Genomic DNA, 288358 nt, shown 5'->3' on the forward strand with positions numbered 1-288358 from the left:
TACAATAAGAGCAAGAAATACAATAACTTTTGTTCAAGGGTGACAAACCACAATTCAATAATACAGCAGATAATAGTGATAGTTACATCAGGATATGATTAAATACAAAATACTACAGGTTAAACACTTGGCAGATTACAGTATTCTGAAGTACAGGATTAAATGCAGTAAAATAGGGGGCAGATAAGAGCTTAATAAAGCACATTTACATGAAGGGTGATAGTGTCCCAGGATACAAACAGAGGAGTTCTACAGGTGCTGTTTGAAGAGGTGAGTCTTAAGGAGGCGCCGGAATGTGGTCAGGGACTGGGCAGTCCTGACATCTGTAGGAAGGTCATTCCACCACTGCGGAGCAAGGGTGGAGAAGGAGCAGGCTCTGGAGGCAGGGGAGCGTAGCGGAGGTAGAGCCAGTCTTCTAGTGCAGGTGGAGCGGAGAGGTCGAGTGGGGGTGTAGGGAGAGATGAGGGTCTGGAGGTAGCTGGGTGCAGTCTGGTCAAGGCATCTGTAGGCTAGTACAAGAGTCTTGAACTGGATGCAAGCGGTGATCGGGAGCCAGTGGAGCGAGCGGAGTAGTGGAGTAGCGTGGGCGAAGCGAGGCAGAGAGAACACCAGGCGGGCAGCAGAGTTCTGGATGAGCTGGAGCGGACGGGTGGCGGACGCAGGGAGGCCAGCCAGGAGGGAGTTGCAGTAGTCTAGGCGGGAGAGTACCAGGGCCTGGACCAGGAGCTGGGTAGCATAGTTGGTGAGGAAGGGTCGGATTCTTCGGATGTTGCTCAGGAAGAATCGGCAAGTGCGTGCCAGAGTGGAGATGTGCTGGGAATAAGAGAGGCAGGGGTCCAGGGTGACTCCAATGTTCTTAGCGGAGGAAGAGGGAGAGAGTGTGGTAGATTCCAGAGGAACAGAGATAGAGAGATCAGAGGAGGGGGAGGAGGAGGAAAAGAAAAGGAGGTCAGATTTAGAGAGGTTGAGTTTGAGGTGATGCGAGTGCATCCAGGAGGAAATAGCAGACAGACAGGTAGAGATACGGGAGGAGATGGTGGAGTCAGAGGTGGGGAAGGAGAGGAAAATCTGAGCATCATCAGCATAGAAATGGTATGAGAAACCATAGGATGCGATGAGGGGGCCCAGGGAGCGGGTGTAGAGAGAGAACAGGAGAGGACCCAAGACTGACCCTTGGGGGACTCCAGTTAAGAGAGGATGAGGTGTGGAGGTTGCTCCACGCCAGGTTACCTGGTAAGTGCGGTTGGAGAGGTAGGAGGAGAACCAGGCCAGAGCAGTGCCAGAGATCCCCAGGTCAGCAAGAGATGATAGTAGAATAGAGTGATCAACAGTGTCAAGGCAGCAGAGAGGTCGAGGAGAATTAGGACAGAGGAGAGAGAGGCAGCTCGGGCACACTTAAGTGAGTTGGTGACAGACAGGAGGGCGGTTTCAGTGGAGTGAGCAGAGCGGAAGCCAGATTGGAGAGGGTCAAGCAGAGAGTGGTTGGACAGGAAAGCAGAGAGCTGGTGGTGTACAGTCCGCTCGAGGGTTCTGGAGAGGAAGGGTAGGAGGGAGACAGGACGGTAGCTCTGGAGGGAGGTGGGGTCGAGGGTAGGTTTTTTGAGGAGGGGAGTGATAGAGGCTTTTTTGAAGGCAGAGGGAAAGAGACCAGAAAGTAGAGAGGTGTTGAGAAGGGAGGAGATGTAGGGGAGTAGAGCAGGAGCAGCAGCAGCAGCTTGAAAGAGGTGAGTGTCTGTAGAAACTGTAATATCACTGCCATAGGGCAGGATATTAGGTCATGGCCCTCTGCCAGACACCAATTCTGAAACAACTGCCATTTGTACGTGTATTGCGACCTAGTAGAGGGTGCTCTGGCGCTCTGAATTGTCGAAATCACCGCCGTAGAAAGCCCTAGGGCTGACAGGCGCTCCTGCTCAGGGGCCAAGCCCATAGCTTCATGAGCTTGGGGTTCGGGTGCCATAGCCCTCCTTGGGCTTGGGACAACAGGTCAGCTCGCAGAGGGAGCTCCCTCGGGTGACCGTGCAACAACTGCACCAGACTCGGGAACCATATTCTCCGAGGCCACCAAGGAGCGATCAGAATCGCTGTCGCTTGCTCTACCCTGACCTTCTCCAAGAAGGCAGGAAGCATCGGAATCGGTGGAAATGCATATAGGAGCCCTGGCGGCCATTCGTGAGCCAGTGCATCAACTCCTAGGGGGCTGTCGAGGTCCTTCACCGAGAACCATAGGGGGCAGTGCGTGGTCTCTCGCGAAGCGAAGAGATCTACTTGCGCTGTGCCGAACCATTCCCAGATGCGCTCTACCACCTGAGGGTGAAGACGCCATTCGACTGCAATCGGGCCTCCTCTGGATAGGAGATCCGCTGCGTAATTGACTCTGCCCGGTAGGTGAACCGCACGCAGAGAGGTTAAACGCGGTTGTGCCCAAAGCAACAGCCATGTTACCATCCGGTGAAGACCGGGGGACCGCAAGCCGCCCTGGCGGTTGATATACGCCACTACCATGGTGTTGTCTGACCGCACTAACACGTGCTTGCCTAGAAGCACTGGCAAGAAGTGCCGAAGGGCGAGGTCCACCGCTCTGAGTTCCAGAGCATTGATGTGGGCTGACCTCCAGGGTCCTGACCACACTCCACGTGTTCCTGTCCCGTTCCAGACTGCTCCCCAACCCTGGTTGGAAGCGTCGGTTGTGATGACTTCCCTTCGGAAGATGGGACCAAAGCGTACGCCCTGGCGGATGTTCGACGGAACTTTCCACCAGTGCAGTGCTTCCCAGCAGGTTCGGGATACCCTCAACCTGCGGTGTTTGTCTCTCTGCGGATGCAACACGAAGGCATTGAACCAGGCCTGCAGAGGTCTCTGGTGTAGTAAGCCCAATGGAAGGGCTTTCGAGGCGGCAGCCATCAACCCCAGCATGCGCTGACACAGCTCCATGCTGACTGTTTCTCTCAACCTGAATAGGGAGAGACACCACTCCAGCGAGGCAACTCTTAGAGACGACAGGGTCACTTCCATGGACACTGAGTCCAAATGCAGACCCAAGAACTCGGTCTGTTGGCTCGGCACGAGGTGGCTCTTTTCTGAATTGACCTTCAGACCTAGCCGCTGAAGATGGTCTGTAACCATCACTGTGTGCTGTGCCAACTGCTCCTTTGACTGCGTGCAGACGAGCAAGTCGTCCAGATAGTTCAGCAGTCGGACGCATTGAGCCCGCAAGGGAGCTGGAATGGCATCCATACATTTCGAAAAGGTTCGAGGAACTAGTGACAGGCCGAATGGAAGGACACAAAACTCGTATACCCTGCTCTGAAATGCGAAACGCAGATACTACTTGTATTACTTGTATTGTAACGCTTGAAATGTTTTTGCTTACGATTGTAAGTCGCCCTGGATAAGGGCGTCTGCTAAGAAATAAATAATAATAATAATACTATCTGTGACCCGGGCAGATGGGAACGTGAAAGTACGCATCTGTCAGGTCCACGGTGGTGAACCAGTCGCCGTGTCGGACTGACTGGATGATGTGCCTGTGCGTAAGCATTCTGAACGATAACACCCGCAGGTATTTGTTCAGTACTCGCAGATCTAAAATAGGGCGGAGCCCGCCGTCCTTTTTGGGCACCAGGAAGTATTTGGAATAGAACCCCTGGTCGATCAGAGCAGGGTCTACTTGTTGAATGGCAAGCTTCCTGAGCAATGCCTGTATTTCCACATTCAGAGCTGAGGACTGAACCGAGTCCTTCACTGCAGTTACCACCACTCCCCGGAAGGGGGGAGGTTTTAACCGGAACTGAAGGGTGTACCCGGTGAGTATAGTTTTGTGCACCCAGATGTCGTCGGTGCAATGTTGCCAGAACTGGAGCTGTGGGACAGTGTAAGGGTGGTTCCTCAGGGCTGCTTTGGCTGTGCTCGTCCGCGAGGAGCCTGGCCAGAGCCACGAGGACGCTGTCTGCCACCTCCTCTAGGGCGCCACCCTGTGCGCTGCGGTCTCCCAATTGGGAATTGGCCGCGCGCTGCTGTACTCGCCGGGGAGGTCTTAGTACCCCCTGGGCGCGGCTGATGCTGCGGTGGTGTCCTACGCCACTGATGCTCTTGTGGGCGCTTGGGCTGGAAAGGCCTCTGCGGACACATTTCAACCAACTGCTGCGATGCTTCTCGAGCCTTAGCCGAGCATTGCAGCATCTCCTCCACCACTGGGCCAAACGTGTGCCCCGGTGTAATAGGAGCATCTAACAAGGGAGCTTTGTCAGGCTCCTGGACTCTCGCCTGCGAGAGCCAGAGCTGTCGCCTGGCCACTACCAGGGACGCAATGCTCCTGCCCTGAGCCCGTGCGTTGAGCTGGGCTAGCTTAACCAAGAGCTGAGCAATTAGCCCCAACTCTGTTCGCAGAGACACCAAAGGGTTCTCCGGGAGGTGTTTCACCAGCGCAGCTTGATAAACGGAGAGGAGGCTGGCCACATTGGACAGCCTAACCGCCTCTGTAGCCGCCGAATAGTCCTTCCTGAGGTGCACCTCAGTGATCCTGCACTGCTTGTTAGGGCACGCAGGATCCCTTGTCAGTCCGGAGAGCGTTGGTGTCTTCACCAAGGCTGCGAACGCAGCGCCAACTGGTGGAAAAGATGCCAGACCCGCCTCGCTCGCTCCCTGCATAGTAAAGGCGGAAGCCTTATGCGAAGTTGCCGGGGTGGATGCCGGAGTCCCCCAAGTGGACTGCACCTCCTTGATAAAATCGGGGAAGGCCGGGAGCACCCTGGACTGCTGGGATTGCGCCGAAGGCGACTCAAAGAGAGACCGTCGAGGTTGGTCTACGGCAGGCCATTCGATCCCCAGATGGCGAGCTGCCCGCTCCACCAGTGACCATAAGGAGTCATCAACGTACAGCACCTCCATCTCAGACTCTGAGTGGTGAGACGCCAACTCTGCCTCCACACTGTCCTCTCCAGGGAGAGGTTCCCCTTCTGATGCATCCCGAGAGATAGCATCCACGTCCCATGCGTCTTGTTGCGCAACTGGAACGGACAGGGGTTGTGGTCGGACCATCGGCTGGTTGGTAACCGGCCCGACCGGTTCATCCGCGGCCCGAGCTGTAGCGAGGGACATGAGCAGCGACTGCTGCCCCATCATCATGTCCATAAACTGGGACATCTTGGACGTGAGCTCTGTGATGCTTGACCTGTCACTGCCTCGCATGTCCCGACGAGGAGAACGGGAAAGTCCTCTCCGTTGAGGTGACCCAGAACGGGACTTTGAAGTCCGGCGGGAGTGTTCCTTGCGAAGGGAGGGACCTCGCGCTATAGGTGGACTGCGGGAGCGTTCCCTCATGCGCCTAGTGTCCGGAGATCTTTGGCCAGCGGTGAGCTGGGAAGACGGACTCCTGGACAACTGCAGCTTCACTGGCAGGGACGCCAAGGAAGACGGCGGGGCGGATAGGGTATGTGAAGACCCTGACGAAGGGGAATGGTCCCCAACTGCTTTTCTCGCCCTGCGACGCAGAGTGTGCGTTTGAAAACTCGCGCACAACAGGCAGAACGTTCTGTCTGCTAAGGCCGACGCCGCATGCTCCAGTCCCAGGCAGGCCACGCAGTCCTCATGCGGGTCGTTCGCCGGCTTTTGCACCTCGTTGACTACCAGCTTCCTCCTTTGAGCTGGGGCCGCCTTGTGCCATGTAGGAGGAGTTGAACTGAAACCAAGACCCCCTCTTCCATGCTGAACTTGCCCCATGATATCACCAATTCGAAGGGCAGCCTTTGCATCTTCCACAGCTTTCTTTGCCGCCCACTTTCTTCCAGTTTTCAACACAGGTGCTGCCTCCCTTACGCATTTATCGCGTGGCTCTACTAATGTCATTTCCAGTCTGACCTTGGCGCACTTAAACTCCTCGGTTAGAGCAGAGACTGGTAGCTGCAGTATTCCTTTACCATAAAGTCCCACTCTGCTGAGGCAGCGTGGAACTCCCAACCATTTCCTGATGTATGAACTGATTAAAGCTTCCAGCTTCTCTACTGTTGTCAAAGAAACCTCGTACACAGTCAGTGGCCACAGCAACCTCGGCAGTAGACCAAACTGAAAGCACCAGAGTTTTAGTTTACCTGATAGAGCGCAGCTGTCTATGCTCTTCAACCCTTCCACTGCTTGTTGTCTAACTTCTCCCACACGAACTGTGTCCTTTAGATCCCCGTCGTACCATCTCCCAAGACTCTTCACTGGCTTCTCAGACACTGTTGGTATTGCCTCACCATTAATGAAGAATGTTTTATCTACTACTTTGCCTTTAATTATAGAGATGCTCCTTGATTTAGTGGGCTTGAATTGCATTCGTGCCCATTCAATGTTATTGGTTAATTTGCCCAATAATCGATTAGTGCAGGCTACTGTTGTAGTCATGGTTGTCATGTCATCCATATATGCTCGAATTGGTGGTAGTCGCATTCCAGAAGCCAAGCGCTCTCCTCCTACTACCCATTTTGATGCCCTAATGATTACTTCCATTGCCATGGTAAAAGCCAGTGGAGAAATGGTGCATCCTGCCATTATTCCAACCTCTAGGCATTGCCATGTAGTGCTGAATTCTGAAGTTGAAAAACTGAATTGCAAATCTCCAAAATAGGCTTTCACTAAATTTGTTATTGTCATCGGTACACTGAAAAAATCAAATGCTGCCCAAAGTAGTTCATGTGGCACTGAACCATATGCATTAGCCAAATCCAGGAATGTCACATGGAGCTCCTTCCTCTCCTTTTTAGCTGATTGAATTTGTTGCCAGATCACATTGATGTGTTCTAAGCAACCTGGGAAACCTGGAATGCCCGCTTTTTGTATTGAAGTGTCAATGAAGCAGTTCTTTAATAGGTAAGCTGACAATCTCTGAGCAATAATGCTGAGGAAAATCTTGCCTTCTACGTTTAATAGGGAAATGGGACGAAACTGACTGATGCTTGTAGAATCTTTTTCTTTAGGTATAAAGACTCCACCTGCTCGGCGCCATGCTCTTGGTACAACCTGTTTTTCCCATGCCACTTTCATCAATTTCCACAGAATTCGTAGAACTCCTGAAGCACTCTTGTACACTCTGTACGGAACTCCATTAGGCCCTGGAGATGATGAAGCCCTTGCTTTTTTCACAGCTTGCTCTATTTCTTTCCACTTAGGTGCACAGTCCTCCATTTGGTATTCTGGTGGATTGATAGGTGGGATGTCTGAAGGAATTGACATAGGCTCCTGCCTTTTTTAATCTGTATGTGTTTCCTCCAAATATCTCTCCAGCTCAACCTTAGATGCTTTTAGTGTGCCATTCTTCTCACTGGTGAATAACTTCTTTACAAATTTGAATGGGTCTTTATAAAAGTTAGCTCTCGCACGCTCCTTCTTTTTGTAGCGTTTCCGTAGGCGCTCAGCTCTGCGCAATGTTGCAAGCTTATCTTTTATGACCTTTTGTAAGAGATTGAGTCCCTCCTTCTGACTTTGTTCTGCTCTTCTCCATTGGTTCCTCAGCTGTCTCCTTTCTCTAACTAAGCGTTCAATCTCCTGCTGCCGTCTAGACTTTCCAGGAATAGTTTGTACTTTTTCCTTCCTTTTTTCAACTCCAAACCTCTCACTTCCATATGCGTAGATGATGTCCCCAAATTTATCCATACATAAAATAGACCAATTGGTAAGGTTCTGGGAACCTGATAAACCCCGCTCTGGGAACGGGCTGCGCAGAAAGAGTTCTGGGAACTCTATTGTCTAGAGGACAAAAATAAGATAGACCACGTGGTTCAGGTTCTGGGAACCTGATAAAACCCGTTCTGGGAACGGGCTGCGCAGAAAAGTTCTGGGAACTTTGTTGTCTAATAGGCATAGAAATCCTGATCCGGAAACAGGTAAATTAAGTGATTCGACCTGATCTATGAATAATACTAATAAGTAATTACAAATGAAACTAGTTAAAAAGACATTGTATGAAATACCAAATATTGAACCAAAAATAACAATTGAAAAAATTAAATGCACAGTTTAAAAAAAAAAAAAAAGAAAAAAAGTCATACTAGAAGTCTGTCTCCCGGACCAGCTGGTTGGACCGGGACGAACAATGGTTGATAAATGGGGTCGCGGTGTTGTAGACCAGGTTGTTTTGTGGCACAAAATAGCTGATTTTCCACTAAAAGCAACCCTGAGTGAAAGGAAGTTATAACAATGTAGAGAAAAGTTAGAGTTTGAGAAGACAAAGGAAGAGAAAAAGACTGGGATAGTTATAGGAAATGGGAACGAGAAGCAGAAAGACAAACAGCATTGCAGGCTAAAAGCATAATGGTAAAAGCAAGTCAGAAAGATAGTACTGAGGAAGTGAAAAAAAAAGAAAAAAAGACAGAGAAATAGAGATTGCGATGAGGAAAGGGACTGCTCCACCCCCGTATTGTGTTCCTGTTTCCACAGCCCCTGCTCCTCAGCCTGACCGACCCGTCCAGGTCCACCAACAGCCCCCGCCCGTGGCAGAGGGTCCGCCGCCCGCGCCTCCGCCTCTGATATCCACCCCAAGCAACCTGACAGGTTTCCAAGGCGGTTCCCGGTGGACTTGGTCCCCTTGGTCGCCCCCTGGACTGAGCTTCTTATCATCGCCAGAATCCCCTGAGACATCAGGATCTTCCAGCACGCTCACTACACGGTCGGGACCAAAAGGCAATCCGAACAACGCCATTATCATGGCCCCCCTGACAGCGTACTGGCTGCCAGAGGTCCTGATTCAGCGCACCTGGAGACAAGCTGAGATTAAAGACATTGCTAGGAATATAGACAAAGATTGGAGACGTGTTTTCGCAAACACAGCAGACTCCGACCAGGCACCGATGAATACAACAGTCTGCTAAAGCAGCCATAATAAACGGACTCGTACCTGCCCTGAATAAACAGGTACGGATGACATGCATTGGATGGGAGACGGCTCCCCTCATTCAGGTTATCGAACATTGCAAGCACGCTGAAAGACAACAACAGAAGCAAGAGAGCAATCAAAAGACAAAAGCCGAAAAAGAAGGAGTCAAATTGCAAGCAGCTCAGCTGGCTTATTATCAGGGCAAAGGACCAACACGAGGTGGATATCAACGCGGACGGGGCGGACGTGGGACGAGGGGTCGAGGAGGGGGAAGCGGAGGCGATGGCAACAGAAACTTCCACAACCAGGATAAAGACACTAGTTGCTATAATTGTGGCCAGGAAGGACATTTTGCTAGAGATTGTCAGAGACAGCAGCAAAACAACAAACCAACGGGAGTAACTGGCAAAGCGCTCCCCCACCGCAAGTATCACTATACAAACCGAAACCAGAATGAAACAAGGCAGGGACAGCTGACACCAAAACAGCGAACAAGCAGTACGTGCTAACTTTTTCTAAACCACAAGAAGCCCCCACCGTTGATCTCTTCGTGAATGGTGAGTCATTTGAATTCTTAATTGATACTGGTGCTGCAATGTCTGTCATAAATGCTAGAACTATGCCCAACCCAATGATATCAAATGAAACAGTGGGAGCCTCAGGAGTAGCATTGAGGGAGAAAATTATGATGCCTTTACCCGTACAATATGAAGGGAAAACGTTTATGCATCGGTTTATTTTCTCTGAATGCTGCCCTTGCAACCTAGCGGGACGAGATCTACTATGTAAATTCAATTGTGGAATTAAATGTGAGCAAAGCGGAGTTACCGTCTCGTGTCCCTTGATGATGGCCCAAATGATTGAGACCCGTAGTTGGTTCTATTCATGGGATATACAAAACGGAGGTGAACAAATTGAGGAATTATTTAAATTGGCTCGACAACATTGGGGTCATGAAACTGGGTTTATATTACCTTATGCCTTACATTGCACTGCCCTGTAGTCACCTTTATCGAGAGATTATGAATTTGAGAGAAAGTGGTTAGCACAACCTCCATCTAACGAAACAATTACGTACACAGCCGGGGAGGCACATTTTCACCCTTGCTGATCGGCCTCCCCGAATCTCTATGGGCAAAAGATAAGTATGATGTTGGCCTTATGAAAGGGGCAGAGCCCCTAACAGTCACACCAAAAAGCACACAACGGCCTAGCCACGCCCAGTATCCTCTCAGCAAGGAAGCACAGGAAGGCATTGCTCCGATGCATGCCTCTTTGGTCTCTAGAGGAGCTATCGTGCCCTGCCCAGACTCGCCTTGCAACACCCCGATTCTCCCGGTCCGCAAAGCCTCAGGAGAATGGTGATTTGTCCAAGACCTCAGGTTAGTAAATGACGCGATACATGCAAGGGCCCCTATTGTGCCAAACCCAGTTACTGTTTTGTCAGCTGTTCCCCCAAGTGCGAAGTGGTTTACTGTTATTGATTTAGCAAATGCATTTTTTAGCATCCCCGTTGCAAGGGACTCATAGTTTTGGTTTGCTTTCACCTTTATGGGGAAACGGCCTCAAGGGTTCACCGAGAGTCCAGCTGTCTTTTCTGCCGCTTTGGCGCAGAATCTGGAAGGTTTTGTTTCCCCTGGTGGAAGCAAACTCATACATTATGTGGATGATTTGCTTTTATGTTCTGAAACTCAGCACGTGTGCGAAACTGATACAAGAGCTCTTTTAGAGTACCTAGCTCGTAATGGCCATAAGGTATAAAAAAAAAAGCTGCAACTCGTGTCACCATCTGTAAAATACTTGGGACACGATATTACACCGGAAGGCAGGAAATTGGGCCTGGAGCGTGTCACTGCAATTCTGACACTGCCCCAGCCTGCCACAAAAAAACACATGATGACGTTGCTAGGTATGGCTGGCTACTGTAGAGCTTGGATTCCAGATTACGCTGCAGTAACTCAGCCCCTAGCTGACTTGATACATGGCCATAAGATGACTATGAAAGACACAATTGACTGGACTCCTGACGGACTAACTGCCCTCAAAAAACTTAAACAACTCTTGTCCTCTCTGCCCTGTCTTGGGTTACCCGATCACTCTAAACCTTTTAACCTGTTTGTTTGTGAAAAGGGAGGATTCATGTCGGCAGTACTGACACAAAAGCATGGGGGAAAACAACGTCCTGTGGCTTTTTACTCTAAGCGCCTTGATAACATAGCCCGAGGACTAGTCTGTTGCTTGAGAGCGGTGGCCGCCGCCACTGAAGCTGTGCTCGCTAGTGCTGATCTAGTTGCAATGTGCCCTCTAACTGTACATGTTCCTCATGCAGTACATGCTCTCATTTCACAGGCCAAGACAGCACATCTGACTCCAGCTCGTCTACTACATTACCAGAATGTATTATTGACCATGTCACATGTTGTGCTAAAACGCTGTACTGTGCTTTACCCTGCTACACTTCTTCCTACAGAAGCCGATGGAGAGCCTCACGATTGCACCGCCTTAGTAGAACAGGTCTGCAGGCCACGACCCGATCTTACTGACGTGCCCCTATTGAATGCTGATTTAGAATTGTTTGTTGATGGCTTGGCACAGTGCTCTCCAGCGGGTGACCCTCTAGTTGCAAATGCAGTAACTACTGCGACTGCTGTACTAGAAAGCGCTAGACTATCTGGCAACCTTTCTGCTCAGGCTGCAGGACTGTTCGCCCTAACCCGTGGTTGTATTTTGGCTCAAAGTCAAACTGTTACCATCTATACTGATAGTCGCTACGCCTTCGGGGTCGTACACGACGTTGGCACCCTCTGGCAAAAGCGGGGTTTTCTCACTTCTACGGGGAAGCCCATATGTCATCAACTCAGGCCCCTGTGCTCCAAATGGTTTCATTACCTGCCTTAACTGAATCTGTATTTTCTTTACAGGACGTAGCTGACTTACAACACAGTGTGGGACCTGCCGAGATAGCTCTGTGGAAAAACAAATGCTCTTATGATTCTACTCATAAGATTTGGCGAGGACCCACTGGGTTGCCTGCCCTTCCCCGTTCATGTTTCCCTTATGTAGCTAAGTTGGAACACGGCCAAGACCATGTGTCAAAGGGAGGGGTGGTGAATGTTGTTAAAAATTTTTGGTTTGCTCCAGGTTTTTCTACATATGCTAACCAATTTTGTGCTAAATGTGTGATTTGTATGACCAACAATGTAGGCCGCAGCACGCCCATGTCCGTATCAGCTCATCCGAGGCCTGAGGGCCCCTTCGAACATGTCATGATGGATTTTATTGAATTAACACCTTGCCAAGGCTAAAAGTACTGCCTTGTGATAATTGATGCTTTTTCTAAATGGATTGAAGCATTCCCCTGCAGACATGTCACAGCTATGGCAGTAGCAAAAAGCCTGATGAGAGAGATTATACCCCGATGGGGTCTGCAATCTAAATTGACATCTGACAATGGTTCTCATTTTGTGAACAGTGTGATACAGAACATTTCTGAAAGCCTACAAATTGATTTACGCACACACTGTAGCTACCACCCCGCAAGCGGAAGCTTGGTGGAGAGAGCGAACCAAACAATAAAAACTAAACTAACTAAGCTCATGGCTGAAACAGGGCGCCGCCACATCTTTTTCTGTTTAAAACTGCAGTTTGGTGTCAGTGTGTTTACCTTCCTGCATCTGACCGGACGTCACCACCTAGCCACACTGTCACACCATTATTTTAACAAAGTTAGTACGCCGTCAGTGACTTGAAGAAAAAAAAAAAAAAAAAAAAAAACAGTTTTTCACTTTGTAAATCTGGGAACCCTTGTTACATGGACGGTGTGAGAAACTAAAAGCTCTCGTATAAATTTGGTCAGACACCAAAATCAAAGCCGAACAACTGGACAAAACTTACAAAAACAGTAAAATATACAGTATATATATTTTTTTCTATTCAGTGTTGTAACTGTTAGTATTAATCTATATATTTAAGGTTCAAAATTAAACAACCTTAATTTTGATTATAATGTTTGATTTCTGAAACCACTGTTTAAAACACAAATGCCATCCCCTCTCCATTTATCATAGCCACTGCATCAATGCATTCCATAAGTTTACCAACTAAATCATCACCATTTTCTGTCAAATACTTACGTTTAAGATTGTCGGCGTTAGGCAGTCACCAATAAACATACCTCATACCTCTCTGGAATAAACAGTAGCTGTCCAGCAAAGCACAGTGCTCTGCCAAACTCATTAACACACTCATTCTGCGCTTTCTTTTATTAAGGCGCGTGTGCAAGCTGCATAACGGATTGCTTGTCTCTCAGTTCACTCTCCTGTTTTAGTTGTGTTGCTTATTTTTCAGTACAGACGTGCTCAAATTTGTTGGTACCCTTACAGCTCATTGAAATAATGCTTCATTCCTCCTGAAAAGTGATGACATTAAAAGCTATTTTATCATGTATACTTGCATGCCTTTAGTATGTCATAGAATAAAGCAAAGAAGCTGTGAAAAGAGATGAATTATTGCTTATTCTACAAAGATATTCTAAAATGGCCTGGACACATTTGTTGGTACCCCTTAGAAAAGATAATAAATAATTGGATTATAGTGATATTTCAAACTAATTAGTTTTTTTAATTAGTATCAAACATGTCTCCAGTCTTGTAATCAGTCATTCAGCCTATTTAAATGGAGAAAAGTAGTCACTGTGCTGTTTGGTATCATTGTGTGCACCACACTGAACATGGACCAGAGAAAGCAAAGGAGAGAGCTGTCTGAGGAGATCAGAAAGAAAATAATAGACCAGCATGGTAAAGGTAAAGGCTACAAGACCATCTCCAAGCAGCTTGATGTTCCTGTGACAACAGTTGCAAATATTATTAAGAAGTTTAAGGTCCATGGAACTGTAGCCAACCTCCCTGGGCGCGGCCGCAAGAGGAAAATCGACCCCAGAGTGAACAGAAGGATAGTGCAAATGGTAGAAAAAGAACCAAGGATAACTGCCAAAGAGATACAAGTTGAACTCCAAGGTGAAGGTACGTCAGTTTCTGATCGCACCATCCGTCGCTTTTTGAGCGAAAGTGGGCTCCATGGAAGAAGACCCAGGAGGACTCCACTTTTGACAGAAAAACATAAAAAAGCCAGACTGGAATTTGCTAAAATGCATATTGACAAGCCACAATCCTTCTGGGAGAATGTCCTTTGGACAGATGAGTCAAAACTGGAGCTTTTTGGCAAGTCACATCAGCTCTATGTTCACAGACGAAAAAATGAAACTTTCAAAGAAAAGAACACCATACCTACAGTGAAACATGGAGGAGGCTCGGTTATGTTTTGGGGCTGCTTTGCTGCGCCTGGCACAGGGTGCCTTGAATCTGTGCAGGGCACAATGAAATCTCAAGACTATTAAGGCATTCTGGAGCAAACGTACTGCCCAGTGTCAGAAAGCTCTGTCTCAGTCGCAGGTCATGGGTCCTCCAACAGGATAATGACCCAAAACACACAGCTAAAAGCATCCAAGAATGGATAAGAACAAAACATTGGACTATTCTGAAGTGGCCTTCTATGAGTCCTGATCTGAATCCTATCGAACATCTATGGAAAGAGCTGAAACTTGCAGTCTGGAGAAGGCACCCATCAAACCTGAGACAGCTGGAGCAGTTTGCTCAGGAAGAGTGGGCCAAACTACCTGTTAACAGGTGCAGAAGTCTCATTGAGAGCTACAGAAAACATTTGATTGCAGTGATTGCCTCTAAAGGTTGTGCAACAAAATATTAGGTTAGCGGTCCCATCATTTTTGTCCATGCCATTTTCATTTGTTTTCTTATTTACAATATTATGTTGAATAAACAAAAGCAAAAGCAAAGTCTGTTTCTATTAAATATGGAATAAACAATGGTGGATGCCAATTACTTTTGTCAGTTTCAAGTTATTTCAGAGAAAATTGTGCATTCTTCGTTTTTTGTGGAGGGGTACCAACAAATTTGAGCACGTCTGTATGTTCCTTTATTGTCAGCGCAAACATGTACCTCAGTGCAGCAGTATTTGTATCCCATGCCTCATCTGACCCACTTCTGCTATTTGTATACTTAGAAACATTTGTTTTCTTGTGAATATTCATAAACTGATTTACGTTTTCTCCCCATTCCTCATTCACTAAAAACATTATATTTTCATGTAAGTATTTCAATTTAGTTTTTAATCAAGCTAATAGTTACTACCCCCAGTAATTGCCACAATATGCAGTTTGATTGGCCAACATAATCAGGTGATTATGTGTTTGTGAAGTGACAGAGAGCCACGGTTGAATGTTATTTGATCCTCCGAAATACGCGTACATGCTGTCTCCTAGGATACTGTGTAGGGCTGCTTATTACAATGGAGTCAAAATAAAACCGCATTTTAATCAAAATATTGTGTATTTCCTAGAACATAGAAAATACTGAAGAGACAAAAATCAGTATAAATCAATAAAAACCGACGTCCAGTTAAAATAAAATCCTGTCATTTTTAGGTAAAATTCGGAAAAAAACGGAAATGCGAAACACTATATATGTGGCGTGACAGTAATACTAAATCTGAGGTAGGAAATCCATTTTAAGAAGCAAGGGTGTATTTATAAATAAATTGGATAGTTTAATTAGATACAATGTGGAATGGCAGCAGTTTCCACAACCATATAAATACAGTGTGGTGATCAGCCATAGCCTTGAAATGAGGTTCTCAAACTGGGGGTCTGTCAACATCATGAAGGAGGCCAGCGGCTGACAGTACCGATCAGATTCTGAGCAGGCCACTGTGACAATCGGTTAGTTTTGATTCTTTTCATTACATATGAGTAATCTCATTAATTGTTTCTGTGTATTTTCCACTGAATTAAATACACAAATAACTATTACTGAACAGTTTCCAGTACCCTCATGGTAACCGAGCATGATAAAACCTGAGCCACTCGCTGCGCAGGTTTGGAGTTGGGGATATTTGTCCATAGTTTGGTTGGTGGAAATGTTTTATTTAATTTCACTATGCTTTTGTGTTACCTTCACGGTATATAAAGCAAAATGATTTATAAATTAAGGTAAAATGTCAGGTACATATTAATAGCAAAATGCATGTTTATTTTAGGGGAAGCAGCATTGTCTTCTCTTTGTGAATGGGTCATTGAGCAAAAGACTAATTAGAGCTCATTGAAGTCACCCATAACTTCAAACACTCAATAATGAATTCAGAGGTAAAACTAAAGAAACTAAAACAAGCAGTCAAACACTGTGGTTATTGCATTTCTTTTTGATTTATACCATATCTACACAACCAGAATCACGTGATTGGCACTCACTTAATTTGCAATCACATTTTCAATGGCTGTGCATTATTTCGGTAGCCATAAAGGAAAAGTTTGCTGTTGTCTCAGTAGCAGAAGCTATTGTGTTTAAGTCAGTGTGAGATGACCAGACCTGAAGCTTTTCTTTGTAAAGGACAGCTCTATGAACATATACAACATAGAGTCTGAAAAACCAATTAAAGAAATAGACGGGTGACCTTGGACATGATAATTGCAATGCCATAGGAAGGGAAGTCATTGCCCTTAGTCCATACTGTATAATAATATTGGTTGATGATTCTTACTTAAGCTTAGCTATTATTTTGGTAACTATTTTATATGTCACTTTTCTTCAACTGGGGACTAGTTTCCCGGGCTGCCAGGTTGGAACAAAAACCAGGAAGGACAGTGGCCCTCCAGGACCAGGATTGGAGATCCCTGTGTTAGATAGTAGGGTTGCTTTATAGCAGGGGTCTCCAACCCTGGTCCTGGAGAGCTACTGTGACTGCTGGTTTTCATTTCAACCAATCTCTGTTACTTAATTGAACCAATTATTGGCTTAATTAGTCAAGATTAACAGGTGTCACAAATGGAGATTAGATAAAGGGGCATTCAGAACAGAAAATAGGAGGCACTTTTTTTACACAGAGAATTATGAGGATCTGGAACCAACTCCCCAATAATGTTGTTGAAGCTGACACCCTGGGATCCTTCAGGAAGCTGCTTGATGAAATTCTGGGATCAATAAGCTACTAACAACCAAACGAGCAAGATGGCCTCCTCTCGTTTGTAAACTTTCTTATGTTCTTATGCTCTTATATGAACAGTAAATATCACTACACACAAAAAATAGTTCCAGTGTAATGTAAACAAAATGTGTTTAAACATGTTCATTTTTATATATTAACATACGTTTTATTGTAAATATAGCATGTTAAGTACATTTCTGTATATCAATTACATTAACTTATTATAATTTTTCATTAATGGCCAAAAATAACTTAACATTTACATAAATAAGTCTGATAACACAATTTGTTTAGCTTCTCCAGGTCTGCAGGTGTTATTGGGGATAGTGTGTTGCTTTGTCATTTCCACTTCGTCTCAGTTTTTTTAATTACTGCTATGAATACATTGTTAGCTGTGTTAAATGCAGCATCTTTCACTAAATTAACTTTTCTGCTGCACGGTGGATCATTCACAAAGCGATTGATACCGGCTAGATTGATAGCTGGAAATGTAACTGCTCTTCATTTCTTACAGAAGCATACAATTCCCTACGGAGACTGTTCAGTTCTTCCTGAGAAAGTAAATGATAGGTAACAACCTTTTTCTTGAAGCCAGTTTTGTATGATGTTCACAGCCCATTTGGAAGCTTTTATTGTGTTTTTTTTGTTTCGTTCAAGTTCGAGTTGATTTAGTTCTATTTCTTTTATTCCACTGTGCCGTTTTTCTTTTATTATTATTATTATTTGTTTATTTAGCAGACGCCTTTATCCAAGGCTATTTACAGAGACTAGGGTGTGTGAACTATGCATCAACTGCAGACTTTTACAATTACGTCTCACCCGAAAGACGGAGCACAAGGAGGTTAAGTGACTTGCTCAGGGTCACACAATGAGTCAGTGGCTGAGGTAGGATTTGAACCGGGGACCTCCTGGTTACAAGCCCTTTTCTTTACCCACTTTTCTTTAACCCTTTTCTTTAACCACAGGAAATTGATCCTCATACAAGTCGGTCACGCTTTATTTTAAGGGCTGTTTTTTTGTTTATTAACTGTTAACAAACATTGTTCATTTTTAGCTTAGGGTTAGGGTTAATAAAAACCTGATTAACAGAAAATAAATAATGTACATTAACATAGCTGTTTGTTAACAGTTAATAAACAAAAAAAAAAACTGCCCTTATAATAAAGTGTGACCAGTTTTTCCATTTAAAAATATCAAAATGTGATTGTGGGTTTGACGGTCATTTTTTTAAATTAATGATAATTTACAGCTATTAAATGTTATAGAATAATGCATGTGAGTTTAAATTCAAAGCTTTTGGTGATGCGTCTGTGTTGAAAGGTTGTGTGGGATGAAGGTACGGCTGACAGAATGCAGCTAACCAATCAGAAAGCAGGATTTTTCCAAGCAGGTTTATAATCGTATTTATCGTGGTAAAGTTGAGTTCTTACCTAGGCTGTAAACAGGAACACGCTTAAAGTTTGAAACTCGTTGTCTGGAGCTGGGTGTTGAGCAGGGGCCGGTTGTAAAGGCATCTGATCCTGGAGCCAGGCTCTGATCTGAGCGGCGCATCAGTGCTCTTCAAAGACTAAAGTCATGGCTTTGTAATTCCATAACTCAGAAGCGACTGAATAATATAACAATTTGCCACACTCATCACTCATGAAAACATGGTGCCAACAATATATTGTTTTGAATGATTTGCCACAGGAATGTCTTTGGATCTTTTAATTAGACATACAAGTGATGCAATGTTTTGTTATACTTGTTTGTAACATATTTTATTATTTCAGATAGAATAATCTTCATGCGTGCCCCAGCTACTGAAACTGTCCCCCCTACCTTTGAAACCAAAGTTACGCCACTGATATCCAGGCAGTAGTTCTATAAATCATGTGTTAAATACTGCTCTGCAATTTGTTTTAATGGCCAGAAATTACCTCCATCTTTTATGAATATGGCCCTGTCACAAAGACGGCCGGAGTGGGTGGCGTCAGACCAGAAACAGGAACACAAACGACAGAGAGATGGGGTTTTGGTAAAGCTGAGCGCGTGATTGCGCTCAGCATTTAATAACAGACAGAAAATAAAAGGTTTGAAACAACAAAAACACAGGACACGGCACTGGTAGCCAAAACAAACATATACACAAAACGGACTAAACACTTAACAAACGGTGCACGGAGACAAACAAACACGGTGAGTACAAACAACTATTATATTTACGATCTTTTCTCTTATTTTAACTCTCCTTCTCCACACCCGTTCTCCACTCCCGAACACCTAACCACGAGTGACTAAACGTGCATCTATTTATACTGTTGTGCTGGGATTCAATTACTAATTAATTACTCACTTGAATCCCAGCACGTGAATTCATTACGTGAAACCCCGTGTTCACATATTATATTTTAAATGCACGTGCGTGATGTGCAATCCCGTGCCTAAATACAAATATACACTTTTTAAATACACGTGAAACACAGACCCGTTTATATCCCGTGTACCAATGACTATACACCAACATTTACACACGCAACACGCAACACATAACACACAAATGCACACAGGGGCGGGGCGCATTGCCACAGGCCCATAGTGTCTAAATTGGAGAGTAAATTACTCAATGACCCAAACCCTTATCTGGAGCACTGTATGTATTATACAAAACTAAATTAATATTGTAAAAAGAATAGCCACCCAATATTAATTAGAAGGGAGCACAGAAGTAAAATATTTACCATTAGGCCAGGTTCATATTTATACACACAAGAAGAAACATTACACTCTCAGTTTTGTAAAATATTTTGATGTAAGTGGTTTTGTCCTTGACTTGAAGCAAAAAAATAACAACAACGTTAGGCTCCACTTTGAAGATAAAATCCCACAAAAAATAACTCCCCCCTTATCTGTATTTTTTAAAAAAAAAAAGGTTATTTCTGTGCTGTAAATAAGTTGTGAATTGCACAACCACTGTCAAAAGTTTTAGGGGTCTCCATTTTAATACGCTGGGCGAAACGCAGTGTTGGGCGGCCTGCTTTTAGAAACGCAGTGTCAGGTTCATAATTTGCTAATACCTGATTTGTTGCTGTGACAAATTTAAATGTTTTTTTTTTATTAGATATCCTGAACGTACTGCAGCTCAAAGTTAGTTTAACTATTTTCTAAAATAAAAAAGCATCAGTGTAATGGTCATTGTTTTTTCACAATTTGATTATTTCTACTTTTATAGTATTTATGTTAAAATGGATAAGTCTGAACCATCATGTCTTATAGAACAATAATCCTTGTCAGAGTATTTTGCTGTGCTGTACATGTGTGAACATGAAGAATTCAAGGATATATTTCTTGCAATACAGTGTTCTATTACCATGGTAACACAGCACGTCTATATGTATTTTTGTTACAGGCTCTTTCATTGACATAGTTAGTGATTCGTTATTATGCTTACCAGTGGGGGAAGGCATTGGGTACTTCTTTTACAAGAGATGGGTGGCTGTTTTGTAATTGTGTGATACAGAGACAGGAAATGAGAGTTGTTTGGTATCCTGTAGATTCACATAGGAATAGGATAATATCTTGGACAGGGGATTAACTCTCTTGTTGTACAAAGTGGCATGACACACCGGGTGGTAAAATGAATTACACCAGCAGTCTTTTTAGAATTCATTGAAGAATGGGCTGTTGTGCTGTGCCATATTTTCTATGTCTAGAACTGATTATCTTTTACCCAAAAATAAAATAAAAACACATACAGTATACGGGTGATTACCTGTGCATTTTTTCAATCAGAGGTTATTTCATTAAGCCTTTCACAATGGTCCTATTTAAAAGCTTATATTTATTGCCCTCCAGTGTCCTTATCACTTATGTTTTCTGGAGAAAAATGCCAACATTGCCATTTTAATTTAAAATGTAAAATTCCTTGGGCAATTCACATGTCAGTGCTGTTAAAAAAATTAATAAATGACAGGCAGCCACAGAAAGCATTTGCATATTTGCTTATGATAATAAATGTCACAGCCTGCACATTTTTAAACATTGATCTATAGGGCCGGTGACATTTTTGTATAAATTTGTTTGTGGTTCATATCATTAAAAATAAAGTTTAATGGCTGATTCCATGTGCTAGTTTTGCTGATGTTCTGCAGCAGGGAGTGTTTGTAAAATCCTAGCTAGTAAAGTTGTGATTTAAGCTCCTCAACAGATGGTTGGTATGTCTATTTATCTCCTCATAGTGGACAATAAGGTCGCTCTGCCCTGTGATGAAGTGAGTGGCTGTCCTTCAGAGCACGGGAATTTATACAAGTCTGTCAGATTAACATGTGCTCTTACATTCCCAAAGACTACACTGTAATTGTCTAATATCAATGTGGCTCTTATTGAAAATGTATTAGAAAAGGGTAGAACCCAAAAGAAAACTAAATAACATTCATCTTAATTGTGAACCAATAAGGGTTCACAGTTAAGGCTTCATAGGGCGTACTAAAGCCATTGTGTTTGGTGTTGCTAAGAATTGTTTCATTACATTATCAAATCCTCTATTGTCAATGCATATGGAGCCATAAACTTTTCCAAATAAGGGGTCTTTCACAAGAATTAAGGTTATTCATGTGATAAATAATGTACATCTGAAATGACTTTGGGCTAAAATGGGTGGAGACAGTTAGGTACAAGATATGATATAGAATCAGGTGCACTGATTGTCTGAGACCTTTTTTTCATAGCAGATTCACACATCTGATTACTCCAAATTGTTATTACCTCGCACACCAATTCCAATGTTATAATAAGTAAGGAACAGATTAAGACTACTTAGAAGCCAATAAATGAAATATCCTTTATGTCTGGCTTGGTAACTTTACAAGGCCGTGTGTATCCTTTCTGAAACAAATACTGCTAATGGTGAGTTGGAGAAAGGAGCATTGTGGATATAGCACAACATATACAACTGAAAATGACCTTAATCCATTCCAGATTATATCTGGAAATGTACTATTATTTAATGATTATACACATTTTTGCGAATCAATGTAAACAACTTATTCCCAAAGGACAGTGTTGTAACTGGTATAGTGTGTTGTGATAGGATCAGGTATAGGTTTCCTGTCAATTTCCACACAAGGAGTGGTGTCTGCTTTTGAGTGATTATTGTAATGTATTAGTATAGGACACTGTGAAGGAGGTTCAGTTCTGTGCATGTTACTGATTTTGTGCATACTGTCAGTGATTCTCATCCTGGGACTGGTATTTGTGGCTGTGGGAATGGGCTTGGGAAAAAGTTGGAATACCATGGCATTTACTGTAGGAGCAACATTAGACACATGAGATGCTAATCTGAACTCATCCACTAAAAATACATTTGGCCTCCATAGCACCCATCCCACTTATGCAGCAGCATGCCAGTCTCAATCCATTCCACAGCTGTGGTTTACTAGTTCTGAAAGTTATTAAATTGACCATCTGCTACTTATTTGAAGGAACTTATTTTTATTCATACTCTCACTTTTTAATTGTGTTTGCTTTGGTTAGCAGCACATAGAGTTGATTCTCCAAGGTGTGGTCAGCAATGGGAACTCTGCCTTTCCAATCAGCATGAGAACTCTGCCTGTCCAATCAGCTATGGGAACTCTGCCTGTCCAATCAGCTATGGGAACTCTGCCTGTCCAATCAGCAATGGGAACTCTGTATGTCCAATTTACATGCAACAAGACTGTGTGCTTTGGGTTCTAAAGCTTTAGTATTTGTTTTACTGATCTGGTTGAAAAGGGAATTACATGACAGCATTGTCAACTTGCCTTGCTGAAGGCCACTGAGTTAATGGACTTTTAGGCTGATATTTAGGTTCCTTGTTATTGTTGTACTTGAGTATTAAAGTGCAGATGAGCCACAAAATACTTTAATATGTGTTTAATTGTGTTTGTACCGTGATTCCTTGCTGTTTCGCTATTGGATGTCCACATAAAGAAAATATTCAAAATAGTGAATTAGTAAAGTGCCTTATATGGTGACGTATAGTACATGACAATTTACTATGAATTAGTGAACAGTGAAATAATGAGGAAGCGCTGTAATTTAAATTCAACAACCATCCTCAATGTTACCACATCACATCACATCACATGATTGCGCTATCAGTGGTTCTGCTAATTAAAATTAAAACTGAGTGCATTCTTTAACCCTGTTTCAAATGCATGCATCAAACATTCATTGCATATTCATTGCAGTGTCCAAGGAGGCTAAGATAATGAAAAGTAATATCTGAATAATGTTACATTAACATATTGAATTGCATACTGCTTTGTAGTTTCCGATATACTAAATGAAAAATTGACAAATGAATAATGTGACATTTCGAAAATCGAACATGAAATACTGTACTACTATTATGGTTTCCGGTAGACTTTTGTGATAGCATTTTGTAGGTTCTTTGATTACATGATGCTAAATAAAAGATCTAAATTATGTTCATATAGGTTTTTTTAATGTCTCAATCCTAAAATTCTATGTGATGCAGATCACTTGGCCACAGCTGTACAGGGAGCTCTGCATTGGACTTTGTGCTCCTGTGGGTTAGCGAGAAATTAGAAGAGTTACCCTCTTTGCTTCCCAAGGTGGATCCTGCATCTAGGGTTCAGTAGCTTGTTCTAATTGTTGCTTGAGTTCAGCAGGTGAAAAGAGACAATTGGCTTAACAGCGGGAATGGAGGTCACCTGATCTTCTGTCCTCCTCCTGTAAAAATGTATTTAGAAAATGTGTGTGTCTATCTCTCTCTCTCTCTCTCTCTCTCTCTCTCTCTCTCTCTTTTATTGTTAATATTTTTTCATAATTTTATAACAATTTTATTATCACTCCTCTTTTGAAAAGTTGTTTGTCAGTGTTTTGTTTTACATAAACAAAAAAATAAGGTGTACCAGATCCTTTGGGAAGATGCATTGATTGTTTGAGACATTTTAGTTTTTATATAGGAACACTGGGTCCTAATTCATATATTAGACCATAAAGTAGCAGATTGTATCGTCCAGTGCGTCCAATATAGAAAAAATATCTTTGCAAACAAGTTATTCCCAATTTACATTGTTGTAACTGGTATTTAAATAGAGCTTTATGATAGTACTGTGCTTTCAGGTTCCACCAAATGTTCTTTTGAATTGCTGCAGGTGTGCTACCCATTTTAATTGTTTGCACTCTGTGATTATGAGCTAATTTTACACTACTTTTTAACAGTCTTAAATGCAATTATGTGACATTATGGTTTATGGGTAATACGTATTAGCATGTTAATGAGCTTGATTAAGCCTGTTCTAATTAAGAAAATGCTTTAATTTAGAAATGTTAAGAAGGCTTCTTCTTCTTAAATTAGATAACTACTATTAAATCAATTTGACAAAGCAAGAAAAGGTGATTTATAAAATAATTATGATATTTAAGCAAATATGTTAATAGTTTAAATAATGCATGCATTACTAATATGACCGCAATGAACTGCCAGGTCAAAAGTTTTTTTCTTTTTTTTTTTTTTTTAATTAAATATGAATATCATCCTTATTGGGGTATGCATGAATAGCTGGTCATGGCGTGCGTGCGTGCGTGCGTGTGTGTGTGCTCATTCTGTATTTGAGATGGATGGGTGTGAGTCTGTGCCTGTGTTTGCCCTGGCAGTTACAAAGTGAAAAAATAAATAAATAAAATAAACTTCCATGGCAAACAGAATGCCTGGATCTCAATTCAAGTAGTGAGCATGTTTGGGATGAACTTGAATAATGCATTCACCATTACAATCATATGCCTGCCTTTCTTCACCAATTGCGTGAAATATAATTTCAATTGAATATTGATTAACTCAATTGACTTCCCCTGTGTCACCTTCCAGCACCTTGTACAGTATATATGTCATGTTTTCACAAGGCTGAAGCTGCATCTCCCTATTGCAGTTTTAGATGCAGATCTTACAGGCTTTTGCATAAGGATCAGTACCACTCAGTTGGCAGGTGCTTCTGCATCCAAGACTGCATAAGAGGTGGTAATCACTGACCATCCTGGCTGCCCCTGGTAGCCTTAAACACCATTGACAACATGCAGTGATACTCAATTTATCTAATAAATAAAACATGGTCTACACTGTATGCAAATTAACACATGAACTGATAATGAAGCCAACCTTTGGATGGTGTTGATGTTCCCCTTGATAATAGTAATTAGTTTGAAACATCCTACTCAGCCAATAGTGACAAAAAACATCCCTGGATGTCTGCCAAAAAGATTTATAATTATATATTGTTTTAGCCAATATAAATTCTGATGTCCACAGAGGATTCTATCCATCTATAATTAATGAACGGAATTCCCTTTCAGAGTTTTTAAGATAACATTTCCATTACTGCGCAACACACATAGTCAGCACTCGGATATCCATTACCCATACACACATCAGACGCTTTTTACCACCCTTGTATTAAGAATAAAATCAATTCCCATTATATATATAGGAGGCTGTGTGGTCCAGTGGTTAAAGAAAAGGGCTCATAACCAGGAGGTCCCTGGTTCAAATCCCACCTCAACCACTGACTCATTGTGTGACCCTGAGCAAGTCACTTGTGCTCGTCTTTCGGGTGAGATGGAATTGTAAGTGCAGCTGATGCATAGTTCACACACCCTAGTCTCTGTAAGTCACCTTGGATAAAGGCGTCTGCTAAAATAAAACAAGATATGTAACAAATTAATGCACTTACTCGTCACACGTGATTTCCGACTCAGTCACCTATTTTCTGATACAAAGCCCATCTCTTCAATGTTACAATGTACTTGTTTATCCGTCACAGCCCGGGGTTTTTTTGTTTTGTTTGTTTGAGTGTCCCGTCCCTTTGTTTATTATTTATTTATATTATGATTTATATGTTTATATGACGACGAAAGCCGATATTATTTGTTATTGTTTTGTGTTTTTGATTATTAAACCTTGTGAGGATGCGTGACTGATCAGCTACTGATTATTTAACTAGCTGACAGTCACGCATCCTTACTAAACTCGTGCAGACTATGGCCGAGGGGTAATAAAATAATTAACAGCTAGTTGACCCCTCGACCAGAATATAAAAACCTGCAGCGCTCTACTCTCGAGGAGTGTACAGAAGAGAGTATGGGAGAGCGAGCGAGCGAGCGAGCAAGGTGGGAGAGAGATTTAAGATCTAAAACAACTGCTAAGCATGCTGGTTTTACCCAGCACGATACTTATTTGTTTATTTCTATTTGTTTGGCCAATGTGCCTTTTGTTTGTAGTGTGTTGTTTGTTTAAATCTTTTGTTTGTTTTATTATTTACTAAAAACACTGAGCGCCGTAGCGCTGCAGTTTCACCACCGCCATTCATTGTTTTGGTTTCTGTTCCTGGTCCGTGACGTCACCACCCACACGCCACTCAACAACTCGGTCACACATGCCAAATCATTCTTTTGAATACTGACTTTGGATACTGTTAATTCTGGAAACTGTTTTTTTTTTTTAATCTTTTGCTAAATTGCTTTGCCTTTTAGGTTTCACATAGTTCTGTGCATGGGTAACGTTTTGATTTAATTTTGCTGTTGGGTCGTTAACAGGGAATTTTATGTACTGCTACAATACGTTCCAGATTTAAAAGTATTTACTGTATTATATAGTCCACGTGTCCACAGTCGTCCCTTTTGGAAAGTCATATTTTCAGAATCATATCGTTCTGAATTAAAATACTACTTCTGTTGAAAATATAGTACTGTACCAACAAAATGGAAGCCTACTTATTTTAAAACACAGTCCTTTCAGCTATGTATTTTTGACATTGTATCTTTTTTGTGTTCCCTGAAAAAATGGACAAGGGTTGAAACGGGCCAAAATGAAATAATCACACTCATTTAATCGTCATTGAAGTCAAAATTTTATGGGTCGGATATGTGGGTGCTGACTGTGCTTTGGTAAATCAGTAGCATAACCATGGTAAACTTCTAGAAGAGTAGTAAGCCAGTAATATTTAGCTTTGATTGAGTACTGAAAAATGTGTCAACATTCAATCAGGAATTTTATTTTATTGTAAAATTAAACATGATTGTAGATGTCTTTGGAATTAAAATGTGGTATTTTAAAAATTGATATTTCTGTTTTGTAAATTGCGTCAGTATATCGTTTAAATTACTGTCTTTCAATAATAATATGCAGCCATGGTTGCTGCTCACATCTTTATATATAGATGCATTATGATTATTATTACCTCATATTAGGTTAATATTTTGATGTTTTAGATTTTAATTTTAGACCAGGAGCTGGTTTACTGAGAAAACAATCTACTCATCCATAATTTGCATATTAACTTTACCAAACCTGCATTATAAAAACATTTTTTATAACGATTAAGAAGTTAGTTGTGTAATTAAAATGTTTATATTTCTTAATTTGCTTTTATATGTCTGCTGTGTCTTTTCATCTGCCATTTCTCTCTGTCTCCAAATCCTTATTTTTCTTTTTCTATTTTCTTTCCCCTCCTTAGAAGAAACATTACATTTTTTGATTTAATATTTTTACATTTTGTTTAATTTCTGTAAGTTGCTTTCGATAAAAGCGTCTGCTAAGTAATTAAATAATAATAAATAATAAGAAGCTCTGAGACGCCAAGAAAACCTTGCTGTTCAATCTGTGTCAAGTTACTGTTTTAATTATTGTACACTGTAGTAATGTGGTTTAGTTCTAGTCAGGCAAGCGGCAGCTGCCTAGGGTCCTATTGTATAACGGGAAGCCTGTTGTTGTTTTGGCGCGTTCAGTAGTAGACTACTAGTGAGTTGTACCCACAGTACCGTCATGCAAATAAAGACTGTGAACTTCCACCTGAGTCTTCTGCCTATTCCCTACAGAATATAACATTGGCGACGAGGTAGGCCTTTAAAACAATTAAAAACAGAAATTAGGGAGTATGGCAACTTATGGGAAAATAAGCGAATTTGAGCCTTACTCAAATTCGCTGCAATTCCGAAAACTGAGGACTTGCTAGCAGTGTTAGGGGGAGGTCAGAAATTTACAAAGCTGGACATGTCTCAAGCATATCAACAGATGATATTGGATGAAGGTTCTAGGAAATTCACCATAATTAATATGCACAAAGGGCTGTATCAACATACCAGACTGCCTTATGGAGTTTCTTCAGCGCCAGACATTTTCCAACGAACAATGGAAAGCCTGTTGCAGGGCATCCCACATGTGGTGGTTCGCATTGATGATATACTTATCACAGGGAAAGATGATGCAAGTCACATGAATCACCTAGACAAGGTTTTGAATAGACTTTCAACAACAGGTCTGCGATTGCGTTTGGACAAGTGCTGTTTCCTGGCATCTGAAGTAGTGTACCTGGGATACAGAATTGAGGAAAATGGGGTTCATCCTGTTGCAGAAAAAGTTACAGCCATTAAAGAGGCTCCCAGACCCATAAATCTTACACAATTGAGGGCATACCTAGGCATGCTGAATTATTATCACAAATTCTTACCAAATGTGTCTACCATTCTAGAACCACTGCACATTCTGCTACGGAAGGAGACTGTGTGGAAGTGGGGGAGGGAAGAGGACCAACCCTTTCAAAAATCCAAAGCATGCCTCCATTCAGACAAGTTATTGGTGCACTTTGATGCTGCTATATCTATCCTGTGATGCATCACCTTATGGACTGGGGTATGTCTTGTCACACAGATTATCTGATGGCTCAGAGCGACCTATTGGATATATTTCTCGCTCCCTGACAACAGCAGAAAGGGGATATTCCCAGCTGGAAAAAGAAGGCCTGGCGATTATTTTTGGCCTTAAGAAGTTCCACCAGTACCTTTATGGTAAGCATTTTACCATACTTACAGATCACAAGCAGTTATTAGGTCTATTCAGAGAAAGCAAAGGCATTCCACAGCTTGCAGCTGCCCGAATTCAGAGGTGGGCATTAACCCTAGCAGCCTATGAGTATACAATCTCCTACAAAGAGGGGACAAAACATGCCAATGCAGACGCCTTAAGTCGTCTCCCCTTGCCAGAAATGCCGGGAGAAACACCGGAAATTGGAGATGTGATTTTGCTGATGGAACATCTAGAGGGAACCCCTATTCAAGTGCAGCACATCAAGACTTGGACTCGCCAGGATCCTGTGCTTTCAAAAATTCACCAATTTGTACTCGGTGGATGGCCCCAAGTGTGTTCAGCTCCAGCACTGAAACCTTTTCTGGTCCGCAAAGATGAACTGAGTGTGGAGGACGGGTGTGTGCTATGGGGCAGCAGGGTGATTATTCCCCCACAAGGCCGACAGCGAATGGTGGAAGAGCTGCACGAAGCCCACCCTGGAATATCCTGCATGAAGGCCCTGGCCCGCAGTTATGTTTGGTGGCCAAACATGGAGGTTGACCTGGAGACAGCAGTAAAAAAATGCCAAGTGTGCCAAGTAAACCAAACAGCACCTGCTGAAGCACCTCTGCACCCATGGGAGTGGCCGAACCAGCCGTGGATGAGACTGCATTTGGATTTTCTGGGCCCTTTCATGGGTAAGATGTTTTTCATATTAATTGACGCACATTCAAAGTGGATTGACGTCCACACAATGACCTCAATCACGTCTACAATGACCATAGAGAAACTGCAGCACAATTTTGCAACACATGGATTGCCAGCCATGGTGGTCACGGACAATGGCCCCAGTTTTGTGAGCACTGAATTTGAAACATTCCTGTGGAAAAACGGGATCAAGCATATCAAGACATCTCCTTATCATCCCGCTTCAAACGGATTGGCGGAGAGAGCTGTCCGCACATTCAAAGAAGGAATGAAGAAAATGACGGGGGGGGAATGTGGAAACAAAAATTGCACGTTTCCTTCTAAAGTACAGAATAACCCCCCAGACTACTACAGGGGTAAGTCTGTCTCAATTATTAATGGGACGCCAACTGAGAACACACCTGGACCTAATGCACCCCTGCCTGTCGAACAAAGTCTCCCAGAAGCAAGCAAAGCAGAAGAACCTGCATGATATACATGCTAGAGATCGGGAACTAGCTGAGTCTGATGCAGTATATGTGCAAGGTTTTCAAGCACATGGAAACAAATGGATACCAGGTACAATACTTGAAAAAATAGGGTCAGTATCATGGAAAGTTGTGACAGAGGACAGTCAGATCATCAAAAGGCACCAAGATCACGTGCGCCTCCGTTTGGATCAGAGCCCCACCACCGCTCCACGGGGACCACAGCCACTGGAAGACTTCGGTCCCAGCACAGTCACAGGGGAGGAGAGCATGAGTACACCTGTAGTGCAGCACAGCAATGAAGAGATCCATCTATCCGGCCCTCAAGATAAAGAGCCAGAAGTTGAACCACGCTACCCCACTAGAGATAGGAAGGCACCTGCACATTTCAAGGACTATGTAGTAAAAGGGGCAGAATAATCCCCTTATGGTGCCTCGAGTATGGACCAGTCTACACCCATGCTCTTAGTTAGAGTTCCCACTAAATGTTAAAATGTTGTTCCCTTTCAGTTGTTATGTTTTATAACTACATTCAGACTTTGGTACTAAGAGGGGAGGAGATGTAGTAATGTGGTTTAGTTCTAGTCAGGCAAGCGGCAGCTGCCTAGGGTCCTACTGTATAACGGGGAGCCTGTTGTTGTTTTGGCGTGTTCAGTAGTAGACTACTAGTGAGTTGTACCCGCAGTACCATCACGTAAATAAAGACTGTGAACTTCCACCTGAGTCTTCTGCCTATTCCCTACAGAATATAACATACACCTACAAAATTGGACATGTGTTTCAGTATAAAGTGTTCAATACGTACTTACTGAGCATGCATTCGTTACAAATACATACAAGTACCACCAAATGGTACCAGTGCCAATGGCCTCTCTGCACAATGCTATACATAAAATGTCCACATGCAGCCTTTTAAAGGAAGGAGCCAGTTGTTTTTTTGTTTTATCCCATTAACATTGTTTTAATCAGATCAGTAATTGTGTATTTGTTTGTGCCTGTTTCTAAATAGGGCCCATTGCCAATAATAAAACAACTTCAAGTAATAATGTAACTGCTGATACTGCAACCAAGTAATTTTTTCCAAGTTTTAAAATATTTATATATTTTTACTTTAAAGTATGTGCCTTTATTCAGTCACTCCTTTCAAAGCTGCTAACGTTAGCTTTTGTAATACAGTGTGGACTGTGGGTCAAACCAAAGTTTGTGTAGGGTGCATTTTATTGTGGTTTTCTATTAATGTGGCCCTGCTAGCATCCTCTGAATGCCTTTGCATTTTTAAATTACATTTTAAACATTTTAAAAGGCAAAACTGAAAAAGTGGAGGTTAGGCACCTATGCTGAGGCCTAAAAAAAGGCATTGTTCTAGTTTAGCTACTAGATACATTTTTGCAACCCACTAAAAAACTACAGCACTTGACAAAGCATCAAGTGTGAATGCTACCATGTTATAAACATTTACTAATTTATTGTTCTGGTTCTACTAATAAACAGCTTAAAGGTCAAATGATTCAAGTATGTTTTGAATTGATGTTTTGTGTTACGCTGAAGAAGACTTATTCTTGTAAGAACGAACCAATTCCAACAACCTGTTTGTTAAAGATCTGTAGTATAAACATTCTCTATTATGTTGTAATTGCTTATTTGAAAAACAGCTTTCCAATATTTTGCAAACAGCATAGACTGCTTGCATTTTACTTGCCAGTTTGTGACTTGAATAGAAACCTTGGCTTTTATATTTTATCTGTGGACATACTGTAGTGTTCAATTGATACATTCCATTGTCTTATCCTTCATGTTGCAGATAAAGCTCTTCAGCAGCCAGTGTTTGTCTCGGAGATGTACACGTTTTAAACAATGCTATGACCTTGCTCTCAGAATTAGGGATACTAGATGAGAAAAGGTCTATTTGCTGAAACAGGTACTTGAAAAACATAAATCAAAACATGCACCTTAAAGTCATAGACTTTCTGCAAGCTAACAAAGTAGATGTAATTTAAATCTTTCTACAAGTGATTCACAGGCACTAACAACGGTTTAGTCTGTTTTTGTAGAATCTGAGCCAGGAAGGTGATTTCTGGTTTATAGTTCCTCAACCTTTAAACTTAAACCAGTTAAAACAGTTAAACTTTACAGGGCTCCTGTAAAATACATAATGATCAGGCTCTAGGAATTTAACCAGATAAAACAGAATTTTTTGTTTTACATATACATAAAATAATAAACATTTCCATACGCACACATGAGATTTCCATTCTTAACTGCAGGACCAAAAAAAAAAAACACTAAACAAAAAGCACTGTAGGAGGACGTTTTGAATAATACTGTAATTCTAATAATAATAATAATAATAATAATAATAATAATAATAATAATAATAATCATTTTGAAAACTTTTAATGTTAATCTTACAAATTCTCTATTATTAATAATAATAAACCCCGCTTAAAGCAGGGAATCAATCAGGGGTGAGTTTATGTTTATGAATCGGTGAGTTTCACGACATATTGCATACTGTACACAAAATGGATAGTTTTGTGGTACATAAAAAAAAAAAATAATAATAATAAAAGACTCCCTTTCCAACACTGACCATGCCTTGCACTGAGATCAGTGTTTTTTGCATTACCAAGCAAGCCCAAATTTCCCACGACTGCATCAGCAGCACTGGTATACTGTATATTGCAAAGTTCCATGAAAATAAACGGGTTCACACAGACAGTATTCGTCCAACCTGTTTATTGAACCCAGGTAAAATAAATAAAAAGAAAAGAAACACTATCAGCCGCAGATCACTACAAAGAAATAATAATAATAAAATAAATGTCTATTCTCAGTCTCTCACTTGCGGTCCGCTTCACAGCGCTCTTTCAAAATGATTATGCCAGAGAATACGTTCTTATGTGAGTATATATTTATATTACACATGTTCCTTTATATAAAGCTACAGATTCATTTTTTATTTTTTCAAAATAGGCAGTGTTAATCACGGGTATGTCAAACTGTATAACGGAGTAAGTGTAGTAATAAAATATGCATTTTAAAAAAAATAGTCTGCCGAGGCTGTCGTTAGTTTAGACTTGACTGTAGAAAGCATTCAATAACTCCTAGTTATCGACAGCATTTTTCTGTCGTTCCCTCTTATGAATAGCAGGTTGACGCTCAGGACCGATGAAAACTTTATGCTAATGAGGTAATCATTAACCTTTCTCTCAATTCGTTAAAAACATGCCTTCATAGACGAAAATCGTTGGGGCTTAACGACGTATTTGAATTAGCTCTTATGCATAGCAACTGCCGTTAAGTAGATGGCTGTGGACAAAATCCGATCATGTAGGCCTATCCTGTTTTCTCATTTCAACAGAAGATAACCCTTTATGAATAGACCCCTAAAAGTCTAAACAATACAGTATGCATTTAGTATACGAGAAGTACTGTAGTGGGAAATGAATGTATGTATGAATGTTAAGTATTTAGTAAATACGGTAAGTAATAGAGACAAAATAGGTGCCTGTGATAGGGAGAGAATTAATCTAAGCTGTAGTTCTACCTCTACAAAGAGGGTGCAGCTACGTAAGCATGGCCCGTTACTCTGGCAGTGACGTTATGCACCAGAGCGCTGTGTATTTTGTTTACTTTCATTTCAGAGCTGCAGCACCAGAGCCAGCATAGCCCCTGCACTTTCCTGACAGCACAACACAGCACATCCAGCACCAGACCCCTTGAACACCAGAGCACAGTTTTGTGCACAGAGAGAACGGGAAGCACAGTTTCATGCAGGATTACGTGTTATGTACTTTTATTTAATTTTCGTGACTGTACACCTTTTTCCATTGATGGTAGAGGGGTGAATTATTGTAATTATTTTTTCCAGTGTAAATATTAAAAAAAATATCAGTTTTGAAACCACAGTCACGGTTTGGACATTCACTCTTTCACCCATCACTCACAATCCTTGTCACAGTGCCCCACAGTCGAAAAGAAAATTAGCATTAATATTTGTCTCAAGAGATGTGTCTGTTTATTAGGGATGTGTATTTGTATTATATCTGCCGATGTTCTTGGATACAAGGTATAGTATATTATTTGTAGATATAATGGGTTGCCATGGTGATCTACATCCTTTGTTAACAAACAGGGGCCAATATATAGTCATAGCGAATAATGAATACTAACCAATCCCTATAATGAAGGACAACTTGACAGCCTCATATACATTCGTCTAATTCTATGATAATAATGTTATGCCTTCAGTTTTACAGCAGATGTAAAAAATGATTCAGCGTTTGATGTTATGAATGATGGGGTTATATTCATAAAGCATTCTCGAGCTGGTAAATGTGCTGAAATACAATGGGATTTAGTAAATAAGCAAAAAGTGAAGGATACAGACTGTATTGTTTTACTGGATAACATCAATAAATCAGGAAAATATGGAAAAACTGAAATCTGAACTCAGGAAATCTGCACTGCTAATGCATTAACCCCTCATTACAGACCTCATATTGACTAGAGCAAGGAATGAAGTGCCTGTTTCTGTGTCCCTTAAAAAACGATAGTGGCAGCACAAACAGATCAGCATTTCACATACATGTGTATTGTTATTGTTATTATGGCTACAACATTATAATTAAGGCTATGATTTTGGCACAGTAGTTTTGAGTACATTTCACTGGCGAGGTGCGGCTTTTAAATAGTACACCAAAACCAATAATATAAAGACTATTGATTTTGACTACTGACCAGTTTAAATGTTACTTTAGATTACAAAGCTTACAGTGCATAAGAACATAACAAAGTTTACAAACGAGAGGAGGCCATTCAGCCCATCTTGCTCGTTTGGTTGTTAGTAGCTTATTGATCCCAGAATCTCATCAAGCAGCTTCTTGAAGGATCCCAGGGTGTCAGCTTCAGCAACATTACTGGGGAGTTGGTTCCAGACCCTCACAATTTTCTGTGAGGGTCTGGTCTACATACTGTAGACTTTGACATAATTTCTGATCAGAGTCGAGGGTCTCTGTCGCTGTGGGAAAAGTCGGAAGTACACAATCTATAAAGCATGAATTGAAAACAATAATACTTTTCTTACATTCTACCTCAAACAAAACGTTAATTTTACTTTAAGGTCTGCTTATTCTCAAGTTCTGCAACAAAAATTAACCTTAATTATAATAACTGTCACTTTAACTAGCGCATGACATTAACTATACATTATTTTTTATATTCTACTTTGAAAACACACTTAATTTAAAATGTTGATAACAAACATGTTTTAAGAAATTACATTGTTACTTGTCATTTCAGAAAAAAGATAACCCGAATGTTGTTCTCCTTCACTTCCTTTACTTCTGTTGCACTAAACAGGTAAATCTTTATTTCCTGCAGTATTGTGAAAACAAGTCATGTTATTTCAAGTTGCATTTCGATAGTTGGAATTTTATTACCGGGATGTAAATAAAAAAAACTTGAAGAATATGTTCAGGTAACCCAAAAACACAGCACGAAAACTTTGCAATTTCTGGTAAAATTATTTATGATTTTTTTTTTTTTTTTTTAAATCCATGTACAATATTGTAATGACCCTGGGTCTGCTGTAATCGTGTTTGGGAAGGTTCTGTACCCAGAGTCAAAGGTTCAACAGCAGCAGTTGCTCAGGGACGACAGAGACAAGAGAATCGCCACCAATCAGAAGCTTGGCTTGCCATGTGAACAGGACCCATTGTTGTCACAAATCGGGATAAGATGTTGCAACAATGAAGGGATCGACAGCGGGAAACAGTGCATGCTTAGGATTGGTGGCTGGTGCACAAGGGGCGTGGCCTGGACGGGGGTATAAGTAGCGAACTTCTGAGACGAACGGTGTGGTGTGAGACTAAAGAGAGCTGAAGAACAGAGAGAGAATTGGAGAAGAAACAGCAAAAGACAGCCAGAGAGAAGCGGGACTAAAGAGAACCAAGAAAGAAACCAGACTGCACTTAGTAGTATACTAAGTATACTAAGTACTTATAAATTACCCAGCAACCACAGGGGGTGACATTTAGGTCTCTTCCAGGTATGTGAGTTGTTTTGGGGTAACTGGCAGGTGTCTTAAATATATATATATATATATATATATATATATATATATATATATATATATATATATATATATATATATATATAAAAAATATAATAAAATAACAGATAATTGACTAAGAACTTTGTGACACAAAAGTTGGTGCTTTGCAGCATTGAGAAACGCGTGTTCATGTGCAATTTTTTCTCCCTGAGTTCTAATTTGAATGACGCACAAGATTCACAAGATGCTCTGTGGAGAGGGCTCAAGAGCATTGGGAAGATTCTTTGCAACCTTGGCTGTTGTCATTGTGTGTTTTTTTTTAAAATTGTACTTTAAAGAGACCGCAGCATCAAAGGGCAATGCTGTCCAAAGTGCTTTTTTTGTAGATGGAGTGCGTAAGATGGTTATGTAAACAGTTAAAGCTACTTAATTGTTGCCTGAATTTGCATTAGCTAACAGTGCACAGTGGAGTACAATAAGGGCTCCACTATTGAGACACCTGCACCAATCACTCCACATGAGAAACGAGGGCTTCAAACAGAAAGAAAGGGGCTTCAGTGTCTACTCCTTGTTTAGAAATAAACACAAAGACTTATCATCTGAATGTTGTTTTATAACTGTTGATTAGTTAATATGTTTATTTAACATATTAGTAACTGGGGTAAATAGATTATGTATTTTGGGAATGGCCCTTTAAGAATAATGGGTTAAAGAGCCCATCCCCCATTATTTAGATAAGGAGTAACCCTACTTGGAGCACCTGTGCAAATAGCATTTTTCTCTTGGCTCAATTTTTAAACCAAGACTGACTGGTCTGCTTTATTTTGATGTGGTCTTGAAAGCCAGTGTATCTTATAGAAAGAAAAAAAATGCACATACCATATGTATACACACACAAACACACCAAATATTTTACTTTGTAATTTTGTACACATTTATTGTCCCAGATGTATTAAGCTCTTTCAACAAAGTGGTAATGTTACAAAACTAAAAAACACCAATATTAAAAAAACCTGTCAGAGTCACTTAACGGGGTTAGTAAAAAAAAAAACATAAACGCATCACACCAGAAGATCATCTCCCTGTTTGCATTTTTATACAGAATTTGATATTTTTGTGTCCAGTGCCTGACGGCAAAAAAAAAAGTAAACAATAAATGATGTTAAGTATACAGCAGTGTGTATTACTTAATTTGTAATCCCCGGGTTTGTCCCGAAATAATAGTCCCGTTTTTATTATACACCCACACAAAACACAAAACACATACACAAGTCCATTAGTCTGTGAATTAGTGCTAGTGGTGCAAATATAATTATTTGTGATACAAGTGCAGTGCTGTTCCGGGTTTGTGCTGGCCTCTGGCGACAGCTCCAGAACGTGTTAGCTGTCTAGTGATAGCAAACAACAAATAGACAAAACAAACAAATACTCACGATATGGATACACGAAACACAGGTCCTTCCGGATCACTTTTCATAAACCAAAAACAAAGGAACTGATTATGTCGCTTCGACCCCTATTTATACCGTCACTCATGACCTCTTGGTAAACAATTGCAGATGTTTTTTATGATCTGCAGCTGCCACATCATTTCCCCTCTGGGTCAATGAGTTAATGTACCGAAGCTCCGTCTCTTTTCTAAATGACCGACTTCCTTTTAACCCTCGGAACGAAGTGTCAGGCCAAGTAGTCCAGAGTACTCTGTTCCCGTTAGTTAGAACCCTCACAGGTCGAGAGGGAGATTTACCACCAAGAATCATTGTATTTGTCACAGTCATATACTTCATTGATCAGATCCACCCCAATTTCAGATCATGCAGTCCGTCTGACTTTCGTACTTCAGCCCAGGGCTATCTATCGCCGTGGCTGAAGAAAATGGCTATTTAAAGAAAATACATGCAATGAAATTGGTTATCATATTAATGGTATAATAATTTCAAAAAATGTAATATCAAGGTTCTTAACTCTGCCTTTACTTCTGTCATGCTTGTTTAATTAATGTATAGTTTATTGTAATATTAACAGATAATTACAGTAAAAACATATAAAAGCTGACGTTTTAAACACATATAAAAGCTGACAGCTAATACCAATGAATCCAAGTTTTATAATTGCACCTGTCTACTCTAGTAGGCCTAGTCTTCTCTGTTTTCTGTGCATGCGCCATCTCTGTGTTTAGAAAAGTGCATTTTTCATATAGATTATGGTATCTCATCATTACCACGGGCTATGTTTTTTGTCAAGACACACTGGGCAGTAGTAAAATAGATTTTTATGTTTTTAATATTTTCAAACATTGATAAAATTTTGACTGTCAATAGAAAATCTTCTCCTGAGCTCTCTATATCCCACAATCCTTTGCGCACAGTGTGACAGCGGTTGCCAATGGGCTTGAGTATCTTGATGTAATACAGAATATCTTTGATGTAAGTGTATCGATATAAACCAGCTTAATGTGGACAGGTATATCACAACAGTATCAGTCTTGTGCTGGAGTTGAAAAGTGAGTTAGGACAGAACGTGATGGATTCGGTATATTCTAAACCGAAACTAATTTTACCAGTGTGAACAATATTGGAGTATTAGATAAGAAGCTTACACATTCCCATTATGAGTCAAACAGATGGCAAACCACAGAAAGTAAAGGCGCTCCGCGTGGAGTGCAGGCTATTCCTTTGCCGACTGAAGACAGGAGCTTCCAGGGGGCGGCGCTCAATTGGCCATTACTAAATTGGAGAGAAAACAATAAAAATAATTGGCGACCACTTAAAAAAAAAAAGAAATGGGCATTGTAGAAGAAGTTACAGAGCCCACTGATTGGTGTGCCCCAATGGTACCAGTGATAAAAAAAGAATGGCAAGCTGAGGATCTATGTTGACCTTAAATGTCTCAATGAAGCAGTAAAAAGAGAAAGTTTTATGCTGCCCATGTTGGAAGACATTGCACCCAAGCTGTTGGAAGCTTGTGTATTTTCCACACTGTATACCTCCAGTGGGTTTTGGCAGATCCCCCTACACCCCAGCTGTGCTAAGATTACAACTTTTATCACTCCATTTGGCAGATTTTGCTTTCGCAGATTGGCATTTGGAATCATGTCTGCCCCAGAAATATTCCAAAGGGAGATGATTAAGCTATTGGAGGGACTAGAAGGCATGGCTGCTGTGATGGACGACGTGCTTGTGTATGGGAAGACTCCTGAAGAGCATGATGCACGTCTACGAGCGGTACTGCACACAGTGAAAGAATCTGGACTGAAACTAAACAGACAAATGTCATTTTGGGAAGAAAGAGCTACAGTACTTCGGTCACATCATCAGTGGAGATGGAATCAGACCAGACCCAGACAAAGTAAAGGTAGTCACAGAGCTGCTTCGTCTGACAAATGTCACAGAGATTCGACAGGGGTTAGGTATGGTCAATTACTTATCATCCATAACACACCCAATTACTGATCTTCTTAAAAGAGATGCAGCATGGATGTGGAGTCATGCCCAGCAACAGGCATTAGACAAAGTTAAGACCATGTTGGTAACTGCTCCTGCTCTAGCATATTATGATGCAAGTAAACCCACAGTAGTAAGTGCAGACGCAAGCAGCTTCAGTCTCGGAGGATCATTGTGGCATCACCATGGAGACAGACTTCTCCCAGTAGCTTTCTGCTTCAGAACACTAATGGAGGCGGTGAAAAGATATGCACAGATCAAGAAAGAGTGTTTGGCTGGAGTTTGGGCCTCTGAGAGATTTGTTCTCTACCTGCAAGGCTTAGAAGGGTTTTGTCTTCAAACCAATCACAAACCTCTGGTGCCATTGATCAACAGCCATTATTTGGATAGAGCACCACTGAGATGCCAGCATCTTCTAATGCGTCTCATAAGATTCGATGTCAAGGCAGAGCATGTTCCAGGAAAAATCCTTATCGTGGCTGACACATTATCAAGAGGAGGCTGTGTGGTCCAGTGGTTAAAGCAAAGGGCTTATAACCAGGAGGTCCCCGGTTCAAATCTCACCTCAGCCACTGACTCATTGTGTGACCCTGAGCAAGTCACTTAACCTCCTTGTGTTCCGTCTTTCGGGTGAGATGTAGTTGAAACCTAGTCTCTGTAAGTCGCCTTGGATAAAGGTGTCTGCTAAATAAACAAATAATAATAATCAAGGAACCCTCTTAAAGACACTGTGATTTCGGAAACTGAAGAGGTTAAAGCACATGTGCAAGCTGTGGTAACCTGCAAACCAATCTAATCTGCAACAGATTCCACCATCCTAATACTGAAGTTTTGCGAGACATAGAAACATTTACACTATACATGCCCACACAAAGTGGAGCGTAGCCCCCTCACATTTTTGCCTAGCCCACCGCAGCTCCCTCACCAGCGATGCATCTCTTGGATTTAATGATGAGAAACAGAGTTTGATGTATTATTGTTGTATGTGAATGAATTGTGCAGGTATTTGCAAACTGAGAGAATACAGCAACAGACAAAAACATGTATCATGCCATTTAACAATGAATTGTAGGCTACTTTAATGCAATTGTGTGGTGCAATCTTTCTGTGCCATTTGTTATTCAAATCCAATGTGACTTGATATATTGTACGTGATTCTAGGTCAGTGAATTCACTGACTGACTCTCCCCAGTGATGGTGGTGGAATATTCTAGGTGCAATCCCCAGTGGGGATATCTGTAAATTGAATGAAGGCCCTTCTGTGCTTCCAAACAGTATTTATTTTTATATGTACACCCACCCCTCGTTATATCGCCCCTCGTTGTACTGCGGAGTCAGATATATCGCGGTCCTGGAGTTGGATCCCAATTTTTACAGTCAAACTGTGCATGCCTTAGCTGCAATAAACATAGACAATTTCACTTAGAATTACTGTTCGTTTTATTTTGTATTGCACATCACAAACTAAAATATACAGAACAATTTAAAAAAGCATTAATATCGTACTGTTATCATATACACACGCATTGCACAATAACACAAAGCAAATTAAATATCTACTTGCTGAAGAGTTTTTTTAAGCAATACACTAGCAAAAGTCATAGGGCAGTGACGTCAGCTCCCTAGCAACAAACCTCCTATGTTGGGAGTGGATTCTTTCAATGCAGCAATTTGTGCATTTGAGAAAGGAGGAAGATTCATGAAATTAATTGGAGACTTAAGTTGATGAGAAGCAACTGCCCTCCACAGTACAAATTAAAGTGGTGTGCTGCTTTTCATATGAAAAATGAGAAAAAGCGGGTTGCGTAGAGAATTTATATTGGACCCTGATGCCCCCGATAAAACGAGGGAGTGGTTGTACAGTATTTGTTATTAGCCTATTTGTTTTTCTATGGGTCTCTCGCTATATCGCGGCCTTCGATATATAGCGGATTTGTATTGGACCCCGACACCCGCGATATGTCGAGGGGGTGCTGTATTGTCATGCTATTCAATGCACTGAATATGGCTAATATCCTGGCATATGGACTCCAATCTTGAAACCATTTTCTCTAATGGTTCATGTGGCTAATTGTTGGAAATGACTGCATTATATCATCGCAGTCCTTAGTGGCTCATCCTTTTGTTTTTTAAGAGCATATCTTCAACCTTAAATGTATAGTACCATAGCGATATCTAGGTACAGTATGCCTTTGATTCATTTGATCAACTTAATGTATATCTGCAATTTTCTGATTTACTTCAGTAGTGCATTTTTCATGCTTAACTTCTGTACCAAGAATGTCCAAAAGGAATAGTAAAACTAAAATTGATACAGCCCTAGTTCCGCACTTTCAGAAACTGTGATTGGAATTGAATCATTGAGCAACCACAAAAGAGCATACAGTACAGCTAGCGCAGCAAACACAACCACTCAACAAAAACAGCTGGTTGAATTGTAACACATTACCAGAAGATTCATCATGTGTGCTGCACCAACCCTTCTTTACTGGAAATCTCACTGCCATCCCAGAGGAAAGGTGGGGATTTATTTGGTGGTTAAGACAGCAGAGAAACAAAATATTCTTCTCTGCCCATCAATTTCTGCTCTGACTTCAAAAAACTTATCATCACACACATTCACTCTAGCAAACATAGAAATACTCCATAATATGACATTAGGTGATGACATGTATACACCAATGCATAAAATAAGTCCTACAAATGTCCATCATATTAGAACAATTTTCTTGTGAGCTGCTAACATTAAAATAATCCTGCTTGGCAAGCAGTAGATCGATGTGGATAACAATGGGAAACAAGTGGTACATTTTAACTATGTAAAGATGCAATTGTGGCATACTGTGAAGGGATTCAGCATTAAAATGCACAAAGAAGTCATGTAAGTGTCCAAAAGATTATACTCAAATATGATGTTGTGGAGGGGTGCCCCGCCTCTGTGCGGATTTTGTGTTTTATGTTGTATGTGGTGTGTTAATGTTGGTGTGTATATATTGGTACACAGGGTATAAATTGGGCTATGTAGCACCGGTGATTTAAAATGTATATTTGTATTTAGGCACAGGGATTTCACAATTACTTCAAGTGCAGATAAAATGTGTATTAACATGTGGGCACAGGGATTACACAAATTAGTTCACATGTCGGGATTCAAGTGAATGATTAATTCGCAATTGAGTTCAGTGGTGGAACAAGAGACGCGAGTCGTCTAAAAACAATACTTGTTTGGTTTTGTCTCTGTTTGTTTTGGCCATCGCGCCTTTTGTTTTGTTTATTTATTATGAAACCGCGCACCAGCGCATTCACTCACAAAACTATGTCCTGTCTTTTCTGGATCTCACGTCACCACACAAGCCATCGTGTCACAGATGTACATTATTATTATTTGGCCACAAGGCAAATACCTGTAGGATATATTCAATTCAATCGATCAATGCATTGTCAATAATATTTGTAGAATGTCCATCTCTTATGATCTCACTTTAACTTTTTTATTTGTTTAGAAAAAAATAAAGTCCAGAAATCAGTCCGTATTAAATAACATGACCATTTGATTATAATTAAGATACAAACTGCTGCAGTTCTGAACATTAAAAACATCTCTGTATGTAAACTGCTATATTTAATTATTGTAAAGTACAGCATCTGAATATTCTTCCTTATTTTGTCTTGACTGTTTAGAGGATATATTTTTGTATTAGAGTCATTACATGCTATTCTGTCTATTATCAGAGCATTACTTTACTATGGTTAGTTACATATTTACTCAAACAGTCATGAAACAGGTACCAACCAGATATCTTTAACTGACCACTCCACATGAACAAACTTCTGACAGATCACCCAGAAATTAAATAGAAAAGCAATTCATTTCTGCTCAATTAAACCTTCCATTCCTGTTTCTAATTTATAAATGAATTTAAGCATAATTTATTCACTTACAAATGTATCCTGTGTCTTGGTCTTTCTTTGCTCATGGAGGTGTCATAATCACTGGTCTTGGGAGTGGAGGGGGATCAAATAGTGAAAACAAAACAGTGTGGTAATTGCAATACCAGTAAATCTCAGACTAAATTGAAGACTTAAACTAACCTCTTCTGCATGGCATTTCACCTTTACTTTCCACGCTTTTTTGCTCCACAACCTGTGCTCCTTACCTACGGCATGTGCTTCAGTGCATGGATCCATGCACAGCATATACATCTGTAAATGGCATTTAGGTAACATTATAAGAAACTAAATCAAATAGACAAATGTAGTTCAGCCAGTGCTCCTTTTGGTGTAAATCACACTACTTTACCAAAACAATCTTTCCTACCAAATCTACTTCCCCATCTCTTTATTTATATTTCTTTCTTTTCCTTGTTCTTTCTTATTTGCCTTTTCTCTGTGAAATCCACCACCATTTCCACAGTTCACATCGTTTCACAAAAACATTTGTCTTACTGACTTGGTTTCTTATATTTTTACCTTATAGTTCTTTTTAAAGTATTTTGAAATTCCTAAGGATGACCGAATAGTATTTGTAAGAGGCTGGCAGACCTGATTTAAAAGCTGGTGTATCATTCTTGAAAAGCACAGGCATACTCTACAAATTGAGAAAATATTTTATCCAACATTATTGAAATAAAACTACACCTATTTTTCTGTGTTGGTTTATTGGGTTCAATAGCCTTAATATAACCTTGTAAACAAGAGTTATTAAAAAAAGGAATTGAAAAAAATAACACTGACATCAGCAGGAACATTCAGAGTTTATGAAAACCTATGCACTGTGACTGCATACTTTAGCACTTAAGGCAGAGCATTGGTATATAGGACATATAGTGATGTATATGTACTTAGGATGCAATATTGCAAAAATCAATACATTTTATATCACACCATAAGCCACAGCTTTAAGCAGATTATTATCATCCAAAACCCTTAGATTTTATAACTCTCATAATACATACTTAAGTCCCACTGTTTTCAGATGAGAATATATAAACTAACTGTGTATTTCTAAAGGTTTTAAAAAGTTTAAAGTTTAAAGATATGTTGTTCTTTACAGATGCGAAATCATACCACACAGATTTTGTATTTTATTTATTTTTTTACCATTAAAACATACATCCCCTTTACTATTGAATCAGATCCATCACTGGGACTGAAATGAATAGGATTTCTAATCTCAATTCAAACACTCCGTCTACTGCAACAAATACACACCAAGAGGTGCCTGTTTTATATACTTGCCTCTAGTGTTTTATTGCCTCTTAAATGAAGCTTTCTAGATGATTGCTTAGTCATTTTAGTTTTCCTTTCAAAATTCAGCTGTGTATTGGGCCACATACCTACAGAAGCTCCAGTCCCTAAGCAAGCGCCTTAACTATTGTAAATTCACTGGACATGATCGAGGAATGTGTAGAGGAAGAGGCCTCGGGAATTGATAATAGAAGACATGCTTATAACTTAGAGAAGAGTAAACAGGTTCCCCTTGCCTCACGGAGAGCCGCCATCGTGGAGGTGAGTCATGCTGCACAACCTTTATTAATAATCAAGCCATAATTCCGTGTCAACATTTTTTTTTTTAAAGAAAGAACCTATAGTATAGTAGCAACAAAAAGATTTTATAGCAAATATACTAATGGGATTGAAAAAATAGCCTTAATAAATAAATGTTAGCTAAATCTAAGCTTTTCTTTTGAATTTCGATTTTCTTTTTTACAATGCAGTATATTATAGTTTGACCTTGATTTAGTTTTACAAGTAAGAGAAGCAAGCCATTTCATTATTATATCTTGAAAGAACAGCAGTGTTGTAATAAGCCATAAGTAAATTGCCATAATCAAATAAAGGGAGTCCTTGGGGCAAATATTTGCAATTAATTTGGCAGAACATTGTGGCAAAGTTCATGCAGCATTGAAGCTTAAGATAAAACATTTTTAGTTAACATTATATTTCAAAGCTAATGACGGATGGCGCACAGATAAAATATTCTTTATTAAATGTGTAGATGAAAATTCAGATAAAGCCTAATACATATTTCATTACCGTTAACTTAGGAATTTGGTTCCTCTAGCACTGTTGGTCATATCTTTGGCCCACTGTGGAGACTTTCAAAAGAACAAAAAGACAATAACAAGTGCAAGAACAAATCTTTTCATGGGTTCATGGCTACTTAGTAACAGGACCCAAACTGTCCTCCCCTTAGCTTTGTTGGGGTCTTACAGTTATTCAAAAGAGAGATTCCTTGGCATTTCGACCCAACCCTCCAGAATTTCTGTAAACTACAATGCCTGTCCCTCCTCAGGGGGTAAACTCCCAGAGGCTTTTAAGACTGCTGAATGAGTCTGATCGAGAAAAGTCAGATTATTTACCCTGTTACATACATGTACTGTAGAAAACAAATCTGTACAGAGGCAAGCGGTTGGCGCACATAGATCTGAAGGACACATAGTTCCATGTTGTATCCACAAACAACATCAGATATTTTTGCATGCAGTAGAAGGAACTATCAGTACAACATTCTTCCCTTTGTCACTAAGAACCTTCTTGATGTGAATTTTCTCTTACATGGACAACTGGCTAGTCACCAGAGTCTTTTTGTCAGGCTTTTAACAACACTGTTCTGTCCCATCTACAGTCTCATGGACAAAACATCCCAGTGCAGTCCGTTGAGTTTCTTGGAGTGCTGTTTGACTCTCAGAACTACTGTATACAGTTAGACTAACACAGAGAAGAATTCATAATCTAAAAGAGCAGGTAAGACACTTCCATGTCATAAGCACCAGATCAGTGCAGAAATGTCAGACTTTTTTTCTCACTTGGAGGCTTAATTTAGTGTTGGAATTTTTGACTAAGGCTCCGTTTGAACCTGTGGATACAATTTATTTTAGTTTTTGGTTGCAATCACCTGATCCCTGCAGGGTTATAGAGCTTGACACTTTTTCTTCTAATGCCAAAGCCTGTCTTAGACCTATTGTATTTTTTCCCTTTCACTTCTCACACTCCATTCAAAATTCAGACTCTCCCTTTGGTTGGTTGAGTGCTGGAGAGTTACTCCAGAGCAAAGTCAAGAGGAGGCTACATGTAAGCAGTGGGTACGTCCTCAGCCTTCGTCAGCCGATCAGCACTGCACGTGTCTGAGCCACACCACACATTTCGACAAGGTTTTACCTCCTAAACATCTTCGATTTCAGGCAGTCGTTTGAAACGGTGTTAGGAGTTTTTTTAACACCTCTGTCCAACTCTGTTACAAAAAAAATAATATATTGATCCTTGAAATACAAAAGGGTATTATTTTCATTACAGTGAGGACCGCTTGTTGCCTAGCAGCAGCTTTTTAATTCAGTTATGAAAATTATTCATTCTCAATAAACACCAAGTAATGAACGCTGAAAACTGTGTAAAGACCAAGGATCCTTTTAAATCTGAAACTATCCATTATAATTACACAGCTGGGTAACTCCAAATAAGGATAACAATAATCTGTAGTGAATGTGTGAGTCTTTGCTGTCACAGGCTTCAGTAATTCGAAATAGTAAATGTACATGCATAGAAATGCCATAGTAATTTACACAAAGATTGTCACTGAAAATATATATTCACTTGTGGGTGGTGGTTTAAAAAAAATTGTAATTCAGCTGACTAAACACACATCAGGCTATGTAACACAAATACCTGGTTACTTGGCCACTTGCCAAAATAAATCTATTCAACGGATGGTTTGTTTGTCTTAGTCAATTTCTTAGAGTGTTTAATCACTACAGTCCAAGTCACTGAGGCCATTAGGATTAATTAGTAATTAAATCATATTAGGCTCTGTAACCATCACAGAAGAAGTCTTCTGGGTGTGCTTTTAATAGAAACGACAGTATAGTAACTCAAACAGGAGCTGTGGATCTGCCTACTGCATGTCAGGGTTGTGAACTAGATTCACAAGGACAAAGCCTGGTATTTTTGATTATTTTGTTTTCTTGAATGTACTGGACCATTCTTTATCAATAATAATGTAGTAACAGCCTTAAACTGTGATTATTCTAAATTGTGTCTAATTTGAACTTGATCTACTAGTGACCCATATTGTTCACAATGAAATGTTATGCTTTGATGTGGGGATTCCAGATAAACACAAGGAATCTGAAAGACAATGAACAAAGAAAGAAAATCAAGTTTTGAGGATAGCATGCATTCAAATCATTCCTTCTCCTTCCTCATAGCTATTGCTCTAAAATCACCATGACAAACTGGGCTGAGTTTGTCAAATGCAGGAACGTCATCTTGTCTTTTTGACCAAAAAAAACAAACAAACAAAAAAACAGCACTCCACAAGCACAGACAGGTTTTTAAACAGAGTAGGCCTGTATATTTATTTTAAACATAACACAAAATAAACAAAACAAAAACCTAACTCCTTATCCCAACTAAATGTTTCCATTCTAAACTATACTTGTCACCAAAGCCCTGGTAGTCTCTCTTTAAACTAAGCTTTGGTTCTCTTTTTATAGGCTGTGGCTGTTCCCAATTAGCACCAATTATTCTATCTGGGAGCAGCCTTATTCTCACATGTTTTTGGTAGGGACAGGAATTAACCCCATCCCTGCCAACCATCACCAAAACAGCACAATATTTACAGGCAGAGCTCTTGCTCTGCTACAGTCACATTTATGTTTCTTGCTTGATTTGAGTGTAACTCTTTCTTTATTATCCTTTTTTTAAAATTTTGGTCCAACTGAAAAGAACAAAGAACACAATTAAACATCAGCAGTATTATAAATAATTTCCCAACATATTCACTTCCTCTTTCCCCTATATATTTTTTTATAAAAGTAATTTATTCTTTAATGCTTTGCTCATTATATGTGTGACATTCTACAGCCTGACAGTGTTATAGACTTCTGCTTGCATTGAGCAATTAAACAAGTATCAAATCATTTTGAACACAACTCCCCTCATTGTTTAATATGTCAAACTATACATTTAGTCATGTGGCTATTCATATAAAAAAGGTGAAATTGAACTTACCACACCTCCATTAAAAGAAAAGTGATAACTTCAGGATATTGCTGAAGTTCATGATCTACCCTGGACTTGATTGCCTTTACTGTGCAGTGGGCAGCCTACCATAAAACTGTAATGTTGCACAACCAGCTTCTATTTAAAATAGAAATATTAGTCTAGTAATGTATTCAAAAGCTTCACCTTATTGACAAGGTTTTTACAGTTGTCTGCAACCATTCCCCCCAAAGAGCAATCTTAGCTATAGAGACAAAGGCTTCCCCCTGTCCTTTTGGGGTTTACATTGTTTTTTGACTGATGCATACAGTATCTAGATTTTTCTAGAATAATTCAGCATAGACACAGAGAATGTAACTAGATATTCTGTGGTGGAAGGAGCACAAATATTATTCCTGTTATTAATCTACAAGTCAATTTCAAATACAGCTCACCTTTAGCATTTGTATCCATGTTGGCCATTGTTTGCAGACACTAAATATAGGTTTTGCAGTTTTGTTGCTTAGATACACCACACAAAAACTCAAAAGGTTTAATTTGACCTCGTCACAGCAGGATAAATGCCTCCAAGTTTCTGATCGGTTAATCTTTTGTCTTGATAATTTGTGTAAACAGGTTTTAAAATAACAAATGCTTTGTTGTTGTTTCAAAACAAAATATTGTTTACCTTTAGCACCAAACAGAAACCCCAACATTTAGTTTTAGTTTGGTTGAGGGTAACGGTCCAGTGGTTAAAGAAAAGGGCTTGTAACCAGGAGGTCCCCGGTTCAAATCCTACCTCAGCCACTGACTCATTGTGTGACCCTGAGCAAGTCACTTAACCTCCTTGTGCTCCGTCTTTCGGGTGAGACGTAATTGTAAGTGACTCTGCAGCTGATGCCTAGTTCACACACCCGAGTCTCTGTAAGTCGCCTTGGATAAAGGCGTCTGCTAAATAAACAAATAATTATAATAATAACACATGCAGCTGGATGTTCGAATAAACATACACTTAAAAAATAGAAAATGCTGGACTGAATCTTTTTTGGATACATGCTGCTCATTAAGCAATCTTTTTTAAACAGAAAGTAACCTGACTTCCTCTCACACACTGTAAGTTCTAGTTTTACTTCATAGCTTATTTTACTTCATAGCTATTAATGTCCGTTTTGGTTTGTCAATCCACACTTCCTTTTTCAAAAGCTCTTGGAATCAAACCATTTATGGTATGTTCCTTGATATTATCAAGTTCAAATTTGTGTCAGTTATTTTAATGCAGCCTGTGTTAACGCCTTTCTTATTTGCCTGTTACAGAGTACTTTAAAAAAAGGATTTCAGAACATAACTGAGAGCTGAGTTTGTTTCTTTGAAACGTAACACTTATTTTGGAGATGTGGTCGTTGTTGGAAAACAAAGTTGAAATGCAGATTGTCTTCTCCATAACAAGTAGAATTGCAGGATGTAGCAGTGAGAAGTCTTCTTCAAGAAGAATATACGTACGATGCTTGAATGGGTCCCCATGCGAGAAGTCTTCTTCAAGAAGAAGATACGTACGACGCTTGAATGGGTCCCCATGCGAGAAGTTTTCTTCAAGAAGAAGATACATACAACGCTTGAATGGGTCCCCATGCGAGAAGTCTTCTTCAAGAAGAAGATACGTACGACGCTTGAATGGGTCCCCATGTGCGAAGTTTTCTTCAAGAAAAAGATACGTACAACTCTTGAATGGGTCCCCATGTGCGAAGTTTTCTTCAAGAAAAAGATATGTACGACGCTTGAATGGGTCCCCATGCGAGGAGTCTTCTTCAAGAAGAAGATACGTATGACACTTGAATGGGTCCCCATGTGAGAAGTTTTCTTCAAGAAGAAGATACGTACGACTCTTGAATGGGTCCCCATGTGCGAAGTTTTCTTCAAGAAGAAGATATGTACGACTCTTGAATGGGTTCCCATGTGAGAAGTCTTCTTCAAGAAGAAGATACGTACGACTCTTGAATGGGTCCCCATGCGAGAGATCTTCTTCAAGAAGAAGATACGTACGACTCTTGAATGGGTCCCCATGTGTGAAGTTTTCTTCAAGAAGAAGATACGTACGACGCTTGAATGGGTCCCCATGCGAGAGATCTTCTTCAAGACGAAGATATGTACGACTCTTGAATGGGTCCCCATGTGTGAAGTTTTCTTCAAGAAGAAGATACGTACGACGCTTGAATGGGTCCCCATGCGAGAGATCTTCTTCAAGACGAAGATATGTACGACGCTTGAATGGGTCCCCATGCGAGGAGTCTTCTTCAAGAAGAAGATACGTACGACTCTTGAATGGGTCCCCATGTGTGAAGTTTTCTTCAAGAAGAAGATACGTACGACGCTTGAATGGGTCCCCATGCGAGAGATCTTCTTCAAGAAGAAGATACGTACGACACTTGAATGGGTCCCCATGTGTGAAGTTTTCTTCAAGAAGAAGATACGTACGACGCTTGAATGGGTCCCCATGCGAGAGATCTTCTTCAAGACGAAGGTATGTACGACGCTTGAATGGGTCCCCATGCGAGAGGTCTTCTTCAAGACGAAGATACGTACGATGCTTGAATGGGTCCCCATGCGAGAGATCTTCTTCAAGAAGAAGATACATACGACACTTGAATGGGTCCCCATGCGAGAGGTCTTCTTCAAGACGAAGATACGTACGACGCTTGAAAGGGTCCCCATTACAAGCAAAGGCTCCATTGGTTACTTCATGGTGAGATAAATCCGAATCCAAGATAAAGAGAGCAAGTTAATATAGCGCCCAAAGAGGAGTTTACTTTGGTGATCCAATCACTTCCGGGTTAAACAGGAAATTAATCCCTGACCGAAATCAGTCCTTTCATTGGCTTACAGAGTTTGAATGACACTTATTTTTACACAAGCAGTGTGTGCCATCAAAAAGCACGTTTTACAATAATTAAAGAAAAATAATTTAAGAATTATTTTCACTTTAAACTTCATTAAAACACAATAAACATTCCAACTGTATTGGGAAAACATACTTAAACAACTCTTAAACTTGTGTCTGTAAGATTAGTTATTACAATTACTCTAAAACAATTCTTCTTAACCCTTTATTGGAAGAAAATTGTATATTTTTGTGGCAAAGTGGGTTGCAGTGCGCAGGTGTACAGGTGATGCAGTGCTCCAAACAACGACAAACACAACGGTTGAAACTGACCAACAGAAACTATAAATAAATACAGGCAGTATCCAATGCTTGGTACTGCTCTGTATAAATAATGCACGGGGTAGTCACAAATAATAACACACAAGTTCACAAAAATAGACACACACAGACAAAACATACACGGTCACCAGGCCTTTAGTGAGTGCAGTAGTGCTTTTGGTGAATATACAATAAAATGTGCTTTTTTAGTGCAGTGATGTTCCGGGTGGGTGCTGGCCTCTGGCGAGAGCTCCGGAACATGTTTAGCCGTCTAACAAACAACAAGCAACAGTTAGACAAACAAAACAAAACACTCACGATACAATAACACGGGTCCTTCCAGTCTCAATACAGTCACCAAAACGAAGGAACATATTACGTCTCTCCATCCCCTTTTATGCTGTCACACATGACCCCTTTAAACAAGTGCAACCACCTCTTCAATCTGCGGCTGCCACGTAGTTTCCCTTCCGGGTCAATGCGTTATTGCAACGGAGTCTCGCTCCCTTCCTGGCTGGCCGACTTCCCTTGAACCCTGGGAAAGAACTGTCAGACCAGCCCTTCCAGGGAACTCTGTTCTCACTGCTTAGCGCCCTCACAGGTCGTGAGGGAGATTTACAACCACAAATCATTGTATTTCTGTCACAATTGTCTACCAGACAGATGTTCTTAATTAAAAGATAAGTATCAGCTTTGTTTGTTCATAGAAGACTGGCAGATCAGCACAGCAGGTAATCTAAACCATTCCCCAATTTAAATCTTGACCCTGTTACCAACATCTAGTCCTTTGAAGTAAATCAACCAAGAATGTTTGGGGGGTGGGGGGTTAATGGAAGACAAACTTAATTAGCATCACAGCATCTCAAGTCTCCTAGATTAAGAATGGAAATGTACAGTAATTTTACCAAGTATATTCAATTAGAAATATGAATTTCTCACACAAAACCCCCTTGCATGATATTTTCATTACATGATGTTCTTCAACAATTTTATTTGCTTGCGATTGTAAGTCGCCCTGGATAAGGGCGTCTGCTAAGAAATAAATAATAATAATAAATAATAATAATTTAAAAAATGAACACCATGCTCAGCTGAAATTCACAATACAGTACTGATTGATATTATTAAAAAAACAAAACTATTTTTGTTTTATACAATGCTGTTTTTATGCGTGCAAAGCAACATACTGTACTGTAAATATTTTAAATTATATCATGATCTTTTGTAGCTGATTCCTACTAAACTGTGACGTGAACTTGTAATATTGTACATTATTATGCTATACTGTAACATGTATTTTACTGTCTTTTCAAATTGTGCTTTACAACACTGATTGTGTCATTTTAATTAATACAAGGACCACTTCTGCAGTTTATACATATCTTTAGTTTAGTCAAGTTTAAAAAAAAAAAAAAGTAGTAATACTAAATGAAACCAACATCTACGCTGTAATACTTCTGGCATTATTGTTCAATTTTTGACTGCTGCAGTAACATACATCATTTGTAATCTACCAATAAAATAAGAAACCTTCTAGTTCTGATCTCTGTCCCATCAGTAAACACCTGAGCAAGATGTTGGATAAGCAGTCAATGGTTACTGAGAAGGAGAGCCAAAACTTGAGGCTTCTGGGAATTTAAGTTCTTGTAAAACTGTCAGAAGCAATTCTGTTCCTCAGTAACCAATCAGTGCTTTTCCAACCAGACTCACATGTTTTCTTATGTTCCTTTATATGACCTCTTAAGGAAGGACTGATTGGTAAACTTAATTCATGAGTTGTTGAAAGCAAATTTAATTAATAAATAATGAGAATTAGAAAAATAGATGTTTTCTATTTTTCAGATTCTCATTAAGAGCCACCTTATTTGGTTATATAGACATCTGGGAGTGAAGGACTGAATTGTTGGTCAGTATGTGTAAAATAAGCTGTGAATTTAAAACAGAATATCGCTGATATACAGTATTGTAGAAGGTGAAGTTGCAATTACTATATAATTTAGATCAGCTTTTATCAGTTTCTGAAGCAGGAGCTGTAGGGGCCATCATATTGTTGGACATTTACTCGGTAGCATCCAGAAAAAGCATGTAATGTAATGCATTTATTGATTTATTCATGTTTACAGTATGCTATATTAAGCAATCGTTTTCTTTTTCATTATGTCCCCCTAAAGTAGGTTGTCAGTTGTGTGTTTAATTTAATTTAATTTAATTTAATTTAATTTAATTTAATTTAATAAAGATTATTTACATGCATCTTATATTTTATATTTCATACTGAGGTTTGTAAATTGATATTGCTATGGCAACAAGCAGACAATACTTTTTTCTAGCTGGTCACTATAAAATCTGTAAGATTGCAAGTTTCTGGCAGGTTACAGGTTTTGTCCTTTGTCCTTTGTCCTTATTACTGAAATCCAAAACGTTCTAAAATGTGAAAAATGTTCTAAAAATATCCAATGTTGTTGCCGCCCTGTATGTCTTGGAACAATTTTTTTTTTTTTTAATGGTTGTCAACCATTAAGATACCTTTCATTTCATTTAGGTAAAACACCAATACTTGTCAGAAATAAAAAAATAAAAAAAAATAAAATGTATTGTACTTTTTCATTAATTGACAAGTACAGCCTTTTAATATCGCTTCAAACAGACTAACCAATATAGTGACAATAAGCAAGAACAGTTGATACAACTGTCCAACAACTTACATGTAACCCTACTTATCCTCTGCTTTGATTTTTCCAAAGTGATATTATGTGGGGTGGAAATCAATTGTATGATGGATAAATATGATTGATATTAACCAGAGTGAGATAATAACCAAAAAGATCACAAGTTTTTCCTCCATTGATTCCCAGAATATATTCTAAGCAGAGGGTGTCGTTAACAGGAGCGAGATTAAGCAGGTTTAACTGTAATATAATTATAAAGGTTTTTTTTTTGTCTAAATCAAAAAATCTGTGAAATGTCAATTTCAACATTTAAGAAAATATCTTACAAAAATACAGTATTTTATGGAGTTGTTGGACCAAAGGATAATATTGTTATCTAGAGATTTTAGGTCTTGTTCTTCCAGTTGTAACAAATTGAACTTTTGTTCCAGCATTATCCCTTACAGCATTTTTTTTTTTAGCTCTGTGACAGTAATCTATTCATTACAAAACAGTGGCTACATTTTGCTGGACAATGGAAAAAACTTTTTTTTTTCAATTAAGTTGTGATCAATCAACTTTTTTGGATGGATTTTGTGTGTCACTTGACACGTGCACATTTCCAAATAAGAAACCTGTATGCTAAAACAGGGATAGATATAACATATAATATGTGTCAATTCCGAACAGTAATCTTTCATGTACAGTACATTGCAAAAAACATTTGATAGAAAATTAGCTAATTGCATTGTTTAGGATAATTCAATGGCTTCATAATGAGTATGCTCATTAAATATTTTGCCATGAAACTATTCTGTGTTTTTTTTGTTTTAATTATAGGGTTATCATATAAAGTATTCCTTGAGAAGCATAATTAGGTCTTTGAAAGAAATGCCCATTTAAAGCGCATCTGTCACTAACATTTGGTGCTCTATGCTTGTCAGTCATTTATTAGTTTCCTAAATAACACAGAATACGCTTAGTCAGATGGCATTTTCTAGAGTTTTAATTGCCTGCTGTGACATAATTATTCTGACATTTCAAGATCTTTTTTAACATCCGGAATTAAATATTCTGACATCCCACAGAGTGCTAAATGAGGGTAGTGAAACTGTCCTCAAGATATTGGCAGTTTCTAGCTATCCTTAAATGAAAAGTATTTATTCCTCAGTCGATTTTTTTTTTTATGCTTGGTTTTGTCTGGTCATTTTCTATCAGGATAAAAAAAGATATTTTTTTTCTCCAATAACCCTGAAGTACTGTTAATCATTTGTATGAATACAATTAAAACCAGGCAAACTAAAACCCTTTGTTTGAAGGTAACAGCTTGCAAGGTAATCTTACTTTCCTTGGTAATTATGACCCTATTGAATTCCATTAATGGAAGCTGCACTGGAAATGTCAAGTAGTCCTGAAAGCAGAAAAGGTAGAGATCGTGTTTCTCTTTTTAAATCTCCTCCTGCCTCTTACATGTTCAGATACTTTGTAATATATATTTAACATTTTTAATTATCAGTATTTAGTCAGCAATTGATTCTGTTTCAGAAACACATTTACAGTTTAAATTTAAAGTCTTATGATGCATGCACACATGGCAATGCACATTTGTTGATAGACTTATTAATATGGTTAACAATTTAAATTGTCCCTCAATCTTAATATATGTATTTAAATGTCTAATATTGTTTTTGTACTAAGAAAACCAACACTCATTTCACATCTTTTAAAAAGATGACTTTATCATTTCTTCATTTTAGATTCTTTTTTTTTAAAACAGCATAATAAATCTTTTTTTTTTTTTTTACCTTTATCTTACATTGTAGCTGTTACAAAATGCATGGTGAAGTAAACATTATTTTTAGGATGCTGTTGTCACTATACTGTACAGTGCAAACATAAACCTGTATGCTAAAACCATTGAGTTTACTTTAATCATTTACTTTTATCATAATGGTTATTTTATTGCCAGTTAATACCATTATTATTATTTGTTTATTTAGCAGACGCCTTTATTCAAGGCGACTTACAGAGACTCGGGTGTGTGAACTATGCATCAGCTGCAGAGTCACTTATAATTACATCTCACCCGAAAGACGGAGCACAAGGAGGTTAAGTGACTTGTTCAGGGTCACACAAGGAGTCAGTGGCTGAGTCGGGATTTGAACCGAGGACCTTCTGGTTACAAGCCCTTTTCTTTAACCACTGGACCACACAGCCTCCTTGTTATTACTATTTTTACTCAAATTAAAAGAGACACAATTATGCTAGAATACACAGAATACCCTCCCTCGAGTAAATACATGTGTAGACTGTGCTAGAATTTAACTAGTTACCCACACTCTTTTTGAGCGGGTCACTGGCTTGTTTAACACTTACAATAACACCTTCATCCTAGTTCATACATTCACAACTGTTCACATATTACATTACTTGTACAAGTATACATTTTAGCTTCACGGATTGTATTCCTAAAAATCAGTAATTGATTTAAAATCTTAAATAATGCAATGGGGTTACCCTTGCCACATATTGTACCTGTGAGTGTGCAGTATTTCTTAATAGCTAAAAACACTATTTATGCTGCATGCATGCACAGGCCTTTAAAAATCAGCATTGGGGACTTCCCATATGATCTAATTTGCAGTTCCCTTATACTGTAGATGCAATTGAAATGCATTAGCTGTTCTGTCAGTACTGTATATATATATATATATATATATATATATATATATATATATTTATATATATATATATATATATATATATATATATTGTGATGAGGTGTGGGGCACTGTGGTCGAGGGCCGGTATTTTGGGCCTCGGATTTTGCGCAGTCTGTACCCTTTTTAAGGAAATGTAGTCCTGTTGGTCTGGCGCAACAGGACTTCAATTCCCAGGAGGCCATGGGACTGATGGGCAGCCATTTTAGATGGCACAATTATAATAGGTGATTGGGTAATTGATTCAACAGCTGCCTTCAATTTAACAATTGGGAACCTTTTAAAAAGGGCAGGGTCAACCTGTTGGGGGGGAAAAAAAGAAGGAGAGTTGGAGAACGAGCTGTGAGCTGTTTGAAAAGGGGAACAAGAACCAGAGCTTTTGTGCAAGGTGGGACTTTAAAGTCCTGGTGTTTTGGGGCCAGTAAGCAGCTTAGCTGCCAGGACTGTTAGATAGGGATACTTGCTGTTTAGTTAGAAATCCATAAAGGAGTTAGGCTTTTGTTTGTTTATCTTGGATATTTTTTTTTTATTAAGCACTGTAAATAATAAACGCACAGGTGCTGACCTGTTTGAACCCTGGAAGTTTGACTTTCTTTAATGCTAGAGGACAGTGTAAAAGGTCCGGAGGAAGTGACAACCATAACACACATTTTCAGAGTTGTCACTATATATATATATATATATATATATATATATATATATATATATATATATATATATATATAGATATATATATATATATATAGATAGATATATATATATAGATATATATATATATATCTCAAATATGAGGTTGCATGCCTTGGTATATAAAATATTTTAGAGGCATTCAAAATTCAAAAGACCTACTTATTTGCAAGTGAGATGCATTTGTTTAAACCAGTAAGTTTGTGTGTGCTCAAATAATTCTCATTGCTTATGAATTGTTAAACAGGCCTATATAAGCTTTGAATCAGTTAATTCCAACTTCCAAGTAAGCAATTTTTATTTGTTTTACTAGGGTTTATAATTTTCCTAACACATCCGAGCCTTGTCCAAACTGAGGTTAAAATACACCAGCAGAATCATGTTTGGCATACCGTTATTTTCATGACAAAGACAAAATATTTAATTTATTCATTTTGTGTCTGTTTGCAATATATAATTATCGAAAATGCAATTAACGAGTAAAATAATTACCAGTACAATCTCTGATGTTATAATAACTGGCTAATCGGGTAAATCCAACCATCCATCGTTTTTTTTTTTTGTTTTTTTTTTAATTTATTTTATTTATTAATATACTGGCAGCACTCTGCCAGTATATTAATGATGTATGATTTAGAAAATCTATCCAAAAATGATTCCTCATCTACTCTGTTTGAAAAAGAAAGAAAAAAGGTAAACTACAGCATATAAAAAAAACAAAAAACTTATAAAATGTTTCATTCACTTAAAAATATTAACTGCGTGTTATTAAATAAATATTTAAACCTGAATCTTCTCCTGGAGTAATATAGTGCCTGGTATTCACTCTAAAACACATTTAAAAAAAAAAAAAAAAGCAGCTACTGTAAATAAATGCTTAGACCAACCCACAGATAAAATCCTAAAGCAGTATGTGCGGTTAATGACAAGATGTTTATATTGCTTTGCTCTGAAGCTCCACCTCTGTTCGTGGGTGATGACACGTGTCAATCACTTGCGCGTGAGTACCTCAGTATGTAAATGCATCAAGTGACGTCACGCGTACAGCGAGAGAAGGACAGGCAGAATGGCTGCACAGTGCCGTAGCTCCAAATGCACGGCAGAGAGGAAAGGATTCCGGCGGGAACTAGAGTCCTGGCGGCACAAACTGGTCCACTGTGTAGGTAAGCAAATGCACTTTTTCATTTGCTTTCGATCTGTGTGCTTTGTTTCTAGTGTTAAGTGCATTTAACGGTTTAAACCGGTTCACTACATAATCAAAATGTACCCGTACTCAAGTTCAATAGAAGAGGTACCTTTCCTGTCTCCATTTTCTTTGTCTTGACTCCTCGCTGTTCCGGTGAACGTCCTGTACCCCCTCGGGAATTTTCTGCTATAGAAATGATATGGTTTTGTTGTAAAGAGTTCTTCCCGAGATTTCAGATATTTTTTTCCTATGTTTAAAGTTGGTACTGGGTTGTATGCAGCTTTAAGATGGAGAGTCGTGCGGTGACGGTTGGGATTTGAAGTTTTTTTTTTTTTTTTTTTTTTTTTAATGTGTGAATACAGCTGCCATGGAGACGGTTGATTTTTTTGCCAGAGGAGGGAGGTTAGTGTGTGCACGAGCCAAAACTGGCATCCTAAATTGTGGCATCACGTGTTCGCTTGGCTTTATAAACAACACAGTACCCCTTTCTCTAGCAATAACAACAGTCCGAAGTTTGTATTGAATGGGTATGTTTTTGCACAATGTGATCCATTGTTGGCATGCCCTAAGTTTCTAACCAGTGTTGAAGTATGTCTTACATTTATTCTATCCGCAACGATTGTAAAAACTCGTTTTCAGAACGGTTTGTGGTTTGAGATTATCAGCAGCGCTGAACTTCGTTGCAGTGACAGCTATTTTTTTTTTTGTTCGGAAGAGGTTTCGGATTTCAATGACAAAAGTGAATGCGGAAATGTCTGTGCATTCACTTGCCAGCATCACCCGTGCGAGTCAGAAATGCAATTATGTAGTGCAACCGGTTGGTTTTATATTTATTTATTTTGACATCATTGTTAAATATAAACGTTAAGATTTGGAATTTAATTTTGTAAATTGAACCTTTTTTTTTAACTGCATGAGAAACTGTGGTCACACTATTTCCATAAATACAACTTTGATAGTGAAGTGATCCACAGCATTGTAAAATGTTTTTGGGGAATTGTACAGTATCTCTTGCCTGTGCCATCAGCCCTACCAAAGGCTAACATTTCCCACAGGTTAGACTTTAAGTAGCTTAGAACTGTCCATCTTGGTTTATGGATTGCATGTGTTCTACATGAAGAGAGTATACAGCTATGACCAAACGTTTTACATCTCCTAGAATTTTAGAATTGAGACAGTTATATTGCAAAAGTCTACCAGAAGCCTACAGTTAATGTTAGATTTTGAAATGTCACATTTCTCAATTTGTCAACTAGAAAGCGGTATGTAATGAAATATGTTGACATAACATTATTCTGGAGGTTTCATTTGACTATGAAGCAAAATGAGTTAATTATATAGGGTGATGCAAAACTTTTGGCTATAGCTGTTCAGTACAGTAGAAATGGATCACAACCGACATTTTCTATTTCAGTGGTTCACATGTAATGTGTATGTATGATTAAGATTTTCTGTATTGGATTGCAATCTAATTGCAGGCACTGACAAAGAAGAAAAAGCTTTTGTGACCATTAAGGTTTATGTAGAAATTTAAGGAGAAGCTGAATATACATACACTTACTACTAAAAAGAAAAAGCAAGAAACTTAGTTTAGTACATTTCTAGGGGCAAAAAAGATTGGTGATTACAGTAAATGAAAGGCAATTGTTTCTTTTTTTGAAAAAATAATTGTACTGTGCAATGTAACCATTTTTTCTGTGAGGCAGAGGATACAGACTTAAATTCAGGTGTATCCACCTTTAAATTGACATTGTGTAATTTGGACAAATATGTGATCAACTGTCTTAACACTGGCACAGTAGGGTAATCATCCCAGTGATCACTGAAGTGATATAAGTTTGAATCGGATCCAGACAAGCTTTTTACCTTTAGGAGCCAATGACTCCTAGGCCAAAAAAAATTGGTCACCAAATCCAATTGTTGGGAGCCACTTCAGGAGCAAGTTGGTTGCAATCATATTCAGCTGCTTAAAATACAACTAAGGGACTAAGGTTATACTAAACCAATAACTTAATGTTTGTCCTCCATTTTTGTTGCCTCATTTTGCTGAATAAATAAACAGTTTTCCCTGCAACAGCTGACCACGCTTTAGTACAAAACTCTACATGCTACAGTGCTAAAATGATACATTTACTGTTTTTCATTATGGTAACAACATAAATTTACTGTGCCTGCTTTGGCTGAAGAGCTATCAGCTCATGATATAGCTGGAGAAGCTGCTGCACAATTAAATCGTCCACAAACGCCTATCAATAAACAACAACTGAATCTGATATCTGGGATCGATGAGGCTGCTAAAGAAGATGCAACAAATGACTAACGCCTGTTTGTGTTGATTCAGCTTTATTTGAGCACAATTTGACTACAATTTGTCTGATGAAAAACAACATTGGTTTACTTCTATTGTTTTGGTTAATTTACCGTGTTTTGTTTCATCCCTTCATGTATAGTTATTTTCTGTATTTTGTTTTCAGGGCGTTTTGTGCAACACACAAACCTTAAGTGTGTTTTTATTTTTTGTTATTGTTCTAAGTTTGGTCACCATCAGTGTTGCATGATACTGGAATTACCATAGTTTGCTGTTACAGTACATCTGGATTTCCAGTCATTTTAATTTGATCAGATTGTTACCGTCCTTCTTGCCCTTTCAGTTTAATACAGGAGATGTGCTGGCTTTTTTTTTTCTTTACAGACTGATGTCATAGCGCATTCATAAATATTGACTCATGTTTTTAAAGGGAGAGACTCCAGTGGTGCCTATAAACACCCATAGTTTCCTCTAGCTTTTTAGATACTGAGAAACTTTTTGACTGGGAGGGTAAATTATCAGTGAGAAACCTTCGGCCACGCATTAACCCATTTAATATAATATTTTTCTTACATTATACAATTTTGAAACAATGTTCCAACACAAGTATCTCAGCAATTGTACAGTTTGCTTTAAATTAAAACAAGGCATTTATTGTGGCTCTGATTCTGAATCATCATCTGATATATATATATATATATATATATATACACATACATACATACATACATACATACAGTGCCTTGCTTAAGTATTCACCCCCCTTGGACTTTTCCACATTTTGTAGTGTTACAACCTGGAATTAAAATTGATTTAATTGGGATTTTTAACATTTGATTTACACAACATACTTAACACTTTGAAGGTGCAAAATATTTTTTATTGTGACACAAAAGTTATTTAAACAAAAAAAAAGACATTTGTTGGTTGCATAAGTATTCACCCCCCCTGAGTCAATACTTGGTAGAAGCACCTTTGGCAGCAATTACAGCTATGAGTCTTTTTGGGTAAGTCTCTACCAGCTTTGCACATCTGGATCCTGCAATTTTTGCCCATTCTTCTTGGCAAAATTGCTCAAGCTCTGTCAAGTTGGATGGGGACCGTTGGTGAACAGCAATTTTCAAGTCTTGCCACAGATTCTCAATTGGATTGAGGTCTGGGCTTTGACTGGGCCATTCTAAGACATTCAGGTTCTTGTTTTTAAACCATTCCAGTGTAGCTTTGGCTGTGTGTTTAGGGTCATTGTCCTGCTGGAAGGTGAACCTCCGCTCCAGTCCCAGGTCTCTTGCAGACTGAAACAGGTTTTCCACTAGAATTTCCCTGTATTTGGCTCCATCCATCTTGCCCTCAATCCTGACCAGTTTCCCAGTCCCTGCTGATGAAAAGCATCCCCATAACATGATGCTGCCACCACCATGCTTCACCGTGGGGATGGTGTTCTCAGGGTGATGAGCAGTGTTGGCTTTGCGCCACACATAGCGTTTTGCGCTAAGGCCAAAAAATTCAGTTTTGGTCTCATCAGACCAGAGAACCTTTTTCCACATGTTTGCTATGTCTCCCACATGCCTTTTGGCAAAATCCAAACAGGATTTGATATGGTTTTTTTTCAGCAATGGATTTCTTCTCACCACTCTTCCATAAAGCCCAGCTTTGTGGAGTGTCCGGGTTATAGTTGTCCCATGGACGGTTTCTCCCATCTCAGCTGTGGATCTCTCCAGCTCCTTCAGAGTTACCATTGGCCTCTTGGTTGCTTCTCTGACTAATGCCCTCCTTACCTGGTCACTGAGTTTTGGTGGACGGCCTTCTCTAGGCAGAGTTGCGGTTATGCCATATTCTTTCCATTTTTTAATAATGGATTTAACGGTGCTCTGGGGGATGTTCAAAGTTTGGGATATTTTTTTATAACCCAACCCTGCTTCTCCAGAACTTTATCCCAGGCTTGTTTTGATAGCTCCTTGGTCTTCATGATGCTGTTTGTTTAGATATGCTATCTAGCACCTGTTTCTGGGGCCTTCCAGAAACAGGTGTACTTAATCTGAGATCATGTGACACTTTAATTGCACACAGGTGGACTCCATTCAACTAATTATGTAACTTCTGAAGGCAATTGGTTGCACCAGAGCTTATTTAGGGGTGTCACAGCAAAGGGGGTGAATACTTATGCAATCAAGACTTTTCAGTTTTTTAAAAATATGTAGATTTTTTTTCCCCACTTCGACATTATGCTCTATTTTGTGTAGATCAGTGACAAAAAAATCCTAATTAAATCCATTTTAATTCCAGGTTGTAACACTACGAAATGTGGAAAAGTCCAAGGGGGGTGAATACTTATGCAAGGCACTGTATATATATATATATATATATATATATATATATATATATAATGGGATGGGACAAATACAGCGGTTCCAAATAATTTTCCTTTAAGGTCTCCCTGAACTGACACATTTCAGTAGAAAGCCGGTTAAACTTTTAAATCATGCAATTAGGTTGTGTTGTGTGTGTATAATCTCCAAAGTGCTTTCAATTTAAAACAAACTGTCGCCTTTTAATCTGTATACAGGTGAGTTTCGCGTGGCCGATGCAGATCCACATTATAAACACAAGCATAACAATAGTGGGTAGCGTCTTCAGGTAGGGTTTTAAAAAAATCCCTCTTGTTAGAATTCTTCGATCTATTGATGTTGAGGTTTAAAAGTTTTAAATTGAGATGAGGCCAAACATACATGATAATTGGCCAGTTAAAAGCTGGCAATTCCCTTTTGAATCAAAAGTACCCTGCAGAACCTATTGACACAATTTAAGAGCGTCACCATGTTCAAATTAAATGTCCTTTTTTTTTCTTTTTTTTTTTTTTTAATGAGAACACAGACGGAATCAAAAGAATAACGTGGAATTAAGTGCGATACGAAAAATAATGCATTTGGCAGTAGAGCATTAAGCTTGAGATTTACATATTTGAAGGGAAAATGTGAAACTTTTATTGCGAGTACAGCCAGTGGCGTAACTTTGGTTTCAAAAGTGTGTGTGGGGTGGGGGGACAGGGTATTCTGTAAGGGATAAACAACGAGAAGGGTTGAATCTGTGAAAATAATTCAGTTTGAGTGCATTAAATAAATGCAGTCATGGAAAATAAATAGAAACCTTTTTAAGGACTTGAACAATTAGACAACGTTGTAGACTATTTTTAACGTCTGTATTAAAACACAAAAAGTACTCCTCACACAGACTACTGTTTTTTTATTAAAGAACATATTGCCACCTAAACGTACACCGTTTGTATTTCGCGATGATGGCAATAATAAAATAACTTGATTTAAATTAGGGATTCGTAGATAGGCGGATATTTTACAGTACGGTCATTTTTATTTTTTAACAATAAGATCCCAATGTTCACACAGAGAAGATTTATGGTAGTGAAACCATGGGCGTAGTATTAAATATACAATTGATCAATTTCAAAACAAACTTATGACTCTTTTTTTTAAACCACTCGGCTCCCTGCCTATCTGTTGGCTTTGGAGCACCCCACACTGCAAAAAAAAAAAGAGAAAATACAACCCGTTTTTTTAAAGTTAACCGTACTATTTTTCAATACAATTAGATTAAAAAAAAAATACTCTTAATCCATTGAACACAAACTCAGAACGAATGCGGGGGGGGGGGGGGGGGGAATAGGACCCTGTAGGGTTACAGTTTTGTGTTGTTCATCTTGCCTCCAGTGTGCATAAGTTCTTTTAAATAAACCTAATTACATTTTTTAAAATGGTAAAAACGGAAATCAGAACAAAGTAACACAGATTCCATAGGGCCCTATATATTAGTGGTGGGACAACTATCCGAATATTCGATCAAATATTTTTTTACACGAATTTGGTTACAAAAATCAGATATTATTCGCTAGAAATGACAAAAATACCTTGTACTTATTTATCGTTTCGCCATAAGTTGCACAACACAATGGCAAATGAAAAAGAGCTCCGTGTGAGATGTGAGATTTAATATATATAAGAAATAAATAAATAATAAAAATAAAAAAGGATCAACACAGCAGCTCTTGAGCCTCTAAGTTTTAGACAGCAAAAAGTAAACAAACCAGATTATGTGCGCATACATGGTGATCTCTGGCATGCCATCTGGGTCAAAATCTCATGGGACAGAAAAAAGGCAAGCTCGTCCTTGTGAAATGCCTCGCTTAAACAGTGCCCAATTTGCAGGAAATGTGTAGTGATTTCTATATAGATTGTATATATTATATATTTGTTGTTGCGACTTGTGGAATGTAATAAACGAGAACCAATATTTTACCCCCTTCATTTTACAACGCCATTTCCACGTTTGTTTTATTTGAAGTGTTTAAAGTTACATTTCAGTTTTTGTTTGTTTGTTCAGCTATTAAAAGGCACAACTAAACTTCATGTTATGACTATGAAAATGTGTCTATGGCCACTGTTTACTGTGAAGAAATGGCAATGGCAATGAAAAAAAAAAAAAAGTAAAAAATAAATAAAATGCAGTGTCAACTTTATGTACTATTTATTTCTGGATTAAACAAAACAGCGTTTAACTTGAACTGCTGTTTGACATCCTCTGTTTTGTAGTTAATTCACTGGGGTAATGTAAGGCCTACAGAATGGTATTCTCTACTCCTGGGATATTTTTCTATTTTAACGTGTTATATATTGTAACGTCTTGCTGTAAAATAAAGGCACACACACACAGGCCAGGCCCCCTGCCCCTGCTGCTATGCTGTCTCTGCCTGTGTTGAGAGCAATATAATGGCTTTTATTACTTTTTAGAAAACAAACGAATATTTAAATTGAGCGAATAGCCAAACATGAAAATCCTGTGCTTGTCCCAGCTCTAATTGTGTGTGTGTGTGTGTGTGTGTGTGTGTGTGTGTATGTGTGTGTATATATATATATATATATATATATATATATATATATATATATATATATATATATATATATATATATATATATAATAAAATCTAGAATTTATGAAGCATATATTTACATTTATGAAGCCTGTCTGAGATCTTATTATAGATGCAGCCCTGTCAGTAGACTGCATGCTTAACTGGTGGCCTGCATATAATTGCTTTATACTACTGTATAACACTGCTGTCTGCACAGCCTTCAATTGTAACCATCTTTAGGGCTACTGAATTTCAGTTTTTGAGAATAGCGAATTCTGTTTTTCCCCACTTCTTTCATCAACATACATGGCATTTGAACATAAATATAAAGTTGATAGTTAAAATAAGTAAAATAGTAAATTACCACTTTTTTTTATTATTTTAAAGCCAAGAGGTTTTTTTTTTTTTTTTTTTTTTTAAATCAGACTCTTGTTCCTGTAATAGTAAGTAAAGCACCTGAAGACTCTTCAAACCTGTCATAATGTTTATAGGCATCACTTGGCTCATTGCCAGTATTAAGTAAGAAAACCTAAGAATTATATTCAGAAACAGATGAGAATTATATTTACAGTCTTCCACTAACGATGTAGTTCAGTCTGTGAATTAAGGTGTTTTGAAAAGACGTGTTTATCTTATTGCTGGCATTACAGTAACAGTCCAGCAATGTCATGTGAGAGTACACCTATGTACAGTACTCCACAAATTACAATTTCACGGGCTGCGTGGAAATCGTGAAATTAGCCTAATACCGCGATTTTTACAATATTCTTAAATAAAAATACATTTCATAATTATTTGTATTTCATACAAAAAAAATCACATTAATGAAACTGTACAGCTCTGTTGTATGCCTGCGTGTACCATTCGCCATTCACATAGTGCTGTGCCGTGATTGTCATGTGGAATTAAAATACTACACACTGTAAACAAGGGTGTCTGCAGCAGATCACGTAAAGCAGTATCCAGCAGGAGTTTTACACAGCGATGGAGGTAAGCTGTTCTGTATGTCTTGCAACGTTACAGTAGATCACTAAGTTACCAAGAATCAGCTTTTGACAGCCATTTAGAGTCAATTATTCACCTGAAGAGAAAGACGGAAATCCAGAGCAGTACTGTGACTGCTTTACTTGCAAAGAAACAAAAACGGTGACTTCCATGTTCCAAAAGTATTTTTTACAGAACTTCATCTTTAGTCCTAGTCGCACCCCCCCTTACTGACTCTGGGGGCTCGCCTCACACCACTGGTCTAGGTAACCAAACTAACGGTTAGTGTAAGGCAAGCGCAGGCAGAGACCTTAAGGATAGATAGAAGTTACCGGATAGGAGTAATTATTTATAAGTTAAATAATAGTAAACTATAAAATAGTATTCCCTGTTGGGTTATGGTATGAATGTGCATACAGTGTCAATATAAACTAAAATGTATTGATTTGAGGGTAGTTTGCATACAGAGTGAGCTGTAAACAAGACAGGAGAAAGATTATTGCTTTTTGGAGGGCAGTGATCACTTGTTCCTGTATTGTGGTTTGTTGCCAGAAACAAACAAACAAAAAAAAAACTTGTTAGGGACACAAATGCCCTGTAGATAGCGCAGACCTTTCAATCTTGTGTATGTGCAATGTCAGCTTTTGTAATGAAGGACAGCTGATGCTCGATCGGAAGGCTCTCGCGGGCGGGATTGGGCCCATGGGCCGCCAACTGAATAACACTGGCCTATACTGATTTAAAACGTATTTATTAGAAGCTGAATGAAACTTGCATTCCAGGTCTTTTTTTAGGATGTGGGTGGCTATATTACAAACTTTACCTGTAAGCTGTTTGATGTGGCTCTATGAAAAGTATAATTTTTATTATTGTAAAAATAAGATATGTATTTGTTTATTAGATCTTGAGGAATATTTCATCTGTGTTGATAGTTCCTAGGCCTATCCACCAGCAAGTATAGGTCATATTAAAAAAAATAAAAATCAATAACAAATTTAGTATAGATTTTGCTTCACCGGCATAAAATGGGTCTGCCATTCTTTTGAACAATAGTTGTACATAAACCACTCAACCTTGGCTGAGGAACATGCAGTGCTATTAAAGAAAAGATAACACTGCAAAACATCTGCGCTCTATTCAAGGACTTCCAAATTTTCTTTTTCAAATTAAAACATAGGAATTGTCTTAAACTCCCTTCCAAGTAGTTTAAATCCCTGACACTGGATAGTAGGGCTCGAGAATTGGGAGATTGCTATTGGTTTTGATACCATGACAATTTTTCCATACCATGGTTTACCCTGGCATGCAAAAGTAGTTTGTATGTGTCTGTCCCTGCTGACTCCTAATTGGTGATTTGCTGCTTTAGAACTTGATCAGAAGAAACAAATTAAATAAACCCTTTTTTGAAAGGATAAAAATGAAGCATTCTGGTGCAATTGTGGATGGTTTAAGCATGTGCTACACTCATAGTGGTCTTCTTGTAGTATCTGTAGCACTGCTCGCAGCAAGGCAAGATCAACGAAGAAAAATGGAATTTTAGAGTGTCAAGCCCCTGCAATACAAAACTGGCTGTAAATGTGCGTGGAATTGGTGACCGCACCTTTTAATTGTGCACAGTTGTAATGTGAGAAACAGCATGCTGCAGCTCTCATGCTCAGCATTATTCAAGTCCTGATCTGACCACATGTACTGTAACAGACAGCTCTTATGATTACAGTTATAGTACCAGTTTATTTTTCAGTAAAAACAAGTTTACTGAAATGTGTTTGTTCTGCTATTTTCGATATTATGTACACAACAGCAAGCACATTGTCATATATTTGAGATATTTTCATGAGCACAACCTGAGAGCTACATTTATTGAATGGCAGTTTATTTTACTGCAGTACACTTAATTTTTAATTCTCCAGATTAGGGGTGTTAGAGTCTGTTTAACTTAATAAATGTTTTAACTTTTAAAAATATATAGTTTTTAACATTAAAATAAAAACATTTTGAAAAGACTCTGTGTAAGGGGGTTAGTATGCGCCCCCCTCGATGTGCGGTCTCGACAGCAGGAGAAACCCGGAAGTCAGCCATCTTCTTTTACATCGGCTTTTCTACTCTCCTTAAATGCAATTGATACCTGTCAATCACAACTGAGAAACGCATTAATAGTAAAATTGGTTTAATTTACGTTTTTTTTTTTTTTTTTGTAAAACCACTAAATAGGCTTTTAAATCCTAAGCCTTACTTTTTCATTTAAATGCTGAAGCGACTCATCTTTATTAATTTAAATAGTTACTCGTCATAACGATTGTAATAACGTGTCCAGCAAAACGCTTTATTTTTCATTATCACTTTAATAAAGATTAGTCGCTTATTAACATGTGGCGATCTCGTTTGTACGTTCTGCTTGTAATGAAAAATGAAGGTTGGCCTATTAAAAGCCCAGTTTGACAGATAAAAAAAATAACTAAATTAAATCAATTAAATTACTAAGTTAAGCCCTATATAAAAATAAATGTATAAAAACAGTGAAGCATTAATGGTCTATTTTGATTAGAGGGTGAGCATTGATTGCATTATTACAGAAATGTTATGCATTTAATCAACCAGTGCCAAAATCCAAATCGCTAATTTATCTTACTTCCTGTATGAGACAAGAACAAGTTATGTTCACAACAAACTGACTATTCCAAGTGCAGTATCACATTCATTCAAAGAGTCAATATTCAGTTTATTAATAATAATAATAATAATAAAAATAATAATAATAAAAATAATAATAAGAATAAGAATAATAAGAATTTACTAATAGCAATAGTTTGTACTTATCTGACTGACAGCAGTAAAAAAAAAAAAGAAATAAACATGAAATGGAAGCAATCTTCTGTTTTTAACTCGAGTCTCAGAAGAGCAAAAAAAAAAGATCAACACAGTCTTCTGTAATCTGGCTCAACAAAAGACATTAGTTGAAACCGGTATCCTCCACAATTGAAATTGGTTGCATGCCATTTGCGATTGTGTCGATAATCAACCACGTTATGTTTTCAGGCTGAATTTGATCGCGTTACTTAACATTTTGCTTGCATGTCTGGGCCCCACCTCCTCCATGCTAGATCAAGCTTCAGTAGAAACAGACTAGTCACGTGACCAAAAGCATGCTGGCTATTGGGAGGTGACTATCCAATAACAATGATGCCAAGTGACAGAGGTAGGAAGTAATACCAAAGAAAAACGCAAGCAAAAAAACTGAGTAGCCATTATTTGCAGACACCCTCTTGTTCTTAATATTTGACGTGCACATTTGACAGTTGAAACGATAAGCAAAATTAAAAACGTTTGACACTTTACTACCGTTTAAACGATTTACACCCCTACTCCAAATAAATAAATAAATATATATATATACTGTATATATTTGTTATCAGCAGTACACTTCCTAATTACAGTAATTACAAAGTGTTTCTATGCATTCTGTTTTCCCTGCAACAAAACTCACGCTGCATTACTGTTATTATGGCAACGTCTTAAATGACTGCGTTTGCTTCTATGGCTAGTATTATCAGCTCATCATCTAACTAGGGAGTCTGCTGCGTGATTCAATCATCCTTAAACTCCAGGCAGTAAACAAGGTTGTGACTGCTATAGAAGATGCAACACACAAAAAAAATCTGTTTGTAGGACTCAACTTTGTTTAGGCTGGAGAAAGATAACGTAGGTTTATTGGAATTAACACAAACCTTTCAGCTTGGTACGGTGACCTTTTCACTTACTTTTTTGTTTAATTATTGAGCTTATTGCTGCATTACAGCCCTTCATTAAAATAATTTACTATGTTAAGTTTTCAGGGCATTTTGTAAATGCATGTGTGCAACACACAAAGCTTGTGATTTTTTTATTTTTGGTTTTTGCTGTTCTAAATTTCTTGATGCAACTGTTCAAGTTCTTTTTTTTTTTTTTTTTTTTAAATAACACAACAGTCCTCGCACACATTTGGTCACCATCACAACTGTTGTATGAAACTAGAGTTTCCGTATTCTGCTGGTTAATAATATACAACACCCCTCTGCACCTTAAGCATTTGTGTATCAGCTGACAAGGTTAGTACATTTCATGGGATAGCTGTGGGGGAAAAAAAAAACAAGAATTAATGGAAAGGCCACCAAATAATGTAGATTTAGCTACATCAACATACACAAGAGCTTTTAAATAGTACATTGCTTAATACAGTTAAATAAAAGCACAAATATCATTGGGTGGAATTTAAAGTGGTCGCTTAGACCAGGTGGTCGCTTGAGCAGGTTGTGTGTGTGTGTGTGTGTGTGTGTGTGTACATATATATTTTACATCCATTTCCAAGATTTCAGACTTTTGTTCAAATTCACGATTTTCACGATTTCCGTGGCCTCCGTGACAAAAACATATCCTTAGCTATTATGTACTAAATATCGCCTTACAGTACAATAAAACGACAATGATGATACCCCAAAATAATATTTTAATATTGTTTAATTAAGTAGCCGTCGCAAATATAGTATTAGGTGGTGGATCGCGCCGGTCACCCTGGTACCCCAGTCTATCGTTCATTTCGCATCATGAGTGCATTCCTTATGGCTCCCGCACAAAAACAAATAGCTTCATACGCAGGTGGATTCTCGCAGCTAAGCAACACTATTAGACAGACACATAAAGAAAAAAGCAGAAGAAAAGTTCATTAAACATATAGGGCTACTGATTTCTCCATGAGCGCGAAATTAGGCAGTGGGAACAGAATTTTGCTAAATTCTACAATGTGTAGATTTTTTTTTTTCCTCGCCGCTCGTTTTATTTTATTTTTTGCACTACACCCAGCCAAGTTGAGTTAATGTGACTTCTCTCACGTGTCTCTGCTGAAACACAACATGGCGGCTGGTGGGATACTATTCTGCAAGTTTTGCTGTCATTCGATTGATCATGTACGAGTCAATACCATTAAATCTCAACAGTCGTAAAACATATAGAACAAGAAAGCAAAAAAAGACAGCAACAATGGCAAAGCACTGCATTCTTCTATGCTGAAAAACTTAGACTTAAGGTACTATGCTCAAGGCAGTAAGCTAAATTAATTGCATATTTAATTACTGTTTTAGTTTATTTCTTTCCACTCTACCTGCATTTAATAAAGCTATAATTAGCAATTTTTAACCATGTCGGTTAAAAAGCTTAAAGCTATTTTTCTAGCTATACATTCCTTGAAGGAAATGGATCGCTTTACTGTGTAAATGATGTAGTTTCTGCACTACACACCGCTTGTTTCATAAAGACATTCTGTCTGGAGCCGCACCTTGTTAATGTTGGTGTAGCGTGCACGGGGGAAGGCAGCAGCAGGGCTGGTAGGTGACGTAATCACACACAAAGACATAAGCCCGATATACGCTTCTTGCAAGGGAGACAGCTCTTTTGTACCGTGGTATCGGCGCTATGCTTTAGTGCGAGAGGTCCCGGGTTCGCGCCCGCCCTCCGCCTGTGTGTGGATTGCCTCGCCCAGTGTGATGTGCCTGCCTGCAGGAACCAAGATCGCTACATTGGCAAATAACAAGAATGAAGAATTAGCAAATAAACCATTGGGAGGATTCATTATGCGTTTACATTAAAAGTGGCTCTATTTAAATTACAATCGGGTGATATAGAACAAAGAACTTGTGAAGCAATGAGTCAGTCAACACGCCTTTTTTTTTATTTAGTATTTTATCCTGGTTATTGTAATGCCAGCATATAAGATACCTAGGTCTTTCCAAAATACCTTCATTTGTAGAATGAACTATACTAAATGTAATAGTCAGTTTATTTTAATTTAGTATGATCTTTATTGATAGTTTTGGAGGAAACACACATAGCAAGTTTCAATGTCTATTTGCAGTGACAAGTGATGGCAGTTTACATTTATCAAAACGTTAGGTAAGCGATTTAAATCTTTATTAGGATTATTCCGATTAACAGATTAATCAACTATAGAGTTTCTCGGATTTATATATTTTTTGCAGTTTAATTGTGCATGAAACGTGCATTCTAGTTAGAGAGAAATGTGTGCTGCTATTAAGGGAAGTGCTGATTTTGAAGCGCACTCTCTCTCCCCTGGAAGTGTTAGGACACTGCGGTTTTAAGCTTGTATAAAAAGGGGTTAAAGTTGTGTAAAAACCATAAGTTGTCTTGTTTTGTACAGGAATTGCTGATAGTGTGCTACGGATGTGTAGGCCTATATGCATTTGGAACTGGAGTGCTTATCTATGTAGATTTAAATGATTGCCAAACATGTGTCTGCAAAGTTACTTGTGTGCATTGTAACCAGAGCTGTGGTAAAATCCAGCGTGGAGCATTTATCCTGACCAACACAATAAACTTGATTTAGTTATAAACCTCAGTGTTTTTTGTTTCTGTGTTAGTGCATTGTTAATAATTTGCTGTTCAGGTGTTACCTCAGAGTGGTTAAACAGTATGTGTAACTGTGCTGCTCTGGCCCCTGGGGCTTGTGGGACTGAGTTATCAGGGTAGTAGGATGGAAAGGTGACATTTGTTATATTTACTAAAATAAAACTAATAATAAAAGTGGTTTTTAAAAGACCAAATTCCCATTGGGCTTATTTTTATTTATTTAATTTTTTAAAGATTTATTGATTTTTTTTTTTTTTTTTTTAAGCATTATTTACTATGCAGGACAGCTGCTATAGATCGTTACCTTTATGAAAAAAATGTGCACAGATTAATCTACAGATTTATTATTTTTTAAATCAACTAATGCCCATAAATTAACCAATCAAAAATTGAGTTACAGTCTTACTTTTTATACAAACTCTAGATGTGTAATAATCATTTGGCAGCTTACTGGTGTGATGTCATGTAAACTGTAGACCTAAATTTAACAGTATAGGTCTTGGTGTTAAAATATATTTAATGGTTTTACTATACGTATTTGTTCGCTCATTGGCATCACAAAGAACTAAATATTTATTGCATTATTCCAGGATTATTTTGCAATAATTGCATTATTTCAAATAGATCGTTTTGGTAATTCACACCATTCATGACACTATTCCCATTGTCTCAGTTTTGCTTTAAAGTGGGTTGTATGGTTGTATTTAATGGTAAACCAGTACAAAGTATTTATTGTATAGGTAAGATACCCCCATCTCTAATATACATAAAGCCCAAACAGCAATTAACCACTTCAAAACCATGACGTACACCAAATGAAAACCCATTTACAGTACCATGCTGTACGTGCGTACGTCAAGTTTCCCATTCTATTCTATGATCGGTTTCTCTGTCTAGCGTTTCAGGTTTCATTCTCCAAGGCAGCGCTAGTACTGTGGAATGTGCAATGAAAGTCTGGGGAGGGTCAGGTGACATTTGTATCCAATTGCGTGTCATGTAGTGATTCTAATCTACCGGTGGGCGTTTAGAAGACCGATATTGCGGGAAGCCATTCAGCTTTTACAAGTTTATATATTTTATAATATATATATATATTACTTGTTTAGTTGTAGTTTTATATAGTTTTCAGCGAAAGCTAAACATGGCAACGTACGTGGAGAGTGACAACGGGTTTGATGAAGATTTCGAAGCTAGTTTGGAGGATTTCGATACCAGCGACAGTGATGCTGACTTATCACTCAGCGATGATGATGAAGAGGATGTGGAGCCAAGAACAGCAGGGGACTGGGTGTTTGTTACTGATCCCTTCGATGATGCCAGTCCTCCATCATTTGATTTTGCACCTGTTTACACAGATGTGCATCCCGCTGTGGAACTTGAGAGTTTGCGTTCTCCATTGGAGTGCTTTTTGGCTTTTGTTCCCGAAAAGCTAATACCTTTGTGACTGTACAAACAAAAGAGCATGCAGCTAATTTACAGGTAAGCCAGCTGCAAACGGGAAGCTGTTTGGTTTGAAATGGCAGCGCTGTGATGAAATACTATCAAAACACAGTAATGGGTACAGGCAATAAAGCAGGCATCTGACGGCAGCCAGATCCATCACAATTCCTGTGCAAAGTAGCCCTGTACACGCATTTGAGACTATTCCACCAACACAAGGGAAGCAGAGACTGCAAAAAAGGTGCAGGGTCTGCTACTAAAATTAAAACAAAAGAAAGGACACAAAATGTGCAGTGGTTGCGAAGGCAACCCTGGGTTCTGTTGTATTGAACATTTCAATAAATGGCACAGAGCAAGTTGATAATGGCACCCATTTTGATGTTGGATTTTTATTTGATAATTACCGATTTTTTTTTTGGATTTTAATTTGGTAATTACCGATTTTTTTTATTGTTATTAGCAGCGTTTTTGTTATTTGGCCAAATAAACGCCACTCAAACACATCAATTTTCAGTTTTTTCCATATTTAGCATTAGAACTCTGGATACATTTTGAATCAGAGAATTGTGAGAAGTAAGATTTTGTTTTGTGCCCCATTACTGCATCTGTCACACAACAATTAATGTGTTTTTTTTTTTGTCCACCTCAGCGTATGACTCTAGCATACTGCACTCATTAATCTCAGCATACACAAAGTTAACATTTTTTCCGAAGATTAAACATTCCTCATGGTACACTGATTTTAAGGTTTGATATTTATGTAGCTATAATGATAAATGCCATTTCTGTCATCATCACCGTGGTTTAGTGTGAACATATCTTAATGTTTTTGATTTGTTGTATATTTGGTTATACAAAGCATATCTCTCCAGTAGAGGTCATGCCAAATTATTGTCAGGCATTGAATTCACTGCTCAAAAATATTTAAACATTCTTGCGTAGGTTAAGTACTAATTTATTTGGGTAATTCCATATGAAATCAATAAAAAAACTGGCATTTTTCACTTGACATCCTCTGATTTTGATAAACTTTTGCACATTTATTGTCTTTGGAAGAAATGGTTACACTGTGAATTATAGGCCTGAGTGACCTCCCATTCATGAGATACAGGTCATCAAAGCTTGATCTAATTTGGACCCACCCAACCTTTATATGGTCATAACTTCCTCCAGAATTGACATATAAACTGGTGCTGGTGTCATTTTAAAGCTCTCAAATAGGACTATATACTCATTGTATCAAGATTGATGTGAAATACAAGATATAAATTGTGTGAATCTGTGACCTGTGACCTCACCCAGGTTAAATCGTGTAACCTTGGATTTTTGTCAGTTTTTGATAGATTGTAGCCTAGACCCTTATCTACATTTCCTGCAAGTTTCATTTTGTGCCTGCCATTGGCCGAGACACAGCACAGAGTTGAATGCAGTGTCAGGTGAATCTTTTAAGTGAAGCGATTACACACCTAATACAATTAAACAAAAATATTTATTTGCAATCGAGTATACTCTCCTCTCCTGTTAAGTTGAAGCTGCAGTGAACTGGTGCAGCTGTAACAGCTATTAATGCAGTGCTCACCTGTTATAATGCGCCCTGTTATAGTGCGGAATCGGTTATAACACGGTTGGGTCGTGGCTCCCGTTTGCTCCATACTGCCATTACAGTAGCCCTTTTATAAGGCGGAACACAAATAACACAGTCTTGTAACTATGGTCCCCACTATAGCGTTATAAAGGGTGAGCACTGTATATTAATGAATAAACCAAGGCCTATTTACACAATTGCCTAAAACAAATACAGGTGACTTAAATATAAATCAATACTGAATTGTGCACATTTTAATTTTGTCCCCAGCAGTGGTACTTCTGTCAGCGCATGTTTGGTATTTTAAGTGATGCTTCTCCAGGAGCTGTAATTATCACTGTTCAGATCCAATGAATCGCTGAGCCTGGAAAAGAAAACCATTGTTAGAAGTGGTGGAAATGTAGGTATTTCATTTTCAGGTCTCTGTCCTTATATTCCTGCATGCAACACAATTTACCACTCGCCTATGCTTAAGTTGCCCTTTTCCTTTGTAGCCTCTGTCAAGGCTTTTGATGCTTTGGCATCTCCTTGTGTCTCAGGGTGTATGTCCTTCCTGTTGCAGTTGTTGGCTCCACTGATGTCAGCACATCCCCCAGGTCAACAATAAATTGATCTGGACGGCGTGGGAAACAGAATGATCATGCTGGTCCATTCGGATGCAGAAAGTTAATTTAACCCTCCTGTTTCTTCTGATCAGCAGACACCACCAGTGACTGGTCATACTGAACAGTAACATATCCCTTCACTTGGTCAAATGGTAGGACATCCTCATTGACTGTGATTGATTCTTCTCTTTGTTTTGTTGACTGGGAGAAGTCTCGTACAAGGACATTTACTTTGGAGACTGGTTGAACGAAGTGTGCCAGGCACAGTTGTTACCTTGAGGAATCGTTGCTCCAGAAAATCTTGCTCAGCTTGCCATTTTTACTAGTGTGAAGTATTCTACTTCAAGAGCAGGAATTTTGTCTTTTGTAAACCTGTACAATTAGTGTGGAGTCTGGATCTGGTCATGGTATGGACGCTGCAAACTGGCTTTTGTTGCCATTCGTTTAATGGTTCCCCATCACGGGGTCCTTTGCCATGAGATGCAAAGAAGTTCCACTCTGCTACACTCCAAAATCTTCCAGGTTCTGTCAAATGTTGAGGAAAATTTTACAGTTCTTATATTGCCCTGCACACCCGTCAGAAGTAATAGATTTTTCTCGGGCGCCTCCCAAATTTGTTCTCCAAGAACCTCAAAAGATGCTTTTGAAAGAAATAAACAGCAACTGTGTCATTAGTCATGCATTCTGATGTTGCAACATATGAGATGTGTTGAGAATTCCGATGTTTGTCTCGCCAATAGCAAACAAAAGAATATATGGTTGCCCTAGAGTTGTTCCAATGGTGTGATTTTTGTGCTTCATCTTGCATGACAAAAGTGAAACTTTCTGCAAAATCACCAGCAACTAGGAATTTGCAACTAATTTTCTTGAAGGAATTCATTGCTCAGCTGTTGATAATATGCAGCTTGCATCTTTGCTATGAAATCATGTTGACAAAGATGTTGGAGATGGCTTGTGAAAGTCTGTATGAACTGATCAACAGGTTCATTGATTGTCTGAAGGGTGGATCTGTCAGTTGTAGGGCTGCAACGAAGAGTACATTTTGACCTTCGAAGATTCGGAACACATTACCGAAGGAAGGTTCAAACCTTCGATGGTACTAATTTGCATAATTTATTGGTGACTGTTGGAAAACATGGATCGAGAATTGATTAGCAGTTTGCTACACATGTGGACTGGCAGAGCTATACTGGTGTTCTTTTCTGAAAAGAAACTAATATTGCAGATAGCAGACTGTTTGGTTCAAATTGCATGTACTGCTAACAATTGATAAGAGACCTTGTGTCTACAAGCTTCTTGTCCAACATTGACTGCAAGCTAACAAGATAACAGTGCTATGGACCAGAAGTGGCCAGGCTCTAAGACTTTTGGGAATACAAAGCATAAAGGAGCTAAAAGGCTCCCAGGGACTGCCGTTGGACCCAAAGGTTCACAGGGAGAGTAAGAGATAATGCCACTGGACTCAAAGGGTCTAAGGCAAAACGGAGAGATAGTTACAAGGAAGATGACAAAAACCAGATGTATGGACCTTTTTGGGGCACCAGGGGTTTGAGGAATGCACTGAGTTCAGAGGTCGTCACACACACACACACACACACACACACACACACACACACAATGAAATATATGTTAACAGGATAATGAGTTGTACCTTTTCTATTGGTTAAGTGTCAGAGAAAGAGGAGGAGAGAGACGCCTATGCAGAAGGGTATTTAATGTCATGCAACAATTGTAAGAACGAGTATTCTGTTTGTCCTGTACCTGGGACCAGACTCCCTGCATATTTCAATAAACCTAACAACTGACTGAAGAAAAGGACTCTGTGCAGTTTCTTGAATCTACTTACTCACCATCCTTTTTTTTAAGTTACATCAGTGACTAGGGATGGGTCGCCTTCTCCAAACCTTGCAGCGCAGCACACATTTTCAGCGTATTTTGTCTGGATTATCAACAGTCAGTTTAATGTAATTGATTAACAAACTTTATTGTAAAATTATACATCACTTATCACAGACTTTATACATTATGTTTGTTTAAATAATTGATTTATTTAATATAGCGTTGACAAAGCTGTTCACGGCTTCATTGTATAATGATAAAATGTCGTTGGCCTCTGCTAACAAGGTGGTAGCAGTAGTTTTAGTGGTTATTTGCATTACGATGAACAGGTCACTCATGATCTCTGCATCGTCCCTTTGGTTCACAGCCGCAGCCAGCCTCCTGCAGTAACATTTCAAAGCTGCGCTGGGCTATGCAGAATCTGTGTTGAGTGACGTGTACAGCGCATCTCTGCGATTCTGTGCAGCACTGTGCAGAACTGCAGAAATCTAAGAACACGACCAATGTCTCAATTAAAATGAACACAGACCCGCGACTGCAGCAGGATAGCTTACTTATTATCAATGTAGTTTTGTTTAAACAACTTATAACAGTATTCCACTTTTCTTAGGTAAGTGAAGAAATCTATTTTTGCAAACTCCACGTGTGCAATAATCATCGAAGCTTATTTGTGCAATGTTGTGATGTGTAGCTATAAATCCAATAACACGTTTTAGTATTAGTATTAAAATACATTCTTTTTTGCTATACATATTTTATTTATCCAGTTGAAACAATAAACAACTAATCTCTTCTCCTTAAATAATAACCTGTGGTACATGTTTGTGTTTTAAGCAATAAGACCGATCCTTTCCAATTGTATTTACCATCAGCTAAACGAAGTATTTAATTTTATACGTTTAAAATGTTTTAACAAACTACAGCACCATGTCATTTTGAGCAAATAATAGATCTTAATACTGTTGTAGTATAACATTGAGAGTGTACAATTTTAGGTTGTTTTTTTTTTTAATTCTGATTGTCTTTATAAAAAAGAAACATACCAAGTTAGTAAAATACTAAATACCAAATGTTTAAATCATTCATACATTAGTCTTTATTCATTTAAGCCTTTATTTTATAACTTGCATGATGTACTGTATACCGTGATATTAAGGTCACCACGGTGTTTTATTTAACGTTTATCATAGCGTGCAAATTTTATACCGTCCCATCCCTACTGGTGACGTCACCATGCTACTGATTATATTTGATTGAAAATCCTATTGTTTTACAGGTAAGCCATATAAATGGAATGAAACATTCATATGTAGTTTAAAAATACATTATATAGAATAGTAATCATGTTTTTATAATTGAAATAAAAATACATGTTTATTTACACATAGTTGATGCTGCTTGCACGTAAGATGAGATCCTCCCAATGGTACTCAAAGAAATGAAAGAAATTATTTATAAACCGCTAACCAAGATCATGCAACAGTCTCTTGACACAGGGGTTGTACCGACAGACTAGAAAATAGCAAACGTAATACCGATCCACAAAAAGGGAGCCAAAACCGAACCATGTAACTACAGACCAATAAGCCTGACTTCTATTATATGTGAACTTATGGAAACTATAATAAGATCCAAAATGGAAAATTACCTATATGGTAACAATATCCTGGGAGACAGCCAGCATGGTTTTAGGAAAGGGAGATCGTGTCTAACTAACCTACTTGACTTTTTTGAGGATGCAACATTGAAAATGGATTACTGCAAAGCATACAACATTGTTTATTTAGATTTCCAGAAAGCTTTTGACAAAGTCCCGCATAAAAGATTAATTCTCAAACTGAACGCAGTAGGGATTCAAGGAAATGCATGCACATGGATTAGGGAGTGGTTAACAGGTAGAAAACAGAAAGTACTGATTAGAGGAGAAACCTCAAAATGGAGTGAGTTAACCAGTGGTGTACCTCAGGTATCAGTATTGGGTCCTCTGCTATTCCTAATCTACATTAATGATTTAGATTCTGGTTTAGTAAGCAAACTCATTAAATTTGCAGACGACACAAAAATAGGAGGAGTGGCAAACACTGTTGCAGCAGCAAAGGTCATTCAAAATGATCTAGACAGCATTCAGAATTGGGCAGACAGATGGCAAATGAAATTTAATAGAGAAAAGTGTAAAGTATTGCATGCGGGCAATAAAAAATGTGCATTATAAATATCATATGGGAGATAGTGAAATTGATGAAGGGAACTATTAAAAAGACCTAGGAGTTTATGTTGACTCAGAAATGTCTTCATCTAGACAATGTGGGGAAGCTATAAAAAAGGCTAACAAGATGCTCGGATATATTGTGAGAAGTGTTGAATTTAAATCAAGGGAAGTAATGTTAAAACTCTACAATGCATTAGTAAGACCTCACCTAGAATACTGTGTTCAGTTCTGGTCACCTCATTACAAAAAGGATATTGCTGCTCTAGAAAGAGTGCAAAGAGCTATGGTCGGGAGGACGATGGGCTAGCAACGTCATACAAGGGTAACATAACTTCTGGCCATACAGAGTTCAGCTTCTGGTGGTCCTTGTTCTGCTTCTTTAAGGTGTGCCCTTTAGTGCAGCGCACTGCACGATGCTTTAAAAATGGGTTACAGCGTGCTTTTGATGTCTTTAACACCAAGAAAGCCATTGGAAGTACTTGCCATTTATGCAGCAAATTGACTTCAATATCAAGTAGACTGCAAAACTGCAAGAATTTTAGCTACAAATATTTAATGTCAAGAATGTTAAACTAAAAGGTTTAAGGACACACCTTAGTTGAGTTTTCTTGTTTTTCACTTTATAAAGGGCACATTTCAGTATTGATCTGTATTTAATTCACCTGTGCTACACTTTAGTCATGTGTTAATTAGGGGTGAGACCGAATAGTCGAACATTCGACTATTCGATAACGATGGCACCTATCGACAAGTGAATCCAACATTCGAAAGCTAAAAAAAAAAAAAAATGTATATATTGATTTTATTTTAAAGCCTGTACTGCTGATTGGCTCTCTATGTAGCGGTAATGAAGATTGACTGGAGGGTGGGATTTGTTATTTCTTGTCTGTGATTGGCTAAACTAGAACGTACCTCGGCTAACGATGGCTTACTCACAGAAAAGTTCTGCATAGAAATACTCTGACAAAGTAAATGAAAACACTGTTAAGTGTAAAATATGTGCAGTGCAATTAAACTACCACAAATCTACAACTGGTATGTTAACCCACCTAAAAGCCAAACACCCTTCTGTGACGCTAGCAACGACAGAAAAGAAAAGAGGACCGCAACAAACCGCCATTGCATCCTTTGCGGTGAGGCATCGTCAGTGTGACAACGTCGTACGTGCTGAAAAACATCAGCCCTTATTGCTAATATGGTGGCAAAGGACATGCTTCCCATAAGTTTTGTTGAAGGTGAGGGATTTCGGGAGTTGATGAAATTTGTGGAACCTGAATACACAATCCATGCACGAAAAATCCTGCACTAAAACAATTACCACTCGACTCGAAAAAAATGCATGCCGATTCAGCAGCGTCTGTCCGCAGAAACTTGTCAAAGGATGAAAAGGTGGTGATTACTACAGATGCATGGACTGCACCGAATACCGAGTCGTACGTCATTGAGGATTGGGAAATGAAAAACGTAGTTCTACAGACTCGCGCCACGCCAGAGAGGCATACAGCAGAGAATCTCGCAAATGTGTTAAACACCGCTGTAGACCATTCGGGTTTAAGGGGGGAAATCACTGCCTGTGTTCACGACAATGCCAGCAACATCATCTTCGGAGTTTGTTGAATGGGACTCGAATTTGTGCTTTGCACACACTCTGCAGCTCGCCTTCAACGATGGCTTTAAACTTGGTGCCATACATAATGTAGTCGGTGCGGCCAGCCGTCTTGTGTCGCATTTTCATCACAGTGCAATAGCTACTCAGGCTCTGAAGTTGAAACAAAAACAAACAACTCTGCCTGAGCACCGTCTGCTGCAGTATTGCCGGACCTGATGGACATGCTGATTTTTTTAAACAAGAATAAGTGAACATGATGATAATAATGGACATTGCTAGCCTAACTATTCCTAAAGTTTTAGTTAGGATTTTTTTTTGCTTCCATGAAAGGCTAGTGCGTTAATGCCACTCAGGCCTTTTTGTTCATTCATTCATTTATTTATTAATATTATTAAGCTAGCTACATACATAGCAAGCTGTTGCCTATACAGGCTATTTATTTTTTATTCACTGGAACTCGAACGCACAGGTATGTTGCCGATTTGATTTAACGTAGACCGGTAGTCTATATGTTGTGTGTGGTTTGAAAACGTGGGAAAAGTAAATCGTTTAGTTAAATGGATTGTATAAATTAGCTAGCTAGATAGTCTAATGCATTTTGTATTTCGCTGTTATGACCGGAAAACATTATTGCCACAAGGATGCTAATGTTAAGGCATTTGCCTCGCAGCTCACATTGCTAAACTATCATTGAATGAAAATTAAATTAATAATTGAATAAAAGGCGGGGGGGGGGGGGGGGGGGCGACTATTCGATTAGTCGACCTCAACAGCTGTGGAATTATCGATAGTCAAAATATTTGTCGTGCACATCCCTAGTGTTAATAGGCCAAATTAATTAATTAATTAACATGAGTCTGTTACAGCTGCACCAGTTCACAGCAGATTCAATTTAACAGGTGTGTATACCCCATTACAACTAAATATTTTTGTTTAATTGTATTAGGTGTGTAATCACTTCACTTAGAATATTCACCTGAAACTCTGCATTCAACTGTGCTGTGCCTCAACCAACAGCAGGCACAAAATTAAACTTGCAGGAAATGTAGATAAGGGTCTAGGCTACAGTCCTGTCAAACACTGACAAAAGTCCAAGGTTATGTGATTTGACCTGGGTGATGTCAAAGTCACAGAATCACACAACTTTTTCTTAACCTTCACAGACCCTTCCATAGAATGAGAAGAGAGTTCTATTCGAGAACTTTAAAACGACACCAAAACTACCTTTCTGTGTCAATTATGGAGTAAGTTTTGACCATGGGAAAGTTTGGGTGAGGGGTCCAAAATGGGTCAACTTTGAACTATATCATGAACAGGATGTCACTCAGGCCTAAAATTTACATTGTAACCATTTCTCCCAAAGGCAAACATGCATGGAAATTTATCACAAATCAAAGGAAGCCTTGGTTTTTAGTGATTGATTTCATATGGAATAACCCATTTTACTTTTTATTTATTTATTTATTTATTTATTTATTGCATTTTGTGGCAAAGTGGTTAACAGTGTGTAGGTGATCAATGAACAGACAATTATAATCCAGGTGCAAAGTTGTTTAATGTGTTTGTATATCCAGTGCCTGACGGTGAAACAAACAGTAAACAATAAGTGATGTCAAGTAATACAGTGGCATGTATTACTTAATTTGTAATCCCCGGGTGTGTCCCGAAATAGTCTCATTCTTTTTACACCCACACGAAACACAAAACACATACACAAGTCCGTTAGTGAGTGAATTAGTGCTTGTGGTGCAAATACAGTTTATTCATGATAGAAGTGCAGTGCTGTTCCGGGTTGGTGCTGGCCCTTGGCGACCGCTCCAGAACGTGTTAGCCGTCTACTAATAACAAGACACAATTAGAGACAAACAAAACACCCACGATACGTTTACACAAGACACAGGTCCTTCCAGGTTGTTCTCTAACCAAAACGAAGGAACAGATTATGCCGCTTCGTCCCCTATTTATACCGTCACACATGACCCCTTGGTAAACGATTGCAGCCGCTCCTCCAATCCGCGGCTGCCACATCATTCCCCTGCCGGGTTGAGGTCAGTTAATGCACCGAAGCTCTGCCCCCTTTCTAAATGACCAACTTCCTTTTAACCCTGGAAAAGAAGTGTCAGGCCAAACAGTCCAGGGTACTCTTTTCCCATTACTTAGCGCCCTCACAGGTCGGGAGGGAGATTTACCACCAAGAATCATTGTCTTTCTGTCATACATTTTATATAGTGCTTTTTATACAAAAGTATCGCAAAGCACTGTACAGTACATAGCAGAAAAAAAGAACAAACCACAATACATTTGTATAGCATGTCTCACAAACAACTGCCACCGTCGGACCATTTAAATAATTCAGGGCCTTGTAATTAACAGCAACAAATCAAATGTAAAGAGGCCAGAACAGGGGTAATATCTTCACTTTTTCTGGTTTTAGTTAATTCTAGCAACGGTATTCTGAACAAGCTGCAAGCAGGATACCACACATTTTGGAACACCAGAAAAAGTGCATTACAATAATCAATTCTGGATGAAACAAAGGCATGCATTAGTCTCTCTGCATCAGATACAGAAATAATTGGTCTAAGTTTGGCAATATTTCTCAAATGATAAATATACTTTGGTAACTTCCTTAATGTAAGTCTCAAATGATAGATGAGTCAGTGAATTGAGTGTATCTGTTAATTTTCTCCTATCCCAGGGGGAACATTTTATATTTTTAAAAACATGTGACTGTTGTGTGATGGTGAAATGAAATGTGAAGGATGGTATGCAGCTACAAAGAAAATTGCAGCAAAATAACTGGGTGGTTGCTGTGCGCTGTTCTTGAATCATTTTGCTTTTGCATTAGCAAGTAAGCTACTGTACTTTTCATTTTGCTTCACATGCAAGGAACAAGAAGACGAAGGCACATCATGGTTTTTTGAGTATCTTTTGAGTATTTATTGCGCATGTTATGTTTGTATGTGTATTTATTGAACTACATTTCTTTGTACTTGCAGGTTTTGAAAGTATACTAGAAGGGCTCTATGGGCCAAGGCTACTTAGGGACCTCAGTATATTTGAGGGTAAGTTTTAAACTATTGCATTTTTCTAGGGTTTTTAGGTTTGTGTTAGTTGTTTTTTATTTATTGCGGTAATATGTTTTTATATATACATGGTCTGTCTGCATGGCTCCTAGAATTATTGATGTTTGGCAGTTGATTAAAACAGAGGTTTAATATTGGGAGTTGTCATCTAACATAGACACCTGATCAGAGTCACGTGCCCCAGTAATCTCTCAAATGGTAAAAGGCTAAATGTTATTGGAAACTGTTCTACTTGGGGGAAACATGCTTCCATGCTATGCTAAAAAGGAAGCATCCAGACCAGCATGTTTCTTTTTTTTTATTTATTTATTTTTTTCCAGGCTTGATTGTGGGTAATGCACAAGAAAAATGAAGCTGCTTTAAAGATGTGCACAGTTAAAATGGGAGAGAGATTCACTCGCTCGCTCACTCACTCACTCACTCACTCACTCACTCACACACAGAGTGCGTCATAAACATACATAGACCACTATTTCTCAGAGAAATAAAGACCACTTGTATTCCTGTTTTGTAAAGATAATGAAAACCTCTATTTATAAGCATCAATTAATTGCCTTTGTGATCTGATAAAGTTAGAAAGACTTGTATTTGAAACTAAATGATTGATTGTTCCAGTATAAGCATTTTATCTATTCTGTGTTGGCTAACTAATAAATTAATATGCAGAACTACATCTGCTCTGACATTTGTTTAATCTGAAGACAGCAATACTGGGGGTGTGGCTGTTCTAAAAAGGACCATGCAGTACAAAATATGTCAGACCATGAAATTGCATCTTCATATGAACATATGCAAATGTACAATATTTATACAGCCAGTTCCGTACAATGATAGAAAGTGTTAATGCTTGGCTGTAAGAGGGTTAATGTTTAACCATAAACATACATGTCAACTACAGATGTCTGCTTAAGTGTTTGAACAAGGGGTTATGTATTCAAGATCCTTTCCATATAAATGTATGTGATGCTGTATTGATGATGTTGTAGGATCATAAAGTAGCCTAACTCTAAATGGTGCTTCTCATAATATCTTTCCCAAAATGTCAAAGAGTTTAATCCTGAAGTTTAAACATTTAGGGAATTAAACTAAATCTAGTTAAGATGTATTGTCCATGCTTGCTATCCAAGTAGCTAATGAAATATACAAATAGGAGCAAAACCTAAGGAAATATTCAGCAAAGATCTATCAATTTATTATTATTATTAGAAGACTTGGAAGTGATCACAGATGGACCAGGTTTTCACGTTATTTCAGCTCGTATTTCAGCTCGTATTTTAACATCATTTCCTGAATATGTAGAACGTACTGTATTGATTGAAGAAACATTTTTCTTGGTAATCAAAACTAAATGTTGTGTATTGATATTTCTTTAGACTGTGAACCAGATGAGGTGAAAGATTGGTCTATGGATGAAAACTGTTCATTTTGCAAACTACAAATAGAGAAAGTCAATGTAAGTGTATGTGTTAATAGGGTCAATAAAAGATATAGACCTGTTCTTTACTTACATGTTTAGCATTGTTTGATAGATGTAATTATGGAATTAGTAACATTTTAAATACTTTCTGTTCTCCATTCTATGCTGAACTTGACCAAAATATCTAAACCAAATTAAACGCAACACTTGTTCTGTTTTGCAATACATAACAAATAGTTTGATTTGTGTAAGGAATGTAATCACATAATGGTGTGCTAATCTAAATAAGAAGAGACAATTAAGCAAACAATGTGCTGGTTATAATGAAATAGAATACCATCTATCACAATACCACACAATACAGGAATGGAAATAATTATTCGATTGCACAGCAGTTTGATCTATTCCTAGCTTTACTAGGGGTTTAATAAGACACACCTGAGCTTGTTACCTATACACCGTGGCTAATCCAGCTCCTATTAACACCTGGAATAAGCGGAACTGTTTTGTCTTTTAAAGTCTCATTCCCCATCCCTGCGATACTGTGTATCCAAAAATGTTACTGCAAGTAAAAAAGAAAATTGCAAACTACCACACAGTTAAACACAGCATAGCAATACAGTCCTAGAAATAAGACTGCCATTCATAACAGATTGTTAAACATCATATTTTACTTTTTAGTTTTAGGCCTGTATACAATAGGAAACAAAATCATTAGAATGATTTTTAGTTTTCTAAAGGAATTATTCAAAATAATCTCTAAGGGGCAGTCCAATGTTTAATTAAATTAACCAATTACAATAGAATTTATTACGTTCATGTAGGCTCATTCGGCTCGGCTCAGTTCTGTTCCATCTGTAAATATTCTTCTTGCAGGATAATATTCCCACTCTTGGTTCATCACAGACACCTCCAACAGAAGAATCTCTATCTCAGGGCCAGTCTAACACTGAGCAAATTGAATGCCAAGCAGAAAAAATTCTTCATGCAATCTTTCAAAAGAAAGGTAAAGTAAACCCTCTGTTATAGTCGTAATGGGCCCTTTTTAATGTCTCGAGCAATGTGCAAGATAATGAACCTAGTTTTTTGAAATACTAATGTTTTGGTGGCTTGATCATAAGTTTTGTGTTGGCTCTTCATTTAATATGCAGTTGTCAGTAAATTTATTTCTTTCATCCTAGAAAATGGTGTCGGGCTGATTTAATTAAACTGTTTACAAAAAGCTAAAAAGATTGATGGATTTTTATTATCAATTAAAAAGCATAATTCAGTGTGCTGCTTTTATATTGTGATTTAAGGTCTTTCAAATCTTTGGTAGCCTGAAAAAAAATTAAAAATAAGTAAGTCAATGTATGTGTTTTGATTTTATAGTGGCTATTTAAATATTTGTTAATATGTTAATGAAGTTTGATTTGTTTATTTTTGTCTTTCTTTAATAGACCTTCCTCAGAACTGTGATCTGAACATTCCCTTAGTTGCTCAGGAATTAATGAAAAAAATGATTCACCAGTTTGCTATTGAATATGCTTCAAAAAGCTATCACATTCAGGAGACAAATGTATCATGTGCGGATTTGGATTCAGTTTGTAGCAGTCTCCAGCAACCACAAGATCAAGATGGACCGTTGGACCTCACTGTGAATAGAAACCAACAGAATGTCGAACAAGGTAAAAATAGTAATACAGTCGTCTCTGGCTAAGAGAACACTCTTCGGGAAGCAAGCAGTGTTCTTTAAGACAGAGTTGACCACCAGAAACAATATGCCAAGGCCAATCACGATATGAATCGATAAATACAAATGTGTTTTATTACTTGTGTCAAGATGCATGTGCATCAACATATGACTAACAGAATAAGAGAAAAGCAATAGGCAAGCGTATGCTAATAAACTAACTGACAAACTAATTAACAAAGCACAACAACATACAATAAAAATGCAGCAGCAGCTCTAACATTAATTATGAATATGAAAATTAATTAACATAGTTATTAACAGCACCTCTACACATGTTAAAAATAAATAAATAATGCAGCAGCAGTTCTAGATTACTCTCACGATGACATGTCAGATTTGAATAAACCATTTGAGTTTGAGTTATCAGGTTACAGAACAGTACTGTATCAGTTTTGAATCGGTTAGCAACGAATCGCTATTGGTGCAAAAAAGGTGTTCTTTTTAGCAAAGTTTCTGTTCCTTTAGGTGGAGCATTTACAATGGGGAAAATTCTGTTTCACCACAAGGTTGTTCGCTAAGATGAAGTGTTCTCTTAAGAGGTGTTCCTGTATGCGGAGACTACTGTAATAATTTACCGTACTCTTGCCAATTAAAGTAAAGTTTGACTTCTCTTGTATTTTTGTATTCATGTTTTGCAGTAGATGGCGTGCTTGATCTGTCAAAGAAAACCAGTGCCACTTCTGCGTCAATGTCATCAAATGTAGCATCAGGGTAAGTACCGTTCACAGTCTGTTTGTTTCAGAGGTGATTTATGTTCAGCTGTTAGACATTCTGTTTGGAGCCTTTTACTTGATGGCTTTTTTTTTTTTAAATTTCACTTTAATTTCCCAGGGCAGTATTGGGCACTCATGCTTGTATATTTATTGGTTTTATTTAAAACGACAAGCACACTTACAATGACTGTCAGTCTGTTACTGAATTTGATTTTGTATTGGTAGTTACTGGGTGTGCTGATGCATCATTTTTACTGCCTGTTTTATGAATTCATTTGCATGTTTAAAAAGTAGTGAATAGTGACAAACTGCAATTGAAGGATCTCAAATGTTATTTATTTATTTGTGTGGGACTACTTTTAAAATATTTGCAATAAAGATCTTTAATAACCTGACATACATGTAGATTAAAAGCAGAAATTTCAATTTTTTTTTTTTTTTGTTGTGAGCTTTTTGTGTTTAACTGTAGTGCATTGTTGAGAGGGGTTGACTCTTTTATTACTTGTTCAGCGGTAACGTCACAGTTCTAACAGCATAGTACAATACAGTATACTCAACTGTACCGTGCAGCTTAACAGAGAAAATGTTTTGCACTTCAAGCAACTTTGAAAGGATAGCAAGCATATAACGCATACACAATCTGATGGAGGGCTACCATAGAAGTTTTTACCGCATGATTGACAGACTGTCCTACCAGGACTCTAACCTTTGCAACTAATAAACAACTGCCACAACTCAGAGACACTTAAAACAATGTGAGAAGCAGTGATGTTACCTAAACAAGGACTGTAATAAAGGAGTGGACCCTTCCCTTCCATAGCTGTGTGCCAGTCTGTCATGCATCAGCTTACCAACGTTTCATTCCATCCATCCTAGGAGACTGCAGAAGGACAACTATGTGGAAAGAAGCACTGAGTTTTCAGAAGGCTTGCTTTCAAAAGCCTTGAAAGACATTCGGTCAGGAGCACTGGACATTCACAAAGCAGCCATACTTTACGGCATACCTCAAAAAACTTTACTTCTCCAGTTGGAAGCCTTATCTGAAGGAAAGCTTACAACTTTAAAAAACATCAGCCAAGATGCTCGGGATGACTACTTTTCAAAAAGCAAAGAGACTCATCTTGTTCTGCAAAAGGTGGCTTCTTGGGCTCGGGCTCAAGCTGAACGTACAGAACAGGGTAAATTTAACCTAATTGAAAACTCAGAGTTGAAATTCCCAACAGCTTCCACTTACCTCCACCAGTTAACTCTACAGAGGATGGTCACTCAGCTAAAAGAAAAGAATGAAAGCCTTCACTACGAAAGTTCAAACAGTCCTCCTGTACAGTTAAAAATCCCTCAGGTACGAGTCAGTTCTGTGCCCAAACCTCAAGTTGATATCTCTGGTCTTGTGGATGTAATGTATCAAGTTTCTAAAACTTCAATACCAGAAGGGTCCGCTCTTCAAAAACTCAAGACTATACTCCCTAAGCAGAACAAAATTGAATGTTCTGTACCTCTTGTCCACTCTGGTATTGATTCTTGCCTAATGCAAGGTGACCTTTCTCCATTGTGTCTTAATATAAAGAATGGTTCAATTGATGAATATGATGATCTGGATAGGAGGGATAAGCAGCCAAGGAAAAAGCGTGGACGCTACCGCCAGTATGACCACGATATCCTGGAGGAAGCCATATCCATGGTGATGGGTGGGAAAATGAGCGTCTCTAAAGCACAAGGAATTTACGGTGTACCGCATAGCACTTTAGAGTACAAAGTAAAAGAACGATCTGGAACACTGAAAACCCCACCGAAAAAGAAGCCACGCTTACAAGATGCTGGTATATTTGGTGTGAGTGATTCAGGGACAAGCAGCTCCAAACACTTGTAGATTTTTCTTTTTATTGGTCTGATTTGAACATTCAAACCTAGACAACAGATATTTAAGTAAACACAATTAAAAAAACAAACATGCCTTTAAAAAAAAAAAAAAAAAAAAAAAATTCAGGTTTTTCACTGTGGATATAAATACGTGGTGCACTGTTAGTTTCAGTTATTGCATTATTATCCAGAAATATTCAGGTTTAATTTAATTAAGCTTCTTGGAGCATGAATGATTGTTGTGCAGATTTCACACTGGGTTAAATCCAGACTAGTAAAGAGACTTACTACTAAAACTAGCAGGTGACTTAGTAGATACTTTATTCAAACATATTGAGTATGAAGTAGTAACGAATCATGGGAAGATACTACTGTATACAATGCTGTTATGAGAAAACACTAATTACTGATTGTGCAGCATTTTATTTTTAGTCAATATAAATAGAATCAAAAGAAAGGCAAAAGAGAAAAGCCTGACTGAAGTTGAAGGTTAATTTAACCAAAACAGTTTATATATATATATATATATATATATATATATATATATATATATATATATATATATATATATATATATATATGAATGAATGAAATGCACTTGTTTTTGTTTGGTTTTTTACATTTAAAAGCTGACTTGGTTCAGAAATGTTGACTTAAATTGGAGCACACTGCAGTTGAATTGTTTTAAATGCAATTATAGGCAGTTAACATCTTTTTAAAAGATGAAAGCTGTATTGCAAAGTGTAATGGGTAAGTTGGAATGCAAAATAGAGCATGTTCAAAATGTGCACAGAATAAGCTTGAGTGGTAAATTTTGTGAATGTGTGCTTTTTAAGTTTTAATAATTAATATGTATTTATTAAGGTCCGTCTCACACTCCTACTACTGAAAACCTCACTAAAACTAACGTTGCTGCTGTGACAGATTTTTTTAATTTATTTTTTTTAATATCAAAATCATTTGTCCAAATATCATAATGGTCCTTTACATTATCATTCTGCTAATACCAAATTTTACAGTTCAGGGTCTCATTATTTCACTAGTCAAACAGTTCCAAGTTAGAAGCTGTTTGAAACACGCATTGTTTGTCTTTATGAAGAAAATAATATGGTAGATTAAAACGGGGGAAGAATTTTATATCTTAATGGTAAAATTTAAAATAAAGCTGATGTTTCATATCCTCATATTTTTGAAACTATAAGTTACCAAGTGTTATCTTTACATTTCATTAGCCGTAGGTCTGTATATAAAGCAGTCACTTGTTTGTTAACATGGACCTGTAATTGCAACATACTGTAATGTTATGTCTGTAAAGCTATTTTGAAACCATTTAATCCTACTTTATCAAATGTAGGCCCCAATTAGAAACATTGAAACCTTTCTGATGTATTACCTTGGGAAAACAAATGTACCGGCATCAATTTTTTTAGATTTAAAATTATTCCCAGTATTGTAACTGTTTTGTATTTAATTTATTTGTTGCTTCTTTTTAAAGGGCATTGGTTTTTACAGATAAAACATGACAGGTGATCCTGAAATCAGTTTAAAAAGAACAAGTCCTGCTTAAATGGTGTTTTGACTTGTTGTAGGTTGTTTGAATGTTTCCTAAAACATTTTGTATAACAATACAGTGCCTCTGTTTTTTTAGAACTACTACTCAGCAGTTGTTTAACCATTTTCTGGTAGCTATTGTCATTTTTATATTCAATTGTGTATTACCTTTTAGTGAAATTGATTTTTTTAGTTGTTTACAAGACTTTCCACTTACTGGTGTTTTAATTGCAGTATTTCAATTGTCATAGTACAGTACTCAAAGTATTTTCTGTGGCAGCCTTTTTTTTTTTTTTTTTTTTTAAACATTTGGATAATAAAAAACAGATTTTTAGGTTATTTAGTTATATTTATGCATAAATCAATTGCACTATAATTCATGCATTATTTATGATGGTTTCTAATTAGTGTACCTAACTGTCTTGTGTAAATGTACTGTATTTCTGTTCTCCATTTTGTGGTGTTAATCTAAATGGTTTGGAATTAATTGTTTAGTTACTGTGTTTGTTTTTAGTTTGTAATTTCTATTAAAGCACTGATGCTTTTGCACATAAAACAGTAAAACTGTGTATTTCTTGGCTTTTCTAGTACAACAGTGTACTTTTATATAATGGTGATTTGCTTCATGTGGTCTCTTACAACCATGGGTCTCATGCACTTAAATGGTTATAGCTAAGGCCCTGTGAAAATCGCAGACATTTTCTTTAAAATTCACGGCAGTGTCACGGGTAAAGTATCGTATTTCACGGAATGTGCACGGAACTATTTTATACATTTTAAAAATCAAATAGCTTGTGAAACGGTGTTGTAATTAACAGCCTGTAGGTAAAGTGTATCTGCAAGGACAGCTTTCAGTTCTAGTACGTTATTATTATTTATTTCTTAGCAGATGCCCTTATCCAGGGCGACTTACAGTCGTAAACAAAAATACATTTCAAGAATCACAGTTCAAGTAATAATACAATTAGGAGCAAGATAAAAAATACAATGACTTTGGTTCTAGCAAGTATAAGTATATGACAAAATACCATTCAATAACAGAGCAGATAACAGTGTCAGTGATAGTTACATCAGGATATAATTAAATACAAAATACTACAGATGAAATAACAGTTTCCAGTACTCATGTACAGGATTAAATGCAGTAAAATAGGGGGCAGATAAGAGCAAGTAAAGCGCATTTAAGGAAGAGTGATGTGTCCAGAGGGAAAAAAAGAGGAGTTCTACAGGTGCTGTCTGAAGAGGTAGTACGTCAGATGTATGTTCACCATTTAGGAATTGCAAAACAAATACAATGTGTAACCCGTATTGGTCTTGTGCATCAGTCGACTCGTCAGTGACCACTGACAAACGACCAGACTGTTTTACCAATTCCATAATCTGCTTGTGATACTCAGCAACTTTAGGTAAGTGTTCATGTCTCAGCTGGGCTCCACCATTTGCTACACTCAGTCTGAAGAATTTTAGGAAACTTTTGGTTGTCCAATTTTTCAAGAGGGATATTTGCACAAACAAATGCCTGTCAGGTCAAAATTTAATGTGTGTTTTTTATTTATTTATTTTTGGTATGAAATACAAATAATTATGAAATGTATTTTTATTTCTTAAGAATATTGTTAATCACGGTATTGGGCTAATTTCACGATTTCTGTGCAGCCCCTGAAATTGCGATTTTACAGAGGGCCTTAGTTATAGCTAATAAAGTAATTCCATACATCGTACTTATTGTGCACTTCTATTCGTTATGTAGCCTAGGTCTCCTGAGGTTTTGCGCTTTACAAGTCAATAAACATAATTAAAATAATGAAAGGTCAACAATTGTCGAAATGCAAGGCTAAATCCTTACATCTCATTATAATATTTACGCCTGCTTAGTGTTCCAGATCCCTGCTCAATGCCATGCTCTTTTCATCATTTGAATACATTTCAGTACCATTTCAATGGATTAATGATGATGAAGTTCTAATTTGATAGCGGGTGCAGAACTTGTTTACGTACGCCGCGTTTTTAATGACCACTGAAGTCCCACTATACGCCAGCTAAACGCCATACACTTTTGGCAGCAATATCTGTGTTTTGCAGCTGTAAATCACTTGCACATATCCTTACATCGGTCTCATAGTCTGCATTTACCAAGAAGTAATTTACCACTCTTGACAAGTGCAGTTTCCATACTATGAGCAGGTCAAAAATCTGATTGGAACTTTTCAAGAACTTTACCGTTATCAAGAAACATATTAAGTTGATTGGCTACTACCTTCTCCAAGATCTTAGCTATAAAAATTGGGAGATAGTTCTAAAATAACTAAAAACTGTGGGATCTAAATTGGAATTTTTTGAGTAAAAAATTGAATCTGGTAACATACTGGGTAAAACAATGCCTCAGTTTGTTTTTATTGAATAATTTCATTAACTTTAAACACTTACATGTGACATGTGGATTGTTCCAGTTGTACAGGCATGTTTTAAAATGTTAAATGTTAAAATATTTTCATGTACTACATACAAATTCAGATGTGGTCGTTATTGACCACTTTGAGCAGCTGTTGTGTGATTAATTAATTTATTTTAATTTTTTTAGCTGACAAGGAATTAAGAACTGTGTTTGCGTTGGATGATTTCCATTAAAAAAAAAACATTCAAAAACAAGACCTTTTTACTTGTTTTCAGCTCTTGAACAGTTGCAGATTTCAAGTTAGCTATAACATGTAGCAGATTAATGGTAAGGTACTGTAATAGGTGCAGTTGCTTTATTTTGTGTATATTTCTATGACCGCATGAAATGTTAATGAGCCACAGCTTAGATTCTGATTCTTCTTGTTTTTTTTTTTCTTTTAATTTGTTTTTTTCATTTCTTTATTGACTTATTTGTGTGTGTGCATACATATCTTGTATAAGTTCTATACTTAATTATAGATGTGGTAGTTTTTTGTTTTTGTTTTGTATTTTTAATGGAGCTCTTCAGAATACATGCATTTGTCGATTTATATTGTACCCTTAACTTTTATGATGAATTCTCCAATTTTCAATCCTTGAAAGTGCTTAATACTGCCCTGTGTCATCGTGCACTTGTGTCATAACTGTATGTGGTTTTATAAGTTATTTATGCAAGATATAAACAGTCATGTTTATGAAATTGGGTATAGGGGATAATCTTTGATTTGTGTCCTCACTCAGTTTATAATAATAAACATATTTGTAGCTGCAGTGAATGTTCAATTAAATGTTCAAACCATTAAATCTTAGTTGCTTCAGTAACATGATCCAGTAACCTGTTACAATGTGTAAAACTACAGTATAATAGTCTTTGAAGTACTGTATCAAGGTGAATGCTATTTAATATGAATAACCATGTAGATGTTTGGTTAATAGGTGTATTGTAAATAACTTGCTGTTTTTGTAGCTCCAGGGTACCTGTTGATGTTGACCCATTGCCACACCTGGAAAGCACAGATGAAAAGTTGGATCTAAGAAGAACAGCTCTTGAAATGGTCATGTCGTCCTTGTGTCTGTACCATAAGCAGCTGCTTCTCAATATGTTGAGATATATGTATGAAGATTACAGTTTTTCAGCTATTCAAAATAAGGACTATAATAGACCTTTTTCTTATTCAGACACCTGTTTTTGCAGTTTTGGAAATAAGGTGCATCAGGAAATTCACAGTTTCAGAGAACACAAAATGACAGACAGGCGTTGTGTTCAGTCTTGCAGAGTAAATGCATACTCAGTTCCTAATTTCTGCATCTGCCTAAAGAATCTACATTGCTTATCATGCCAAAGTACAGCTATCGGATGCATTAACAAAATGGTCAGTCACAGAAGTTGTGATGCGTACAGCCACTATAGATGCTCTTGTTCCTACCAGAATTATAGTTGTGCTGCCACCACTGCAACAAACCCTCCATTTACACGTCTGAAAATGTGTAATCAGTTGGAAGCCAACAATGATTGCTGTAGAAGAAGCCCATCTCCTCCTCCATTATCGCCCATAGCAATTGACAATACTGATAAATACGGAGAAAGGAGCACAAGTTGTCCAGTGTTAGTTCACAACAGAAGTGAAATTAGTAGTAATCTGTCTCCATCCCATTTACCACATGACAAGGAAAGTAATGTTGATTTCCTAACCGATGTCCATGAGAAAAAGTCAAATAAAGAGACAAACCGTACTCCTCAACCTGAGGGTAAAATACAGCCAGCTAATGAGGAGGGTGATGCATGTTCAGAATACCCTGAGGAACAGTTAGAACAAACTGAAAGTGGATCTTTGATTCATGATCTAATGGAGAGAATAAATAAAAAGCTGAAACCACTGGAAAAAGAATCAAGTCTAGCAAATTTAGCTGCTAATGAAAATGTAGAAGAAAATGAAAATATTCATTTAGGAGACATTATAACAGCTATTCTGCAAAAAGACAATGGTAAGAATGATTATAATTTAAAGGAGCTTCTTATTCAGCATGAGCAATGTGTGGAAAATAAAACAATTCAGACACATTTCTGCAGAAGGCACTCTCTTGACTTGCCCTCTTCACGTCGTCAAGCGTTACAGATTAAAAGAGAAATTGCTAGTCATGACCAGTCTTTTGTCAGGAGAAATCCAGCAGTGGAAAGAAATGAAAAAAAAACTGACAATAAATCTTCACTTGCACCAAGCATGGAAACAATGTCTTTAATTTCTGATCCTGAAAATGTTTCTGCTAAAAATGGACAACCTGCTAATGACAAACAAGTTCCATTCTGTGAGCTGCCATCATTGGGTGATCCAGTAAAAATGTCACCATATGAATCAAGTTATTCAACCACAGAAAGTCATCCAGAGATGTCAATAAGCACTGTAACCTTGGAAACACCACATAAAAGTGGTGATGTAAATGCAGTTGAAGACAAGCAAAAAAACGTAGAAGCAAAGGGCACTTTCAAACCTGAAAATGTTGGTGGTTCAAGAAGAGCTCAAAGAAATATTGTTCCACCTGAACGGCTTTCCATGTATGTTACAGAGCCTAGAAAGATGTATCTTGCTGCTTGCTTTCCGGAAAGCCTTTTCATTCAAAAATCCCCTAAAGTTAAAAGAAATTCTCTAGCTTGTGGGAGTAATAGTGCAGCCACAAATGCACCTTGTAATGGAATTTTCACCCAGTGGAAGGATCAGATTAAAAATTGTGAAGCTGCAAATGTGACTCCAGGTTTAATCAAGCAAGCTCTCCCAGAAAATGTGCCTTTGAATCTTTGTAACAGATTAACACGGAGAAATAAAGTTAGGGAACCAGCTGTGCCAAAAGAGGCTAACGCTTCAAAATCTTCAAGTATTACATGTAATGAAAAGGATGGCACAAAACAGTGTGCACAGAAAAGGAAAAGGCATTTTGTTTCCAGTTCATCAATACTTTTGAGATCTTCTGTCACCCATGTTAAAGAAAACGCACAGTCAAATTCTAATAGTACTGAAAGTTCAGAGAATTGTTCATCCATCACCAATTCCAGTTCATCTATAAGCAAAACTGATCTCCAGACTGTGTCCGATTCATTTGAAAATAATTCTTTGCTTACCTATACTAGTCCAATAAGACTGATGTATTTTTCTCAAATAAACAGTTCTGATGGGGTGAAATACAAATTAACTTCTTCGTTTTCTAATACCAGTAAGGAAGGTGGTTCACTTAGCCCATGCTTTGAAAGTGTAGTAAATGGTGAAGAAGCAAATGTATTGCAAGAAACAAGGAATGATGAAAAGGCCATGTACTCACAAAACTGTGAAGCTGGCAATGATGGGGTAGGCACTAATAAAGATGTGTATGCTACTGAAGCAGAGAGAGCACTGTCTAGTAATGAAAAGAACTCCGAGTGTGATGATCAAAAAGAGAAAGAAAACCATCCAGGTGCTCATGTAGAGAAGAAAGACTTTGTTCTTAAAAGAAAACCTGGTCGACCTAAAAAACTAGGCCCACAAATTGAACAACGGGTGAAGAGACCAATTGGTAGACCACCAAAACATAAGAGGGAGTGCTGTGAATCTGTTTCTAGTAAGAGTGATGCTGTAGACAATAGCAGTGCTGATTGTTCACTGGCCAAAGACTATGAATGCAATAACAAGACTATCAAAGTCACTGTGGTCTATGGGCGATCTAGAAGAATAAAGCGGCTTGTGTCTGAAGGTGATGATAATATTAGTAAAGATACAGATTTTCAAAATGACTCCTGTGAAAACCAAAGAGAAAATGAGGATTCAGAGGCAGATTTAGAAGAACCTTACAGAAGTGATCACTCCAACCAAACCAGTGAAAAGAAGGTGGAAGACAATCACTTTGACTTTGTAAGGCCTGTAACAGACAAGGACGGTGCGCCCCGCTCTAGCAGCAACATTATTTGTCAAAATCAAAAGGTTATGGCTGCTATGAGAAAGCCAGGACGACCTGCAAAGGTAAAAATTTCAGGCATCTCTGTAACTGTTAACACAGTTTCCCCAAAGCAAAGGAAAATTTGTATTTGCAGGGAATTGTCAGATGTGCTTGATGAGGAATCTGAGCCAATCAAACTGGAATTTGATGACAATCAAAGTGCCACAAAAGAGCAGGCAGTTAAACTACCTTCAAGTGACAATAGTGTAGGCCAGTTAGAGAATGAAGACAAAAAAGTAAGAAACAAAAAAAACCCTGTACTGCCTGTGAGGTATTCCAACAGAGTCAGGAAACCTTCAATACACTTCCTGCACTCTGTGGCAACGTCTAGTGCATTCTCTCATAGTAATGCCTTGCTACTCAAATCTCGAAAACTGCTGTTAAACAAAGCTGATAATGAAACTACGAGACATCGTCTGGCAAGCCTTGAAGTACCAAGCAATGATACCTCAGAAGTTACATCTTTAGAGACCGAAAATAAAAATCCTCTCACTGAACAGGTTAATTTTAGCCATGTATTTGAATTGCCAGCCAATTCAATTTTTGCATCAAATGCAGCTCTCAGGTGGTGGTCTATCTCAACTTCAAGGGACCATTTACAAGAGGAGCTGCACAGGAGATTTCAGCAAATAACAAACAGTTGGCACTCGGTTGATATTGGAGAACTGGGAAACGAACAAAGAGAAAGGGAAAGCACAGTCCAAGACAGGACATGGGCAATGCCAAGAAGTGAACTTCAAGAAAACCAAGTGTCGGCAGTTAAAATGTTATTTCAGAAACACTGTGATATGAATAAACTTTCTGCTTGGTTCATGCAAACCACAGAAACACAGTCCTTGGCCATAGTAAGAAAGACAAATGCCTGTAATCCTTCCAAAGTTCTCCATTATAAATGCACCAGAGCAGCAAACAGAGCTGGTATCTGCCCCAATCCATTAGCAGAATGTTTAAGCAAACGCATAAAAAAATTTGCACAGGCATCTCCTACAAGTCCTGCAAGACATTTTCAGATGCAGGACACAATGAGAAAGAGGAGATTACATGTTAGGAGAAGACTGTTGTTAGGCAAACAGGGCACCACTACATCAACGATCTTGAACAAGCAAACAAAAACATTTGGAGAAAACACAATGCGTAGAAATGAAAAAGATCCTTGGAGAAGAAAGTCCAAATTCATGTACAGAGCTATAATCTATAAGAGACTGGCGAGAAGAAAAAACACCCTAGCTCTGCCCCTTGTTAAAACTTCTCCAGATATCCAAACGGAAAACCATGAAACAACACAGTTGTTTCCAGACACAATGCCATCTTCCTTTATAGGAATCCAGAGTCATTCACTAAACTTGTCAACCACCACTGGGAAATTGAATATCCAGCAGCAACAGCAGAGCACAACAGAAGAGCTTGACCCTGAAGAGAAAATCTGTACAAATAGATGGAGCCCAGAAACCTTCAAGGAATGTAGGGTGTTTCTGACAAAACTCAACCCTCCAGAAAAACAGAAAAACAGCAACATTCAGTCACAAAATCCAGTTTTAGATAAATCTGTTAAAGCTGGCAGCAGCAAGACAGATTGTGCAATTGAAGAAAGTAATTTGTGCACTGTGAAACTGTATGACGTTCTCTCTGCAAGTAAATGTGTGTTTCCTGTCAATAAAGAAAGAGAAGACCAAACAAGCAAGTTAGAAAATGAGACTAGCAGAAAAAAAGTTGCCTCTGAAGGAACAAGACATTCTCCAAAAAGGAATGTAATTTGTAAGCAAACAAATAATGATGAGCCATTGTGCGACAAATCAAATAGAAACTTTGAAACTGGAACGATAACTATGCTAACAAGAAAAAGAACAAGCCTCAACACGCGTCTTGAAGAAGCTGCAAAAAAGAGAAGACAATCTTTGAATGGATGGCCATCAGGAAGGAACTCTCATTGGTTGTTAGGTAAGATCAAAGCATTGTTGTTTATGGGGAGGGATCAGGCTCTGGAATTAGGACCAGGGTTTCTGACTCGTACCATTACGACACTGATTTAATGACCTTCCCATTTTTTTTAAAGAGAAAATTCCATGTTATGTAACACAATGAGACATGGATAGTGATTACGTTATATTACTTGTTCTACTTTTGTTAAATTAACAGAAGTTCTTGTCCTTACAAAAAATAGGAGTTAATTAAAGGCTGAAGTAAATGCGTTGGGAATAGAGCCCGTATGCCTATTGTGTAGTCAAAAGTTGCCGAAGACTACCACACTTGAGTTTGATGAAAGGGGTATTGTTAAACTGCAATAGGTTTAAATTATCTAAATTGATTTAATATTTTCTAAAAACATTTGCCTTCTATAAGATGGGGGGTCTTTAAAACAGACTGCTAATCACTTTTATCTGTACCACCAATATGCTGATAGATAAAACATACATTTAGGGTCTCATGCAGTTTCATATTTAACTGATCCAAAATGGAATTACAACTGGCCAGACAAGGTGGGTATTTTGAATTTGAATTGTGTGCATGATACACATCACATGACAGTGAAAACACAGGTCATCTAAACTTCTTTTGTTTTAATTCTAATCTTGTTTTGTTATTATTGTTTGAAAATCACAAAGAAATGTAATGTGAATGTATATCAGGGAAGGAGCACCAGGATGTGGAAGAACAGGACAAAAAAATGCATTTAATACTAACACAAAGGCAAACGATGCACAGAAAAAACTAGCACGTTTTCAAAGAGGAAACAGGCATGAACATTGTAACATAAAATAGTAGCAGAAAGGCAAAGGGCGATTGACTAACAAGGTACAGCAATGTAAAGTAAATTACTTTGTGAGGTCTGTTTTGGTAGGTGACTATCCCTGTACAACGTCATAAATTATTACTGGCCTGTTAGCATATCTCACACAAAAGCAACACAAAGATGTTTGTATCAAAGACTGAGGGGTAGATGTACTAAAGTGTTGCGGCTGTCGCAATAATCGCAAACCAGTTGCAAACGAGTCAGAAGTCTAGGGTGAAATGTACTAAACAAGCGCAATGCTGTTAGTGACTTCTTAGGGCATGCTTTGCGGCAGCGTTTTTTCTTTGCTGTTCAACCTTAGATGAATATGTAATTATGGGCGTTCCTGCATAAATTCTCAAAAATAGGGTAGAGATAGTGCAAATGAGGGTTCTCAAATATTATAATGAGATGTACTAAAGCTGCCAGCAATTGCAACTCTTACAATTGCATCAATTTGTTAAGAACCTTTGGAAGCACGTTTTAAACAGTCGCAATTAGCAAACCTTTAACCCTTTGCGGTCCATTTATTCAGCACGTCTCAGGTGTGTCAGGTCCAATTTATTTTCGCACGCGCAGTTTATTTTAGACGTGCTGTTTAAAAGTATTTTTTTTCACAGTAAAACAGGTTTAAAAGGCACTGCATATCAACAGGACACTCAGTACTGCATCTCCAGCTCCGCCCCACCCCTTGTTCGCTGTATTTTGCACATACCTCTTCATAGTCATGCATACCTCTTCAAAGTCATTGTTTTTTTACTGTAACATCTCAAAAAGCTCTGCAAATGTCCATGATATTCTTTGAGCGCTGGATGCGGAAGCAGCTATCTTGATTGTTTATGGCCATGTCATCTCTGTGGTGCCGGGGCTATGTGTATTGCTCAGATCTGCCCCCCCTTTTTTTCGGCTCCTATCAGTCTTACTCAGCTATTGAGTAGTTTTCTCGGCTTTTTCCGGAGAAAAAACAACTAGAGACCTGTGCTTTACGTCTTTTTGATGATGTCGGACAAGGTCCGACATAGGACCGCAAAGGATTCAAAAGCAGTATGAAAAACACTATCCCCTAACCACGGCCGCTGTGATTTGAGCAAGAAAGGAGACATTGTCTTCAGCAAGAACGAGTGATTTGTAGAATGAGAAGAGAAAGGGTATTTCGTACCCACATTACCCTCTTCAATTTAAATGAAGACCAAATTAAGCACAGGTACAGACCTGGCAGGCACATAATTCTTGAGCTGCTGTCTGACTTAAAAGATGACCTGGAGCCTGTCACCCAGAGAAGCCATGCTATCCCTGCAAACTATTGTCCACCCTGCATTATCTTGCCTCTGGGTCCTTTTAGTGGACTGTGGCAGCTGTTGCTGGCATTTCCCAGTCCGCTTTTTCTTGTGTGTTGTGTGGTGATAAAAGTTATGATAAAGTCATTGTAACATAAATCGTTAAGCTATCTCGAGACAAATAAACATGTATTTGGATACTATCTCAAGACACAAGCCCCCAATTATGTATAAACAATACCTCACTATAAATGATCTAGGGCAGGGGTGGGCAAAGTTTTAGGACTGAGGGCCACATCAGGGTATGGAAATTGTATGGCGGGCCATATAAATGTATACTTAACAAACAAACCAATCATGTTCAAACAGACACAAAACAATTTTGTGGTAAAATCATCATAAAATAGCATCATTGAGTTGTCTTTTGATTTTACATGCTCAGTTATGTTGCCCCTGTCTCAACACAAATGATGTGCATCGGTCACAATTCTCAGTGTACTGCACTACATACGTTTGGTAGTTTTCCTGTTTATTGCTATAATGAGCTTTTTTGAACCATCAATGTTTCTTTATTAAACTGTTGCAATGACCAAACATATTCAAACAATTCTAGCTTAAAAGTAAACCACAAAGCAATGTTGTTGTTAATTGATTTAACTCTGAAGAACAGTTATTAAAATAAAGATAGATATTGGGGGAAACATACGACCTTATTATTATTATAGATATATCATCATAAAAATGCATTACAAGAAAAAAGGAAACAAAACATACCCCCTTTTTTTCGCTCTCTTTGCTGTTAATGTGAACAATGCAGTTGGTCGCCCTTCTTTACGATAGCATCAAAGTCTGGTGCTGTCCTTGTTGTTGAAATCCGCAAAACAGAGCTGAGATGCTGGTCAGTTAACTGGGATCTGTAGCGAGATTTGTTGAAATTCAGTAGTGAAAATGTTTGTTCGCACACATAGGTGGAGGCGAACAACATAAGAATTGTCTGGGCTACGTTGCGGATATTTGGGAACTTTGTTTCATTCAAAGAGGCATAAAACTTGTCCAGTGTTTGTGAATGGTACTTTTCCTTCACAGTGGAGTCGCACTGGAGTTCGATGAGCTCCAGTTGTAATTCTTCTGGTGCTTTCTCGTAGTCAAATGAAAGTGGACATGACACCAGCTCCAGTGTCTTCTCGATCTTCTCAAAGTCAGAGAATCAACGAGAAAATTCTCCATGCAGGTCACTCAGAATGTTGCTGTACCTGTCTGCCCGCTCCGACGACACTTCCAAACATTTACAGTGCCTTGCGAAAGTATTCGGCCCCCTTGAACTTTGCAACCTTTTGCCACATTTCAGGCTTCAAACATAAAGATATGAAACTGTAATTTTTTGTGAAGAATCAACAAGAAGTGGGACACAATCATGAAGTGGAACGAAATTTATTGGATATTTCAAACTTTTTTAACAAATAAAAAACTGAAAAATTGGGCGTGCAAAATTATTCAGCCCCCTTAAGTTAATACTTTGTAGCGCCACCTTTTGCTGCGATTACAGCTGTAAGTCGCTTGGGGTATGTCTCTATCAGTTTTGCACATCGAGAGACTGAAATTTTTGCCCATTCCTCCTTGCAAAACAGCTCGAGCTCAGTGAGGTTGGATGGAGAGCATTTGTGAACAGCAGTTTTCAGTTCTTTCCACAGATTCTCGATTGGATTCAGGTCTGGACTTTGACTTGGCCATTCTAACACCTGGATATGTTTATTTGTGAACCATTCCATTGTAGATTTTGCTTTATGTTTTGGATCATTGTCTTGTTGGAAGACAAATCTCCGTCCCAGTCTCAGGTCTTTTGCAGACTCCTTCAGGTTTTCTTCCAGAATGGTCCTGTATTTGGCTCCATCCATCTTCCCATCAATTTTAACCATCTTCCCTGTCCCTGCTGAAGAAAAGCAGGCCCAAACCATGATGCTGCCACCACCATGTTTGACAGTGGGGATGGTGTGTTCAGGGTGATGAGCTGTGTTGCTTTTACGCCAAACATAACGTTTTGCATTGTTGCCAAAAAGTTCGATTTTGGTTTCATCTGACCAGAGCACCTTCTTCCACATGTTTGGTGTGTCTCCCAGGTGGCTTGTGGCAAACTGTAAACGACACTTTTTATGGATATCTTTAAGAAATGGCTTTCTTCTTGCCACTCTTCCATAAAGGCCAGATTTGTGAAGTATACGACTGATTGTTGTCCTATGGACAGAGTCTCCCACCTCAGCTGTAGATCTCTGCAGTTCATCCAGAGTGATCATGGGCCTCTTGGCTGCATCTCTGATCAGTCTTCTCCTTGTATGAGCTGAAAGTTTAGAGGGACGGCCAGTTCTTGGTAGATTTGCAGTGGTCTGATACTCCTTCCATTTCAATATTATCGCTTGCACAGTGCTCCTTGGGATGTTTAAAGCTTGGGAAATCTTTTTGTATCCAAATCCGGCTTTAAACTTCTCCACAACAGTATCTCGGACCTGCCTGGTGTGTTCCTTGTTCTTCATGATGCTCTCTGCGCTTTAAACGGACCTCTGAGACTATCACAGTGCAGGTGCATTTATACGGAGACTTGATTACACACAGGTGGATTCTATTTATCATCTTTAGTCATTTAGGTCAACATTGGATCATTCAGAGATCCTCACTGAACTTCTGGAGAGAGTTTGCTGCACTGAAAGTAAAGGGGCTGAATAATTTTGCACGCCCAATTTTTCAGTTTTTTATTTGTTAAAAAAGTTTGAAATATCCAATAAATTTCGTTCCACTTCATGATTGTGTCCCACTTGTTGTTGATTCTTCACAAAAAATTACAGTTTCATATCTTTATGTTTGAAGCCTGAAATGTGGCAAAAGGTCGCAAAGTTCAAGGGGGCCGAATACTTTCGCAAGGCACTGTAAGTGTTGGAAAGTGAGCGAACAGTTTGCTCTTCATTTGTTTTGAAAACAAAATGAGCTTGACTTTGAAAGCTTTCACATTGGAATACAATTTGTGAACAAACACATCCTTGCCCTGCAGCTTCACATTAAGTTAATTCAAATGTGCCATGATATCCACACCAAAAGCGAGGTCACACACCCAGTTTGAATTCCTTAATTCCGGGAAATCGTTTTCTTTCCCTTGCATTTCCAAGAAAATGTTAATTTCATCTCTAAGCTCCCACACTCGCTGCAACACCTTTCCTAAACTGAGCCAGCGGACATTCGTATGATAAAGTAAGTCCTGGTGTTCAGCATCAGTGTCCTCAAGAAGGGAAATGAATTGCCGATGATTAAGCCCCCTTGCTCTAATGTAGTTCACTATTTTCACTGCTGTGTGAACAACATGATCTATGTCCAGAACATTTTTGCAGAGTGCCTCCTGATGTATGATGCAGTGCAGAAAAATGATTTCTTTCTCAGAATCTACATCTTTTACTTTGTCCTCAATTCTTTTTAAAAGTCCTACTTTTTTCCCAGTTAAATTTGGCGATCCATCTGTGGTCACATTTGCGAGTTTACTCCAGGGGAGCTTCAGACGTTCAAGGCAACCAGACACCCTCTCATACAAATCCAATCCCTTTGTTGTGCCTTTCATTGATTCCATAGATAAAAATTCCTCTGTGATTTCAAATTTGTTGTTAATTCCTCTCACAAAAATCAAGAGCTGCGCTGTGTCCTTTATGTCAGTACTATCATCGAGAGCTAACAAAAACAGCGTGAAGCACTGTGCTTTCCTGTTCAACTGAGAGGCCAAGTCTTCATCAATTACTTCAATACGGCGAGCAACAGTTCTTCGTGACAAACTAATATTCTCAAACGTATTTTTGTATTCAGGACACAGCATGCCAGCAACATCGACCATGCATTGTTTCAAAAACTCCCCTTCAGCAAACGGCTTATTTTGTTTAGCTATCTTGAATGCCAAAACATAACTTGCCTTCGTAGTGGCTTCCTGAACCGCAGCTTGTCGCACAAAAATGTTTTGCTGAGATTTTAAATTAGAAGCGAGTTTCTGAGCTTTTCTTGACTTTTCTTCTGTTGTTAAGTTGCTGCCATAATTAGGATGTTTCGTTGTAAAATGGCGATTCAAATTGTACTCCTTGAACACAGCGATGCTCTCTTGACAAATCAGGCATACAGCCTTCGAGTCGACGTTTGTGAAAAAATATTTCTCAATCCACTCTTTTTTGAAAACTCGACACTCACTGTCCACTTTTCTTCTCTTTGAAGTGCTCATTTTTCTTCAGAAAGCATAAAAACAAAAACCTAGCTGCTGCAATTCAAACAGCTGTTTCGCAAGCTTGCATGCACTGTAGCAAAGATGAATAAACGTCATACACTGCGCCCCACGTGAGACGTTGCAAAGCGCTTTGTTTTTGGCAATGCAATCTCTGTCTGTGTCGGTCGTGAATTAGCCTAGTAAATTAGTAAATTAGTTATTTCTATAACCCAAATCAATCAATAACATGGATCGATTTAATGGATTTTTATATTTGTATTATTTATAGTAATCTAGTACTTTTATTGTTAAAACACAAGGAAGCTCGCGGGCCGGATGAAAAGCTCTCGCGGGCCGGATTTGGCCCGCGGGCCATAGTTTGCCCACCCCTGATCTAGGGTGTTACCACAATATCCTTCTATCTTACCATTGAAACTACATTCATATCCAAGTGCAATCAAAAGTTACACTTGAACATATGAATATATATTCTACAGTAATCATCGAATTCTGGCTATACATATGATTGATTCATTCGGCACATGATTTAATCTTTTGACAATATTTCATTTTGATTCAATCTTATCATATATCGGTGCTATTCAGTCGAAATCAAAATAAATAAGTCTTGTTGAAAGTAATACTTTATTTTATTTTAAAGTTACAAAAATAAGAAGTAGATTGTATTAGATTGTAGTAATTAATTTACAATATATAATAAAGTATCATACTAAGTATGTTTTAGAAAAAATAACCATATATTCAGTTAAGATTCTAAATATATTCAACATTCAACAGTGCATTATTATATTTTATCATGAATAGGTTAATATTACTTCATACTCAATTTAAACAGAATTAATCATACAATTGATTTATGCACCATGGAAATTAATAAGTTTAGTTACCAATCCTTAAAAGTGAAGAAAGTTAAAACAATGAAGAATTACTGCATATAGATTTCGCCTTGTGGTTAAAAGCGTTTCAGTTTTAGAAACTTGAGGTCCTCAATTTGTAGTACTCTTCACAGTTAAAGGATTTTGAAGAAAAAAACAAGATAGATTTTTCTTCAGGACTCCATATACCACGATGCAAAGAAGCCACACACCAAAAGGTTTCCTCTTCCTGTATGCTTAAGATGGTGCTTGTTACAGCAAGGAAGTGCCAATTCGATTAGATTTAAAAAAAAAACTTTGGTTTCAAGTAACTTCAGTATTGTTTGTTTGCTTCTTTGTGTATTTTAGCATATTTTTAGATTTAGTAGCAATAAAGTTTTCTTTATTCTTCATTTGAATTAAGATATTTTCTTCAAGAAGTCGTTTTCCAGCAGCTGTTTTTGTTTGTACACACTTAGATGTTTCCATGTTGGTTTTCCAAGAGACAGCTTTCTTTATTAAGATGGTTTCATTTTCAAAGAGAGACAGAGTTTTACTTTTGAGAGATTTCATTTTCCAATGAGAGCATCAGAGAGATATTTTCTTTTGAGATTTCCTTTTCCATTGAGATCCTGATTTTCAGTCTTGCAACATTGCAAATGGGCAGGACATGGTCAAGATTATCAAATCACAGAAGAGTTATCATTAGAATATTTTCCACTATCATTTCAATGATTGGCTGTTTTGAATGTAAGCAAGATTACATCATAAGTTCACTCCAATCTTCATTCGGACAAAGAGTTATAAATCTTACAAAATGTATTCAGTTAAAATACTCTTGTGAAATAACTTTTCCCAAGTTATACATTTTTACTTGATAATCACATTTCTATTTTCCTGATCTGATTTCACACAATGTAATACCAAATTAAATCATATACACACAATAATTATCATGCAAATTAATTAATTAGATTTTTATCCATTTCCTGAATGATAAATTACTTAATTTAGTAATTTAAGTAAGGTTTTTAATACACTAGATTTTCAATGTTTGTAAATGTACGAGTTCACAAGAATACTGTTTTTATTTAAAAACAGTTAACATATTTTCCCATTGAAAACAATGGTAATTTAATTACAAACTGAACTATCTCCATTATCTCACCAAATGGCGGTATTACTCTATTTTTGTATTTTTCGTATGGAATGAACATTTGCAGACATCAAGTCTTGTTTGAAGCTCGGTACTTAGATCTGACAACAAACAGCATGTGGTTAAAAAAAAAGTTTAAGCATGGCTGACCAACACAGCAGGGAATTTAACGTAACAAATGGTATTCTGGTCCTATATGAGATTATCAAGATCTCTTTGTCAGAGTTGTTTTAGGAATACATTTAAGCAAATATAAATTTATTTTTTACATCATAGTTGCCAGTTGTGCTCAATGCATTTTTGAGGCGGACATCCAAATACCTATTTTTCCCTAAAAGCAGGGTGTACTTACAAGTCTTGAAAACACATTTTTATGACATTTGCACAACAACATGTTGGGAGCAATAGACTGTACACATGTGCCACTAACCCCTCCAGCTCATTCTGAGCATCTGTATAGGAATAGGAAACACACCTATTCTATTAGTGTGCAGGTGGTTTGTAATTGTGCACAATTTAGCACTGCACCACTGACTAACTTAAATAAAAACTGACAGTATACATTTGGCTTATAGGCTACGAATTATAATAGGAATTCGTGGTATAATGCAAAGTTTGTTGCTGGCCCTTGAAATTAATAACTTGTCAATTTGGCACCATGATCTATTTTGTGTTAATTGTCTAGGCTGCTAAGTAGGCCAAGTTAAAAAATAATACTATATATTTTTTAAATGCTAAAATCATTTTCTGTAGTTTCAATTTAAAAGAATATTTTATTCACATTGTACACCAGTAGCCTACAGTACACTGGTAGCCTACATGCTAAAGTAAAAAGAAAATGTGCTAGGTATTCATTTGATTTTACTGCTGTACTGTATACTGTATAGGCCTACTGTTCAGATTTATATTTTTACACATTGTAATGTGTAGCCTACCCACATTTAAAATACATTGAGCACTATTATTATTATTATTATTATTATTTATTTCTTAGCAGACACCCTTATCCAGGGCGACTTACATTTATTTCTTAGCAGATGCCCTTATCCAAGGCGACTTACAATTGTTACAAGATATCACATTATTTTTACATAAAATTACATTATTTTTTACACATTATTTTTACATACAATTACCCATTTATACAGTTGGGTTTTTACTGGAGCAATCTAGGTAAAGTACCTTGCTCAAGGGTACAGCAGCAGTGTCCCCCACTTCTCCACACTGCTGCCCCTACTATAAACGTGTGTGCGGTTTTATTGTATTTTTTAAAACCTGACACCTCCTTATGGAGGAGGCTGTGTGGTCCAGTGGTTAAAGAAAAGGGCTTGTAACCAGGAGGTCCCCGGTTCAAATCCCACTTCAGCCACTGACTCATTGTGTGACCCTGAGCAAGTCACTTAACCTCCTTGTGCTCCGTCTTTCGGGTGAGACGTAATTGTAAGTGACTCTGCAGCTGATGCATAGTTCACACACCCTTGTCTTTGTAAGTCACCTTGGATAAAGGCGTCTGCTAAATAAACAAATAATAAATAATGACAAATACATCTTAAGCGAGGGGCTACTGTATGATTATGAAAAGCTTTTTGATAGAAACACATTTTTTTATTTGGGGGTGAAGGTTGGGGCCCCACTATAGAATCTGATGGGATTAAACTGCCTTTCATTATTTATTTGAAAAAATGTCGCATGACTCTCGTAATGCTAGAGATCTCGCTAAGAGGACGCAACAAATATTAAAATTAGTGTATTGCGGCTCTCTTCATAAACATATTTTCTCTTAGTACATATGACAAAATTTATACTTTGCGAACTGTCGCAACGAAAATGCAAATTTCGGTATGTTTGCGCTGCGACTGGCCCATCTTAGTACATACAACCCTTTAATCTCAAAGAGACAAATTCCAAATACAACCAGACAGAAATGTAACATTAGGAAACGTTAACATGTACTATGCACTGAAGCAGGCTGTCTTTGCTCATCCCCCATTCTCATGCTTAATATCCCATTCCTCATTTGCATAACATCAAAATAGCAAGGGTAAGGTACACTTCTCAAGATAAATTTAACTGAAAAACATTAAATGAGAAAGGAATGCAGGTGTTATATGAATTATGAACCTACATAATTAGGCCTAATAATATAAAGATCAGGTCTTTTTTACATTTATCATTTAACCTAGAACATTAAATTGAGTATTTTTAATGTTATTTATTTCAATAAAAAAAAAACATATTTTAATATGTTAATTGGGTAGTCAAGCATTCTGCATATTTGAGTGTTTCCAATATAGAACTGCAGGCGGCTATCATTTGATAAACACATCCATAGTTAGTTGAAAATGTCAACACAAGCCTGAAGTGTGTTTACTTGTGCATGGATTATCCTGTTATCTATGCTCATTCAGGAAAACCTTATTAAATGGATCAATAATTAAACTAGCTTTTTCTTTGTATAACAAATTATGTCTCAAATTTGAAAAGGGTAAAAAAAAAAAAAATTGCAAAGGGTTTTGGATGTCAAGTGGAGTCTTTTGGTCATTAATGGTAATGCTGTTGGTTGTCCACTTTGCAGAAACCACAAAAGCAGTGTCTCTATAATGTTGTAATAAGAGTGGCTAAGAAAATAAAATGCGGTTGGAATTGCTTGATGGATGTTATTAATTTCTTCGATGTTGCAGTTTAAGCATTTTTAAACATTTTAAAATTTTCCTAGTTGTGGTATGAACCTGCTTTTTTAGATTTTTTTTATAATTCTAATGGATTCCTTATAATAGAACATCTGATTAGACATCTAAGGTTAAATAATTCACAACAAATGGTTCTATATTTTCTTTTTGAAAACTAAGCGAAATACATAATTTAAAAAAAATACCTTCGATTTGCCGCCACGGCGTTTAGTTTAAATTGATCAAAATGACTGCGGCCCTTAAACGAGGGTGGCCTTTATTAATAATACTGTGCTTTACAAACTCTGCAATATTTTATTACGTGATTTAAGGCATTTTAGAAGCAGTGCCGTGAGAGGCTGTGATCTGCAGCAATATACTCTTGTGTGTTTTTGGGGCTTGAATACAGTACATTTACTGACAGTTAACGAGAGCCTATTAGGTGGGAGTTGGGAGGTCTGGGGAGTACTGTACCAGCGAATCAGGAGTTGAAAGTGCTGTGAAAAAGTATTTGCCCCCTGTCTGATTTTCCTGCATTTTTGTATATTTTTGACACTGAATGTTATCAGATCTTCAACCAAAACCTAATATTAGATAAAAGGGACCCTGAGTGAACAAATAACACAAAAATGTGATACATATTGCATTTATTTATTAAAGAAAGTTATGTAACACCCAATGCGCAGTGTGAAAAGGTAATTGCCCCTCTAGACTCAATGACTGGTTACGCCACCTTTAGCAGCAATAACTGCAACCAAACGCTTCCTGTAGTTATTGATTAGTCTCATGGAGGAATTTTGGCCCACTCCTCCATGCAGAACTGCTTCAACTCAGTCACATTTGTGGGTTTTCGAGCATGAACTGCTCGTTTCAGGTCCTGCCACAACATCTCAATGGGGTTTAGGTCTGGACTTTGACTAGGCCATTCCAAAACTTTAAATTTCTTGTTCTTCAACCATTCTGATGTAGACTTGCTTGTGTGTTTCGAATCATTGTCTTGCTGCATGACCCAGCTGCGCTTCAGCTTCAGCTCCAGCTCACGGACGGATGGCCTGACATTCTCCTGTAGAATTCTCTGATACAGAGCAGAATTCATGGTTCCTTCAATGATGGCAAGGCGTCCAGGTCCTGATGCAGCAAAGCATCCCCAAACCATGACACTATCACCACCATGCTTTACCGTTGGTATGAGGTTCTTACTGTGGAATGCAGTGTTTGGTTTTCGCCAGACATAACGGGGCCTATGTTGGCCAAAAAGTTCCACTTTTGACTCATCTGTCCATAGAACATTGTTCCAGAACTCTTGAGGATCATCCAGGTGCTTTTTGGCAAACTTGGGACGAGCATTCATGTTCTTCTTAGTGAGCAATGGTTTCCGCCTTGCTACTCTGCCATGAATCCCATTTTTGCCCATTGTCTTTCTGATGGTGGAGTCATGAACACTGACCTTAGCCGAGGCGAGAGAGGCCTGCAGATCCCTGGATGTTGTTCTAGGGTTCTTTGTGACTTCCTGGACGATTTTACGCCTTGCTCTTGGAGAGATTTTGGCAGGACAGCCACTCCTGGGAAAATTCACTACTGTCCCAAACTTTCTCCATTTGGACAACATGACTCTGACTGTGGTTCGGTGGAGCCCCAGAGCCTTAGAAATGGCTTTGTAACCCTTTCCAGACTGATAGGCATCAACAACTTTTTTCCGGAGGTCTTCAGGAATTTCTTTTGTTCGTGGCATGATGTGTGCTGACAACTTCACTGTGATGGTAAGGGCCAAAGTTAGTCAGATTTATATTGGGCAGGGCTGGCCCAAATCAGGCCTGGTTGTTAACCAAAGTACTCAAACAGCTGACCCTAATTATCCCTTTAACTGGGTTGAGTTAACTAGGGGGGGCAATATCTTTTTGACACCTGAAGATTGCATGTTTAATTACCTTGCACACCCAAACAAATGAAAGAAGCACCAAACTTTAGTGTCATTTTTTGTCTCGGACTCCCTTTATATACAACTACAACCCACAAAAAAATCTGACCAAATACAATGTGAAAAATGTGCAAAAATGCAGAAAATCAGACGGGGCAAATACTTTTTCACGGCACTGTATATATATATATACACATGTATATATATAAAATTGTACAGGACTGAGTACAATTCCAATTGAATAAAAAACAAAACAACTAAACCCCTTACAAAAAGATGTCTTCGGCCAGCTTAGTGTGACTGGCAAAGCTCTAAGTTCCTCTGACTTTAAGTTTTCACCATCCAAGCTGATGACGAGCTAAACAGACAGCCCTTGTTTTATCCCCTGCTGTGTTGGCACTGAACTGTGCTGGAAAAAAGGGACGTGAAGGATTGCTGTGCTGTAAGTAGTTCATCTTGAGTTGTCTGTCGGGACTGTACTATAAAAGAAAATGTGCTAACTAAGGTGGGTGTACATTAGTTTGTATTACATGCTGGATTGAGGTTGCAGTCTCTTCGGGGGTGTCATGTACATAGCCAGAGTTGCGTGTTTCTTTCTTTATTTTTTGAGCAGGGGTAGAAAAAAAATACCTTTACGTTTCTTTATTGAGAGCAGCGTTTATTCCAGGGCGGCATCTATTAAAAAGCTGATATCTGAGTGAGGCGTTAATTCGAGGTAATACAGTATCTATTGTGGGTTGTAGTAGTATATAGAGGGAGTCTGAAAGAAAAAATGACACCAAAGTTTGGTGCTTCTTTCATTTGTTTGGTGTGCAAGATAATCAAACATGAAATCTTCAGGTGTGAAAAAGTTATTGCCCCCCCCCCAATTAACTCAACCCAGTTAAAGGGATCATAAGGGTCAGCTGTTTGAGTACTTTGGTTAACAACCAGGCCTGATTTGGGCCAGCCCTGCCCAATATAAATCTGACTAACTTTGGCCCTTACCATCAGAGTGAAGTTGTCAGCACACAGGTTCGAGAGCAGGGGTGGGAAATTCCGGTCCTGGAGGGCCGGTGTCCCTCCTGGTTTTTGTTCCAACTGTGCTCTAAATTACTTAATTAGACAAATAATTGGTAATAATTGGTCCAATTAAGTAATTTAGGGCAAGTTGGAACAAAAGCCAGGAGGGACACCGGCCCTCCAGGACCGGAATTGCCCACCCCAGTTCTAGAGGCACATCATGCCACGAACAGTAATATATCGTGGTCCTGGAATTGGCTCCCCATTTTTACAGGGTAACTGCGCATGCATCTGAATATTATTCACCGCATTAGATAACTGGTACAGTGTGTAATGTACGTATTACTTTTAACGCTTACCATGTAGCATACAGTGATTGCCAGTTTTCTATATCTGTGAACAATAAAGTTATTAGTTACACAATCTGTTTTTTTCTATGTGTTTCAAGATGTAGGGTTAGGGTTAAAAAGCAGGTTGCGTAGAGGATTTATATTGGACCCTGATGTCCCCGATAAAACAAGGGAGTGGTTGTGCAGTAGGCCTATTTGTTTTTCTATGTGTTTCTCACTATATCGCGGCCCTCGATATATAGCAGATTTATATTGGACCCTGACACCCATGATATATCGAGTGGGTGGTGTGAATATATATATATATATATATATATATATATATATATATATGAATCAGTGGTTGGAAATACTGGCCTGCAGGGGTGTAAAGTAACAAAGTAGAAATTCTTAGTTACACTACAGTATTTGTTTTTGGGATACTTTTACTCAAGTACGTTTGTTTAGAAAATATTGTACATTTTTACTCCACTACATTTCCGGGATGCATCTCATTAGTCGTTCTTTCAGCACTTTGGGTGCGTTCACGGAGATCATTCCTGATTTGAGATTTAAATGAAGCATTTCAGCCCGAAGGAGCTGTCTTAATCGTGTGGTAATGCCCACTTCGTACAGTTACATGCCGAAGGCTCCTGAGGGCTCAAGTGCTATTAGAATAGGGATACGTTAAACAAAATTTAAAAAGGCTCCTGAGGGATCAAGTACGTTTTTCTAATAGTTTTATCCTGATTTTATGAAGAACAGGGCAATAGACTTATGTGATTGGTTCACATCACTGTCAGTCCCGCCCCTTTTCAAAGGAACGCCCTTCTCCTCTGCACTCACAACAAGAGAGAATGGCTGAAAAACGATTCTGTGATTTAACAGAAAATGAATTACAAAACATACTACAAAAGATAGATGCTCCAAACATTAAAATGGTGATTAAAACATCACTGTCACTGTTTTCTGACTCGACGATGTAAACAGATATGACGGCCGGGATATAAACTGGATTATGCAGCAGTCAGCAAGCAGCACAGACAGCTGGACGCCAAAAAACATTTATAACTACAGTATGCAGTATGAACTTCAAAAACATTTTCTTTATTCATGTTATTTGTTTATTTACTTATGCTATGTCAGCTATATTTAAACAAAATATATGTCAATATTTATTTACGTATGCTGTATCAGATATATTTAAAGAAAATATATAAAATCGCATTTACTATCCAACCGTGCCTTGCTTATTTACTTGACTGATTCATATATTAAATATGTACTGAATGTTGTATTCTTTTTTATTTTAAAAATATAAACTTCTATTTTTGTAGGGCCTTTAAAACCCATGTGACAGCCCTGGCATGAAAGAAGTGGATATAGTGCTGCAGTGTTCTCTATGACCCCAATTAATGTGCTGTCTTTGGACTGGTCGGGCGGAGACATATTTAGAAACTGTTTGTTTTGATATCCTGTAGTTTAAATATCTCCCCATAGCCCAGAGTGCAAACATTGTTATAGTTAGTATTGAACATTTGTTTATAAGTCTAAAGAATGCTAATTGTTGGTTAATGTTTTTGGCACAGTGCATGTTGGTTAAGTTTCACAGACACTTACACAGAATTCTCTAATGCTACTAGAATGCCACACAACTCTAAACATAGCTGCTCTACTGTTTTACTACTGTAATGATTTTAATGTATAGCACTAGCTTGACAAAAATAAATCAATAAAAATGACTGTGTTGAAATATAGGCCTATATACATAAAAAATTATAAAATGTGAACTGTATATTTGATTTACAAAGGTGTTGCGAAAGTAGCACATTTGGTATATGAATTTTTTTCTTTTTTTTTTGAGTGTCTGCTACTACATTTGGAACAGTTCTCTGGTTATGTAAAAATACTAAAATAAACTAGTCCAGTTATTTGACAAACATTTTGACTAGAAGTCTTCTTATTTGTAGAAATGTTTGACAAATAATTGAATTTGTTTTTTATTTTATTTCTACATACCTTACAATTGAGTGTTTTATTATTTAGTTTTGCTGTTAGTAAACTCAACCTTTCAACTTCTACTTCAATTGTAAATTGTTATGAAAGCAGAAACATGCTGAGGTTATTGGAGAAACATAGACATTCAAAATATACAAGTTTTTTCCAGATATACGCAAATATGTAGGTTTGACATACAGAAGGACAGACACCCAGACACCCTCCTTCATCTCCAGAATCTAATATTCTAAATACTTTATATTAAATAATGTAATGTTTCATGAGAATTTGATAAGGGGCTCTCCAGATTTATGGAAAAATGTGAAGTGACACACAGTACGGACACCCACGTCCACTATATCCCCTCCACTGGGGATTTCATCCTGCATGGGGCATAATAAGAAGGAAAACATTGTTGCATTTTTTATTACCATAGATTACCACTCTCATACTTTCACTGAAATTGTACTACAGTTTCAGTTCCCTTTCAAGTACGAAATGTAACCATTATTTAACTCCTAGAGACCCGGAAACCTGAATAATTTATGTCAAAGCTGCTCAACGAGCTTGTGACGCAGTTATGACCCGCCCCCGAGGGCATAGATTTACTGTGCTCACAGACCTCAACGCCGTTTTTCCTTTCAAGGCTGACCTGACAGGGGAGCCTGCTATCAGATAAGTACTTTTTGCTTATGACTGTATAATTTTCGCTAATTATTGTGTTTTACGTAATTTATGCGATATTTTATACGCTGTAATAGTTTTTTTTTTTTTTTTAATTAATTATGCATATATTGTGTACTACAGCCTGTTGTTTGTTACGTCCTGCAGCGGCCTTGTGCCCCGTGTGAAGCCAGCGGCTTGATTCGCTTCTTACCAGGGATCAAGCAACAAAAATCGGCAGACTTTTTGCTCTACCCAGGCTGCATAGCTCTGGCTGGAGTTAAATTAAATTCTCTTTTTAAAGTACAAGACGTTTATTTTGTGAACTGTAATTGTGTTTTTGCTGTTTTCTGTGGAGAGATATTTTTCTCCTGTTGTGTTTTTTTTTTTTTTTTTTTTTACAGCACTGGCTTCGGTTGAGATTGCTTGCAGTCTCACCCACAGTATCTTGCTACTGCTTTGGTGACTGCTTTTGCATCACCATTGCAAAGGCTGTTAGTACCTCTAACAAGCAGACTTCCCTTAGTCTTGTGTGTGGTACTGACTGAGTGGTTTTGCCAGTGGCTTGTACAGGTGGGCATCCCTGTACATTGCTATCCGCGGTAACTGCGAACCGGTGAACCTGTACCTCACCACAGGCCCTCACCACGCTTGGTTAACAAAAACCTGCTCCATGTGTCCAAGCTCAATGGACAGGCTGTAGGTAGAAACCTGGCTGTGCTGGTAGCTGCATGTAGGCAGCTTTCCCAAGCACGTGCCTGATGGTCCCGCGGTAAATGGGATGCTGCAGCTCTCTTACCACATGAGGGAATCCACTAAGGAGCTGGCTCGCCTACTTCCCAAGTGACCACCTCCAGTACGTAAACCAGCGGCAAACTGGCACCCTAGGCCCCAGCAGCCTCAAAGACTTGCACAACCGGCTGCGCCCGCCGCCAGGCAGTTTCCTCCAGGTCCATGCTGTCCACTGTGTCGGACGGTACAGCTCAACAGAGCGCTCACGGTAGTGATGTTCCAGAAACTTCTGGGCTTGGTGACAGTAGCTTCCCAGACCCTTCCTTTGGGTCTCCTGCACATGCACCCTCTGTAGGCCAGGTTCAACCGCGAGGGTTTTCAGCCCGCACTGAACCGCCACCGCTTATTGACAGTGTCTCATCACTGTCTAAAGGCAGTCTCGGTGGAAACAACTGGCCCATCTACGCCTCGTGGTAGGCAGTGTCACCAGAAAGGAGGTTGTCACGATGGACACGTCCATCCTGGGCTGGGGCGCTGTGTGGGATGGCAGGGGTGTGCAAGGTGTGTGGGACCCCCCTTAGTAGGGTCTCCACATCAATGTTTTAGAGCTGCAGGCAGTTTTTCTGGCCTAGCAGTATTTTTTGCAGGAGATTCGAGGGAGACATGTGCTTGTCCGTACAGACAACCCAACAGTGGTGGCTTACATCAACCACCAGGGCGGCCTCAGGTTGCCTAGTCTCCATTACGTGGCTCGCAAGCTTTTGCTCTGAACACACGAGAACCTCCTCTCACTGCGGGCAGTACATGTACCCGGTGTGACAAACTAGGTGGTGGACCTCCTCTCAGAGTGGAGGTTTCACTCCAAGGTGTTGAGCCTCATTTGGGAGAGGTTCGGGAAAGCAGAGATAAATATCTTTTCTTCCCAGGAATCATCCCAGTGTCCCCTCTGGTTTTCCACGATAGGTGGCAGGGACCCGCTGGCGGTAGATGCCCTGGCACACGAGTGGTCGAGGCAACGGTTATGTTCCTTTCCACCACTCGTTATGCAAGGTGTTTTAATGTATAAAAAAATATATATAAATATATAAAAACAAGTGGATAGAAGCAGATAATGTTTCATGAACTATTATTTTCCTTATTACTGATAATAAATGAATGATGAACTATTATTTTATTTATAAATATTTATTTTGAGAAAATAATCGAGAGTAGTGTCCATTATTGCTTATAAAGATCTTGAGAATAACCAATTATTATTGCAGTTGTACTATGTATGCTTCGAACAGTTAGCGTTTTGTAGCACTATTTATTCTGTTGTTCTTGCTGTTTGTAAAACACTGCTTTGATAATAGGATATTCTGTGTATCTGTTTACTGTTTATGTACAGAAATTGATATGCACACAATAATGTAAACGTTTCCACTACAGAATATAATTTCAAGATGGCAAGACAATTAAATAAATCATTGTTGGCAGACATACTGTTGTCTGTTACTTTATTATTATAGTTTATTAACATAGACTTTCCTATAGGTTTTCTTTTACATATTTATTTCATTTCACATGTTGATGCACATGTGTCATGACAAGTAATACATATTTATTTATTGATTCATATTTAGAGGTTGATTTTTTTCATTTTTTATTTTTTGTTTAGTTCAGGGGTGTTTTTTTTTGGTTTTTATTATTGTTTTGCAAAATCGGTTCTTTTTGGTTATCAAAAATAAACACCACTCAAACACATCAGCTTTCGGTTTCTATAATAATTTAAATGAACATTTTCCTTAATTGTAGTACTTTGTAACTGTAAGTCTAATACAATTATATTAGAGCAGTGTACAGTATATTAGGGCAGCAGTGTGGAGTAGTGGTTAGGGCACCAGACTCTTGACCGGAGGGTTGTGGGTTCAATCCCAGGTGGGGGACACTGCTGCTGTACCCTTGAGCAAGGCACTTTACCTAGATTGCTCCACTAAAAACTGTATAAATGGGTAATTGTATGTAAAAATAATGTGATATCTTGTAACAATTGTAAGTTGTCCTGGATAAGGGCGTCAGCTAATAAATAAATAATAATAATTATTATTATTTAGGCTGTTATTATTATTATTTATTTCTTAGCAGACGCCCTTATCCAGGGCGATTTACAATCGTAAGCAAATACATTTCAAGTGTTACAATACAAGTAATACAATAAGAGCAAGAAATACAATAACTTTTGTTCAAGCAAAGTACAAGTGTGACAAAACACAATTCAATAATACAGCAGATAGTGATAGTTATTATTATTATTATTTGTTTATTTAGCAGACGCCTTTATCCAAGGCGACTTACAGAGACTAGGGTGTGTGAACTATGCATCAGCTGCAGAGTCACTTACAATTACGTCTCACCCGAAAGACAGAGCAAAAGGAAGTTAAGTGACTTGCTCAGGGTCACACAATGAGTTAGTGGCTGAGGTGGGATTTGAACCGGGGACCTCCTGGTTACAAGCCCATTTCTTTAACCACTAGACCACACAGCCTCCTAGTTACATCAGGATATGATTAAATACAAACTACTACAGGTTAAACACTTGGCAGATTACAGTATTCTGAGGTACAGGATGAGGGAAAGAAAAGGAGGTCAGATTTAGAGAGGTTGAGTTTGAGGTGAGTGCATCCAGGAGGAAATAGCAGACAGACAGGTAGAGATACGGGAGGAGATGGTGGAGTCAGAGGTGGGGAAGGAGAGGAAAATCTGAGCATCATCAGCATAGAAATGGTATGAGAAACCATAGGATGCGATGAGGGGGCCGAGGGAGCAGGTGTAGACAGAGAACAGAAGATGACCCAAGACTGACCCTTGGGGGACTCCTGTTAAGAGAGGGTGAGGTGTGGAGGTTGCTCCATGCCAGGTTACCTGGTAAGTGCGGTTGGAGAGGTAGGAGGAGAACCAGGCCAGAGCAGTGCCAGAGATCCCCAGGTCAGCAAGAGATGATAGTAGAATAGAGTGATCAACAGTGTCAAAGGCAGCAGAGAGGTCGAGGAGAATTAGGACAGAGGAGAGAGAGGCAGCTCGGGCAGACTTTAGTGAGTTGGTGACAGACAGGAGGGCGGTTTCAGTGGAGTGAGCAGAGCGGAAGCCAGATTGGAGAGGGTCGAGCAGAGAGTGGTTAGACAGGAAAGCAGAGAGCTGGCGGTGTACAGTCCGCTCGAGGGTTTTGGAGAGGAAGGGTAGGAGGGAGACAGGACGGTAGTTCTGGAGGGAGGTGGGGTTGAGGGTAAATAATAATTGTTTATGTACAGTGTTGAAGTGCAGATGTCCACATTTAGGATTCAGGCAATTGTGAGAAGTAAAAGGTCCCAGGTATAAAAACAACTATTTACACACGGGTATAAAAGTCTTACGAAAAAAAAAAAACTGTATGAGTTCTAACAGTCCATGTTAGTAGCAAAAAACAAACGAAGTAAAAGCATCTATCGCAGATATAAAAACTAGGCTAATAAACTAGGATATTAAAGTCTTTCTGAATAAGAAAAAAAAACAACTGTATGGAAGTGTTTTTCAAGCACATCACAAGAGTCGGAACATTAGTAGCAAAAAAAAAAAAAAAAAAGGATTGCAGAGTCACTCTTCAGAACTGATCAAATTGTACAGCCTGTGGCATTTGGCTCCAGAGGCTGCGTCACTTAGCAGAAATTTTGTAAACGGTCTCCAATATTCAACCAAACAGTTCACAGCTTCGGTAAAAGAAAACCAACGAGACATCGTAACAGACTAGATCATGTTTGTTTTTCCTCGCCAGTTGCAAAGTAAGCTCGCTTCAGCTCCTGTGCATGTTTGAAGCACCCACATGAATGCCAAAATCCACTAGATCTTGAAAATGATCTGAAAGAAGGCCAGCCTTTATCGATATGTCTAACAAGTGCATGCATGTATTGCTCTAAAATCAGGGTTGGTAGATTTCAAGTCATGGAACAGTTTTATCATGTCGTTTGCAGAATCTGAGCACAAACATATCACATCAGACCATGACTTTTATGAATTTGTTCAAAGCTTTTCCAAGCAGTGTCACTAAAGAATTACATACCTGCACAATTTCCATATCGGCCATTCCAGTCTTTCTCCCATTTTCGTTCTCATCATCATAGAAAGCGAACAGGATACTCACAACTGGATCGCCATGTATCTCGGAACTTTCATCAAGGGTAACGACTTTTTTTTTTTTATCTCCCACCATGTTTGCAATGTGTTCCAAATCATTTTCAAAAACTTCTGGCAAATACTTACTGTAAAGCTGGTGTGCATGCGGCATGGTTTTTGCTGCAGGAGCTCTTTTGCGAAACAGATCACCGATAGGCCCATCCGCTTGGTTTAAACTGGTCCCTGATTGTGCCATTGCTCAAACAAATTCATGACAAACGTCCTCCTTTTCCTCACGCTTTCTTTTCATTCTTGTTACAGTTTCTGTTAATGACATCTGTACCGCACCAGATGAGGTTGATAGATTTTTTCCGGGTACCACGGAAATTACAACCTTGCAGTATTTGCACACAAGTTTGGTCTTTCCTTTAACAATTTCTTCCACAAAATCCTAATTTTCCTTGACATAATCGCTAACATCTTTTGTTTTATGCCACATTGCCGCCTGTGTCTTTCACACCACAGTTTTTTTCTTCACCAACTCCACTCACATCATGTGTTACAGTGTATTCTATTATATAGTCCACAATAAAATATGATTGGCCAGTAGAAATGTCTTCCTTTTGAAAGCCGCTTTCCAGAAAAAATAGTAGTGCATAGTTGACATTATTCAAAATATATTGCTAATGTTGTGTTTTATTGGTTTAAAAAAAAAAAAAAAAAAATTCTAAGTAGGTCTCAGATAAAGATAGTATGCAGGTAAAATGTAAGAATATTTAAATGTGGACATAATTGTGCTGTAAAAATCCAAACATGTTTCATCAGTTATAATTTCCAAAAATAATGCAGAAATCACAAACAACTGCCACATATTCCTAGGTAAGGTTTTTCATTATCATTTTAAAAAACAAAAAGCCAAACTCATTGTACATATAATAGGACAGTGGTACCTAAGAGGTTAAAGGTGTCCAACCAATCAAGCTGATCCCTCTGTATGCTGTCAAGTGGTTGAGCCAGGAACCAACATGGTTACGCCACTGCCGCTGTAGAAATTGTGTTTTGAACAACTTTTTCTATTTTTATTAAGGAATTTCCTTTTTGTTTTTCTTGTAGAAAACTCCAAATAAATATAATGGGATAACTCATCTCCTTAAAGAAGTGATGAAAACCGCAAGATTATGAAATGCACCTTAAACATTTAGTTTGCTGAAAAATATGCTACCATTATCACAATAGGCCACTTTGTTGAAGAATTTAAAATGGTGGGAACAAAGTATAATTACAAGATTTTTGTATGCATTTTTATTTTTTTCCTGCTGCAGAAAAGGTTTCAATTTGTCATGAAACATTGCATGTGTAATATAGTTATATACCCATTGATCAGTCCTGCATCTATTTTCATACAAGCTTGTGTTAATAAACAGAACAGCGCACACTGGTCAATAATTGTGTTATATATGTATGTATGTATGTATGTATATATATATATATATATATATATATATATATATATATATATATATATATATATATATATATATAATATAATTGGAAGATATAAACAATATATATTTGTACTGTAACAAATTAAGGATACACTTTTTTGCACTCTTCTCAAATAGCACACCCTAGATGCTCCAGAGATGTTATTCTAGTTTAAATATTTGTATTTCACTTTGTTGCATAAACATGTAATTGATGTAACATTAATGTTAACTTGTTTTTAATGGAACTGTTGGGTGTTTACCTAAGGTACACATAATAAATAAAGCATTCATTAATACTTCTGCTTCACATTTAAGATGCTGTAAACTATTGATTCTCCTCGTGTAAATGAATTTCTTTAACTGATGAATTGATTTATTTTTGCTATCTTTGTAAATAGTTTTTATATATTTTTGAGTGATTTACATGGCTAATTGATTCCATATTTCCTTTCCACATGTTTTTTGTAGTAGCATAAACAAAACTACCTCCTGACAGTACAAACTACACCTTCATAGGGAAAAATCAATGTCTCTGGTTTTCCCATTCACTTCTGTAAATGGGATTTAGTTCTTACCTATTACTACATGAGATGAAACTTTACCCTAATCCCCCCCCCATACAGTTCCCAGTATATTTAACTCCAAAAGCTGTACCATAGTGCCACACCTATTTTTTTCTGTTTTACAATGTAAAAGTAAATGCATTGTTTTAAAGCCTACTGTGATTGTTAAATGTGACTTTGTGCAACAGGATTAAGCTGCATCACTATATGAATATAAGGGCATGTTCACACTTTGTTTGTTTGTCCTGGTTGGTTCTGAATTTAGTAGTTTCAGTCACTCAATGGTTTACCCACTGAGGCAATCAGTGTAGTCTTTTTTGCTTGAATTTACAGTGATGCAATGATATGGATTAAAATATCGTATTTACTGTTTTATCCAGGTAATTGTTAAGTGTGAAATCCTTGTTTACATGGTGGAGAAACAAACTGATGTTTAGAATCAGGAACTGAACACGTTTTAACAAGATACCATTTTAATCCATCTAATTCCATCAGAGGATCGCATTGTTTTTTCAGTGTAATGTTTAAGAGTAAGCAGCGGGGTTTCCGAAAGATATAGTGTTGCTAGAGCTGTTTAAACAACGTACCTATAATCTTTATTTTCATTGTTAACATCCTGGCAACTTTTTACACTTACAAAGTCTGTTTCAAAGCCCTTTTCAAAATGGCCACTCTAGTGCACTTCTAGCGTAAGGATTATTGCCCACGTTGTCAAACAGGTAACACAGCAATAACGATCCATGATGTGGTACAGAACAGAAAAGCCAGAGCACTTATTTATTTATTTTAAATCACTCTTCCTGCAGTCATTTAGATGACAGACCTCAAACCCCAGTGCACTAGAGAAAACATTTTGAAAAGAGCTTTGAAACACTTTAAAGTCATAAGTGTAAAAAGTTAGCGGTACATTAAACAGTTGTAGCAACACGTGGGGATGTATAACGCTGTATTTTTTTGGAACCCTGCTACTTACTATTTGAAGCTTATCACACCTCACTTAAATAATGGGAAGCAAAGCTTTGGACAGGAGATGAAAATAAAAGCTGTAATATTCATGTGTTGACAGAACTAAATTGTATTGCACAATGAAATCATTTTGTGTTAAACAATAAATATCAAGTGTCTCTGATCTTTTCATTCACTTCTAGAGGTAGCATATCGTACATTCAGGGAAAGAATGATAGATGAGGTAGGGTATTTAGTGTGACAAGCAAAAAGACTGGCAACATGCAGAAATATCATTCTGTACCCAGAAGCATATATACACTGGTGAAAGGACACCACTCTTACACTTGTTTTACAAAGAGTGTTGGTCTTACTGAAGTTTCTCAGCTGAATGAGAATATTTAAAAAAAAGAGTGTACTTTTTGACACAAGAAAAATATGTATTGGCAAAACTCTACATGTACAGTATACAGAATTATTCAATAAACAATGCAGTGTTTCAAAATAGTCAGACAAACTTTAACGTGGTAGTTGCTAAACAAATGTGCTTTCCCAGGTTTTACTACACAGTGGAATTGGTAACTAGTAGCAAGTTCAGATTGGTTTTATAATTCCTGCACGGCAGTGCCTAAAGGCATCGACATCTTTACTACACAAATTGCAGAAGGGCAAGCCAATATTACTCCAAAAAATAAACACAACCAAATTTGTGTAATTACTAATGCTACCATCTCTCCTGTGCAGAGGCACAACATTGGAGAAATTATTTATTCAGACTTCATTTTTAGTATCTCTCCTCACCATGCTATCTTGGCAACCAAAAAAGACCCCTTAATTACTACTGTGGAGGCTGTACAAACATGTTGGTGAGGCAGGGTGCTTTTGTTCCACAATAACTTCACACCAATAAAATGAAATACAGGTAAAACAGCCAAATTATAATTTTGTGCATGTATTTTCACATGGATTTCAAAGTAAATGGTTATCTGATTTGCACTTTTGTAGAAAGCATCAACTATTCTTTAAGTCATCCAATCAATGGATTTTGAAATATCTTTGCTAAGAATTTTTTTCAGGGATGCACATTTCTTGGTTTTTAAGTTGCCCTGCGGTGCATTTATAAACCTTTTACATGTAGGTTTTTTATTATGTATTTTTTCCTCCTTTGAAACCAGCTAACACTTAAAAGCAGGCGTCATGTCATGTTTGGTATACATTGCCAAAAAAAAAAAAACCTTTTCAGTTCTCTTGTTTGGCCAATATCATACTGGTTTCCATAGCATTGTGCTTACACAATTAAAATCCTTTAGATTTATATAATAAGTCATTCATGTGATTTATTTTATTAATTACTTTATTTGTAGAATGGTATGCTCATGTCATGCTGTATTAAATTCAAGCCTTAAACATAAAAATAAATATGTACAATTTAGCCTTAAGGTGTTTGTGATGCATTGTTACAGTAAAACCCTTTGAAGTTTGCTTTTATTATAATCTGGTGCTATGTGGTGTTTCTTTATTAAAAAAATAAGGAATATTATTTTTTTATACATAGCTTTAAAAAACGTGTATTAAAGAGTGTCACTAAATGAATAATACAATTGATTGTAGAATGTTTAATTTTCCTTTATACTGTACATGCACACATTTTTACAAGCAATGACTTTAAAAGAAGATCTTTCTCTATACTCCTAATGTTCTTTAATCTAAATCTGCAGTCCTACAGAACTTACTTTTGTTTGACTTATTTATTTTTATTTTTTTAAAATTGAAGAACGATACATATAAAATGTAAAAACAATCCACTCAACGTGTTGAGCAGTTATATTGTCAAACAAGACTTATGATGACTGATCGGCTTCTCTGTTCATCAAATCTGTGAGATTCATTTTGGCGTTTTCCAGTGCGGCAGCTTTAGCGCCCCTTGTTGACCTTTTAACCGGTTCAGGAACTGCTTTTACAATCGCCTCCAATTCACTAAAAAACAAACAAAACCAAAGAAACACAGTATCATAGGAAGTTAATTTTAAAATAATATCCCATAGAAACAAGACTGTATATTTGCACAGTATAACAATTGTTTGCATTTAGATTTGTTACTATAATATTACAATTGTAATCCAGAACAATGACTGTTCATTCATCAATAAAGGACCCTCAAGATTTGTTATTAAACAAGTCTGCATTCTGAGTTTCTGGTTGAACATGTGCAGAGTTCTCAGTAAAGCCCTGCATTGACATAGTGCAAGATAATTTACTACACTAAACTAAGTATTATGATGGTTCTAGCTGGACAACATGAAGTTAATATATCAGGTGACTTTGGTGAAACTGAGCCAATGTGCTTAAGCAGCTCTACAATATGACCCACCAACAACCACAAACTCAACTATGTAGTATTTTTATCACAGGACCAGGCAGTTAATATATTGTATTGTTTTGTTCTACAAATCATCAGTATATTAGTATAGTTTTGCCATACAGGTCATGCAATTATAGCACTATCCAAACCAATGTATGCATAGCTAAGACAAAGTTAGTGCATCATTTGATCAGGTCTGTCATCATCTTATATTTTTATTGGGTACTTCTGCATTTAAACATTCACTCAGGAAAAAAGTGAAATGGAAACGAGTCAAAACACAGACAGTAGATTAACTTCAAACAAACTGAAGCAAAACTAAAATGTGTTGTAAATCAATTGCTAGGGCAAAAGTCATACCCGACATGGCAGACATTAATACAATGGTCATTTTTATATTCTGAATGAAATATAAATGTCACACATCCCTTTGATGAATCTACTGAACATAAGGAATTGGCCTTTACAGCCAGTGAAGAAGAAAACGAATTCAGTAAGTAAAATCACTGTCCATAAATATTACCTTTCATCAGAAACACTGACTGTTTTGCGACGTGTTGGTCTGCTTCTTGTAGGCCTGGTAGCAGTGGATACAGATTTCGACCCTGAAATACAAGATCAGGTGAGCAACTAACCCACAAACACATCTATTAAAACAATCTAAAAACTATCCAAATTAAAATGTAATTTCGATATAGGTAAACATAACAAACACACAGCAATCGGAGCTACCAGCCACCTGTATTGTGTCATCGCTGTTCTGCAACTCACTGAAACAATGCTTGTGTGTTGCATAAATAAAAACACAAGACAATCCATTTCACCACAACTACATGAAAACAAGAGGGAGAGTGTGCATCCTAATGAGTAGTAAAAGGTTCTAAAGTTTGCATTTTATTCCTGTTTTCTCTATCTATTTGTAATTCAGTGCACTACAGTCAAATTGAATTAAAGTCATTCACTACTAATGCACTGAACCTGCACAAAAAAACACCTACCTCTTTTAGTTCTCTTTTTTGTACTTTTCAGTTGATCGCCATCATTCTCATTTTCTGTGGACAATGAACAGAAATAAGTAATTTATTATCTCATTAATAAAAACTTGGTGAACATGTTCACCAACTAAAATACAATTATTGTTTTCATATTGTTTATTTGTACCATTCCTTGAAAAAATATTCGGGGGGGTGGGGGGTTTGTTTTTAAAATACCTTCCCCATTTTCAACAGGAGCTTGATTTATTGTTGTATCAGCATCCTTGGAACCATTATCCTTAGATCCTGCCTTCAGCTGATGAATACATTTTTCAAGGGCCCTTAAACATACTTGATCCTTTACCTCCTGTAAAAACAAACATACAAGCCATCAATGTAATTTATCAAACAGGTAGTCATAGTTCATATTGGCAAGCAAAAGTACACTGCAGTCTTATGTATTTACTAGCATTTAAATAGAATAATTAAAACAACATGGGGCTGGAAACTACATAATTTTGGCTTTATAAAATGTGATCATAAACCCCACTAGCTGTCAGTATGTTTTAGGAACATAAATCTGAATACAAACATTTTATTAACATAACTTTCAAATATGTAACTAGCTACATTGCAAAATCACACCATTCAGAAAGTTAGTTAAAAAAAAAAATTATATATATTTACCGTACAGACTTCATCCAAAAGCATCAATAAATCCTTATTACACACTGACTCTCCTGTAGCAAGTTCAAGTGTGCTCAAACACCTGGCATAGATTCTGACATCTGGAGCAGCTGGGTCTTTTAATATCTCATTACATATCCTGACAGCCAATCTGTCATGCACAGTAAGTTCCTGTAGCAAACATTGTTTAATGAGATCAACATTGTTTGTTTCACTTACCAATTCAAGTACACATTAAAGCTGCATGTTCAAGAAATTAAGTCAGCACATATTGGTATTGTTTAGAACAATTTAGGAGATATGCATGGTACAAAACAGTGAAACTTATGCCCTAGAAAAAGTTAGCATAAGAGGTAGCACATACATTTTAAAACATGGGATTTTTTTTCTTAAGTAAAAACACCTACTTGGTAATCGTCCGTTTTCTTGCTTTGCTGACTTAATGCACTGGGTCTGGTCAAATCGATAAATAATTTGGCTACATTTGCTGTATCAACCTCAGCTAAAGGAGAGGGTCCAGGGGCGTTGAACAATGTGTGCATAGTTGTCAGAAAACTTTCTTCAAAGCATTCTTGATTGGATCTGTTGAATACAATTCACTTAGAAATAGCACACATTACAAAATCGTAATGAGTTTGGACCATGTTAGCCTAAATAACGCAAATAACGCCCAATTTAATGTCCATAAAGGCCCAACCACCACGACGGCAGACATTTTAAGCTAGAATTTCCAAGATTAGTTCATTAAGGCATCACAAACAAAATAGACTTGATGTCAGTTTGTAGCACAAAGTTCTACACATTCAGATGAATTTTTCAGAATTTAGATATTAGATATTGTACTTTAGGTTATATCATACCTGCTTGCGTAAGCAAACAATGGAAAGAACACACCCAGACAGTGTCGAAGGTGTGTGTCATCTTCAGTAACAGGATTGTACCACAACAAAACAAGACGAGAAAGCAACTTTGAACTGACGAGTCTTCCACAGAACATCAGTTTAGCCAAACCCTCAGCAGCTTCGGTCCTGAGCTCTGGTATCTACAAAAACAATCTATTTACATGCAAAGGAAACACTGAAATAAAATATATATATTATATATATATATATATATATATATATATATATATATATATATATATATATATATATATATATATATATATATATATATATATATATATAAATAAATAAATAAATATATACAATTATAACCACAACCACCTTATTCTATTGACAAGAATAATTAGTAGTAGACGATCAAGCCATTACCTACCAAAAAGGAAGGCTACACTTCAAATGAACAATTATCTACCTCACTGTCCAGGAAACCCGAAAGTAAAGAAAGAATGTTATTGACTGTAGTTTCCTCTTCCGCTGGTTCTTTTGCCTCTTTTCCTTCTTGCTGCGGATTTGAATCTCCCTTTTCTGTATATGAATCACTCTGAGACGTATTGCTTGTCAGTGTCTCCATTCCATTGAGCAGAAGTTGGTCAAGTACCGCTTTAAGAGCACTGATCCTAATTTTTGCGTCATCAAGTTGAGCAATCTTTAAAAAAAAAAAACAAAAAAAAACAAAACACACTGAACTTAGTAGAAACCAGCAAATAAACGTGTGACATACAGATTGTACAAATGTGTGACACAGCTGGCAAGAAAAGCTAGAAAGAGTGTTACCTGCAACAGCAACACAAGGTGCCTTTTTGCCAACTCCTTGTTCTGTAGAGTGCATAAACCCAGACACTCTACAGCCATATTACGTACTCCTGGATGGGCATTTGCAATGCCTGGGAGGATCTAATAGAAAAAAAAAATACTTTTTCAGTCAGTTGCAAAATATGCTTCAGGTTATTATAGCACATTTTTTCTTAGTTAAAACCTGATACACATTTGAGTACATTTTCACTTTTAAATTTCATCAAATATATACACATTTCCAGTACTTTAAACAAACTGCTCCAGAGGTCAAATGTAAGCACACTATAAAAACGCACAAAAAGAGTCAGATTTTATTAAAACTGCATTTTCCATATCCCTTAATGCCCACGTGAATGTAAATACAAGACATACCAAAGACTCTAGGATACCGTTCATTGTTGGACCGATTCCCTTGTCAATTGACATGTGCTTAAGGAGCTCAGAGCACATGGTAAGGCATTTCAGAAGTGTGTCAGAATCATTCTTGAGAAATAGGAAATAAGTGTTACTTATACTGTAAAAGAAAGTAATTAAAATAGAAAAAAGTGTTACTCAGTCCTAATATACATATAATTTTGATGGACCTCAACAAGTTAATATGAAAAAAGGCCAAAAACTCTCAAAATATTTTCTCATTTCATATCGTGTCTCTCCATATTTGGCTTTAAAAAAAAAAAAAAAGTATCACTTTAGTTAATTTTGCCAATGATTTATGGACTTTCTTTTTTGTCTCCTGTTAGTGTCTCAAGGTGCTCCCAGGCATGCTCTATTAGATGAATGTGGAATGATTTGTACAAACCTTTTCCATGCGAACCTCTTCCATTTTTGGCTCTTCTGCTTCCTTCATCAACTGATGTTTGAGACTTTCTAACTCTATAATCTTATCTTTCAGCTCTGAAGCTTGACCGAAGTCTTGAACTGCAATAGAATCTTCTAGCATCTGTTTGGTTTCATTCAGTTTGACTTTGACTCCAGCAAGCTAAACGGTGATTAAAAAAAAAAAAAAAAAAGTGCAAGAACAGATGTTCAATAAATAAAATCGTTTAAGCACAATCTATTCAAAATTATTAACAGGCTCTGAAATGCAAAGTCATTAAAACATGTACTGTTTGGTTATCACTTTAGGTCAAGGCAAAACATTTACATTTCAAATAAATGTTTCTCAATAGCACTTTAAATTGGTACATATACAGACAAAATAAAATATGAACCAACTTACCTTGATTTGTCTCTTTCTACGGTCATTTGCATCAATAGGAGCATTAACAGCAACAATAGGCTCACGCACCTCAGAGATTATTTCAGCTACCTATTAAGAGACAATCCATTACATTATAATCTAGTTTCTTCTTTAATAAAACATTGACACAAGATTGTATTTAGAAGATTTTCAGAAAGGTCCTTTGCTATACATTTGTATCATTCATCAAACAGTCTCTACAAAACATTTAATCTGACCATGAATAATATATTTGAGGTTACTTAAGCAACCTCCTTTTGGAAAAAGCTTTGCTGTGCATGAATGCCTTTAAGATATAGTCAGCACTCACACATCTGACCCTATAAAATGTTGACTTCAGTGACGGTTAAACGAGTGCAATGCATATCTGATTATTTCATTTTGGCCCGTTCCAACCCTTGTCTGTTTTTTCAGGGAACATAAAGATACAATGTCAAATACATAGCTGAAAGGACCATTTTAAAATAGGCAGGCTTCCATTTAGATATACTGTAGTTGGTTTTGTTGGTACAGTACTATATTTTAACAAAAGTAGTATTTTAATTCAGAACAATATGATTCTGAAAATATAACTACCACTGTGGACATGTGGACTGTAATACAATACATTATTGTAAATCTGGAACGTATTGTAGCAGTATGTAAAATTCCCCATTAACGATCAAACAGCAAAATGAAACCCATGCACAGAACTGCGTAAAACGTAAAAGGCAAAGCAATTTAGGAAACGATTTATATATTTAAAAAAAAAAAAAACACACACCAGTTTCCAGAATTAAGACAGCATATCCAAAGTCAGTATTCAAAATTGCAGAATATAGTGCTCGATAAGGCCCTCATGTCACAGTTCACTTACAAATGAAAATACACAAAAGCAACCAAGATCACATACTAAAACAAAAATGCATCCCAGTATCTAAAACTGTTTAATAATGAACTTTTACATTAAAAGTTTTACATTTGCTTGTCTCTTGCTTTTACTGTATTTTCATCGTGAAATTGGAGGAAGCGCTGTGTAACTGACAGACTGATTTGGAATGCAAGGAAAAAAACAAACAAACAAACAAACAAACAAAAAACCCAGGCTGTGACGGATAAACAAGTACATTGTAACACTGAAGAGATGGGCTTTGTAAAACTGGTGACGGAGTCGGAAATCTCATGTGACGGGTATGTTTTTATTTTTTTTCTTATTTGTTGATAAGCCATGTTAAAATGGCAGAGACCAATGTGGCTTTGAAAGGCTGAAACCTAATCTAATATCCCAAATAACACCTAACATTTAAGTCTTGGTAATGGATTTTCCTAAGCAAAATTTTATTTTTGCTAAATGAACAAACATCAGTACCAGTTTAAACCAATTCTGCAGTTTACCATCAATACAATGTAATTATTTTATTTGGACTTACCATTTGTATCCTCTTATCATCCTCTAGGGCAGTAACCAGTTTTTCAATTAGCAAGGACACAAGGGAAGTTGGAGTATTGGGCAAAACAAGCATTTCTTGGAGAACAGCCAGTACTCTCTTCCTAAATTAGCCAGGATAAAATACCAATTTAGTTTTACCAAACATTTGTTAACTCCTGATTTAAAAAAACAAATGAGATTCTGGGATCAATAAGCTACTAACAACCAAATGCGCAAGATGGGCTGAATGGCCTCCTCTCGTTTGTAAACTTTATGTTCTTAAATACACTGAATACTATATTGGCATCTCCCATGAAGTCATGTCAAGACTCAAGCTTCATCACTATATAAACTTTACACAGATGCATCTGTACATTTAGCGCTCTACAGAGTGATCCTTATATCTATGTATGCAACCAATATTCCTCCTGCTATAAAGTAACCCATTTTCTATTGAAAATACACAGAATCAAAGTTTTAAAAAAATATATGTGTGTTATATTTCTCCATTACATCACCTCAATGAAATTATTAATTTATAAATTAAAGGCTTCTGTTTTTCAATTTTTATTAATTAAATTTTTCAGTGCTTCTTGGTTATTTGCAAGTTTTATGTAAATTAGTTTTTTTCGGGGCTTTTGCTTTTTATACTGTATTAAATTATTGTTTTTGGTAACATTGCCACCATTTTCAATTCTGTTTCCAATCCCACAAGCGTGTAAATACTCCCTATCAAACTAGAATATAGCTTTAAATGTCACAAGCCAGAAATGATCAGTTTCTAATTGTAATCTCATTTTCAGTAGTTGGGGTGGGTATAAAGCAGCAGTTTTCAAACGGTGTACATGTAATTTACATATTTAAATAGCAGGGCATTGGTTAAGCCCTGGACACACTGCCCAATGCGATCAATAGTGATGCCATTTTTCAGTTGCATCGGGCAGTGTGTTGTGCTTTGTAATGAGATTTTACAGGATCGGACGATCGATCGCAAAGTTTAAACATGTTTAATATTTTGCGATGCGATTCACTCGCTTCGGGTAGTGTGTTATACCCACTCGCAAGTCTCAAAGTCCGCAACCAATGAGTTCACCGCGTTCAGGCATATAACTGGAGATAGACATGCATGTATTCTCTCTCTAGTGATTTTATATATATCAAGGCTCGAACTTAACATATATTTGGTTGCATTTTGCTACCCAAAACTCTTAATTTGCTATTAGTTTTTTTTATGCAGTAGCATTTTTCTGATACCTTACACTGCAGTTTATTATGACCGACCCTGAGTGAGCACGTACATAATTACTGATATTAGTTTTTTTAGTTAATCACTGCCAATATTAATCTTCCCGCACCTTCAGCTACTACTGATACTGTTATTTCCTTCCATCCCAAAAATCTGCTAAATACTCTGACTGGTACTCTCCCGTCTTCAGTCGATGATGCGATGGCCCTCTACAACGCCACCCTTACTCAGATCATCGATACAGCTGCCCAGTTTACAACCAGAACAGTGAAGAAACATTGCAACTGTCCATGGTATACCCTCGAACTTCGACTGCTTAAGTCTGCCTGCCGCAAGTCTGAGCGCAAATGGAGGTCGTCTGGACTAACAGTTCACAGAGAGATTTGGACCGATCACCTCAGTAGCTACAGGCTTGCACTCACTGCTCCCAGGGTGAAGTACTTCTCAGAAATCATATCTATGGGACACGGTAAACCAAATATTCTCTTCAAAACCATTGATCAAATCTTGCAACCAGCCATCGATAAATCCACCTCCCATTCATCCTCCTCTCTTACCTGCCATTTCTCCTCTTTCTTTGGGTACAAAGTCGACAATTTATTCCACGCTAAATCCTGGGATTGGGAAAAGTGTCTCGAATTCCCTACTCCAGACCTATTGAGTGTGTTCCTATCATACAGCGAGTGCACAAGCTTTAATTGTCTTACAGCTGATTAACACGAATAGACTGATTAACACGAATAGACTACTGCACTAAACACTTCAACATGCAAGCATTTTGCCACGTCATTTTTGACTGCCTGATATAAATATCCCCTTTTTACTTTCAACAAATTAGCTTTTGGAAATGTGCTTATTCTGGCTGTATTCGATACAGCACAAGATGCAGATAGCATTTTACATTGTCTCAGCTCAAGTGTTCAACGATAAAATGCGAGTTCAATAAAATTTAACTTTTTTAAAAAATCTGTTCTCTCTCTACACTGGTGCATTTGTTGGAAGAAATTCGTTGAGAATTGCTTTTTGATTTTGTTTTAAATTGGAACCTTAGGTTTTGTTTTTTTCAGAAGCATAACCTGTTTTTGGACTCTTAATTTGGACTTGTTTCAGCATACTTATTTGGAGTGGATTTTGAAATAATTCTACATGGCATTTTTAGTTGGTGCATTTGCACCGTGGTTAACTAACTGTTATATTTTGTTCGCTTTCCATTTACAGTATTTAAAAAATACCAGATTTTTTCCTGTTTTCATAGGTATATTATGACCGTATCGCAGATGGGTGTACACGATAGACTAGATTATTTGGAAAGGGGTACAGGGCCTAAAAAGTTTGAAAACTACTGGTTTAAAGTATTCAGAACAAATCAATGTGAGATACAAGCCAAGAAGGAGAGACATTGCCCAACTGTTTGTTTGTAGGTGCGTTGTATGAGACAGTCTCTGCCACAGTATCTTGTTGCCATCTTGCAGCACCATTATGAAGGCAGATAGGGCTCAAACAGCAGGCTTCCCTCAGTCTTGTATACATTTGGACTGTTTGGGTTTGCCAGAAGCTATATAGGTGGGCATCCCTATACACTGCTTCTTGCAGTAACGCGAACCGTATAGACCTATAGGTCAACGACCCGCTCTGTTCCTAACCCGGTACCCACCGAACAAGGAATGAGGTTACCGCACCGGTACCGTACCAACCCGGTGCAAGTCACCGCACATGTACCGTACCGTCCCGACCCGGCGCAAGGCACCGCACATCTCTGTTACATGCCATTGCGACTCGGTACAAAGTCATCGACCCGGTTCCTACCATCCCTTGTCCAGTGCCAGTGGACTTGGTTCGGGTTTTGAACCGCCCTGTTAGTTTTTATAGTATTCTACACTGCGTCCGCCTTGTTACATACAGTACTGTACTCTACATTTCTGTGCAGCAGCGTTGCTGCTTGAGTAGACCAAGGCAGCAGTTTTTTTACACTGTGTTGCTGTTTGCATCATGCCGGGGTTTAATCCCCCAGTGGACAATAAGCACGGCAGGTGCTCTTCCCATCTGGGGCCAGAGCATGCAAGTTTTTCTAAAAACACACGCTGGGGAAACATGCTGTCTCACAGCTCTGTGGGCTCCATGTCCATTCCACTTGGGCAGGGCTCTCACTCATTGTCTGTTAAAGACATGGCTGCAATCTCTCCAGAGGGCTCTGTGCTAAGGGAGAGCAGGAAAATTGCCTGGGGTATACTGGTAGCCTACCAGTGTGGTGCATATTCCCTGAATATGATATTAATACCTGAAGGTATATTAGAAATTTAACTTTTCTAATAGTAATAGAACTCTCATAAAAAGGGCTTTAACGCCTGGTAAGGCTCTTTTCGTTATGTTAATTGTCCTCGCCTTTAACTCGAGCATTTAATGGCATAAGGCAGGCCTTACCAGATGGTAAAGTCCTCTTTGGGTTCTATTGCTTATAGTGTTTTATCCATGGCAGTACAATATTTAAACTTGTTTCCCATAACCAGTATTTAAGTATGGACCAAAATATGTTTGTTTACTTGTTTGTGCAAAATGTAAAGAAAACAAAAATCAAAACAAAAAACCACCACATCCATCTCAATCTTACCTCCCACCCTCTTCAGCAGTATCCAAGCAACCCACAAGAAGAACCAGTTGCTGGCCTATAAATTCTTTAGTCATTACGTTCTCCAGCTGAGCAAAATCTGTCTTCTGTTCTTCAGTCATCACAGGGATACTCTTCAGGTACCTAACAATTAAAAAAATCTGTATTTAATTTGCCAGTCATTTAATTATTTATTTATTTATTGAAACCAAATAATTCATGCAACTTCTTAGTTATATTTTTTTAGAAATGAGAGAATCTTCTACCTGGATCATAATGTTTTACATTGTAAATCACTCCAGATATAAAAGTACATTACAAATAGTTACCCATAAAGATATTCTGCATATATGGCCGCTTCTGGTAAGATCTGCTCCAGCACTTCTTCACCTTCATCTCCTTTTGACTTGACATACTCACAGAGAGCTCTCCAGTACAAGGAAGTTTCACAGGTTAGATTCTCCACAGGGATCAACTTTCTTTGATAGGACAGGAATGTGGTTATTACATTGAGAGAACTATACACAACACCAATACACATTTCAGTTTACTATGGCATATCATTTAGGTTTTAATTACAAAACTCTGATATACTGACTAATAAAATGCATGTTTTATCATATTAAATAAAAATGATCCACATACCGGTTGTCTATATTGCTACAGTTTTGAGTCAGTTCATGAAGTGGTGACAAAGCAAACATGGCATTCAGCGCAGCCACAGCCACTCCTGGACAGTTTTCAATATCCAGTCTATGGAGAAGTTCTAAAACGTTGCCCTCCAACAGTCGGAGCCAAGTCTGCAGCAGCTTTTTCTGCACAACTTCCTGTACGGCTCCTGAATCAAGACAAAATATTAAGCAGAGGTTATCAAACAGAATAGTGAAAGAACAGTTTAAGCATATAAACTTAATAGGAGGCTGTGTGGTCCAGTGGTCAAAGAAAAGGGCTTGTAACCAGGAGGTCCCCGGTTCAAATCCCGGCTCTGAGCAAGTCATTTAACCTCCTTGTGCTCCGTCTTTCAGGCAAGACATTGTTGTCAGTGACTCTGCAGTTGATGCATAGTTCACACACCATAGTCTCTGTAAGTTGCCTTGGATAAATGTGTGCTAAATAAATAAACAAATATAAGAACCATGCAATCTAATAATTCTCTGGGCAGTCATTCAAAATAGGTTGAGATCTATCTGTCAGTAGGTATACATAAAAGAAAAAAAACAGAAAATGTGATAAGGTCTATAAAACTCTGGGTAGCCACAACTATTTAAATTCCTATCTTAAGATGTGGATGCAAATCAATGGTCTAGTGGTGCAAGACACTGCATAAATCTCCATCCTCCCCTTTACTAAACATCAAAACACAATTGTGTCGTGTTTAACTTAACCATTTCTTGAGAAGATCCTACTCTTATTTTCTTTAGACACAAAATATCTAGATCACAAAAAACAAAAATAAAGTGATCAAGCAATGTTAGTCATGTTTTTTTTAGACTCTTACCACATCTGTCATTCAGCCCTTGTTGTAGAAGTTCTACTCTCTGAGCAATAGATAGAGCTCTTAAAGGGACCTTTTCTGCAAGAACCTGTAAAAACAATTAAAAAAAAAAATTTCTGAAAAATTGGTATAAATTCCAGGTTTACCATTACCTTAAAGAGTAACTGTTAAAGATCCATGGTTGTCTGTTCTTGACTTCTCCTAAATACATGTATTAAAATATACTGACGGCGTTTGAAAGTCAGAATCGCAAAAATAAGTTATAAGCACTTCTATCTAGAACCGCCAAAAGTACTCATTTTGACGGCTTGTTACAATATATGATTTTAGTGTTAGTATAACCTACAATACGCTATTTATATGTATACAAGCCAGTTTGTTATCTGTACCTCCGCTGAGTTTACCGCAGTATTTGAATAGAATATTGCTCTTGATATGTGTTATCCAAATATCTATTGTAATCATATCAATTCCTTGGAGAACTGCTGTCTGGCTGTCTACGTGAGCATATATTAGTCTGCTGTCTTATAATATTACTATTACAAGAATTTTGAGAAACCTTGATATTTTTGCGTTTTGATTTGAGAGCAACTACAGATATATTTGCCTTGGCATCAGAAATTTTGAACGACTTCATTGAAAACAGCATTGCCTGTTTCAAGCTAAACATAAAACATTACATGGACAAGGAGCTGTTTCCGACAAAAGCTTAGTGCACTGGGGTTTGAGATCTGTCCTCTAAATCACTGCAGGAAGAGCAATTAAAAATAAATAAATAAATACATAAATAAATAAAAATTCTGTTCCGTACCACATCATAGATTTATTGCTATGTTGCCTGTTTGATAATGTGGGGTAATAATCCTTATTGGGGGTGTGCCAATTCATCGATTCACATGGTGAACCGTAATACTTTTCTTGACGATACGATTATTGATACAGTGACCGCTGTATTGATAAACTGTGTTTTTAATTATTATTTTTATTTAGGTAAAATTTGATCTGTTAACATAAACGTGAGCATGCACCAATTCATGTCTACACTGATAATTCAAGAACAGCTATTAGCATGCACTAGCAGCCTCAACTACCAATCACTGTGTTCAGGGTGTTTCTGTCAAGCCCGCAGGCAGCTGAGCAAAACGGAAGCTGAGTTGGGCGGGTTATTAAATGTTGGTAATCTCATCAGGGCGACGGCAAAATTCGACCTGCTCTGGACAGTTTAAAAATCCCGTGGATTTTTGTAAACCAGAACATGTAGATCACTTGGTGTTCCTCAAGAAAAAACTCAAAATATAAAATAAATGTTTTTGTTTTAAAAAATAATCTGCATTTAGAGAACATTTTTTTTTGTAGATTCAGAACTTTTGAAAAACTTTTGTTTGTTTCCAACAACTGCACATTATGTGGCAAAAAAAAAAAAAGTTTCGGGGTTAGGCAGTGTGGAGTAGTGGTTAGGGCTCCGGACTCTTGACCGGAGGGTCGTGGGTTCAATCCCAGGTGGGGGGACACTGCTGCTGTACCCTTGAGCAAGGTACTTTACCTAGATTGCTCCAGTAAAAACCCAACTGTATAAATAGATAATTGTATGTAAAAAAATAATGTAATTGTATGTTATAATAATGTGATATCTTGTAACAATTGTAAGTCGCCCTGGATAAGGGCGTCTGCTAAGAAATAAATAATAATAATTAGGCGTATTGGCGCCTGAAAACGCAAAAATGCTGCCTCTCCCTTTAAAAGCACGTGTCAATATTTATGAATGCGCTAGGACATTGGTCTGTTGGGGGGGGGGGGGGGGGAGACACATCTCACATGTTTTAATAAACTGAAGCACAAGAAGGACGGTAATAAACTACAGTCAGCACTCAGATATCCGTTAGCCAGATACACGTCAGGCGTGTTTTACCGCCCTTATATTAAGAATAAAATCAATCCCCACTATATATGTAGTGTTCTGTGTTTGCGGTTTATTCCGAATTTTACCAAAACATTACAGGATTTTTTACTTTATTTTTAACTGGACGTCGTTTTTTATTGATTTATACCTGATTTTTGTCTATTCAATAATTTTCCCGGTACTATTTTCTAGGAAATACACAATATTTTGATTAAAATGCTGTTTCATTTTGACTCTGACATTGTTATAAGCAGTCCTACACTATCCTAGGATACAGCAGACGTTTAGATGTCAGGGATCAAATAACGTTCAAAAGTGGTTCTCTTTCATTTCACAAACACATTATCACCCGTGTGGCAATTGCTGGGCGTAGTAACTACTAGCCCAAACGCAGAACACATACATACATACATACACATACATACATACATTATATATATATATAATGTATATACGTGTGTGTGTGTGTGTATATATATATATAATATTAGTGGGTATATACTGTATAAGAAAGACAGGCAGGACAGAAGAGGCGGAGGGGTAGCGCTATATATCAAAAATAGTCTTGAAGCCCAGGAAGAAAAAAAACAACGCAGAATCAATATTTAATAGAGAAAAGTGTAAGGAACTGCACGCAGACAATAAAAATGTGTATTATAAATATCATATGGGAGATAATGAAATTGAAGAAGGAATCTATGAAAAAGACCTGCACCACATGTCGACCTGTTCCTATCCAGTTGAAAATAACTTTAGCCTAACAGAGGCAGAAGTGTTAAAGGGACTAGGAGTTCTTAAAATAAACGAATCCCCTAGGCCGGATGAGATCCTCCCAATAGTACTCAAAGAAATGAAAGAAGTTATTTACAAACCGCTAACCAAGATCACGTAACAGTCTCTTGACACAGGGGTTGTACCAACAGACTGGAGAATTGCAAACGTAATACCGATCCACAAATAGGGAAACAAAACCGAACCAGGTAACTACAGACCAATAAGCCTAACTTCTATTATATGTAAACTTATGGAAACTATAAGAAGATCCAAAATGGAAAATTACCTACATGGTAACAGTATCCTGGAAGACAGTCAGCATGGTTTTAGAAAAGGGAGATTGTGTCTAACTAACCTGCTTGATTTTTTTGAGGATGCAACATCGACAATGGACAATTGCAAAGCATATGACATGGTTTATTTAGATTACCAGGAAGCTTTTGACAAAGACTGCATAAACGATTAACTCTCAAACTGAACGCAGTAGGGATTCAAGGAAATGCATTAGGATTAGGGAGTGGTTAACATATAGAAAACATAAAAGTACTGGTTAGAGAAGAAACCTCAAAATGGAGTAAGGTAACCAGTGGTGTACCACAAGGATAAGTATTAGGTCCTCTGCTATTCCTAATCTACATTAATGACTTAGATTCTGGTATAATAAGCAAACTTGTGAAATTTGCAGACAACACAAAAATAGGAGGAGTGGCAAAAGGTCATTCAAAATGATCTAGACAGCATTCAGATTTGGGCAGACACATGGCAAATGATATTTAATAGAGAAAGGTGTAAGGTACTGCACGTAGGCAATAACAATGTGCATTATAAATACCATATGGGAGATACTGAAATTGAAGAAGGAATCTATGAAAAAGACCTAGGAGTTTATGTTGACTCAGAAATGTCTTCATCTAGACAATGTGGGGAAGCTATAGAAAAGGCCAACAAGATGCTCAGATATATTGTGAGAAGTGTTGAATTTAAATCAAGGGAAGCAATGTTAAAACTTTACAATGCATTAGTAAGACCTCATCTAGAATATTGTGTTCACTTCTGGTCACCTTGCCACAAAAAGGATATTCAGAACAGAAAAAAGGAGGCACTTTTTTTTTTTTTTTTTTACACAGATAATTGTGAGGGTCTGGAACCAATTCTCCATTAAGTTGTTGAAGCTGACACCCTGGGATCCTTCAAGAAGCTGCTCGGTCAGATTCTGGGATTAATAAGCTACCAACACCAAATGAGCAAGATCGGCCGAACGGCCTCCTCTCATTTGTAAAATTTCTTATGTTCTTATTTAGAGCTGCAACAAAGGGTACATTTTGACCTTCGAAGGTTTGGAACACATTACTGAAAGAAGGTTCGAACCTTCGTTGGTACTAATTTGCATAATTTACTGGTGACGTCACCATTGCTACTTGTTTATATTTGATTGACAATCCTATTATTTTACAGGTAAGTCATATAAATGGAATAAAACATCCATATGTAGTTTAAAAATACATTATATAGAACAGTAATCATGTTTTTATAATTTAAATAAAAATTAACAAACAGAGGGGTTTCGAGACATTTCTTTCACTACAGTTTACGCTATACAGTGCTTTGCTGTCGAGATAGCGAATGAAGAAATTTTCCTCTGGTTAACATGAGCTGGAGGGGGGATGGACGGACGGTGCTCAGTTTTTTTTTTAAATTAAATTTAGTGTTAGCGTATATTTTGTATGTTTCAAACATATTCTATCATAGCACTTCTCTTACACCATCTTGTACACTAGGTATTCAGTACATATTTTACCGAAGCAGTACAACCGCTATAGCTACCCCCCCAGTGCTTTGAATACTATACCCTGCTCCATACACGGCAGCAGCGCCATATAGAGTTGCTACGTATAAGGATTTGGTGTGCATATGCATTATACAAATCAAAAGATCAAATTTTGCATGTGAGTGACATTTAATGTGTCATTCATAGTATTCACACATTGTCAAACAATTTCTGTTAACAGAATGGCGTCTGATGAACCTTCGAAGGTTTAAAACAATCTTCAAATTCCTGGCTAGCGAATGAACCTTCTAATACAGCCCTATTCTTATTACAGTACAACCAACAGGTAAAAAAAAAAAAGTCCCAGCAACTAAGACTTTTTACAAACAGATATTATTGCACCGAGTGTTTAAAAAAATAATTTTGAATTGATCGTCACTTCTCCACCCCCCCCCCCCCAATAAAAACAAATTAATAATACAACATCAGACTTCCTCCATGTACATTTTAACCGGTTTGGTGACTCCAATGTCCACACATTCCTGGAGGATTTAGACAGCAACAGTTTGGTAACAGAACCAACAGTAATAATTTTAAGTAAAGGTCAGGAAAAAAATTAAACCGTGAGTACTACAAGACACCTCTCAGTACTGCTGAAATTAATACAATTGAAGCCAATAAAGAAGAGTGGAATACTAAAAAAGTAACCACTTGGGCTGTGTCAGTTTTTAATGATTGGTCAGCACAAACAAAAAAGAATATGGACTGCAAAGCTTTTTTTGCTGAAGTGATATCAGCTGGTACGCAGTATTCAGTTAGCAACTACACAAGCTTGCGAGCTGGCCTGAATCTTTTTAAATTCTCCCACAGTGGGACGACCTATAAACCTAAATTTTAGATACCCACTTTAAAACAGCAAACAGCGTCTTCATTTCCGTCCTGAAAACGTACAAGTGACAACAAAAAAGACAAGTCACAATATCACCCTGCTGTATCCCAAACAGACTTAAACTAACTTCAGTCATCAGTACTCAGGACGCAGATATCTCTGTATACCGGAACTCTTTGGATTCCCATGATGCACTGCTTAGGCACGGACAGAAGGTCCAATGATAAATAAGCGGAGTTGACCATCTTATGTATATAGAAGATCTTTGCCATTGTCAACTCAAACAAAAAGGCAGAAACAAACATTTTTTCATTCAACCGTTTCCTTCAGTTTTCTTGACAGTTTTTGTAGATTTGGTATTCAGTTTGGTATTCAACTGAATCCCAAAATCTTGGCTTCGGTGCATCCCTATATAATATAAGTGTACAATATTGAAGGCATATGAAAGAAAGGGTTTTTTTTTTTTTTTTTAAATGTACACAAGAAGTTTAAAAGATTAAAAAATCTTATTCAGGACGTTTCGGGCAAAAGCCCTTCTTCAGCTGTTTAAAAAGAAAAGTAAACACAGTGCAGTAAACTTGTTGTTATTACAATTCTTGAACAACAAGTTTACTGCACTGTGTTTACTTTTCAAACAGCTGAAGAAGGGCTTTTGCCAGAAACCTCCTGAAAATAAAAGATTTTTTAATCTTTAAACTTTTTGTGTAATTTGTCAACAGAAGATATTAAAAAAAATACAAATACATAAAAATTGATTTCCAGTTTGTGGCACCGATCCCTGAACAGTAGAGTTAATATAATATTGTATTTCAATCAGTGCATTTGATACATTCTGTAACATGTAAGCTGTGTTTTTTTTATTATTATTATTGGTGTTGTTCTTTTGAAAAAAAAAAAAATATATATATATATATATATATATATATATATATATATATATATATATATATATATATATATATATATATATATATATATACACAGTGCCTTGCAAAAGTATTCAGACCCGACCAATTCTCTCATATTACTGAATTACAAATGGTACATTGAAATTTCAATCTGTTTGATATTTTATTTTAAAACACTGAAACTCAAAATCAATTATTGTAAGGTGACATTGGTTTTATGTTGGGAAATATTTTTAAGAAAAATAAAAAAAACTGAAATATCTTGCTTGCATAAGTATTCAACCCCTGTGCTGTGGAAGCTCCCAGTTTACACCGATGAAAGAAATTGCCCTAACGAGGACACAATTACCTTACCATTGGCCTCCACCTGTGAACCATTAAAGTTGCTGTCACATTTTCTGGATAAAAACCCCACTGAAGGATCATTGGTCAGGCTGTGAATCTGAAGGAAAATGAAGACCAAAGAGCATTCTACAGAAGTTAGAGATAAAGTAATACAAATGCATAGATTAGGGAAAGGGTACAAAATAATATCCAAGTGTTTGGATATCCCAGTGAGCACAGTTGGATCAATAATCAGGAAGTGGAAGCTGCATCACCCCACCCAGGCACTGCCAAGAAAAGACCGTCCCTCAAAACTCAGCGCTCAAACAAGAAGGAGACTTGTGAGAGAAGCCACAGAGAGGCCAACAATCACTTTGAAGGAGCTACAGAGTTCAAGTGGCTGGGAGTGGAGTAATGGTGCACCAGTCAACCATATCAAGAGCTCTGCATAACATTAGCCTGTATGGGAGGGTGGCAAGAAAGAAGCCATTACTCCAAAAGTACCAGACGTGCTTTCAGATGGAGTTTGCCAGAAAGCATGAGAGTACCCAGCTGCGATGTGGGAAAAGGTTTTGTGGTCAGATGAGACCAAGATAGAGCTTTTTGGCCAAAACTCAAAGCGCTATGTGTGGCGCAAACCTACCAGTGCCCATGCCTCAAGACACACCATCCCTACAGTGAAGTATGGTGGTGGCAGCATCATGCTGTTGGGATGCTTCTCATCAGCAGGGACTGGGCATCTTGTTAAAATTGAAGGAAGAATGGATGGAGCAAAATACAGGGAAATACTGCAAGAGAACCTGCTTCAGTCCGCTAAAAAACTGAAGCTTGGGAGGAAATTCACCTTTCAGCAGGACAATGATCCCAAGCACAAGGCCAAAGCAACATTGGAGTGGCTCAAAAACAAAAAGGTGAATGTCCTACAGTGGCCCAGTCAAAGTCCTGATCTCAATCCCATTGAGAATCTGTGGCACTATTTGAAAATTGCAGTCCACAAGCGTCGTCCAACCAACCTGAACAACCTGGAGCAAATCTGCCAAGAAGAATGGGCCAAAATCACTCCGACACTGTGTGCAAAGCTGGTACATACCCCAAAAGACTTAAAGCTGTTATTGCAGCGAAAGGTGGCTCTACCAAATATTAATGTGTGGGGGATGAATACTTATGCAAGCAAGTTATTTCAGTTTTTTATTTTTCTTAAAAATATTTCCCAACATAAAACCAATGTCACCTTACAATAATTGATTTTGAGTTTCAGTGTTTTAAAATAAAATATCAAACAGAACAAAATTTCAATGTACCATTTGTAATTCAGTAATATGAGAGAATTGGTCAGGGGTCTGAATACTTTTGCAAGGCACTGTGTATATATATATATATATATATATATATATATATATATATATATATATATATATATATATATATATATATATATATATATATATATATATATATATATATATATAGAGTACTGTGCAAAAGTTTTAGGCAGGTGTGAAAAAATGCTGTAAAGTAAGAATGCTTTCAAAAATAGGACATGTTAATAGTTTATATTTATCAATTAACAAAATGCAAAGTGAGTGAACAGAAGAAAAATCTACATCAAATCAATATTTGGTGTGACCACCCTTTGCCTTCAAAACAGCATCAATTCTTCTAGGTACACTTGCACACAGTTTTTGAAGGAACTCGGCAGGAAGTTCGGCCCAAACATCTTGAAGAACTAACCACAGTTCTTCTGTGGATTTAGGCAGCCTCAGTTGCTTCTCTCTCTTCATGTAATCCCAGACAGACTCCATGATGTTGAGATCAGGGCTCTGTGTGGGCCATACCATCACTTCCAGGACTCCTTGTTCTTCTTTACGCTGAAGATAGTTCTTAATGACTTTCGCTGTATGTTTGGGGTCGTTGTCATGCTGCAGAATAAATTTGGGGCCAATCAGATGCCTCCCTGATGGTATTGCATGATGGATAAGTATCTGCCTGTACTTCTCAGCATTGAGGAGACCATTAATTCTGACCAAATCCCCAACTCCATTTGCAGAAATGCAGCCCCAAACTTGCAAGGAACCTCCACCATGCTTCACTGTTGCCTGCAGACACTCATTCGTGTACCGCTCTCCAGCCCTTCGGCGAACAAACTGCCTTCTGCTACAGATTTTAACTCATCAGTCCAGAGCACCTGCTGCCATTTTTCTGCACCCCAGTTCCTGTGTTTTCGTGCATAGTTGAGTCGCTTGGCCTTGTTTCCACGTCGGAGGTATGGCTTTTTGGCCGCAAGTCTTCCATGAAGGCCACTTCTGACCAGACTTCTCCGGACAGTAGATGGGTGTACCAGGGTCCCACTGTTTTCTGCCAATTCTGAGCTGATGGCACTGCTGGACATCTTCCGATTGCGAAGGGAAGTAAGCATGATGTGTCTTTCATCTGCTGCAGTAAGTTTCCTTGGCCGACCACTGCGTCTACGGTCCTCAACGTTGCCCGTTTCTTTGTGTTTCTTCAAAAGAGCTTGGACAGCACATCTGGAAACCCCTGTCTGCCTTGAAATTTCTGCCTGGGAGAGACCTTGCTGATGCAGTAGAACTACCTTGTGTCTTGTTGCTGTGCTCAGTCTTGCCATGGTGTATGACTTTTGACAGTAAACTGTCTTCAGCAACCTCACCTTGTTAGCTGAGTTTGGCTGTTCCTCACCCAGTTTTATTCCTCCTACACAGCTGTTTCAGTTAATGATTGTGTTTCAACCTACATATTGAATTGATGATCATTAGCACCTGTTTGGTATAATTGTTTAATCATACACCTGACTATATGCCTACAAAATCCCTGACTTTGTGCAAGTGTACCTAGAAGAATTGATGCTGTTTTGAAGGCAAAGGGTGGTCACACCAAATATGGATTTGATTTAGATTTTTCTTCTGTTCACTCACTTTGCATTTAGTTAATTGATAAATATAATCTATTAACATGTCTATTTTTGAAAGCATTCTTACTTTACAGCATTTTTTCACACCTGCCTAAAACTTTTGCACAGTACTGTATATATATATATATATATATATATATATATATATATATATATATATATATACACACACACATATATATATTATGTTTTATAGATAGATAGATACACACACCTCAATAGCACAGTACAAATACAAAGAGACATTTACTAAGATCAAAAAAATACAATTGCTTTTAAAATTATTATTATTTTTTTAAGATTCTATTGATTTTTTAGTATTACATGCAGGACAGCCACTATAACATCAATGAATTAATCTACGGTTAATCAACTAAGCCCATAAAATTAACCAATCAAAAATTTGAATCACGCTTTGGTGTGTATGTGGGGTTTTTTTTTCTTTTTTTTTTTCTTTTTATCAAACTTTAAATTAAGTCTTTGCGATATTAAAAAGTTATTTGCTTACTTAGGGGTTCTTTGCTTGGAAAATACTAACCAGGGCTGTCAGTGTACATCAGAATGTAATATAAAGTGTGTATGTGTATTTAGATATGGTTTAAAAGCTGACACCTGCATAGCATTTAAACGTTCATAAAAATGTACCAACAGCACATCCCTACTAAATATATTATTGTCACAGTGCCACCGCTAATGAAAGTGTAAATCCACCATTCTAAGCTTGTTTAAGTTACTGAAACCTTGGTAACATTTACTAGCAAAAAAAATCAGTTATTCCTTTCTCCACATCTGTATTCCCGTCATGCAGTTTCCTTAATGATTTGTCTTTTAAAATGTACGTTCAGAAACCTATTACATTATGTATGTTTTTAAGCTATTGTAACATCCAGTACAACCATTACCAACCTGATATGCCAGTTTCCTAACATTTTCATTCACATCTCTGGTACGCCCCAAAATTTTGGGCAGTGTCATAGCAGATGGAGCAATGCAAGACAACACAGCTCGTCTCACCTCTGAGTTTGAGTCATTTTCAAGCAAAAGCATGTAGGCTTAAAAAGATAGAAAGAGATTAATAAAAATGGTGTTCTAATCAGGAGTTAATTTTCTTTAGAATGTTCTCAAAAGAGGCAATTGATACATTTTATTATTTTATTTATTTACCGGATGTAAATAATTTACATTGATTTCTATATTTAGTGTGAATAGGAAAAAACTACATTTATAGTACATGCAGTACAATAAATCATACTGAAAGCAACTCTTTACAGAATAAAACTGTACTTCAGATTACATTTAGACAAAAGAAAATCTTAACATTGAACAATTTTACATACCATTAATAGTAGGACAGTCCCCATCCTGTGGATCCTGAAGTCTAGCCATTGCCAAAACTGCTTGGATTCTCACATTTGGAAATGTATCTTTTACTCTGACCAGCATGGCTTCATGAATACGATCAAAGAGATCATCATCAATCTGGGCATTTTCAGGCATACTTCCCAACAACTTATTAATAAGCTGACACACACGAAACCTGACAGCGTGGCAGTTTGCATTATGAGACTAAAAAACAAAAAAACAAAACATAAGCCAAGCTGACTTTAATAAAAGTTTAACTATAATTATAATTAAAATGTGTGCCTGTGCAATTAAGGATTGTGTATTGTCACTATAGCGTAGTGATAAATAAATATATAAATGTGTTTACATTTCTATCAAACGCAATACATAAATATGCCAAAAAAAAGATATGATCCAGAGACAAAATGTGTAATGCATTTACAACTAATTTCACTCAATATTCAGGCATATTCAAACTAGCAAAAATGTCTTATCTTGCGTACCTTAAGCAGAAAATGAAACAAGTAATTCAGAAAGGGGTTATCTTCCTCCTCATCATCTTCATTGGCCTCTTCATTCTCCACAGGTTCTTCAAAACTTGTAGCAAATTTTGCTGCAAAGTCTATCACACTCTCCACAGCTGGCTCCCGCTTATACACAATCATTGGGAACTTCAGATAATAAACAAACTCCTCATGAAAGATGGTTTTATCTTCCAGCTAGGAAAGAAAATGACACATAACATGCAGATTACAAAAACAAATGTACACAGCTTTTGATATAGCAAATATTAAATGCATTTTATTTTATAAGAAGTCAACTGCCTTAACGGTTAGCTAACAAGTATTACAATAATAAAATTGCTAAATACATACATAAAAATAAACAAACACAAGAGCAACTGACAGGGCACAATTTGTTCTGATGTAATTTTTATACAAAATACAAATTAAACAAGTCAAAACAGTCCAATGATGAAGGTATTCTCCAATATTCTGCTGAATCTAATTCGTTTTTTTTTTTTTTTTATAACATTAATGGTATTTCAAATGTATTTGTCACTAGGAATGTACTGATACAGTAATTAATATCCAAACTGTTACTTTCACAACCCTTACCTTGTTATATCTCTGCTTTAAAGCAGAAACCAGTTTGGCCTTGTTGTTGTGAGTCTTCTGAGCTTTTTCAAAGGCTTCCTTAATCTCCAGTACTTCGTTTTCAGCCACCATCTTCATATCTGGAGAGAACAGAAAATCATGCTACCGAACTTTATATGTTCACATTTTCACTGCACTTAACTGCAAATCGTTTTGTTCAGAGGTGCACAGCCAAGACTACTCTAACCCAAATATTTGTTACAACCATACCCACAATTACTTAACTAAACCACTATTCAGGTATAAATCAGTTAACGGATAACCACTAAAACTTAATGTAGAATGGCCCTTGAGTTGTGCACACTTATTAGCATAATATTTTTTTTTACCTGAATAATTCTAAAGCATCAATCCTAACGTATGCAATGTTTTGCTTAACTGAAAGAGAGTTTTGCACAAAACAAAATGCAGCTGTCCACAGCCCATTATAAAACGTTGTGACAGAGAGAGAAGGAATCTGAACTGCAAATCCCCCTCCTGACCAGAAAGGGCGCTGTTGTAAGGGAGGGGGGGGGGAGGTAGTATGCTTTCCCATAGATGGGCTGGCTCGACGGTAGGTGGCAAACAGAAGTTGGCCATTTTGGAGAGAGCGGGCTGATCACAGTGAGGACTTTGGGAGTTGAAAAACTAACCAGCCGGAGGTGTATGGTTTGTTTAGTTTATCTTGTATCGCAGAGGAGGACTAGGAGATGGGAGCTGCCGCCACGGAGCCAGCACAAAGCCCGGAGCACTACCCTCACTGCACAGCACAGACACGCACCACCATCCCCTGGTTTGGAGAGCACAGAGTCGTGCCCGGAGGATTGTTATGATGGATGTACCTATTTTCTGTTTTGGATTGCAACCAATATTGTATACCATAGTTGGTAGAGGGTGGATTTATTATTATTATTATTATTTTTTTTTTTTTTAATAAACACAGACATTTTAAGGAAGTACTCTCTGGACATTGGATTGCTTTCACCCACACCACTCATCTTGTCACAAACCTCTATTAAAAAAAGTTTGTATTTTGTTATAAAACACACAACAGAACATACTCAATTGGATATTTGGTACCACAGGCTTTGTATAAGAATAGGCTATGTTTTTGCCTTTACAGTAGTCCCAATGCCTTAAAATAAATGCATCACTTACACAAAAAAAAAATGTTGTTTTGACCACTTGACAGGCACCTACTGTGTGTGAATACTTTTGTTAGCCAAATTCACATTTTTGGCATAAACATTCAGCTATTACTGAAGGTACCAACTTGTGGTCTGCATCTAGCTACTGTATTGGTCTATCCCACACCCTGACAACCTCTTAACACACAATCTAGTTGCTCTTTGACCATGTTGAATTGATAAAATCAAATTTAACCACACACTGTGATTGGCCATGTACATTACAATGCATTCCACTGCAGTCTGTTGTAATTCATAACAATCCTGCATTTTAATGTACTGTACTAATATCTACAATCATCATGAAACTGTAAAGCATATAGAACAAGTTTGTTGCAGTTTTAAGTTTGCATTGGTTCCATTCTGGCACACTAGTGGGAAATTTCCTAAAAACAATGGTGCTTTCATTTGAAAAAGTTTTGGTACCACAGAACAAACATAACTCTACTGTCATCTCATATTTTGTAATGACTAGAGAATAAATAAATAAAAAAATATTACATTAGAAACATTTTTTCAAAAGTTCCAATACAAAGTATTAATATAGTTTTAAACGTTTTATTTTTTTTAATTTATGTATGTATGTATGTATGTATGTATGTATGTATGTATGTATGTATGTATGTATGTATGTATGTATGTATTTATTTTTTGGGAAAAAATGGTTTGGCATAGCAGAAAGCTTAATTGTAAAACAACTAATTTAATTATCGGAATCATCAGTATCAGTTGATCGATTTGAACAGTTTACTTGTAAAATACACTGCTAAACTAGCCTACCATATTACTAGTCTTAGTACAGTATTAATACTAGTCCCAGAGGAGATTCAACGAATAATTTACACATACATATAACCTGCATTGCATTAGTATACGTCACGACAACGACTGGAGGTTTAAACGTTTTAAGAAAACAAAGCATAGGGCATTTGCTATATCTAGCGGACAAAAATGTAAATGAAAACAATATAATATTCAATAATATACTTCTAATAAATGGTAAAATAAAATCAAAATACAAAACAGCCTTACTTGTTTCTCTTTCCTCAAACCGCCAGTTTTTAAAAAAATATGTCCAAACTTTAGTTGCGTCTCGCGAGACGAAATATTTCCTTTTGTGGAAAGGGAAAGGTAGGGCCAAGATTCTCATTGGTTGGATGAATTCACCATGCGTGTCTCGTGTTTACTGCCAATAGAGAAGGCTTCTAAATTTCTGTCCCCTGCCAAGTCCCGTCCCCCCAAGTCACGTGACATGTCAGCAGCGTTCTGTTGCTATGCGCGTCACTGCTTTAGCTCCACTGGCCTTGACACGGACAGTTCGAGTTCATAGACACTGTCATGCAATTGACTACAAAGAAGGGAAGCTAACTGCCTTAAACAATATTTTTTACCTTAGAAATTTGTAATACTGCGCTTTTTCTCCCCTCAGAAAAGTGAATTTATCAACTGATATGGATAATTTGAGAGCAGTACATCGCATCCTCAGCACAGGTTGAGTGTGCTGAAAAAACCACAAGAGAAAGAAGAGGGGTATTAGAAGGAAAGCCAGTACATTTGTTTTGAAAGCGCAAACAAATTGAGAAATATTGAAAAATAATATGAATACAATCAAAATTATTGAAGCTGTCGCGTATTTTTGAAGACTTACATAAAAATGTAAACAAATGATACACGTTGCACAGATATATATATATATATATATATATATATATATATATATATATATATATATATATATATATATATATATTAGCTCAGAGCCAGCTGCCCAACGTTTCGATATATATATATATATATATATATATATAATTAGCTCAAAGATATATAAGCAGTAAACACACAGTCTTTTCATTTTCATTTAAAGTAGGAGGCCCTCCCCCAGTGCTGGTGCAAGGGGGTCACTGAAAACGAATTTCAGGGTTTTGCAGGGGTATAACTGCATATACTGAGACTAAATATGTGCTTTAATAGGGCCAAAAAATTAAAAATAAGTGTATAACATTGAGGCATCAGCAGGGTGCACATGATAACCTTTTAAGGGACTTGAGGTCTGAAGATCCAAATGATTACCGTGCCTTCCTACGTATGGACATACCAGGCCCGGCGCCAGGAATTACATGGGAGGGGAGCACCATGTTTTCTGTGAGGGGGCACATGTACATACCACGTATAATATACGAACTGACACATTGTACCGGTATTTAAATATAAGAGTGACGCAAATAATAATAATAATAATAATACCCAAGTGCTTTACAATGCTACTCACTATATGCACCTATTATCAAATAACAGCTAACTAAGCAAATAACTGATCATATAACAACTGAATAAGCAAATCAACAAGTCGATGGAAAATCTATAATGGCAAAGCATATTGATATGTGAAACGTAACTTACCAATGTCATGAAGAAGCCCTCAGTAAAACTGGAATCTTCACTTCCCTTTTGCATTGAACTTTCTCATTACTACTTCTTTCCACTCGCCATGGAACCTGAGGGTCAAATTCTTCTCAAAGGCCCACTGTATGAGGTGCGCTTTGCGATTGTGAAGCATGCTCCTTTTGTGTGTTGTCAGTACGTTGGAAAGGGTAGAAAATGAGTTTTCACACATAGCAGTAGAAGGCCCAAAAGTCAAAGCAAATCGTAGCACTGTCATCGCTTCAAGGGCGCTGTGAAACGTTTTCAGCACAGACTGGGTCGTCCACTTTTCATTGTCGTTTGATTTAATCTGCTTCTGTAGAAACTGACGTGCAACTAGCAATTCAGATTCAACAATGTCCATCTTGATTAAATTAACTAAGGGTTGCAAATTAGCAAGTTGTAGAAACGTTGAGCTATTGGGGTCAGCACCCTGTAGCGTTGCAATTAGTTTAGTATTATGTTCATTAAAGCGAGCCAACATTTCAACTAGTACGGCATCTAGCACACCGTAAAACATCCTCTTGAGCTCACGTTCATTATCAGCTTCACCCCCTGGCTGAACAACAGATTCCTCAACCACAAAGTCTTCAAGGTGCTTGTTCAAATGTAAAACTCTCTGTTTCTTGCATGGCAGAGTTGTTTCACTGTCATTCAGCAGATTGTTAAAAACGGCATCACAACGCAGTTTCGCAGTACGCTCTGAAGCACTACGAACAACCTCTACAGCAGAAAGAAGATTGCTTTTTTTCTCCCTGAAGCATTTTGTTTGGACTGTCCAATATACTCAAAAATGTTTGCACCATGTGTGCAATGAATTTGAAGTCTACAGCTGACACCTGCTTCAATAATCCAATAGCTTCAATCTTAACTTCAGTTCCATGTCCTCCAGTGCTTTGGATTTTTTAAAGTAATTCTACAATGCTGTTAAACGACTTCACAACAACCCCAACTGTACAGTAATGCCCAGTCCAACGCTGCTCGAGTAATCGTTTAAGTTTCTCGCCTTTGTAGAGAACAGCAACAGTTGGTTTCCTTAGAAATGTGTACAATGAGCTGCACACATTGAAGAATTCTTCTGCATTTTCTTCTGAGGACATGGCATGCACAATGACCAAGTGTAGCTGGTGATTAAAGCAATGGATGTATGGGACCTCCCTTCCCAGTTTGTCCTCATTTTGTATATCGTGCGAGGTGCACTTAGCATTGCCTGGTATAGTTTGGTAAACTTTTGCCAGCTCTGGATCTTTTCTTAAAGTGTATTTGAATAAACCCAGGAAAACTTCACTAGATCTATCCGCAATGTCAACAGATTTGTCACTGCCCCTGAACAGCAGTTCGTGTACTGCAAGGAATTCAATCATGTCAATAATTGCAGCCATATGTACCGATTCCTCTCAAGCTGGCCGGTATTCACAAGGGTGGATACAGCCTTTCCCAGAGCGCCTCGTACTTTTTTTTCATTCCAAGTAACCATACAGTGTAGCTGTCCCTTACTTAATGCATGTTTATTTGAACCTTTATTGGATTCAATTGCGTGCTTCCAGTCACAATATCGACTAACAGTAAAGGCAAGGTCAGCATTTCCTGTTAAAGAGACACATTTTCTGCATGGAAAACAAAAAACTGAATCTGACTTCTTAGAGTACTCTAACCATTCCCTATTTTTATACCAAGCCAGGTTCAATTATCTTTTTTTGTCTCCAAAACTGTGCGATGGAAACTTCTTAAGGTCTGGTTGAGCTGGGTTTCCCATACCTAAATCATCCGGGGCTGTTGCTGCTGCCGGGGCCTGCAAGTTGTTTGAGCTGGTTGAAGGATTTTGATCAGGGCTGTTAACTTCCTCACTGCTTGTCTCCGATACAGATTTATGACCCGCATCAGACTTGCTTTTATTTATCCACTTTCTAATATCCATAACTCTAGATGGTAGAGGTTAAATTTACACTCACAAAATATTTACTTATTTTTCTGTGAAACGTTCACTTTGCGCCACATAAGACCCGCCCCCTGCTCTACTTTTTCAGTGTGCATGTTGTACGGCGATTATGTAAATACATAGGGATCCGGAAGGGGGTAACTCGGGCGGACACTGTGGGCTTTGTTGTAGATAACTTACAATAAATACAAACTTGACTAAAAAACACTAAATGTTCTACAAAGTATATAGTATATTAATTGTTTATCAAGGCTAAGACTCAAACTGGATGGGCACCAACTTGACTTTGGGCAGGCATTGCCCCCCCCGGTGCCACCCCCCTGTGGCGCTGGCCCTGGGACATACAGTCCTTCGACTTTTTACTTTTTACGCCTCTAATTAAAAAAGAAAATTCACAATTCATGTCTTCAATTTGCCCTTAAGAACGACTGGCTATCACACTGCGATATCTGGCAACAGGTATGTTAAATTCAATATAATACCATTTATATCAAGTTATTATTAAGCATAGATCCACAGTACCAATTAATTTCTCATAAATATTCTTTCCAGAAGAATCATATAAAAGCCTGTCCTACTTGTACCATGTTGGTAGAACCACCATAGGGAAGATTGTGCCTGAAACGTGTGAGGCAATCTATCAAGTTCTTCATGAGAACTACTTAAAGGTTGGTATAGCCTGTGTAGCCTATGGCGTGACATATTGGGTTCCCATGTCATGTGTTTCAGTACACTCATTAATTTACCCCTTGCATGTTTAAAAGAGATACAAATGAAATAGCAATTTATTTGTGTACTTGCAAGAGATTTATTAAAGAATATTCATTCACTATTTTAAAATGAGGACAACGAAACACATTATCGAGAACTACAATGTGATGATACTCGTCATCCATTAGCATGTGAAATAAAAGATAGACATACACATGGTAAATGTTACATTTAGCTCCAGTTACACATACAATAAGCAATGACCAGGAAATGCAAAAAAATTTTCAGACAGCCGAAATCTTGTCATGTTCGGCTTGGGGTTGTCTTGCGAATGATCCCATCGAGGTGCAGAAGATTCACTTTACCCAAAACGTTTTCATCACTTCATGTAAAAGTGAGACTGAATTATTCACCAGGGAAATATATATATATATATATATATATATATATATATATATATATATATATATATATATATATATATATATATATTGCAGACCTTCTAAGTGTGAACATGTCAATTATAGTTCTCAAATGTATTTTTGACAGAAATTAATGTTTTAATAAAAGGTTTTACTAAAAACATAATAGTACTCACTGGAACCAGATCACTGATATTTGTATCCGGTTGGTCGGTTCCAAAGCAGGGCCGAGTCCCGATTTCAAAGGAACCGGTTCACATATCTCTATTGCTATCCACACCATGGCGCAAGCAAAGAAGATATGTCTGCAGTGTTCCATAATAGTAAACATTTTATGTATGTATCTACATGTTGATTATACCTGTGACTGGGGTTTAATTATTTTTGTTTTATGAATTATTTCTCTGTAATTCTCAGAACTAGTGGAATTAAATGTATTTAATAATTGTTTTTAATTAAACGGTATTTTTTTAGTTAATCGGCAATAATTCTTATTTTTTTATTTTCTGTGGCAAGGGGCCGATGACTAAGTTCAGCTGATCCTTAGGGGTGCTGTTAAGAAAAAGGTTGAGAAACACTGGGCTGATCGATTTTAGGGCTTTCACAACGTACGTTACAAAAAAAGTGTCCTCATCCTCTTCCTCCTCGGGCTCCTCCACCACCTTCTGACTGATGCTTGTAGAATCTTTTTCTTTAGGTATAAAGACTCCACCTGCTCAGCGCCATGCTCGTGGTACAACCTGTTTTTCCCATGACACTTTCATCAATTTCCACAGGATTCGTAGAAATCCTGAAGCACTCTTGTACACTGTACGGAACTCCATTAGGCCCTTGAGATGATGAAGCCCTTGCTTTTTTCACAGCTTGCTCTACTTCTTTCCACTTAGGTGCACAGTCCTCCATTTGGTATTCTGGTGGATTGATAGGTGGGATGTCTGAAGGAATTGACATAGGCTCCTGCCTTTTTGAATTTGGATTTTGTCCAACGTTGAGTCATCCGCCCCCGCTCTCGCAGACTGTAGGGGTATTTTTCTCTTGAATTTCTTAGAAGCCTTGGGCGAGTGTCTCCAGCATCCTGTAAACACAGAGCTGGATACTGCCCACACGGGTAGCTAACCCTTGCCAGCCCCAATGGGGTCTCTTTCCTCCTGTCAGCTGTCTCTCCAGGCTGTCACAAGGTCTTTCCCTTGTTGCCAACTGCACTATTCACAGCAGTCACTGGACATATCCAGATCTTCATGATTGGAAGAAAGTTGCAAAAGCCTTTCTCGAGAGATGGAACTTCCCCAATTGCCTAGGTGCTTTGGATGGGAAACATAGAACTGTACGGCCTCCCCCAACACAGGACCAAAGTTTTACAACTATAAACATACATTCAATGTCATCTTAATGGCTTTAGCTGATGCTGACTATCGCTTCATATATGTCGACATTAGTTGCAATTGAAGGGCAAATGATGCTGATCAGCGAACTGGCATCCCCAGGAAGCACAGGAAGCACCATCCTTCCTCATCCAGACAGACGAGGCAGACATCTGGCATTGCAGAGACGCGGCAGGACCTGCAACTGGCCCTGCTCTGCTGTTGTTATTATTATTAAACAGTTGGAAGTGTAGCAGATTTCTAATATATACTGTTTCTTAATTAAACTAGCTACATATGTATGTGTTTATATGTGTAAAAATGTAATTTCTCAATAAAGGGTAACGGAAGTCATGAACAACAACCTTATGAAGCTGAAGTCCCTAGACGTCAAGAAGCTAAAAATGCAGACCCCCGGACCCCCGAGTGGCACATCCAGTAAAAGCACTCTCATAGTGTGCAGGATGCGCCCTATAGTCTGAATGTCGACGGTTAGAGTCCAGGCTATTCCTTTGCCGACCGAGGACGGGAGCTCCCAGGGTGGCGCATAATTGGCCAAGTGCCGCCCGGGGGGAGGGAGGGCTGGGTCAGCCTGTGTGTTCTCGGCTCACCGCGCAACAGCGACCCCTGTAGTCTGCCGGGCGCCTGCGGGCTTGCCTGTAAGCTGCCCAGAGCTGCGTTGTCCTCCAACGCTATAGCTCTGGGTGGCTGCATGGTAAGTCAGCAGTGTGAAAAAAAGTGGTCGGCTGACGGCACCCGCTTAGGAGGACAGCGTGTGCTCATCTTCGCCGCTCCCGAGTCAGCGTGGCGGTGGTAGCGGTGAGCTGAGCTAAACAAAAATAATTGGACACTGTTAAATTGGGGAGAAAACTACAAAAAAAACTAATTGGTGACTGCTAAATTAAAAAAAAAAAAAAAATGCAGACCCCCTACGTGAGTGTCAAGCCGTGCAGAAAGGATATGTATATTACCTTTAACCATGCTACAACGTAGGCAGTTATTCCTGTATTTGTTAGCCTTCGCATATACATATTGTTACAGGTTAGCAGAATGAAGGAGTACAGACCGGTGCTCAAAAGAAGTGATAAAGTTTATTTTTTCTCGAGGGCCAACAGAGCGATCCTCTCCAAAACACAACAATAAAACTCCTACTTTTGGGGCTCACCCCCTGCCCCACCCCCCACCCCCCACCCCACTTGCCCACACACCCATAAGCTGAGTGCCTGGTGCACCACACCAACAAAAAAAAATGAATGTTGCCCCTGCCAGGGGGCAATATATAATTTCTCTAATTTTTGCTTGCAGCAAAAGACAACGCCCACCTGAAGGTGTCCAGTCAGTCTGCGGAGACAACTGAACACCCAGCGGACACGTGCATGATGGACATGTTATCCCATCAGGAAGAGGCAGAGGTGGTGTCCCATGGACTGAAAGAAAACACCTGGGAGGTTTGTATGCTGTCACCAGCCTTCCTTCAGCTCACCGGCTTAAGGGATTTGGCTGGCAATTACTGGGTCATGGTAAGTAATAAAGGCTGCCAGGAAGATTACTTTAAATGTATTTGACTCTTTGGGAATTAATAATAACCATGATTTTTGTTCTCAGGTCATATCACTGCTGCAGTACAGCAAAGCCAGTTCAGATCGTGTGGCCTGATGTACAGCAGCAACAGAGATGTAGTGATCAAAAGCAAATGCGTGATCATCTTTTTTCTTGTTTTCTAGATGGATCGCTTACTCTTTCCCAAGCTGTGAGAGGACCCCTGTCCCACAAGTAAATTGTGAAGATGTGGAGGTCTACTGCACATGCAGGAGACCATACAGGATTGTACTGGAGCTGATGGTGGAATGCGGGAGGCCCACGACGAAAGGTTTGAGGCCCAAGATGGCCTGTTGGGAGAGGAGGACAGTGACGGAGATCAGGGTGCCATCGGCATCAAAACAAGCATAGATGGGGGGGCTGCCGCTCCACCACCTTCCCTCCCCCTCTGTACCTTAATATTTAGAGAAGGGAATGATGAAGGTTAAGCATAGTGCTGAATTTCAGTATGTAAGAAACATTTATTTTTTTCATGAAGTATGAATTATAACTATGGTACATTCATTTTCAATAACATGTCTGTATAAATATCCAAATAAATGTGGATATATCAAAAATAGGACATTCAACATTCAAGTGTTGAAGATACTCATGACAAAACAAAATGTAATTTCTGTCCAGTAAGTTTTATTTAAAGAACATTTCTGTCCAGGATGAATGATGTGTAGTCTCGAGTTCCTTTATAAATGCAGGACAGAACTACGAGATCACATTGCACATGATGGACAGAAGGTAGACATTTGATGTTTGCACAGATATCTTCTGTATTTCACACAGGTAATGTCTGTCTTATTGTCATTGCTTGAAGGGCTTTGCAAATGCCAGTTGCTGCAGGCGGAGATGCACCGGCTCTTTCTGTCTGAGCATTTCGGATAAGAGCAAATGCTGCAGATGCTCTAGACGTTCTTGATCGTCTTTGAATAAGCCGTGTCATCTAGTGCCCAACATCTCCTGTAAAATTCTGTGTTGATACAGCTTTCCACATTGCATTGATATCAGTCCAAAGGATAAATGATTGTATGCCACCACATCAGCTATATTGTAGAAGATGACCAGTGACCAGCAGGAATTGTAGTCAATATTATCTCTGGCTTCTTGTCATCCCTGATACACACTGTTGCATCGTGCTCATCACAATAACATTCTTGCTTTTTTTTTTTTTTTTTGGACAGTATGAAAGAACTGCTGTACTGTCTGTAAAAGAACATTTTGAAGAGTGTACACTGTGGTTCTGTATTTTTACAATCTCATTTGGAAGCTCAAGTTTGTTTTTTCCTCACTGTTCCAAGCATGATCAACTTTCTTTTGAGTAGCTTAGCACCAAGTCTGTAGGATGTGAAGAAGTTGTCACACAACATTATAACCTTGGAGTCTATGAGTAATTTCCCCTCTGTTTTTTTTCAGGTGCTTCTCCAGGCAGTTTCCTTGTGTACGCCTGCATATTCCATGCAAAGCTCGATTTAGCATTGCAGATTGCCCATATTTTTATGCCATACTTAGTGGTTCATCCACTGTAACATTTGGTCTTGGGTTGTAAAGCAAACACAAAATGTCTACCCATTTATCCCACACTTCCCTGATAGCAGCTAATTTGTTTCTTTCACAGCGGTTGGCTCAGGTATCACAATTATCAAAGCGAATCATTTTAGCAATGATGTGAAATGTTTCCAGTGGCATGGTGATTTAAATATAGCCCTACTAGTTTCTGTATTCCACAAACTACGTTGCTTCTCTTTTGGATCTCTGTGCACTCCAGCCAACAAAAGTAGCCCGTTATATGCATGCATATTGAAGAAGGTCTCGTAGTAGTGAGTAGTTGTTTCTTGGTGTGATCGAGATGCAAAGAAATACACAGTCCTTTTCTTCAAATATTAGTTTGGTTTATTCAATATATGCAGGGAAACATTTTCCCATTAGAGAGCAAGCTGATTCAAATATGCATACAGAAACAAGCTCTTTAATACCCATTTGCACAGGAGTTTTTCCCCTCCCCTGTTCCTCTGTAGGTCCAATCACCACGGGACAACACCCTGTGGGCTACACCTGCGGAGGGATCCCATGTGCAGAGAAAATGGCGTGTTGTGTACTAAAGTGATCTAAAGGTTGCTATTGCAGAAAGTAAACTGGTTCTGGCTTGATTGTGTTTATGTTTAGTACTTGTTCTTGTGTTCTCACACTATGCGTAAACTATACTATCTTTGGCGTATCGGTCCCTCCAGCACTGGGTGATTGTAGTTTCTTCAGCTGCTAACTGCCGCTGTTGTTTTATGCACAGACTTGTGGGTTTTGCCGATTTCTGCCGAATAGCACTATTTGATGCAGTCTTGCACTTATCAGCTTCTTATACCTTCTCTGACACTTTTTTCTGCAAAACTAACAAAGTGTACAAAACTGTAAATGCTTGCATCTTATATTGCGTTAATGCTTTGTTTTCCATGTTCTCCAATGTATATCAACATGATCAAGTTATTTCCACTTTGTACTCATGCCTTCCAAGTTTGTCATTTCCAGTATTATGTTTTTGATTGCTGATGGTATCAAAAGATCAAATGCTGATGCTATGTCATGAATGCAGGTAACAGCAAATCTAGTAGACCCAGGAACCATTTTAACATTGGAATTTGACAGCCTACCTTGTGTGGAGATGCTGCCCATGTTATAAAAGACAAAGCATTTTATTTTATTCATACATACAAAGCAACATAGTTAAATACCTTGGGTCATATTTACCCATAGCATTGTGTTTGTATACAAGATCAGTTCTAAAAAAAATAACACCTCAGAGTTCTTATTTTCTGTTTATAAGTTAATGTCCCATGCCTAGTAAAAGTCATAAAATATTATAGAGGGGTAAAAAGGTCAACAGAAACCAGGAGGGTTAATATATTACATAGATCTACTTATCCAGTACAAGTTATTGAGTGTATCATAATCAGGAATATGGAGGTGCCCTATCTGTCTGTCTGCATGTCACATTTGTTTTATAATGTATGGAGAACTGCTTGTCCAATTCTGGTTAAACTTGGCAAGACCATTTTTTTAAAGAGGTTATTGATAATCTGGGGTTTTACTAAAGCTGTCTTTTTGTCGGTGTGTATGTGAAACATTCTTTTTACAAAGAAATAGAGAACCACTTCCCAATTATAACAATAAGGGTAGGTGGACCTAACAGAACAGCGAGGTAGTATGTGATGACTATGAGTCGAGCAGCGGTACATTTGTGTAGTACGGTTAAAAAAATAAAACGTATTCAATCAAGAGAGACATATTTGGCCATTCGAAGAGCCTGATATCGCTTGGGAGTCATAGGTTGGTGACCCTAGGTCTAGTGGATCACGTCACGTGAACATATTAATTTGGATACATTGCAGACTATCAATTGTCTAATTGAATTGATATTCTACTAATATTTTGTCTAATTTGGGGGTTACCCGATTGAATAGTAATAAATTCAATTATGCATACAATTTAGTGTAGAACTGTTGTACTCAGACATTCCCCAAATGTTTCACAGAGGTGGAGTAAACCCATAGTAAAGCAGACATATTCAAGATGGACATATTCAGTACAGTAGACTTGCTAATCTGAACCAGTTACGATTCAGATTTGTAAAATATGAAACAGAATCTCTACCAAAATCACTCTCGATTTATAGTTAAGCAAAAAATAAATGAGGAATAAACCTGTAAAAACAAAACAAATGTAAATATATACATTAAAAAAAAGTTTTACACACATATAACAAAATTATGATGGATTGTTTAGGTGCCTACAGCAGCTTCCAGGATGTATTTCATTATCATTGTGCTTCGGGTAATAATAGGACAATTCAGACTACTACCTTGTTTCTCAGAAGTTGACTTTTATATTGAAATGTCAAAACTGTAAGTAAATAAGTAACATTACTCTCATTGTTGTACTACTCTGCCATAACATTATCTCTTTCAATTGGTTAGTATAATCTGAGCCCACGTAAATGTTAAATGGACCATAATACACAAGGCTTGTTGCTAAAATAAAACCTTTTCAATAGTTTTTCAATTTATTTGAGGAATGTGTTTTTTTAAAAATAAAATACAGATGCATGTACATTGTTGTTGGCACATCTTTCAAAATTGTCGACAACAGTTTCCTGAACTTAATTTTCTGAACAAAAAAAATATGGTCTTCAGCTTTAGTGAAAGGTTTGTTTCATTAAATATAAAGAAAACTATTCTGTAATTGGTGCAGTGGTTTTAAATTGTAAATAGTAAACAATGAACTATTGGTCGTGTTACAATTTCTGTAACTAATAATAATAATAAAGATCACACCCGTCTGGTACTTAAAAAAAAAAAAAGTGAACAGGCACGCTGACAGATCAGTGTCTTCCTCTGGAATGTGTAGCATCAGACTACACGACTCTGCCAGCCAATGTGAGAAACTCCTGTATAAGAAAAAAAAAAACGTCCAGACTTGCATATGTTCTCCTTCATTCACAGCTCTGCCGCTTTTGATGCGGGATATTAGACATCTTTTGAAACAGCATTCAAACGTCCATGTGTAATTCTTTGCACAATGGATTAATCTGTTTCTTCGCAAGGAACTTGTTTAAGCAAAGGCTATGGCTTCTAGCGCCAGTAAAATGTTGCAGCCCGGAGGAGCCTGCAACGGCACTGCTGCAGACTACCCTAACATTGATCAGGAATTCTACGACTATCAGATGCATATGAAAATGTGCAAAAAGATTGCACAACTAACAAAGGTAGGATTAAACAATCTACAAAATCGGCAGTTTGCATTTTTTAAAACTACTTAATCTCACTGGTTTATTCAAATGATTAGTAATGATGATTCATCATCTGGCACTGCAGTTTAAATTGGTTTATGCAGTTTGGCCTCACTCCTAATAATCTGCGTTTAAAAAATTGAATAAACAAATAACGTTGTGACGAAGTATTCCTGCAAGGTCGTTGTAAAGGGCATGTTGATGCAGCATTAAGTTCAAGAAGTTGTCTGTTTATATGGGGTTCAAAGGACCGTTATGACGTCACACGATTGATTTAGGACAGCAGATACACTGTAGCAGATGCGAACGGTATTCCTTTGGGATCATAGTCCTTGGGCAAAGTCTCAAAACAAGCCTTAATATATACATGCTGTCACATGTGTACATAACAACATGTTGTTTTGTTATATAGAAAGGCAACAAGCTGTACATCTTTGTTAATAAGTTAATCAATGTTTAAGTTTGCAACTGACCCTGAAGGAGGCAGTGGCACAAAGCAAGGCAAGGCTTCCTGCAGTGTTGTAGTCGTCGTTTCGGGCTGGATGTTTTCTTTCCATGTTACTCAAAAAAATCATGTAATGCGTTTCGCTTTGTTTGGTATTCAAATCAGTTTTAAAAAGTGCAATTTCAAAAAAATAGCTTGGCATGACTGTAACATGTAAAATTATACATCAGTAACATAAAAAAATATTACAAACTGTAAGTTTGATTCTGATAATCCAAATAAACAGAAAAAATGTACAGACGAAGTTTATTTTCAATTTAATAAGCACTTCTCTATTGGTAACACATAGATATGAAAGGTATCCAAAAAAAAGTGACTTATAGAAAGACAGCAACTAAGTGAGGTTTTGGTAGTTTCAAATGTGTCACTGTAACAAAGAAATCTAAAGTTCATGTCCCCTCAGCTCCAAGTTAGTGCCACTAGTGCCACCCTGTCACTTTTTACTCTAAATCTAACCACCGACGATGCAAAATTGCAAATTTAGAAATCTGCCAAAAATCCAAAATCCACTGATACCAAAAAGTTTTGCTTGATTCTTGTAGATCTTATCAACATATATCCAAAAATATATTTGGGTGATTTTTTGGAGCCCCCCACGTGAGTTATTTCAGCCTAAACTTGGTAGAAATACCACAAATTCAAATTTCAGAGGGGGTTAATGACACAAAATTTGGAAGAGTGGTCCCTAAGGTGCTTACAGCAATACTAACCTTTTAGGACCCGCATCCCCTACAGGGTAAAGGGTTGGGCTGAAGTTCGAATAAAACTCGTCACTTACCCCTCGTCTGGTAACTTGCCAAAAGTGAGTCAGGTGCTCCTGGTATTTTTTTCTTGAAAGCCCTATTCATTATGAGTCGAACAAGGTGCTACACGTGATGGTAGCATCTAAGTTGAGCCCAGGGTGGTTTTTCACTTTAGGTTGACCTTTGCCAGGTCACAGCTCGAAGAGGAAATTAAAATAATAAAAAAATGACGAGCATTTCAGAACTCAGCGGGCCCGAAAACTCCCAGGTTAATTGTTCTGAGACAGTCGGGCAACGGCTCTGGTTGAGTTGGTATGGAATTATCCTATTAAAAGAGAAATTGGTTGCCTGTTTTCAGTTTAAGTTTGCAAAAAAAGGATTTATAATTAACTTTGGCATTTGCTTTAAGTTTCCCTACAAACCTTGCATATGTACCAAAATCTGACAGTGTACCATTTTCTGACATTACACAGTTTTGGTTCGCATACCATATTCTGACGCTGTACCGGTTTCTGGTTCTACACCAAGATATAACCCTATCACATCACGGCACTTCTGATGATACACTTTGAAAAATAAAACATATACATTTAAATGGATTAAACTTCCACAAGCTTGCAGGTTTACTTTTCTAATTGTATAATTGGTAGTGCTGTGATGCATATAAGTGCAGGGGCCCCTGAGTGGCTCACCTGGTAGAAGCGCAGCCACATGGTGCGCAGGGTGAGTCATACAGCGCAGGTTAGCTTCTTGGCTGTGCATAGTAGGCCAGTCTTCGCTGGGGACTCCGAAGGCAGCGTTGTATTGGCTCTGGCACTCCCGTGGGTTAGGGAGGTAAAACCGGCAGGGACTGTTTCTCGTCATAGCACTACAGCGAACGCTGCTGGCCATGCGCCCAGTGAGCTTAAAGGCGGCCACCTGCGAGGTTGGCTTTTGTCTTCCAGAGGTCAGTAGCTCGCTGACATCTGCTCTCAAGTTCCTGGGTGAAAAAGGAAGCTGGCTTGGTCGTAGGATCCAAGGACACCCACTGAAGTTTCGGGTCTCCTGAACCATGTGGGAAATTGCTGCGGTAAGGGGAAAAGCGTTTGGGCATTCCAAATTGGGTGAAAATCGGGGGGGAAATAATAATTGGACACACTGAATGCAAATAATAAATGACATTAAAAAACAAACACAATGCGCAGGACTAAAAGCATGCTACTTTTATTATTTTGTTTATTTAGCAGACGTTTTTATCCAAGGCGACTTACAGAGACTAGGGTGTGTGAACTATGCATCAGCTGCAGAGTCACTTACAACTACGTCTCACCCAAAAGACGGAGCACAAGTGACTTGCTCAGGGTCACACAATGAGTCAGTGGCTGAGGTGGGATTTAAACCGGGGACCTCGTGGTTACAAGCCCGTTTCTTTAATAACTGGACCACACAGCCTCCTATAACAAAGGGCTGTATTTTCTCAGTGAAGGAAACATTTAATTTTCATGGCGACTACTGTAATGATTGGTTTAATTCTAGATAGAGGTACCCACAAAACCGAACATTTCCTAATATTGATACGTATCAAAATACGATCACAACTTACGTTTGTAGGTAGGTGTAAAAAATGATATTTCTCACAATAAAGTTTTGTGGCAACTAGGCTTGTTTCACATTTATCCCACATTAATTATTAAATGTCGTTTCACATTATAGCACAAATAGAAAAGTTTATTTGTATTTTGGATTCCTCTGCCTCTGTCTGGCTCAGCGTTCTCTCAAAGATATTTTTTGGTTGTGCTCTCCTGGTAACAATCAGAACTTCCTGTTGTCGTTATCTGTGCCTGTTTGACGTTGACAATGGGGGCGTTGCCCACGAGTGTACGTGGCAAACGTGAACCGTCTCATGGGCTGCTGCGTTCACAGTACAGCAAAAAACAGACCAAAGCCATCGCTGGGCCCCCTGTGGAGCAGGCCACATTTAGGACAGCTGAACCTGGGCTGGACCTGAGATGTTTGCATTTACACTACAAAAAGCCATCTCAGAGTCGGCTTAAAAGTGGCTAATGTAAATGGGGTATGGTAGTCTAAAAACCCTTGTCACTGAATTCAAATGACTGAGACAGAGAGAGCAGTGCACCATTCTCAAACTATAACTTAATTTACTGATACATTTTAAGAAAAAAATCTCAGAGCCTTAGTGAGGCTGGTAACAGTTCAGCTAAAGATGAACTGAAAGGATATGTTTATATCAGTGTAATGGGACTCCTTTAATCTGTTACACACCATAGCAACAGATGTTTATTTTTTAACACCGCAATGTATCATCCTGTGCAAAATTCTGGATCAGCAATACCAGGTGGGGTTTTTATAAGCCATGGAGACATACTGTGTACTACCCAGGCTTGTGTTGTCTGTCAGTAAAAATATCTGTTTCTAATATAAACGTGGTAAGAACCTTGGTGCCACTGCTGAAATTTATATGACGTTCATCTGGAAACTTGAGGCTTAAGGGAACGGAAATAAAGGAAAGTGTAAAGGGACATGGGGTAAAAAAAGGAGTAGTGTACGCTATTCTTAGAATCAAATCATGAGAGTGTTTGGTGGCACAGTTGGCTAATGTACTAGACTTTCATCTCTGGACTGGGTTCAAATACAGCTTAGCTCATAGGTGAAATAAGTCTTTAAAAAAGCCCTAAGTGGAGAGTTGTGCACAATCTCAAAACCCCCATACAGTTCAGCTCATTTAACAGCTAATACCTTTGCGGGCAGTAAATAAAGGCCATAAACAAATGTATAACAAAACGTATTAAGCAGGCAGTAACCTGCAGTCATCAAATGAAATACTGTGGTATCTTGAGCTGTATGATCACAGGAGAACAGAGCCTCTGTATTGTACGCTCTGATGGACAGTATGTGGGAGAGCTGAACTGAGGTAGCTGCTTGAACTGGCTGATTGCCACCATTGAGAACAGTACACTTAATTCATGTTGTGATGAGTGGAATTCCTTTAATGTACATCTGCCATGTTTGTTGTTGAGAAAATGTGTTTTAGAAGAAGAAAAAAAAGTGAGAAGTACAATACATTGCTGGTGTTTCACAAAGTATTTAGCCTCCATCGACAGTATAAAAAATTGGCTTGAAAAAAAAGTTTAAGTGGCTTCTGCTAACCTGTGCCTGCATGTATGATTTTCAGTGTTTTTCTTTTTGACTAGTGTCCAAAGTGCCTGTGACAGTGAAGGTCAGGCAGGCAAAAGCAAATTTGCTAAATTAACCTGACCACATTCTGCACATGGATTTCTTCAAGGATTCTTCAGGTTAACAAAGGGTAACACATTTCATTTAGAAAGTGATTATTCAGGTAAATTGTAAACGCACACTAAATAAGTCTCCTTCCTCATTGCAACAGTAATGCACACTGCAGCAAGTCGCTTAGACAGTGGAGTGAGACAGCACAATTTATACAGAGAACTGGATATGAAAGAATGGGTGGAATTAAATCTGATAGCTTATCAACAGTTATACCAATGTTGTGTATTTATTTAATTCTCTTTTTTATTCTGAATATTGAACAAAAAAACTTTGCAAGCACTGTCTCTATAACAATGTAGGACAACACGTTTTGGACGGGACAGTCCCACTTTTGGAGCACTGGTCCCAATGTCCCCAGAACTTTTCCTGGGACGCTCATTTCATCCCGTTTTTTTTTTCCCAGAGCATCGTCACGCTGGTAAGAGAATATTGTATTTTCATGCAGGCTCCAGTGTTACTACCATATCTAACTTATTAAAGTACAATGACATGATGTGTCACTTGAGGGAAGGTTGAACAACCAGTAGCATTAAAAACTGGCTGTACAGCGCCGTATAAATCTGGAGAATTACTGAACAGTCCACGTTCATATTTGCAACCAATCACAGAGAAATGCGGGTGGGTTTATCCATTGACTGTTGCTAAAACTAACTGGCGGATATCATCTGAATCGTTACTCTCGCTACCTCAAGGGGTTTGACTACTGTAGTCTAACAATAACGACTCATACAGGTACCATTGTATTGTGTTGGAATTATTCTCTTCATCCATGATATTTGTAGATCTGCGTGCAAACGGCTTTGCTTCGTGTGTAGCTACAGGCAACAATTGCAGTAATCAACACTGTCATGTCACAACACCGTGCCATGTTTACAACGCAGTGCACTGAAGCTTGTCGTAGTCTGAACACTTTATGCGTTAAGATAGCCCATCACAACAATAGGAGGGGCTGTAAACTATGACAAAAGTATTTGGAAACACATTTTCTATTAAAATAAGTCTATTCACTTTCAGTTCACCACAGGTACCCTCTAAGAAATGTATGTTAGTGAATGATACAAAATAATTTATGAACTAGTTATTTTCACATTTGTGAAATTCAGAACATTTTCTATTTCTATGCATTTTATGTTGTTTTTAGCAATAATGAAATACAATAGTTTCAGGTCTCCAGGTGCCCATTTAATTAAAAAAAAATAATATATATATATATATATATATATATATATATATATATATATATATATATATATATATATATTACACACATACACATTGATGGTTGAATACTGTATATGATACAGATAGTTTAAAACAATTACAAAAAATCACGTTCTCGTTTCATTTAACCTTTCTTCTTTAAAAAATACCTTAGAGGCAGGATACATCTCTTTTTTAATTTTACTTTATCACAGCTATTAGTTTAATAGAAGAAAAAACAACTCATTGATAAAAACGTAAGTTTTTCCTTCAGCAAAACAGGCAAATGTCAGGGCTCATACTGGAGGGCTGGGGGTGGGGTCGATCCTTTTAAGCTTCTCCAAATTGTTTTATTTCCAGATTTCCTTATTAACATGTTTTAAGCTGACAGGTATCACTTAAAACAGAAAGGAACCTGTTAAAAATGTGTTAATTGGTGTGATGACATTTCCTGCCTTAGTTTTTCAATACTAATCAATGATAATGAGAAGGCTTCTCCTGACAATCTGAAAGCTTCTCTGCCAATTTTACACAGGCTAATGCTTATAGTATTTGTTTCGTAAGTAAAGAAGTGACAACGTTTCATTTTATCAGAAAAGGAATACGATTTAATCTTATTATGGCTTCAGCCATGTCTCAGCCTATACTGTTGACTCAAAAAATAAACTCCAGCCAAGATCAGCAAAGAAGTTAGCCTTTGTTAAATGAGTAGTTATCTAATTCAGATTGTCAGGAGACACTTTCTCATGATCATTGATTGGTACCGAAAAAATGCATAGATTGAAAATAATGGAATAGGCAGGAAATGTCATCATGTAATTAACAAGTTTTTAACAGGTTCCTTTCCATTTTAAGTGCTACCTGTCATCTTACAGCATGTTAAAGGGGGAACTATTCAGAGAAATGTAAAGGGTTTGCCTACCTGGATTACTATTTACTGTACTTAATAACTACTTCAGAAGGAAGGTGAGGAAGCTCATGGGTGATGATGCACTGGGCTTTATTTATTGCACACAATAAAAAGATAGGACATTTAACACATTTCATCACCTTTAATAGTAATAGTTTAATAGTATAAAGTGGCTGAAAAAAAGAGAAAGAAAGATGCAGTTTCAAAGGCAGAAAAGACACTATATTTGCAGCAGTAGCAGCAATAAAATAGATTTTTGTGAATTGAGAATCTCTGAATTTTATATTATCGATTGCTACTGTCTAATGAAATTACAAAGAAAATAGATAATTTAGTCACAAAAAATGTTTTTGAAAGTAAAAGATTCCACTCTGAATATCACCATGCGTCTCTGCATTCACTTTCAATATGATATTAGATTAAACATTGCCAAAGTGAAAATAAAAACCCCAGACCCCCATAGGTTGGAAGTTGGAAGTTATTCACAATATTTCCGCACTGTCCCAGTTTAAGGACTTCAAAATCTGGTCACCTTAACAGTAACCCTACAAAACTACAGTATAGCTGTAATGGATAATTCAGCATCTAAGCAAGAACTAATGGAATCTGTGATTTCATATCCAGTATTTAACAGAGTTGAAATAAATGTTCTGATAATTATGTGTAGGGGAATTTAATTAAGTTGGGATTGTTCTTCGGGAAGCAGAAGGACTTCAATAACATTGGATCTCAGAAAGTTGTAATTTATTTAAAGCAGGGTAAGCCCAAATATCTTAGCATGAACAGTATTTACAGCAGCTGCCAAGATATAAAGGATTGGGACCCAGCTTAAAGTGATGAACTTGTCTGGGAGATACTGTACATGTTTCTGCATTTGCGCTACAATTCACAGGGAAAACAAACCCCCTGATCCTCCCACTATGAAATGATTTTGAGTTCTGTCATTTAGTCCACATCTAGGGTAACAGTGTTTACATTCTCTAATGACTTTCTAAGAAATAAGGTACAAAAAAAACATCCTTTCTGTTTAACATTAAATGTACACATTTAAAAATATACATATGGTACACACAATATGCAAACGTTGGCATAAGTGGAGATTTAGGGACCCATTCATAACAAAGAATTCTGATCCAATCAATTTAAATCAGTTAAAAATTCACCGTTCTGATCCCTATGCCCCTTCTCCTTGAACTCATTACAGCGTTTCACTATCAGATTCTGAAAATGAGTAGTTTTTAATATATATATATATATATATATATATATATATATATATATATATATATATATATATATAGATATATCTTAAATTAAATAAAACTTTTTGCTCTTTTAGAACAGATTTGGGTGGCTCTCTTAAAAGAGCCTTTGATGGTTTTGCGGCTGCTTCCCCTCATGACGTTGTCTAGTATGCACTCCTCCTCCAGGTTCATCTCCTGCTCCGCCCGTTGCACAGCTGTGTGATCTCCTATAATATGATGCAGAATATTTAGAAATGCATCTCGACAATTCCTGCCGTGCCTTTCTCTCCACGTGAATTCGTCCAGGTACGATGGTATCGTCGTTTCTGCCGTGCCCTGCATAGTTTTGAATAGTTTTTTAGCACGGGCCCAGTAATTCTCCACGTTGTTGGTGTGGACTCCCCTGTCCGTGTCTCTGAAATTTTCAGAGTGGTTGACGGTTTTATGAATATAGCCGGGATTAAAGTTTTGAAATAAATAAATGATCTTAAGCGGGTCTGCAGCAATATCACTGATGGTACTGATGTTGTATACCGAGATATCCAATATATCTGCTGTCACCATATCTGCTGTCATTTTTTTTATTTTTTGGAAGCAGTAACCGACACAGGCAGAATGTTCCATTACCAACCTACACAGACAGAACGTTGCATTGGCCCTGTATTCTCTACCAGCTTTGCTTGGCCCCTTATTCTCCACCTATGCCCAAAAGTTGCTTACAGAATTATTTATCTGATACATTTATCGTCTCCTGGCTCTATATACAGAATACCTTGTTTAATAAAGCAAATTAGCTGCCATCCACTAAAATTAAACACTGAAGTGCCTGGAGTGTTTGAAACAGCAAGAAACGTCACCACTTCCCTGACCTTCAGAATTGAGAGCCTAATTATTTTTCTGTTTTTGTTATGCCTGTTACTCATATGGCCGTTTCTTTGTGCCATTATATGAAACTGCAGTTACAAATAAAATGTTTTACCTTTTTTTCAGAAGTTTGTTCACAGAATAAGAAGATTAAGCTTAATTATAGCATGAATGTTGAATTATTAATGCACAGGGCCCAGTTCTCAGTACATGCCTGACTGAAGTAATTTACAAGATCTCCGTAATGGATACTATACTGTATGTTTTTAGTACAAAACTGTCGTATCCCAGATATATCTTTTATGAGAGTTGCACTACCAATGGGAATTTGAAATTTTACAAAGGTGAGGTACAATGGTTTATTTAACAACAGTTTAGAACAGTTTTTATTTTCTATTTTTTGTCTATTTTGTAATGTATTTAAATGTTCTGACTTGGCTTGTTGTTATACCCCAATCCACATATAGCTACTATAATTTGCTATTCTTTGTAGCAGATTAATATTATTTTGACAGTAAGAATTTTAAGGATGAAATATTTTCTCATAAGGAAAGGGAGATAGAAAGATAAATTAACTTTTCATTCCTGTACTGTATTTGCTTGACGAGGAATGTGTGGTGTCTCATCACAGCAATTTTAACATCAAGAGCAATTCATTCGTATTTACATTCTTTTGGGAGAGCTGGTTTTGTACTGTGTTGCAAATAACGAGCATCAAATCGACAATTAAATATATACTGTAAAGTAAAGTGAGAAACATGAGTAAAATTAAGATCCTTAGAATATAGCCCCTATCCTTTAAATATTGTCAGCTCAATACAAAAAGTATAAAATTCCATGTTCAACTTGCTAAAGAGACCTTGGGGCTCATTCACTAAAGGGCAGGTTTTTTTAAAAAAAATTTTTTTTACTGCGTGTTAACTATTGATCACACCGCATGGTATTTATTCCAGTTTACTGCTGTATTCATCAAAGTTTTTGCTGGAAAGAAGTACTACACGCTAAAAGAACTCATTAGCATATATCACCACCAATTAACACTCTGTATTTTACTATGCGCTACGACACTTTAACGCACGGTAAACACATTTACCACGCAGTAAGAAATTGCTACCACACTTTAGTGAATGAGCCCCCTTGCATTATATTACTTAGTTGCTTGTTGTTTGTTTTGTTAAAGTACTGTTCGATCTGGGCTGTCAGGCACCGGGAAGACAACAGCAGAAGAGGATCTTGACATCACTTGAACAGAAACTGCCTTCTGTTCTATAGTAGATTGAGGTTCAGGCATTCAAGATCATACCACCCATCTCTTCTTGTTAACAGCTGAAAAATCCTACAGTAGATTATGCTTTTGTCCGCCAGGTAAATGAAAAAAATCGACAGCATCTGGTGGAGGCTCAGGCAGACAATAGCTTCTTGTTTTTAAGTGCACTGGTCCTTTTATAAACATCTCACTCAAAGTGAGGGTGGCAGCCTCTGATACACGTTTCCTGCATGTGATTCATTTATCAACACAAGCAAAAACCACAACATAAACATTGAGTTACCCCTAACACGCACTTTAAATAGCAAGTAGGCAGCTCTTTGTTAAACTAAGAATCCCCCTGTTACACCTGTATGAAAGTCCACTTGTATAAAAAGACTCTTTGTCTTAATATCCAAGAAAATAGTAATTCACCCTCTTTGTCAATGGCTGATAGAATCAATAAATGATAATGGGCATAGTGTAGTTGGGTGCCACTAATGCATTACTAGTACACACTGTAAACATTCATAAGGAGGCTGTGTGGTCCAGTGGTTAAAGAAATGGGATTGTAACCAGGAGGTCCCCGGTTCAAATCCCAACTCAGCCACTGACTCATTGTGTGACCCTGAGCAAGTCACTTCACCTCCTTGTGCTCCGTTCCTCGGGTGAGACGTAATTGTAAGTGACTCTGCAGCTGATGCATAGTTCACACACCTTAGTCTCTGTAAGTCGCCTTGGATAAAGACGTCTGCTAAATAAACAAATAATAATAATAATAATTCAATTTTAAAAAGATGCACTGCCCTATTGAAACCTTCTCCTGACATACAGTAAATACCTGTATTCTGAAGTGCCCATCTTTTTAGTATTCTTGTATATTTCTAATTTTGAATCATGAAATTGGGTCTCCAGTTGATTTAAGTGGTTGGAGATCACTATTTAGAACCCTCTTTGGCATTTTACATATTTGTACAGACAGAAATGCACTAAAGAAAAACACACAAGCACTGTTAGATTCCCATAGCCTTGGTACACGCTCTGTATTAATCCCAGTGGCGGTATCTGTAATGCTCTACAATGACCACTTTTAGTATTCAGTTGAGTGGTTAATAAAACAGGTTAGATTGTAAACAGTGTGGCAGATGCACAGTGGCACCAAAAGGTAGGTAGACAGATGTATCTACTGAATGGAAGCGATAAACGGAAATAGTTAATGTAATAGAGTCATTAACAATTGGATTTTGGTTCTAAAGAACAGCTGCCAGTGAATTCCTCAAGCATTGCGTGTTCCAAGTCATTGTATACAATTACATCAACTAAAGACCCCAAGGGTCTGTTAGCAGACATCAAAGACATTGCTTGCATGTTTGTCTCAATTTAATAGAACAGAATAGTTTAGTATAGCCAAGATGCATTTATATCTGGTGTTTATACCATCTTTACAGGTGAGCTGCTGTTACATCAACGTATCAATCTAGTAAAATGTAAAAGTCTAGTGGTAGAGACACTAGTTTGTACTGTTTCAAACTCAAATCCTGGATAGAAGGTTGATGGAAAGTGTGGTAAATAATGATCAAAGTAGAAACTGTAAGAAATAATTATACATAAAAAGTACAATAGAATCTCTAGTGGTAGAATTTTAGATCATACTGAATTGGACTCCCTACCTTGACATATACATTATGTACAGTATGCACTATATTGATGAAGGAGGAATACAATGAGCTCTTGATAAAAATCTTTCGTCAAATCTTACTTGAATCCTTTTGAACCTTACTTGCCTGAAAGCTGGGGCTTAAGATATTTTTGAGAACCGACCTAACATTTAGAGTTTCCAAGATAGCTTCCCAAATCTGCTAAGCTTCTGAGTTAGAATCCACGCTGGTATTGCAAAAATCTGAAGGAAACTAACTGTGCTAATAAAGATTTAAATTAAATAGCTTTGAGAATCTATCCCCATGTGTACAATTTACATAATGTACAATATAATCAAAAAATATTTGTGGATTATTAAGGTATTTAGCAATTGAAGTAAGGTATGTAAAAAAAAAATAATTAATGAACGATAATGTTACATTAAGTTTCAGTGAATACTTTGTACTTTTGTGAAGATGTGTATGCAACCATAAATGAAGAGTGAAATACAGAAAGTATGTTACAGTACTCCATTACGAACCTTTGAGCGTGTTGAGTTCTGACACTTGGCTGTCTCGCAGGAAATTGCATTTCCATTTCCACTAGATACACTGGTATTTTTGGCTCTGTTGTTAGGGGGCCACAAAGAGTTAGTGCATTGGCAACATTCACAGACAGAAAGGCGACATCTAAAGTGACATTAGGCCATGTGAGATGATTGAGTTGTTGCTTTTAAAGCCTGTAATAGTATATGACGTCCTGGAAAGAGTGCAACAGCCTCTACTGTTTTTATTCCTTATGTCCAAAACATGTCACTGTATGACACTTTGAAATGAACATGATCCCCGACTGTAACTGTTAAGTCTTTCTGCCAGGTTTACTTTTACTCTGAAAATGGGACAAGGCCTCTCATGCTGCAGTTTTAGCAATTTCTGGGTGTCTGTTGTAATTGATTCCTGGGGAATTAAACTTGATATGTCTACTACTCTATTTTAGTGTAGGGTGTACAGTATGCGTACAGTAAAGTATATTGATATCATTGTTGACAGTTCCAATTTTTGGGAAGGGAATTTATGTGCTGCTAAAGTCTGATGGTCTGCATTCCAATAGCGCATGACCAGAAGCTTACACTTACCATATTAAAGATAAGCATAAAGACATCTCTCAGAGAGAACACACACAAAAAAGAAACACTGCGGGTACTGAAATGTTCTGAGCTGGCGTGTTGAAATGTTGATATTTATAAGCACATGTAAACAAGCTTCAATCACAACTAATTTAAACAATAATTTTAGAAACGATGCAGACTTTCAAGCAGTACTGACATTATGGGCCGTATTTTGTACCTGACTAAATTGACTGATATTATGTATTTTCTTATACAGGTGTAGTCAAGCAACATTGTAGTCAAGCAACATTGTATTTAGACGTGTAAATGTAGCTGTGATTTTCCAGACCTGTAATATTAGGTCTACATTGACAATGCAGAGTATCAATTAGGTTGTTAATGAGCAGATAATACAGAATCTCTTTTTATTGTGTAATCCTGGCACATTGTTTGAGTGGATTTCTGTGCTTTTGGCCACTGTAGCACATGTGTTGCTTGCTACAATGTGTTGGGGGCTTTATCCATAAGGACCCACCGTGACTTGTGCTTTAGTGTGCTGCTATTCCAAGAGCTGCCAGGAGACTGTCGAGATGGACACATTGCTCAGTAGAGCCACTGCATTGAGAGATATGTTGGCTGCATGGGAACCCATTGTCATGCCCCATGTGAAGCCATTAGATCTTTATGCTTTCTCCTTGTTGTTGCTTAATAGTTACACACAACTTTGACACATCACATCACCACATACATTGCAGACTATTCTCTAATATTGTGGCCAGTTGGTGTAAGTCACTTTGTCTGTCTTTCTCTATATATAAATAGAGCTCCCAAATTGCCCTGTAACAATAGCTTTATTTTAAACCAGGCTGTTTCCGCTACAGCTGGGAGGTAATGGGGCATCAATCTGTGCAGCCTGAGCCATGCCATGATTCCCTAATGCACGCCTGATTACAAAAATAAACTTTTTGCAAATGCATTTATTAAGCCTTGCTTTTGCTTATATGCCTGTCACTGCAAAATGAATTGCTTGAGACTATTTGTTGCATTCATTTTAATGCGGGGAAACAGCTTAGCCGTCCTGCAAGTTAGTCAGGGAATAACCTGTGTAGTCAGCGCTCCAAAATCGGAGTTAGGTGTTTATTTCGTGTTTGTTTTATTTTGTGTGAATTAAAAATAACGCATCAGTGCATAAAAATCCATTCCAGTGTGTTGGGTCGTATTTTTAAAGGGGCAACGAACCCGCGTGGCAGCGATCTTTTTACTATATCTGTCTATATAATGCAATAACGCATTTGCCACAGTGTCCTTGACCACAGCATCACCAAAATACCTACTGTATATCATAAAGACATTGCATATATAGACAAACTTGAAGGCTGATGTCATTTTTTCACTCTACACCAACGTCAGTAGGGAGGAAACTTCCCTGAATTTAGTTGAATTAGTGCTTTGTCATCCTCAGTACAACAGGATGTGATTATTATATTTAGTGAATTACCAGGAAATGATGCATAGAACCCAAGTGACACAAAAATCAGGCCATAGTCAGGAAATCACTTAGATTACATGTCAGAAGATTTTTAGCAGTGCATAATTGATTTTGGCACAGATTTATTTACAGATCAGACTTGCAGTATATCCAAAATCCAAAAGAAGTAAAGAGGGGGCCAAGGACTGGGGGGGGGAAATGGAGACTGAACTGCTTCCTCACCCTTCCAAAAACTGGCAGAGCTGGCAAATATCCTATTGATGCTGCTTGTACTCTCCCTACCAAGTGAAAGCTATTTAAAAAGTGCTTGTTCTCTCCCTACCATTAAAAAGCAATAAAAAAAGATGTAATTTCATTTCTAATGTTTTTCAGGTGATTTACGCCCTGAACACCAAATGCGATGAGCACGAGTCGACGCTGCAGGCCCTGCAGGATGCCCACCAGGAGGAGATCCAGCGCATCATGGGGGAGATGCAGGAGAAGATCCAGCAGTACAAGAGCCGGGTGGGGGAGGAGATGGACCTGAGACAGCGGCTGCAGGCCATGGAGGAGGCTCTGGAGCAGCACGAGCAGCGCAAGGAAGAGGCGCTCAACGACTTCGAGACGTACCGGCGGCAGACTGAGGAGCGCGAGCTGACGACCGAGACGGAGCACGCAGAGCGCATCATGTCCCTGTCCAAAGAGATGCTGGACATGAAGAAAGACTTTGAGAACAAGCTCCAGAGCTTCTCCAAGCTGAGGAAGCAGCTAGAACAAGACAAGGAGAAGGCTGTGGCCGAGCTGGAGAGAGCGAGCCAGGAGTCCTTGAGCCTGCAGGACGAGTGCCGGGTGTTGCGGAGGAGCAGCGTGGACGAGAGGGGCCGGCTGGAGGAGATGTGCAACTCCAAGACGCAGGCTTTGTGGGAAGAGGTGGAGGTGCTCAGGGCTGAAAAGCTCAAGCTGACAGAAGAGTTCAACCAGAATATCTGCAGCCTGAAGGCCGTCCATGAGGAAGAGCAGGAGGTCCTGAAGAGATCTCTGCAGCAGTCAGTGACTGAAACACTGAAACAGTGGCAGCAGCGGGAGCTGGAGCAGAGGAAAGCCCTGCAGGCTGCCCTGCAGCAAAAGCTGAAGAGAATGGAGGGGGAACTCGAGGTTAAAGGTCAGAGGTTAAATGACTGCAAGAGGCATTCGGTCAAACTACAGGAGAGTATACAGGTAGAATTACCTTTTCGTGGTTACTTGTATGGTATTTATTTTCATGTTATCAGGCCACATCCAGTTAACCACTAAATAAAGTCCCGACAGTATGGAGCTAGCAATTCAGCAATTTCAGAACAGGCTCACCTCTTCTATGCGTACTGTTTGAAGGAAAGTGCAGGGAGCAATGACCGTCTCACTTGTTTCTGTTTTTCAGCTTGGGACATTTTACTTAATTACCATGTGGTATATCTTTCATCTTCCTTTTTTGTATTGAATATTGTCAGGCCCGTATTAAGGTATTTGGGGGCCCAGGGCTACTAACATTTCAGGGTCCCCCTTGAAACCCCCCCCCCCCCCAACCATAATACTGTACAATCAGCTGTTTATTTATTTTTATTGATTTCTTAGCAGACGCCCTTATCCAGGGCAACTTACAATTGTTACAACATATCACATTATTTTTACATACAATTACATTATTTTTTTTACAGATTATTTTACATACAATTACCCATTTATACAGTTGGGTTTTTACTGGAGCAATCTAGGTAAAGTACCTTGCTCAAGGGTACAGCAGCAGTGTCCCCCCACCTGGGGTTGAACCCACGACCCTCCGGTCAAGAGTCCGGAGCCCTGACCACTACCCCATGCTCTGCGCTCATGCACAATCTCATACAATACCAACACAATCATGTCATTCGAATAGGCAGTGGACAGCGTTACCACTCACATCACAGTAGCTATGGCATGCACAATAGTATGGTAGTCGGCACTACCACTAGCTCTCATTACCGACCTCATCGTTTCGAATTAAATCAACGTAGTCGGTGGGACCATGTTATCAGGCAGCGCAGCATGATATGACATTAGACAAAAACAGAGTGTAATCGGCGCTACTCTCAAGCCTCCTTAACATTGCAAAGTATAAAGACACAGTTGACTTACCATTGCTAGATCTTATGCTTCTTGCCTTCAAACTTGAGAACTCCTTAATAATGTCTGTTAAGTCCATTTGGCGAAGCAGGTCATGTTCAATCGACATGAGACTTAAATGATTGAGTCATTAAATTCAGTAATTCATTAAATTCTCTCTGAGGCGGAAAAATTAGTCTTTATTCTGGCAAATAAGGGGGCCCTTGCTCATCCAGTGCGATCTCACCTCCTCGGTTATCGGACCCCAACATGCCGTATCGGAGCTAGCAATAGCATTATCTGTTTAGTCAGTTTCTCCCGCCTTAATTTGGCAGTTCAATGGCTGGCTCTCATTTTTCTCCTCTGCTGTTCTGGCTGTGCACTCAGCGCTAACCGACTCGCCGATCTCTGCTCCTCTGACTCATGTGGCTCTTCCTCACTTTCATTCTTCTGACACTGACTTTTAAAGAATTTAGTTAGTTTTGGGGTACTGTTTACAGTATAACCTCCTCGGCTTTAGCTAGTTTGAGTTTAGTGATTTTTCTTTTTTTCGCACCGCTCTCGTATTTCCGTGACATGTTTGCCGCTAGCTACTCAGCTTAGCTTATTTTAGTTGAACGCCAGTGGGTATAGCTAGAGTAAGATTTTTTTATATTTGTCAAATAACTACGGCATGCAAAAGGACACAAAATGTTTTAAAAATAGGCAAATTGTTTTGTTTAGTCCATGTTTTTTTATTAGCCAACCATCATCAGTTTGACTTTACAGGAACGACGGGGCCCCCCTAGGAGGCGGGGCCCTGGGCTTCAGCCCATGTAGCCCATTGGCTTAACACGGCCCTGAATATTGTGGGGGGTATTTATCTCTCTGTAGAATACACACATTTGCTGTAAAAGTCAAACCATAATAGATACTGCCAGGCCTATAGATATAAACTTAAATTTGTGCTGCCTGTTGTACTGATTCGATCCTGACGTATACCCAATAAGAATGGAGGATGTGCACAGTTTATTATTAAGAATGGAGGATGTGTACAGTTTATTATTAAGAATGGAGGATGTGTACAGTTTATTATTAAAAGTGCTCCCTCCTTAAAAAATGAGAACAGCTGTTTACATTTGGTAAACAGCTAAACAGCTGTCAGAACCATTTCTACAAGTTACAGTTAGAATTAAAGGTTGATTCAGAGGCTTCCAAAAGCCATCATTAAAAGTGTTGTTTAAGAAATCATTTCCCCAGAGTGACATACCTGAGGTGCAGCATCTCACTGTCACCGGGTTTCTGCTCAGACATGTTTTACAGCTGGGTGAGACTGAGTGACTAATGACAGAGTGAGCTGGGGGCTGAACCCACTTCCCTGTTGCTCTAACTACTGGATCCCATTGTTGAATGGTAGCAAACCACATGATGGGGTTTATTTTTATGATCTAAATAGGAGCGGATCTTAATGCCACCGCTTTCAAATTTATAAACTTGACATTTTGCAAACCCTCTTTCTACTGTTAATGTATTTAGTGGTGTTATTAAGGTCACAATACAGCATATCAACCCTGGGAGAAGAGGTAGAAGGATGAATATAGAGATCCTCCACTTTTCAGTCAAAGTTATATCTTTTCATATATATTTGCAATGGGCTGCTGTAAGTGGAAATTGTCATTGCTTTATGAATATGTACAGATCATGGTCAGCAGAAATGTAGCTGGTATTGCTGTCTTCTACAATACCTTGTATCGAATTAGCACCCACAGTGAAGCCAGCAATGCGTTCCTTGCCTATTAGCTTAGCTTCAGCTGCTGCCCTCCACACAGAGGCTATCGGAGAAGGTACCTGAATAGGTATTTAATGCTATCTCTATGCACTTTTTCTACTGCTTTTATAAGCGCCACTCTTTATCTTATGAATTGTTAATCTGCTTTTCCAGGTACAGTATTACTTCCTGTGTCACGCTTACTGACATGGTTTACCAGAATGAGATCCTTTATCTTCATAGTGTAATATAAACACAGGAATTGATAATGATAGGTGTTATAAGACAAAAACATAACAAGAGAAACAAATATCTTCAGCACCATGTTTAGAGGAACTAGGATAATGTTTCTGATAAGCCAAGGTTTTACTCCTTTGTTTTGGTGGTAACCAATTGGTACATCAAAGTATAGAAAGATTATATAAATTATAAGGATTTCATTTTCTGCTATATAATATCTAGGGATGCATCGAATCCAGGATTCGGTTTCAGATACCGAATAATTCTTTTTGAGCAGGGTTCGGATTCGGATGAATACTTAGGATTCAGTGAACCGAATCCGAATCCTACATCCGCCCAGACGCACATCCATTTTAATACATCCCTCCAATGTGTGCAGTTTTTCTTTAAATAAAAGACACAAATCCGGTATTGAACGTAACTGTTGTATTTAATAACAGGCATTCAAGAATAAGAACACGTTTGATGAACTCTGTCGCAGCTCTCAACTCCCTAAATTACTGGTGGTGCACACACTAAACACGTCACGCAGCTGCTGAATGTAAACATGTAAACATGTAAACATACACCCTCCACCAGCACAGTCACATCACACTTTTCATGGAGTAAAGTTATGCAGTAAACTTGTAATATATAGTAATGAAAAACTGTGCTTTTGTGCTTTTTTGTTTTGTCTGTGAAATGTGTTCTAGAGCTCATACTGAGATAAAAAAAAAAAAAAACTCTGTGCACAGAAATATGTATTTTTTGTAACTTTAAAACTGTCAGATGTGCAAGACGTAAGTGACATTTTACGTTATTGTAATGTGCAAATACAAGATGAACCATTTGGGAAGTGCTGTGTTTTTATTAAAATAATTTTAAAACTGTTTTGTAGCCTATTTGACAGGTGTTACACAGGGAGATTCAGGTCACTCACGGTCATTTTTTCCTCATAGCTCTCAGATCAGTTGACACAGGTTGAAACGTCATAAAAGAAAATAGAGGGTTATGGCAAAGATGCAGCTCTCCTTGTAAAGATAAAGTAAATGGTTCTGTATTTTGACATGTCTGTTGTGGTGGGGAGGGAGCTAGCGGTAAATTGTGTAAGTTTCAAACTGAAATCTTATTCAGGGATATATTTCCATTTGGTAATAAAAATACTATTAAATAAAAGGCTCAAAACTATAGATTGTGCATGTCCCTTGTTAGTAGCTGTCTGTTTTTCATGCAAGTTTCCTTCAGTTTTCTTGACAATTTTTGTAGGATTCGGTATTCGGTTTGTTATTCATCCGAATCTTTTGAGATGGATTCGGTATTCGGCCGAATCCCAAAAACTTGGATTCGGTGCATCCCTTTAATATCCTTTTTTGTATGCTAACCCCTGACTTGTTGTTCTTCAGGAATTGGAAACGCAGCTTCAGGAAGCACGTTGCAAAATGTCTGAGGCCGTCGCCAACATGAGGAAATCAGAGGAGGAGCTGTCAGTGGCTAAAGAGCGGCTCATACTGCAGGAGAATGAGATACTGAATAAATCAGGTGAAGGAAAACCCCTACCAACCTGGATACGCTAAACAAACACGAAATATGGCCTACATGTATAGTAGCATGATGGGAGGAAGAGCACGGGGCAGAATTGAGCTGCTTATATGAAGAGCACAGGGCAAAATTGAGCTGCTTATATGAAGAGCACAGGGCAGAATTGAGCTGCTTATATAAAGAGCACAGGGCAGAATTGAGCTGCTTATATAAAGAGCACGGGGCAGAATTGAGCTGCTTATATGAAGAGCACAGGGCAGAATCAAGCTGCTTATATAAAGAGCACGGGGCAGAATTGAGCTGCTTATATGAAGAGCACGGGGCAGAATCAAGCTGCTTATATGAAGAGCACAGGGCAGAATTGAGCTGCTTATATAAAGAGCACGGGGCAGAATTGAGCTGCTTATATAAAGAGCACGGGGCAGAATTGAGCTGCTTATATGAAGAGCAGGGGGCAGAATCGAGCTGCTTATATGAAGACCACAGGGCAGAATCGAGCTGCTTATATGAAGAGCACAGGGCAGAATCAAGCTGCTTATATGAAGAGCACAGGGCAGAATTGAGCTGCTTATATGAAGAGCACAGGGCAGAATCAAGCTGCTTATATGAAGAGCACAGGGCAGAATCAAGCTGCTTATATGAAGAGCACAGGGCAGAATCATCGAGCTGCTTATGAAGAGCACAGGGCAGAATTGAGCTGCTTATATGAAGAGCACGGGGCAGAATTGAGCTGCTTATATGAAGAGCACGGGGCAGAATCGAGCTACTTATATGAAGAGCACAGGGCAGAATCAAGCTGCTTATATGAAGAGCACAGGGCAGAATCATCGAGCTGCTTATGAAGAGCACAGGGCAGAATTGAGCTGCTTATATGAAGAGCACAGGGCAGAATTGAGCTGCTTATATGAACAACACGGGGCAGAATCGAGCTGCTTATATGAAATTGTTATTTTATATGAAGTTACTATTGTTTCATTCCTCTCAGGAAATTTGTATTTACAAATTATGAAGTGCAAAAAATAGTTCCCTGATCACGATCTTACAGCCTTAGTTTTGATGACCTGAAATCCTGCAAAGTAATCCCTTCTAAATCCCCAAAATGTACATTTAAAACTTTTACCAGTCTGTTTTTTCAGATATATGTTTCCAACCACTTCAATATCACAGTGATAGACTTTCATAGGGATGTATCTCCACCTGTTGGCAAATGCCTGAACAGCTTCAATATTGGATATGTGTAAAGCAAATGTACCAGAATATAGGGCTCCCAAGTGGCGTATCTAGTAAAGGCACTCCGCCCGGAGTTCGAATCCAGGCTATGCCACTACCGACCGTGGCCGGGAGTTCCCAGGAGGGCGGCGCACAATTGGCCAAGCGCTGCCCAGGCAGGCAGGGTTTAGGTCGGCTGGGGAGTCCTTGGCTCACCACGCACCAGCGACCCCTGGCCGGGCGGCCTGCAGGCCTGCCTGTGTGTAATTCAGAACGGCGTGGTCCACCGATGCTGTAGTTCTGTAATGGCTTCATGGTGGGCTTGCAGTGCGAAAAAAAGCAGAAGCTGACGGCACACATTTCGGAGGACGCGAGTGCTCGTCTTTGTCTGAGTTAGTGCGCGGGTTGCAGTGGTGAGCCGGGTTGAATAATTGGGCATTACAAATTGGGAGAAAAATTGGGGGTAAAATAATTGGCGATTCCAAATTTTATTAAAAAAAAAAAAAGTATACCAGAATATACTTTCATAGCATATAATTAATATTGCAGAGCCACTAAAATGCATTCTTAACATATCTTTTATATTACTACAAAATCTACCGTGAATGCTTTATGTTTTTGACTGCCTGACTATATCTTTAATCTATTACAGCAGGGGTTCCCAAACTTTTTTACCCGAGGCCCACCTGTTCAGCTGCATTTGGCACTGCGGCCTACTATTAGCACTCCTTGGGAAAAACTCAAATTAAAAAACATTTTATATGTTTAAACCTGTAACATTATAAATAAACCTAATCTAAACTGTCCTTATTCATTTGAATAACTATGACGTTTTTATCAAATCTTTAAATTAGGCACCTTTGTATAATTGAACATTTTAGAAATGCAGTTATTTTTCTTGCTCATCAAACAAGAAAGTGCATGTCACTTATTATTCCCATTCATAAATACCTGAACAGGACATTTGAGTAAAACCAGTACAACGTGCACAAGAACATAACTCTTAAATCCTAAATAATCAACACTGTAACTAAAACGTCCAGCCGTTACCTCTCACGCTGAACTGTCATGCACAAAAAAGACGAATGCGCACAATACAGAAGGAAACGAGAGCCTTGCAGAAGTTACTTTTTTCGACACTCCTCTGTACAACCAAATACAACCTGCAACCCCCCCCCCCCCACTTAACCACAAGAAAACTTATGAAAATACACCCATCTGCAGCGAAATTTGAATCAGTCAAAAAACATATTCTAGCATTATTTTAAGACGACTGTGAACGAGCCAGTAATCAATAAAATAGCAGTATATCCAAACATGTTAATAAATCAATTACCGGTATGTAACAAGATTTATCAGATTATCAGATTGATTAATAACTTGATGTAGTTAATATTGAAACATACATCAAAGTGCTCAATATTTTAAATGTTAATAGCTAATTAGTCACAAAACCATATTCATCATAGGTATCAATTGAATTTTTAAATGAATGTTATCAAGTGCAAAAGTTAGTGAAAACGTTTCTTCAAAAGAAAAAACCCATTTGAGCACCTCAAAGCTGAGCCCACGGTACAAATGCATTCAAACTACTGTAGCTGCCTTTTTTGTTCTTTATACTTTGCAAAACGTATTCTTTGTTTGCGGATTATATATATATATATATATATATATATATATATATATATATATATATATATATATATATATATATATATATATACAGTGCCTTGCGAAAGTATTCGCCCCCTTGAACTTTGCGACCTTTTGCCACATTTCAGGCTTCAAACATAAAGATATGAAACTGTAATTTTTTGTGAAGAATCAACAACAAGTGGGACACAAGCATGAAGTGGAACGAAATTTATTGGATATTTCAAACTTTTTTAACAAATAAAAAACTGAAAAATTGGGCGTGCAAAATTATTCAGCCCCTTTACTTTCAGTGCAGCAAACTCTCTCCAGAAGTTCAGTGAGGATCTCTGAATGATCCAATGTTGACCTAAATGACTAATGATGATAAATAGAATCCACCTGTGTGTAATCAAGTCTCCGTATAAATGCACCTGCACTGTGATAGTCTCAGAGGTCCGTTTAAAGCGCAGAGAGCATCATGAAGAACAAGGAACACACCAGGCAGGTCCGAGATACTGTTGTGGAGAAGTTTAAGGAGCACTGTGCAAGCGATAATATTGAAATGGAAGGAGTATCAGACCACTGCAAATCTACCAAGACCTGGCCGTCCCTCTAAACTTTCAGCTCATACAAGGAGAAGACTGATCAGAGATGCAGCCAAGAGGCCCATGATCACTCTGGATGAACTGCAGAGATCTACAGCTGAGGTGGGAGACTCTGTCCATAGGACAACAATCAGTCGTATACTGCACAAATCTGGCCTTTATGGAAGAGTGGCAAGAAGAAAGCCATTTCTTAAAGATATCCATAAAAAGTGTCGTTTACAGTTTGCCACAAGCCACCTGGGAGACACACCAAACATGTGGAAGAAGGTGCTCTGGTCAGATGAAACCAAAATCGAACTTTTTGGCAACAATGCAAAACATTATGTTTGGCGTAAAAGCAACACAGCTCATCACCCTGAACACACCATCCCCACTGTCAAACATGGTGGTGGCAGCATCATGGTTTGGGCCTGCTTTTCTTCAGCAGGGACAGGGAAGATGGTTAAAATTGATGGGAAGATGGATGGAGCCAAATACAGGACCATTCTGGAAGAAAACCTGATGGAGTCTGCAAAAGACCTGAGACTGGGACGGAGATTTGTCTTCCAACAAGACAATGATCCAAAACATAAAGCAAAATCTACAATGGAATGGTTCACAAATAAACATATCCAGGTGTTAGAATGGCCAAGTCAAAGTCCAGACCTGAATCCAATCGAGAATCTGTGGAAAGAACTGAAAACTGCTGTTCACAAATGCTCTCCATCCAACCTCACTGAGCTCGAGCTGTTTTGTAAGGAGGAATGGGCAAAAATTTCTCGATGTGCAAAACTGATAGAGACATACCCCAAGTGACTTACAGCTGTAATCGCAGCAAAAGGTGGCGCTACAAAGTATTAACTTAAGGGGGCTGAATAATTTTGCACGCCCAATTTTTCAGTTTTTTATTTGTTAAAAAAGTTTGAAATATCCAATAAATTTCGTTCCACTTCATGATTGTGTCCCACTTGTTGTTGATTCTTCACAAAAAATTACAGTTTCATATCTTTATGTTTGAAGCCTGAAATGTGGCAAAAGGTCGCAAAGTTCAAGGGGGCCGAATACTTTCGCAAGGCACTGTATATATATATAGATAGATTGTAATTTTATTAATACTGAACACAATGTTTACATCTGCCAGCAGAGCGATCACAACACTGCCCTATTGTTAGAGCTTTCGCTTTACATCCCGCCTACAGGCAGGCAATCTCTTGGCTCTGATTTGTGAATTTCTGCTTCGATTGACAGTCCGCTAGTACTCCCTTGCTACACTATATTTTTCTACAGTTACAGCTGCCACCGACGCCTGCTTTTTGCTATTAATAGAAAAAAATACATAGAATGTCATTGCTTCCACCCGGGACTGTGGGCCGCGGACCACAGTTTGGGAACCCCTGCTGTACAGTACATTTGAAGTACTATGTACTGTGTAATAAGATGTTGTGAGGCAGGTGCAGATGTAACTCTCACCTTTTTATAAACCGAAACAGAGGCGCTGATGATTCACTGCTCATCTCAGAACAAGGCGTCTGCTGAGGTGGAAGAGTCAAGAAATCAGGTGTTGCAGTTTCAGAAGCGTATCAGGGAGCTGGAGCAGAAGAGCAATGGAAAGAACACTGAGCACGCCCAGCAAGTGAGACAGGTAGAGTTGTGATTTCACAATGAGCACGCCCAGCAAGTGAGACAGGTAGAGTTGTGATTTCACAATGAGCACGCCCAGCAAGTGAAACAGGTAGAGTTGTGATTTCACAATGAGCACGCCCAGCAAGTGAGACAGGTAGAGTTGTGATTTCACAATGAGCACACCCAGCAAGTGAGACAAGTAGAGTTGTGATTTCACAATGAGCACGCCCAGCAAGTGAAACAGGTAGAGTTGTGATTTCACAATGAGCACACCCAGCAAGTGAGACAGGTAGAGTTGTGATTTCAGCTTTCTTGTTGAGAACTTACTTGATATTGTCAGTAATGCTGAATTTGGCAGTCCAGGTTACAATGAAAAAAACTAAAATCCCAGTGTCAGCCCTACTCATAAATAAGAAACATTTGGAAAGACAGTTTTACCAGATCTAAAAAAAGTTGAAGTTAAAGAGCAAAATGATTCTATAGTCAGACTGATGGGAAGAAACTATAACCTGAAAATATACTACAATCATGTCCTGCCATCCATGTCTATACCAATCATGATAGTGGGAGTCAGCTGAGCTCCATGAGGTCGCATGCACTCATTGATATTGGTTTGTAGCATGTGGAAGCTCTTACTGCACAGAAGCAGGACCTCCAGCAAACACACAAAGAAGAGCTCCGGAAATGGAAGCGTCAGTCTGATGAGGAGAAGACACGTTTGAAAGAGCAGCTGATGAAGGCCTTGGAGGAGGTTATGAGGAAACATGCAGTGGAGCTCAAGTCAGTGCAGACTTCCCTGGAAACCGAGAGATGGAAGACACAAAAGGTGGGATTGCTTCCCTTCGGTGAAGTAATTCATATGGCATTTTCCCTGTGTTCGGTGAAGTAATTCATATGGCATTTTCTCTGTGTTCGGTGAAGTGATTCCATGGCATTTGCAGTGTGTCTGTCCGTCTGTCTACTTCATCACGTTTCCTTTGCCCTCAAACAGAAGCGTCATTTAAAGCCTGTGATTTAAAAGATGGACTCTCACTCTTTTGCAGGATCTCCAGACCGAAGTGGAAGAGTCCAAAAAGAGAATGGAGAATGAGAGACAACAGCTGGAGAAAGTGAAAGATGTCCTTTCCAGCAAACTCCAGGAATCCATCAGTGAGGTACTGTTTCAGAATTGCTCTCATTATCCGACACAAATAACTCCTAACAAAATAGTTTTAATAATATCAGTGTTAATAGTTTAATTAAATTTGCCTGAACTATTAATCAGTGTCAAAAATATGCCAAATATATTTAGCCTTTTGCTTATACAGCACTATGTGTGCAGTGTAAGGTCATTCTTTCATATTTAATGTTCTCTCTTCCTTATACAGTACATATAAATGAAGTACACATGTAGTTATATACGCCTAAATAGCGCAGTAATTTATTAAAAAATAAATAATAAAGATTACAGCAGCCACCAATGCCCCCCTACCACATTAATCTGCATGTTGTCACAAATTAACTTTTCTACAGCAGATTGGGAGGTAGATGATTACTAACACTTTCTCAGCCTGTCAAAAGCAGAGCACAAGAGGATCTACACACCGCTGCCCGTAAATGACAAACAGCTTTGTTGTATAACGCTGACCAGCAAGCCTGTCATCTTGTTTTAACCAATGATGCCACCACAACCCATTCTATATGAATAGGGAGAAAATGGCAGTCTCTACACATTGTTTCTGTTAAAAACAGTTATTCAATTGGTTTTGTGTTTGTCTACTTTTCAGTTATACCTCCTTGTTATTACAGTGTGATTATGGTTTTCCTCATTAATAAAGCTACAATTGATGTCACCCATAGTAACAATAATTATATTGGGGATAAATCAGTTCTGTAGAAATATATTTTTGGCCACTTCAGCACCATATTATTATAAACTGGCTTACATGCTCTATAGCATTGATGTGTGTAAAGAATATACAGTTATGGCCAAAGGTTTTGCATCATCTAGAATTTAGGATTGAAACAGAATAAAAAAAAATAAAAAATGTATGAACATATTTTAGATATTTTATTTTACATCATGTAATCAAAGAAACTACAAAATTGTATAGTAACGTCTACCAGAAGCCATAATAATAGTAAAGTATTTCATGTTAGATTTTGAAATGTCACATTTTTTAATTAAAAAAAATAAATAAATCATTAAGAAAATGGAAATCTACAAAGTGGTATGTAATTCAATATGTTAACGTAACATTATCCAGCAGATTTCATTCGACTTTATGAAGCAAAATGAGTTAATTCTATAGGGTGATGCAAAACATTTGTCCATAGCTGTACAGCTGTCACTTTATTATCCAAAACTCTGGATTTTTTTGTGTCAATGAAAAAGCATAACTTTGATTATCTGATATACCTGATTATCAGACAGAAATTTGGACAAATTGAAGTGTGTTGTATTTCATAGTCTACAGTAGCGCATTGGACCGAAAAAGAAATTGAACACAGACTGGGCCAAAAAAAATGTAAGTAAAATCAGAAATTCCCTTATGCCTCATTTCCACTGCGGGCCGCGGCTGACTTGGCCAAGAAAAAACGTGGCCAACCTCAGAAGTTCATGTCCTGCATCAAAAGGTTACTGGGGGTTAGTATTGTGCTATGTTTAAAAAAAAAAAAAAAAAAAAAAAAAAAAAAAAACCTTAGCAGTAGTATGCTGCAATTGAAAGAAATTTTGTTTGAAGATAGTGATGAAGTTTATTTTTGCTTTCAGTTTCTTTATTAGCTTTTTATATTACAAAACCTGTTTGGCCAAACTTCTCTACAACCATTACAGTAGTTAAAAAAACTTGAAATGTGTAGCTCTTTTCTTCTTATCCAGAACATGCCTCCCTGCTACATGATGGTCCTTTGTGGTCTGGCCACATCGGGGACAATAGAGCAAACCATATAACTATTCTAGGGCTGGAGCCGGCCGCTTGTATATGTATGTGGTCATGTGATGTGTCCTGTGTGTCATGTTTGTAATATATTGCAACAACTTGCTGCAGTGGCCAAATTCACACAAATTTTCAACACTGATTCCTCTCAAACAGTGCGCCCCAATTTGGTTTTACTGTCTTCTGCATGTTTAACAAAAAAATAAATAACAATGTTAGCTTGTCAAAAAAAGAGAGAAATTATGTTATTAAACTATACATGTCATTTTACATGGCTATCCAGGTTTCCACACTAGAGAGTCTAATGCAGCAAAGTGCTCACTCCAGCAAGTCCAGCGAGAGGCTGAGCAAAGAGCTGGATGAGACCCGCCTCACTATCTCTGAGTTAAAGGTAAAGCCTTTTTAAAAAAGTGTGCATTGCTAAACTTGGAGGGTATTGCTTTGCTGCAAAACTAAAAAACTTTGTGACTGATTTAACTACTGAAATATTGCATTTGCTACTTTAATAGCAACTATATGTTATATGAAAACCAGGTACAATACAATCAGCATTTATTCTTTACATTAACAGTACCAACAGGTGTAACCTGCAGTGACTTCTTTCACCTGTTTACCTCTTTTAATTTAAGGAGGAATTGGAGCAACAAAAAGAAAAACATCAAAAAGAGATATCAGATTTGGAAATGGAAAACCAAAAAAATAGAGACCAGATTTTAGGACAGGTCAAAGCAAAATATAAAGAAAAAACAAGGTAGGTGTTTCCAAAATTAGTAAAAGAGAACCTGAAATTTGTTAACATTTTCCATTTTGTTTATGATATTACAAAACCGTATCCTGCTTATCTGGCGATCTCTCTAATGAGTGTGCCAGTTGTTGGTACATGATATTAAGACGCTCACTGTGGGCTGAAACACCTCCTGAGTGAAATGAGCTCTCTCTCTTTAAGGCTTGAATGTGACCGGCTTTGCGAGCGCTTAAAGAAAGAACATGCAGAAAAACAGCTCTCTGCTCTGAATCACATGCAGAAAGAGAAAGAGACTGAAATCCAGAAGATCAATGAGGAATGGCGAAAGGAAACTGAAGCACTCCAATCGCAGGTACAATATAGCAAGGTAGCCCCAATACCGTGTCTTCAGAAAGAAGAGTGATCAGTCCTCCTGTTGCAGATTGCAAATGTAGTGTAACATAACACTTTATGAGTGGCATAACAAAGCTTATTTAAAAAATGCACTTTACTTAAATTTGAGTGAAATAACAATATACAGTAGGTGAAATAATTGTGAATGCCTTAAAAAGTAAGGAGTGGTGTTCCGAAAAATATAGCGTGATACGTCCCCACATGTTGCTACAACTGTTAATAACGTACCTGGGGCACTGGGGTTTGAGATCTGTCCTCTAAATCACTGAGGGATTAACTGCAGAAAGCGATTTAAAAAAAATAAAATAAACATAACAACAAGTGCTCTGGCTTTTCTGTTCCATACCACGTAATGGATCATTATCGCTGTGTTACCTGTCTGACAATGTGGGCAATATTCCTTACACTATCAGTGCACTAGAGCGGACATTTTGAAAAGAGCTTTGAAACAGACTTTAAAGTTGGTGTAAAAGGTTGTCAGGATGTTAACAATGAAAAAAAAATTACAGGTGTACGTTTAAACAGCTGTAGCAGACACGTTGGGATGTGTAACGCTATATTTTTAGGAACCCCGCTACTTACTCTTTAAAGATAGTTAAAACCTTTTTTTTTGTGATCCCAGAACTTCAGCTTAAAAACACTATACTAACCATTGTCCATTATTAGTGAATACATAACTAGTTTGCCTTTATCAGACTATGCTTTCTGAGGACTTTTATTAAGTGGTAAATTTCCTTTATTTTACCTCGTATAGTTTATGTCTGAAAGCTTTGTGTTCTGCAGTTTCAGGTACCTGTTTTTCATCATAAATAATACAGAAACAAAGTGTGGCTTTTATTTTTTTTATTAAGCACGGTGAACAGAAGCTTGAATCAAACCAGCTGTTGTCCCAAGATGCTTTGCAGGAACTTGAGGCTCAGTTCACCAAAGAAAAGGAAAAACTGAAGCAGGAACTTCAGGACAGTATTGAACTGAACCGAAACTTGAAATTCCAGCTGGATGCAGCAAATCAACAGATACTAAAAAAGGATGACAACAACACAAACCAGGAGCTGAAGGTAGGCATTTATAACATAATCTTTCATTAAAGAAGAAAAAAAGAAATGTTCACGGCAAACAAGGATCAATGGACATCATTTTGATTATTATATATTTTTTTAAATAGCTGTTTCCTAGGACATTCTTACAGCAGCACTGTGTTTTAAGAAAATCATGTTTGTAGCAAATATCAAATGCAGTGTTTTAGAGCAATACCTTCTTTAGATAAAGAAGTCCTTTATGACTAAATTGAGTCACCAATGGGCTTCCGTACTAAAGGCAGGGTGGTGCTGTGCAGGGTGAGCCCTGAGCTATTGTGCACTCTAAAAATAAAAATAAAAAAATATAACAAATCCTTATAATCTTTCTAGGTTTTGGGGGAGATGTTAAAAGCTGCTGAAGTGTGGGTGACGATGCATTGTAATGCAACCTGGCTCTGTTTGTGCAGGAGGCTGAGGAGCGTCTGCAGAAACAGCATGAAGAGAAGATCCGGGAGGAGCAGCAGAGCCACAGGCTGGCCCTACAGTCTCTGGAAGAGAAGGCTGGCAAGGGGATACTGGCTGAGAGACAATGTATGGAGAAGCAGCAGATATCTCTCCTGGGTATCTAACTCTGAAGAATGTTACATGTTTAAAACACCAAAGACCAACAAGCTTATTACATATCAAGACGCTGCCAGCAGCAAGTGCTCCAGTTAACTTGAAAGGCTAAGTGCAACGTGTAGTTATCAGTATACAAAACTTTGCTTTAAATTAGGTATATCTCCTTTCATTAGTTTATAACAAACAAAACTACAGTATTGGACAAATAGGGCCCAATTTGGGAAAATGCTATTGTTCCTGATTTTGATGAAAAAACACAACGCAAACAGGTGCAGACTTGCCCTGTAGTACAATTTTTGGCGCACCTTTTTTCGTCTGCGTTAGCGCCAGAGGTATGAAGTAACTTACTCCTTATCATTTAATATTTTTAAGTGCACCTTTCTTTGTGTGTCAGGTTTGACATATACGTGGATATGCCTGTGTATTTTATTTTTAGATTCTTTTCACAGCAGTACTTAAAGAAGTTAATAAAGCAACATTCCAAATTACAGTTCCCATATAAATCAAAGGTAAGCTCTACATTGCAAAAGGCTATATGAAAGTAGATATAAGAAAAATAATGAATGTTTATGAATATAACGAATCACTACAATCACATGCAAACATTGTTCAATGAATGTAAATATTTCAAAATACCACATGAACAAATGCATATACTCAAAGTATGGGTACGTTTTGGTTGAACTGTCCCTTTGTAAGGTCATTTTATGTGTTTTCTAGAAACTCAGAAAGTGGAGCTGACACAACAGCATGCAGGCTGGTGCCGACAGGTGGCTCAGAGACACATGAAGCAGATTGAAGACCTGCAGACCGAGCTCAGCACTCTGAGAGAGTTAAACATGCAGCAGCAGCAGCAGCAGGTCAGTGGGCAGTCAGCAACCAGATGCAATGACATGTCACAACCTCATGAATGCTTTGTGTACATGGCAGAGGCTGGGCACGACAAGGTAACATTGCAGATCCCCAGCAAATCTTTTAACCAATGTGCTCAGAGAGACCAATTATTACTGAACAGGAGTGGAAACTAAAGTAGCCTTATCTCTCTGGACAGTTGAAGCATATTTGCTTTAAATCATCCTCATTTTCAAAATATTTCATTTCTTACCTGCTTGATAACCTGTATTTTGGTATTCTATTATTTTTTGTGTGGGCTTCAATCAATATTTACCAGGTTTATAACCACTGGGTATGTATTTGAAATATAGAGCAAGACAGTATTCAGCTTGTAGCAGTGTTTCAAGAATCAGCTCCCGTGGTTAAAGAAAATTCTTTTTTTTGTTAGACTGGTAAAACATTACATTTGAAATGCAGTAGTGCTCAATTATTAGTCAATAACAACAGACTGTACAGTAACAACTAATTTACATATTGCAATGTTTTTCCATGATCAGGAAGAAGGGCAACAGAATCAGTTTCAAGCCTTAAGGCACCAGCTAGAGGAGTATCAGAGTGTTGTATGCAGCCTGAGGAAGGAGAACGCACATTTGAAAGATCAGCTGGCTTCACTCAGCTCTGAGGTGGAGTTCAGGAAGCAGGAGGTCTTTCAGCTCCAAAACACTGAGGAGCAACAGAGAAGGTGGGAGCAAAATGCTGTGCAGACAGTAAACAATGAACATCACTGTTGATGATGGTTCATGAAAATATTTTTCTAAATTGTGTTTTTATTTATTTTTTTTAACTATAGCCCATTACATGCAAATTATCAAAGAAAGGCCATTCTATGTAATAGTCTGTGTTACAATAGACCAGTGGTATGCCATGCCATGACAGGCATACTGTAATTCAGGGATTTAGGACCTTGTAACGGGCATTTGGTTCAATTTGTTAATTAAGGACATGATTAGAATAAAGACCTTGACTGGAAGCATAGAGACGACCTCTGCACTAGACAAATGAATGGCTATAATCCAGTGTCCCTGTAGAAATGCAGTTGTCTGCTACCCTGTTGTTGTTACGTGAGCAAAATGCTCTTCTTGAAACATAGTGGCCAAATGTATTAGTTATATACTAGGGGTACCCAAAACTGCCAGAAAGACCCTAAAGTAGTTCATTATTTAGTTTTTCCTGTTGAACCAGGTCCGTGATTGGACACCCCTGTTTGAGACACCTGCCTCATATACTTTTTCTTTGGTAAATGTTTTTCCATAGCTAGAGTGAGAAATTAACTTGAGTGAATACAAATAAATAGAATGGCTGTTTCATTCTGTCCCAAGGTCCATAGAGGATGACCTTGTCACCAGGCATCACAGAGAGCTGGAGTCTTTGAAACAGGAACAGAGGAAGGAGATTCAAACCATTGTGTCTGACTTCAGCAGTGCTCAGACCCGTCTCCAAGCAAGAATAGTCTCCTTGGAAACAGGGTATGGGTGAACAGTATACCTAATCAAATTACAAAGGAATCCAGACATTGTGCATGAACACACACACACACATTATATATATATAAGGTGATGGAAAATGAATGTACTGTATAAAACATTTTAAAATATGTATTGTGCATATTTTAATTGTCATTGGTTTAACTTTCTTTTTGCTCAATAAACAACTGAAATTGTAAGCAAATACATAGAATGAAGTTGCAACCTGCAAAATACCATAAACAGTGATTAAGCAGTGGACACTACAGTTTACTGTAATCACTGTTGTCAGTGCTGCAGTATAGTATAGGAAACTAGGGTTTTTGCATGGTACTATTACATTTGGCTAAATAAGTTTATACTGAACGCATTAAAAGGTGCACTTACTCACTGTGAGACCATTAGCTTTTTTTTCAATCACCTTTTAAGCAATTTTAGTTTAGGCTGCTCACTTACAGACAACTTCGCATAGTTCAGCTTGACTGTATGAGGGTGTGGAAGGGTGGTGGGCAATTCACACACACGGGAGACAGAAGATTTAATTGAAAACACTGGTGCCCAGTTTTATTATTTTATATATTTTCTTTTAGCCCGGCAACGGTAAACAGGACCACAGAAATACCAATACTGGTAAACAGTTCAATGCTGGAGCACTCACAGATACTCTGAAATAAGAAATAACAAAAGGCGAAAGAAAAGGGAAAATAAAACACAGTAATAAAACTACAAAATAAAGGTGCTGCTTACGCAGTGCCCCCACTGCTGCTAAGCCGGTCAGTTCAGGTCTCCGTCCTATGCTGTGCACTATACACTGGGGTGGCCAAGGTTCCCCTTCTATTTATACACGTTCCCTCGGATACATAACAATTTATTTTGTATATTATTTTCTTTCATTAGGCTGGCTGTCTTCCTCAGCCATGCTTGCCTGTTTTGGTTGCGCGCTCCAACCACTGGCCTTCTCATCTAGCATCTCTGTGTGTTTTCCAAATTACGGCCACCCGAATGCACAACCAAGCGCAGTTCTTATGGGCCGAGCAATCTCCCAAAGCCTGCCTCTCAGTCACTCAGAGAGAGGGAAAGCCAACACACCCTCTTCCCCACCTCTCCGTGTCATCGCTATGACTGACAGGCGGATCCTACGAGACTGCTGCCCTCTTCCTGCAGTACCACGCATGTGCCAGATAGTCAGCACAGACCTCCCCCCGTTACAGAGGGTTATTTTGATTATTCACTGTATAAGTAATTCATAGTCGTTGGGAGAAAGTGCACAATTGTTAGTTTTGCCACGCCTCTTGGTTCTGAATTGGACATTTATGATGTTTCGTCATGATACAATTACAGCTTTGATCTTCATTCAGCAGTATTTTTTTTTAAACTGCTTTACACACTGTGGTATATGCTAGAAAACTGATGCTCCTTTATTCATTTGAACACATTTAATTGCTCTCTACAGAATAAAGGAGAATGAAGAAAAGTCCAAAAGACGAGAATCTAGACTGGAGGATTTACATGTGATAGGGAAACTCCAGGAAAAAGTCAGCGTGAGAGACCATATTATCAAACGACTTGTGGTAAGTAACTTTTTATTTTTAAAACTTAAATGTATTTTGACCAACTTCAGGTTTAATAACAGTAGCCACATTGGGTGACTCCCTCAGTAAAGTGTCTTTAAATGTTAATTCTACCATCTCTGGAGACACACTTTGAGAAAAGGGGTTAATGTATTACCTGAAGAAATTGGACACAGTGTCCCTATAAGTTAAGAGATCTAACAGAGGGAGAGTATGATTCTCACCATTTACCTAACATTCAGTACGTTGTCAGTAGTGGTTCCTATGTTCAGAAGTGCATTCATTGGGAGAATAAATGGCAGTACATTTAAAATGGGGTATGTGTGCTTTTCAGTGGTGCTTGACTCAAAATTGTTCTCTGGCTACCTGATGTGGAGAGTGGGAGCTTGCACATTTAATTTGGTTCCTGATTCATAGGAATCGCTAGCAGCTAGCGAGTTCAGCTCTTTGATTGGTTCATATTGACTGCCATCATCCTAGCCCAGTTGCCATACTTTACACATGCCAAGTGGATTTGTGTTAAGTACAGACCGAAATGCGGGAGATGTGAGAAGAAAAGTTCTGGGGAGGAGTCTGGGGAGTGCCAACGTGATGATATGCACGTCCATAGTCTTCCTCCAACCAATTGCTGCTCCAGCATTTCGTTGTGTATCACTGGGTGTGTGCAAAGTTTTACAAATGATAGTAAACATTTCAATAATATAGTTCTTCCCCTCGTTCTGGCTCGGTTTTCTAAGATCGGGTCACAAGTAACAATTGTCATTTCACTTCTTGTGCAGGAAGAGCGCAAATGTCAACAGCTTCCTCAGGTGCACAGCGATGATGTCATCATGAGAGGATATGAAAACCGACCACAGCCAGGAAGTTTAACTCCAACACTCAAGGTAAAATACCTTCTGCATAGTACTCGTAGCACTGTCACTTGAGTATCTCAGTATGTCTGTATTCATTATTTTAGGGCCAGTTTTTAAAATATGGTGTTGAAATATTCTGTGCTATGTGGAGAGTTTAGAGCTTAGAATTAAGGCTTAAAATGTAATAACCTTAACATTTTTAAAACTGGAGGACCTACAGTACAGCTTTAAATGTAGTGCTTATCCACTTGATGTATTACAGATTACTTTGTTAGATAATACTGTAGTTAGTGCATGCAAACTGTTTTAAACAGTCATAAACTTTATTTTTTTGCATTGTCCAAACATTTCCGTGCTATTATATTACCACAAAGGTCGGCCATGTATACTGCAGTTACTGAATTCAAGTGATGTTTTTAATCTGTGCCGCAGAAAAAGAGATCAGAAGGAACGCCCCCTCGTGTAATCAGTGTTCCAAACCTTCGCTCCTATGAGAAAAGCTTCCTGGGAAGTGAACCAAATCCAGTGAAAAGGTCTCCCCAGGCAGTACAGTCTCCCAATTCTGACCATGGCACGAGTGTGTGCAGACCATTCAATCCATCAGCACACGTTCCTGAGCTGAAACCCACAAGGTACTATACGACCTCTGCCTGACCAATAGTGCAATGTCATCAAAGATAGAATTTACTGGATTATTAGGCATTTTCTGGGAGGGTGATTACATGACCCACTCATGTTTAAAGTTTTACAACCTTCAAATAATTCCTGTAAAACTGTGCATGATAAGACGTGACCTCAGGGGTGAAAGATGTATTAATACCCACGCCTCGGGGTAACAAGCGTTGGGTTCGGGTAGCGTAGCCGCTGCCACCACCTTTGATAACTCGGAAGGTCCGGGGGTTAAATTTGGGTACGCTTGTGCAGGTATTAAAATAAGGGGGGAAAGTATTGGGTTAAAACACAGAGTCCAAGACTATAAGTCACAATAATAAAAACCAAAGTTTATTAAACACACTAATTAAAAATATCCCTATAAAAATACACAGACTAGGCCGTTCTAAAAATGCTAGAATGCATATAGCAGCAATAGGGAGGGGAGGGGAGGGGAGGGGAGGGGAGATCCTAGGCACGGGAATACAGCCTTTTAAACTTTTTTTAAAAAAGGTGGGGGGGGGGGGGGGGGGGCGACAAAAATCTAAAGTGCTAAACAATGTGCAAACAAAATGACAAAAAGTGAACTCAATGAAACCAACAACAAAATCATGCAACCCATAAAAATAAACCATACGATGTAAACTTTAAAACACAAGTGTAATCAAAGCAAGAAAACCCCACCCTTCTAAAACATGTACAAATAACTCTAAAAACACCCACCAACAATATCCCCCCCCCTGATATTAAAGCACAGCCTAACTCTGCATAAAACCCACCCACTAAAAGACTAACAATACAATAATAAATACAGTAATTAAAAGAATACACAAAAACACACACAGGTAGATTTAGAAAGAAGGACACTGCCAGAAGCAAAAGCAAGTGCACTTCACCAATCTTCGTGTTTAAACTCACCACAGTCTCCAGCCAGCCAGCACAGCAGCGATAAACAGTCCTTCAGCTTGAAGATTCACTAGTAAAAGTTCAGCATGCTCTTCTCCAGTGCACCAGCACTCCTAACTCGTACACACTCAATCAGCACAGCTCCAAAACCTAACCGTAATCGCTTCCAAACAGGGTCAGTGTGGAATCTCGTTCCACTGCAACAACCAGCCCAGTTTATCTGCAGAGCCTCCTTTTATTAGCCTCTAATAAGCCCCATTACAGTTTGCAGGCGAGTGTTTTAAACAATCAGGGGCGGGTATCTAAATTCATTGCACACTTATTGTGTGAGAGGGGATTATTGCCCCATGGTTGAGGGCTACAGTATATTGTACTGACACTATATCAACACAAGGGGGCACTAGTTTTCCACAAAACACAAAATATCCAGTGGCTGTTTTGTTAAATCCTGAAAAGCAGCTTTATCTGCATTCAGTTTCCAGACTGCAGCTCTGAACTCTCACAGAAGGCAGTCCAGGTGTTGAGGCTCAGTAACATCTCAAAGTCTGTATTTTTGGAGTTTGACTCAAACCCAGCTTTGAAAGACGAGTTGTACATAACTTGCTGGAGTAGTTGATTTAATACCTTTATTCTTGTGTGTCTTCCAGGAGCCCAGTGGAAGAGGAACGCCAAGACCCCCAACGTCAAGAGTGGTTTACGAAATACTTTTCTTTCTAAGAATTATTGTACTTGCACACAAAGGCACGTGTGAATTGGATGAAATCTCTCAGAAATGTTTTTATAAAACAATCATATATAGTATTTACATGAATATGAACTCTAATCTGAAAAAAATATTGTATTTCGGTATAATAAAATATAAAATGCACAATGCTTTGGTTGCAGTGACAGTTGTGAAATAAAAGGCACTATTTTCAATGCATTGTTTTGAGTTTTTTTATACCCATAAACCTCAGTGAGAATTCAGACATACTGTATTTATTTTTGCATTCATAACATACTGCATTATTTGAGCAATACATGCAGTGGTTTTCTCCAGGTGTTAACTATTATGAATTTGAAATATAAATAAGATCATACATTAAACACATTTTCTTTTTTAAGGAGAAAAATAAACTTGTTTTTTTTATAAAATCACCTTAAGCACAAATGGGAGAAACAATCTTTAGTACAGATGTCCTTTATACATTAGCTTCCTTTGCATGATATCTTTGATAAGTCTGTGCTGTGAATCAAGAGGCGCATTTGTAATATTTGTTCATTGAAAAAGGCTGTCATTTGTATTAGAATCCCAATGGAAATGAATGGCCGAGAATCCACTTGTAATTAATGAATTATATTACAATTTAAAATGACAAAACTCTCAACTGCCTCTAGTAAAGGCACTGCTATGCAGGACTGCACGGTGAGCCATATCACCATGCACTCATTGGTTCGAATCCTGGTCGACTAACAGATCTTGTGTGAATCCCACAGGGAAAATGACACTGGCATTTGTGCTGGAAATGAAACATCGGGCACAGTCATATCATGCTTCAGTTACCCATACTGGTGAGGTGTCCAATAAGTCCAGGCTTGGCAATATCTTTTACTTAGATTTGACAAGTGAAAAGAGGCAATTGGATTGACAGCAGAAACCGAGGTTAAAGAAAAAAAAAAAAAAAGGTATGCAGTGCTTTTTTAATGCAAAAATAATGAGCACTTCTATAAACAATTTTATACGCTAGAACACTGTTGTCCAGTATGTTTGCCACTAGCCTGCATTTTTGATTAGTAAATAAAATGAGTAAAATACTAGACACTGTCCTCATGCCTGTGATCACAATGCTCATATTATCAATCAATCAATTTTGTTTTATTTTTTATTTTTTTTATACAGCATCTTTCATCGTGGACCACCATGTGCATGTGTACTTCGACCTTTTTGTGCATTTGTTGGTAAAATGCTAAGTGACGGTTAAAAAAAAAGTGCGACACATATCTGATTATTTTATTTTGTCCCGTTTCAACCCTTGTCCATTTTTCCAGTAGGCTACCATTTAGATGTACTGTAGGTGGTTTTGTTGGTATTATCTTTTCAACAGAAGTATTCATTCAGAACGGTACTGAAAATACCACTTGCCAAAAGAAACAACACGTTGTAACAGCCACTGCACAACCGAAAGGCAGTTGCACTGTCCTCCCTAAGGAGATATTACTGGCCCTATTTAATATTATCAAACAAGTCAGCAAGAGTGAGACAGCAAACACAGGGACGTCAGATGTGTCAATTTCACGAACAGGTTTATTGTCGTGAATAATATCATCAAATGCAAAAATGAACAAAACAATACAAATGGGTATAGAACAGAAAAAGGAGAAATTAGAAATGTAGAAAACAGTAATTCCAATAATGATACGAAAGAAAATAAATAACAGAAGTATGTAGGTACAAACAGAAGGCCAAACAGTATCACAAAATTTTAATTAGTGTAGTATCCGGAGGGTCTCCAATAAACCCACACTCACAAACATAACACAGAGAAAGATAAAGGATAATTAAATAATTAGATGAAAAACAATGACTTATGGAAACAATTACATTAACAAGTCTCTATGGCAATGGTGGGAGAATGACAGGTAGGCCCTAAACATCCATTAGTAGCAGTGTAATTGAAGTCCATACAAAGTAACAAATTGTAAACTTGATTGCTTTTCTGCAAGGAGAATCCGCCCCTAACCAACACGTCATCAGCAAGCGCATAAAAGCTCCGTGTGCTATTCTTTCATGTCGCTTCTTTTTATTTCGGCTGCTCAGTCAAGCGCTGGGAGGCCGAAACAAGAGTTGACCGCTTAGAACCTGGAGGAAGGGCTGCCCTCAGCCATGGATTTCCTGCGGTTTCTCCCTAAAAAATTCAAAATATGTGGAGTAGGGGGGTTTTCCTTACTCTGAGGGGTGAGTGGTTGGGTTGGACAGGCTGGGCTCTCTCCCTCAGCGCAGTCATGCTCTGGGGGACAGGCCATAGCTCAGCTGCTGATTTTCATTAATTTCAATATTTGGGGGATAGGTGGCAGGGCGCCACTGTGGAGTGTGTTAATTATTTATTATTATTCATTCATGGTTTTGCAGCCTCGTCTTTTACAGGGGGAGGTGGCCACAGCCACTTCCTATCTGCAGCACTGGGATGCATGTAACTGTTCATGTATTTCCAGCCGGCCTCACGCAGGTAGCCGTCTGGCACCCACGGATGAGGTCTCCGGCCAAATTTATCTTTCACTCGGGCCCCGACCGCCCTTCACAGTTCATAAATCATCTGCAATTCCAATCATCATCATTCATTCATAGCGGATTCTCCGTGCTGAAATAACAAAACCAAAAAAAAAATACTGGAAACCAAAGTAGCAAATAAAAAGTAGAAAAATTCAACAAACAAATAAGGAATACATCTCACCGAATGATTAAGTCCTAAAATGAGGGGCTCCCGAGTGGCGCATCCAATAAAGGCGCTCAGTGTGGAATGCAGAATGAGCCCTATAGTCTGGACGTCGCGAGTTCGAGGACGGGAGCGGCGCTCAATTGGCCAAGCGCCACCTGGGGGAGGGAGGGTTAGGTCGGCCAGGGTGGCAGCTTTGGAATATATTTCCTGTGGTAGAAGAAATTAGACCCTTTTGCATGGAAGGCATCTGTAGCTTGATGTCCGGATCCTCATTGTGTCCAGATTCAGTTACTATGAATTTACCCACTGATGATATAGATGAAGGAATAGGCTGGAAACCTAGTGATATGAAAAATAGTGATTTCTGGCCTACACCTGTGTTTTGGATGAAGGGAATCCCTCTTAAGGTTACCCTTTGTGAGCAACGTGAAATGCATCAAGAAAATAGCTATCAATCCAGTACTGTTATTGCTGGTGAAAGAATGACTCTGAATAAAGGAACTAGGAGCAAGTCTCTGGTAAACTGTGGATGTGACAAATGTAGGGGTGAGTTATCAATCATAGGGCCAAAACCCTGTCCTGCTGGGGGGCTCCCGAGTGGCGCATCCAGTAAAAGCACTCGCTAGAGTGCAGGATGCGCTCTATAGCCTGGATGTCGCGAGTTCGAATCCAGGCTATTCCACAGCCGACCGTGGACGGGAGCTCCCAGGGGGCGGGTTAGGTTGGCCAGGGTGTCCTCGGTTCACCGCGCACCAGCGACCCCTGGTGCCCAGAGCTGCGTTGTCCTCCGACGCTGTAGCTCTGAGGCGGCTGCACGGTGAGTCTGCAGAGTGTAAAGAAGCAGGCGGCTGACGGCACACGCTTCGGAGGACAGCGTGTGTTCATCTTCGCCCCTCCCGAGTCAGCGCAGGGGTGGTAGCCTAAAAATAATTGGGCATTTCAAATTGGGGAGAAAATAATAAAAAAAAATAATAATTGGCAATGACTAAATTAAAAAAAAAAAAGAAAAAAAAAAAAAACAACCCTGTCCTGCTTGTAGCCATATGGTTAAGCATTGTCGAATGCTATTTCAATGTGATGGCCCTGAAGGTGTGTCATTCTCGCATCTGAATATTAATCCAGATAATGTAAGACGAGTCGAATGTGTGAGGTGTGAAAATCAACATACTGTAAGATGGGCACATTTGTGTAAGCTGGAAGTATCCCTGCTAGATGTGTCCAGATATCTTGCAGGTATCAAGAAAAGGCTATTGTCCCTCATACCTGTGATGTGAAAAGATGGCTGGCTCGTCCTGTCCTGGCTTTCACAGAACTACTCAGAGCTGAACCAGAGAGAAGTTGGTATTATGCTTGTGGAGTAGTGGAGTAGTGGTTAGGGCTCTGGACTCTTGACTGGAGGGTCGTGGGTTCAATCCCTGCTGGGGGACACTACTGCTGTACCCTTGAGCAAGGTACTTTACCTAGATTGCTCCAGTCAAAAAACAACTGTATAAATGGGTAATTGTATGTAAAAATAATGTAATTGTATGTAAAAATAATGTGATGTCTTGTAACAATTGTAAGTCAACCTGGATAAGGGCGTCTGCTAAGAAATAAATAATAAGAATAATAATCTATGGTATGGAGTTGAAAGCGGCTGTGCACAAGAGAAGTCCACAGAATGTGAATGAACTGGAACAATTGAGTGTTGAAGAACGGTCAAAAACCACTAAAGAATCATGGCAAAAGTTCATTGACAAATATCCTTGCGGTAAGTGGTACGTGCAGGTGCAGGGGTAATGCAGTGCAGTAATGAAACACAGAGAGTTATAATCCAGTTTGAAACAGTTTTTAATTGTATCCGGGTCTGGTGACCAAATAATCTGCGGCAATACACAACAATGTGTAGTGCACAGAGTAAACAACAACAGGGTTGCAGTCCCAAATAATAAACACGAATATCCGTCCCACAATATACTAACACGGTCACCAGTCCTGGGTATGTGGAGGTCTCACAGGTCGGGAGGGAGATTTACAACCAAAACTCATTGTATTTGTCACAAGCCTAAATCGCTTAAAAGAGGTTATTGCTAAAGGTGCCTCAACTAGCTATCAATTTAATTTTTCTTGTCAGGGTATGAACACTTCTGAATCGGCTTTTTTTGGAGTTTCAAAAAAATTGTTTAAATAAATAATTCTAGACATCTACTAGTAATTTTCCTCATCCACAAAAGCAAAACATTTGCAACAAAGATTTTTCCTAAAACTTTTTCCTGAAAATAAGTTTCCATTGGGATATGTAAACTTTTGATTACAACTGTATATATATATATAAAAAACAACCTGATTGAACAATTAAAAAAATAATAAAAACGTATTTTGGATGGCGGGGGGTGTCTCCATCAGCTCAACAAGTCTATGCTCAGTGCTCACTGGAACACAGTCTTCATTCATCTAAATCTTGACAAAGTAACATGCAGCAGTACATGTTTTTCTTTAAAAGTTAAGTAGGCAAAGTCTTTCTTCACTGAAACAGACTGCAAGACTTTAGGACTTCAGTTGCCGATTTATATTGTAGGAGTTCTCTGTAGAATTGCTCAATATTTGTCTTTATTGCTTTCAAAGCAAGAGACCGTGGTTTGTTTTTGTAGCTCATGTGCAATAATTTGTCCGTCAGGTAATGAAGCCACAGAACATTTGTATGTGGGTTGTACTCACTCCAGCTGTTACTGAAAAAAAAAAAAAATCCACAAACAAATGTATTAACATTTAGTATATTTTAGGACACCCATCTGATCAAATTGGTTTAACCTAATCTAGATTAGCACCTTGAAGTGAAGATGTCAGAACATGTCAGCATGATGGTCTGACTAGCCAAAACAAATCTACAGCAGATTCACTGTCTGGCCAGTTACTGCATGTAAAAACAGATATGTAAAACATGTGCATATACACAAAAGGAAGTAACAGCAAGTATAACACAATTCAAACAAATTGTGATTCAGCACACCGAAAGGTCTCTCACACAGTACTACAACCAAGGTCTTTCTTATTTTCTTAACTGCCAATACCAGCTGTAAACTAAAACCTATTATTGACTCCTGCTTATGTGTTTTTATGAATTTCTTTGAAAAGGGAAGCTACAAGTCAGATTTATAAACACCAACCAGATAATTAAAAGGCTTACTTGTTTTCTTCTCTCATTTTTCGATAGATCTCAAACTGGTAGTCTCCCTGTCCCATAAAGAGTTGTTCGTCAGTTGAAATGTCACAGGAAACAGTCAGACCCTCTGAGGAACGGAAAAAAGGCTTAATATCACTTCTGATGGAAGGAATGTTTTACACCATGACAATACCCCTATATCAGATAAGCCAACAGTTTCAAAAGCTCAGCAAGGAAGTCATACACTTTTTTCCTATTATCAACGGGTTACTGTTGTTTGCATTGTGCTTCTAAATGCAAAATCAGAGAAAACCAGGAAAAAATGTATTAGCCAGTCTGCCAGCCAGGGAAAATTAATGAGAAAAGGTTAACTGTCTTTAGCCAATTCAAACAAACACAGCTTAATAGAAATATAATTAGTTTTATGTTGCTTTATCCCAAGAGCATTTGTTTTTATTTACCAATAAATATGCTTTGTTACTTGGGTTCTGAATTGAAAGCAATAAGTATTATTCAGCTCTCTAGTTTCTGCTTTTTCATTTGTTACCAACCAATTTCCAGCCTGGAGATTGTGTAGTCTATGATGTTTACATGAACGCCATTAGTCACGACATTATGGGTGGTCCCATTGATTGTATATTTCCCTTCCTTAAGGTTGGTCTTCTTCACCAGGATGTTGCCCCAATGTAAATCTCTTTAATTAAAAAATAAATTAAAAAAAAAGACAGGTTGGTTATTAAAACATCCCCACTATGTAGGTATATATCTAGGTAGCAGGTCCTGTTTTTAAAGTGTTGGAGTAGATTTTACGTTCTATAAATTGGTGCACCAGCTAGAAAAGTTTTGGGGCAGAAGATAAATGAATGTGTTTGTATAAATTGAAGGTTGCATGCTAATCTATTGGTTTGATTTATTTGGGTGTTGACTGTGGGAGGTTTGGGGTACTCGAGTGGAGTGTAAGATGACAGAGGACATTTGTTTTGCATTTCTGCAATGCTTTAACCTGAACTTGCGTGAGATTTATTTCTCTTGTATAGTACTGTAAATGTATTTTTTTATATAAAAAATAGATAGTTTGAAAAATAGAAATATCTGTATCTATAAAAAATATACTTGAACTTTTGCCAATGTGTAAACTTTTGGTCAAATTAAAAATCATCCCAATCACAGAGCGAATCCCTCAATCCACACAAATGAAAGCAGTAACAAGAGGTCACTGCAAGTTTAAACCACCCAGGGGCATGTTTAAGAATTCACACACTTTCTTCATTCCTTATACTTAATAAAAACTGACAAATCTGTTTTTGGCATATGTAGCTACTTCATGATTTTGAAGTTAAAAAAAAAAAAAAAAAGGATTACTTACCTATGTTCAAAACATAAAGCCTGTTCCGCAACAGCCAGTGATGCAGTAACCTGATGCAAAATACTTTTTGCCACAGCCAGTGAAGACAACTTTTACAGAGTGGAAAGGAGAGATAAAAGAAAACACATGAATAACTGCTCACTGAAGACAAGCAAGCTTGTCTTACCAGGGCAGCAGTATGGAGTAGTGGTTAGGGTTCTGGACTCCTGACTGGAGGGTTGTGGGTTCAATCCCAGGTGGGGGACACTGCTGCTGTACCCTTGAGCAAGGTACTTTACCTAGATTGCTCTAGTAAAAACCCAACTATATAAATGGGTAATTGTATGTAAAAATAATGTGTGAAAAATAATGTAATTGTATGTAAAAATGAATGTGATATCTTGTAACAACTGTAAGTCACCCTGGATAAGGGTGTCTGCTAAGAAATAATAATAATAATAATAATAATAATAATAATGCTACAGGAGTAGGCCATGTACCGACAAGGGGTTCAGCCATTCCCATGGAATGTACTGCATTTCCCAAAAAAATATTTTTGCATTTAAAATGGGGTTGGAAGGCAAGTAACTACCTACAAGTCTGACACACAGATAGAAAGACATGGAACACCCATTTACACCCACACTCTGAGACTCAGTAAATGCTAGCGAATGTCCTTGGCAAGTTTCACCGTAACTGGAGAAGTGGGGGTAATAAGCATTATGTAGGCATTACTTACCTTGCTTTGCATATTTTCAAGGTCAATGCCTCCAAATTCAAATGCTAGAATCAGGAAAAGCTGGTCTTGCTCAAAAAAATCTAAAAAATAAAATAAAAATATAACATGGTTAGGTTAAAGAACTGCCATGGAATCACATTTACAAATGCAGCACAACTTGCAGGATCACAGGCCTGTTTGTTAAATATTCAGCGACACATACAAGCCCTTTTGGCAAAAGATTGATTGAAAAATAAACTAAACTAAAACAATCTTACCTGGACGATCATTTTCAGAGTTTCTCCGTTTGTCAAATTTGTCCCAGGCTTTCAGAAGTGGTTCTGGATATAACCCTTTAGCACAATGCAAACTTAACAGAAAAAAACACAAGACAGAAACCAGTTAAAATACATAAAACAAGCAACGACAACATAATATTCTCTGATAACTCTTTCACATTATCACTGCGTCCTGAATATATAGGCTCATTTGTTTCATATCGTTATCTTTAGGTAATGTGAAAAAAAAGTGTTAATGTTTAAATGTTCTATGAAATCAACTGAAGAAACCAAACTGCCACATCTGTATTAAAAGTCTATGGTGTTTGGCAGCTGAAAGCAAATGTGACAACTATGTGGTGGCACTTAGTGATACACTGATAAGAGTATCAGGACCCCCTGACTTTTAAAGGTCTTCCTAAAATCTGACTAGTGGTTCCCAACAGTCACTGTATGCATAATTGTACCATTATAGTATTCCATGATGCCTTCTTTCAAAATTTGATTCATTACTCCCTTTGACCTTTATTTGACCATGATCTTGATTTGATTTTATCTATTTATCTATGATAGCTAGATAATGTAAACCAGCCATATTGCTTCCAGTACAGATGCCTGGAGACCCTTGGCAATCTCCATGCCAAAAGCCATCAGTATCACAAGATCATCCACCTCAAGAACGCAGATCGTAGAGAAGTATCTAAAGTTTTCAGAAGACAGAATTGCTAACTCTTTCAATCAAAAGAGAGTGCTTCCCTTTTATTTGGTCTGGAAAAAGTCACAAAAGACAAAACAAGCTTAGGCTTGTAGTACAATCTGTTCAAACCACTCCCCCCAGAACAGACCCTCTCATTTTAGAAGAAGCTTTGGTACAGAGCAATCGCAGCCCTAAAAGCTGTTCCTTGCAGGTTTAAGAACTTTAAAACGCAGAATACTAAAACTTTACTTACATATATTTTCTTTACTTTATTTAAAGCTTTAGAAAATATTAAACTATATTGTTATTTCTTTAAATTTGGTTGTTACAGGATTTGATTAATTTTAGATCGTTTTTTATTTGATCTGTTTCAGGGCGTAAAAATACTGTGTGTGTATACGCCCTTTTATCCAAAACCATGTGTAAGCATAAAACCCTCCCTATAAACCCCCCACAACCGAAACAAATAATTATAAAATCAGTCTATATATATATTATATATATATATATATATATATATATATATATATATATATATATATATATATATATATATATATATATATATATATATATATATATATTATACAAGACATTATTCATAATATTCATGGTTCATTAAAAAGGACACAAAGGTCAAAGGGAGTAATCAATCACATTTTCAAAGGCGGCATCATGGTATACTCTTACCATGTAAATTTTCCTATCTAGGGATCCATTTGATAATGCATATCTTTTTTTTTTTGGCAGGGCAACTTCTCAAACACCAGAGTTCACACAAACATTTTAAAATGTACAAAACTTATTAAATCATGACCAAAGGAGCTATAACTAAGTGTGATGGGCTACACAAGGTATTTATACATGGACATGATATTTTGTCATTACTGAATGTAAAAAAAAAAGGATTAATGGAATGATTTAAAAATATTAAACATAGAACAAAGAGTGCACTTACTCATGCAAAGTAATGAAGCCGTCAGTTCTGTTTTTTTCCATTTTACTCAAGTTGCTCAATTCTCTAAATGGAGGTTAAATAATCCAGGATTATTTATAAAAAATAAAAATAAAAAAAAGTCTGACTTTGATATTTCCTAATTTATATTACTTATACATTAACTATTAACACATTTATTTTCGGAAAAAAAGGTATATAAATAATGGACACTGATTAAATGTTTTTGGTTTCTTTTTAATCACTCGATCATTCATCCTTGACCATGACACACTTGAGTGGCTATGACTGAAGCATATGCACTTAATCACCTAATTAGTGAGACAGTTGATTGGACACTGGATATAGAGTTATTTAAGCTGTTGAATTGCAAGCTTGAATAAAAGCAATAAAGAAAAATCACAGGAAAAAAAAAAAAAAAAAAAAAAACACAAAACAATGCCACGTCTGTCGAGAGCAGCTCCTTCATGCAATCGGCATGTTGGAGGCTGGACTAGGGCAGCGTACTGTGGCTCGCTGTCTTGGGTGCTCACAGCCAGCAATTTCAAACCTGGCGAGACGGTATAACTATACACACTCGGTCAATGACACGAACTGGGAGACCAAGAGTCACAACACCTGCCATTTTGCAGCATCTTCGTGATGTCAATTGTTATATATAATACACATACCGTCATGAAATATTTTAAGAAATGTTACAATAAACTTGATGAATGTAATGCCAAATGTTTTCACTACAAGTCTCTCAATTTCTTGAAGTATAATATGTAGTATGATGGGTTTATGTCATTTGTCAATACTGTTCTTCCTCCCAAAAAAAAGATACAGCATCTACTTAAAAACATACATTTTTACAATTTACTACTCTTTTTTGCAGGGCTCAAAACTATTTTGAAAAACATACTTTGATACAATTACTTCGTGGAGAATTTCACCAAATTTCTTCTGCATTTCTCCATTCCTCGTCGGCTCCCCCTCAATAGGAATGATCTGAAGATAAATGGAGATGGTAGCGTTACACTTCCAAATGCTAGCTGTGTTGCCTTGTCCGTTAACCATTATTACCAAGGGTTAATGCAAAACCAGTATCTTTCACACCACAGGTGACACAAAATATAGGCTTGAATCCTATTCTGATATTTCTTTGTGCGATAACTAGGGAATTGACCAATCAGAGACAGCTTCAATGCACAGTGTCCACCAGGGTGCATCAGTTCCCAAAATGACAGGAAGAAAATTTAATGACAAAGATTATCGGAATTTTGAAGACAGTGATAATATATGGGAGTCCATTTCAAAGGAACTGGATAAGCCTGGTATGTATGACTTATTGCCATACATGTTGAAATACCGTCAGAGAAGACCCTCAATTTCTATATCATGTTGTCGAAACTGTACCAGTCTTGGTCATAGTTTTGCCAATAGCAATTTTTAATAGATCTGGCAGTTTTCAGACCTGTCACACCGTGCCTCTTTCACTTCAGGTGCACGTTGCCATGTTGCTGTGGAAGTATCTTGTCGCCTGATGAAAAAAATGGCATTGCAGCCGGTGTGTAGCGAGCGGTCTTTAGTTTCAAAAAATTTACCTTTAAAGCTACAAACTCATTGTTGTTGTTTGTCATGCAAAACACTTCTCCAAAGGCTCCTTCACCAATCTTTATACACGACTGCATTTTGTGGAGGGGTATACATTCTTCAAAAGATAAAGGACCATCCTGCTGGCATTCCTGAAACAGCTTCTCTGCATCCGAGATATCCAGGGGATTCTAGAACAAGAGGATTTAGGCTGTGTTAGTTCAGACTTTGAAGGAATGTCACAAACAGACGAAGCATTTTATTATAAAAAGGGCTGCAACATTTCAGCTTTGGTCCTACCTAACAAATGCTGACCCCACCTTCCCAAGCTTACCAGGACTGGGCCTTCTGCACCAGAAAGTAGTTTCTGAGATTTGTTTGAACGCGGAGTTACATTTCCTAGATCCTTTTTGGAAACAGCTGGGTTGGAAAGGTTCGATTTATCTGGTGTTAAAATAACTGGAAGAAAAAAATAAATAAATAAATTTATATATATAAACACACACAGTGAAATCCATTTATAAGAATCACTGATAAGAATCAACCACATATAGTGATCAAAACCAGCAGTGTGGTGTAGTGGTTAGGGCTTTGGACTCTTGACCGGAGGGTCGTGGGTTCAATCCCAGGTGGGGGACACTACTGCTGTACCCTTGAGCAAGGTACTCTACCTAGATTGTTCCAGTAAAAACCCAACTGTATAAATGGGTAATTGTATGTAAAAATAGGGGGCAAACTGACTACATGTAATACGGTACTTAATCAAGTGCAATGACGTGTACAGCCAATAAAGCTTTTTGACTGCACCACTGCATTGTGCAGGTATGATTTTTTGTGTTCTTTGTTAGTGAAAATTTGTTTCAATGAAGTGAATACAGATTCATTGAATACCTACCGAGTACAGCTGTGTTATTGTGGGAAATGCATGTAGAGGGAGTGGGATTGTGGCGTGGTGCAGAGAGGGGCCATTACTCATAACTCCGCACAGCATTTAAACTAGGCACCCTCATGAGACGATAGCGTCTCAACTATACTGTAGTAAAATAGGATTCTGCAGCCTTGAATAAACATAATCATATAAACAAGCTGCTTACCCACGAGGACTTGTTTGAATTGTTTTAAATGTATTGTCCTCAGTGATTGAGCACCATTGACACTTGTATACTGTATTTAAACTGCTGACGCATGGAGGTGGTTTTGCTAATTGTAATGTGGTGTGGCCGAGGGCAGTGTAAATGATCAGGCTGGAGTCTTGATTTACAGTTTAAAACCGGTGTTGGTTTTATTTTACAGTGCAGTGGGGAAACAACCGCTAATAAAACAAGAAAGCAAAAGAAACTTAGCTTCCAGTTGGAGCACTAAGTAAGCAATACTTTGTGTGGTCCCTGTGTATACATGTGGGAACTCATGACATCTAGTGGTCAACCCATTACACTGCAGGAAACAAAACTAATTCTCAAACTAACATATTGATTCAGCAGCACTTCACCACAGTAATCATATCGGTCCCCTTTTAAGAATCAAATCATCCGAGACGGATGTGATGCTTATAAAACTGAGTGCATATATATTTATATATATATATATATATATATATTATATATATATATATATATATATATATATATATATATATATATATATAATTATTTATTTCTTAGCAGACGCCCTTATCCAGGGCGACTTACAATCGTAAGCAAATATTATATATATATATATATATATATATATATATATATATATATATATATATATATACACATACACACACATTTACGTTAATTGGTTTCTAACTGTTAAATGTAAGTAATGCTAAAATAGGATTTTTCAATAAAGGGTTAGCTTGCACCTACGGATTGTGTCATGCATAAATACTGAACTTCAAAACAGTAATGTTCAAACACAAATGACTACACTTGCTCACATAGACCTCATAATTGATTTATTTTAATTTCCTTTTTTGGTACTACCTTCCCAATTGCTTGTCAATACTGAACTTACAATCAATATGAAATACCTTTCATCTTCTTGTGAACAGAAAGTGATGCTTTGAGTCTTGACCAGTTATGGGTGTTAAGAGTTTGCGGACTAATATTTTGCAAAAATGACGACATTTGGAAACACTCTTTCCTCAAAGGGGTCACAGGTGGCATCTGGTCATTGGCATCATACAAACTGCCCATGTTACCCTATGGGTTCCAAAAAATATATATATATTATTTTTTTCTGCTATGTCATTTTGTAAAATCAGCACAATAACTTCAGCATGCATGAATCATTTTGCTTACCATAGACCGTTCTGGGGTATGAAAAGACCTACAACTGAAATCAGCCAGTGAGTTATCTGCATTTCCAGCTACCAACAAGTGATTTGCAAAGTGCTTGCTAAGTTTCTCTTTTTGCGTGTTTCCATTTTTGGTCCATCTGTTAGTGCTAAAGCCACTGATGCAGGCTTCTTGCCCAGTTCCTGGTTTTTCCTTCGGTATCCCTTGGGTCCTAACTCTCCCTGAGACTGTCTTTTTGGATAGAGAGTCAGCATGGTTATTTCGGGATTCAGAGGAATCAGACGAGGTGCTCTCTGTTTTTGCAGCCTCAGGTGCATCAATTTTCTTCTTTTTAAAGCCACTAAGCAATCCAAAAGGGTGCTGTGCAGACAACCTTCTGCACAAGGTCAAATCCACATTAAACCTGCTTCTACTTCCTATTTCCTTTGTCTGGGCAAACTCTGGTACTATACTATCAGCAACAGGGCTGGTATGAACAGCAGTATCTTTATTATGAAGTGAGTTTTTACTGGAATGATTCCGAATTGTGTCTGGTAAGTTACATTGCTCAGTTAAAACAGTCTTCTCAATCTGAAGACTGCAGTATGCAAGCTCTTGTTTAAAATCAACACTCTGACGATGGTTTAAATCTCCAAGCTTGTAAATATCAATTGGTAACTTTGCACGTTGAAGTACAACATCAGGCTGTGAGACGATACATCTTTCCATGAGCTGTTTATTCTTCTCAGATGATACAAAAGTAGGAGGAGAATTGTCCACTGTGATGCTCAAGACAAAGGGGTTTCTTTTAGGTGTTATGTTTTGTTGTGCAGCTACAAAAATATCCATACCACCCAAGGACACAGTATTTTTAACATATTGTGGTGTAACATCCAAGCAGTGCCTTTCTTCCTGAACTTTAACATCACCTGCCTCTGATGAAACAGTCTGCCCACTTCTCGACTCAGAGTTCTCTGTCTGGAGTTCATGGCATTCAGGCTTCTCCAGATTACTTTGCAAATTATGCTTCACCAAATGCTTAGGTACGTCTACACGTTTCAGTAGTACTACAGGCCGAGAGACATTCCATACCTTATTTACCTGTGCAACGAGTGACTGTAGAGGAGTCTGTGCCGACACAAAAACAACAGAATCGTTCACACTACTGGACTGATCTGAAAGACTTCTTTCAGGTGTTTTTGGGGTGAGCATTTCCTTGTTTGTCCTGTTTGGGTGAGAAACTACAGAATCCTCATAAGTCTCTGAAACCTCACGATTTTCAATATTGTGCTGCATAATTTCGAAACTGGGCATCTCATTTTGAACAGAGGCACATTTGCTGCAGTTTTTTAATTCAGAACCACTTCCTACCAGGACTTTCAATTCACTCCCCTCCAAAGAAAGAACATCCCTGTCTTCCTCCATATTGGTTTTGCAAACTTCCTCCGTTTCATTGTTGCTAAAGGAGATCTCACATAAGGACGGCTTGCTGAGTTTGTAACAGGTCTGGCAAATGGCAGATGTCTCGCTGGGCAGACGTGGCCGCTTGTAAGACCTTGCTTTCAACACGCTGCCAGTTGTACTATTGAAAGAGGCTGCACTTAAAAGAGGTTTTTTCTTTTTAGAGTTTGAAAAAAGGCTTGACATCTCTGAACTTGTCTTCCCCAGCAGTGATTGGTGTTTGTATCTTGCATGCGTCCTCTTTGCAATGAATTGGGACGAAGGAACAGGGTTTTTCTGAAAATCTTCAGAGGAATTTAAAGTGTTACGTGAAAGACAGACCTATAAAGCAAAATAAAAGAAACAGAATATAAGCAAATGCATAAATGCATCTCACAAAATCACTGCTGTCACTTCCCTTAAATAAGAAATTAAGTTGAATTTTTCCAGTTTGCAGCTAACTACAAAGAGTGCTAAGTAATGTATACTGAGCATCAAAAGAAACTTATTACTTATATTTGGTTAGAATTCACTGAATGTGATCAAAAAATGAAAAACTGTTTCAGAGCAGATCCAGGGACTTTTTATTGTGCGGATTAACAATTGACGTTGCAAAGATGCTGCAAAATGATCTGTCAATCTTGGGCAGGTGTTGTGACTCTTGGTCTCCCAGTTCGTGGCCTGTCATTGACAGAATGTGCCTGGTTATACCGCCTCGCCAGGTTTAAAATTGCTGGCTGTGAGCACCCAAGACGACGAGCCACAGTACGCTGCTCTAGTCCAGCCTCCAACATGCCGATTGCACGAAGGCGCTGCTCTCTTGACAGACGTGGCATTATTGTTTTTTTTCTGTGATTTTCTTTATTTCTTTATTTTAGTCAAGCTTGCAATTCAACAGCTGAAATCACTCCATATCCAGTGTCCAATCAACTCTCACACTAATTAGGTGATTAAAGTGCATATGCTTCAGTCACAGTCACTCAAGCGTGTCATGGTCAAGGATGAATGATCGAGTGATTAAAAAGAAACCAAAAACATTTTATCAATGCCCGTCATTCATATACCTTATTTTTTAATGTGTTATAATAGTGATAAGTTTCTTTTGATGCTCGGTATAAATTTATTTCTCTGGTGCTTTTGCTGTTAAATATTAATTTATATTCTTACGCTCTGGCATTTCACTGGTCTTGTTTTTATGACCCCCTCATTCTCATTGGGAGAATTTTTGTGGTCTGTGACAAACGTCTCAAGAGGAATTGGACGGACAAACGATGATGCAGCAGACCTTTAAAAGACAATACAATTGTTAAAACATCCAAAAATATATTTACCTGATGAACCCATTTATTCTGCCCAAAAATGACATGAACCAGTACATTTACTGTATGTCAATATGATATTCCTGCATGCATTTTAAGTGGCATTTACTGTTACTAAGAATACATCACTGTGGTCACAGCTTTCACAAAACCCGTGAATTTTGCCATTTGTTTCCACGCATCTTGAAAATAGGAAGTGAGCAATCCTTTGAATTGACAGCAGTGCAAAGTTAAAGCAGTTAGTAAACAAAGGTGAATACTTACACAGAACTATAAAAAAGTAAAGTGGCGAAATTAGGTTCTGTATACAGTGTCACGACATGTAGAATACCACATATGAATAACAGGCTATACTAACAGTTATAATGACTACTTGATTTTTCATGTGCCTCTTTTCTGTCATATTCCAGGGGCCGGTTATAATGAAGGGATCTGATCTTGCTCCTGTGACATGTTGGGTTGTACTTAAAGGATCAGCGTTGATCCTGATCAGTTTAAGCTCCAATTTTGATCCTGTCAATCTATAGCTTTACAAACCTACTGCCAACCACCCGATTATGTAGCTTTTAAAACATTTTAAAAATTGCTAAACCGTTACATATAAAAGAGTTTATAGGTTTTTGTAATTTTAGTATGTTAAATATTCTTCTTAGAGCTGGTGGTCAAACTTTACTGACTGAGTGTCTATGAATGGTGTATTTGTGTATTCTGTATATATTTTTTCTTTGAGGTTTAGACTTACGCATATTATTTTTTCATTTGTATGTGTGAGACTTCCACAGTTTAGACTTTCCAGGTCTTTGCGTGACTCCCTAGAAGTCTGCAGTAGTTTTTCTAGCAACAGAATGTTGTGACAAAAGAAAAAAAAAAAAAAAAGTACTTTTACGACAGGCAAAGTATAACGGTAAAACTTGTTGCCCCTCACACAAATCTTGTTGTCCAAGGCGTTGGACGATATGAATTGCACACCCCTGTATGTATGCATGCAATTTATTATATTATAATGCCATCACACTTACACTAGTATTCTCGTTATAAGGCAGAACACAAATAGCAGAGTCTCTTAACTATGGCTCCAGACTACAGTATTATAAAAAAGGGGGAGCACATACATATTTTATATATATATATATATATATATATATATATATATATATGATAATTTAAATATATCTTCATGAATGCAAGTTCAATATATTGTAGCGACCGGGTCAGTTCAGGTTGGCAGAGTAGTGGTCCACTCTCTTCTCTGTGTGCGAGGGGACTGACAGAGCGTGATTTGTTGTTTTTGTGGTGTGGAACGTGTTTAATTAATAAAGTATTTTTGTTAGCTCCTGAATCCCGTCTCCTGCTTTGAGCCTCAAGACCAGGGGTAGTTACAATATTTTATTCACGTATATCACCTTAACATTAACCACGGAAGTCATTTTGATGGGTTGAGGTTTTCAAATTTAAATTACTCTGCATGTCTGAAAGTTATGTGGTTGTCCGTTTAGGAAGTTATAAGCCCACCCACCTAGCAACAAAACCCGTAATTGACTGACTTTAATACATGTTTTTATTTTGAATATCACACACACACACACACACACATTATCTATCTCTATATACACACACACACAATCCTGTTAGCTCGTTTTTGCTGTATTTAAGCTTAGTTTACAACTATTGGATAGTAAATTCTAAACAAAAACCACAATTGGCCTACATTTATTTTATTATCCACCAAAACGCCAATCAATACTTTGCATCGACGAAAGCAACCAATCCTGGACCTGCAACTGCCAAAATTAGCCAATCACAGCCCGTCAGCATCTTCCAACAGTAATAATGTCCAGTAATAATGCTAAATTCAGATATCTGGCTCTGTTCAGATAAACTATGAGCTGCTCTGGACAAGTAAAAAGGGTAGTTGTTTAATAAGTATTTTTTTTCTCTAATGCGGGTGATCCTTTATGAACCTTTTCCTAAAACTTCAGTGGAAGGGTACCCGACGAATTATTACAAGTTCAAGACAAATGAAGGTTTCAAAGTTTTTTTGTTTTAAAAAAAAAAAAGAAAACAATGACAAAATTGTTTTCTAACAGAGATAATGCCCTCTTGATGAAGGCTCTACCATATGGTAGGTGGCCTTGACTTTCGTTAGCGCCTTCGCCTTCGGCTTGGGGTGCATAACTCCAGTCTCGGTCAAGTACCACACGATAGCCGTCAGACAGGCACTATCCCTCAATTAATGAAAAGGATATTGTTGTAAAATTCTCAATTTATAACCAGAGCATTTATTTTAAATTAAATTTAAGTATTCAGATTTGTTATTTATTTATGTCGGACAAGGAATACATGTTAATCAAAGGTAATCATATTCCTGTTGTTGTCAGATCTCATCTGTGATCATTCCATGAAATTGTGTTTTTACCTGCGACTGATGTGATTGTTACATATTTTTAGTGACAAAACCCTATCCTTTATTACATTAAGGATGTTCCCACATATAAGAAAAGGCAGAAGACAACCTTTTTGGCTTGTTTAAGAAATTAGCAAATCCAACCTGCCGACTGTGGCTCTTTGATCCCTGGCATCAACTGTACTTTCTTTCCCATGAATGGCAATGGAATCGTCCAGGCAATCATCTACCTCCACATCATTAGATTCATCGGTACTGCTCAGTTTCATCCTTGACAAAGCGCTCTGCTTTGCATTCCTTGGAAGCCTTGCAGAGGATGTACCCGCTTTACTCTGCCTAAACAAAAAACAAAACAAAAATACAAAATTATTTTCAGGTCACTAAACAGTACTTGATCATTTGTTAAACAACAATGTCTGTGACCTACATCCCTCGCCATGGTTGTAAATACAAAATGAGCTCACCATGACCTACATCCACTGTGTGCACATGCAGACAGACGTCACCATATGCCCACACATACCGATTCTTTCAAAAACATTTTCTAATGAATTCCATTTGCAAGTTTAAAATCAAAATTAGACAAGTGGTTCTATAGATACTGTGAACGAGCCTTGTGGCTCGGGTTCGTTTCGCCCTTTTAAAGTACAGACCTAGACACAGAGATGGAGGTTCTGAAAGTGCTTACGAGCTAAAATTTAATACAAAATAAACGAAACAGAAAACAAAAACCTAGCTCTCAATGAGCACTAACTACCACAGACAGGAACATACACTAATACGCCGGACAACTAAGCTGTTTCCCAGACTAAATAATAAAAACAAAAAAAACAGAGAGTTTCACACAAAACACTCAAAAAGGCCTTCACTACCTTTTCTGTTACGGCTGTATACATGCACACAGACGAGCTTCTACACACACCTCAGCAACCCTGCACAAACTGGCTGCACGCTTTTTAAAACCTGCACCTGGCACTCATTTACAAGTGTTACCAGATGCGGGTGATAATTAACACAAAACCCATTAACTACACGTTTGCACGTGTTTTTAGCAGGGAGGATATTAACTCCCTCCCTGCCTGGTTACAATACATGTAAAACTGTAAAGTCTAATAAGTGCTTCAACTACCTCCAGCAGATGCACATTATCAGCAGGAGACATTATTTATTGAACAGTGCTTGCATTTTACTTTTAGAATGGGGGTGGGAATCCAACTTTGGAGAGGCAGACTTTAAAAAGCCCTGACCTGAAACATGTAACACAGCCAGCTCTTATGTTTACATGTTACCACTTATTTTTTCAGTATTATTATTATTAAGCAGACACTTTCATCCAAAGCGACTTACAGAAATTAAACAAAATATAAAAAAGTATATAAAAGTTACAGGCAATAAATGCAAACACACAAACATACAAAATAAATAAGGAAAATACTAAAATATATATAAATAGGAATTTACAAATACAGGTTGAATGAGTGGGTTTTGAGAAGACAGTGGAAAGCAGTAAAAGACTGAACAGGTCTTGAAGATAACTGGTAGCTGCTTCCACCACAGGGGGACAAGGGAAGAGAAGGAGCAAGCACGGGAGGAAGGCGAGTGAAGAGAAGGAGCGAGCGCAGGAGGAAGGCGAGTGAAGAGAAGGAGCGAGCGCGGGAGGAAGGCGAGTGAAGAGAAGGAGCGAGCGCGGGAGGAAGGCGAGTGAAGAGAAGGAGCGAGCGCGGGAGGAAGGCGAGTGAAGAGAAGGAGCGAGCGCGGGAGGAAGGCGAGTGAAGAGAAGGAGCGAGCGCGGGAAGAAGGCGAGTGAAGAGAAGGAGCGAGCGCGGGAGGAAGGCGAGTGAAGAGAAGGAGCGAGCGCGGGAGGAAGGCGAGTGAAGAGAAGGAGCGAGCGCGGGAGGAAGGCGAGTGAAGAGAAGGAGCGAGCGCGGGAGGAAGGCGAGTGAAGAGAAGGAGCGAGCGCGGGAGGAAGGCGAGTGAAGAGAAGGAGCGAGCGCGGGAGGAAGGCGAGTGGAGAGAAGGAGCGAGCGCGGGAGGAAGGCGAGTGGAGAGAAGGAGCGAGCGCGGGAGGAAGGCGAGTGAAGAGAAGGAGCGAGCGCGGGAGGAAGGCGAGTGAAGAGAAGGAGCGAGCACGGGAGGAAGAGTGAAGAGAAGGTTCCGTTTACTATATTTAATGCACCACAGCAATCAGTCATATTTTTGATATATTTCCAAACCATTCTGAGCGCTAAATTTAGTGAATGACAATTTTTGGTGTAACACCCAAAATAAAGTAGCCCAAAAAAATGTAGTTGGGAGCCCTGTATTTGGTTTTTTATTTGGGTAGAGGGAGGGTTTTAACTAGGGCTGCAACAAAAGGGTACATTTTGACCTTCGAAGGTTCGGAACATATTACGAACTTGCATAATTTACTGGTCACGTCATTAAAGCTACTTTTTTGTATTTGATTGAAATTCCTATTTTACAGGTAATCCATATAAATGGAATAAAACAAACATTCATATGTAGTTTAAAATACATTATATAGAATAGTTTTGTAAAAATACATGTTTATTTACACATAAGTGATGCTGCTTACGATATACAGTAAGCTTGCACTGCAGCAGCACCAAATGCAGAAGACAAAGCTTATTTAACAGTCACCATTCCAATCAGGTTATAATAATAATAATAATAATAATAATAATAATAATAATAATAATAATAATAATAATATAAAACGTAAGCTTGTCAAGTGACCCCGGAGATTGGCTGTGCCTACATGATACATCAACAGACTCTTGCACAGTTTGCATTCAACTTTTTTGGTTGTCTGGGCATTTAACAAAAAAAAACCCCAAACAGCTAAGGGGTTTCAAGACATTTCATTCAAAACAGCTTACGCTATGCAACGCTTTGCTGTTGAGATGGCGAACAAAGAAATTAAAGGTTGCCTCTGGATAATACGAGCTGGAGGGTGGAGGGTGCTCAGTTTTCTAAATTAATTATTGTTAGCGTATTTTTTGTATGTTGCAAACATATTCTACCAGAACACTTTTCTTACACTGTCTTGTACTCTAGGTATTCAGTGGATATTTTACTGAAGCACTAAACAGCACATCTCTTAAAGGGGGGGGGTGGGGGGGGGGGTTCTGTCTGTAAATTGCAAATTTGAAAACTGACAATCACGCATATAATGCAAGTCCTATTGAGGATGAGTGGGTTTATTGGAAGCTGTCTGTGTAATCTGTATTAAGCTGCATCAGACATTTTTTGGTTGTTCTTTGTTGACAAATCCAACCTGCTGACTGTGGCTCTTTGATCCCTGGCATCAACTGTACTCTCTTTCCCAGAACTGGCAAAGAAATCTTCCAGACGATCATCTACCTCCACATCATCAGATTCATTGGTACTGGTCAGTTTTATCCTTGTCAAAGCTCTCTGCTTTGCATTCCTTGGCAGCCTTGCAGAGGATGTGCCCGCTTTACTCTGCCTAAACAGGAGAACAGGGAGAACACACTTTAAAATTTGATTTGCATCAGTACTTCAATAGCATGTTGAATAAAAAGTGCACTTATATACAGGATAAGGGTCAGTGTGGAAGCACTGGGCGAGGTAAGGAGAGAATAAAGATTCTGCAGCATTTAATCTCCTAAAAAATATTGAACAAGTCTATAAATTGGCAACAAAAAGGGCAAGGCCAAAATGGCCTTCAGTTCAATAAATCTGTAGAGTGCACCAAGGCCACTAAACTTAAGTCAAGGCCAAAGTCTAGGATGTGGTGTAATTGATATAAAGCTAAATTTCCTAAAGTCTTCAAATCAAAATGTAGCAATGACTAATGAAAAAGTGTTACAGTATTAATAAAGAAAGAAAAAGTCAGTATGTTGGTTAAGTAAGCAGTAACCCACAACAGGGTGTGCGGGAAGACATAGGGTTATCTTACACACACCTGGGTGTTGTGAGGCACAAGTGTCGCTTGTAAATATAAAACATTAACATTAAAACTTTAAATTAAGTTTTACGTAATGCATCATTCAGCCAGTGCAAAAAAGGATTATTGTCAAGTACATTTCTCATATATATGTGTTTTTTTTCATATATATTCAAGTTTTATCCTTTTATTTTTTTTTAGTGTAGTTTGAAAAAACTAAAAAACTTAAACTGCTTATTTACTTTTGTCATACACTGTCCATTTGTTGTTAAGATCCAACACAACCGATCTTAGACACTGCAGTCTGGGGCTTCCTAGGAATGATCGCCATGGTCAAACAGACAGAGATTTTTAGATAGTAAACAAAATAAATCCACGAAATTGATTAATCTTCAGAGGCGATCCGCCTCTAGCCTTGCATAAGACAATTCTTAATGTCTGCATGGTTATGTGATCTTGTTCCGCCAATCACTGCGTTTAATTTATCCAAGTCATTATCATTGTACTTATTTGAATATATAATAAATTGATTCACACTTATGCTTGCACTGAATCCTGCACTACACTACATATTGTGTTTATGCACTACTCTAGTGACACTTAACAGCAGTAGTGGCACCACTGAAGAAAAACACAACTTTTCTGTTTTTGCATCAGTGTAAATTCTGCAAGTAGGGCTAATTTAGTGTTTTTTTCTGTGATCGCGAGGGACTATTTAATAGCATACAGTACTGTGCAAAAGTTTTAGGCAGGTGTAAAAAAATGCTGTAAAGTAAGAATGCTTTCAAAAATAGACATGTTAATAGTTTATATTTATCAATTAACTAAATGCAAAGTGAGCGAACAGAAGAAAAATCTACATCAAATCAATATTTGGTGTGACCACCCTTTGCCTTCAAAACTGCATCAATTCTTCTAGGTACACTTGCACACAGTTTTTGAAGGAACTCGGCAGGTAGGTTGGCCCAAACATCTTGGAGAACTAACCACAGTTCTTCTGTGGATTTAGGCAGCCTCAGTTGCTTCTCTCTCTTCATGTAATCCCAGACTTGATGATGTTGAGATCAGGGCTCTGTGGGGGCCATACCATCACTTCCAGGACTCCTTGTTCTTTACGCTGAAGATAGTTCTTAATGACTTTCGCTGTATGTTTGGGGTCGTTGTCATGCTGCAGAATAAATTTGGGGCCAATCAGATGCCTCCCTGATGGTATTGCATGATGGATAAGTATCTGCCTGTACTTCTCAGCATTGAGGAGACCATTAATTCTGACCAAATCCCCAACTCCATTTGCAGAAATGCAGCCCCAAACTTGCAAGGAACCTCCACCATGCTTCACGGTTGCCTGCAGACACTCATTCGTGTACCGCTCTCCAGCCCTTCGGCAAACAAACTGCCTTCTGCTACAGCCAAATATTTCAAATTTTGACTCATCAGTCCAGAGCACCTGCTGCCATTTTTCTGCACCCCAGTTCCTGTGTTTTCGTGCATAGTTGAGTCGCTTGGCCTTGTTTCCACGTCAGAGGTATGGCTTTTTGGCCGCAAGTCTTCTATGAAGGCCACTTCTGACCAGACTTCTCCGGACAGTAGATGGGTGTACCAGGGTCCCACTGTTTTCTGCCAATTCTGAGCTGATGGCACTGCTGGACATCTTCTGATTGCGAAGGGAAGTAAGCATGATGTGTCTTTCATCTGCTGCAGTAAGTTTCCTTGGCCGACCACTGCGTCTACGGTCCTCAACGTTGCCCGTTTCTTTGTGCTTCTTCAAATGAGCTTGGACAGCACATCTGGAAACCCCTGTCTGCCTTGAAATTTCTGCCTGGGAGAGACCTTGCTGATGCAGTATAACTACCTTGTGTCTTGTTGCTGTGCTCAGTCTTGCCACGGTGTATGACTTTTGACAGTAAACTGTCTTCAGCAACCTCACCTTGTTAGCTGAGTTTGGCTGTTCCTCACCCAGTTTTATTCCTCCTACACAGCTGTTTCTGTTTCAGTTAATGATTGTGTTTCAACCTACATATTGAATTGATGATCATTAGCACCTGTTTGGTATAATTGTTTAATCATACACCTGACTATATGCCTACAAAATCCCTGACTTTGTGCAAGTGTACCTAGAAGAATTGATGCTGTTTTGAAGGCAAAGAGTGGTTACACCAAATATGGATTTGATTTAGATTTTTCTTCTGTTCACTCACTTTGCATTTAGTTAATTGATAAATATAATCTATTAACATGTCTATTTTTGAAAGCATTCTTACTTTACAGCATTTTTTCACACCTGCCTAAAACTTTTGCACAGTACTGTATATCAGGGGTACTCTATTTTAGTGAAGGTCCAGAGCACAATTCTCACTTTTACTCATTTTTACTATTCTGTCTTCTTTACTGTCTTGTTACTACAGAGTTCTTTCCCTGACAACCATAGAATTGTATATGTGTGTGTTAGAAGAGCCAAACATTGTGTAGCAAACAAAACTGAACTGAAAAAGTGAATTAAAAATAAAAACACCTTACAAATAAAGTAATTTCACATTCAGTACATTTATAAAATCGTCCGCCGTTAATTTCAAGTCCAGGAAAAATATTCTACTAATAGTAGTAAAAGGCTAGGTTACAGACAGATTTCACAAATTACCAGCATCGTCTTTGCTGACATTTTGGTAAAATAATTAATGCCAACCTGCTGACTGTGTCCTTTCTGGCAGCAGCATCACCTCTATTTTCTTTACCAACACTGAAGATGGAGTCCTCTTCCCAGTTGTTGTTAAGAAATTTTAGAGCTCTCTTTTTAGCATTTCTTTTCGGCCTAGCAGCAGCAGTACTCTGCTTTCTCCACCTGAAGTTCAAATTAAAAGTACAGATTTTTTAGTGGCAAAAAACACAAAACCATCTGTGAATCCACAATGATCTATGAAATAGCATCCCATGCCAAGTCAACCAAGCGATTTCCAAGATCAAAAACACTGGTCCTCTGATTTCATTTAAGGCTGAGTGACATGTATTGGTTACATTACTCTTGTTTTAGCTTCATAAAAGGCTGATTGAAAACAACAGACTTTCAGTCATTCACTCAGGTACACATTGTGGACTGGTAAATAAAAATAATACAGTAGAATACCGTTCTAAATACAATCAAAATACAATTGTTTTCTGTGTGGCTGTCAATGTGACTGCTCCCGGGGCTTTTAGGTATAATGCAATACATCTCCTTTATTTCTGCACTCCCGCGTTTCATGCTTTGTGAGAATATTTAATTCATATGGATAGAAAGGTACACGAACGCACAGCCCCATATGTGTTACACAACTGGAGAAAATTACATTTTAAAACCGAAAACCGACAAAATGACCGCAGTGGGGCTTCTAATGTTAAGTGAGCCCTCCACCCCCCAACCCTGAAACATACTAGATTTCAGTAAAGTACCTCTATCTGGCAATTAAATGTAAAAGGAAAAAGAATAAAAAGCAAATAAAAAAAAAAGTGAGAAAATATTTGTATATAAAATCAACTCACCTTTTTCTTCCTGGATTTATATTGCAGTTTTCTTCAGCACAGATGGACAGATCTGAAGAGGATGAGCTGGTGTCAGGGGAGAACCAGGGATCAACTTTCCGCATTCGTTTGCCATATGTTTTTAACTCCTGGAATGGCTTCATCATTGAGTTCATTTTGCAGTTTGGACTGTCACATCAGTTGAAGTGCACTGCAAAAATATCCTTTTTTAAAAGAAAAAAAAAAAAAACATGCACACGAATTATATAAAATACTATAAATCATCACACCAGAGTACAACTCCATCACATATTCAAAAGAAACAGACCAATTGGGACAGAACAGGTAAACCCTCTACATTAAATCAGGGGCAAGACGAATCTGGGGTATCAGGTAATGTCAAATAATGTGCCAACATCGACCGAAGAGAACAGGGATGGGCTAGGGCAGGGGTGCACAATTCCAGTCCTGGAGGGCCGGTGTCCCTCCTGGCTTTTGTTCCAACCTTGCCCTAATTACTTAATTGGACCAATTATTACCAATTATTGGTCTAATTAAGTAATTTAGAGCACAGTTGAAACAAAAGCCAGGAGGGATCCGGCCCTCCAGGATTGGAATTGTGCACCCCTGGGCTAGGGGGTTACTTGATGCAAAATTCAGCCATGTATTCATTTCAAATAATCCGGCTTTGTAAACATCACAACACAATTTGAATTGAGAACACCTGTGAACGCAGCGCTGGGTGACCTAATCACGTCATTTCTGAGACTGAACAATATAATAAACTAAATTAACCCTGTGCGGTCCTATATAACTGTCCTTAACCTTTCCGGTCCGATGTCAAACCCTGTCCGACATCATTATCAAAAAGGCGTCACACAGGTCCGTAGTTTTTTCTCTGAGCAATACGCATAGTCCCTTCACCACAGACATAACACGGACATAAACCTATTTGAGATTATTTTATAGTAATAAAATAATGACTTGGATCGCATTATTGAGGAGTTTGGTGATACATCGAGTGATCAGGAGATGATTTATCAATATGCACGTCTATGAAGAGATATGTGATAAATACAGCGAACAAGGAGTGGGGCGGGGCTGGAGATGCAGTACTGAGTGTCCTGTTGATATGCAGTGCCTTTTAAACCTGTTTTACTGTGAATAAAATAACTTTTAAACTGTGCGTGTAAAATTAAACAGTTCATGTGATAATGAATATGACCTGACCTGTCTGACAGGTGCTGAATAAATGGACCGCAAAAGGGTTAAGGACAGTTCACACACTACAGGGTGGTCGTCAGACCCGTTGAGACTAACTCACGTGTTTGTGGGTTCCAAAATTTTAGGGGGGAATGGCAAAAAAGGCACTTTTGCACATAACAAACTATATACCGTATTACTTCAATTTCACGTCGCTGCATTTATTTTAAATTCATAAAAATGACTGCGGCCCTTAATAATACTGTAGCGATCTTGGTTCTCGCTGGCAGGCGCATCACACAGGTCGAGGCAACCCACACGGGCAGAGGGCGGGCAAAAACCTGGGACTTCTCGCACGAGAGCATAGCGCCAACACCGCTTTACAAGGATCGTATATCGGATTACGTCACCTACCAGCCCTACTGCTGCCTGCCCCCGTGCACGCTACAATACTATGCTTTAAAACGATGCAATATTTTATTAAATGATTTAAAGTATTTAGAAACTGCGCCATGAGGGACTCCGATCTGCAGCACTATATACTCGCGTGTTTTTTGGGGGCTTGAATACAGTACATTTACTGACAGTTAACGAGAGCCTATTAGATGGGAGTTGAGAGATCAGGGTACTGTACCAGCGAATCAGGAGTGTGTATCGGTTGCTATGGGGCGGGACAAGAAGAGGAGAGAGATTGGTAGTTGAGTGTGATGCAGTTGTTCTTAAAAAAATATTACCTCAATTGTATATCAGTTTGATTTCTGTTATACTACTCCGTTTTTTTTTCTCACTGTAAATTTACCTGCTTGTTTGTAATTATCTGCAAGAGAAAGCGAAACTAAATCTTCTCCTAGATAGTCAGCAAGTTTTTTTTTGTTTGTTTTAATATAATTGTACAGGACTGAGTGAAATTCCAGTTGAATAAAAAACAAAACTAAACCCCCTACAAGAAGATATCTTCAGCCTGCTTTCGGATAGCGCTTAGAGTGACCAGCTCTAAGTTCCTCTGAGTTTAAGTTTTCACCATCCAAGCTGACGACGAGGTAAACAGACAGCCCTTGTTTTATCCCCTGCTGTGTTGGCACTGAACTCTGCTGGAAAAAAATGGACGTGAAGGACTGCTGTGCTGTAAGTAGTTCATCTTGGGTTGTCTGTCGGGACTGTGTACTATAAAATAACATTTGCTTACTAAGGTGGGTGTGCATTAGTTTGTATTACATGCTGGATTGAGGTTGCAGTCTCTTCAGGGGTGTCATGCACATAGGCAGAGTTGCGCGTTTCTTTCTTTATTCTTTGAGCAGGGGTAGAAAAAATTACCTTTACATTTCTTTATTGAGAGCGGCGTTTATTCCAGGGCGGCATCTATTAAAAAGCTGATATCTGAGTGAGGCGTTAATTCGAAGTAATGCAGTAAAATATATACCGTATCATTATTCACAGTGGTGTTGCTTTAAAATAAGCTGGTTTCAGGAGACCTAACAGCTGTCCATCACTGTGAGAGAGCACTCTCCATTGCTTTTGCCACTGCCCGACGTGGTTTTTGCATGCAGAAGAAAAGGGTTATTTTTAACCAGGGGGTGTAGTATCTCAGCTATTAAAACACCTTTTATTTTATTGAAAAATAGCTGTAAATGAACAATTGTACACGTTCCAGCAAACATATTAAAATATCAAATTCAACAGAATAGAAACCGTATTCAGGAAAGTAAAAATTTGCCCATAATACAACAATCTACAATGACATACCGGTAGCTTAAGGCACAGCATGCGCTGCAGTACCTATTGTTTAACGGCAAAATTATTAATTTAAAACATATATCTGACATTTATGTATTTTAATAACATTTTACAGGACGTTGCAATATATCCATACAGTGTCAATCCGAGGTTGGAAAAACCACAGTAAACCTACTGCTGGATGGACTGACTGCAACATGAGTTAAATTAAGCCACTGCTGGCAAGTTGAAATTGAAAACCCCTTTTTGTCCCGTCTTTTAAGAATCATTTGCAGATTTAAAACTCAATTAAACCAGTTGAACGTTGTAATTCACTTATCAAGTGGACACAATTTTTGCTACGCTGCAATTAACCCAATGTGTTTTTTTTTGTTTTTATCGTCTCTCCTGTCTCAGTGGAATAAAAATACAGTAAATAGAGGGGGAGATACTTTAATTGTATTTGTTAAATGTAATCGCTGGCAACAGTAGTGAACGTGATGCTTTATTCGAATCATACTGAATAGCTAATGAAATACATTTATATTAGTATTACTATTTTACAGATATCGTTTGCTTTTAACAGTTGTCTTTTTTTAAAGTATGAATTTGTTTTGTCAAACATGCAGTTTGCGTTACAAGGTCCGTTGTAAAAATGTAACACACTGAATGATTACTCAGCCGTTAAATAGCATTACTAACAGTGTGAAAAAGCATTATGCGGAACAACGTATTTATTAATAAAACATCATATTTTATTAAACAAACTGCTAAATGTGAATATTAAAGGGGTGCACAATTGCACGGGATGCAGTGTCTCATCACATAACATGCGCATGCGTGGTAAAGCCAACGGCGCTGAAGGCTACACCGGCCCTGGCTGTGGTTGTCCACTGGAGGAGATTTTTGTATGCAGTTGTCCCTAGACAAAGCACACCGTGCTTAAAAGGCATTTACACTGTTTTATATAATATAATTTATAATACACACACATTTTTGCAATACTTAAACTGGAAACAACCAATCAAAAAAAAAAATTCACGACGAACAAGACAAAACCAGGTCACCTTAAAGTTCTACAATTATATATATATATATATATTATATATATATATATATATATACACACACACACAACTGTACCCAATGTATAGCATGTGACAAATGGTATTATACTATTTTTTAACACTAAAAACAATTTAAAGGACCAAAAACAGCATAACCGTACCAGATTTCCGTTTTGTTTTTAGCGTGCGTACCACTTTTTTAACGCATACCTGAAAAATAACACTACGCTTGTACTTATTAACATTCAAAAAGCATGAGGAAGTAATTGAACTACAAGATTTCCGAGATTTGCATAAGCAAAAAACAAAACGTACAAATTATTTTAGCGGTTTCAAAACTAAAAACAAACTGGAAGAATAGGTAGGTCCAAATGTCTCCAATATTACTTACTACACAACGCCACGTTTAAAGTTTTTACTTACTCGACTTACAGTCCCATAAAGTGGATTCAGGCGCTACTACCTTTATTATCATAAATAATATTTAAACTGTTTCTAAACAAATTAAACGATAACATAATTCGCTCACAGTTCTTACTTCCTAGTCCCGCCGCTGTTTGAAATCAGCCCATCCTACTGTTTTGGGGATTGGTTATACAAAGATACTCGACTCCGCCTTACGTCCGTCACGCTGCGCACAAAGGGTTATGGGAGATAGAGAGAGCTCGTGTCATATGCAGAAAAACACTGTCCTATAATAATAGACGTATACCCCTCCACTCAACACCGCACGACCAGCATGACAGTAAACATAGACACAATGAAGTGTTCTTACCTTTGTATACTGGTAAGTTAGTGATCGGCAGAAGTCATGGAGGGAGATTTATGTAGGTTTCAAGGGCTGGAGCATTGGCCTGGCTTCATAGAGCAGGGCAGGATGTGCAAGGGGCAAAAGACAATACAGAAATATAGACAAGGGCAACACTGAAGAGAGCATCATTCATAACTATTGCATTCAATCAGAGACATGAAAAGAAACTTCCAGTCGACGTTTGCCATTGAGTGTTTCTTGCTTTCCCTACACTAACCAGGTCTTATAATCTTTGGGCAGCTTGCAGTGCCAAATGTGATCCTTGTAAGCCCACTGTCAGTTTGTAAAAAAGACGTGTAAACTCCCCTGAAGAAAATTCTGATCATTTCCGTAATATAAATGTATATCAAACTCTTTGTTTGCCCACAAACCTACAACTTACAAAGTTACCTATAGAAGCTGTTTGATAAACAAATGGAGGTGTTGTTCACTAGTGCACCTTGGAAATATTAAATCAGACTCCATTTCAGTTCTGTTTTTTACCCATATATATATATATATATATATATATATATATATATATATATATATATATATATATATATATATATATAAAACAGAATGCATGTTGCATAGCAATAACCTTATTCTAATCTGACAAAACAGTATTAAAAATATTTACACATTGTGGAAAGGCTAAAGAAAAACAGTGAATTGTGTCTCGACTATGCATAAAAATATTTTCATACATTCTTACATTTGTTTTTCAAATATTTGCCATTAGTTGTTTATGTGAATGCCAACTAGCAGTGTTATTATACAGTGCCATCTACTGTCTGACAGCAATGTGTTACATAAGAACATAAGAAAGTTTACAAATGAGAGGAGGCCATTTGGCCAGTCTTGTTTGTTTGGTTGTTAGTAGCTTATTGATCCCAGAATCTCATCAAGCAGCTTCTTGAAGGATCCCAGGGTGTCAGCTTCAACAACATTACTGGGGAGTTGGTTCCTCACAATTCTCTTAAAAAAGTGCCCTCTGTTTTCTGTTTTGAATGCCCCTTTATCTAATCTCTATTTGTGACCCCTGGTTGTTGTTTCTTTTTTCAGGTCGAAAAAGTCCCTTGGGTCAACATTGTCAATACCTTTTAGAATTTTGAATGCTTCAGTTCTTTAAGCTTAATTCTTTAAGCCTGTCTGCATATAACATGCCCTTTAAACCAGGAATAATTCTATGGTCGCTCTTCTTTGCACTCTTTCTAGAGCAGCAATATCCTTTTTGTAGCGAGGTGACTAGAACTGAACACAATATTCTAGATGAGGTTTTACTAATGCATTGTAAAGTTTAAACATTAGATTTAAATTCAACACTTTTCACTATATATCCTGAGCATTTTGTAGGCCTTTTTTTTATAGCTTTCCCACATTGTCTAGATGAAGACATTTCTGAGTCAACATAAACTCCTAGATTTTTTTCATAGATTATTATTATTTTTTTTTATTATTATTATTTGTTTATTTAGCAGACGCCTTTATCCAAGGTGACTTACAGAGACTAGGGTGCGTGAACTATGCATCAGCTGCAGAGTCACTTACAATTACGTCTCACCCGAAAGACGGAGCACAAGGAGGTTAAGTGACTTGCTCAGGGTCACACAATGCGATAGTGGCTGAGGTGGGATTTGAACCGGGGACCTCCTGGTTACAAGCCCTTTTCTTTAACCACTGCACATTTTTATTGCCTGCGTGCAGTACCTTACACTTTTCTCTATTAAATGTCATTTGCCATGTGTCTGCCCAGTTCTGAATGCTGTCTAGATAATTTTGTATGACCTTTGCTGCTGCAATGGTGTTTGCCACTCCTCCTATTTTTGTGTCATCTGCAAATTTAACAAGTTTGCTTACTATACCAAAATCGAAGTCATTAATGTAGATTAGGAAGAGCAGAGGACCTAATACTGATCCCTGTGGTACTCCGCTGGTTACCACTGGTTAAAACATTACCTTTTATTATTTTTTTTTGTATTATTTTATTCATATTTTCCTAGTAGTATTTTTAACTGAAGTATAAAAAACCAGCACACAGGGATCATCCTTAATTCTTCACTCAATTCTGGTGCTTTTTATATAACTAATAATAAATAAGCATAATTTATTGCGATTGCCAAATAGAAATCTGAGCTTTTCGTCCATGCACATGAAACCTTGACTTTTTGAAGATCAGATTTCAGATACAGTACAAACTCTGGATGAGACAGTTTCTGTCTCTCTAGCAAGCTTTAGGGAGTAAGCGTTTGTATCTTTGTACCTTACATGATCATTTTTGTTGGTTAATTCTTGCTTTTTGGGTTTGCTTGGGTTATAGGGATCCAAAACAAAAGAAAAAGAGGTATTTGGTGGGCAGCTGGTGGTGGTGTTCTCATAACAGATATTTAGTCAGGAGGACTTGATCGTCTTCGCCCATACAACAATTTTTGATTTTTGGAGTTTTGCAAAAAAAAATTGCTGATATAAATAATTGTTCACACACTAAATAGACTTGTGTATGTGTTTTGTGTTTTGTGTGGGTGTATGTGACAAGAATGGCTGAGTGGGTGACGTCAGACCAGAAGACAGGAACACAAACGACAGAGAGATGTGGAGTTTGGTGGAGCTGAGCGAATGCTTTCGCTCAGCATTTAATGAATAAACAGACAGAAAATAAACGTTTGTAACAAAACACAAAAAACAGGACACGGCACTTGCGCCAAAATAAACAGACATACAAAACGACTAACCACTAAACAGACGGTGCAGGACAGACGAACAAACACGGTGAGTGAAAACACTTATCTTTACGATTTTACTTTACTTTTACTTTATAATACCCTCCGTCTCCTAACCCGTTCTCCACTCACCGAACACCAAACCCCCAGTGAGTGAAAACATGCAGCTTTTATGCAGTTGTACCGAGATTCGATTGCTAGTCAATCATTCAATTGGAATCTCGGTACAACTGCACGTGAATTAATTAAAGTGCAATTCCCCGTGCTCACATATTACTTTTTACTTGCACGTGATGTGATGTGCCATCCCCGTGCCTAAATACAAATATACAATTTACACACACGTGAAACACAGACCGCTTATATCCCGTGTACCAATGCCTATACACCAACATTTACACACAACACGTAACATATAACACACACAGGGGGGGCACTTTGCCACATATACCCCCCCTTGTGCAACGCACACATGGCCTCAACGGCCACCTCCCCCCTTAAATACCCAGCAGTCCAGGCAAAAGTCTCGGGCTGGGAAGGGAGGCTTCAGTGGGCCCATGGCTGGAAATGCTGTCAGCTCCCCTGCCAGTAGTGGCACGGCTGACAGCATGCTGGTCCCGTCCTGCAGCGAAAAAGCTGCGGGGGCAGGTGGTCCCCCGACCTCCCCCTTCTTCATAGCCGGCAGCTCCCTCCTGTGGGGCTCCGGCCACAAGAACTCCTGCAGCGAAACTGCTGCTGGGGAAAGTGGTCTCCAGACCTCCTCCCCCTTCTTCGTGGCCGGCAGCTCCCCTTTCTGGGGCTCCGGCCACCGTACTCCCTGCGGAGGTACGGGCAGCAGAGGCAGCTCCAGCTCCTCTGCTCCTGGCGGTGGTGGAGGCAGAGGCAGCTCCAGCTCCTCTGCTCCTGGCGGTGGTGGAGGCAGAGGCAGCTCCAGCTCCTCTGCTCCTGGCGGTGGTGGAGGCAGAGGCAGCTCCAGCTCCTCTGCTCCTTGCGGTGGTGGTGGCGGAGGCAGAGGCAGCTCCTGCTCCTCTGCTCCTTGCAGTGGTGGTGGCGGAGGCAGAGGCAGCTCCTGCTCCTCTGCTCCTGGAGATGGTGGAGGCAGAGGCAGCTCCTGCTCCTCTGCTCCTTGCGGTGGTGGTGGCGGAGGCAGCGGCAGCTCCTGCTCCTCTGCTCCTTGCGGTGGTGGTGGTGGAGGCAGAGGCAGCTCCAGCTCCTCTGCTCCTGGCGGTGGTGGAGGCAGAGGCAGCTCCTGCTCCTCTCCCTCGGGTGGTGGAGGCAGAGGCAGCTCCTGCTCCTCTCCCTCGGGTGGTGGAGGCAGAGGCAGCTCCTGCTCCTCTCCCTCGGGTGGTGGAGGCAGAGGCAGCTCCTGCTCCTCTCCCTCGGGTGGTGGTGGAGGCAGAGGCAGCTCCTGCTCCTCTCCCTCGGGTGGTGGTGGAGGCAGAGGCAGCTCCTGCTCCTCTCCCTCGGGTGGTGGTGGAGGCGCTGCCGGCTCCTCCGACAGCGGGGGTAGGGCTGGTGGCGCTGCCGGCTCCTCCGACAGCGGGGGTAGAGCTGGTGGCGGGCGTCTCCGCTGGGCTCCCTTCAGCAGCAAAAACAGCGGCTGCTGTGGAGCCTGAGCTTCACGCCCTCGTCCCTCCCAAAAAAAAATAGGGGTTTGGGCCTTCAGCTCCTCCCCTCCGGACACAGGACGCACCGACTCCTCCCTCTCGGGCCGTGGACGCACCGACTCCTCCCTCTCGGGCCGTGGACGCACCGACTCCTCCCTTTTGGGCCGTGGACGCACCGACTCCTCCCTTTTGGGCCGTGGACGCACCGACTCCTCCCTCTTGGGACGTGGACGCACCGACTCCTCCCTCTTGGGCTGTGGACGTTCGGGCTCCTCCCACTCGGGCTGTGGACGTTCGGGCTCCTCCCACTCGGGCTGTGGACGTTCGGGCTCCTCCCACTTAGGCGCAGGACGTTCGGGCTCCTCCCACTCAGGCGCAGGACGTTCGGGCTCCTCCCACTCAGGCGCAGGACGTTCGGGCTCCTCCCACTCAGGCGCAGGACGTTCGTGCTCCTCCCACTCAGGCGCAGGACGTTCGGGCTCCTCCTCCCCTGGCTCCTGCTCTGGGCAGTCCTCGTCCTCATGCCCATATGCAATGCACATGGTGCACCACCTTGGCTCCCTCTGCTTCCTCCTCATTTTTCCCCCTCTCTGCCTCCTTCTGCTCACCTTCCTCCTTTGGGCTGGTTCCTCCTCCTCTTCCTGGAAGGGGCAGACAGCCACCGTGTGCCCATACACCCCGCAGGCAAGGCACCAACCTTGGTCCTCCAACCTGCCGAGGAGATCCTCCAGCTCACTGCAGCCGTCTCTCCAGTTCCAGCCTTCCATTTTTTTTTTATTTTTTATTTACTTTTCCACAAAAAAAAACTGCGGTTCCCGCTCTGGCCTGAGCCCTGGAGGCGCTGTTATCCCACTTCTGACACCACGTGGTGACAAAGATGGCTGAGTGGGTGACGTCAGACCAGAAGACAGGAACACAAACGACAGAGAGATGTGGAGTTTGGTGGAGCTGAGCGAATGCTTTCGCTCAGCATTTAATGAATAAACAGACAGAAAATAAACGTTTGTAACAAAACACAAAAAACAGGACACGGCACTTGCGCCAAAATAAACAGACATACAAAACGACTAACCACTAAACAGACGGTGCAGGACAGACGAACAAACACGGTGAGTGAAAACACTTATCTTTACGATTTTACTTTACTTTTACTTTATAATACCCTCCGTCTCCTAACCCGTTCTCCACTCACCGAACACCAAACCCCCAGTGAGTGAAAACATGCAGCTTTTATGCAGTTGTACCGAGATTCGATTGCTAGTCAATCATTCAATTGGAATCTCGGTACAACTGCACGTGAATTAATTAAAGTGCAATTCCCCGTGCTCACATATTACTTTTTACTTGCACGTGATGTGATGTGCCATCCCCGTGCCTAAATACAAATATACAATTTACACACACGTGAAACACAGACCGCTTATATCCCGTGTACCAATGCCTATACACCAACATTTACACACAACACGTAACATATAACACACACAGGGGGGGCACTTTGCCACAGTGTATAATAAAAAAAACTGGACTATTATTTCTGGACAAACCCAGGGATTACAAATTAAGTAATAGACGCTGCTGTATACTTTAAACATCATTTATTGTTTACTGTTTGTTTTGCCGTCAGGCAATGGACACAACAATATCATTAAACAACCTTTGCACCTGGATTATAAGTGTCTGTCTGTTCATTGATCACCTGCACACTGTACACTATTAACCAAAATACCTGTTAGCAATAATTTGTGATAATTTTTGCATAATTCAGCTTTAAGAATAATAATAATACATTGTTTTTTAGGTTATAATTTTATATAAATTTCGCTGTGTTGATTTTGAAATCTGTGAATTAAAATTGTCATTTGTAATTATATTGTCCCATTACATCCAGTTCAAGACTCCTGTACTTGCCTACCGATGCCTTGACCAGACTGCACCTAACTACCTCCAGACCCTCATCTCTCCTTACACCCCCACCCGACCTCTCCGCTCCGCCTGCAGTAGAAGACTGGCTGTACCGCCTCTACTCTCCCCTGCCTTCAGAACCGGCTCCTTCTCCAACCTCGCCCCGCAGTGTCGGATGTCAGGACTTCCCAATCCCTGACCACCTTCCGGCGCCTCCTCAAGACACTCCTCTTCAAACAACACCTGTAAAACTCAACTCTTCCCTTCTGGAAAATATAGCACTCTGCCTTTAATGCACTTTAACTTGCACTTATCTGCTCCCTATTTTACTGTATTTAATCCTGCACCTAATCCAATCTGTAGTATTTTGTATTTCACTTGTACTTGTATCTAACCCTGACGTAACTATAAACACTGTTATCTGCTCTTGAATTGCCCCAATACTAAATCGTACTGTGTTTTTTATTTTCTCTTATTAGGACAGAAGTCATTGTATTTTGTATCTTGCTCTTAATTGTACTGTAATTCTTGATATGTATTTTGTATAGAACTGCCCTGGGTAAAAGCATCTGTTAAGAAATAAATAATAATACTAATTGTAATTTAATATCAACAGATCAATGGAAGAAACATTCTGTGGCGACACATTGAACTGTTCTATAAGACAGACAAAATGAACACCCTTCTTATAGCTCCTAAGCTAACTGATAATCACATATATCTCCCACCTTTTACCAACATGCAAGTAAAATATGCTACCCAGGTATTCAGCCATACAGTGGCCATGGGTGAGTATGCTGATACATAACAAAAGTATAGACTAATAATTATGTGTAAGATGATAAGCATTTGAAGAGCTCTTTCACAGTTCAGTTCACAATATAATGCTACAAATATGTCTACATATAGTATATATAGAGAATAATAGATGGGCTTCAGTGAGTTACAGGAAAATAATTCCATCTAGGGTTTCTGTGACGTCATAAATTACGAGACCGAAGGTTGATTTTTTGGAGCTAAGCCTGTGTATTATGTATTATGGGGACAAGATAATATTTAACTGGTTTGCAATTTTATATTTTACACATCCTGTTACAGCTGAAACTGAAATCCATACGATGTGCAGGAGGAGTTCTCCATAGAGAAAATTAATTAATTATCAAGTGAAAAAAAAGCAGTTCAACTTTAGTTTTTGGCATTAAATATATAATGCATTTCTAATGTTCCTGACAGTGATGTAAAGTTGATATCAATTTTATTTAATTTTGCAGGATCTAACCAAAATTAGAAATAAATATTCCTTTGATCCTTGTACTTCTGGCACTACAATCTCAGCAGTATGAATTCTACACGTTCACAAATGAAAAAAGAAGAAACTATGTTTAATGATAGGTTTAGTCACATTTATTTACATTCATTGTTTTTAGAAGCTCCCATTATATAAAGTTCTGAGTGGCATATCTTTGTATATTTTACAATGTTCAGTACAGGAGGTCATCAGCTGTAACAGTTGGTTCTTCAGCTTTTTTAATCTTTACTTTGGGGAAACGGATCCCAGTGATGGCCACGACTAAAAAGTTTGCCCCATGAGTTGCAGTGCTTGCCACACACAGCCAGAAAGAGAAGCCATAATGTTCTTCCAAGGTAACAAACTGGAACACATTTTCAGGAAAATTGGCAACTCTTTCGGTCAGGTGGTGAAGCTTCAAAGCGGCGATAAAGCTGATGATTCCAGAGATGCCAAACAGACCTGCAGTTAAAGTACACAAGAAACCATCATCTTACAAGGAAAACACTGGAGACTTTGTGGTGCGCTGCGCTCTACCTAACACTCCACTGCCACCTAGTGGACACAAAACAATCATTTTAACATTAGCTGTACTGGAACATTTCAAATAGATTCAGCTTCAGGAACACTCTTCCTTCCTGCTTCTCATTCAGACTGAAGCAAGCATGCTCCTGCTACCCCTCTCAACCATGTCTTACAGCTATGGCCAAAAGTTTTGCATCACTTAGTATTTTATGATTGAGACAATTAAAAAAAAAAAAATACTATATGAACATAATTTAGATTTATCATGTAATCAAATAAACTGCAATATGATATCGCAAAAGTCTACTGGAAGCCATAATAGTAGTACAGTATTTCATGTCACATTTTTTAATTTTTGTCAGTTTTTCGTTAAGTATATGGAAAACTACAAATTGGTATGCAATTCAATAAGACCTGAATTTAGTGGTGCGCATGAGAAAAATATTTTGTATCATTTTGTTCTACTCTTATAGCTACTAGAAATGAGACTCAAACAAAATATTGTTTTTTCTTTTTGATTATTTTTTTTGTAGGCCGTTGAGATGGACAAATGGAACGCACAGTTGTCAAGTATCATAACACAAATAAGACATATACAGGAAATAATTCTCCCACTAACATATTTTCAAAACTTCATAATGGAATTATTTAACAAAATAATAATAATAACTTTCAAATGTCCTCTGGCTGGGGTTTTATTTGCGGTGTGCACCCTTGAAACAATGTACTTTGCATTTATCACAGTATACATGCGTTTTTCCTTTCCAAAAAGGTTGCTTGCATCGTGTAGCCTCCTTTTTGTTGTCATAGTCGGGCATATGGTCCACTACATCCTTTTGAATCCCTGGGGTTGGATTTTCCTGTCACGACTCGTCACATGATCATAATTTCCCCATTTACTCTTGGACATCTCCTTATCCAACTTCAGTGGTGGGTTTGCAAAACGATTGACTCTTGCTGTTCCTGCAGCATGTATTTGCACTTCTAATAGATTGTTTGTGGTAAAGTAATTATCGAAGAAGAGCTTGTGGTTAGGAGTATTCATTCGCTGGCAAAGTTCGAGATTCACTGCAGCTCCTTAGCCTAATCTCTTCATGTTCTGTGGAGAGATCTTGGTCTTGCTACCCTGATAAATGATGACATCGTAGGCCATGCCACTTCTGCGGCAGAGGAAAAAGATTTTCACACCCCATGGGTTAGGCTTCCCCTTCACATACTGCTTTATGGAGAGCACTCCTCGGAAGGGCACCATCTGCTCATCTATGCAGAGAACTTCCTCCAGAGTGAGAAACAGACAGCGCTTTCGAATGGACTCATAGAGGGGGCGGACTTTGAAGAAGACATCTGAGATTTCTTCTGGCCTCTCCAAATTGTTGACCAAATGTAAGTTTGAGCAAAGTTGAAAAAATCAGGATAGGGTCTCCTTGAAAAGACCTAGATGTATATAGGAGTCCCACTACATCCGCACTCGAGGGAACTTCAGTGCCCCCATTGCCAGATGCAGGCCGATTAAGGCTTGCATTTCATACACGGACGCACTCTTGAAACTTTGTGTCTGCTTCTGTACAGCATAGAAGTTAGTCATATCTGCCATCAACTCGAACATCTCATCAAGCACATCATTTTTGAAGTATTCAAATGGGGGAAGAGGAGAACTGTTTTCACAAGACTCTGGCTTGGCCCACGCAGTAACAGGGCTAACTGGATGGTGAATCCACTGGATCTCTCCCTTCTGAGTTATGCTGGCAAGTGATTCATCCTCTGGTCCATATGGATCATCAGGTTCTCCCTCTGCATAGTCTTCTTCTGGATTGTCTGTTTGGATTGTCTGTTTCAATCTCAACCTCTTTTTGCACTCACAGGCTCTCATCTCTGTCCTCCACTGAAATTGGTGACAAAGAGTACTGTATTACCAAAAGTTGTGTAAACAGACATTCTAATTACAAAAAAAATGAAAAGATGTATTTATGTATTTTTACATGAGCATGTCAATTTTTATTTTTCTTCTGTAGAAATAGGCTCAAGCCTTTGATAATTATAAAAGTTCACAGAAAATATAGATTTTCCACACAACACTCACCAAGTTTATGAAATGGTTTCTTCATGGGATTCCTCGTCACTATTCAGCATTCTAATTCAGACACATTTCCATCCTCCAGAAGTTCCAGGACTTCTAGAGCTGAAAACCCTGAGTAGAAAATATTAACCTGTTACATTGTTCTAATTATTAAATATTGATTTAAATCACATTAAATCACACGGCTGTGTCTGTTTGTTTGCACAGCCTGGAGGTACTGTTTTTATTATATAAATATAAATGTATTTATAAATTGTGGCTGGTATTATTTTGTAATGCTTGTGTTTGCAGAATTGTGGCGTGCCAGCCACTGTTTCTCTTACAGTTGTTTTGTATATTTTATTTAACTGTATTTACTGTATACTGCTTCTTTTGACAACCTATTTTATTTTTTTCTCTCTTACTAGTGTGTGCTCTTATGGTGCCTAGCTCACTGATTTAACATTACTACTACTAGACAATTCTCGTTGAGAATACCTTTACCAAGCTACCGTAGAATTGTTTTTTACTCTGGTTGTTGGAATCTATCATCAATCGGGATAAATTGTCACTTTTAAATTGAGTTTGTGTGCACGTTATCATTTTGATTTATTATGGTTTAAAGAATTGTATTATGGTTTGTTTTGGTTGTTTTCGAGTTTCTGTGGGTTTTTTTTTTTAACTTTATTTTCTCTATTTTTAAGTTTACGTGATCGGCGTCAAGTCGGAGGGAGTTTCTAGTAGAGCTACAGTTTACATTCTCGGCACATTTGATGAGCACATACCTTTGTTTGCAAGTAAAGAAGATTCTGTCTGATACCTCATTCAATTTGTGTTTCACTCGATAATAAAAACTGTTTTTAACTGTACTGCTGTCTCCTGTTATCCTTCATTCATTTGAGGGGGATCTGAAGGTTTTTATTATCTTTTTTTTTCTACCTCTAGCCAGAGGTTACATTAAATAAACAAATACGTCTAAAACTATCACAAACTTTTCCTTACTTGAGCTGCTGTGATGGAGCGATGCCATGCTTCAGTTTCATGTAATGTAGTTTTCTCGGTTGACAGCAGAGGGCGCATTAATGTCTTTAGCTTGGTTATTGTAGGGCCACTGTAATTGACTGGCTTGCAATTGATGGACAATATCGTGGATATCTCCGAATACGATGAAACTTGTGACGTCCACTATAATGGACGCCTGGTCTGAATGGTATTAAGCCGGTTTCATTTGACTTTCATAAGCAAAATTAGTTAATTCTATAGGGTGATGCAAAACATTTCTACATAGCTGTAGGTCAGCCACTGTCTGAATCATTTAAAATAAATAAATGAATAAATACATAAATAAATAAATAAAAACTACTCGACTAGATACAAAAAATAGGCCTACTGTAGTACCGCCCAAAAACACTCTAGCTTACTTTAGTCTCTGCTATCTGGAAATACAGGAAAGTAGTGTTTTGAACATTATCATAATATGTTACAGGAAGCAAGCAATCCAATCATATTGCAGGTTCACTGAGCAGTTGAAAGAAGACACATTTTGTAGCTGAATTTTTGGTGCTAGCCCAGTTTATTAATTATAATATTTACAAAGAAACAGGGTTACCTGCAATGAAGTTCCACAAGTATATACCGGCTGGTCCCTTAATAGACTGGTATGGAATCTTCCTTGCATTGTATATACAGAATACGAGACTGACCAGAGCAAAAGCCATTGCGATGAATAGGAAGATGATGATTATCATGTGAAGGGCAGAATTAAGCTTTTTCACCAGATGAGGGAAAACTGGAAAAAAGTGTATTCTTTGCATTAAAGACATTCATTCTCCTGAACATCCAAGTGTTGCCAATATACCATGTTTGAATGCCAGACATATACATACAAGTTTTGTTTGAAATGTTTTCCATTTGGAACCATGCAAGTTTGATTTTACTTGTTCACTGTTATAAACCTCTTTGTAAAGCACTGAAGTGCAGGGTTTGCATGGACCACAGCTCTCACCAAATCTTTTTTATTAACTGTATTGTACAACATGCTGCAATCTCTGGTTATAACCAAGGACAATAAAATCTGTCCTATGATTTCTATAGAATATTTGCAAAACTGGCTTATGCATCCTGGGTTTTCAGGTCAGATGCCAACTATTCAAGTTTGAAATAAAAAGTTCCAAGGTTTATGCAAGACTACATGCCCTTTGGTCTTCTTACATCTTTCTTTTTGCGCTCAGTAATCAGTTGCCAGTATAAAAACAGTTTATATCAGCAGGTTTAAACATTCCTTTTAAACCAGCATATCATCACAATTAAAAAACAGGAACCTCCTTTTTTAAATGTTCTATTAATTATAAGAACTGGGCTTAGCATCTTATTGCTGCAGGCATTTTAGCAGTGACATACAGTAGGAGCAATCACCAATCAGGAAACATTACCTACACTAGTGTGTAGTAAGTAGAACTAGGATTACCATAACAAATGGCAAATACAAATGCTGCCTTACTTACTGTAGATTTTTGAGCGTCGGTTGCCCAGACCACACTGCCAGTTTTTACCTCCCTGAAACATCCCATAGTAAATGTCCCCAATAAATTTGACGAGTTCTGGGTCTGATGCGTTGACGAGGTCAGCTCCAGTCTTACACAGGATCTTTCCAGTCACCCACTTCTGGGTGACAAGGGCTGTAACAAGAAGCACAACTGATGCTATGCTTAATATGGAAGCCAAGCAAAACAAGGTCTTTTTCAAGAGTGCAGGCATCGCATCGCTTAGAAAAGGTTGTCCCCATGATTGTTTACTGTAACTAGAGGCTCTCCTGAGATCTCCTCACAGGTTTGTACAGGCATTTTCTTTATTGCTGCCAAATCTTCCATTATTTCAGTCTTGTGTAAAAAAACACACACAAATATAGAAACTCTAAGCAATTGGAAACAAAACCTAATTATTTATCCAGTGCACTGATCTCTCTTACCACAAGCAAGTAATTCTATCTTTGGCACTGTGCTAATGTTTCACTCATTGGTTTCATTGTTCCTCCTCAATGCTGTATGGTGCTTATCAATTTCCCTCTTATTCGAATCGGCTGCCAGGTTGCGGTTGTAGTTGAGAGAAATATTTAGGAATTTCATTTCTAGTGGTGTTTGATTTCAGCCTTACTGTAATGAAGCTATCTATTCTAAGGTTGCTGACCTGTATTAGATGTCATAGCAACTGCGCTGTCAGCTCATTCACAACAGTGAGCAAATTCTTCTAAACCACAAAGCATTACGCCTTCGAAGGGCAGAATGGTAGGTCAACGTGCCAAATACAATTTATGATCTTAAACATCAACTTGAACTTTAACATTGCAAGACTGAAACAAAGGAAACACTGAAAAAGGGGAGGTTTTGTTTTTCAATGGCTGTAGAACATTGCATATTGTTAACATCAAGATGCTATTTAGTTAATTTCTTGGGATAAACAAATGAAGACTTCATTTTGATTTTGACTGTATGGTACTTTTATAATTTGCATACTAGTTCCTAATATAAGAATACATTGTCACAATAAGATGTGTTAATATAATTAACAATGTGCCTTTCTGATAGCCATGCTAAGCATTAAAAATATCTTTATCCAATAAATAAATAAATAAATAAATAAATAAATAAATAAATGAATAATTCACTGAACGGTATCAGTAATTATTATGTCTAATAAATGTTGTATAGTTCATTCTTGTTTTGGACTAATGGTAAAATACAAATCTGTGGTCTTAGAGGGTATATCATTGAGCGTTTAACTGGTAAAAATGCATTCAGGTAATTACATCAATTGACTGAATATCTAAAACCACAGGCAATCAATGAGAATATGCCATGACTAGGAAATTGTAATTCACTGGTACGTAGTGTGCTTTACACGTTACCTTATTTTTTTGTTGTTGTTTTTGTGTATCTAGAAGGTTCTGACTGTAGATATACATTGGTCCCGGAGAAAATATGTATAAAGTAAATAAATTGTTACAAGGGAAATTCAGGAATGCAATTCTTCACGGGGACCAAATACATCCGTAGGTGATTAGTCTATTTTCAGTATGTAAACACGTAACAACAGTCCTCCATACTAGATGGTGCTGTATGTACAGTGAGCTGTGTAGCCGAACAATGTTTCATTCGGCATGTGGGAGGGGTAGAAAAAGCACAAACTCTCACTGATACAGTGGTACCTTGCTGATACTTACTTTACTGTCATCTGAGGTTCAGTAGTCCAAATTAGAGGAACAGTAAAGAAGATCTAAGTCTGAGAATGGCAGCCGCTGAAGCACACAGAGTAATTATTTATGGAGGAAAAGGAGCTTTAGGGTCCAAATGTGTGGAGTACTTTAAGTCTAAAAGATGGGTGAGTAATTACCAAAACAAAACGAGGAAAGAGTGAATTCATTAATTTAAGCAGTAGTTCAGTACAGATAGTTCACTACTAGAATATTTTTTTTGACAGTACGGTAAAACGTCTGTAGTCTTATTTTGTTGTGAGTGTTCCAGTTGTACATTGCAATTTGGTAATACAGCGTTCTATCAGTGATATTAATAGTACCTGTTTTAAGTTTTTATTTTTTCAAGCGATTCCAAATCGGCAATATAGGCTGCAGCATACTGTGTAGCATTTACTGCATCTACCTAACATTACTACTGTTGTTGTTGTTGTTGTTGTTAATTACTTAATTAATGAAATTAATTCATGAATTAAAACGTACAATAGTAGTATCATCAGGTAAAAAGCAAAATAAAAAAATAAAACACGGTATGCAAGATCCCTGCAGTTGATCTTTGCGATTTATCTATCTATCTATCTATCTATCTATCTATCTATCTATCTATATATATATATATATATATATATATATATATATATATATATATATATATATATATATATATATATATAAAATGGATAAAAAGCAAACAAATATAAATTGGCTTCATAATATAGAGTAAGTGCACATGGCTGCAAGAGGGAGATGGCCATATTCGATCAAAGTTCAACTCGTACCACACGCGTCTCATACATTTTGTTATTCTCATAACTTGAATGTTGTTGTTTTTATTCCTTGCCTCATTGACAAATAACATTTGATGTTTTCCAGTGGGTGGCTTGTATTGACATGGTCGCCAATGAACAAGCAAATGCTAACGTGCTTGTTAAAATGTCGGAGGCATTCACTGAACAAGCGGATCAGGTAAAAGAAACAGCAACACTAATGTGATGATAGAGCTTCGGTGGTTAGTTGTGCAGTTTCATTTCTGCTGAGGAGTTACATTACAATCCATTGCCTACTCAGCCCTGTTACTCTGTCTACATAAACAACTGAAATATTCTTATTGTATTATTATTTAATAGAGTAGGTAGAAGCCCTTCTCTTTTGCACAATCCAATATTTCACAACAGGCGTTCAATAACTCAGAATGCCTTGTATGCAATTTTTATTTTGAAGAACACCATACTTTAGTTATTTTAGCTGCTTGTGCAGACAAAATAATGGTCTTTGTAAAGCCTGTGTCCAGCCTGTTCGATTTTAACACAGCACAAATGTTCAGCAGAACAGATAGTGACTGAATAGAGGTCAGTTTGATACCCTTGATTTCTCTTGTTTCATACAGGTGACCGCTGATGTGTCTCAGCTGCTTGGGGAGAATAAAGTGGATGCCATACTGTGTGTTGCAGGTGGATGGGCAGGTGGCAGTGCAAAATCTAAATGTAGGTGTGGAATATTGATATGCAAATGGAAAATATACATGGGTGTGTGAACATCATATTTTTGCAGTATTGATGCATGACCACCTGCCAGCTGAGCACCATGACTGAAACTGACTTTCAACAGGAAGATTTAGCTTTTATATACTCCACTGGCTTAATAAAAGCAACGGTCAGTCATCTGAGGAACAGCCTGTTGACATAAAAGCAGCTGCTAAATACTGTATCTCAAGTGTTTCTGTATTGACGTGGCTCTGTGTTTAAAACAATAAAGAATGTTTTGTAGTTTTAATAATCTAGTTCATTGAGATGGAGCAGTTAATAATATGTTGAGCAATGACACTATACAGTATAGCCACGCGGTCTGACAAAGTAAGATAAAGTAATTTAGCACCATAACAAAAGTGTGCTTCACATTCATCATCAATATGTTTAATCTTTCGTTCTTTCTTCAAGCATTGTACAAAAACAGTGACCTAATGTGGAAGCAGAGTGTTTGGACTTCACTTATTTCCAGTCACTTAGCCACTAAACATCTGAAGGATGGAGGCTTGCTGACACTGGCTGGTGCAAAGGCTTCGTTAGCTGCAACACCAGGTAGGATGTTTCAAAGTGTTTAGCTTTTCTTTGCCGAAGAAGGCAATATCCAGTTTATTTACTGTATGTATGTATGTGTATGTGTGTGTATATATATATAGTGATGCACAAAATAAATTCAACACTAGGGTCTAATGGATTTAATCAATATTTTAAATATAGATGTCAAACAAAAACTCTGAAAATATGAACAGAAATACAGATCAAAGAATATTGATAAGTTTTCAGTATGAAACGTGACACCCTGTCAAAATGAAAACATTACAAAGTTAGTATCGTGTATGACCTCCCTGAGCATTAAGACAATCCTGGCAGCGTTGACGCATAGACCTGATCAGCCTCTGGATAGACTGCTGTGGGATGTTCCACCACTTTTTCTGTGCAGCTGCAGCCAGCTGGTGAAGGTTGGCTGGTCGTGGTTGTCTCCTGTGGATGGCACTGATTTGGTCCCACAGATGTTTTATTGGACTCAGGTCAGGAGAAAAAGTTGACCACGGCAAGACCTCGATATTGTTTTCTTGAAGTCATGCAATTGTAATCCTAGCACTGTGTGGTCTTGCATTGTCCTGCTGGAAAATCAACACTTCTGGATTGGCTTGCAGGAACGGAAAAACTGTTGCCTCAAGGACTTCGTCAATGTATCGCTGAGCAGTAAGATTGCCCTCAATCTGCACCAAAGGCGTTCTTGTGTTAAAGATTCCTCCCCACATCATCACACTTCCACCACCCCACCGGTTGGCTTGAACAATGGAACAGTCAGCATAACACTCACCACGATGTGATGGGCCGATGTGGTGACCATCTGCCTTCCAGGACGTGGCCTGTTCTTCACAGAGCTGGTTTCTCTGGACTAGTCTTCTTATTGTTGAAGCAGAACATCTCATTCTCCAGGCAACTTCTCTCACAGACAGACCGCCTTCAATCATGCCAGTAGCAACCAGGCGATCTTCATTACTCAAGCGGGGCATGGTCGTATCTTTCACTGTTCTTGCGTTAATTAGTCACGTCTTTTCATATGGATATTTATACAGATTCTTAATCAACTCATTTTGGCAATTTTAACAAGTCAAATACCAAACACTGAGCACCTGGCGTTTTTATGAAATAACATGACTTGAGCTCAGTATTTTGTTATCCCAAGGAACAATACTACTCAAACAATCAACAAACCTATCTGCTCACTATTTAAAATGTAAATAACATTATCTATGTGCCCAATGAGCTATTGTTGTAAAACGCAGACTGTTGCGTTTTCATTGTGCTTCTGTGTGTGTGTGTGTGTGTGTGTATATATATATATATATATATATATATATATATATATATATATATATATATTAAAAAATTATGTAGCAAAAGAGTAAGTACCAAATCTGCCATTGCTTTGCATGGCCCCCTCAATGACATTTTTGCCAGTTATGTTGAAAAACAACAAGGTGAACTACCTCCTGGGTTATAGCTCTGTATGGTATGAAATTCAAAGCAAAAAGTAATTTGTGTGTGAGTCCTTATGCAGAACTCCAGCAAAAGCAAGTAGTGCATAAAGGACTTCAGATTTGGAGCAGGTAAGAAATTGCCATTTAAATAAATAGGCTACTTTGGAAAGCGAGTTATATAAGAAACGTCTGCAAAGTGCTGAGGGGATTGTGTACTCCCTTTCCAACTTTTCAACCTCTTGGCATAAAAGAATCTCGGATCAGGGCTGGTGTGGGGGTTGCTGGTGTCATAAAATATGCAAGGATAAGTCTGTTGGTTTATTTATTAATTTTTTTCCACAGAACCATATTTTTCTTTAGCAATTGAATTTGGTTTCCTGAACAAGAGTGTGGGATTGCATGTGAAAATGCTCATTATACACCTCTCAGCAGTCTGATTGTTTTGTAGATATATTGTTAGAGGCATAAAAAGGGGTGACTCAGCACATTCACCTCCCACATGTGTGCAGTTAGTGCCCTTCAGACCTATATGCACTGTTGACAGATGTTAACATTAGCCAGGTTCACCCATTTGCAACTGATGTTTTGAGTTAAATGTACCTAGCTTTGATCTGCCGAGCACGGATATTTCTCATGTGCATGCAGTACGAAAAGCATATGGGAGCAATTTACATTAAAACTCCCCCCTCCCCCATCCCCCAGCATTTGTAAATAATTTCTTTAGAATGCCCTGCTCAGTTTTTCATTTAAATGATGCAAAAAAATGAACTTTTTATTTTGAACACTAATTATCATATTCAATGTACATCGCTTTGTTTGAGCAGCCCAGTCCAAAGCATTTACATAAAAAAAATCTCCCTATACTTTAATACGTATTTTTTTTGTGTGTTCAAAGACTGAAATGATTTAACACAAAATGATTCACACAGCTGCAGGCTGACTCTATCATGACTAAATTGCAACCAGAGCTGTGCTTTTCTGAAAACACTGCCATTCCTGGTACACCTGGGAGACTCCTTGATCAACAAGCCATTGCATGGGACCCACTATCATGCCCCTTGTGAAGTCACTGAGATTCTTCAGCTTTGCACACAGCTTCGACTGGCTAGTTCTAACAGATCACATGGTACGCAACATTGCAACATATGCATGTGCAATTCTCATACATAAGCAATACATAATCCATATAACTGCAATATCTTGCTACAATCCAGTGATTTTTGTAAAACATATATGTACATGTAAAGCAAATCACTAACTAATCCCTCCAGTGTTTTCCAGGTTTGTTTAGGCATGTCGAACGCGTCAGCAAAGGCTGGTGAAGATGGGAACCATTCTATTCTGAAATTCAAGTTCAGATTAGGGGATTAATTAGAAATGAAAACACCTATACAGTAAGAGGCGATTTGAGCTGCCAAGTGGATCACAAATCATGTGAATAAATAATACGGTTCAGCCTATTGTAAGACTGAGAGTGATTCTTATGACTTGTACGGGACTCATGACTAATTTAGTGAGTAACCTAAACCTAGCCTTTGTAATAAGTAGGTACTAGAAAATGGCAGAATTATAAACTTCAATCCACAATTTCAACACAAAATCTTTAACCAAAAGGTAGCCTAATGCAACTCTTGCACATGGATGGATTTCAGTATTGCATTGGCTTGCATCACTCATTGCATGAGAGCCAAAAATGCTCAAGCTCTCCATCTCCTTTCATCATTTGCCAATTTCTAAAGAAAAGAAAAGTGTTGTTCCTCAGAGGCTCTGGCACAGAAATCGCTGTCAGTGCTACCAAGATCTCATTATTATTATTATTTATTTCTTAGCAAACGCCCTTAGCCATGGCGACTTACAATTGTTACAAGATATCACATTATTATTTTTTATATACAGTTACCCATTTATGCAGTTGGGTTTTTACTGGAGCAATCTAGGTAAAGTACCTTGCTCAAGGGTACAGCAGCAGTGTCCCCCATTTGGGATTGAACCAACAACCCTCTGGTCAAGAGTCCAGAGCCCTAACCACTACTCCACACTGCTGCCACATATACAAGGTCATACTGAACAAAGAAAGAATAACCATGTTTTCAGTGTCATAGTATACTCTACTGCTGTGCTATGACAAAAATAAAATATGTTTTTGTCATACTGTTCAACTAATCTTTTTAGTTTTTTTTGTATGTATTTAGTAGATCATAAAACAAGATGTTAAGACTTTGTTTTATATATATATATATATATATATATATATATATATATATAATAAACTTGCTTACTATCTATGAGAAGATTTAGTTACAAATTTTAGTTAATTACAAACAAGCTTTCGTTAAGAAAAACAACTGCATCACACTCAACTACCGTTGTCTCTCCTCTTCTTGTCCCGCCCCATAGCAACCAATACACACTCCTGATTCGCTGGTACAGTACTCCCCTAACCTCCCAACTCCCACCTAATAGGCGCTCGTTAACTGTCAGTAAATGTACTGTATTCAAGCCCCGAAAACACACAAGAGTATAGTGCTGCAGATCGGAGCCTCTCGTGGCGCCATTTCTAAAATGCCTTAAATTATTTAATAAAATATTGCAGCGTTTGTAAAGCACAGTATTATTAATAAAGACCGCCCTCGTTTAAGGGCCGCAGTCATTTTGATCAATTGAAAATAAACGCTGTAGCGCCAAATTGAAGTAATACGATATATATATATATATATATATATATATATATATATATATATATATATATATATATATATATATATAATATATATATATATATATATATATATATATATATATATATATACACTACCGGTCAAAAGTTTTAGAACACCTCAATTTTTCCAGTTTTTATTGAAATCATGGAATCGTTTTGTTTAACAAAATTTAATCTAAATTTTTGACTCATCAAAGTAGCCACCTTTTGCAGATATAACAGCCGAACACACTCGTGGCATTCTTTCTACAATGGAAATCAAATATTGTTCGGAAAGTTCTTCCCAACACTGTTGCAGAAGTTCCCACAAATGTGTTGCACTTGTAGGTTGCTTTGCTTTCACCCTTCTGTCCAGTTCATCCCAAACCAGCTCGATGGAGTTTAAGTCTGGAGACTGTGCTGGCCATTCCATGATTTGAAGCCTACCGTCTTGTTCTTTTCTTCTAAGGTAGTTCTGACATAGCCTGGAGGTATGTTTTGGGTCATTATCTTGCTGTAGGATGAACCCCTGACCAACTAGGCGTATACCAGAGGGTATTGCATGGCACTGCAAAATGCTGTGGTAGCAGTTTTGGTTCAGGGTGCCACTCACTCTGTGCAAGTCGCCGACTCTGGATCCAGCAAAAGAGCCCCAGACCATCACGCTTCCTCCTCCATGTTTGACAGTTGGTGTCACACACCGAAGAACCATCCTTTCGCCTACTCGACGGCGTACAAAAACCCTGCGTGATGAACCGAAGATTTCAAAGTTTGATTCATCGGTCCATAAGACCTTCTTCCAGTCTTCAGTAGTCCACTGGCGGTGCTTCATGGCCCAGGCAAGCCTCTTTTTCTTATTTTGCCATCTTAGCAATGGCTTTCTTACTGCCACTCGACCTGTCAAACCTGCAGCTCGAAGCCTTCTCTTCACAGTTGAAACTGACGCTGGCTTACTTCGACCAGTGTTAAGCTGTGCTTGAAGCTGTTGTCCTGTGAGCCGCCTATCACGCAACCTGTTGACTCTCAGAAACTTGTCTTCTGATTCTGTTGTGGCTTTGGGTCTGCCAGACCTCTTCCTGTCAGAGTTTCCTCCAGTTTCCAAGTGCCTTTTGATGGTGTAGGAAACTACTCACTGACACCTTGGCTTTCTTTGCAATTTCTCTAAAGGAAAGACCTACACTTTTAAGGGTTATAATGGTCTGTCTGTCTTCCTTTGTTAATTGCCTTTTTCTCGCCATTATGAGAGCAATATACTACTTCCTGCATTACAATACTGTCCAAATAATGCTTAAGAGGGTGTAGTAACACAGTCTGTTCCAACACTGCTTTTATACAGACAGAGGGTTTGTAAGTAATCAACAAAAGTTGGGATACCTGTAGGAATTGTTAGCATCAACTTTCATGGCTTAATTTACTTCCATTGCTGCAGAACAGCTGTAAGTTGTTAACCCATTACTTGTTCCCTGAAAAAGGCCTTTTTGTATAACTCTGAAATGTACATTATTTTTCAGTTTTTGATAACCTAAACTTTTTTTTTAACCTCTGGCAGTTTACCGCTTACCTTTGTACCATTTCAGGTTATTCAGTGGACTTGAACTGCTTAAATTTCAATAAAAACTGGAAAAATGGGAGTGTTCTAAAACTTTTGACCGGTAGTGTATATAAACAAGTTTTGCATTATCTTTGTGTTTTGGACCCTGTTTATGGATGTTTTTCCATTTCTTCTGCTTTCCAGAAGTTTTAATTATGGTGGCAGCTGTATGGTGTATATCTGTAGTGCTTGTAGACAGCTGGAGTTGATTATTCAAGCTGAAGGAATTCAGAAGGGGGAAAACTTCCTAAACATATATAGTATCTGCCTCTAACTTGGTGTTAGGGAATCTGTGACAGGGTGGCTGAGTAGTGACGTCAGGCTAGATGCAGGAAGGGAAAAACACTGACACCAGATACTGCAGATTCAAAACAAAGAGACGCAGCGGCGCTGTTGATTTAAATACAAAAATAAAATAAAAGGTTTTAACAAAAAGAAATAAAGAAATAAAAAGGTTAAACAAAACAAAATCACATACACAAAATATAAACAAAACCCAGTTCTCTGTTTTTGTTTTACTTTCTAGGGATGATTGGTTATGGCATGGCCAAAGCAGCGGTTCATCAGCTCTGTCAGAGTCTTGCTGGAGAGAACAGTGGATTGCCACCCGGTTCAGCTGTCATTGCTATTCTTCCGTAAGTTCTTGAAATCACAATACACACCACTCATTTCCTGACTGGGGGAAGAACATGCATTTCACTGACCTTCTTGGGTATTACTTGAAAAGTTTTTAAACAATGCTTTAGGTGGATACTCTCAGAATTCCTTTTTTTTCTTCTTAAATCGTTACTTATTCTTACTATTGTCAGTGCTCAGGAATGCAATGGTTAGATCTCTTAATAGCTCCCTGAATGTGGATAAACCATGGGTCTTCAAAGTAACTGTAGTGGCACAGGTCATGAAATCCAATGATAACGGAGAAACTGGAAACATGCACTGTGCCTGAGGTTAACGGAGGTACTTCAGGGACTCTAAAGTGTTGTGAGTCATGTGAATCTTGTAAAGTAGTCTTTTTTAAACTTTTTAAATTTGCAATGTTTTCGTTTAAAGTGAAACTGAGCTAGTTTTTCACTGTTCATGTATTTATTTACTTTAAATTTTAAAGTATTGACAGTGTCTGTGTGCTACCTTTTGTATTCATTCCAGTACAGCCCAATCATCAGTTTGTGTTCATTGTATGTGGCACATGCAGTAAACATGTTGGCTTGCAATTGCTTTAGAATTGACTTTATTGTTTTGAAGAAAAATGCCGTCCACAAAGATTTATGATTGCTTTGCATAGAATATGATACTGTATTAAAATAAATTGACCCACGATAATTAACAAACTCCCACATTGTTTTTGCTTGCATTGTTTGGTTTTGGAAATGTATCCATTTCATATCTCCATAGGATCATGTGTCTGGCACATTTTCCTTCATGATCCTTCTTGTTTGCTCGAAGAAGGCAATGCATTTACTGCCCTGTCTTTGATCTTGCATTCATAAGTCCACATCCCTAGTACTCTGTCCATCTGTTTTAAATAGCCAGCTATTAATAGACTAATAAAATAAAAAAAACAAGCAGGTCTGAAAAACAGGGCTTCTAAGTATATAGCTTTTTAAAATATTTTTTCCATGTGCATTGTGTTTGTGGTTCAGAAAATACCTTTAAAAAAAAATCCATATCTTTTGAATTCCTGTTGATTAAAGATGATATATATACTATATACATACAGTTACAGTGCTCCCCTTTTATAAAGCAGCCCTTTATGCTGTGGAACAGATTATAAGGTGGTACGGTCATGGCTTCCATTTGCCCCATAATGCCATTACACTAACACTAGTAGTCTCGTTATAAGATGGAACACAAATAGACTTAACTATGGCTCCCAACTACAGCGTATAAAGGGGGAGCACTATATAAAAAGGTTGTTGGGTTGTTCTTTTTTGGAATGAATGCTTTTAAAAACTAAAATAAATGTTAATAGTGATACAAAGAGTATTTTTTTTTCAGCCCAAGTCATTTATAAAGGAGTTCATCTTTTAAATTGTCACTTTAAGTAATGTTAAATCCTGGTGTACCTCTGTTCCTCTTTTAGAAAGGTCCTCATGAACTCTGTCTCTCTGTGTACCCAGTAGACCAGAGCAGGATCAAAACAATTTGTATATAAATATCTCTGACTGTCTTTCTCAGCGTTATCTTGGATACGCCAATGAACAGAAAATCAATGCCTGACGCAGACTTTGGTTCCTGGACACCTTTGGACTTTGTTGCTGAGTAAGTGCGCAGCAGATGAATCAATCTGATATCAGCAGGTTTACTGTAGCAATTTATTTTCATGGCAGTTATTCTAAGTGAAAATATTTACGTACAGTATATGGAGAGCAGCAGAACAGGAGCGCCACTTCTGTATCTGTATGTGTATGTCTGTCCTTTCGTTCCCTGGTTGTGCTGTGTGTGCATGCGTGTATCATGTGCAACTTTAAACGAGTTAACTGCTGTGTAAACTTAACACAATGTATTTGCTTTGTTTCCGCGATTGAAATAAGTCACTACTATCGGCAGACCTGAAACAAGTAATCGGTTTCGCTGCCTGATAAGGTATGAGCTTTACTAGTTTGAAACATTATAACAAATTAGAAAATTGACCTGATTGGTCTATACAAGGGCTTAAATCTCTGATGAAGGACCTTGAATGTCTTTCAAACTGTTTAATCAATCAGTCCGCCGAAAAATATGTGAGTCGTGTGTTTTACCTTTTGCCTGCTTGTTGAAAGAAAGTCTCTTCTGAATGTTGTCTGTCAAAGTAAAGTATATTGCTTCCTCATTGTCCTATCTATGTATTTAAATTTAGTATAGCAAATAAAGATAAAGAAAATAAAATAATCGACAGTGTTTGCTGTCAGTGGCAATACAGTAACCACAATACTATAGCAACTAGTCTCCGTTTTGAATGACGAGTTGAAATCAGACAACTGCACGCAGTCTGATTAGTTTCAGTAACTTTAAGCATATCACAGTAACAACACAGGCACATCGCATCTCTTCTAAAGCCAGGAGAAGGAGGCTTTGACTTTATGAACACACTCTGTGAACAAGTAACTGAACAAACAGCACGATCAGGATTAACACATACTGCAGATAACTAGATTATTTTTAATTACTGAAACTTTTTATTTTATTTATTTTGCTAATAAGTGTTAGGACCTAACGGTATCTTAAATACTGAAACGTACACAAATGCACAAACATGCACTCAAATGCAAATAAAAAAAAAAATAAGTTAGCTGTACTTTTATTCTTTACATGATCTTTTAACAAACGGGAGCGGGGGGGTGGTTGGCCTCCGGGAAATATTCCATGAGAATCAAAGCCCTGGTTATATTGAACCTCTAGTACATTACAAGCTCAGAGGGAACGTGATGCGGCATGTCATGTCCTGCTAGAAAATGAATCAGCTCTGCTACTGGTAGACAGATCAGGGAGGGTAGTAAGTATTTTACACTTTACATGTAGTAATGTCAATGCCATAAAATAATGTACCTTGTATAATTATTATAAATGATAAATGATTGACCTACGTGCCTCTACCTCTTCTATTAATATAGCAATCTCCTGTGTCGTGAAGCATGGTTTACGTATTCTCTCGGCGAGTGACCTACTACTAGCTGTTCTGACTTGCGCTGTTTTTTCTTGCTCTGTGCTACTGCCGCTCTGCATTCAAAACAGAGCCTTGCGGTGACGCAAGCACATTCTGTCTCTTAAAGGGATTGTTGCCTGGCCCTGGTTGGATAGCAAATTCCCCAACCTACTCAGCATTGACTGTCTGGGCGCTGTCACTGCGCCACTAAACGCGCTTGCCCTGGGTTTTGGAGAAGCCATGCCGTAAGGGGGCAGACGCGTTTGACTTTTAACCATTGCGTCTGCGATTGCACTTGTTTCATCAGAATCGAGCCCAAAATGTCTTTATATTAGTAAGCACCAGCGCCATCTAGTGCACAGCAGTGTATTGTTAGCAAAAGAACTCGCTCCAGAGTGGCAGAGCATTAGATGGCTCTTACTAGACACAGTATAAGAACCACTTAGCATGATTACAAATATCATAATGGTAAGGAAATGAATTATCTTGAACATGCTGTTTGAACCCAGAAGTGGCACCACCACAATGATGTCAGAAGGGGCTGAAGATCCACTCCCGCCTTCAGGTCCTCCTGAGGGTTCACTGCCCTGTTTTTGTTAGGGAAAATAAGAGGCCACAATACAGTTTTTATTAGCTGAAACGGTAGTGCAGTAATGTTCACGGTAATGTGCTAATGTACGGTACACGTATATTAATGAAGATAGGATTGTTAACACTTTTTCAAGTAATTATTGAACTACAATTAAGCATCTATTTGTGTTCCAGAACCTTTTACAACTGGACCACCGGAGTAGAGAGACCTGCTTCGGGAAGCCTAATGGAGATGGTTACTACAGGAGGAAAGACTGAGACCACTCCAGTTCAGTTTCAAGGAAGCTCTTAAATAATAACTGGTTTAGCATACAGGGCTCTATCTACAGTAGATACTGACACTGTTCAGGTTGTCAAGGCCCCTTCTATGCCAAAGTTGTGAAAAACATGTCTTACAGTTCATGTGAGTCTGTGTTTTGTGTCTAAACATTATGGTTAGATTTTAATAATCAAACAGTGGCAGTATTTAGATCCGCCATTGTTTAGATCATTAATGCGGTCCATAGTGGTGTTTTATTGCATTGTGGACAAGAGTAGTAATTCAGATGAGATTTAGTTGATTTGTATAGGGAACTAAAAAGTCTCTTATGTCTTGAATGTACACTATAGTATACAGTGGAGTGGCCTTATTCTGTGTTTACAGCAGTGGATGGTGTGTGTGTGTGCGTGTAATACATCACAGTTGACTAGGGTACATCCCTTCTTTATTATAAATTTAATTTTGTAGCTTTGTTTGTGCCATTTGATTTTTAATTTGGTGGTGTGTAAGCATAACTGTATAAATCTATTGTATGTGTATTAAAGAAACATAATTTCTCTGCAATAAAACAATAACATTTTCATCAGATTATTTTTTGTATAATTGGGACTTGCATCCACCCTCAACATTTGTCCTAATTTTCTCCCCTTCATATTTTGTTATACATTGTACAAAAAGCACCTTCCAGTATAGTAAAAAGAAAGCTAAGTATGATTGGGTTTATTTTAAAGTAATTGTAGCTAAAATAATTCTACATCTTGCCTATTGTGCACTTCTATTTGTTAAATAGGTTTGTGTCCAATTTTGAAAGAATTGCATGTTCAATAAACATACTTTTATTTGAAAGTGTTTCAGGGCCCCCTGCAGTGTTTACAAGAAGCACATTACTTGACCATTGTTGTAGCCCATGCTGTTTAATAGAATTATGACCTGATTGTGTTGATATGTTAATTGACACATCGCAGGTAAATTAACTAGGGAATTGGTGTTTTTCGAATTTTACTCAGGAACGTTCGACTGAAGAAAGGATTCGCAGTGCATCCAGTTCATGCTCCCTCCTGCAACAATGCAGTTGCTCTGATTGAAACAAGTGGCTTATTGTTGGAGCATTGTTGCAGGAAGCAGTATGATCTGGATACACTACGATCCTTTAGAGATTTCTATTTTCTCCTGAGTAAAATGTTGATTCAAGAGTCGGCAAGATGCTTAAAAATATAACGCTGTAATACTAAAAACACGGAACACAGCAAAGTTAACGTAATGCATTTCTTGTTAACTTTACAGGGTGTTCAGTTACAGTTTGAAACATAATATCTTGTACTATGCTTGTGTGACAGTCTGGCTAGCAGTGGTGACGTCACGGACCAGGAAGTAGAAACCAAAACAAGGGATGGGCGGGTGAAGCTGAGTGCAGTAGCACTCAGCGTATTTATTAACAAACAAAATATTTAAACAAACCAACAAAACACAAAACAAAAGGGCACGAAGGCCAAACGAATAAACAAACAAACAAGTAAGTGTCGTGCTGGAAAATCCAGCACGTTTTAGCAATTGATAATTAAGTTTTGCTCGCTCTCTCCGCTCCCCGTACTCTCCTCTGTACACCCAACCTCAAGTGCAGAGAGCTGCAGGTTTATATACTCTGGCCGAGGGATTAACTAGTTGGTAATTATCTTATTATCCCTCGGCCAGAGTCTGCACGCGTTTGGTAAGGATGCATGACTGTCAGCTAGTTAAATAATCAGTAGCTGATCAGCCATGCATCCTCACAGGGTTTTTAAATATAAAATAATAAAAGACGCGGCGCTTTTACCCGCGCCGTAAACAAAAATACAAATAATAATAAATAGGGGTGGGACACTCCGCCACAGCTTGGTTAAATAAATTCAGGCTCTTAGAACAGACCCCTACCTGCATGTTCACCAAGGGGTGCTACTCCATTACTGAAACTGCACTTACACCAACTGTGCAGAGGTTGCAGGAGCTTAACATGTATTTATTTACATTCCCCTAATTATTGTATGATGTTAGCTATCCATCTGAGTAGTTCTAGGTTCTTTTGATCCAATATTGAGTTATAAATCGCACTTGCCTTTTGAATTTGAGCTTGTCTGGACAAAGGCGAGGGGTACTACAACTTGGGTCTACAAGGAGACCAGCTTCCTTACATGCACAAGGTCCAAGGTCAGATCGTGCCTTGTCGATGAAGAGCAGAATCTTAAAATCAATTCCAAAAACCAACTGACAACCAATGGAAATATTTGAATACTTGTATAATAGGCTGATCAAGCGTTAAAGTCCTTGCTGCTGCATTTTGAACAAGAAGAAATACATTCAAAGGATGTGAAAGACATGCAAAAAGTATTATAGTAAGCAAATATTGAACTTACAATGGCACAAGCAGCTCAGCATCTGCTTTGGTTAACTTATAGTGTTCCTAAGATTGAAAAAACAAATCTGAGTTGTGACAGAAATGATGGGCAAAAAGATACATCATATGGCTGATTGCAGTTCCAGTAATAAGAAAGATGAATTATGTAAAACAGGTTGGCACCTTTTGCCCCCTTTTGAAGTTTGACACATACTGCACATTTTTGAAAGGATGACATAATTACATGAGAGCCCTCAAAGGTGAAGTGGCCACTCATACACAATTTCAACATAATGGGAACATGTTGCCAATGCACTGACAGTCACACCATTGTACTTATCATTTCCCATTTAGTACTGAACTCCTTAACCACTGTAACTGTTTGTTCATTTGGTAAGGTTTGTTCCTTCCTATCACTGAACTATCAAATTAAGTATATGTTACAATATGTTTCAATATTTTTGGTGACAGTATCCAGATGTAATTGTTTATGGTTCTGTGAATATTGTTTATGTTTTGTGGGGGGTGTATTTGTGAGAAGTATTTAATGAAATAAGAGCATACAATATACACTGAATGAAACTACAAATGACAGCAGCTACAGCCCTCACAGTATGCTTAAAGCATTGGACTGTCTGTAAAAATCACACAAAACAACATTTGCTTAGTGTGATTCATGAAATTGTGACTCTCAAGTAAGCACATTGAAATCAATAGCCAAGGCAGAAGCTCTGTGTCTCTTTATGGGAGAGCCATTGAACAGGTTGACTGTCAAGAATTACTGAAAGCCTCTGTTAACTGTCACCACAGATTAAAATAAAGCTGTAGTGCCTCAGAAATGTACAATAACATTTATCCAGGTGGCAGTTTCACAGAACACTGGCACTTAAAGTGTTCCTGCCTTTAAACATGATACTGAGAGCTATAATGATACAGATTGAATCTTGAATATAGGAATTGGCTAATATGTGCCAGAACCACACTGCCTTCAACTGGTAAAAAGTTCAAATGAGCTCAAATGCTATTGTCCTGTGCGCCCTGCAGCTCAATCAGCAAATCGCCATGTGAGTCATAGGGGCTGATGTACGGATACATGCAAAGTGATTTGCGGCTGCAAAACACCCATATTGCGCATGCGAAACCATGTTTAGCGGTGTGACGGAGCGAGAGGATCAGAGCTGCAAATCTCCCTCCTGACCCAAGAGGGCGCTAGGCTTGGAGAGAGGGTCGGAAACAGAAGTTGGCCATTTTAGTGCAGGGCGGAATGACCATATTAGGGGACAAGATTACTATGATCAGCTGTGCTGCATTAGACAACTGGCAGGTGTGCTGTGTTGCGCTGATCATGGGGGTCTCCTAGTATATAAGGGCTGTCATATTGTAAGTCCAGGGCCTTTGAGGTAACACTGAACCTTTGTTGCTGAGCTGTGTGTGTGTGTGTGTGTGTTTGTTTGGTGTCTTTGTGGGATCTGAAGAGATGGATCCAACTGCCTTGGCAATGTTATTGACAACGCTGGACCAACAGAGGGAGGATGCCGAGCTGAGGAGGGAAGCCCAGGAGGTGAAGAGGCAGGAGTAGCTACCCGCCTCCAACCTGGCGCGGCATTAGCAGCACCTGAGGCAGTAGAGGAAGATGTGCTCCCCATAAGCCGAAGCTGCAGAGGATGTTGCCAGAGGAAGACCCGGAGGCCTACCTGGTCATGTTCAAGCATGTGGCCAGGTGGCCCAGGGAATGGTAGGCCCTGCAACTGGCCCCCTACTTAACAGGCAAAACCCAGGCGGCCTACCGGGCTCTTGACAACACCGCCGTCCAGGACTACAAACTGATTAAGTAGGCCATCCTCCGGCGGTACAACATCACCGGGGAGATCTACCGCTGTCGATTTTGTGAATAACGAAGACCTCTGCGTGGTGGCACAACAGCTGCAGGACCAATCCAACCGGTGCCTCTGCCCCACAGAAAAATCAGGCCAGGAAGTGGCCGATCTGATTAACATCGAACAGTTCACAAGCATGATGGGGGCAGAGACCCAGAATTGGATTGCGCAGCACCGGCCCACCACGCTGGAGGCGGCCATCGACCTGGCCGCGGCCTTTGAAGATACGGCGTCGCTCTCTTCAGCATCAACCCCTTCCCCTCCCAAGAGTCAGATCCAGCTCCCCAGCCCATCCCCGCCTTCACCAGGACCATCCTTGACACCCGTTCCGGCACGTGCCCCGACAGGCCACCTCCCTCCCAAACAATGGAGGCCAAAGTTGGCCTCTAGCTGGGATATAACAGGGGGTTCTCTCCCCCCCCCGCTTGCTCAAGGGCAGCGGGACAGGTCGGCTCCCTTGGCATCCTCGCCCCGGGCCTGCTGGAGATGCCACAAGCCAGGTCACATTCAGCGATTCTGCCCTGCAGCGATGGAGTGTGATGTGGCTTCCCACTACCCGGCTCTCAAAGCAGGTAAGTCCTGGGCAAAAGGTCGGGAGAGGCCTTGTGTCATTGATGTAAAGATTGGCAATAAAAGTACCCACGCCTTAGTGGACTCAGGGTATGGGCAAACTATGATTCGGTCTGCTCTCGTAGAGGGTACATCTTGGCAAACCGCATGCCCATGTGATTATTTCTTGTGTTCATGGAAAAACCAAGGTGTATCCGACCACTAAATTACATGTGACTGGGAAGTCGGACAGACCACGTAGTCATGGCTCTTGCGGATAGTTTACCCTATCCTGTCATTTTGGGGAGGGACTGGCCGTGTTTTAAACTATTATTGGGTGAAACAGGGCCAGCCACGAGTAAGGTAGTAGTTGCAAAGGAGGATTGTATTGGCCAGATCTTTCCAATGCAAGCTCGCTTGCACTGGGCTTCTGGCCCCCCCCAAAAAAATGAGAGCAACAGGCTGAGAAGTGGGAAGGGATGAGACAAGAGTGGTACTTGATTGGGGAAACTTCTGTGTCTGTTAAAAGCCGAGGGAAGGGTGTAGGGGTGCAGTGTGACCTGCAAGGCAGAGTTACTGAGAAACCCAGTGCACGGGCTACCATAATCCAGCTCGACATACCTGGGATATTGACCTGGCGTGGGAACAAAGTAATGACCCAACCTTAGTTAACATCCGGACGCAGGTTTGGTCTGTAGAGGGGAAGGCGATTGAGGATACTCGTCCACTCACATTTCCCCACTAAGTCATATTGGGGCAGTTACTCTATATGGTAACCATATGTGGCGAAATATGTGGCGAAGTGAGAAAATATGTAGCGGAATGCCCTGAGTGTCAAAAGGTAGCGCCGGTGAGCTGAGTGATGCAGCCCGATTGTTTTGGTCGGCAAGAAGGACGGCACCAATCGCTTTTGTGTGGATTTCCGCAAAGTGAATGCTGTCTCCAAGTTTGACGCATACCCTATGCCTTGAGTGGATGAGCTCTTGGACCAGATAGGAGGGGCGCAGTTTATCTCCACCCTTGATCTGACGATGGGATACTGGCAGATTCCCTTAACTCTAAGCTTTCACGTTCCATTTTGTGACCATGCCATTCGGGCTGCATGGGGCGGTTATTACCATAGATTCCTCCCCTAGGTCTCCACTATCGCTACCCCGTTAATGGATCTCACTAAGAAACAGGCTCCAAATTAGGTAAAGTAGTCAGCTGAGTGTCTGGTGGCTTTTGATGTGATAAAGAAGCAACTGTGTCAAGCTCCTGCACTAATATCTCCTGATTTCAGCAAAGAATTCATCCTCCAGACTGATGTGTCTGACGTAGGTCTGGGGGCGGTCTTGTCCCAGATTGACGGAGTAGAACACCCCATTTGTACATCAGTAAGAAGATGCTCCCCCAGGAGCATAACTACTCTGTCATCGAGAAGGAGTGTTTGGCCATTAAATGGGCTGTGCACTCCCTCCGGTATTATCTCCTGGGGCATCATTTCCTCCTTGTCACAGATCATCCTCCGTTAAAGTGGTTAGACACGATGAAGGATAAAAATGCTCAGATAACTTGGTGGTATCTGGCATTGCAATCCTTTGACTATCGGATGAAACATTGTGCGGGTAAGGCTCACTCAAATACAGACTTTTTCTCTAGGGAGGGGGGCCAATTGGGGAAGGTAGTGTTGGCTGAGTGTGGCTCCTGATTCACTCTGAGGAAAGGGATATGTGACAGGGAGCGAGAGGATCAGAGCTGCAAATCTCCCTCCTGACCAAAGAGGACACTAAGCAGAGGTACTCGCACGCCTGTACCGAGATGGTCCGGCTTGGAGACAGGGGCGGATACAGAAGTTGGCCATCTTAGTGCAGGGTGGAATGACCATATTAATGGACAAGATTACGTGATCAGCTGTGCTGCATTAGACAACTGTGAGGTGTGCTGAGTTGCACTGCTTATGGGGTGGAGTCTCCTAGTATATAAGGGCTGTCATTTTGTAAGTGCGGGGTCTTTGAGGTAACACCGAACCTTTGTTGCTGAGCCGTGTGTTTGTTTGTGTGCTACATGTCAGAGTGATCTATCACGCCAAGGAGCTGTCGCACTACTGCCAGCACTTTCACCTTGGACATCACACACCCCGCACAACTGAACTGGACACTTTAACACCTGAGCACCTGCACTTTCCACCACACCGAAAGTACACCAAAGAGCTGAGAGGGACTTGCTCTATTGGGACCTATGATTTATGTTTTGTTTCTTTGGACTGTGTTCCCTATCAATAAAGTTCGTCCCTCTACCATTGTTGGTATTGGGGTTGTTTGCACCTGTACCCGTGACTCTGTGACGTCTGTTCCACCACCACACCCACCACACCGTCACAAGCGGCCATAAGTGGGACTTTAGCAGCCACTAAAATGCGGCACATGTAAAGAATGGTTTTCACCTGCCGATCTGTACCGCAATCTGCACTGCTAAGTAGATTGACTTAGCCATCATTAATCCTTTTAAATGATATTGAAATGTATTCAAATGAAGAAAAGAGCATGGAATTGGGTGGGGATCTGAAATACTAAGCGAACGCAAACATTGAGATGTAAGGATTTTGCCTTGCACTTCAGCAATTGCTGACACTCCAAAAACTTTGCACCTCCTCTTACAAGGTGCAAACCATTGTAGAATGGAGCAAATAAGAGCTGTACCACACACCTTCCGAGAGCTGTCATTGGCCTCAGGATGGCTGCTGTGGTACACTTCCTGATGCGGCAATGCTTGGCTCTTGTTGAGGACAGGCAGGAAAACCTTTGGAAGAGAAGGGCAAGACGGAAAAGACCCTGCATATTCAAACCCAGGGTCACTTTGTTTGGGGTGCTTGAGGATGCGGTGGTAAGGTGTTATGGTCTCACTCTGCAGGTCATCCTAGACCTAATAGCTGAATTTCACCTTTTCAAATCCCAGCTCACTCACTGACTCACTGTGTGACCTTGAGCAAGTCACTTAACCTCCTTGTGCTCCGTCTTTCTGATGAGACGTTGATTGTAAGTGACTCGCAGCCGATGCATAGTAAGTCGCCTTGGGTAAAGGTGTATGCTAAATAACTGATGCTGGCTGACGCTTTTCCAAATAACTCAGTTCATGCTGAGTGACCTCAGGTGTAAGGACTCTCAGCCCCTCCTCAGAAAATCTTTATTTTATTTTCCATGCGCCAAGAGGACTTTGCTGGCCTTCCTCTGACATATTTTTTTGTTTGGTTTGATTTTCGTGCTCCACAAATCTCATACAGTACAGTGCCTAGTGCTCTCTGTACTCCTAGCTCACCTCACCACTGGGATGTAAGTGCGGCCACTAAGTAGCCTGATGCACAGGCGGTGCTCATTGCGACCCTCTTTAGCATGATTGCAGCTCATTATTTGTGCATGTTGAGTAATTTGCATTGCTCTTAAGCTTACATAGGCCACTAGGCAATTTGGATTTTGCAGCTGCAATTGTTTGCACTATGCCTATCCTCACATCAACCCCATAGAGTCGAATGTTAGGATCTTCTCAGTACAGCTGATTGCATGTCTCCACATTATTGTGCTTTGGTCTGAGTTGTTGCTCTGGGCTTGGCCAGACTGATTCTGGCTCAGGGAATTACATGCAATGTTGGATATACAGTACTGTACAGTCCACTTAATACGCATGATGAACAAGTTGAAAAACAATCTTCTCTTACTGTGTTGCTGCTGTTTTCTCAGCCTCTGTTTTCATGCTTTTCTTTCCTGCCACAATGCTTCAAGTTCACTTTAGCATTACACATTTGCTGTAAATGCAGTACATAGGACAGGTGGGGTCATACATTGCCCTATTACCTTTAACAGAGGAAGTAAATAGTGAGAGTACTTCCCAAGAGTACATTTGCACTGTACAAGTATATGAAAATGCCTTAGCTATTCATTTTCTTAAAACTATTGTAATAAACTTTACAACAGTGTGTTATTTAATTGTAGATCCTAAAAAAATACATTGAAATCTCTTAATTCATTTAACAGTATGACTGTGATCACCATCTGTGGAGATAGCAGCCTTTTCAAAGCCGTGTTTGCTTCAGGAGCATATTAGGTATGGTCCTGGCGCAGAAGAGACTTCTGACCTCATTAGGTTTACAATACGTTTTAATGTCTTTGAAACCTGGACTCTGTTGCTTTTGTTCACAAAAAGGGGGAGCTGGGCAGTAAATGTGACACATTTCTGGGTCTGTCATTTGCATTTACTGAAAGCCACTTCAGAAGGTGCAGACAAAGACCTTGATTTACTACCAGTTTGTAATTGCGATAAAGCTGTCCATCTTTCCCCCTCATTACAAGTCTGTGTCTATACTCAAGAGGATTTAAGCTCTATTTCCCTTCCCTGTGTAATTCAAGCAACATGTTAGACCAAGACTTAGGGTAAGTCCTCTATGAGTATTAAATACAAGTGCTAGAAGCTTCTATAGCCCAATGTGCTTGCTTTTTAATTTCTGTTACCTTTCCTAGATAGCAGGCCAATTGAACTGTTTGTTGTTGTTGTTGTTTTGTTAGACTTAACTCAAATGTGTATCCTTATACTGTAATATATTCATATTGTAATCAATTAAATGTAAATTAGTAAATACCAATATGCTTGTGCATGGAATTCTGTAATATATATTTGTTTTAAAACAGAAAATTGCTTTATTTTGATAGCTCTTGTTTTTATTTTGTTTGTTTTTTGTTTGGGTTTTGCACCCGCAAATCACTTTGCACGTATCCTTACATCTACCCCTCAGTCTTTTGAAGTTTTAGTCTTCAACATTGAGAAGCTTTTGTCATTAAGGGGTAGATGTAAGTATACGCGCAAAGTGATTTGCGGGTGCAAAATCGTGTTTAGCAGCCGTAGAATCAGATTTTAGCTGCCGCTAAAAATTTGCCGTATGTAAAGAATAGTGTTCACCTGCCATTCTGCACCTGCTATCAAATTGCCATCATTAATCCATTAGAATTATATCAAAATGCATTCAAATGAAGAAAACATGGAATTGGCCGAGATCTGGATACTAAGTGGGCACAAACATTATAATGTGATGTAAGGATTTGGCCTTGCACTTATGCAATTGCTGACAATCCAAAAACTTTACACCTTTTCTTACAGGGTGTAACCATTGTAGAAGCAAGTAATTAAGCGCTGTATAAAAGCACACACCTTCAGAGACCTGTCATTGGCCTCAGGATGGCTGCTGTGGTACACTTTCTGATGCGGCGACAGTTGGCTCTTGTTGAGGAGAAGCAGGAACACTTTAGTAGAAGAAGGGCAAGACGAAGAAGACCCCACATATTCAATCCCAGGGTCACTTTGTTTGGGATGCCAGAGGATGCAGTGCTAAAGTGTTATCGTCTCACTCCACAGGTCATCCTTGACCTCATAGCTGGATTGAGGGATGAGCTAGACCTCCGCGTCATAGGGACTGCTTGAATGTGAAAGTGCTGTGTTCTCTGCACTGCTTAGCTTACTTAGCGTCTGGTTCCTTTCAGATCACAGTTGGAATGTCTGGAGGGATAGCCCAATCCACCTTTTCCAGAGTGTTAGGCACATTTCTGGATGTCATGCTAAAAAGGGCAGGCCAATACATATCATTTCCTAAGGATACTAGCATAACTGATGTTGCCTGTTTCATGCTGAGTGACCTCAGCCGCAAGACTCTCAGCTCCTTCTCAGAAAACCTTTATTTTCTTTTCCATGCACCAAGAAGACTTTGGTGCCCTTGCTGTGAAATATATATTTTTTGGTTTGTATTTTCGTACTCCACTAAATAGACCGATGCGCTCAGTGAGACCCTCATTATCATGATTGCTGCTCATTATTTGTGTGTGTTGAGTAATTTGCATTGCTCTTAAGACTTACATAGGGCACAGTGCAAAATAATTGCCTGGCCGCCATGCAATTTGAATTTTCAATCTGCAAATAGTTGCACTGCGCTTATACTTACATCTACCCCTACATGACAAATGTTGGATTTTAATAAAAGTGCTGGTATATGTATAAGTATAAGTATTTTACCTGAGAGATTTTTTTTTTACTATACTATGGCACAAATTATTTTGAAATATTGAAAGAATATTCAATCATGAAAACCCCATTTTCACCCCAGCACATAAGCCTTTCTGCTACCCAGAGTGACAACAGGGTAGAATGGACTACTATTTCATTGCTAAAAGAAGACTTGCCATCATTACTGACACATATCTATCTGTTAGCTGTTTACAAAAGAATGTGTGCAATCATGCATCTTGCAATCTTTCTTCTCAATTTCTACTTGTTCTGTGTTGTTAGAAGAGGAAGCTGGAGTTTAAGTGAAAGCATGCCATAGGGTCATCAAGTTATGATCAGCTATATAATACATTTCTTGATATGATACTTACAGATTTGGAACAATAATCTACTTTTGGATGACAACACTAACTGTTTTCTAGGGTTATTGCTGCACCCCACAACTCATTGGCATCTGTGTAAGTGAAAGTAGTAGCAGCCAGCTGAACCTAGCATTTTAATTTACACAATCATTGAACAGTTTACTATGTTTTTTTTTTTTTTTTTTTACAATGCTCTACATACTTTTCTGTTGTCTCATGCACCATGCCTTTGGGTGTGTAGCAAAGCCAATAACGTACCTTCAACACACCAGAGAAGTGTGTATAGTACACACATATCCATGCAGCCTGTGGCATTGCACTTATAACATGGCTATGAGATGGAATTGGAAATTAGATTCAACTTGTGCATGTTTTGTTTTTAGAGTACTGTTCACGGTTTGTGGCCAATCAGAAAGGAAGCTAAATGCAAACAAATCTGTTCATTCTCAAGTAGTAAAATACACTGACTAAATGAGGTCATTGACATCACTGCAGCGTGTGGCTGTGTCTAACATAAGATTTCTATTAAAGTACTGTTTACAGCTTCTCTGAGAGGAAAGAGTGGGAGTTGTGTGCTGTATCACCGCAGTTTGGCACTAGGGGGTACTCTTGTCTCATGAGGAGGATAGCCATACTCCACAGTACCTTTTCATTAGATTTGTATTTGTACATAACCTTTGAGTCTTGAAAATGAATGTCAATATTATACATTTTACACTTATTTTATATTATTGGTTTCAATCATGTTGGTAAGATATATGCACCTGTTTTGGATTTGTGATTATTAACCCTGTATCAACTGGTCAGGATGAATGGGTGCCCAGGGTTTTTTCATCTTTTTTTCATGTCTGTCTTTATTAATCTTTGCACCCTAAAGGGTCTTTGCTTACTGTATATTCAGCTTTGCCAAATAGTCTTGCTGGTGTTTGTTAGCAATGATATACAGGCTTCAGTTTTTCAAATACTTTCTTGACATTGCCCCTTTAATGTTGCTTGCTGATTTCAGAGCTCATGCAACTTTACACAATAAGCTCCCAAGTGGCCATCCTCAAAATTGCTCAGAAAAGCCTACCTTTTAGAAGGGGTTTTTGTTTTTGTCTTTTATTCCCTTGGAGGATCGGTGTGTCTGATTTTGTGTTCTATTTTCTGACGACCTAGGCATTGTTTTCCACAGTTATTGTCTGAACCACTGTTAGTATGAGGGTTTTGGCAACTCTTTTATAATTTCTACAAATCAACAACATTATTGGATTAGACTTAAGGACAGTAACATGGGCGGTGGGGTTGGGGGTCTGTATTTGAGATGCAAAATTAGCAAGTTTAGATTTATTTGATTTTGTACTGAAGTCTTTAAAAATGTAAATAGCCGAATCAGCTTCTGTTTAGATCAACATAATATGCTGTCATTTTAATTGTTTTTATTTAATGGGGTCTCATGGTTGAGGATATTGGTCTGTGTTATCAGGGAGTTATTAATGCAAGTGCCCTGGAATGTCAGGTGCCAGATTTGATTGCAGGACCTCCGGGATAAAAGATGAACTGCTTTAGTCCCCAGCCATTATAAAGATGAACTGCTTTAGTCCCCAGCCATTATAAAGATGAACTGCTTTAGTCCCCAGCCATTATAAAGATGAACTGCTTTAGTCCCCAGCCATTATTCAGACGAACTGCTTTAGTCCCCAGTCATTATAAAGATGAACTGCTTTAGTCCCCAGCCATTATAAAGATGAACTGCTTTAGTCCCCAGCCATTATAAAGATGAACTGCTTTAGTCCCCAGCCATTATAAATCTGACTTTAATTTCAACAAGCTCCTGGGAGTTGGACTGAACCATAAAGAAAGCCAGAACCGAGATGGTTTCTTAGCCACACAGTTACAGCCTTAAACCACGTAAAATCATGTTAATCCTGTTTGTAATCCTCCCTGTAATGTTTACCTCCGCTCTTGTTAGTAGCTGCAGTAGGTATACCAGTGACTGTATTGAAGCTGTAGCCCAAGACTTCTCAGTGCACCTTGGACTGCATATCACACAGTAATCAGTTCATCATCACTGAAAATATTTAATTACATTCAAACTAATTAAAGGGGGGGGGGTCACTCTAACATGTATGTTTCATTGTTTTCTATCTAATGAGAAACGAAAACAGAATTATAAGTCAGGAAAAACTAAACCACATATATACAGTATATATATATATAAATCTGAATGTGTATGTGAATTTATTGATTCTTACAAGTAAGGGACTAAAAACACCTGCTTCAACCAGGTTAGGTGCAGCCAGCTTTTCCATGTGCTTCCCCACAGAGTTCAATCAATGCACCTAAATCATGACCTGAATCACCTAGTTATTATAGAAAATAATGACAAAATCCTCAAAAACCCAACTGCAGAAAAACAATTAAAAAAAAATGACTGTGTTTTGTGTATGCTGTACAGAAAAAAAGATTCTCCACTAATCATTATTACTTGCTGTGTCATAAAAAGTAGACCTGGTATTTGCCTGGTACTGTGTTTCCTGATGGAGTATTCTGCGTTTCGCCCCATCCAGTGTCTGTGAAATTCAGTTTATTGAATCTGTATAGTAGTACTTCTAATGGCAATGCATTGAGATCGTCTATAATTCAGTAATTTATATCTCTCCGTGTTAATGCACAAAACTGAGCACTTTAGCACACTTATCAAGTTATTTGTTGGAAAATGTATTTCAATAGATAGAATGGCACGTTTCTCCTTTGGCATATATTAGATTATATGAAGTCACTCTCATAACCCTTCGCACAATGCTGGCTGTTTATTTCTTAGTCATTCCATCTTACTAGTGTCAGAGATCACAGATCTTTTTAAAGTCTCCACATGCATCTGTCTGCTCCATATCCAACTGCAAACCACAGTTATTTTCTCCTAACCCTTGATTACCATGTTCCAATAATCCCCACCCTGCTCCCTCTTTGGCATACTGATCTTTGCACTGCCAACCAGTGAATCAATGAATCCAATAGTCAAGATGAACTGCATCGTCACCTGCCGCTTCATTACAATATGTACTGTATGCCTAAAGATGTTGATGAAAGCTCCTAGTAAAGCCAAGTATCGAATACATTTCCTAAACAAAAAACATTTACCAATATGAAGCACTCATTCATGGATATGAAAATCTTAAATTCATTAAAATGGCACAATTATTAAGCAGTTTATATGTCGGTTTCCCAGTGGCTCCCTCAGTAAAGCCTATGGTGTGAAAGCAGGGCGAGTCACACCTCCAGGAGCTTGCGGATTTGAATCACCATAGTATTGAGATGCCAATCGAATATGTTGGCCAACGGGAAGCGCTACACTAGCCTTTTGAGGTCCTGTAGGCTGGAGAGGAAGGTGAGATGGGCTTTACCTCATTTAGCTTCAGTGACCGGGGGAAGACTTTGCAGCTTCAGCAGCATGGTACCATTCCTTACTCAGGGTCCAAGTGCATGTAAAAAGGTGACATGAGGGGATTGGCTTGACAATGGGAATGGAGGTAGCCCATTGATCTTTAATCCTCCTGACCAGTAGTTCTTTTAATCTATTTTCTTTGTGATTTTCTAGTTTATTTTTGCTTAAATAAAACTGTAGCAATGTCTGGTGTTTTTTCTGTTTTTTGTCTGGGTATAACCGTACACCGATTCATTCTAGTTGTGCAGCTAAGTGATTTATTGTAATATTTCTTGTCTTGTACTTCTACACCAACTCAGCTTCAGAAGACAAGTTCATAATGTGAGTTGGAAGACAAATGCAGTGATTAAAGTAGACCTTTTGCGTAATGCCATTGTCTGGGCTAAGTCTTAGATCATAGCCTGACATGTAGATTGAGATCGACAAGCAACATATGATAACAGATGGTAGTGATTATACCATGTGGTTATTATTGCTCATGAAAAATGACAAACTCCTCCAAAAATGTAAACATTCTGTGCATGCAGACCAAGCAGTGTATGCGAGTGAACATAAAAAAACACCTTTTTTTGTGCATGTCTAAAGCCTAATGTTGAGTGATTGCCCTCTACTGTGTTGACAGGATTATTCCAATAGGATTAGTATTCATCATACTACATGTGGATTCACTCTTCCATTCATGTCAATGAAGCAGTACAGTCAGGTTATCTGTCTGTGAACCGACTGCTCTGCTCCGCTCATAACCATCTGAAGCACATGATACAACTTTGGACTGTTTGATTTGAATATGATCACCAACTCACAGTTTCCTTATCATACAATAAAACAAGATCACAGTCCACAAGAAAGGTAAACATCACTCTGTATACCAGTATGAACCTCAATATTAAATTCATATTTTACAACTAACATGGAAACAAACGCAACAATGTTGACAAAACCAGTCTCTTTGTACACTCTACTTGCCTTCAAGTTATTGCTTAAATGTATTTACCACTAGGATCAAAGTATATGTTTTATATCAGGCTTTAGCTACATGTTTAACATGCCAGAGAGCTATATCATCTATGGACAATTGTTTGTTTTTTTCTTTCTTTAAAACATTGTGCAAACTATATAGGTTAGTGCCCAACATATTAGGCACACAGACGAGACTGCTGATGGATCGATTTTGAACTTCCACTGGGATTAAATTGAAAGCAATTAGATATCATGTGTCAGCAATACAGTAGCTATGAATAAGACCTTTAGAATGCAGTCTGTCCAAATTATACACGTGGAAGTGATCCTTCCGTGTGCACATGATGAATATCTGGACCAGGCTTGAGCTTTATGGGATTTGCATTGTTTTCAACATCCGGTTCCAGGTTGACTTTCAGACTGCAGATGGTAATCATGGCTACAGATCTGATTTGTAGTAAAATGTGTGATCAACCCATTGCCAATGTGTTAATGTGCGGTGAGCTGCCATGGTAATATTAGGCTATATATCAGGATTATGTTAAGGTTTCTAAGGGTTCAATCTCCAGAGAGATAAAAACTCTTCCAGTTGGGGAGCGTTACTGGGTAAGTGTTTACACAAGCATGATAGTGGCCATAAAAATATGATTGGTAAGTAAAAGGTACAACACCTCGAAAGAGAATAATGAAAACAATAAGTGAGGGTAGTTGTGTATTGGATCTAAATGACATATTTAAAAATGGGAGCCAGGATTTTTGGTTTTACTGTATATCTATTCACCAACTGCATGTCTAGTCCAATATATCTGTATGGTCTCTTATCTGTATATATCTGTATGGTCTCTTATCTGTATATATCTGTATGGTCTCTTATCTGTATATATCTGTATGGTCTCTTATCTGTATATATCTGTATGGTCTCTAATCTGTATATATCTGAATGGTCTCTTATCTGTATATATCTGTATGGTCTCTTATCTGTATATATCTGTATGGTCTCTTATCTGTATATATCTGTATGGTCTCTTATCTGTATATATCTGAATGGTCTCTTATCTGTATATATCTGTATGGTCTCTTATCTGTATATATCTGTATGGTCTCTTATCTGTATATATCTGTATGGTCTCTTATCTGTATATATCTGTATGGTCTTTTAGGCATGTACCATATTAAGCACAAATTACAATGGATTTGACTTATGCTAGCTGACTAGCACTCATCTACAGGAATATTTAAGTACATCAACAGTTTTATAATGATCTAATAAACCTGTTGGATTTTTTTTTAAATATGATAATTAGTTCTTATTCTCTGTATTAATTATTCCATCTCGATATGTGTAGGTTTTATGTTCAAATTCATACGTAACAGTTATGCAGTAATTAAAATTAAACAATAACATCTCAAACAAGGAAATAGACAACAATTAATATTGATTACATTATATTGTAGACCGATATATAAAATTGCTTATAAACCTTAATTTACAGTTGATAGCCTAATACAGAACAAAAATAATATTTACCACATCTGGACAAAATCCCCCTGTCAAATTAGAATGTTGCTTTCGGTTTTAAGGAAACATAATGAACTAATCTTCACTTCTGACTTATATAGGCTGACTGTCTCAGCTTGCTGTGACGCTGCTGGGTGTGGATGCTGTTTGGGTGCAGTTACCTTCAGGGACTGACATTAGTATCTGCAAGGAGCAATTGTTATTTTTTTTCATGAATACTTTAAATAAAATCTAATTCACCTTGCAAACAACTATGCAAAACTGGTGTGCTTTTAGACTCATGCTATTTTAATGTAAATACATTATTTATTGCATCGAATTGTATTCTCTTACTGTCTGGAACATTTCACCTGGTTATAAAAGCATATGTGAAAGGAGTAATTTGAGTCATGTTTCAGGATTTGTGACTTAATTATCTTGAATTATCATGAAGAAAAATATGCATATATATATATATATATATATATATATATATATATATATATATATATATATATATATATATATATATGCCCTTTACCTTATACAGTAGGCTACGTCATTCAACAAGTGATAGCTCCCGAAGACTAAACTTGCAAGAGAAAGCTATTTTACCCCATGTAGTCTTCATGATAAGGAGTAAATTGAGTCATGTGTGTCTCAGTAATTTGAGAGTTATTATTGGGACCGACAAAGCAAGTGGGTGCAACAGCAACGCAAAATGATGGCTCTTCTACCAAAATGACAGTATTGCAAAGACTGAGAGAGAAATTACAAAGAAGAGAACATCAAATGATGTTACCGCAATCTCCTACAAGTTGCTTTAATTCACACCATGTCTCTTTAAGGGTTCCATATGTTTGTGTATGTTTCAGGTAAGAACATTCAAGACCTTTGCAATGCTGGCAATACATAGCTATGATTTACTGGAATTATTTTGTAAGCTATGTTTACTCATTTTCTTTTTGTTGAAAAGAGGTGTAAACAATGGAAAAATGTTAGTAGTAAAATGAAAACTAGAATATGTCATGGTGTCAGACAGTAACTGCTCTTCATCACCACTTTCTCACTTTCCCACTTTCTCACTTTCCCATGCCTGTTTTGTGTTTTTCTTCAGAAGTGCTAATGTTGGCAGATGCCATCCTGTTTGGGTCAAGTAAGTTATTTTTGTAGTTGTTTTCCGCAGCCTTGCTATTCTTGTTTTGTTGTGTTATCCTGTTTTTGACATGTTGTTCTCGTTCTTTATTCTTTAGCTGTAGAGTTTATGGCTTCCTAAGTACATTCCATTTTTGTGTTATTTTCTCCAGTTTCCTTATTTCAGAATGAGTTGGTTGCCTTTTTTCATCTTTAGGCTTTGTTTTTATAATGCTGCAGCCAAAAAAACAAAAAAACAAAAGTGAATTGTTGCTTTTCTGGTCTAAAAGCGGAGCGCAGGCAGTAAGATAAAAAAGGAAAAAATGAAAAACAAGATTTTGTGTTTTTCTTTTTGCAAGTTCCAGCACAGTCTACAAGAAAACAGTATGTGCTGACTGATTTTCACATTCTGATCTTGTGACAGAGAGTGAATGAATCCTAGTCAACAATCTCCCTCCAACAATCTCCTTCCAACAATCGGTTCCTTTGTTATGGTTACTGCAAGGGCCTGTAAAGGAGACTGAGTGTAAACGTACTGTGAGTGTTTCGTGTTTTGTTTGTTTGTTGTTCTAACTGTTGTTATTTGTCATTGTTAGACGGCTAACACTAACTGGGAGCTGTTGCTACAAGCCAGCACCAAGCCCAGACTACATCGCACCACTGTTTCACGGTCATTTTCTTGCACCACCCCTGCACAAACAGCACTCCCTGTCTGGAAAAGTGACCGTGTCTGTGTTGTGCCTTATTATTACTAGTGTCTTATTATTTTGGGACTGAAACCCTTGTTTTGCATGGAGCAATACACATGGCTGTGTAGAGCCTGTGCTTATTATTTAAGTGTTGTTGACACGCAACCCAGCCAAATAAAGAGCTGTTTAATTGTGAACTGTCTTGTGTCTGTCATTTCCGGAGCACTGCATCACCACTGCACCTGTGCACTGTAAACCACTCGTTCACAGATCTACACATTGTTATAAAGATACAGTTTCTTGTTGGCTGTTTTGTAAATTACCTGTATAGCAATTGCATACTCTCCTTTTATTCTTTAGTTATACCACTCATGTGGCTACATTTCCGTGTGTTATTTTTATGTTATGTCATGAAACGTTTTAGTGAAGTATATGTGAGCAAAATTTGACTTACATGAAGATATTTTAAAGAGGAATTTCAAATAGACTCGGGGTCTGAAGAATGCATTTCTCTGTCCTGACTGTACAGTCTTGTAAAAAATACTGTACAGTACCTTCAAATGAGATAGTGTAGGTACAGTGTTTTTACTGATATCTTATGTATATCTTGTATCACAAACAAGATACAGTATGTCATGAAAAAACATGACATTTGGTATTTATGTCAAGGGCTGTGAGTTGAGGAAGGATAACAAACTTGCCCAAAGGCTTATTGGTATGTCATGGTCTTTTATGACACATCCTCCATATCTGTGTTTTATGTTCTGTTGACTTAATTTCTTTCAATTAAACACATTCAGCAATGCAGAAAAACATAAAACAACCCCAATGAAAACTCTAAAAATCCCCAAAAGCTAAATACATGTGCCACACAGCAGTGGAAAATACCTCCTAAGATTATGTGCCAGAAAGGGTTGTAAATACAATGATCATCATGTCTGTACTGAGTTTTGCTATCCATTTGTATTATAATTTTTATTTTGAACTCTTCTCGCGTTCACCTTCTGATGCCGCTGTCATGCAGAATGTTTAGTGATCCTGTCAAAAATCATGAACCCACTTGACCCCAATAAGTAACAGCTACCAACATTAGCACTAGAGAATAACTACCTCGATCATAAACAAAGTGATGGGCACATCGCTCTTGACAGCGACACTGCTGATAAAAAGACAATGCTGACATGCAGCTTAATGTGCCTGCCATTAAAAGACTAGGAAATGGCTGTGTATGGAATGAAATAGTCCCCAGACAGGCTAAGAATCTTCAAGATATAGAAGTCTGTCCATCACACATTTTCATTAACAATGGGTGTCAACGAAGCCAAAGCAGAATCCTGAAAATATACTGAAACTGTGTATGACTCCCATTGTTTCCACCGGAAACAGACAAAATAATAGCATACTTTCCATTACGTTGGTTGCCAATTAGACAGAAGACTAAAGTAGTTTGTATATTAATGTGTGAGAATTTGTACTGTGGACATAAGAATAAACTCCCATTCAGCGGGTCCGTGAGACCCGACGCTACAATAATAATGTTAATAATAATATCAGTAATAAAACAAATTTGTATGAGATGGATGAAGTAATTGTATCAATTAAATATGCGATTAAAACCAAGATTAACTGAGATAAAAAAAATTGAATCGTGAGATTAATCGCAATTCATTTTTTTAAATCGCTTGACAGCCCTAATATACAGTATATATACAGACGTGCTCAAATTTGTTGGTACCCCTCCACAAAAAACAAAGAATGCACAATTTTCTCTGAAATAACTTGAAACTGACAAAAGTAATTGGCATTCCATATTTAATAGAAATCAGACTTTGCTTTTGATTTTTTATTCAACATAATATTGTAAATAAGAAAACAAATGAAAATGGCTTGGACAAAAATGATGGGACCGCTAACCTAATATTTTGTTGCACAAACTTTAGAGGCAATCACTGCAATCAAACGTTTTCTGTAGCTCTCAATGAGACTTCTGCACCTGTTAACAGGTAGTTTGGCCCACTCTTCCTGAGCAAACTGCTCCAGCTGTCTCAGGTTTGATGGGTACCTTCTCCAGACTGCAAGTTTCAGCTCTTTCCATAGATGTTCGATAGGATTCAGATCAGGACTCATAGAAGACCACTTCAGAATAGTCCAATGTTTTGTTCTTATCCATTCTTGGGTGCTTTTAGCTGTGTGTTTTGGGTCATTATCCTGTTGGAGGACCCATGACCTGCGACTGAGACAGAGCTTTCTGACACTGGGCAGTACGTTTTGCTCCAGAATGCCTTGATAGTCTTGAGATTTCATTGTGCCCTGTACAGATTCAAGGCACCCTGTGCCAGGCGCAGCAAAGCAGCCCCAAAACATAGCCGAGCCTCCTCCATGTTTCACTGTAGGTATGGTGTTCTTTTCTTTGAAAGCTTCATTTTTTCGTCTGTGAACATAGAGCTGATGTGACTTGCCAAAAAGCTCCAGTTTTGACTCATCTGTCCAAAGGACATTCTCCCAGAAGGATTGTGGCTTGTCAATATGCATTTTAGCAAATTCCAGTCTGGCTTTTTTATGTTTTTCTGTCAAAAGTGGAGTCCTCCTGGGTCTTCTTCCATGGAGCCCACTTTCGCTCAAAAAGCGACGGATGATGCGATCAGAAACTGACGTACCTTCACCTTGGAGTTCAGCTTGTATCTCTTTGGCAGTTATCCTTGGTTCTTTTTCTACCATTCGCACTATCCTTCTGTTCAATCTGGGGTCGATTTTCCTCTTGCGGCCGCACCCAGGGAAGTTGCCTACAGTTCCATGGACCTTAAACTTCTTAATAATATTTGCAACTGTTGTCACAGGAACATCAAGCTGCTTGGAGATGGTCTTGTAGCCTTTACCTTTACCATGCTTGTCTATTATTTTCTTTCTGATCTCCTCAGACAACTCTCTCCTTTGCTTTCTCTAGTCCATGTTCAGTGTGGTGCACACAATGATACCAAACAGCACAGTGACTACTTTTCTCCATTTAAAAAGGCTGAATGACTGATTACAAGATTGGAGACATGTGTGTTACTAATTAAAGAAACTAATTAGTTTGAAATATCACTATAATCCAATTATTTATTATCTTTTCTAAGGGGTACCAACAAATGTGTCCAGGCCATTTTAGAATATCTTTGTAGAATAAACAATAATTCATCTCTTTTCACAGCTTCTTTGCTTTATTCTATGACATACCAAAGGCATGCAAGTATACATGATAAAATAGCTTTTAATTTCTTCACTTTTCAGGAGGAATGAAGCATTATTTCAATGAGCTGTAAGGGTACCAACAAATTTGAGCACGTCTGTATATATATATATATATATATATATATATATATATATATATATGTGTGTGTGTGTGTGTGTGTGTGTGTGTGTGTGTGTTTGTGTGTATACATTCAAACCCGCTTAATATCACACTCTGCTTTTCATCAAATACAAATCACACTATAACTAGGGATTCTAGTCTTTGGTTTTTATTTTCCATCTCTCTCCATCCCTTTAAACCTTAATAACTAGTTGTTAAGCCTTAACTGATACCAGATTGTTTAAATTAGTGACACACTACTAGAAACTAACGCAGTGGAATTTAATAAGCTGAATTTGGCGATTAGAGCCAGAACGAAATGCAGGTTCAAATAGAATCAGGTGAGATCAACGCACATCGTTTGATAACTCAATCAAGACATGAGGGAAAAAAAACAACTTCCTTTGGTAATTAGTGTTTAATTAAGAAAGCGAATCGGCTCAAAATATATTTAAAGGGACATCACGTGATCAAACATAAAACCCGAAACCTGGAAGCCCTAATTATAATGGGAGTCAATGGAAGCAAACTCCTGATAAGATCACTTTGTTTAATGTCACACTGTTTAATATCAAGGAGATGTAACAGTCGTACAGTTGATTTCCACCACTCTTAACATCACTTTCCTTTGATTACAGGACCATGGTTCCTTCAAAAATGCTGCTTTTGATATGTACCCTGCTTTCACTTGAACGCATAAAAAGACTTCAGTTAAAATATTTATGTATTTTGCTGAACCCATCTAGTTCAGGCTTCGTTAAGAAATAAGTCATTCTGGGTTGTTTTTCAGCATTAATTATACATGTTTTTGATGAAAAGACAAAACTCGTTTCTTTCTGTAAGTCAGTGTCATTTAAAGTCTAAAATGTAAGAATTTTTGTTTCAGGACAGGATTGGAAACAGAATAACCATATGTACAAAAGCTGGTTGTTGTAATTGTATCTCATAATTCTTATTCTTATTATCATTATTATGTAAGTTATAAACAACTCAAACTTTAAGTTGTTTATGCCACTTAAAACATTTCTTCCTAATTGATACTTGTTCGATAACGAGATTCAATTGATTGTTAATTTGGTTATTGGGTTTGGTTTTTGCTCTTTTCTTATGCTTCAAACGGTTAAAATGTTTGTCTCTCATATTGTGGGAATGTTGTCATAAGTTCCCCAGTTTGAGTTCCCACTTATACAGACAAAAGTGTCTGATGTAAGTGAAGATAGTAGCGATGACTATGTTTTAAATGTAGAACTGAAAAGTGGCATTAGAAAAATAAAAATGCAAAAAACACCGGGAATGGAGACTAGTTGAATTGATCGTTTTGCCAAACCTAAACAGATGAAGACCTAAATATCATTGCCAGCGATTGGTTTTTGAGAAGTAGAATATGTGAGTGGCTGTAAGCTTGTTTGAACAATGGTTAAAACCAGGAAAGAAATGCAAAAGCTGAGTTTAAATCTGACGTCTGTGCAATTAATGGAGATTTACTAAGTGACGATGAAACTGTTGTTGTTCTTGAACCTGTCCAGAAGATCTGTGGAATAAAAATTAGAAGAGGGGTGTTTATGTGGAAAATATTTTGTGGTAGAATATGAGGTAACATTGTAAAAGAGAGATTCATAGGACCCCGAATAGTATGCAGCCTTTACCCTGGAATGTAAGGTAGGCATTAAAAAATGCAGATGGAAAAAAATAAATGTAGCTGTTTAAATGAGGAATGAAAAAACGTCTGCCAGTCATAGCTATCCAAGAACACCGATTGACTGGCACTCAGTTAAGCTAATACTGTTCGTAATTTAATAAGCCAGGTTGGTATAAAAAGTCACTATATATTTAAAGTCAGTAAACCGGATTAGCGCTCTAACTGAAAGTTAGGGATCCTGTTAAGTAAGGAAATAGGATTTACTTTTATTTTTGTATTGTTTTTTTAAAAGAAGCTGTGTTTCCACTGGAAAAGGGATACTGTAGAACAAATAAACACATAGGTATCATCCTGTTTAAACCCAGGCTTTGCTTTTGAGTCCTTTATCCACTAAAGACAGTGAGGAACCCAGAACTGTGTTCAAAGCTATACTGTAAATAAAAAATAAATAAATAAACAATTTGTAATTATGAAAACTTTTTTTTTACATTATCTTAATGTATAATTGTATTACTTAGCAAACCATATGAAATGCTAAACTGAAATTGCAAGCCCTTTTCTAAGTGTTATGTTTGAAATGTGTAATACTATAATTAACTAACTGTTGAAATGATTGTAGCTTCGCTGTAATATTAATAAAACCTTGGTCACATTTTAACAGCTTTAAGTTAAAACAAAATATGTCTGGTAAAATATATAAGATTTGTAACTCCAAATCAATTCAATTTTCCAATAGATGTTAATACTACTATAATTATAGTAAGAGAAATACCGTTGTATAAAAATTATTTCCAACAGATGCTACGAACTTAAGGACTGTAAGATAAGGTTTTACTGACAAAGTTACACAGAGTTCTGCTTGATGTTGAAGGTTTAGTGGTTTTTATCAGCGACAGTATGGAGATATGTATAACTCGACTACTGTATTTGTAATTTGTATTTATAAAGAACGTACAGTAAACCCGTTTTTAGATTATTCAGAGAAGTATGTTGTGAAATTCCTAATAATATACTTTTGACAGTCATGTACAGTAGCTCTGTGCCCTTCGCCTAGTTGGCACCAACTTTCATTGGCTCTGCATTATTTATTCTGAAGTTGTACAGTAAGCATTTCTTAACACAAGATTTGCATCAGGATTACAGTAGATAAGGATGTATACTTCTGTCAGTAAGATGATGATTATTTCATTTGTCCCTTGAATTTCACACATTTTGACCCATGGAACAATGTCAATTGTATCAAACTGGCTCTGGCCTATCCCCTTTAGATGTTCCACGCATGGAATGCTCATTTGCAAAATCTAGAAAAGTATAGTAGAATGATGGTATGATGACATCACAAATCTAGAAAAAGAACGTTCTATTTTGGGTGACAAAAGTCGTTGTAAACATATAATAGCCAATATGTTTTGAAGCAGAATGAAAAATAATTTAAAAAACATGACCCATGATATGAAATGGGGCTGTAATGTTCTTCAAAGGTTATTGTAAACGTCTACAGCCATAATTGTTTTTGATAAGATACCTTGTTTTTGGCACAAAACCATTCTTGAGAGCTTAACATATCTTCACAAAACTTCTCAAAAAATAGGAGGCTGTGTGGTCCAGTGGTTAAAGAAAAAGAGCTTGTAAGCAGGAGGTCCCCAGTTCAAATCCCACCTCAGCCACTGACTCATCGTGTGACCTTGAGCAAGTCACTTAACCTCCTTGTGCTCCGTCTTTCGGGTGAGACGTAGTTGTAAGTGACTCTGCAGCTGATGCATAGTTCACACACCCTAGTCTCTGTAAATCGCCTTGGATTAAGGCGTCTGCTAAATAAACAAATAATAATAATAATAAAAAACTGGTTTATAAAAAAGGTATTTAATTAAAAGCCTACAGAATAATGTACACTGTATGTTGTTGTTTCTAAAAGAATATTGAGGCTGTTGGTATACTGTATTGTAATTAAATTAATATATTATAAACACAAATAAATAACCCATATATTTGTAAGGATAATGCAGTTGGGGCCAGTGAAATGTCAATTTAATGACAAAAAGCATATAAAGTGCTTTGTAACGGTTCCTAATTTTTCATGATACACTGATGCAAGTCCTGTGCCACTGAGGGAAATACATCCTGCTGTTTTTTTCATCTTCATTTACTATGATTATGTTATCAGGCCAGCCAGGCAAAAGGGTGGAGCAACTATCATTTCAGAGCAGGATTAGGTTGAAATAACGAGGTCACCAAGTTGAGGTTGCTATGGTAACACCACATCTAAGAACACAGGATGCTGGTGGAAAATGAGACAAGCCAGGAATATTTGTTTTTGAGGAAAACTGCTTTTTCTTTTTTTTACATTTAGAATTATTTTTATTTATTTTTACTTTTAAAAAATAAGTTCCATAAACCCACAGCCAGCTCCTATCTGCAAATTAAACATTCTTCAGATTAATATATATATATATATATATATATATATATATATATATATATATATATATATATATATATATATATATATGCTGTTATGATTTATCAATGCAAATCTAAATTAAAAAATGCAGCATTATCTATATTTTAAATAGAGTGAAAAATATTATGAAATTAAAACATGTCTTTAAGCCTTACAGTATTACAATTTATGGGATATAATAAAGCAATGTTATGTCAAAATAGTATAACTTCCCTTTTTTAAAATCTTGACGCGTCATTTTTTCCTTTTTTAAAAAATTTAGTCGTTGCCAATTATTTTTATTATTTTCTCCCAATTTGGAATGGCCAATTATTTTTAGGCTCAGCCTAAAAATGCTGCTACCACCCCTGCACTCGTGAGGGCGAAGACGAACACACGCTGTCCTCTGAAGCGTTTTTTTCACACCGCGGACTCACCATGCACCCACCCAAGAACTACAGCGTTGGAGGACAACGCAGC

At 38.4% G+C, this 288358-nt stretch overlaps 6 protein-coding genes and 1 pseudogene across 16 annotated transcripts; 4 read left to right on the forward strand and 3 right to left on the reverse strand.

The window, feature by feature from the left end:
* The first annotated feature begins 28926 nt into the window (after positions 1 to 28926).
* On the forward strand, positions 28927 to 30322 carry LOC117966653 (uncharacterized protein K02A2.6-like; annotated as a pseudogene).
* A 28221-nt stretch (positions 30323 to 58543) lies between these two features.
* Positions 58544 to 165790, forward strand: lcorl (ligand dependent nuclear receptor corepressor-like). 7 transcript variants are annotated; one of them, XM_059035276.1, is made up of 9 exons: positions 58546 to 58793; positions 85712 to 85777; positions 87172 to 87251; positions 88092 to 88221; positions 88655 to 88882; positions 89589 to 89661; positions 96478 to 101411; positions 161237 to 161451; positions 161656 to 165790. In XM_059035276.1, exons 1-9 carry the CDS (start codon positions 58697 to 58699, stop codon positions 161683 to 161685), a joined length of 5853 nt encoding a protein of 1950 aa, XP_058891259.1. In that variant the 5' UTR covers positions 58546 to 58696; the 3' UTR covers positions 161686 to 165790. The 7 variants fall into 7 exon arrangements, with proteins under 7 accessions (XP_058891261.1, XP_058891259.1, XP_058891258.1 ...); XM_059035283.1 differs by having other exon boundaries at positions 58547 to 58793; positions 161237 to 161379; XM_059035278.1 differs by having other exon boundaries at positions 58544 to 58793; positions 88122 to 88221; positions 161237 to 165790.
* Positions 127727 to 154265, reverse strand: LOC117421336 (condensin complex subunit 3-like). Its single transcript, XM_034035601.3, has 22 exons — positions 154110 to 154265; positions 151873 to 151991; positions 151258 to 151473; positions 150748 to 150976; positions 150317 to 150462; positions 139925 to 140009; positions 139072 to 139264; positions 138756 to 138905; positions 138430 to 138570; positions 134577 to 134697; positions 133147 to 133236; positions 132727 to 132906; positions 132300 to 132410; positions 131907 to 132026; positions 131545 to 131778; positions 131088 to 131269; positions 130635 to 130809; positions 130228 to 130398; positions 129778 to 129907; positions 129565 to 129618; positions 129090 to 129171; positions 127727 to 128181 (listed from the first exon to the last, which is right to left on the reverse strand). The coding sequence occupies exons 1-22, from the start codon at positions 154225 to 154227 to the stop codon at positions 128046 to 128048; spliced, it is 3183 nt and encodes a 1060-aa protein (XP_033891492.3). The 5' UTR covers positions 154228 to 154265; the 3' UTR covers positions 127727 to 128045.
* Positions 165791 to 165992: 202 nt separating the features above from the next.
* On the forward strand, positions 165993 to 204130 carry LOC117421334 (protein FAM184B-like). 3 transcript variants are annotated; one of them, XM_034920779.2, is made up of 18 exons: positions 165993 to 166274; positions 180906 to 181730; positions 185997 to 186132; positions 191051 to 191202; positions 191803 to 192009; positions 192227 to 192337; positions 194385 to 194492; positions 194731 to 194852; positions 195048 to 195198; positions 196091 to 196297; positions 196726 to 196879; positions 197600 to 197739; positions 198271 to 198455; positions 199093 to 199239; positions 200690 to 200807; positions 201587 to 201691; positions 202094 to 202293; positions 203866 to 204130. In XM_034920779.2, exons 1-18 carry the CDS (start codon positions 166134 to 166136, stop codon positions 203933 to 203935), a joined length of 3279 nt encoding a protein of 1092 aa, XP_034776670.2. In that variant the 5' UTR covers positions 165993 to 166133; the 3' UTR covers positions 203936 to 204130. The 3 variants fall into 3 exon arrangements, with proteins under 3 accessions (XP_034776670.2, XP_058891305.1, XP_034776671.2); XM_059035322.1 differs by having other exon boundaries at positions 191051 to 191193; XM_034920780.2 differs by lacking the exon at positions 191803 to 192009 and having other exon boundaries at positions 165994 to 166274.
* Positions 204131 to 208446: 4316 nt separating this feature from the next.
* Positions 208447 to 234787, reverse strand: LOC117421341 (uncharacterized). 3 transcript variants are annotated; one of them, XM_059035306.1, is made up of 18 exons: positions 234698 to 234787; positions 230198 to 230400; positions 229365 to 229520; positions 226049 to 226240; positions 222916 to 223107; positions 220216 to 220333; positions 217633 to 219390; positions 217362 to 217533; positions 215679 to 215803; positions 215356 to 215535; positions 214674 to 214759; positions 213773 to 213835; positions 212118 to 212209; positions 211861 to 211940; positions 211143 to 211231; positions 210328 to 210470; positions 209801 to 209903; positions 208447 to 209342 (listed from the first exon to the last, which is right to left on the reverse strand). In XM_059035306.1, the coding sequence occupies exons 2-18, from the start codon at positions 230350 to 230352 to the stop codon at positions 209138 to 209140; spliced, it is 3909 nt and encodes a 1302-aa protein (XP_058891289.1). In that variant the 5' UTR covers positions 230353 to 230400; positions 234698 to 234787; the 3' UTR covers positions 208447 to 209137. The 3 variants fall into 3 exon arrangements, with proteins under 3 accessions (XP_058891289.1, XP_058891285.1, XP_033891521.3); XM_059035302.1 differs by having other exon boundaries at positions 234689 to 234787; XM_034035630.3 differs by having other exon boundaries at positions 234583 to 234787.
* A 7822-nt stretch (positions 234788 to 242609) lies between these two features.
* Positions 242610 to 248064, reverse strand: LOC117421348 (clarin-2-like). The gene is made up of 3 exons (XM_034035644.3): positions 247558 to 248064; positions 246663 to 246842; positions 242610 to 242934 (listed from the first exon to the last, which is right to left on the reverse strand). The coding sequence occupies exons 1-3, from the start codon at positions 247808 to 247810 to the stop codon at positions 242666 to 242668; spliced, it is 702 nt and encodes a 233-aa protein (XP_033891535.3). The 5' UTR covers positions 247811 to 248064; the 3' UTR covers positions 242610 to 242665.
* A 1068-nt stretch (positions 248065 to 249132) lies between these two features.
* On the forward strand, positions 249133 to 262165 carry LOC117421346 (dihydropteridine reductase-like). Its single transcript, XM_034035641.3, has 7 exons — positions 249133 to 249430; positions 250176 to 250268; positions 250690 to 250786; positions 251240 to 251380; positions 257632 to 257740; positions 259281 to 259364; positions 261493 to 262165. Exons 1-7 carry the CDS (start codon positions 249338 to 249340, stop codon positions 261608 to 261610), a joined length of 735 nt encoding a protein of 244 aa, XP_033891532.1. The 5' UTR covers positions 249133 to 249337; the 3' UTR covers positions 261611 to 262165.
* The last annotated feature ends 26193 nt before the right edge of the window (positions 262166 to 288358 follow it).

The sequence above is a fragment of the Acipenser ruthenus genome, chromosome 1, assembly GCF_902713425.1.
Source record: "Acipenser ruthenus chromosome 1, fAciRut3.2 maternal haplotype, whole genome shotgun sequence".
NCBI classification, from domain to species: domain Eukaryota; kingdom Metazoa; phylum Chordata; class Actinopteri; order Acipenseriformes; family Acipenseridae; genus Acipenser; species Acipenser ruthenus.

What these genes read in the sequence shown, in the direction of transcription:
- LOC117421346 (XM_034035641.3), top strand. Translation starts at nt 249,338, where the DNA reads ATGGCAGCCGCTGAAGCACACAGAGTAATTATTTATGGAGGAAAAGGA. An exon ending in TCACTGAACAAGCGGATCAG is followed by an intron (nt 250,269 to 250,689) that starts GTAAAAGAAACA and finishes TGTTTCATACAG; the next exon opens with GTGACCGCTGATGTGTCTCA. An exon ending in CCTTTGGACTTTGTTGCTGA is followed by an intron (nt 259,365 to 261,492) that starts GTAAGTGCGCAG and finishes TTTGTGTTCCAG; the next exon opens with AACCTTTTACAACTGGACCA.
- LOC117421348 (XM_034035644.3), bottom strand. Translation starts at nt 247,810, where the DNA reads ATGCCTGCACTCTTGAAAAAGACCTTGTTTTGCTTGGCTTCCATATTA. An exon ending in CCGACGCTCAAAAATCTACA is followed by an intron (nt 246,843 to 247,557) that starts GTAAGTAAGGCA and finishes ACTTTTTTCCAG; the next exon opens with TTTTCCCTCATCTGGTGAAA. An exon ending in CTTGTGGAACTTCATTGCAG is followed by an intron (nt 242,935 to 246,662) that starts GTAACCCTGTTT and finishes CTTTAACTGCAG; the next exon opens with GTCTGTTTGGCATCTCTGGA.
- LOC117421336 (XM_034035601.3), bottom strand. Translation starts at nt 154,227, where the DNA reads ATGAGAATCTTGGCCCTACCTTTCCCTTTCCACAAAAGGAAATATTTC. An exon ending in GTTTGAGGAAAGAGAAACAA is followed by an intron (nt 151,992 to 154,109) that starts GTAAGGCTGTTT and finishes TGTTCTCTCCAG; the next exon opens with ATATGAAGATGGTGGCTGAA. An exon ending in AGAAAACGGACGATTACCAA is followed by an intron (nt 130,399 to 130,634) that starts GTAGGTGTTTTT and finishes TGTTTGCTACAG; the next exon opens with GAACTTACTGTGCATGACAG.
- LOC117421334 (XM_034920779.2), top strand. Translation starts at nt 166,134, where the DNA reads ATGGCTTCTAGCGCCAGTAAAATGTTGCAGCCCGGAGGAGCCTGCAAC. An exon ending in GTTTAACTCCAACACTCAAG is followed by an intron (nt 201,692 to 202,093) that starts GTAAAATACCTT and finishes TCTGTGCCGCAG; the next exon opens with AAAAAGAGATCAGAAGGAAC. An exon ending in CCTGAGCTGAAACCCACAAG is followed by an intron (nt 202,294 to 203,865) that starts GTACTATACGAC and finishes TGTGTCTTCCAG; the next exon opens with GAGCCCAGTGGAAGAGGAAC.
- LOC117421341 (XM_059035306.1), bottom strand. Translation starts at nt 230,352, where the DNA reads ATGAACTCAATGATGAAGCCATTCCAGGAGTTAAAAACATATGGCAAA. An exon ending in ATACCCCAGAACGGTCTATG is followed by an intron (nt 217,534 to 217,632) that starts GTAAGCAAAATG and finishes TGGAACCCATAG; the next exon opens with GGTAACATGGGCAGTTTGTA. An exon ending in AATCTCCAGGCTGGAAATTG is followed by an intron (nt 209,904 to 210,327) that starts GTTGGTAACAAA and finishes TCCGTTCCTCAG; the next exon opens with AGGGTCTGACTGTTTCCTGT.
- lcorl (XM_059035275.1), top strand. Translation starts at nt 58,697, where the DNA reads ATGGCTGCACAGTGCCGTAGCTCCAAATGCACGGCAGAGAGGAAAGGA. An exon ending in CAAACTGGTCCACTGTGTAG is followed by an intron (nt 58,794 to 85,711) that starts GTAAGCAAATGC and finishes TTGTACTTGCAG; the next exon opens with GTTTTGAAAGTATACTAGAA. An exon ending in GAACTCTCATTGGTTGTTAG is followed by an intron (nt 101,412 to 161,236) that starts GTAAGATCAAAG and finishes TTTTGCTTGCAG; the next exon opens with CAAAAGACAACGCCCACCTG.